The 246,248-nt window shown below is 31.3% G+C and overlaps 4 protein-coding genes across 5 annotated transcripts; 1 reads left to right on the top strand and 3 right to left on the bottom strand.

Annotated features, from left to right (window-relative positions):
* Window positions 1–7,196: 7,196 nt before the first annotated feature.
* LOC118183978 (protein arginine methyltransferase NDUFAF7, mitochondrial-like) lies at window positions 7,197–55,901 on the bottom strand. 2 transcript variants are annotated; one of them, XM_035353607.2, is made up of 10 exons: window positions 55,690–55,899; window positions 48,214–48,368; window positions 43,658–43,735; window positions 39,957–40,067; window positions 34,262–34,579; window positions 30,308–30,424; window positions 24,286–24,429; window positions 18,210–18,315; window positions 11,083–11,150; window positions 7,197–7,584 (listed from the first exon to the last, which is right to left on the bottom strand). In XM_035353607.2, the coding sequence occupies exons 1-10, from the start codon at window positions 55,787–55,789 to the stop codon at window positions 7,414–7,416; spliced, it is 1,368 nt and encodes a 455-aa protein (XP_035209498.1). In that variant the 5' UTR covers window positions 55,790–55,899; the 3' UTR covers window positions 7,197–7,413. The 2 variants fall into 2 exon arrangements, with proteins under 2 accessions (XP_035209498.1, XP_035209499.1); XM_035353608.2 differs by lacking the exon at window positions 30,308–30,424 and having other exon boundaries at window positions 55,690–55,901.
* A 4,613-nt stretch (window positions 55,902–60,514) lies between these two features.
* Window positions 60,515–90,496, bottom strand: LOC118183979 (GRIP and coiled-coil domain-containing protein 1-like). The gene is made up of 11 exons (XM_035353609.2): window positions 90,353–90,496; window positions 89,290–89,426; window positions 85,289–85,408; window positions 85,109–85,198; window positions 84,672–84,800; window positions 79,901–80,089; window positions 78,492–78,683; window positions 73,798–73,909; window positions 71,487–71,635; window positions 64,698–65,021; window positions 60,515–61,952 (listed from the first exon to the last, which is right to left on the bottom strand). The coding sequence occupies exons 1-11, from the start codon at window positions 90,435–90,437 to the stop codon at window positions 61,488–61,490; spliced, it is 1,992 nt and encodes a 663-aa protein (XP_035209500.1). The 5' UTR covers window positions 90,438–90,496; the 3' UTR covers window positions 60,515–61,487.
* A 218-nt stretch (window positions 90,497–90,714) lies between these two features.
* Mat89Ba (nucleolar protein 6 Mat89Ba) lies at window positions 90,715–212,520 on the top strand. Its single transcript, XM_085812505.1, has 23 exons — window positions 90,715–90,839; window positions 99,435–99,626; window positions 107,388–107,504; window positions 116,736–116,912; window positions 123,742–123,910; window positions 126,554–126,673; window positions 130,457–130,614; window positions 138,207–138,327; window positions 141,604–141,761; window positions 145,602–145,717; window positions 149,535–149,712; window positions 158,045–158,164; window positions 161,531–161,679; window positions 163,980–164,214; window positions 171,496–171,616; window positions 174,179–174,333; window positions 178,121–178,284; window positions 183,851–184,003; window positions 192,000–192,097; window positions 196,328–196,539; window positions 199,065–199,262; window positions 205,790–205,891; window positions 209,740–212,520. Exons 2-23 carry the CDS (start codon window positions 99,441–99,443, stop codon window positions 209,884–209,886), a joined length of 3,354 nt encoding a protein of 1,117 aa, XP_085668631.1. The 5' UTR covers window positions 90,715–90,839; window positions 99,435–99,440; the 3' UTR covers window positions 209,887–212,520.
* A 5,305-nt stretch (window positions 212,521–217,825) lies between these two features.
* Window positions 217,826–219,437, bottom strand: fbp (fructose-1,6-bisphosphatase). The gene has a single exon (XM_035358890.2). It carries the CDS (start codon window positions 219,174–219,176, stop codon window positions 218,160–218,162), a length of 1,017 nt encoding a protein of 338 aa, XP_035214781.1. The 5' UTR covers window positions 219,177–219,437; the 3' UTR covers window positions 217,826–218,159.
* Between the last annotated feature and the right edge of the window lie 26,811 nt (window positions 219,438–246,248).

Raw genomic sequence — 246,248 nt, 5'->3', positions numbered from 1 at the left:
ACACCCATAATTCGGAATGATCTATAATCCGGACACCCATAATTGGGAATTATCTATAATCCGGATCTCAAAACTAAAAACTTTCAGTGCATGCGCCGTGTTGAAACATGCGCATAGGCGTTTACGCGTGCGCGTAAGACCTTTTACGACTGCGCATATGAGTGTGCGCAAGTGCAGAATACGTTTTCGCGTGCACCTTTTATGTATAATGGACGTATAAGCTAAAATTATCTAATTATCTATTTCAGTTAATGTTGATGATTGCGTTGTTCCTTAATTTTCGAACTGGATCCGGCTTATTATTTTTTGAAGACTGTAAGAGCAATTTTATAAAAGTAAGCTTAAACTTTCGATTATATCAAATAGAATTTCCGATATATATTTGTTAATATGTAAAGGATTTAAAGCGAAAGCATGTTTTGAAATCCGAAATCTGTTTATCAATTTCACGCTGCTCGGCGGAGGGAACGCCGCGGCGAGCGCGTAATGAATTGGAAGTTGATCTGTCAGCACTATCCTTATCTTCAGCGCAGATGTTTTTATTTTATTTGGCTTATAATTCCTTACCAGATGTAGTATTTCATCTCGATATGCTCCGTCTTTGATATGATTTAAAACAAGTTCCTCGTCATTATAATTCGCTTCCGATAGCGAAGAAAGTGACAGAGGTTATTGAAAACGAAAAAATTTCGATTGACAAATTAGTCGGTGTTCTCGACACAGCAATTATAGGACTTGAACAGCGGAACTTTGTAACTGAACAAGAAATTATGTCTGTTTAATAGAATTAAAGAGAAAGTATTATCACATGAAACGAAGCAAAACTTAAACAACTTACATTGAAAGAAATGTTTAATAAAGTAAACAAATAAATATTAAGCTTTTTCTTTTTGCAAATTTTGATACACTTTAGATCATAATTGTTCTTTATTTCATAAATTACGGTTTCATATTTTTAATTTTAGAATTTCTGCATGCCATCTTACGAGATTTAAACTGATGATCTATAATCCGGAATCGCCGAAGTCCCGACGAGTCCGGATTAACGACTTTTGACTGTTCTGTTTGCCTTGTCATTCAGTTAGAAAATGTCGCATGTTTTTTAATTTCTCTTTTATAGTTTAAAAAAAGTCCCTTTGATGTGTGATTAAATACAGATTTACAGAAGATGTGTGATTAAATACAAAAGAAGAAAGAAACAGATTTCTCTTGCAAAAGATGTTAAGTTATCAAATATAAATTGAAATCCATAGGTATTGCTTCAAACCTTTATAGCCAACCTTATCTCTTTATCTGATAAAGAGAAATGGGATACTGGCTCACAAACGTATTACATTTTAAGAGATACTGCAGAAGAGATGAAATATAAGTCGTTGAAAGACGATTAAACATTCTTTTCTTCTAAGGAAGATAATTATAACTGTTACCAAATATATTTAAAGCAATTAAATGAGAATTTTACTTGTAATTTTGAATTCTTGGATCAATATACGTATATTATATAAAAGTGTACTGCCCATAAGTAAAAGCCCCTGGTTGGAGGAACTGAAAGATTTGGGTGTTGTTTTAACAGTTACTAATCCTTCTTATGAACCATACAATTCGTTGAATGGTGTAATCACCTAAGTACTCGTGCACGGGGTCCAACGACTAACGAAACTGATTGTAAAATTTATGATTATTCACAGGTCCGAGTGATTTAGATATAAAATACTAAGTTCAAAATTAGTTTATTACTATGATAGTTCACTAGCAAACACAGGGAGCTTTTGAAGAAGGAATAACATGACTCAAAAAGAATGAGCTCATGTGGTAACAGGGAACCGAAAAATACATTAATATTGTTGCGTTCTACAGTTTCGTGGATTTGAAATGATTGATAACAACACTTGATGAAGAACCAAAACATAATTTATTCTTTAGTATTATAGTATTACACAATTTATTCGTCAGTTTTAAAGACAAGTTTACAGCCGTCGAAAAACTAGAATAAACATGCTGAAACAATCAGCAACACTATCAAGCTCTCAGGCTACAGCGGTGAAAACAGCTTTACGACAAAGCACTAAAGTAAAGCTCTCAGGCTACAGCGGTGAAAACAGCTTTACGACAAAGCACTAAAGTAAAGCTTCCGACTTGGTCGATCGCTCAAGAATTCGAGTAACAACTCAAGACACTACTACTGAACTCAACGTACTCTCGATACTCAAACTACACCGCGTATAGACAGGCTATAGGTTTTGACCTGCCTTGGAGAAAATTCTCAGGAACACTGGTAAGAATTCGATCTAGAATGTTCCCGCTCCGTCTATGGCATATCGGCAATTTTGTCGCCAAATGGGAGAATTCGGGCCAAATTTGGCAATCCTGCCTTTCCATGCCACAAAGACAAACTACAAACAGTTACATAAGGGACATTATGTAACTGTTTCTAGGCTATGTCTGCATAGATTTCATAACATTTTCTGGAGTGCAGTAAATATATTGGTATAATGCTGTTTTTATTTTTCCTGAAGTATAAATGAAAACTGTGTGCATTAAAATGATGGTAGGCAGATTGCTGTGTAATACTCAGTTCTTCATTAATTATTTTTATTTCTGATGTACCATGGGCTGGAACAGAGAAAAGTGGACGGAGCACTAAAGACTCGTCTACGGATTTACAGGTATTGGTCCATCTCACTACTGTCCTAGGGCAACGTCCAACACTGGGCATACAGCGCTTCGCTTCGGAAACTGGCCCACTCCACAGTGCGCAGCATTCTTAGTTTTCTTCTACTGGGCGGTCCGTTCTCCGATCCGTCCTCATTGCCGGTCTCTGTCATGTATTCCGTTTTCTTTACACACGTTCGGTTTAAGTAATTTCGAGGCCCCCACAAACTGGAATGTGCGGAGCCCCTTGCTGGATATCCTTTAAAATTGCATTTTATAAACCATGTTTAGTTTATTACCACTAATCTTTTTATTTCGAAATTAAAAATTATAGGCATTTATATAATATATTTTGTGTATTAACAATTTTCAAAAGTATATATAGTTTTTATAGCCAAATAGAGTACAAGCGTAGCCAAAATAATAATAATAAAACTCTAATGCAACATTTCTTTCCTCTAAATTCCGTTGATTCCTTGCTTCAAAAGAAAAAGAAAAAAAAAAAAAAATTTTTTTTAATTTTTGGATTTGATATTACTAAACTGGACAACATTCCCTCAAGATGTAACCAATTCATTTTCTACTTTTAATTTTTGCAAATCCATTGACAAGGTCTCTTCAATAACACTTAGTGCTGCATAAGTTTTATTGTTGTGTCTAATTGCCTAATTTCCTGTTGAATTAATTAACTTTACTGATATGGATAAGCATATTGTACCACATCACATCATATAAAGAAAATTCAAATATTGTGATATCTTTTAATAAACTATATGTATAAATAGATGAGGCACTTTTATAATTTGAGCTATTCTAAGACATATTATATTCTTTATTCAGAATTTAATTATTGTCAGTTCTCAAATTTATACTTAACATACTGACGAGCCGAAAGCGTACTATCGCATTGTCCGCCCCATCTTGACAGGAATCACAGGGCAAAGCACTGTGCCGCCAAAGTAAACCCAGGAATTTATGAAAATGTATTTATCTGGCAACCGACTAATAGTTAGTGGGAGTAATAATTCGGGTGGTTTTAAAATTCGAGGGTCATGTTCATGGTTTTTACTTGTTGTGATTAGTGTGGGGATTTTTCCCCCCTCGTAACGCCACTGTGTGGATTCTAATGAAGCGTTGCATTTTTCAAAAATATAGCGATATGGGAACATTCAGGATGTCTAGAACATGCTGCAGAATGGAGGTAGAAATGGCTTGCGGGTGCGTCACCGCTGTGCTGACATTCTGGCTGCATTGGCACATCTCGAGCTTGCCACATTTCCTTCTTCCGACCATCGTCGTCACTCTGGACGCGATCAGGTGTGTGTCAGCTGAAATTTGCCATATGGACCAACTTACCCTTCTCAGTCCGATCACCATGCCCCTCGTAAAATTTTCTGTCTGCTGGAACTGCCTCCATTGACGACGACGGCCTGGCATTCTCTGCTATTACAGGCGTCCTCTGAGACATGAGCAGTTTCTGTGATTTCCCTAGCAGAAATAACGGCACCAAAATCGAACATTCTGCAGGTTCCTTTCCTTATAACTTCTTCAACATGTACTGGAGAGCTGTGCAAGCAATTCACATAGCTCGGTGACGTGCATCTACCCTGAAATTTGCCTGCTTTTCGGGCCCTTTCTTCTTGCTGTTGCATTCCCTATGTCGAGGAGCGTAAAATATAGATCAACAGGTACATGGAGACCACTGTTAAATCCCTCTGCAGTGCCCACAATTCTGCAATTTATTTTGAGTTAAAACATCGCTATGCACAAAGATAAAAGACTGAGAAAATAGGAAATTCAGTGTTTTATTATGGACGTTTATTACGTTTTTTATTTAGTAAATTTTTGACTGTTTTATGAAGTCTTGAGTGTTTCGTTATAGATGTTTGTTTTATGCAATTTTTACTGTTTCATTATAGGTGTTTTTCTTTTTTAATTTTGTTAATTTGCTGATGCTTTATGCAATTTTCAGCGCACCACCATTTTTTCAAAATGGCTGCTGCTTTCCAAATGTTAGGTTGGCGAAAATATAGTGGCCGACGACTGGCGATTTTCTGGAAGGCTTAGGCAGATAACCCGAGATTACCGTTAAGAGTTTTTCTCAAGGGGGTTTGGTAGTAGAAGAACGATGGGAGTCCCCTGGATCCGTCCACCGGTGTGTTCTCCGTCAAAATTGGGATTAATCAACCTACTTTCTCACTGGTATAGTTTGACTGCCATGGGCACCATTCTCGTTGATAAAATGGACAAATGACTTAGTATTGGTAATTACCAATGAACACATTGAATTATAATTACCCAGCCATTTGAGACAACATTCAGTTCTTTCCCAGGCAATTTCACAGAGAGGTTTCAGCGTGAATTTCATATGACTATGAAAATTTCTTAGTGCTTCACAGATGCAGAAAACGAAGTAAGGAATCTCTGCCCCATACCTTCCCCCCAAAAAATTACTGCAATTTTTGAAAATTTACTTATATTTTAACCATCAAATTCATGTTATCAGCAGAATAAGGCATGTAATAAGCTATTGGAATTTCTTGAAAATACATGCATGTATCCCTTTTTCACTTTTCATATTTCCATTATTGCACCACTGCCCACTTCAGTCTGCAAGATTTCTAAAGGTAAGGAAATATATTAAACAATTCAATGAGGCTATAAGGTATCTCCAGTTTTTCAAAATAAATATTCCTGAATGGTAACTGAACTAGAACAAACATCACCACTCTTAAAACACATTTAGCTTGTGAATCATGCAATAGAGAACAAATGAATAATATTTGTTACTTATATTGTTCTTATAAAATTATACATTCTTTTATTTTTAATGTTTTTGCTAAGGTACATCCAGCACAAAACAAAAAAAAAAAGGGGGGGAGGGGCACTGCTCTATATTTCTCTGTTCTACTCAGCAGACTATCGAAATTCAACTTGCATTTTTCATGTCTCGAAAGTGTGACTTAGGATATGGATTAGATTTATATGTAGCATTATTCTAACATGCGTAATTTGACACAAAATCGGACTTTTTCAGAAGGGACATGATCATTTCCTCCCCTCCAGGTATTTCGATTCTATGACTCAAATTATGCCTAAAAAGCAAATTTAGTAAAATTTGGTATGAAATTTAATCAGTTATTCAAAAATTAACCTGATGCACTTCTTTTACTTTATGCTGAGGATAATTCACTTGAAGAACTCCTTAGTTTACAACAACCTATTTCACTTTTCTTTTCATTCTGCAAGAGGGGAACAAAGTATTGTTTTTTCTCTTGCATATATTTTTACTCCATATTATATTTTGTAATCACAGTTATTTTTAGAATTTCATTTTAATTATTTGTGTTGCATGGCTGAAGTTAATACATCTTTCAAAGGGGTCGTTAAAAAATATATATATAAATGGGAAAGTTGTATTATCTACATTTTAATTTAGAATGAACTGCATACAAGCAATTTTCCACGGTTTTATCACTAGCCGTTGTTTATCCAGTTTTGTCATTCAACATTTAGTTTGTTAAAATATTATATGTATTTCCGAATAAGTTCAAATTTTTAATTTTTTAAGTTGAAAAAAATCAAATAGCACGATACAAAAGTAGACTAACTTTATGCAAATAAATAAATATTTTATGATCTTAATTCCTTAAATTTTTCTTCTTAATGGTTATATTTCCTCAAGAAAATCTTAATAATTTTCTTGAGATGTATCTGCAGTCATCCACACATTTTACTCTTTATATACCATACTAACTTTCCTGGCTGATGCTAGACTGCCTGACGCAAATTCAGCAAATCCAAAATTCTGCCGCACAGTGCCGTCCCGCTGGTTGTACATGTTCTGGTGTCAGCCTCGCTCTCTTCTGAAACAGCTTGTCTTCTGTGGCATACTTATTGGTAAAAGTGTCGCCTTCTCTTTTATCAGTAACTGGTCAGAGTAAAATAAAGATGCAATTTTGTCCATGATACTGTATGTCTTTAGAGCCTACGAATTTCCAACGCATGAGATGAAAGAAAAAGCTAGTTTAATCAACACTGAAAATATTTTTAGCTGATATCCACACATTTTTTTGAATAAATTCACGAATCTTCAATAAATCCAGATGAGACATCTTTGAATTCTCTAGTTATGACACAATATTCAATGGTATAATTTAAATTTATACAACTCTTCAGTAAAAAACACTCTTCATTCGGGATGTTATTTCTTCTGTCTCTTTCACTGGTATAGGCTTATTTTCTGGAATATGTGATGCATTGCACTGAGTGAAAATCTCAGCAAAATATAATCTGACCTCTAGATATTTCTCCTTGAATACGTAACTTAGCATGAGTTGCAGTTAATGACTCTTGAATGTAACTTGCACGTAACTTAAATTTGCATAAACTTCTCATTTGCATTTAGATCTGAGAAATTATTGTGATAGAAACCAAGTAGACACAGTATAACATGTAACTTAAGAAGTAACTGTAAACAGACAGTATTGTCACAGAGTATATGTAAACTCTTGCCAGTTTAGGAAAAAAATATACCACAGAGAAAAGAATCAAAAAAATATTTATTTTTACATAGTCTATATTCTTTACAAGTGCAATTAATGTTACATCTAAATGGCAACAAAGTCATATGCATTCACCTACAAAATAATATAAAATGATTGCTTTTTGACAGTCTGAATACCTGCTCTGACTAAATATACAAAATAGCACTGATTTAATTATTATCAAAATCTTAACTTTGATATAGCTTTTGTAAGATCATTTTTTTGTAAAACCTGAAGGTGGATCTCTCTGTAAAGTATCAGACATGTCCAAGGGAAACAGACCAAGAAACTTGAACCTTTCACCCATGTGCTCAGGTCCAAGAAGCATGTCATAGCTAAATATTAAATCTTTGTGTATTTCTGGTTTTGCTGCTGATAAAATTTTCTGCAAGAAAAATCAATCAGTTACCATGGCCAAACATATATATTATTCATGAAAATAAAATTTTACAGTATTTGGCTAATATTGTTAAGGAATTACCATGCTGCAATAGTGTTTCGTTATTTAGCCACAATATTTTTTTTTTTTTTTTTTTTTACTCAGAATGATTATGCAGTATTATGATGTCTGGCAAACATAATCAGACAATTATGGCTAGAATTTGATTACAGCCTTTTCACAAGACCTCAAAATGCTGCTTCTATTTTTTCATTTTCATTTACAAAATACAAAACACTGACGTTAGGGCTTCCACCATTATGTTCAATCTATGACTCCAGACCTCTGGGCCCTCCGCATCTGTGCCTTTCATATATATATTTTAATTGGTTTTTTTTAAAACAAAGGCTCTTGTATGTGGCATTTTAATTTCACATGTACTTCAGATTTCTATTTGCATTTTATAAAAATAACAGAGTATAAAATGAGAGTAAATAATACAATACATACTATATTAAAAGTTATTTCTCATTTAAAAAAATCAAAATGCAAATTCTTAAATTTTTTAATGTTCTAATAAATTACTATTAGCTATTTAAAAATAATTTATAACCTTTTTCTGGCAACTCTTTTCTACAGCACAATTTCGATAATCCACAAACCTTATGACCAATATTGGTATTATTGGGCAGATTAGAATTTTATTGATATTTTTTCATTTCTAATCTTTACATTACATCTGCATTATTTGCACATGAATTACAGATTAAATTGTAAAAATAAAAAAATCTATATTTAAATAATTAAAAAATGAAGAATTTGTGTTCATTGCATTGTGGAAAGATGATGGCAGTTAAAACCAACAAATTTTACATGCTAAAGTCCTGAACCCAAACGTGCGTACCTTGAAGTCCCCATTTTGGATTTAGATTTTTTATTTAAACATTTATTTGAAGTTTTCTATGAAATTAATGAATTTTTTCATTAACAAACTCAGCATTTACAATTCCTGTGTTGCCACTTTCCAAAATAAAATAGTTTTATCTTTCAAGTACTAGTGTGATGCTGTGACATGACATATGATTTTTTTTTTTTTTTTTTTAATTTAATCAACAAACTCTGATTTAAAAGCATTGCCTTGCCACTGCGAGAAACACAATGCTTTTATCTTATAAATTAGAGTAGAAATTAGCATTTCTTAGCTCAAATTCAACATAAATTCTACTTATTCCTGGACAGGATCTCAAAATCATAGCCAATAACAAATCACAATTCAACAAAAAGCTCTTCACCTAAGAGTCAACAATGGCTGTAATTTGGCTGTAGATGAGCTGGTATAAGAAACTGCAGTCTTTAGTTTCACTTGCACATAACTAAGATTTGTATCTACACAAATTTCATTTATGTACAAGTTACCAGCTAGGTGGACAAATCATTGCAATGGAAGCTATGAAAAAACTAAGACACTATGCAACTTAACTCACTAACACATTACAATAACCACCACAGTTGGTCATTAATGATGCAGGTTACAGGCCTAAGCAGATTTTGCCAAAATTTGCTACATATTTGTAATTTAAAATAACTTCCACAAGATTCATATGACTGAAATATAAAAATATATTTAAATATATCTCCCTTTTGGAAAATTAACTATTTTTATTTTTTTTTTATTAAAAGTAACAAAACAAGATGACTATTAAAAATAAATCAAAATTATATGACAAAACCAAAATTTTTAAAGGGGAAGACTAGCAACATATTTCACAGCATAAGAGATATCAAAAATAAATCATAATTACACAACAAAATTCCTAAAAGGGAGGCTACTTAGACATTAATTAATGTAAGGGGAATACATACAAATTATTGTTAAGTAGATATGAAAAATACACTTTAATATTTATGAAAAATATTGGTATTTCTTTATTAAAGTGGCCATTATGTTTGGTTGATAAAATCGGCACACTTAATTATCTGATCAGGAATGTGCAGAATCTAAATGTCACCCAAAAATATGTTTTTGTAACCCCCCTTTTTATACTGTACTCACAGGTTTTGCAATCTTAATTTGAAAATGCTTGACTCATTAAATTTCTTTTTAACTCCAAAAATCTTTGTACTAAAAAACACAGACTAAACAAATAGAATTTAATAAAACACTAAATTAAAAGTATTATCAAACTGAATTTGAAATTCCTGTACTTAGCAATATTTCTGATCTCATCAATAAATTAAATATATATAAATTGTGTAAAACAAATGCAATATAAAAGCTATTGAACTAGACAAATATAATATTCAATAAAATGCTAGGTAAATTTTATTTCTTATGAGCTAATTGTATACTGTACAAATTATCATCTTAATCATCCTACATATGTTACATATTCTAAATTTAATATTACACACAGTTATTTGGAATAATTTCAATCTGAAAAAATCTGATAAAAATATTAATTAAAAGAAAAATCGGGAAGCTTTCAGATGTTATTATTATTATTATTATTATTTACATTTACGTTATACCTTTTGAAAACATTTGAGCTAATGTCCCTTTAGACTAAAAATATTTAAAAAGAGCATATCTTTAGAATTTCTGATAGACAAGTGTCACAAACTGGAGATAAAAATGTTTTATTCTGTACAGTGTTGTCTCTGCTCACTTTCAAATCATTAAGGTTTTTATTCAAAAATTCATTAAAGTTTTACAAAGTATGAAATAGATAATAAAACAAATTCAAAATTTGGGCTTCCAGGTGTAGGAATAAATTATTTAAAACTGGATGGCTCCAGGTACCGCTGTTTTTTCATAGTGTGAGAAACATACCTACATTTATGCAGATTATTCATCATTTAATTTTTTTTAAATATAATACAGGGCAATAATATTTGGTGGCAACAATTTGAAAAGTGATTCAATGCAAAATTCCATTTTGAGACTAACAGCCCTTGGGATAAAAATTTAAAATGCTGCCTTGGGATAAAAATTTAAAATTTAATTTCTCATACATAAAAGAGAAATTAAAAGATGTTTTTTAAAAACTGATGAGTAAAAGAGTTCAATGGTTTTAATATAACCATTAAATATAAAGTTTTATTTCATGTCTTTATAAAATTTAAATAGATGTGGATGATGGTTCGGTAAAAACCATCGAAACTAGTCCTGTGAAAATTTGAAAATATAATAACGATTTTTATTGTTTGACTTCTAAATTAATATTTGTCCGGCATTGTACCTTAATTAAACTACTCTAAATTATTCAAAGATAATTAAGATAATTACATTATAAATTCTTGTTCCTTTCCCCCAAAAAGGTTTGGATTTTAGTTAGATAACTTTCTTTTCTAAAATTGTGATTTTTGTATATTGTTTTAATTGTATATTACCATGATTTCAATCTCAGATTTCTGACAATATTCAACTGATACACAGCAGTTTTTTAAAACTCTATATTTGTCAACACTATTTTATATTAAAGAGTACACTAACTGAAGTTTTACCTCAAATTTTGTCTTTATATCCATATTTGTAAGGAATTCTTGTTGTGTTACTGGACCATATGTTAAAGCTGAAAATATACATTTATTAGTATTTTCTCACAAAACTACCAAATGATTATATACATGCAGTGTACTATGGCATTTTGTATGCAATATCTAGTGTTATACGTGAAACACACGTGTCTGTCAAATGACCTGCTCATTAGCAACACATTGCAGATTATGATTACAGACAATCTGCATGACATAGTCAAGAACATTCAGGATTATGTGCTCACTTTCCTCCCTGATTTATTCCTTCAGCTCATTCACATTCCCCCATTCTGCTTGAATACACCTTATCCTTTAAGTGCCCTCAAAGGAAAAAGTCTGGAACACTTAGGTTAGAGCATCTGGTGAGCCATTAAATGTCAATGCATTGAAGGAGCCTTCAGCCATCACCCATCCATGTAGTGTAGCTAACTCTCCATTAAAAAAAATTCTGAAAGTATATATTTGGCAGACATTGTATTTCACAAATAACTGTAGCAAATGCACACAAAGCACAGCTGTCAAACGTACATGACATGTTTGTCAAGTCAGCAGAAAAGAGAATTTCAAATCAAAGATAATATAAAATTCTTGGAATTCTGTTGTCTCTGGGTCTGAATGTAACATTTTCATAATGGGTTCCAAATGCTCTGCATAAAAATATTACTACAACAATAAGGATCACAAAATTTATACAAGTGAAATAAAGCACTTATCATAGAGAAAACTGAGATTCTCTAAAAACCAGCAAGTGAAGTCTCCTTTTAGGCATTTCTAGATATTCAATGAAATATATATATATATGCATATAGATTAAGAAGAGAAAAAATTAAGATTATCCTATCTAAGGAAAATGGCGTAGGGGGAATATTTAAAGGTCTCAAAAGTAAAAATGGTTGACAGCTCTATTTTACTGGATGCAAATATGGTAAAAACTTTGGAGAAAACCTCAAACTTAATGAAGCAATGAAAAATTAATACGTGAAAAACTAAATAAACAGATTAAATATATATATGGTAAATATGTGTGGCTGCTTGCTTTGTCTTGATGCAGTTCTACACATTGATGGCAATGTGGGGAAAGAGAAGATAATTCATATATGAAAATTATGTATAAAATATATACCTGATAATATATGGAATTGATGTTAACATTTTTTTCCATTCTCTTTATTTTTAATTTGTAGTTATATGAAAAACTGGAAACAATGATAACTCTCTTTAAAAAAAATTCCTTTAGATTCTTTGACCCATGTTTTAAGAATTTTTTCTCCTCTTTTATTATAATAAATGGATCACGTTTAATTGCAGTTACTTAAATACACCCAAGATTCCTCTACTGTTACATTTTTCCAATGTTGTCCGGGTTAATGTTTCTCATAAAAAATTCCACTGCATTCACCGATATGCTGTGAAGAAAGACAATGCACATTATGTTTTTTTTGCCATTGATTGAAATTAATATTTAATCACTTTGTTTACAGTTGGCGCCAAGTATTTTAATGATTTTTCGACTGTCCTTTGATTTGGCAGATTTGCTTTTAACATTAAAGATCAGTACTATTCCGTTTTGAGGACCGTAAAAAAATTGCAGCGAAATTGTATGCGCAAAAGTGCCAAATCTAGCAAACGCACCCATTTAACAGCGTGCCAAATCTAGCGTATGCGCTGATTTCAAATTGCATAATTTTAAACAGTTCTATATTTCTTAAGACGACATTGAAATACTAGTTGAATTTTTAAATCCTCTTCTGATATCCTATGGATTTAGTTTGGAAACTGTCCATCACGAAAAGTCTGCAATAGAATTTTTTCAAAGAAAAGGTATCATTCATTATAGAAAATTATGTTTGTACAACTAACGAGATGAAATTATGCTTTAATGATAACTCGGTAACGAAAAAGAGATGCAGGAATCCATTCAGCCTTTTTTTTTTTAATATAAATTATAATAATGATCTGAAACAGTTATTTACTCTTATGTTTCCATTCAGTTATGTTTAACTTTTTTATATAAATTATAATAATAAAAAAGTATTACATGAAATTAACCTTTCATTTATTTAAACAATCTTGAATAGCTATTTACTATTATACTTCCTTTCTTGCGTTAGGGTTGCCGGAATTATTTTTGGCAGCACTGGCATCAACAATAGTTAGGCGATTTTTTAGGGTCCTCAAAACGGAATAGTACCTAAAGATCTTACCTTTGCAACATTCAAAATATTCTACTTTTTCCTTGGATATGTATTTGGAAAAATTTTTCAACTTGAAACCAAACTTTGACCTTTTGCCCCCTTTCTTGTTGACAATATTACCTTTATAGCTTTAGACATTAAAAAAATATGGCTTTCACATCATTTTTTAATAACTAGATATAAACAAATTTCTTCGGAAAGAGCACAAACTTATCCTTCCTCCATTGCATCTTTAAAAGTGTCATTTTACATCGAAAAAAAACTGTCAAGTAGTAGATAATTTATACTTTCCAAAATATAGCTGTAGTTAAACATTTTTTCCAAGCAGACATTTTTCTTTTAATAGCAAAACAAAATCGCCTACAAAATGTGCGAACGAACAGCCTTTATATTATTCAAATTTTTGAAATTCTTCTAGAAATAAATTCATAAAAGCAGCTTGCCATGCAAAATTATGGTCTACTCCCTAACAAAATGCTACAATTTCATATGATCATCTACTTTTTTTTTTTTTTTTTTTTGCATTAATTGCAATTTCCATTATTTCATTTTTTTGGGGGAAGGGGGTTAGAAGAGCATTGCAAGAATTAAAACATTGAAATGGAGACATCATACCATATGGAAACCTCCAAATTTTAAATGGCATCTTACTACATAACTATCCACCTTTCTCAGGCATGCCATCAATCACTTACAACTATACAACTTTTTTTCAGACATGCCATCATGTTCAGATATTAAATTAATGGGGAATTTTCCAAATCAATAAGAATATCCAGAAATATTACCTGTGGGTTTAAATTTTAAACTTGCTCAGCTTTCTAACAACAAAGGCTGAAATTCTTGACATACTGTGCATCTGGGTCTGATGCAGCCTTGGCTGTCATTTTGCCAAAATATTTAGACTCCTTTAATGGGAATGTTGCCTAAAAGTTACAATAATTAACAGTTTGGCAATTCCGAAAATTGTAAGCTAATTGTTTTCTTTGCTTATGATGCTTTTTTTGACTAGTTAATCTCATAATTTTATAGGATAATTAAAAAAAAAAGAAAGAAAAAGATATGAATTCTGAGATTAACTTAATTTCTCTCGCTTTCTTCAGAATTATGTGAAATGGGAAGCAGAAAGTATGGCTTGGGCTCTCAGGTCATATATTTCAGTCGCTTTTAAAGAGAGTGTGGTCTTGGAAATAGATATCAGCTTAAAAGACATTGAAAAATTTTTAGAAGAGAGGGTACTCAAAAAAATTAATTAATGCTACTTTAAGTTACATTGCCACATTTGGATTACTGATTTGTAAGCATCAGCCATACATTTATGTTCCAGTTCTGATTTAATAAAAAGGTTTGTTTTAAAACATTCTTAAGACTTTAGAGTTCTTTTCAGAAGAAGCAATAATTCGCTTGAGGTCTAATAGGAGTTTGGACTTTGTTTATGCTAGCAAAGAAGACTCAACTCTATAAGTGAAAGAATTAGTTACAGTGAATTATAACTTTTATAATTTGAGTTGTGAAATAACCCATTTGTTCTTGCTAAAATAACTTGACATATTCAAAAAAGTCGAGTCAATAGAGGAATATTTGTGGATTTCTTAAATAAAGCTGCTGTCTATTGCGGTCTGAATGCAATTTCATTAAATAATGGAGTCATTGTTATATTTTACATCTATTTTTATATACATAATCAGATTATTATAATTTAGGAAATAATTATCAAAATGTAGGGTTACTCTTGTAACTGAAGCTATGGTTAAAATCCTATAGACCAGTGATGGCTAACCTTTTTGGAGCCACGTGCCCAAAATCTCTTTGATTAAATCCCCATCGGACAGCAGTTTACCATGTTTGCGAGGCACAGTGAAATTTGAAAGCTGGCCATTGTCAGATGGTTTGTTTTAGAAAGGTAATTGCAAAAACCAACTTTCTGGTAATTACAATTCCTCAATTTCCCTTCAGTAAACAGCTTCATCAAATTTGGCAACAATCTTATGGTTGGCGTTAAAGTGTTGTCTGACCCTGCATGTGTAAAACACAACACTTTTTCTGCACAGAATGCATAATGCTTTCCTATTATGTTCAATAACTTCAAATGATTCTGTCCAGGTCTCTTGAAATGATCTTCCACTATCAATACTGAACGGTGCCTTTTTTGCTGGAGTCATTTGTGAGGTTTCAAGACCTGGTGCATACACAGTCTAATTAACAATGAGAGTATTAAAACTCACCGGCAGTTTGCAATAAATTTGAATTCGTTTAAAAAACATTAGCTGCTTCAACTTTGGCGTATTCTCTGCCATGTAACAAGTAATATGATTGGCCCAAACAATTGAAAAGTCATAAATTGGGTCAATAAATATGTATATCATTTCTATGGTGATATATGAAAATCTTATATCTAGCTTACCCTATGCCAGTGGAATTATGGGATAAGTAAGTAAGTGAAAGGTTCAGGAACAGACTAAAACACTTATTTAAATTACATAGTATCATTTTATTGTGATTATTGATTAAGGAAGTAATATTTTAGTCATGTGTTGGCTGATGAGGCTCCGCATGCCAACTGTGGCACACATGCCATAGGTTCGCCATCACTGCTATACACACTACAAGACAGATAATGAGTTACTGCTACATCTTAAATACTCACAAAATACTGAAAAAGGTTTAAAATAACCTTTTTATTGAAATTTTAAATTGAATATGAAGGCATAACTTGTGCTTGCAGAAGAAATTACCACTTGCGGCTATTTAGTTTAACAATGACAGATTATTAAACTCAAACAATGATAACATAGTGTAAGACTACCTATGCAACAGAATAAGCTAGCTTAAAAGGTATTTTACTGGAATTCAGTTTCACTCGTCAGCTAGTGTGATTGCTAAAGCTGGAATATTAATTTGAAACAGAGTTGGATAAGAATAGTATTAGGGAGACACAAGTATAAGAAGCTATCTGAAATAAAGACTCAAAACCCTCAACTTAAAGACACTGAAAGATAATAATTAACTAGCTAATTAGTGTAAGATACCTTATAAAAATATGAAGCTTATAATACTTGTTTGCATTTTAATAGTTTGAAATAAAAGAATTTTTCTTCATCATATGAAATGGTATCAGCCAGTAGCATCATTCTATTTTATGTACCAGTTATGTATCATTGAAATTAATCAAAATATTTTCCCTTTTTTTCAATTCAGCATATTTTTCACATGTAATACCCGAAAAAAAACTTTAACATTTATTAAACTTTAACATTAAAAATTATAATACATATTAAAAACATGAAAAATAAAGATTCTTAAACAAAAGTAACACAAAATGTCATAAAATTTTGTGTTACATGTTTAAAATGTTTCCAATCTTTAAATAAATACTTGAATTTTAATTTTTGAATTGAATTTTAATTTTTAAATAAATTCAATTTAAAGCAAATTTCTACTTTTAAAACTGCAGAATATGTTTCAGCATTTTTTTAATGGCAATTTTTTTTTTTAATGTGTGTGCTATTGTCTGAAAAATTAATAAAAATATTAAATAAAAATTAATTATTTTTATTAATTTCTTTTCAAAAAGAAAAGAAAAGGAACATACACAAAAGCTTACAATTCATATGCTACTACAAATTTTGATCACAACTATTATATTTTATTTTGGATGCAGAACTTGCTCGACAAAATTGAAATGGGTCATCTAATTATTCAAATTTAGAGTTCGAAGGTAGTTTGAGAAATTTAGGCATTTTATTTAATAAAAATTTAGGTTCAAAGGTAGTTTAAGGATGAAAATCTCAGCCTTCAAGATGATGTCTACTCTAGATGACCATTCTGTGACTAAACAAAGACCTATTTAGAAGCTATCTCTGAAAATCCCCATTATACAATTCAGAAACTACCAGCCAGACTAAATATTCTGAAAAGTACATTATGAAATCATTTGAAAAAGATTGGGTCAGTATACAATGTATGGGCAACCGAAAGTTTAATATAGCAGAACAGCTTGCTCAAATTTCAGTACGTTATTCTTTGCTAAATGAAACAAAAAGCTCTTTTTTTGTAAATGGCTCATAACTGAAGATGAGAAGAGGATAACAGTGTTACTTGAAAAATATCATGGAGTAAGCCAAATAAACCTCCTTTGGTAACATCAAGTGAGAAAACTGCATCTATAAAAAAAAGTAATGCTTTGTGTAAGGTAAGACTACAAAGAAACTGTGCATTATGATTGTTACCACCAAATCAGACAATAAATTAGGAAAAATACATTTTTCAAATTGCAGATTTAAAATCAGAAACCAAAGCAAAATGCCCAGAACTGACCAATCGTTGATATGTCATCTTCATTATGACAATGGTTGGTCCCACATTTCAATGAATATCAGATAGGATTAACAAATGGAATGTTCTATTTCACTGCCCATATTACCTAGATCTTGCTTCCTCAGATTTTTATCGCTTCAGGTCATTTCAAAATTTCCTTAATGGCTTGAAAATCACTTTTTGGAGACTGCCACATGGGACCTTGATAACTTCCATACAAATACCCAATGCCTTTTTTAAACAAGGAATTTTCCAGCTGCTGAAGAGATCATAAAAAGTCATAGAACAAAACGGTGCTCATGTGATTCAATGAAATTTTCTTATGCTTTTGTACTGCTTCATTTGCATTTATTATTAAAAACTGAAAAATTTCTCAGATGATCAAATAAAATAACTTTTCAAGTCATTAATTTAATAATTTAATGCTGCATTTAGCAATACACTTTTACAGTGCCAAGGATAAACAAATGATTTTTATTAACGACTTTTTATTTATGAATACAATTTTAATGCAAAGTGAAACTACTTCTTCAAGGTGTTAATTTTTTTTTCTTCATTATTTTAAGATATAAAATTATTTACCTTTTCCCTGAACCATCTTTTTTAAATATGAAAAATCTACATCAGCTGTTAGATCTGCAGTTCCAGGTTCACTCAAGGGATCGTGCAATTCATGTCTTCTAAAGGCCTGTTAAAGGAATGAAAGAAGATTTAAATCTGTTTTCCAAGTCTTGAACTTTGGCATATATATACAAAATGGTCCAGAAATACGAATATATTCAAAACTAATTGAAAAAAAAAATCAAGCTGAATAATTATTCACTAAGAAGGTATGCAATATCCAGTACAAGGAAACCACTCTTTTATTTATTAATTATGATATTATGGAAACTTCCAGCTCAGCTCCTTACTTCTTACTTTATGATTTTAGTAGTGGCATCATCCTGTGGTTTAATTCAGTGGTCCAGAAAATATGACACGGCAGATATTTTGTAACCACGAGTTAAAAACACTGTTATAGGTTTTAAATTTACAAACTATCTTCTGTATTTTATTAAACAGAAATCAGGGTTCATAGCCACATTTCATTTTAGTTAAAAAAATAAGCACCTATAAGCACTTTTCAAGCACATTTTAAGAAAAAAAAATAAGCACCTGTCTAATTACATTATACACAACTGCATAACCTTAAAAGAAAAATTAGACTTGCAATTCAAAATATGACCAATGCAATATTTATTAAAAGAATAAGCATTACCTCAACCATGAAAAACAATTAACTTTTTTTTTTTAAATTTTAAATGACAGTTCAATTTACAGAATTCGTTTACAATGACAGAAAAACTATGCAGAACTAAACTATATTACAAGATTTAATGATGAAATTTCAGTTCAAAATATAGAAAATAAATAATAATAAGCCATATTAATTGTATTTGCTTGGCACCTAATAATAAATACAATTTATTTTTCCTCTTATATTAATATTTAAAGAATTTAACTTTAATCAAAATTCTGAAAATTTTTCTAAATTTTCATTGCATAACTGTTTTTCCTTAACATATATTCCAAGCAAAGTAATTTAAGTAAAAAATAGGAACATTTCTGAAATCAGGAGAGGGGAAATTGCTTCATGCAGTCATCCTTTAACAGTAAAAGCTTAACTAACCTGCATACTCGGAAATTGCCAAATATTCCGTATAGTCGAGCGTAACTGGAAAAAGAGGAGGAGGGGAGATAGTAGCCGTTTTTTAGATTGCTCGGCTAAATAAATGATTTTGACATTCCGATATGTGCTTCATATAAAAGTAGACCAACAAAACTGAGAAATATTCTGCTTAGAAAGAACAGTAAAACTCTTTTAAGTGTTCATAAATAAATCTCAGACTGAACATCAAAATTAATTATCTCTGCAAAATACCGCAAACATTATTGTGCAATACGTGCGGCGTAATATTACGCAATCGGAATCAACAGCTGCTGGTATTCGGACAATAAAGAACTAAATAAAGGAAAAGAAAGAGACTTACTAATCTGGGGTGTTTTTGATTCTAATTTTGAACAGACCGTTAAATTTCCGGAATAGAATCATTCTTCGCTTGGGTTGGGTAGATCGCAAAACTTTTAGTCCTATTCAATCCAGATTGGACAGTAACAACAACAAAAAAAAAAGTCCATTGCTTCAGTATTAGAGATTTTGCGGAGAAAGGGGAGAACCTCCCAACCTCCGTACTGTATAATGTATTGGAAAAAAAAATATTCTGACTATTTGATTACTTTCATTTTATTTAAGTCATTCCGAATATTATTCCTTAGAAAGCTAATCTGTGTAGAAATAAACCCATTTTTGGAAGTTTATCTACACTTCAGTAGCTACTGCAACTAGTATATTGTAAATATTCATACATATGCTCACAATATAAGCATAACGATCATAATAAACACGAATATGAACTGACCACGCAGAACGAGAATGTAAATTATTAAAATCTTGATAGAAATTCAAACATGTGTAGTATTTGGGTGGGAGGAAAAGAATACCAAATGTACCCGAATTTCTACGGTTTTCGCAATTCTTTGACCAATAGAACGACGTAAACCTGTCTGTACTCTCGTGCGTACCATAGGTTACGTTAATGCAGAGAAAGGGGGAAAAGCTATTTCCGGGAGTATGATTCACCATCTGACGTTCCATGTAAGGAAGAAAAGTTGTTTATTTAGTTTCGGCTTTGGTACGGGGGGAAATAGCGCGTTCATTAAAAAAAGCACTAAAAGCAAAAAATAAGCACTAAAAAAAAAAAAAAAAAAAGGGCTTTAAAGAAAAAGTAAGCACTTATAAGGGCCTTTATATTTTATTTTCAAATATAAGGACTTATAAGCACTTGTAAGGATCGCTACGAACCCTGAGAAATACCATAGGCATTTGAAGTTACCCTTCGTAATGAGCGGCCATGATCCATGAAAATTAATTTAAAATTACACACAAATACAGTGCTTAAAAATGAAATTTACATTATATTAAAATTATTCACACAACATTTAAAGTTATTTGAGCTCCCCTTCAAAGCAGGTACAGTTAAAATGGTCTTAGGTTTAACTAATTGCTCAGTTGAGAAAATGACTCAATATCAACATGACGTATATAAGGGAAGTATTGTACTAAAAGATTTTAATGTTTGCTTCTGAGACCTGACAATTTAAAATGCCTTATAGAAACTCTGAATCACGATACATGAATCTCAATATTATGATATAAGAGAAGCTAGTTGCACTCAAGCAGTATGCTCAAGCACAAGTGTTATTGAAAACATAATGGTATGCTAAATTTTGGCATTCAAAAGTCATCTGAAAGAAATATCTTAAAATAACAATTACTACCAAACCAATTATTGACTTTCCCTCTTTTTACTACTAAAAGATAGGCTTTAGTCAAACAATAATTTACTATGGGAAATAAGAAACAGGTTGAATACTTTTTGAACACGGCAATTTAAAAATTGAGTAATTTTATACCAAATGTTAAAAAAACTACATCAAGCACAGTCATTACATTAATTAAGATCAAACTTTTGTGAAATATATAGTTTTGATTCTGAAAATATATATATATATATTTATAAAATTAAAAATAATAAAAGATAAATCTAAATTCTTTTTTTTTTTTCAAAATTTGTATTCAAGTCTAATTGTTATGCAATTATTTGTATTATACTTATGTTATAATCCCTGGTTTAGATAAAAGTGCTCTGTAAAGTTTCTACCTAGAAAAAAAAAAAAAAAAAAAAAAAAGGGGGGGCATCCCAATTACTTAATTGAGATACTGTGAATATACATTGAAAATTCCAGTACTTGAACTTCAGTTAGAATGTTTCTCCAGCTAGAAATTCGAAGGTATAAGCAAATATTGAAACATAATTCAAAACTGATACTGATTGAAAGCCAAATTTTTAATATTCGTTTCTTGAGGGATGTGTTCCTTCAATTTTGGCTTACAGAAACAGAATAGAAATATGACTACATACACTGATTAACCACTTTTTCCTTAAATATGTATATCATATGCTCAATGTACCTATACCACAGTTTCTAACTAAGCACTTAACATTATAAATTAAACTTGAGTTTGAAGGCTTTAATCATATATCTTCATTTAGTAAAAAATAAATTCTATTTTAACCCTCTTACAAAGAATATTTCAAGTAGCTAGCTTTCCCTCTTATTATTAGAGATAATTTAAAAAGTTTGTTTGTTAGATGCTTTCTACTATTTAAGCACATTTTAACTCAACTATCGCTCCCCGAATTTTACTTTAAGCTTAATTCACAGTTAAAATGTCTAGGAAATGAAAAGCATTCTATCTAAAAGATACAACTAAGTGACTTAATACAAATAGAAAAATATTAAATACAAATGATGAAAATACACAATTTACAGAAATACAACTGTAAAAAAAATGAACATTATTTTTTCAACATTGAAAGCAAACGTTTCTGAAAGAAATAAATTTGAAGGAAGAACGTCAGTTTGCAGAAAATTGCAACAAAACAATTGCGTTTTTGATCAGAAATAGCTGGAAGTTTAAATCATATTTGCTGAGGTTTCTCACTCAATACATTGAGCCAAATATTCCAGCGAATGGGCCTATATGCCAGTGAAAAAGATAGCAGAAATAATATTGCAAAGGGCCACTGTTTTTTCACTGAAGGGCTGTACGAGTTTAAATTATGCCATTGAACATATCATAAGTGGAGAAACAAAGATGTCTCAGCTGAATTTATTGAAGACTCGTGAATTTATTCAAAAAAGAATATGGATATCAGCTAAAACTGTTTTCAGTGTTGATTAAGCTACTTTTTTTCTTTCATATTATGCTTTCAAAAGACGAGGCTTCTAAATGTTACTCTCATCAATTACCAATGAAATGGAGAGCGACATTTACTAATTAGAATGCAATAGGAAACAAGCTGTTTCAAACATTTGGTATAGAGCAAATAAAAAAGGGAGGATGATTGTGTATCCTGGGGCAAATAAGCAACAACGAAAAAAATTTGAGGCATTAATTAAATAAAATAGGTATTTATCTACATAAAATTTTTCTTTTTTATGTATGTCAATTTAGTAATTGATTTTTGCAATTGAAAAAATGAAAAATTTAAACTTACAACGGCACAGTGATAAAACAGTGGAAAATTGTACGTATGTATATCATTCTAAATTAAAGTGCAAATAATATGGTTTTCTCATTTATATATCTTTTTTGAATGGTCCATTGAAAGATGTATTAACCATGCTTTATGGTATTTTCTCTTTTAATGAAGAATGCAGTTTTCAAAGACATGATGAACGCTGACTGACAAAGTATTCTTCTAACAAAAATGATATTCAAATAAAGAAAATCAAATAAAAAAATTATATGAATAAACAGGCTTTCAGTATGCAATATGAATGAATAAATAGGAATTTTTAAATTAACTATTTGAAGATCTATAATTCAACCATGCAACTCATGTAATTAAAATAAAATCAAAAAATAAAATAAATTCTAAAAATAACAATTGTGATAAAAATATAATATAAAGTAAAAAGATACACAAGAAAGAAAAAAATGAGGTTGCCATAAATTGAGAAGTTCACCATGTGAATAATTCTTGGCGCAAAGTAAAAAATGTGCAACAAGGTGAATTTCTGAATTACTGAATAAATTTCACAACAAATCTTACAAAATTTAGTTTTTAAACATAATTTTAGTCACAGAATCGAAATATGGTAAACAAAAATGACATGTCATTTCAGAAAAATCGATTTTGTACTTAAATACATATGTAAATCTAATATATATATATAAAGCTATACATAAATCTAACATTTATCCTAAGTCACGTTTTCAAGACATGGAAAAGGCATGTTGAATTTCATCAAATGGCCGAGTAGCGTTGAGAGATACAGAGCTACCCTTCCCTTTTTTTTTTTTTTTTTTGACTAGGTGTACATAGTATTTGTGTAGATAAACTAATGTACCTTATATTCAAGTAAACAAAATTAAATTCAAACAGTAACTGACTAAACATTGCTTGAATCTTCACACAAAAATCTACAAATGTCTGTAGTAGATTAAGAAAACTAAACTAGGATCAAATGAAATTTAACAAGAAAAATTTAATAAGCCAAATATCAATAAAATATAATAAAAATACAGTTCAAATGAAATACAATTTAATAATAAAATTGTTTTTGAAATCCTTAGAGGTGGGGGAATGGAATTCATCTAATTTAAGTTGAAAAACTTTTAATTAGTAATGGCTAAAAGTAAAAGTTCAGTAATCTACTGGGAGATCGGGAAATGTGAAGTAAAACTGGGAGTCTCTCTGTAAAATTGGCCGAGTTGGTAGCTATGGATACTTAAAAATTATTTCTAATAAAGACACTGAATTTATTAGTCACATTTTATTTTAAAAAAAAAAAAAAAAAACTTTTGTATCTCATTATTGTTTTTTGGACATATTTAATTTTTGAACGCAATTTCAGACAGTCTGGAATCGCAGAACGGGTTACCTGGATTTTTGTACTTATACAACTTTATTACAAACTGGTCTTCAAATCAGTCTACCATTGCCTTCCCCAGCCCCCACCTCCAGCTAAATAAAAGCATTTTACATACCCTAAATGTGTCTGTTTTCGTTCCATCATGGCCATAATCTATCAATAATGAGTAGCCACCTTCCTTTTCAATTCTTGCTGCAATTTCTTGAATTAATACTCCACTCTCAGGACTCACTTCTAAACTAGTTCTTGTTTCGCCAGCCTGAAAATTTAGAAAGAATGGCTTAACCTTCATCTATTATTGTATTGGTGATGAGTAACGAAAGCTCAAAATAAACTACATAAGTTTTTTCTTCTTTCCAAAGCAGGCTGTCATTGAATTGTTGATTCTGAAAACAGCAGAGGTCTAAAGCAAATAATATACACATAAGAAAAGTTTTTTTAAGTTCATTTTTTAAGCAAATTTTAGTTAAATATCTAAAATGAAAAACAAAATCACGATGCTGTTAACCATGATGGGTTTTAAATTGTTAAAGAGAAATTTAAATGAATGGAATGTAATCATTCTTACATATGCCATTTCTACTAAGCTATCCCTTCTTTTGTTCTTTGAAATTCCATTAATTTCTAATAAATTATTAATTGGAGGTACATTATTTTCAGTCACATATGACCATGCATTGTAGTGACAGTTAACTGAATTCCTCAGGGTCAACTAAAATTCAGCTTTTAATTTTTCTGACATTCCCAGTTCAAACATAAGAAGTAGCTATAAAATTAAGTGTAAGTAACTTGATAATTTTATGAACTAACTACAAAATAAAAAGCAGCAAAAATTTGATTTATCTTGCTTCTTATATAGTGAAACAACTAAAAAAGATGGGAAACATCATCTAAACTATTCATAAAAATTGGTAGGGTTTTTAATAAGAAATATCATACTGTGAAAAAAATTAATTGTGCAAAAGAAATTTACAACAGTACATCATTCATAATGCAGGTATTATATTCCAAAATAAAAATGACAAATTCGGAATATCATGAGAATGATAAAAGTATTTAATAAATATAATTATTTATTATAATGCACAGTGATATAATGTAATGACTAAACCCATTCCAGAATGCTACTTTTTAAAGTTGGAATTTTGATTAAAAAAATTTAAAAAAAGAAAAAAGGTAGGCAGGCTAATTAGGTCTAGAGGCGTACACAAGTAAAATTTTGTGAAGATAGCACTTATCGTTTTAATTCTGTGGGTGTGCTCGGACCGGGCACACTGATTGAATAGAGCTTCGAAAAGAGTGCTGAAAAGAGCATTCTTGTGAAGCACATCAAAGAGCAAGAGTTTTTGTCTGCAATTAAAAAATACTAGATTTTGAATGACGTAGCAGATTTAGCATTACCCTGGGTGTGCCACGGGGAGATCTGCTTCTCTACACCCTCTAAAAAGCTCTTTTTTGGTTATATGATGATTACATGCGTATGAATGAGAAAAAAAAGTAACTTGGGTATATGATATTTACATTATTTACATTTCATATTTACACTTTAGTCTATTTTTTTCATGGTGGTACTTTTCGAAGAAAGTGACATCACCTGTGAAAAAGCACAACTCAATATTGCATTTTTTGCACATGTACCGGGATCCGTATCAGATTCATTATCTGAAAGCAATTCGTGTAGCAATTTCAGTGCTTTAGAAAGGGTCAGCCCTCTCCAAACGGATGTTTGGAAAATAATTAAAAATCAGAAAAAATAAACTAATATTATATCTACAATTAGAAATGATAAACTATAAAATAAAATTAAATAAACGTCTACAAGTCAAAACTATTAAACATAGCGCTAGACAAACTTTGAACGAAAGTGAAAGAGAAAAAGAGAACTTCTCTAGTGAAAAACCAAACAGCTAACTGATAAAATTGCCCTTGACCTTCAGAAAATCACCCCAACAATTTGTTAGTTGATAACCAAATCTCCTTCGTTACCCCCCCCCCCAAAAAAAAAGAGAGAGAAAAGAAGAAAGAGAAAAACAGGAAATAAAACACAGATGTGAACCCACCTTTCTGTAGTCAATGAACTGACCAATGAGATGCGGAGAAACAAAGAATACTGTCTGTCAGTTGTCTTAGCTTCTCAGTGAGCCCGGTCTGGGAACACATGAGGTTCGCCGCTCGATTTTAAGCAAGATTTCAAGGTAAAAATTTAAGACTAATACAGAATAAGGAGATTAGCATACAGCCAAAAAAAAAAATAACACAGAAATTTCTTTTCAAACAATTCCTTTTGTACCCTAAAAAAAATCTGGACAATTTTTTTGAAAAATGAGGGTCTTAAAAAACTATAAACATGGCTAAAATATATGGACAGGTTTGTGCTCAGCTGCCATCTACTTTAAATGAAGAAGGTTCAGGGTAACCTATAAATCTTTTTTCATTCAATTTTTCTGTGCATACAAAAGGAAATTTTTCAGTGTGCCACAAAGGATTAAACTACACTACTTATTTTGAGAGGCAATAAATAACACTTTTACAGAAAGAGAAAGAATAAGTATGCTTAGGTTTTTATGGCCCACTAACAGGCAGAAAAGATAGATAATGGTTACAGAGGAAATGATAGGTAAGTAGAACACTTTGAGCAAGGGAAAAAAATGAAGAATTTCTTTTTAATAATTTGAGAGGACTTTTTTTAATGCTTTCTGGACTTAAGATTTCCCCTGACATCTGAAATTACAAAAAATGTTATCTTCCTCAACTTTCAAGGAATTTCTGAGTAAGAAGTCCCGTTTTATTTTTTAGCACATTTAATTATTACTGTATAATTTACAAGAGAAAAAATTTTTTAACATATATCCTTTAACACTCTTTCTAAAACACAGAAAACTTTCCTTTCTAGGCACTGTAATCGATGTGATGTAGCAGGCTTACATTCAAACCATTTAAATTTCTTTTTAATAATTTCAAATTAAAAATCTCTCACTGTAACATCCTATTGATGGAAGATTTCAGGAGGTTTAAAAAAAATTATTATTGATTTCGAACAAACTTCATTTGGAAGACTATTTTCATCTGTCCAATGGTGCAAATAATAATTTCACTGTTTCACAAAGATGCATGTAGAAAATCTATTTATTATATTATTGCTTTAACATTAAAGAAATCAATTATACTGAATTTTGGAAAAAATGTGCTGTGACATACAACATTGTCATAATAGATATGTATTGGTGCAACAAAGAACAAGCAAAGAAATAAAATCAAAATAAACTGAAATGCAGTTAAATAATAACACACAATAATAAAATAAAATGCAAATTAAATAAAAACACATGAAAACAATTTTATCCTAATTAGTTAAAGTCTAAACTTACAAAATTTTTATTTTGTATCAGGTTCAGCAACAGCATTTTATAAATTTAAATTAACTTTCTGTACTGGTGGAATGATAGAACATGCATGATTTGCATTTTTATTTTTATTTTATTTATTTATTTATTTTTTTCCAGAATCAATGTTAAGAATATTCTTAATACATATCAGGAAAGATTAATCATTTGGTTTTTTGAACAGAAGTATTCTTAAATATAATCACACAGAAGGCTGCAGAATGCTCGTCATTTAAAATGCAATATTACACAAGAAAATTTTTAAAAAAAATAATATGCATTAATAGCATGAACATTTCATAGTTATAAAAGAAATTAAAACACTTTCTTTTTATCAGCCAGATAGATATATGATAAAACTTAATAAATATATGTTCTAAATCTACATTTATATATTTAAATAGTACATGTATAATATAGTAATATGTTATTTTTTCAAATTTTAACATATCTCACTTTTTTTAAATAATACTTGAATCTCTCCTAAATTTTCACTTAATATTTTTAAAAATATTTAATCAAATCAGACATGCATATGCCAATTAATTCACGTTAATTTAGACTAAGTTACAGGAAATAAAACACCTAATTGTAATTTTACATGATTTTGATGTCGTTCAAGAGGGAAAAAAATGGACTGGATTCGGGAAAACGCCCATTTCTTTCTTACTCAGTATGGTAACGCGAGGGCAGATGGTCTTGCAGAAAAGTAGGCAGGACACTAAAACTTCACCAATGGTTTTACAGGTATAGGCCACACTGAACTTACTAGACAGGTCTCTTCCAATTTTGACGGAGGACACATAGGAGGAGGATAGGTGAGTTTGGAAAACAAAGGAAGCAAAAATCAAAGAGAGAAGAATGCAGGTCCATGGATTGGAGATTGGATAGTTTTGATGGCAAGGGTGTGGAAATAATAATAATAATAATAATAATAATAATAATAATAATAATAATAATAAAAGGCAAGTTGGCCTGTACAGCCTGGCCATATTAAAGAATAAAAAAACTGCAGAATTTAGCTAATGAATCAGGAGTAAAGATAATAACAAAAAGGATAGCACAGAGACTGGCTATTCAAATATAAAAGTGGTCACAATAGCTCTCCTTCTACTAAATGCAATGTGCAATCTCAAAATACACACATTGCATAGGGTACTGTATATAGTGAGTAAATAGTGATTCATGAGCACATCATGCTGTTCAACCTACAATTATTACAATTATTACAAGTACAATTTCTGCAATTATTATATTTCCGACATCAATTATAATTAAAGGTTTTCCATATATAATGTCTCTGGTAAAACATCACTTTCTATTTTTGATACACACCATCTGAGCAAAACTAAAAGATCATAATACATGACTTATTTAACATATTATTGAAGGTTTTAAAGCAAGAAGAATCAGCATAATATTCATAAATTTGCAGGACTATTGTTAAAGGTTTAAATATAGGACCTCCTTCTTCAGCTGAAGAAGTGCAAGTAATGAACCAGATGCCAATGATAAGGCAATAAGAATGAGAGGAAGGAAATCAAGCTATTGATGCCATCCATTGACAAAAATTGATGACAATTACAAAATAATTTCCTCAAAAGCTGAGGGTACACACGGAGTGGAATTGGGATCATTAACTAGGACTGAAAGATGTTAATGAATGTGAAACACCTCTATGCATATGCCACATGTTCCTTAGCGTGAAACTTTAAAACTCTCTTAGTTTCATCAATGTAAATTAAACTACATTGGGAAGGAATCCTGTACATATCCAAGGAGTTCATTTCAGGAATAGGGGTCCTTAAGTAAGGAACTCCAGATTTTATTAACAGAAGAGAAAATGACCCAAAAGCTAAATTTTTGTAAAATACATGCAATTTTATAGCTAATGAATCGAAAGAAAGGAAAGGCAACAGAATTATTATTATCTCCAAAAACAAGAAGGGGCTTTTTGATGTGTTAAGAACAGAATGTTTTAACTGCTTGGTCAATAATGTTAGGTGAAAAGACTCTGTCAATAGCAAGTGCTTTTAATTAATTTAGTTCTTGATCAAGTGCCGATTTTGATGAGCAAACTTGAAGTGCACAAAAAACGAAGGAATAAAATGAAGCTAACTTCTGTTTAGTCGAATGACATGATTTGGAGTGTGGCTGAAGGCAAACAGATGAAGGTTTGCAGTAAGCAGTAGTATTGAAGTTGGGCATGTTGTGTGTGACCAAGATACTACGGAACAGATGAGAAATGGATGTCCCAATTTCAAAAGTGAACTGAATAACAGGATCAATATAATTCATTATTGAAAGAACCTTTATTTAAATCACCTTTATTACTATCAAACAGAATACAGATTTTTAACTCAAATTTTTATTTGAAATACACAATCAGTATTGATTTATGGAAATGTCTTTGTTTTAGTGTCTAAATTTTAATATATCATTTAGATATTTTAATATAAGGTTCAATACACAGACGCTTATTTAGCTAAGCACATAATTATAAATTAATAGTCAAGTAAAATTTTTTATGTAATTTATTTTTTAAAGAAAGCAGTTATTTATAATTAGCTTCCTATTTTTTTATATGAACCAGTTAACTTTTCTCATAGCCTTTCCCAGAAGATTTTATCATGTAAAAACACAATTTGGCATATATATTCCTACTCTCTAATTTACCAAACTAAATGGAAAGAAAAGAACCATCACTCCTGCATGCAAATTAGAAGTTAACCAGCACTAGCACAAAACACTCACGTCTATGAAAAACTGACTGGCCGGCGTCGGCCCACGTGAAAGAACGTAACGCAGATGATGTTCACCCGGTCCCTCGTCTAAGTCGATCAGCACTTCCCTCCAGCCTTCATTTGTTTTCTTTACATTTCACCAATGAAAAGAAATTAATCATCAGAACCAAATTAGTACATCAGAACAATATTTCTATTATTTCATGTAAATGTTCATCCTTGGCATAACACTGAAACATAAGTGTTGCAATTAAAAACATTAACAATTATTTATCTATAATGTCTATGAAGAAAACTGGAAAATACAGCATCACATACAGGGTAATCAAAAAGCTAGTAATATTTAAAAATTTATACTCCAGTGACATTCCAATTAATACAGAAATAACAAAGCCAATAACAAAAAAATGCATAAATCCTGGGGAAATTTGACTATTCTAATTTTTTTAATTTACATAGAAAGCATAAAAACACACAGAACAGTTTTTTTAAATTAGAATGATTTCCAATTAATATGGTTTCATATGCGGCAAAATAACTGACCAAAAAATAATATACACCTACGCACTGCCTGAAAATGAACTAAGAATTATAAACTCCATTAATTAGCTTTCGTGTGATGATTACTGACATGTGCCACAAGATGGCACTTTTTAAGATGGCCACCGATGCTAAGATAATCTCTCTGTATTTTGACATCAGTCAACCCATAAACAAAAATCATTAGCCCAGAGATCTGAATACCCATTCATGGGTCTGGATAACAAGCAACAGATTAATACTATACTTTCTGCAAAAAACTGAAAGTGACAAGAGAAGTAAAGCAATGTGATGCACTATTCTGTGTGAATGTCACAAAATTTAGCAATTTCTATCTTTAAGAACATCAAGCTGAGAATAATGCTAAGACAATGGTTTTCAAACTGAAGTCAAGAATACTGCAAATGCAATGGTTCTCAAACTGTGACATGCATATTCCCAGTAACACGTGGGTGACTTAAAGGGGGTAGACAAACAACTCTCAAGAAAGAAATATTTTTACTTCTTTTTTCCTAAATCATAAAAGTACCATTTTTTCTAACTGTAAAAGATTCCAGGGTACTTTTCCATTTCGCCGGCGCAAATCTCACCAAGCAGACTTTATTGGCGATAACATACAGTATACATATAAAGATCAATAAATGTCAGTTCTAAGCACTTTTTCTATTTTGAAGGCATAAACATTTTAATATCCTTTAAAATTTTGCAAAAAACCAATATATAAAGACAATAAATCTGTAAAAAGATATTAATTTAAGAATTTACTATGCTTTCATGGTTCAACAACATCTTTTCATATCATGTGACCCCAAGTGATCTGATCTTATGTAAACTACACTACATAAATCTAATTCTCTCAGTAATTATCTACATTAATTTCAAGTTAAATTTTAATTTGGAATACAAGTTTAAATGCAAGAATTATTTTAATTTGTACGAATAGCTTACTCAGAAGTGTTGTAAAACCCTAGTGCTTTACTTCGCTAGTGCCTTCTCATTAGAATTGATGAATTTAACGCTTGACTTTGCCTTTTCTATATTTTATTTTCGCCTTCGGGTGAGCAGTGTGATTGCATCCTAATTGACTTCATTAACATGAATGGCCTTATGGCATAAAATTTAACTATCTTGTAAAAATTCTACGCAATTAATTGTATGCCAGTATTGAAAGAAACAACTAATCTGATAGAAATGGCTGCAAATTGTTTTGAAAATGAGGCATAAGAGGTTACCAGCGAGGATATTATGTTTGGCATCAACTGTACCATTATTGGCGACTTTAACGCCTGCGCTGGCAAAACAGAAAAGTACCGATTCCAGTTTGAAAATTCAAATTAACAGGCTTTGCCATTCAAATCTTTCAAATTCTAATTAAAAAATAATTTTAAACATTTTAATTTAAAACTTTGGAAAGATTAGTTTACTGATGTCCAATCAGAAGTGTTGATGTTAAAAAAGGGGGGGGAGATATAATTTCAGTAGATTTGAAACACCAATATTACCTTGTTCGAGTGCTATTTAGCATTTATATGTGTTAAATTTTGGAATAATCCTCCCCCTTCTACGTAAACAATGTAAAAAAATATGAACTGTTATTAAAATATATTTTGGGAAAATATGCTGGGAAAATGAATTTCAAGATCCAGAAGTTTCAATTGTGTACTTCATTTGTAGGTTCCAGATAAAACATTTTTATAAACTGTGTACTTATTGTTTGCTTTTCAATAAATACAGATCTGAATGCCTTAATTGCATAAAAGTTTTCTCTTTTTCTTGTTATCATTATTCTTGTATGATGGATTCAAGAACTTCTCTTCAGATTTGAAAAATTTAGGATTTGTCCCATCCCTGCACGAGTCAGACAAATCCTAAATTACTTTAAGGGAAAAAAAAAAAAAAAAAATCACAAAAATTTGTTCAAAATATTTTCACTGTGATATCAGGTTTATGACACTATTCTCAATTATGCATTCACGTCAGAATGATTCTTTGTCCATCATTTACTGGATTTAATTTGGAACTGAATTTCTGTTGAAAGTTTCAACTGCATAACAAGGTATGAAAAACCTATCAAGCTCCATCTCAAAGACACACTATGAGCATTTATATCTTTTCAGCTCCAGATCTATTATTGAAATTTTTGATTAGAAAGTCTCAGCTCATGTTTATATTTTCCCTTCTTTGAATGCAATAATGAAAAAAGTAAGACTTTCATGTGGAGAGTTTACAATAAAATTTCACTTCTTATTTTACATCATTAACAGGTCATCGTGATTCTCAATAAACAATAAAGGATAATGTTAAGGCAATAACAATTCAATCACTTAAACAGTTGATAAGTTATGGCTCTTGAAATTTCCCACAGGAAATTTCATTCACTAATCTAGTGAATATATATATATATACATAAAAGAGGGAAAGAAAAAAAAGGACAAATATGAATTTATACATTTCTGTATTAACTTTGTTTCCATAGTCACTAAAGTAAATTTTTAAAAAAGTATTTACTAATTTTAGGATTCCCTGTATACAAAGTACTTTCTCTGCTTCCATTCTATACATTAAAATTTTAGCAACGACTTACTCTAACTTCTTTCAGTATTAAAATTTTGAAATTAATTACATCAATAATGTTGCAGATCTTGCATTTTCAAACATTCATAAAAATGCATTGATGAAATTCAAAGCACTTTAAAATTAGCAAATTACATCAGTAAAGAAATTTAATAATGAGAGAAACATATACTGGTTTTTATTACATGATAAAAGAGAATTTACTTTTACTTACTGTTTTAAAACAAAATACAGGTTTGCCCATACTTAAGTATTGCTGCCAATCATAAAACTGTTGGCAAGCACTGTGATTCAGCACCAGTTATGAATAAGCGTAACATAACAACACAGTCAGCCATATGTGCCCTTATTTGATGTAACCCAACAGATTCTTGATAAGCCATATTTTATTTTTATAAATCAACTGTTATTGCCGTATTCTTAATTTGAATTTTGAAAAAAAAATTATTAAAATTTTGAACCTACCATTTACAGAACAGCAAGGAGTAGATTATTTTCTAAGTTATGGGATCCTGACATAAAAAAATAAAATGTAAATATTAATTAACAGGAGGGGGGAAAAAGAGATTTTTAAAATATTACTTTCAGTATCATATTTTTTATAGACATTTGAATTAATTTTTTATTTCAAATTTTTGTTATTCTAGATATTCCTTTCAAAAGGAATATAAATTACAGATTCAAAAGCGAGCTTAAAAGTAATCGACATAGAGATTACATTGCTACAGGTTGTACTACAACGATAAGATGCTGTTAGACAACCCTGTATAACCACCGGTTTACTTTAAAAAATTTGCCTCAAGCTATAAAGACAAGTTAAAACCTTATTAATGTGAATAATCAAACTAACCTGAAGTTTGTGGATTGGAAAAGCATCAAACAACTCATATGCGACTACGCATGAAAATCCCTCTGGCACATCCTCCAGATTGCGATACCATGAAACAGGAACACCATGTTTAGTAATATTATGTTTGTACATCATCTCATCATTGTCATGGTTTGTGTGCAAATGCAAATGTCGCCTCGAGTCATCAGCTTCCAACACATCTTTCACGACGCTAACTGTACCACAAAGTTTCAGCTCCTGAAGCTGGCTCAAATGAGGGCTGACTTCAACAAGATGCAAGGAAACAACTTCCCTCGCATCATTATTTTGAGAAAATACCTAAAAAAAAAAAAATTACAAACAATGTATGTATATAAATTGCTATGAATTATGTAACTTATCTTAACAGTTTTAGGATTGATTTTGTTTGATCATTCCAGGAGAGCTACAAGATGAGCTGTAGATGCAATTATTACTAAAACAGCTCAAAATATCATCTGAATTTGTTTATTATATTAAAAAAAAAAAAACTTATAAAAAGAAACATTATTAAATATTACAATTTTCCCAGTGCACTTGCAAAATGCATCTTCTAAGATTTCATTTTATGACTTATTTAGAAAGGTACTAGCTAAAATTCCCCCCCCCCAAAAAAAAAACTAAAAAAAGTTAAATTGTAACTTAATTTAACAAATTTGAGCAATTTTTAAGAAATCAGACCATTTTTTTATATATAACGCATTTGCTAACAATGATGGGAACGTGAAGAATGAATAGTGAAGAATTAAATCTTTTGATTTAAATTATATATTTATGACGTGATACATTTAAATCAAAAGATTTAATTCTTCACTGTTCGTTGTCCCACAATTTTAAGTACTGATGAGATTCAATCGAAAGTCAAAGAAATTTTAAATGAATATACTGTAATCTTCAGACACTAGAAAGATTGAAAGACCTTCTGAGGAGGGGGTGGAGATGATGTTACCATGCATGGTGCACTGATTAGAAGTGTTCCCACTTAACATTTCCACTTTCAAAAGCAATGTTTTTCGTTTTTTATATCCACATTCAACAGCTTAAAATCATTAATTAAAAAAAATTAAAGTACATTATTACAGTGAAATGCAGCAATTAAGTAAAATTAACATTTTTAGTTAACATAAGTCTTTGTAATGTACAACTAAAAATAAAATTATGAGCTGCTCAAATGAAAATTATATTAGCACATTCACAAATTTTCAAGAACTCTATAACTGCTTCTTGAACTACCATTTCATTACATTAATCATCTATAAATCATGTTTCTGAAATCATGCTGCAGCATTTCCCATACAGATTTTTTTTAACGTATGCATGTATGATTACATTCCTCTGTAATGGTCTGATGAGGAAAACAAAAATTAAGACACTATTTGAGGTGTGCATGCTTATACAGTCAAAAGTCGTTAATCCGGACTCGTCGCGACTTCGGATTATAGATCATCAGTTTAAATCTCGTAAAATGGCATGCAGAAATTCTAAAATTAAAAATATGAAACTGTAATTTATGAAATAAAGAACAATTATGATCTAAAGGGTATCAAAATTTACACACACACACACACACACAAAAAAAAAAAAAAAAAAAAAAAAAAAAAAAAAAAAAAAAGGCTTAATATTTATTTGTTTACTTTATTAACATTTCTTTCAATGTAAGCTGTTTAAGTTGCTTCTTTTTATGTGATAATACTTTCTCTTTAATTCTATAAACTGACATAATTTCTTGTTCAGTTACAAAGTTCCGCTGTTCAAGTCCCATAATTGCTGTGCCAAGAATACCGACTAACTTGTCAATCGAAATTTTTTCATTTTCACTAACATCTCTGTCACCTTCTTCATACCTTTATCCATTTTTTGCAGCAATTCCACTTTTTGTTTGATGGACATTGAAACATACTTTCATTTTGTAGATCTTTTGGGAGCTCCAGCATGCAAAATTCTATTTGACATAATCAAAAGTTCAAGTTTACTTTTATAAAATTGCTCTTACAATCTGAAAAATGTAATAAGCCAGATCCAGTTCGAAGATTAAGGAACAACGCAATCATCAACATTAACTGAAATAGATAATTAGATAATTTTAGCTTATACCGTCCGTCATACATTAAACGCGCACGCAAAAACGTATTCTGCGCTTGTGCACAAGCACAGTCGTAAAGGTCTTACGCACACGCGTAAACACCTATGCGCATGTGTCAATGCGCCGCATGCGCAGAAAGTTTTTAGCTTTGAGGTCCGGATTATAGATCATTCCGGATTATGGGTGTCCGAATTAACGACTTTTGACTGTATCTTCAAAACTACAAGTGTTAAAATCAATTTAAATATGTCATTACATAGAAGAAAGAGCAAATTAACAAATATGGAAAAAATATGATTGACTGGACAAAGTGAATGCACGACCACATTATGAGTGGCAATGTCCTCAGTGTGTTCAAGTGGGTTTTGCTGTATTTTATTTTATTTTGGGAAGCTAATGGTCTTGCGATTCATAGAAATTTGATGAATGTAGTCAGGCTGTGTACCAATAGAATTTACTGTTAAGCAGCATAAGAGAATACAAGATTCAGAAGCAGTCTATATTTGTATGGTTCACAGTAATTGTAAATAGACAGTCAAGATTTATTCTAGCATCCATACACATTCATCCAACTGTTAATTTAGGAGATTTGAAGATGTTCTTGTTTATAGTGCATAGATGAAATATTCTGAGCCTACTTTATTGATTGATGAAGAGTTTACTGTAGCTACAGATGTTCCTATTATTATAATGGGAGATTTCAATGTAGACATTAAACGAAATGAAAAGGATTTGATTTTATAAAACATCAATGTAATCTCAATATGGTGCCACGTAATGATCCAAGTACACTTGGCAATTCATTTATAGATTTAACATTTACTAGGAATATAACTGCAGACATCTTAAATTATGTATCTTAGTTCTTAAATCACTAACCAATTTTACACAGGTTCATTTTGAATGAATAAAATAAGAAATAAAAAATAAAACATATGTGTGTGTAAAATCTTTTATTTATTTTATTTGTTTTAAAACATTCTCATACTTCCATTAGTAATGCTATGCAATAAACATCAGCAGCTCTTTAAAATACAATTATTATAATTTGTGCTACCATCTATTTGCACTATAAATATGATAATGCAGTACTCTGGCAATGCTTCTATGATGACCATCAGGTCCAGGTCTGCATTATTAGCATAATTTCCAAATGTTACTTTGCTGTAACTTGCAATAAGTTTATTTCTGCTAGTTTTCATTATTTATTCTCCTTATCTTTTAGTTTGCATCTATAAGGAGTATGCAGAGAGAAAATTGAGATGATAAAAACAATGGTACCAAATTTTCATAGAAAAAGTTTTACAAAAAGTTAAACCATTTTTTAATGGGCAAATAGAAATGATACACACTGGTGAAACATTTAAAGATCTCAAACTTTCATATTTTCAGCAGCAGTACAATTCAGCAAAGAAGCAAATTACTTTTTTTTTAGGGGGGGGGGTTGAGGAAGGGACTAAATAATAGTTTTTAATGTAGTGTAACTCATATAAAGCAATAAATGTTATTTATTTGCAATATGTTATTAATTTACAACATGTAATAGTTTCCCAGCTTAATAATTTTCCTACATTCACCCTTTCTTCTATCCCATTGAAATACATGACTTTTTTTGGTTAAACAGTAGTGTTATTCAATGTAGTGTACACCACATAGAATACTAAGAATTTATACATCATTTTCTTCGCAGTAATATATATATATATATATATATATTTTTTTTTTGTATTTCCTTGCTAAAGTAGCCACCACATTATGTCTTGGTGATATTGTATATTTACACAGTACCGGTAGTGAAGTATCGTTGATTTACCGCGCGATGCCATCAGCTCAGGTGAAATAGTGCCTGATTGGAGCATAAAATTGATGGATCATGTTAGGATGTAGTCCAAGAGAATAGAAGCATTAAGACGAAAAAGAAGGTGGTAACCATTTATTCCCGTGCAATGTCTATAGCATTTGAATGCGAATATATTTACACATTATAGACTGGCCGATTATATTTACCAGGTTTGGAAACTAAGAATGGTGGCCATTGTAACAAGAATGTAACTTTTTTCTTTAATACGTCAGTGATGAACTCTTAATACTTATGTATGGAAAAGGTTTTCTTTTTTTTTTCCTCTTGTATACAAAGAATAGGTATATTGCCAGTGATGGAATAATATCACATATATTTCTTCACTACTATCTGACATTGTTATTTTGAGTAACTTGTTTTAAAAACCTAATTTTATATTATGTATCTTGAATTTTAAAAAATATACTAAAATACATGAACACCCAAATTTTGCCAGACTGCAACAGTGTGCATTTAAAAAACATTTCTATCACTGCCTCTGTGACATTGCAATTGAAGACTTGTGTTAAAGCCTACTAGTCAAAAAGTTCAATATACAATCAACAGGATATAAAATGTTGAATTTCTGGGGATTAATTCTTCAACTAGTACATATATTGTAATTGTAATCTGAAGCTTTGAGACTGTAGTTGGTTTATTTTTTTAACTTACAGGGTTACGAATAGACATCTTGTGGTTTCTTTGTGGCGAAAGACATCAAAATAAACTAAATAAGACATTTAAAATGATACACTAGATCATAAATATTTTTTAAAAAATTAAATTTTAAGGTTATCATGAGTCACTCTTAAAAAATACGAAGCAAATTTATTATTTGAATGAAAAGTTGGAAGTTTAATAATATGAACAAATTTAAAATAAATAACAAAAATCAACAGTACTTTTTTTTAACTCTATGATGGTTGATTTCTTTTCTTCTGTTTTAAATGTAACAAGGTCTGAGATTTTGCTCATCAATAAAAGCTTCACTACAGTAATTCTAATCTGATGAAATTCTTGAAGTAAAAAGAAGTATTGGAAAAAGGAGACTTTGGAAGTGAAAACATTTTTTTTTTTTCCCCTGTTCCTTTTTTTCCCCTTGAATTCAAATAGATAAACCATTTTCTAACTAGTACATTATTTACATAAATATTCGTTGAACATATTATAAATTAGAGTAGCAAGAAGAATTTAAAAAAATATTCCATTTATTATAAGGTCATTAATAGGTCGCACAGTAATAAATATTGCACCTAAAATTAGTAAATCTCTTAAGCCGACATTCGCATCAGTAATTAAAAATTTAACTCATATGCATCATAGAGTTACAAGAGGGAAGTTTAAGGTCTGTTCATGTAGGTGCCACTTAGTGTCAACAAGAACAGAGGAGCAAAATCTAGCTACATGGTGGCAACCCTAACCTTATTTAAAACTTCACAGGGAAAAAAATTAAATTGTAATATAATGTATCTCATAATATATGTAATGTCTAATGTGTGCAAATCTCTAATGTTTCTTGAAGTGAAAACAGATTTCTGTATACCTGGAGAGACTGTTTGCACCATGTACACAGTGATCTTTTTTCACTTCAGAAAATATCAGAGAACAGTTCAAATCCAATATCGTGCACGTTAAACACTGCATGGCTGCTCATCGTGCAATATAAACAGGCTACTGTATCTGACAAACATTTGACAGCTATAAAAGGCACTAACTCAATTTGTTTAAAAATAAGTTTCTGCAATTAAAATTACCCTTAACAGTTCATCTGATAATGCACCTCTGTTTGGTCCTATTTCTACTATATACCATGGTTTTGGTTTCCCGGCTCTGATCCATTCATTTAAGCACCACTCAGCAATAACCTAAAAGAGAAATGGGAATATTGTAAATAACTACTATATTTCTGTAAAAGAACAGATATTTATACATTCATTGCCATAAAAATTTTCATATCAAGAAAAAGTTAACAGAATAATTTAACATATATATGAATGAAAAATTGAAATAAGTATATGATTACAAAATAAAAGCAAAAGGATCATTTACTATAGAAAAAACAAATGAATGGAGGTTCTAATACCCTGTTAAGAGATGGCTAGTGTAAATACCCAATATAATACAGGCAGTTAATGGGGCCTGCCTGTTGTGTACCTGTAGTTTTTCCTAGGTTGTCCAATTTGGCCTCCCAAGTGATCCCAGACATGTCTGATCAGTGACGAATCTGGATCAGGCAGGCCACAGAAGGATGGTAATGAGGCAGAGGCATTCTAGTGACAGGGTCAGAAGCACATGCATTCTAGTGCTGTATATTGCTGAACACTGCTTAAAAATGCCTCCTGGAAGCCCTGCCATTAGTGGTAACATGTGGCTGAAAGTACCACTGGGTCGTGGATCAATATAAGCAATGGCACTCCTTAACATAACCCAAGCTACAAGCTGTGGGAGCAGTGTGCTGCTGTAAAACAAAGGCAGAATTAAGGCATTCACAAAGGGACTTCTATAAGTACACATGGCTTTGATCACTGTCCAAACTGAATAATGATTCATTGCTGAAAATACCTGGTTCCATTCAGTTATGGTCCATTCCCACTGAGCATGACACCATTCCAAATGGAGGAAACACTTTCAATAGACTTTTTTATTTTAACTCTAGGAGCATTTACTTCTTTAAAAAATGCAAGACATGGGTTCCATTAATCAAGGATTCTAGAGGATAAACATTTCTTTAAAGATAGCCAGCATGTACATACACATTTCAAAATTTTTCCTTATTTCAGTATTATGCAGCTGTTGAAATTGTTTCAACTTTTTTTTTTTTTTTTTCTGTTAGAACTCCTTTAAGATAATAATAAATATCAACAATGTGTTCATTCACACTTATTGGTAAAGTTGCTGCTCCGTTTTCAGCGGTTAAATTTAAGAGGTGACAGATGCGCCTCATAATTTACAAATCTGAAGTTTTCTTTTTTAAAATGCTTCCAACACCAGTCTTCAAACCTACCATTATTGGGGCATTATTGGCATTAAGTGATAAACAAATACAGTCAAAAGTCATTAATTCGGACACCCATAATTCGGAATGATCTATAATCCGGACCTCAAAGCTAAAAACTTTCTGCGCATGCTCCGCGTTGACACATGCGCATAGGCATTTACGCGTGCGCGTAAGACCTCTTACGACTGCGCATTTGCGTGTGCGCAAGCGCAGAATACGTTTTCACGTGCGCGTCTTATGTATAACGGATGGTGTAAGCTAAAATTCTATAATTATCTATTTCAGTTAATGTTGATGATTGCGTTGTTCCTTAATTTTCGAATCGGATCCGGCTTATTATTTTTTGCAGACTGTAAGAGCAATACTAAAAAAGTAAACTTGAACTTTCGATTATGTCAAATAGAATTTTTGATTCTGGAGCTCCCAAAGGATCGTACAAAACGAAAGTATGTTTCGATGTCCATCAAACAAAAAGTGGAATTGCTGCAAAAAATGGATAAAGGTATGAAGAAGGTGACAGAGATGTTAGTGAAAATGAAAAAATTTCGATTGACAAGTTAGTCGGTATTCTTGGCACAGCAATTATGGGACTTGAACAGCGGAACTTTGTAACTGAACAAGAAATTATGTCAGTTTATAGAATTAAAGAGAAAGTATTATCACATAAAACGAAGCAAATTAAACAACTTACATTAAAAGAAATGTTTAATAAAGTAAACAAATAAATATTAAGCTTTTTTTTTGTAAATTTTGATACCTTTTAGATCATAATTGTTCCTTATTTTATAAATTACGGTTTCATATTTTTAATTTTAGAATTTCTGCATGCCATCCTACGCAATTTAAACTGATGATCTATAATCCGGAAAAATCGATAATCCGGAATCGCCGAAGTCCCGACGAGTCCGGATTAACGACTTTTGACTGTACTATCTAGAGGAATTGCATCTCCTTTTAAAGTTTTAATTATTAACTGCGCCATATTAAAGCCTGTTGAATGTGGTTCTAAAGTGGGGACGGAAAGTAAACTACACTCAATTTCTGAAACACTGGAGGGGAAAAAAAAAAAAAAAAAATATATATATATATATATAGTTTTGAATCGGTATTATTACTTCCATCCATACACAGGCAGAATTGAACTGTTTTAATGCACTTAATAACTGAAGATTTATTTTTTTGTACCCATATTTTTAACAAGTGCATCCATTTTGGTCCTTGCACTTAAGTATTTCTTAGCAATTTCACTATTGGGAAACATTTTTCTAAATACACGATCTGATGCATTCAGTGGTATTATTGGTGTATTATTGCGGTAATTGGTATGTCGTGCTCCAGCAAAAAGGCGGAGAACATGCATTTGGCATTAATAACTTTTGGTCCTTTGAAAGAAAATTTTTAGTTTTTGTTTCTTTTTTTAAATAGAATTCATGTCGTCCTTGTGTTTCTTGTACGCATATGTTTGAGAGCATCGGCCCTTCCACAAAGAGAAATTAAAACAATTGCAATGACAAATGCTACACATTGCAAATGTATTACATTTCCTTGAAATAATAGAAGGAAAGTCAACTGTGTATGATTTTTGAAAAATTCATGTGCATTTTACCTTTTTCGCAGACTAACTAAAACAAAAGACTGTAATTTCTTAAAGTATTTCTCAAAAGCATGAGCACCCATACTGCTTAGTGACAAGGTGAATGAAATAATGGCCTTGATCTTGGTTTGTGGTCATTGGCTAATACTATATGCCACATGACATGCATTGGCGCTCGATACTATCTGGAGAACTGGAATACGACATTTTTGATCACATGTGCTCTCACTCACAAAGACGAAGCACACCATAATTTCTCAATGACCAAAAGACTTTTGTTTTCTTTTAGATATTATTTAGAGAAAAACAAAGCAAAGCACAAAATGACTTTTTTTTTGGTACAAATAACGAATTATTAAGCCAAGATACACAAAAATCGTGAGAAATTTTAAGAATAAGAAAAAGTTGGCAGAAATCTGTTGAAAATCAGGTAGGCGGTAGAACTGTCAGAAATCTTCCGCCTAAATGGGTAGAGCTGGCAGCTCAGCAAATTAATGTATTTCAAGAAGTTAAAGTTTAACTAACAGTTAAAAATAAATTATTCGGGAACTATATAAACATATTAATAAATATGATAAATTGCAAGCTTATTATTTAGTGTATTAAACTTCTATAACTCAACTAGTCGTGTCTATGCATTTTTAAAAATAATTTAATTTCCAATATTTTTTAAAATAATTTAATTTCCAAAAAGCATTGCACAATCTCAGCAAGTACCAGTATTCTAAAAGTATGGTAAGTTCTCAAGTTCAGAACAATTCAAATTGTTACATAATTCTATTAAAACAACAGTTTTTCTTCTCCCAAAATTTTACATTTTTATAGAATAATCCATTTAAGAAAATCACGAGAATGATACTCACATCTCCAAACAGCTGGAAAATTTCAGGAGATTTGATAACTCCGGAGCTGCCGATGACATCCCGATGCATGTAATATCCCTATAATTATAAATTAAAAAAAAAAAAAAAAAATATGAAATAGTATATACATTTGAAGATTTTGATATGATTGAATGAAACTGAATAATAAACAGACAACATTAAATAAAAATTAGGCAAAGATAAAGCAATTATTGTTTTATTTTGCAACACAACTAAAACTTTGAGAAATAATGAGCAGCAAAGTTAAATTAATCAACTCATGAAATTAATCAAAAACTTCACTGTATGCTGTAAGTCCTGTTTAGTTGTACTAACAGTTATTTTAATTTCTGAGCCTTTCCTGAATTCTCTTATTTTTCCTTGACACAATGCAAATTAAGAATATGAATGAGAATATTTAAATTTTTGAAACAAAAAGGTTGATTTTTCAAGTGAAGTTCACGTTTGTTGTTTTGTACTCCAGTTCTTAATCTTAGCAGTGGCTACACATTCTGTCCTTCTAGTTAGTATATCGCCGATATAGGCTTCTGATTCAGCCTGTTAGACTGAATTAAATTGTGTAATGTAGCACTACAACCTTACCTTTTACTATTATTGTTTAAGCTCTTACCGCAAGTGGACGGTGTTTTAGTTATACGTACGTAAGACTGTGAGATCTGTTACTTATTTATCATAAAATAAAAGGGTTGTAGGGGCATCAGGATTTTTTTGGAAGCAGGAAAGATAAAAAATATGCAATGGCCTTAGCTGAAAATCGAACCACGGACCTCTGAAATACCGATCCAGCGTGTAGAACCGTTACACCATGAAGGTGGGAGAAATACCTTATACACTCCTCCTTTTAAAGGGCGACTAGTTTTTTAGGGGACCCAATCACCAAATCCTGGGTGAAGAGAATCATCATCCAACACCCTTTTAGTTGACCACCCAGCATAAGATACTAATACAGTCAAAAGTCGTTAATTCGGACACCCATAATCCGGAATGATCAATAATCCGGACCTCAATGCTACAAACTTTCTATGCATGCGTTGCGTTGACGCATGTGCGTAAGACCTTTACAGCTGCGAATATGCATGTGCGCATGTGCATAATACGTCTACGCATGTGCGTTTAATGTATAACAGATGGTATAAGCTAAGCTAAAATTATCTAATTCAGTTAATGTTGCAGATTGCGTTGTTCCTTAATCTTCGAATTGGATACGGCTTATTATTTTTTTGCAGACTGTTAGAGCAATTTTATCAAAGTAAGCTTGAACTTTCGATTATGTAAAATTGAATTTCCGATATATATTTACTAATATGTAAAGGATCTACAAAGCGAAAGTATGTTTCGAAGTCCATTAAACAAAAAGTGGAATTGCTGCAAAAATGGATAAAGGCATATCCTTCGTTTCTCTAACCATTCCAAATGAACTGAAAGTTGATCTGCCAGCACTATCCTTATCTTCAGGACAGATGTTTTTATTTCATTTGGCTTATAATTCCTTACTAAATGTTTCATCTCGATGTACTCCGTGTTACTTTCATCTCGATGTACTCCGTGTTTGATATGATTTAAATCAAATTCCTCATCATTATAATTCGCTTCCGATAGTGAAGAAAGTGACACAGAGGTTATTGAAAATGAAAAAATTTTGATTGACAAATTAGTCGGTATTCTCGACACAGCAATTATAGGACTTGAACAGCGGAACTTTATAACTGAAGAAGAAATTATGTCTGTTTAGAGAATTAAAGAGAAAGTATTATCACATAAAACGAAGCAACTTAAACAACTTACATTGAAAGAAATGTTTAATAAAGTAAACAAATAAATATTAAGCTTTCTTTTTGTAAATCTTTTTGTAAATTTTGATACCCTTTAGATCATAATTGTTCTTTATTTCATAAATTACGGTTTCATATCTTTAATTTTATAATTTCTGCATGCCATCTTACCAGATTTAAACTGATGATCTATAATCCGGAAAAATCGATAATATGGAAACGCCGAAGTCCCGACGAGTCCGGATTAACGACTTTTGACTGTATTTTTATATTGTTATAGCTACAGTTCACACATATAGTCATTGCTATATAACTAATTTAAGTTTCACTTTCTATATGGTTTAACTAGCTTCATTCGTATACTTGCAATAACTTTTTTGCTAATTTATAAATGTAAGATATAAAATATAAAAGAAAATTACTAACAAATTATAAACTTAATTCAGCAATAGTCCCTTTCAATACTAACTTTAATTTAGCAACATCGCCTTCTAACTTTGCAAGTACGTAATTAATCATTTTGTTGCTTTCATTTATTGTCTAAAGATACACAAAATTGTGGGGTGCTTATAGCACCCATAGGTATTGTGAAAATCAAGAATAGATGTCCCAAGAAATTAATGATGTATGATTGAATGTATGAAGAATAAATTATGTAGTGGGCTCAGCGCAATAGTCCTCTTCATTCTAACTTTAATTTAGCAACATCGCCTTCTAACTTCGCAAGTACATAATTAATCACTTTGCTGCTTTCATTTATTATCTAAAGATGTGATACAAGTACACAAAATTGTGGGGTGCTTATAGCACCCAAAGATATTGTGAAAATCAAGAATAGATGTCTTAAGAAATTAATGATGTATGATTGAAGAACAAATTATGTGTGTGCTCAGCACATTTGTCTGCAAGTCCATCATTCTATCTATGCAACAGTTTCAAGCTATCTTTTAAAATCAAGTTATCTACAGTTAAATCTTTACACGCACACAGACATGCTATAAGTATGCATTTTGTGCACGATATGAGATCTCTTTACCATCTGTAAATTTAAACAGATTTTGAAACTTAATTTAAATTCTTATCAATAATAGCAAAATAACACAATTATTTAGCAATAAACTTATTTAGTAATTTTGAACAGATAAATATGGTTATTATATTCGTATATAAAACTATATTATAGATCAATTTAAATAGTTTCATCACATTTAGTTTCATTTTATACTTGCAACAATCTTCTTTGGTAATACGTTCAAATGCATAATTTTTTGCACTTGCTAAGACATCTGCTCTTACATCTATGACTTTTGATACAATTTGAAATAAAATTTCAATTCATAATACCAATAAAAATAGAAAATCCACATAAGGCAAAGAGAAAAGAGGAAGGGAGAAAAAAAAAAAAAAAAAAAAAAAAAAAAAAAAACAGTTATTAATTCAAACAGCCCAAAATGGATTTTTTTGGCCTAAGAATATTAGGTACTTTTCCGTTTTGCCGGCACAAGTGATAAAGCCGCCAATAATGGTACAACTGATGCCAAATGGAATGTCCTTGCTAGTAACCTTTTACGCCTCAATTTCAAAACAACTCACAGCCATTTCTTATCAGATTGTTTCTTTCACTACTGGCATACAATTATATAGAATTTTTACCAGATATTTCAATTTTATGTCCTAAGGCCATTTGCGGTAATTAAGTCAATTAGAATACAATCACAGTGCTCACTCGAAGCCGACAATATAGAAAAGTCAAAGTCAAGGGTTAAATTCATCAATTCTAATGAGAATGCGCTAGTGAAGTAAAGCACTGCGGTTTTATATAATTTCTGAGTAAGCTATTTGTACGAATTGAAATAATTCTTTCATTTAACTTGAATTCCAAATTGAGATTTAACTTGAAATTAACGCAGATAATTACTGAGAGAATTAGATTTTTGTATCGCAGTTTACGTGAGATGAGATCACTTGGGGTCACATGATATGAACCTGCGAATCAGGATGTTGAACCATAAAAGCATAGTAAATTCTTAAATTAATGTCTTTTTACAAATTTATTGTCTTTATTTACAAGATCTTTACAAAATTCTAAACGATTTTAAAATGTTTATGCCTTAAAAATAAAAATTTCTTAAGAATTAACATTTTTTATGTGTATACTGTATTTTGTCGCCAATAAAGTCTGGTTGGCGAGATTTGCGCCGACGAAATGGAAAAGTACCGAATATTATTTAGAAAGTCTAGTTTTTGCATATGGAACAGCATTTCTGGTTAACCTTGCTTTGTCAACACTCAATATTTCATAGTCAATTATAGACAAATGTTACAAGCATTTGGTTGGTTTTGGTTGTCAGAGAGTGAAATTGGCATACTGTTCCTTTGTTCACTTTGAATATCAATCATACCTCTTGTGAATAAACAGCAAAAAAGTTTTTTTAATATCTACTGGTGGCTCATCTTTCGCTTTGAGGAACTGCATAATGGCCACACCTTACATCTTACGAAATTCTAGATTGGCAAAACACCAAATGCATTATAGCTGAAAGAACAGCATTGCTAATCAATAATATACAAGTATAAATGTAATAGGTAACAAATAGGCTTTAGATTAATAAATCTAACAGGCTTTAACTATACTACCCATAAAGTGATAGATCAACTGCAGTATAGCAACTCAACACCTTTTAGCACCTTGATAGTTTCTGAAAATGTTACATAAAATAAGTATTCAAATTAAATTTTATACATACAAATCTATTCACTTACAGACATTGGATTGATGCACACTTCTTTCATGTATTCTGCAACAGTTACTGGACCAGTAGCAGAGATTCTGCTTTTCATTTGCTGAACAAGTTTTGTTTCTTTTGTTTTTGCCTGTGCTTTGGCTGAGAATCTTCTTTGGTCTTTAATATTAGCATCTGAAAAAAACATTGATAAGTAATTATACTTCATTTAGTACATGCATTTACAAAAGTACACTGTAATCTAATTCAGTGGTCTCAAACTCTAATTGCATCTCTGTGAAATTAAGAAAAACCACATACAATTTAGAATTCTGGGAGAATTTTTTAAAACTGTTTATTGATATTTTGATCAACCTGCATCTCCTTCATTGATTTCTCAACATTACAGAATAATAAAAGAGAAATTAATTTTCATGTTAGAATTACTAAATTAGATTACAGTGAGGAACACCTGTTGAATTGCTAAGCATGTTGGCATGTGGTTGCAATTACTAATAACTTTAATCAAAGGTTGCCATGTAAACATAACAAAACTTTAGAAACAAAAGTACATAAATGGATTAAATTTATAGTAAACTATAAACTATGATGTTACAACCAAATGGAGAAATTAGTCTATCACTTTTGTTCAATAGTTGACATGGTCAGTCTCATCTCATATAACGTTGTTTTAACTGACCAGTTATGATTTAAAACTCCTTTTTCACCATAATTCGAAGTAGCTGTAGAGTATTTAAGCTGAGGGTTTAAATGAGGGTAGCTTCTGACAGATTCGCATGCAGTTCTTATCCTATCGCCAGTTCTGCCAAAGTTTATTCTTGCTTTAGCCATTGTAGTGCCTTCTATTAAATTTCAAGAGTTAATAAAAAGGTCATTTTAAACTACATATGACTTGATATAAGACATTTTGATTTAGATTACAGTAAAGACTCGCTTGGCAGTCCAGTAGGGTCTGAAGGATTAAGCTTTTATACCAAGTAAACCCCTAAAGTATACCATGATATTCTTATACTTTTCTCATTGGATTGACTTTTTGTACATATGTAGCCTTAAAAATGGCGAATTCATGTTTCCAATTACAAGGGGAGTTAGAAACATGAATGGGCTAGAGGCACTTAACAATGGGACTTGAAAGGGCCAGTTGTATCTGCATTCAACTTTCTGGAGTGTCCTGGACTGAAAGTAAAACAGTTTACAAAAAAGATACCCCAGGATTTTGAGGTATCACCTTACAAAAGTTATGTTGACATTTTATTTCTAAGATTACCTTGCCAAGATATTTTAAGATTACTTTGTTAAGATTTCCTTACTAATTTTGCCTTTTAAAAGTAATATAGTATTTAGTTTTCATCAATTTTGTCTAGTCATCCTCCTCAAAACGCTTTAGTATTGTAAGACAAAAATTATTAATCAACAATAAATAATTTATCTCTTATTGTAAAAACAATGAGAGGAAACAAATTTAAATAGCTTTACTTGGAGATATTACAGATTTGTACATTAATACCAATACAGAGTCTAAAGTCTATGTCAGAAAATGTTATATGAATTACAAATACTGAAATAGAACTGCAAACAGAATATTACATCTTTGCTCACAGTATTTATAAACAGAACTGCAAACAGAACATTACATCTTTGCTTACAGCATTTATAACTCTTGAATCTTTCAACTAATTATAATGATACAGACAAGATACTATTAAATACTGCTATATTATTTCATAATGAACTACAGCTTTCTTAATTTTGTATGAAGATTTGCATGTATACATATATACAATTAAAAAGACACAGGAATTAATAAATAAAAATATTAAATTTGGAACTACTCTTATATGTGCCCTCAGGTCACCAAATTTCTCACCAAACCTCCCCGCTGCCATATTACTATCTAAATTTTTTGTGTACATTTCGAACTTTAAAATGTCGTTGATCTTTACAATATGGTAACTGGTAGTTTGGCGACATTTTGGAGGCGATAAAGGTTACTACCTGGCACTTTGGTAATAATGTGAGCAGTACTCAGTTCCGATTACGCAATATTTTGTGTGAGGGAAATGAGAGATCATGGGATATGTCATGTGATATTAATGGACGAATTACGGTTCTTTAATCGGAAAAGGGGGGAAATCGGGGAAAAATCTGGAAATTTTGTATTTGGCTTTATTCTGTGTTGTGTGAAACAGTGTTCGTGAATTTTTGGATCCCATGGCCGTAACTAAAGTGAATTCGAAATGGGTCTTTATGTATGTATTAATTTAATGTATGTGCTCATTTATATTTTAAGTAGTGTTTTTGAATTTAATTATATTTTAATTAAATGATAGTTATTTTGTGAATTTTATGTTTGTAGGAATTTGGTATACGTTTTAGTTGAAGTAAACGTGCATGGAAATAATTTAAATATCTGACAATAAGTATTTGTAATGGTTGCGGTATGAATTCGTTGGTGACGTGTATAATGTAACAGATGATTTAGAGGTAAAAGTTTTTGGATCTTTTATTTATTTTATATGTGGAAATATTCATTACTTTTTCGCGATCAGGTAATTTCATATATGTTCTTTTTACCGGGTTTAAAGATTGAGAAAATTGCCATGTATTTTCGTGAAATTTTTCTAATTTATGAGAAAAAAGCAGTGTAAATGGATATAGTGAAGAGTGTGCGCAATGCTATTTTTGTGCAATTCTGGGATGTTTTTTTAAGTAAAAATAAGTCGACGTGTACATGATTTAGTGATATTTTAATTAAATGATAGTTATTTTGTGAATTTTATGTTTGTAGGAATTTGGTACACGTTTAAGTTGAAGTAAACGTGCATGGAAATAATTTAAATATTTGATACTAAGTATTTGTAATGCTTGCAGTATGAATTCGTTGGTGACGTGTATAATGTAATAAATGATTTAGAGGTAAAAGTTTTTGGATATTTTATTTATTTTATATGTGGAAATGTTCATTACTTTTTCACGATCAGGCAATTTCATATATGTTCTTTTTACCGGGTTTAAAGATTGAGAAAATTGTCATGTATTTTCGTGAAATTTTTCCAATTTATGAGAAAAAAGCAGTGTACATGGATATAGTGAAAGGTGTGCGCAATGCCATTTTTGTGCAATTCTGGGATGTTTTTTTAAGTAAAAATAAGTCGGCGTGTACATGCTTTAGTGATATTTTAATTAAATGATAGTTATATTGTGAATTTTATGTTTGTAGGAATTTGGTATACGTTTAAGTTGAAGTAAACGTAAATGGAAATAATTTAAATATTTGATACTAAGTATTTGTAATGCTTGCGGTATGAATTCGTTGGTGACGTGTATAATGTAATAGATGATTTAGAGGTAAACGTTTTTGGATATTTTATTTATTTTATATGTGGAAATGTTCATATTTGGAAAGGGTAAATACTTTTTCGCAATCAGGTAATTTCATATATGTTCTTTTTACCGGGTTTAAAGATTGAGAAAATTGTCATGTATTTTCGTGAAATTTTTCTAATTTATGAGAAAAAAGCAGTGTACATGGATATAGTGAAGAGTGTGCGCAATGCCATTTTTGTGCAATTCTAGGATGTTTTTTTTAAGTAAAAATAAGTCGGCGTGTACATGGTTTATATGTATGTGTTATTTTGAAAAACGCGTAAGGAGTACGGTATTGTGCACTTTTTCCCAATTTTGCAGTGAATATTTGTCATGATTAAGCAGTTTTGTTAGATAAAATTTCTAGCATAAGTGTAATTCGGCTAGTAGATTGTTGGAAGAAGTGTTCAGTAGATAAAAAGAAAAGAAACATGTCTTTACTTCGTGAAGACAAAATGGCGGCGGGAAAAAAAAATAGGAGAGTTGGTTGCCAAATTTTCGCCTAAAAAACGCCAAGTTACCATAATGTAAAGATCAACCTAAAATGTCTCCAAAAACACGGTTTTCGCAAATGCAAAAACCACGTTTTGAACACACAATTTAAGGTAAAATCCCAAACAAAAAATTTAGATAGCAAAAATGTCAAGTTTCTAACCAAAAATATTTGACAAGAATCCATGAACACAGCGATATGTTTTAACTTTAAAAAAAAATCTATGAATTGCACAATCTAGGCAATGAATGAATCTAAGAACTACGCACACCTCACTTTAATAAATTAACATAACAACAATAAATTTCAAAGAATACAATGTACACAGCATTCTGTTTCAACTTTAAAAAACATATACAAATTGCACATTCTAGGCACTATGCACTAATCAACAAAATTAACTAAAATAAATTTCAAACAATTAAAAAAAACAATAACAACAGAAATTCATACTAAAACAACAATGAACATAACATAAATAAGAACAAGAATAAAATAAAAACAAAATAAGAACAAGAATAAAATAAAATAAAATAAAAAAAAAATCTGAAATGTTTCAGATTTTAAATTACGTCCAAAGGGGCGTTTTTTAACATTTTGTGTGTTACCTTTCTTTATTAAATATCATGTTCCTCGCACTTAAACCATAAGATCCAGTGCAACAGCAATATCGCAAAATAGTTTTAAAACGAGCATATCTTTAGAATTTCCGATACAGAGACTCACGCGCTGGAGATAAAAATGTTTTTTCTGCACAATGTTGCCATTGCTCGCTTTGAAATCCTTGAGTTTGTTAATCAAAAATTCGTCAAAGTTTTAAAAAATAGGAAATCGATCCTAAAACAAATTTCAAATTTGGTCTTCCACATGCTCATATTCGTTAGAGGATTACGTTATTCAAAATTCGATGACTCTATGCACCGTTATTTTATGACAATGTGAGAAATATACATACATTTACGCAGATTTTCATTATTTAATTTCTTCAAATATAATGCAGGACTCTAACATTTTATGGCAACAGTTTGAAAAGTGAACCGACATTTATCCGTCCGACGCAAAATGCCAAAACGAAACTAATAGTCCTTCGGGATTCAAATCCCTTTGGACTAATAAGAACAAGAATAAAATAAAAACAAAATAAGAACAAGAATAAAATAAAATGTACTTACCATGAATGAATGCTTTTTCGAACAGCATAAATACCAATTTCATACTGCCTTTAACATGCTGCCATGTAATCACTATCCTATTTATATGACAGCCAGACACACTATCCGGAAAATTCATACTATGGTTCACAAATAAATGTTCAAAATCTTCTTTTCCTAAATCCTTGTAAGATTTCCATCCATCAAAAAAATAATTGTACCAGGCTCAATCCACTCTTTAATACATTGCATCAGTGTTTCCCTACTTCTATCATGCACAACCACTAAAAATAATCTTCCAGACCCTCTTTCCACACCTCCAAATATCCACTGCCCCTCAACAGGATGACCATGATGATATTTCCTTTTGCCGAACTTAGATTCATCAACTTTCACCATTTTATCTTTCCCTCCTATCTTCTCAGACACACAGCATTATACATAGCAGACTTGTTAACAACTCCAACATCATACCTTTTAATGCTAAATTTCCTTTGCACACAATCTAAAATACGCAACTGAAATCTTCTCACCACGTCTCTCATTGCAACATAGGCCATTTCAAAACACGCACAACATGAACCAACGAGCAATTAAACTAGTCCAGCAAAAGATTTTTCAACATCAACAGGGTTGCCATACAACATGCAATCGTGCCAAAAACCAGCACAGAACACATATTGCCACATTTGGTGATATTAGTGTGCATATCAAAGTAGAGCCTTAAATTTTTTATGCTAAAAACTCCCCAACTTTATGTCATCTTGATTTACTTGGTCAAATTTCTCCAATACTTCATGAGCTTAGTTTTTCAGAACTATAAGTGGTTAATCTTTGGATTACGGTCACTTGGCGATTTTTTGGCGAAAATTTGGTGACCAACCCTGCTACAGCAACCTGCTAGTTTTTGTTTGGACGCCATTTTGTTTTCACGAAGTAAAGGCATGTTTTTTTTTTCTCTTTTACTCAACATTTTTTTCCAACAATCTGCTAGCTGAATTATGCTTATGCTAGAACTTTTATGGAACAAAAGTGCTTAATCATGACGAAGATTAGGTGCGAAATTGTTAGAAAGTGCAGAATCGCAAACTGCTTGCCGTGTTTTTAAGAATTGCACATACACAGTATCATCCATGTACATGTCAACCTATTTTCACTTAAAAAAATATCCCAGAGTTGCACAATAATGGCCTTGTGCCCACTCTTAACTTTATCCATGTACACTGCTAAAGTCCTAGCAAGTAACCTTTATCGCCTTACTAAAATGTCACCAAACTACCTGTTACCATATTCCAAAGATTAGCCCTATAAGTTTGTGTTCATTATCAAATCCAAGTGTTACACCAAATATAAAAGCATCCACTAATAGTCTACTAGATAAAACCAACAAAATTTGGTATTTCAAATTAAGTTCAAACCCCTGTGAACAGGTACACAGCATAGTTGATTTCTTCATGTATAATGTAAGTATGAAACAGATCACTGTGTACATGAGGAGAACAACAGCATAAAAACAAAAAGGTAAAAGAGTTTTTTTACCGATGTTTCTTACTTTTTCAATTTTATTGATTAATTGCTGGATTTTTATAGAATTCCTAGTGCACTGCCCTTTTGAATGCAGCTGTTGCCTCTTGTACATTAGCTTGATTAAAAAAAATAGTCACCAAGTTTGCTACTTTTATGCCACCCAGATGGGATAGTGGTTACTGACATTGACTGCCATACAGCAGGATCCAGATTTGAATCCCAAGGAAGGCATGGAAGTTTGTACAGTCAAAAGTCGTTAATCCGGACTCGTCGGGACTTCAGCGATTCCGGATTATCGATTTTTCTGGATTATAGATCATCAGTTTAAATCTGGTAAGATGGCATGCAGAAATTACAAAATTAAAAATATGAAACCGTAATTTATGAAATAAAGAACAGTTATGATCTAAAGGGTATCAAAATTTACAAAAAGAAAAAGCTTAATATTTATTTGTTTACTTTAATAAACATTTCTTTTAATGTAAGTTGTTTAAGTTGCTTCTACCAAATTATTACATTTATTCGAAGATAAGACTCTCCTCACATTATCGGATAAATTAAAAATAAATAAAAATCTATACTTTTATTTTAAAATTTGTTTTGTCTTGCAGGATTTGAGGGATAGATCTTAAGTTTTTTTTTTTTTTTTCCCCTCCACTCTTTCATTCAGAATTTTCTTGAAATAACAGCTCCGTTTGCTATGGCGCCAAGAACGGCCTATCAACGATTAGTACACAATACCTAATCATATCAGTCACCAATAGGCAAAAGTATAGCAGAAAAAGTGGTTTTATTTTCCAGTAAGTACCGTATATAAAATCAGGACCATACGCACTAAAAATTTCCACCCTCAAATAAATGAAAAGTTGGCATTCGGTTCTTTTAAAAATATATAACATTATTTACGACAGAGGTACATTAATACGCATTAAAAATTACAAAATATTACGGTTCTTACCATAGTTCACTTTTGTCAGCTGCGAACCGCAATTTAAGGTTCGTACACCTTTAAATGATGAGAAGTTTGGAATAAGTCGCGATCCAGATCGAACTAACATATCTGAATCTTAATAGAAACAAAACTACTGTTAAACTTCCCAATTTTTTTCCAAGGGCACTTAAAATTCGAAACTTCTATGAAGAGGACAACAAACTAATTTTAATAAAATGATGCCACTTCCCGAATTCTAAATGTGAATCTTCAAAAACAACTTATTCTGATAAAATCAAAACCAGAAGAGACAAATGCAACTGTAAAATTTTGTTATATATCTATATTATAATATATAGATATATATATATATACATTTTCATAAGAGTCATGCCAATTAGGTTGATTAGGGTGATATTCTATTTTAAGCCTGACTTTGGCCTCCTTACTATGGCGTGTTACAATTTATGACAAGCTGCAAGGAGAACATGGTGTTTCAGAAGCTTATTGCATATTCTGGATTAATCGATAGTCTTAGAGTTAATATCCTAAGGCGCTAGATAATATTAGAAATCTTTCACAAAGTGTAACAGTGCCGTGAAAAACAAGGCGAACAGAACGTTTTCATTATTTTCCGCCATCTAATGGTATACTGCAACGCTCTTCCTCCTCAATTTCTTAGAAAAATAATGACAGGTTTTTAACTGTGTGAAAATATAATAAATGTGTTAAGAAATGAAGAAAAAAAAATAAATAAATAAGAGAAAATATGACATTAAACGCAGGAAGTTTACTGAAGGTGGCAATAGCGGCTTGTTTGTTTTGCTTCGACGGGGACGAACGTGGAACGGTGTACACACCAGGATAACTAGCAGGTGCGAGATCCCTCCTGTACTTGAATAGAGTTGTATTTTCCTAATCAATACCAAAAACATAAGCTAAATCCAAAATAATAGCTTTTTTTTAAAGAATAAATTAGCTGAAATAATGAGTAAAATGAACTTCCAGAGTAAAAGGTGTACTATATGCATGCTTTATCAGTTAGTAGATATATAAAAATAAAATTTGAGGAAAAGCAAAATGATTAAAGACATTTTGTTTATAACTTGTTCTTACATAGAGTGCGAGAACAAATTATAAACAACAAAATGTCATGGGTCATTTGTCAACAAATGATTTCCTTCTCCTTTTATAAAGTTTTATCTTCTTATCATTAAGCTGCAACTCCGAGCTTTTTTACTGATAAACTGGTACTTAGTAAAAACATTCAGTTAGAAGCTGGTCCAGTAAACTTGAGCTTTAATGAAGACTGTTGTAAATAATAAAAAGCATTGCTGCATCATTTTCTCAATACCTTAGTATTACTTTACTTATGTTAGTGTGGTTACTAAGCCAGCAGTTTTTTTATTTGTAATCAGTATCAACAGTTGAAAGTTCATGAAATATGTTTGGTAATTTTATCCCTTATGCATGGTTAAGACTTAAGTATCCATTAGAAACTCATTCAGAATGGTAATTGTAGTGTTTTAATTGAACACAGAGTATTCATTAAACTTAGCTACAATTTTTTCTTAAATAAAAGTTTGCTTAAAAACTAAGAAAATAAGTATTTAGTAATTATACACTAAATATAGTAGTAGTTATAAAAGTTACTGGTTGTATAAAATATACGCTCAAAATTGGGAGAGAAATAATTTATTTTAAATATTGTCATAAATAAATAATATATTGTCACTACAATTCTATGATGACAGATGCACATATTTACTAAGCTTATTGATTGGATGTCAAGATGTTAATGCCATTTTCAGATACTAGTATGTACACTTTTTGGTGCATATTTATTTACTGCCTAAGAAAATCAAATCATTCGTCACATATGAAATTCAGTTACACAATAAATATTAAACTAGATGAAAGTCAATGCCAAACTAACAGAATTTATGAAGATCATGCAATAAGTAATTCAATGGTTTTGAAGATAGGCAAGGCTTTAAAATGAACAATACATAGCTACTAACTCTCTTAATTTTTCATTACATCTCCCAATAAATGATAGAATTTCTCACTTTTAATTTTTAGTCTTTACAAAGGAAAGTATTTTTCAGCCATGAATGAAATTTATTGAATTAAAGATATTCAAATTGAACAGATTTCATGCCCTTACCCGTAGTGATTTTTTGCAAATTTTTTTTTTATTCAATTTTCTTTGATCTGAATTATCTCAATAAACTGCAGACATCTTTAGAATTTTTTACAGCGATTCAACCAATATTTCATTAGTATATATATATTATTTTGTTTACATCAATACATGATACAATTACTAAATTTATCCACACAATTGTAGTTATATTAATTATTAATTTGATTTTCCTTGTGTTTAAAAGTACTTCAATAAATTCAATTTCCTTCCCTACTCAGGATTTTTCCAGTTTACAAGTGAGAGAAAATTATAAAATGAAATTAGCCAAAGGGAAAAAAATTAGAATATCTAATTAAATATTAATATATTTTACATCAAAATTATATTATAAATAGATGAATAATTTGAATCATGCACTGTAAAGTGAATTTAATTATTGGAGTTCTTTTGAAATGGTACTGCTGTACAGTGCAAACGTTCCAAAACTCATATTTTTTATACTTCAAGGTTGGCAATTATGCTAATATAAGTAATAATCAGAGCAGGTAACCATCTTTAGTAACTGATGATTTCATGCAATGTGTTAATGAGAAAGTTTTAAAAGAACATCCAATTCACTATGATGTGATTTTCTCTGCATTTTCTGCAGGATTTATATTTACTTCATAAAATTATACAGCAGAAATTGAATATCAGAAATTATGAGCACACTAGATATGAAATTCCTAGTAACGCACAAAATGAAATGAAGGGTAGGATATTAGGAGTTTTCTATATGGTAGTAAGGGGATGGTAGTGATTCTTTGAGCACTGGAGATAAAACTCTTTGTCTTACATGACAGCTGAATTCTAAACAAAGTCCACGTAGTGGAAGTTTACTTCATCATCAGATAAAAGTGAAACAAAGTTTTCTACTTGGGAAGTCACATGCTCTCTGTTTTGGAACCAGATGATTTTTCTAGTAAACCATTTAATATAAAAATTCGTATACTGCCAGACTCTTAAGGAATTATATTGTGCAATTCAGAACAAATGATACAACATTCTTAATGTGAGCAATGTTTTAATTCATGACACTACTCACCAATACAAAGCTACTGCGATAGAATAAACTCTCATCATCTCTGATGGAAACCAGTTTGGGCTCTATTGTAGTGTAGAATTGGGTACCCCTTCGATTAGTGACAATTTTTTTGAAAATTTTGGCGATGAAACCTCATTTCTGGTTACTACGATAGTTTTAACTTTCTTTCAGTTTCATGATTTTTTTTTAAATGAAAATAGATTGATGTGTACATGGATAAATTTAAGGCAGTGCGCAATGCCTAGTTTGTGCAATTCTGGGATGTTTTTTTTTTTTTAAGTGGAAACAGATCGATGCATACAAAGACACAGAGTTTGTGCAGTTCTTTGACTTCTTATTTTGGTTTTGTGTAGCGGCCATCTTGAAATTGTGCCTTTCTGGCACCGATCTTGGCGTCAAAAAAGAATTGCCAAAAACAAGGGGCACCCAATTGTAAACTTTTACCGCAGGTTGATCATCCCTCCTTGGTGGCTGATGGTGCCATGGTTAAAGAAACAATTAATATAGTTTGTGTCTGAAAAATGGCAGAACGTACATATGAAGTAGTGTTAAGATGTCTACTCTAATTAGGAGTAGTGTTTTGTTTTTAATTATAAGTACTTTCTTGTTTTTCTGAAAAACCTACTTATTACAACTTAATTTTAAGATATATGTGATGAAAACAAATTTAGAAGTACTGATGTAGAAACACAGAGACGCAGAAATACTTATTACATAGTATAGAACATAGATCCATATTGAAGGAGAAACATTCTGATTGCATAGAATGCTAAAATGTTGAATCCGTAATGACTAGGGAACTTAGCAGTTGAGACAGATTAAATTTTATTTTGTTTCAATTGATGTCTGTGGCCACAGTGTACTTGGCACTCTAATAGTGCTTATTCAAGCATACTAACATTTTTGATATTGTTGCGATGGAAAAAGTGCATATGTAATATAAAATATATATAAATCAGCTTTATAATTTAATTTAATTATAGCCTCTTAATTCCTCATTTTTAATTTGGGTATTTACTCTCTTTTAAAAATAATAATAATTTTTCTGGACTACCCATTTCTAGCTTAATGTATGTCGCATGGCTCGTGTAAAACTGATGACGTAGCTAATATGGAACTTGAACACAAAATTTTCAGAACTGAAACTTTCTAACCTAAACCAAAACTTTCGCTTGGTGAGTTTCCATACTAGATAATTGCACACTTCGCTTCTACCTCTGTTGCTCCTTGGATGCTATTTCACTGTGCTCTTTTCCCATCGCAAAAGTATCAAAAATGTAAATATTCTTAATAGTGCCTATTAAAGAAGTAAATAATTGTGGCCACAGATGTCAATTGAAATTTAATCCCCATCGACTGCTAAGTTTCCTAGTCATTACGGATTCAACATTCTAGCATTCTATGCAATTAGAATTCTTCCTCATCAATATGTATCTATGTTCTATGCTATCTATGTGCTGCCTAATCAGTATTTCTGCATTTCTTCAGTTTCATCAGTTTCTAAATTTTTTGTTACTTATATATATTTAAAAAAATTATCTAAATAACTCAAAACTTTGTCATTGTTTCGAGTTTATGAACTAGTGATTGTATAAAATCGAAATAAATTCAAAACAACAAAATTTTAATACAGGAATATTATGTTTTATTTAATTGAAAGATTATATTATATTTTACATGAAAAGTAAAATAATACTTTATTTAAATAAAAAATTACAAAAACTTAATCTTAAAAACTTTTACACAGATAATTTTTTAATTTCAATATATGAATATTATTCTGCAATATAAATTGCTTTACGCTTGCAAAAGCATGAATTTTATTAAAATTTTATTCCATCAATTCTGAATGACTTAATTATAGTTTGTAGGTATTAATATATTTTAAACTAGTTTAACTGAATAATAATTATGTAGAAAATGATCAAGGAATTGAATTATTTGGAAAATGCTAAACTCTTTTGATAATAAAGTAATAACAGTTGATTGATACTTCATCTTTATACAATATAATGTCAAAGGAAATAAAATGACAAAATTGCTTTATTTATAATAAAAATACAATAATAATTACACTAACAATTATATTTTACAATTCTATAAAAATATTAATACATAGAGAATTGAGACTATTAAAATTTCCAAGACACTTTGTCAAATTAAAAAAAAATTATGTAGCGGAAAAAGTTTCAATTGTCTGTTTTGGCGAAACGCGTAATGGGGTTAGCTTGATTCGACGTTCAAATAAATTAAATTTCCCTTGAAAAGCCAGTTTGGAAGTCGAATTGGGCTAATTTACCATTTTCCGCTTACCTTTTTATCTGATTCTGTTTTTTTAATGTTTTGCATGTTTAATGGTTTGATTTTCATATGTATTAATTTTTTTTTAAAACATGTTGAACTTTTTGGAGCAGCAGCTCTTGGTAACTTTTAGGCGAGCTTACTACAATTTAATATTAATACATATATATATTTACATATTTTCATTTCTCTATTATAGCATTTCACTCAAAACCTTGGGGGAAAATATTACAAGACTTCTATCAAAGATATATACATACACATATATAATTTTTTTATACAAAATTTATGTTTTCATTTCAGTGCCTTAATAGAAGCTTTAACATCTTTAACTTCACTGCTAGTAAAGTGAAGTATTGTCGCAATGGCATTAACCATGTGGCGTCGGCTCTTTGGATCATTACATTTTAAAAACCTGAGCACTACGTTTTTCAGGTACTCAACATTAGTTCCATCTTTATCTTGACTACTTTCTAAGAGCTTTATTCTTGATTTAAGCTCTTCGATTTCTTGAGAATATTTTTCTTCTAGAATAGCAGAATCTTGTTGTAATTTTCGCAAAGTAGTTTCAGTCTGGACTCGAGCATGGCGTAGGTTTGATATTTCTATATCTTTTCTTGACAATTCTTGTATGTAATGTAGTATGTGGCCATCTTTTTTGCTTGATATGAGAGAATTTGAGAGAAGATTAGCTGCAGCTTCTTGATCAGATGCTGGTGCATCAGTACCATATGCTGTGTTACTTTCAGCACACTTATCCTGAAGAGTAATAAATTTATGTAAAAATACAATTCACAGTGCTTAAGATAGTAAATGATGCAACAATATTTGTGCCTTGTAAAAATAATACACATTAACTTCCAATCATAACAAATAAAAAATAATATCATATTGTACAGTTAACTTTTAATTTTGAGGGCCATATGCTTTATAATGCAAATTCACATATAATATTTTTTCTTTTCTAAAACGTGATCATTGTCAATATACACTGGTGTGCAAAAATTAAGGACGAAGTCGAAAAATTAGCATTTCAGCTGAACGAAGAGGCAGAGCAGACAGAAAGACCAATCAAGAGATTATGTAAGGTGATGTATGGTAGCACATGCGCAGATATGCAGGTAGACGTAATGGGGGAGTGTCTGAGTAGTATAAAGCATGTTGTCGGTGTAAGATCAGTATTTCTGGCAAAGAGATTGCACCCCTTATAGCAGTTAAAATCACACCGAGTTGCTGCCTCAGCAAGAAATGGCGAATAATCAATCTGTTAGATGACATCTGGATGCTTTTACCCGAGGTCGAATCATTGGGAAGTCGGAGGAAGGCCGCAGTGTGACAAGTGTGGCTGCAGAGTTCGGAATTGCTCACAGCATCGTTTCACGACTTTGGAGACAATTTCAAACTACAGTAACAGCTATCCGGGGGTTTAGTAGTGGTCGTCCATGAGGAACCACACCCGCAGATAACTGGGATATTGCTTTACAGGCCAAAAGAAACAGGCGGCAGACAGCGGGAGAAATCGCTAGACACACAACACAGGCGACTGGACGACTGATATCGCGTTTTACCCTGGCCAGAAGACTGCACGTTGGTGGTCTGTTTGCACGACGCCCTGTACGGTGTGTACCTCTAACGCCTGCCCATTGGAGAAGGCGTTCTCTGTGGTGCCGGGAACACCGGAATTGGAGAGACAATGAATGGGGACGAGTACTCTTTACAGGTGAGAGCAGATTCAGTCTGAGTAGCGATTCTCATCGCATACTCATCTGGAGAGAGCGGGGAAGCCACAATCATCCCTTGAACATCATTGAAAGGGACAGGTATGGAGGTGGCGGTGTTCTCGTTTGGGGAGGCATCATGCTTGGTAGTCATACAGACCTTCACATCTTCGACGCAGGTTCAGTCAATGGGATCCGTTATTGTAACGAGATTCTTCTTCCATATGTGCGTCTTTTTAGAGGCGCTATGGGTCCGCAGTTCCTTTTCATGGACGACAATGCACCATGTCATCGCACAGTAGCTGCCGAACACCTCTTAGAGAGTGAGAATATTGAATGTATGGATTGGCCGGTACACGATCTCTGGATCTCAATTCCATTGAGCATGTGTGGGATTTTCTAGGCAGACGCTTGGCAGCTCGTACCTTACCACCAGTAACGATCCGGAGCTTCGATTGGCGCTGCAAGACGAATGGGCAGCAATGCCTCAACAACTCATTTACACCCTCATTCTCAGCATAGGCAGACGCTGTGAAACCTGCCTAGCAGTCAGGGGAGATCATATCCCCTATTAAAGACCGGATGTTTCTTGCTGGACACCCATCACAGGGATGTTTCGGCCTTCAGTCGTATTGCGCTCCATGCTACTTTTTCAATAAAGCTTCATTTTATCCCTCTGATTTCTCTTTTAGTAAGTGTTGCTTACATTACTCATGTCCTTACGTATTGGGGATCTTACGGTATTAAATGTGTTGATTTGGAAAGCTTTTGTACAAAGTTATATTGAAAAAACCGTCTCATCCTTAATTTTTGCACACCAGTGTATAGCAATATTTGTCAAAAGTAAAGACTGAAAAAATTAAACAATCACAAATTTTTACAGCAGACTTTTGAAAAATTATTTCAATAAAAATATGCTTTTATGTATTTCCAGCATATATTTTTGCATATATAAATGATAATTATTTTAATCCTTAAAACTGTCAAAACATAGTTAAAATTTAAAAAGAAAAGAAATATTTTAATCATAAATTTTCTTAGAAGTAGTGTATAAAATTTTTTATGTAAATACTTCCTCAAGATATCTTCTGATATCTTTAAAGGAAATATATTAAATATAACAAAATATAGCGTATAAATGTGAAATGGCAAACAACTCTTTTGCTTTATTCCAAATAAAAATATAAATATCATCTCTATAATAAATTTCATTTAGAATATATCTTTAAGTACTCCAAAGAAACAGTTAATAGAAGATGACTAATTGATCAGTAAAACCACACAACTACAATTTGCATTTTTAAGTATGGTGCATTGAAGGGTTTGGACATAACCTTCATGATTTCAGGATAATATTTGATTTGGGATTACTGAGAAAAAAATACAAAGAAAATATTTCAGTAACTTTTGGGGAAAAATCATAAATATTTCAAGTTAAAGAAACCTTACAGATTGAGAGAACATCAGATTTTTAATATATTTTGTCTATGAAAAGCATTTGGTTAAAAAAAATGTGAATTATCAAAAGTATACAGAAAATTTTAAATAATTCCAAAAATTTTTGCATCTTTCTCCTAAAATAATAAAAAGTTTGCATATTTTATCATAAGTGATAAGATTTGATTTTAAGGTCATAAATAATACAGGCATATTTAAAAATGAATGTAGAATCAATATGAATAAAAGACAATTTGTGTAATATTGTATTTCTTTTTTTACATCGAAATAAAGATAAGCATAGGAAAATTCCAAGCCGCTCAGTATAATTAATATATGAAAAACTTACTTTTTTAATAAAAGAAGACAAAAAAGATGATTTTAATAAACATATTTCTTTATCTTTTTCATCCAGAAGTGCAAGTGTTCTTTCCCGCTGCTTCTGTATTTGATGCTCCAAATCCATCAATTTTGCTTTATGTAACATTTCCATTTGAGTTAATTCTTGTTTATGCTGCAATTTCAATTCTTCAATTGACTTTTCTAAATTTGTTGTGATCTTATTATGATATTCTTCATTTAACTGCAACTGTGACTTGGATGTTTGGAGCTGATCTTGTAACTGAGTTAGTCTACTCTTTAACTCTTTGATTTCTTTACCAGCTTTAGCATCCTATAATAGTTTTACAATTGAAAATTATCATAAATACAGCAGATTTCAATCACATAAAAAATACTGCATCAAAACAGTTTATCTTTTTTTTTTTTTATTAATTGAAAAGCTAAGAGGAAAACACTACAAAATTATGACTTACAACAAAAAGGAATTCATGAAAATCTTTTTTATTTCTCCTTTCTTATCAGAATTATTCAAACTCATATTTAAATGGTTGTCAAACTGCAAGCACACTGTGGAGAATCATGGGAGAAATTAATGAAGTAATAAACCATTTCTATGATTTTAACTGAAAATAATGTAAATGATACCCTTTATACTTCTAATACAACAAAATTTTTATAAAAGGGTTTCAAGAGTTCTTTGTTTAAAATAGTTATATATACTGTTATGTAAATATTTGCATTTGTTTGTCTGTAATTTGGTTATTTATTTAATGAATTTGTTTAGAAATTTTATGTTAATTTATTGGGTCTTATATTTAATTTTGAGTTTGCTGCCACTTTCTGTGATTACTTGTGCTTATGTTTCAAATATGAACAGTAATAATGCACATCAATGGTTTGTAATTCTCAGGTACACCATGAAAGGTGTACCTGAGAATCATTGTAACCTTTGCTCCACAGATGTTACGATAAGAGTTTTTGGATCTTCATGGTGATGCATAATAATGCCATATATTCAATTTGCATTTCAGTTTTGGTCTATGTATATGGTCCATATTTGATCTAGTTTACTGATATGGCTTTTGGTTCATATCATTTGGCCCATGTCTTATTCAGCCTAATGGTATGACATGAGAAAGTCTTTTCTTGGCACTCACAGTGCTCCAAATGGTTTTGATCACCATATTATCACATCTGTTATGCCTTCCAATGACTCTTATTTATGTTTCTGTTTTCAGAAAATGATGGCTTTACCATGGCTTCATAAATTTAGATCACCAATTAACATGAGTATGTGAAACATCACTTAAATGTAAACCACATTTACTGTAAGGTAAGTTAGGCATACAGACAGACAGAAAGAAGTACAGGGGCACCAAAACATCACCCTAATGTATGGTATGAATAGGATTGGCAGGTTTCTTTCATGGCAGGAAAAACACGGGAAAAAAAAACTGCAGGAAGTAATGGCCAGAAGAAACTGTTTCTTTCATTTAAGAAGAAGAAACTAATTTTTGAACTTATCTATATTTTATTTATACTTAGCACTGTTATATTATTAATTTAAATATTTTTTACATAACTTAATTAGCCTTATTTACAAGCCTGCAATAATATTTCAGTAACATACACATATAAGTATGCATTTTTGTACCCCTGTTATGAGATCTTTTTTTCACATCTGTGAATTTAGATAGATTCTGAAACTTAAGTCCAGCTCATATCAGTAACATAAATAGTAAAATAACATTATTATCTAGAAAGAATGAGAAATAAAACTGAATTTAAAAAAAGAAAATTATGTTACAAAATTGAATCTACGTCATCTAAAAACTGCAAGAGTTGAAAACAATTTTAGAAATTACTTCTCTATTCTTCTTCTTACTTCTTCTTGTGTATAAAAAAGGATAGGTGATTTGGTTATTCAATTGCAATTAAAACATTATGAATTCCTGATCAGAAATCTGGTGACATAACAAAACAGAGAATTTTTTGATATTGCATGTAATAACCATTTTGTAAGTTCTAATGAATAAATTCAAAAGAGAAAAAAATCTGTAAATTTCAGAAATGACACATTCCATGTGTCATTCTGAATATGTTTTGTAAATAGCATGAAAGTAAAGTAAAATTTTTGGAAATGTGTACTCTCAGCAGGTTTACCAAGTTTCTTCTATGATGGAGAAAACTTGTCAAAAGAAATAAAGCTTTAATTTATTTCATATTAGTCTGATTATGTTTTATTTATGTGTAACGATACTACAGTCAAAAGTCGTTAATACAACCATAATCCGGACATCAAAGCTACAAACTTTCTGTGCATGCGTGTAAGACCTTGACGGCTGCGAATATGCGTGTGCGCATGCACATAATACGTTTACTCATGCGCGTTTAATGTATAATGGATGGTATAAGCTAAGCTAAAATTATCTAATTCAGTTAATGTTGCGGATTGCGTTGTTCGTTAATCTTCGAATTGGATCCGGCTTATTATTTTTTGCAGACTGTTAGAGCAATTTTATAAAAGTAAGCTTGAACTTTCGATTATGTCAAATAGAATTTCCGATATATATTCACTAATATGTAAAGGATCTACAAAGCGAAAGTATGTTTCGAAGTCCATTAAACAAAAAGTGGAATTGCTGCAAAAAATGGATAAAGGCATAATCCTTTGTTTATCTAACCATTCAGAAATCTGTTTATCAATTTAACGCTGCTCTGTGGCGGGGAAGGGGGGGTCTCGGCGTGCAATGAATTGGAAGTTGATCTGTCAGCACTATCCTTATCTTCAGGGCAAATGTTTTTATTTTATTTGCCTTATAATTCCTTACTAATTGTAGTATTTCATCTCGATGTACTTCGTCTTTGATATGATTTAAATCAAATTCGTCGCCATTATAATTCGCTTCCGATAGTGAAGCAAGTGACACAGAGGGTATTGAAAACGAAAAAATTTCGATTGACAAATTAGTTGGTATTCTCGACACAGCAATTATAGGACTGTGCACCTCAAATCATTTGGAAATTTAATTATGTTTTCTTCCCTTTATATTGTTCAATAAATAAAATTCTGCAATTTTCTTTCCTAGGAGATTTAATGGTCAGCAGTGTATTTATTTATTTTCTAAATTTGGTTAAAAAAGAACTAGAAATTTTAATGAATTCAGAATACTTATCGAACCATTTTTAATTTTGAGTTTCTAGACACAATTATTCTTTTTCTAAGTAAGCAAAAGCCATAAATAACAACTGATCAGAATGTACTGAAGTAAACTTTTTTTTTTTTAAAATTTTAAAATATTCATAGGAATTTTTATTTTATATTTACATGCATTGCCTAATTATTTCATATAACTATACATTAAATTCAGGTCTTTAAAAAACTTCATTGCTTCTATCTGATGTACAAGGATGTCAAACTTTAATGCCAGAACTTTAAGTTTATATCAAGCTGAATGAAAATGACTGAAAAATGTCAAAACAAAAGTAGTTTAGATTTTTTTTTAATAGGAGTGTTTTGCCATAGCAAATAATTTATATCAAGCTGAAAAATTATTAAAAAAATATTGAGATAAAGACATAATACAGATTTTAAATTAGAGTGCTCTGCCATAGCAAAAGAAACGTGGACGCACAAAAGTGCAGCAATAGTGAAAATGCTTACTGTTATTAACTGCATATCTTAGTGGAAGTAATAATACCAATAAACAAAACAAAACAAAACAAAAAGTATCCTTTGACTGTGATATATTATAGGAAGTGGGAAAGTAATAATTAATTCCTTGATTTATATTTTAGAATGTGTGAATAATGCTAGAGAAAATATTTTTAATTACATTTTATAAGAAAAGATTTACAATGTGTGAATAATGCTAGAGAAACTATTTTTAATTACACTTTATAAGAAAAGATTTAGAATGGAAAAACTGGGTACTTTTTTGTTAAGGGGTACCAATTAATGCCAAATATAAATGTTGGCACAAAATCTAATTACATGACACCAAGCCTAAAAGTACACACAGCTTCATAAAAATAATGATACTATTTTATCAAATCCAAAATAAATATAACAAATAAAAATTAATGTGAAATAGGTTTTACCAGTTAATTTCAGTTTGTGCAGAAGACATAAAAGTGCCCAAAACATTTGTGGATTTTTATGCAGCTGATGCCACATAAATTCATCAAAGTGGATATTTACTTTTCAATTTTTCACATGACATCCCACATAAGGATCAATAATGCAATATAACTTATAGGTGCTCATATCCCACAGATGCAAATTCATTCACTTAAGCAACCAAAAACCTAAAAGAGAAAATTACTGGATTGATGTACCTTCTTCCTGCTTACTTCCAACAACATCATTACACAGCTAGACCACCATGTTTGATACTTGGTGAATTTTTGAATTTTGCCATTTGGTGAATGGCACTCATTACCAGAAAAGTACCAAAAATTGCTTAACAGTTTCTTCAAAATGCATTCTGAAAAAATTTATTGGTGTAGCATCATTTATCTAAATGCTATAATCATCTAACGTTGTCCATGCCACCTCTTACATATAACAACAAAAAAATTACTAAAAAATTTAAAAAGAAACAGCTTCAAACTTGTTCAAAAAATTTTAAGACAAAATGCAGTCTTATAAACTTTTCAAAAACTGCAGTATAAGATTTGTTCATATCTCGTTTAAAATCTCTAATAAGAATTTTGGAACAGTGAGATGCTGTGATTAACTTTTTTTAGTTATTAATCAGATAAAAAAGTATTTTTGATGTATTTCCTATTGTGATGTTTGCATTTTTAAACATACACCACTCATATGCAACCTTCAAAATAATTTTGTTCCTGTGTCAGAAACAACGACACTGCATTTAAATCAAATTTAAATATAAAAGCAAGCAATTATCAGTGGATTGGATTGAACTCTTTAGATTACAGAAAACTATGCAGGGATTATCTGCCTTATAGGAAGGATGCCTTTGTGGGGGACTTTTTAAGTGCATATGGCTCATATTCATGTTACACATAGGGAAAGCCACAACTGTTATTGAAAAAGTAAATATGTGGGCAAATAAAGACCCCTATTACAGAAAAATATTCTCTGATTCAAAAGTTGAGACTGTTAAGCATGTTGTTTACAAATCTTGACATTTAAAATTTATAATTTAGCTTCTGCATATTTTTTATGATGAATTGTACATATATTTTTTTCCTCTATCTGGAATTAATCTAATATCCTCACAAAGATATGTGCTTTATAAATTCTAAATTTCCATTCATAAGATTAATTGTGATTTAAAACATTAATTATTTACTTAAAAATAATTATTAGATTGTAGCGACATTAGGATTTTAGGAGAAGGCAAGATGAAAAATTAGCAACCGACTTCACCGGGAATTGAACCATGGACTTCTGGAATACCGGCCAAGCATGCAGAACCACTACACCGCGAAGGCACGCTAGGAAGGCGGGAGAAATGCCTTATATACTCCCCCTTTAAAGGGTGACTGGTGTTTTTTGGGGACTCAATCACCAAATCCTCAGTGTGGAGAGTCATCATCCACAACCCTTTTAGTTCAGGAGCCACTGTAGAGACATTAGGATTTTAGGAACAGGTAAGATGAAAAATTAGCAACCGCCTTCACTGGGAATCGAACCACGGACCTCTGGAATACCGACCCAGTGTGCAGAACCACTACACCATGAAGGCACGCTAGGAAGGTGGGAGAAATACCTTATAAGATCTAGTGTTATTTTTGATCAAATAATAAAATGAAAACTTTTTTCAATATGCACATAATTTACAAATACGTATTTTTCAATTTTTTACATTTATGGATTTAAAGTTAAATGTAATCTGGTTAATTAAAAAAATATATGTTACATACATATAAAAATATGTATTATAAATATTTTTAAAAATTATAAAAATGTCTTTTTTAAGTTGATTACTGAAAAGTTTTGTTAGAGGCTGGAGTCTATAAGGTAACATTCCATCATTTCAACTGTTTTGTGATTTGAGAGAAAGTGATCTGTCCACACCAAACAGTACACAGATCTCTTAGATTTTCATCTTGAACATAATGAAGTCTGAATCTCCAAAGATTGCTGCCTTTTTTTTCTGGGACCATAATTTTTTTAAAAATTTCTATCAGTATTGTTCCAGCCATTCTACAGAATACATAACTGAATCAGCATTTATTTACCATTTAACTTAATACACTGAAAAAAGACTAACTTTTGTTTCACTCATGATATACGCTCATGGCATGTAACCATTTTGACTCCTTGGCAGAGGAAGTAACAGCCTTGTTCTAAGAATCTGAGATTTAATTAATGGACTTGAAATGTATTTTAAAATAACACACATCTAAAAAATTTTAGAAACTGGTCATTATTGGAGAGGAGGTGGATTTATGCATGTGTATCAAAATGTTCTAGATAATACTAAAAACTTTAAGGACAAAAATACACAAGTTGCAGAAATATACAAACAAAATATAACCAAAGATGATAAAATAATATTATAATCTAAATTATTTGAAATCGTTTTTCATATTTCAGACTTCAAAGAAATAAATTTTTAATGTATTTAGAATTGTGTAAGATTCTATAATGAAGAACAAAATGAAAGAACCTAAGAACAAAATGAAAAATTATCATTCTTAGTTATTTTGGACAATAAAATACATTATTAAAAGAAAGAAGTAACTTGAGAAGCAACAGTACTTGAGAAAAGAAAAGAAATTCAAATGTATTTCTCAGAAAAATTAACTATAAAAATCTTACAGAGAGCAAAGCAACTGATGTTTTACTATATTTTTCTTTCAGAGCAGATTCAGCTTTAGATTTGCAGTGTTCCAATTCTTCTCTGAGTTGAAGTAGTTCTGCACGACAGTGAGCATGCAAATTATCAGATACTGCACCTTTTTCATTATCTTAAAATAAGCGAAATGTATTATTTTAACAAAGACTGCCTTATTAATTTAAATAATATTTTAATAATAATTTTTTTAATAATCAATTACGAAATCATAAATGTTTAAAATGTGAATTAAGAAAAAACTTCTTTAAGCAACAGAAGTAAAAATTTAAGAATTTTTCAAGAATTGATTGACCATTTAATGGATTGATAAATAAGAAACTTATATCTGATGAAAAACATTATATTTTGAAAACTTTCGATATTATTGCATTCTAAAACTAAGCCTTCAAAGAACAAAAATTTATACTAGGAATCTACACTACAAAGGAGAATTTTATCGTTAAATAAATAAAAGTAACATGAGCTATTGATGCAAGTGATAACATCAAATTTGTACCATTAAACAAAAGTCAAAAATTTTAAAAAAATATATAAATTGCTAAAATTTAAAAACGAAATATTGAGAAAGGATTGCAATCTATATATTACTAAAAAATTTCATCATTACCATTAGATTTCATTTTTTTATTTAATTTACAAATTTTTCAGTTGACACATTATATGATGCTAGAAACACATTTTATTTATTACACTGGTAAAATAATACTAATTGCGAAATGTTAAAAGTCCAAGTAAAATTACTTTTTAAATGATTAACTTTGTTATACTGATGAGCATTGATTTTACAGTGCAAAAAGATATTAATCTGTCATCTTTTTTAATAACAGATATAAGATGTTAGTGAAAGTTATAACACCTGTGACGAATTCGAAAGACAAGACATAGCGTAAATAAATTTATTTGAGTTCTTTCTAGGCTATATGCAAAAAAATAAAAATAAATAAACTTATAAGATATTGTTCTCACAGTAGGGTGAATAAGTTCCTGTTTAGAACTCAGCCAAGATGAAAGTTCTTGTTTGGAAATAGTTCAAGATGAGGGTAGGCTCAAGATGAGACTGTCTTGAATTAATTGAATCTCTAAGCCGATGGTTGCCGGAATGAGCTGTGTCCGAGCAGGATGCTCTTCGTAAGGTAGTGGCAAACCCGGCTACCTCGCTGTAAATCTCTTGGCAGAGATATTAATATTGCTCTACGCAGAGGAAAGCAAAAATTTGCTCGTGGCTGCACTGGAAAAAACCGAGAGAAGGTTTCTCTCTCTACTTACTGCAACTAACTCTCACTTTTTCTCTTTTTCTGGAACTGCGTTCTATGATTTTATTCAAGTTGTCTTGGGCGTGTCAGAAAAACTCCTAGGATCCTTATTTGTCCGTAATTTTTAGAAGCGCCTCTTGATTGGCGAGAGCACTTTGATTAAAAACTGGATATGATGAAGACAGCCTGGGAAAAAGTCCATGGGAACTTTTCGATTCCAACTGGGGGTCTCAAACCGGGTGGTCTGAGACACTGAACCTATAAACTGATGAAAGGGAACTGAACAATGTATCCTTTCGAACAACTATAAGAGGAACAAAAGAGCCGAGATTGTTTTGTGAATGCTGGTCATTTCCTCTTTCTGAGAATTCACTAAGAAATACTCTGTCTGTGTGAACTTTCAAGATTGTCATTCTTTTTGTCAGAACTTCGTGGTGGTCGATAAAATAGGTTAAGATGTTACACACCCCTCTGGAGTGCTAATAATTTGATTAAATGCAAATAACTCCCAAATTTAGTACCAAAGTTTTCAGAGAAAACAAATTAGTAAAAGCATTAATTAAAAGAGTACAATCTGAATTTCAGATTACAGTCTCACACCTTAATACATTTCCATTAAAGTTCACAAAGTTAATACACTGTAATATTTTATTATTTAACAAATAACTATACTCTATACTGCAGTGTCGCTGAAGCTCGTGCAACACCATATAATTACAGCTCTCACAGCTAAAAGCAGTCAGTCATTAAGCAAGTCTGAGAGTTTGCAATTAAAAAAATTAATTAAATTGTGTTTAATAGTTTACTTTGAGAATTATATAGGGAATTTATGATATTTCTTATGGACTAAGGAGGATTTGCCTATTATTCATATTCTCCACAAGTTATTTACAGCTATTCCTTTTCCTGTGTGTCATTATTATTTATAATAAATTATCAATGTCTTCCTACTTATTTGGAGTAATTATTTAAAGAGACATTCTTCTGTAGATTGTAAAAATATATTCAAAATTAACAATACCTTGAATTCCTTTAAACTTTATGTCTGTTTCACCATACTCCCATAGCTTGGATTCCTCATGAGAAACCTTAGATATGGATGCACATTCAATCTGTAGCTGGGCCACTCTTTCCTAAAATCATAATTTATATAAAACTGAAAGCATAGTAAAAACTTGATTTAGTAGAGTGTATAAAAAATGCAAATCACAGTAGATGAACTTCAGAATTTTCCAGTATAAAATTATATATTAAAAAAAAAAAAAAAACCTGAAAGTTTTACATTTTACGTTACGCCCAAAGGAGCATTTTTTTAACACTGACTCCAAGTCTGGCATACTGGAGATAAAAATGTTCCCCCCACCCATAAGTGTTGCTATTGTACGCTTTGAAATCGTTGAGTTTCTTAATCAAAAACTCATAAATGCTTTACAAAATATGAAATAGATAATAAAACAAACTCCAAATTTGGGCTTCCAGATACTCATATGGGTGGAGAAGTACATTATTCAAAATTCGATGGCTCTAGATACCATTGTTTTATCACAATGTGAGAAACATACATACATTTATGCAGATTCTTCATTATTTAATTTCTTTAAATATAATACATTTAACAATACAGGGCGATAATATTTGGTGTCAACAATTTAAAAAGTGATTCACTGTTTATTGTGAATCAATGCAAAATGCCACAGTGAAATTAATAGCCCTTCTGGACTAATGCCTTTTGGGCTAAAAAAAATCATATTATTTGACATCCACTTGAATATCAAGAAGCTAAATTTAAAATTGTGAAAGACTTCAGGGGGAAAAAATGCATTTCAGGCATTAACTATTTCACATCGAATTCGCCCAAAATGCCCGACCATTCAGAGATCAGCAGGTTGCCTGAATCATTTCCTACTTAGTGCTTTGCCCCATAACATAAGTGCATTGCTTATCCTCACATTTACTCATTTTTTATATTTACTATTATTATTATTATTTTGAGCTATATGACACAAGCTGAGTTTTAAGGCACATGAGCTATACATGCTTGATTTAAATGAATTTGATAGCATTTTTTAAATTATGTATTATCTTTTCAGATTGGATGAGTTAAATAGATACAAATAAATTAATAATAAGCTTAAATTTGTTTCATTTAAAAAGAACAAATTATTTGGATAACTGGAATTACATTAAAATTAAGATATAGGTTGGGTTAATTAATTATGAAAAAGAATTAAAGCTATGTGCCTCTGAACACATAGCTTTGTGCAGCCTTTGCGGTGGATTTTCAAAGGGAACTTTCTACTAATTCATTCGTAAGGCATGGAGATTTGAAATTTAGATAATGTATTTAATACATCAAAACTGATCATAGACACCGCTATTTTACATTTGTTACTGCTTGGCTATCAATGTGCTTTATACATTACTTATATAAAATTAAAATAAATAAATAAATGCGAAAACTTACAACTGTTTTTTCAAATTTAATAAAAATTCAATTCTGCATTAGTTCTTATAACATTCCTCAGCACAAAACAGCAGATATGAATTAAGTTTTATGTTTCTGATTACCCACTCATGTTTATTTTTATAATACCTTTTTCATCATAACTTTGCAATATAAAAGGAGGCTGCGTAATTTAAAGGGCAGATAATTGAGTTTTCATAAAATGAATAAAAGAACAATGACGCAGAAAAAAGGAGAGTTACTAATGTTGTAATTAGGACACGAATTAGAAACATTTTTTAGGTTAAAATGTTGATCAGCAGATTTTGAGTACATTTTTCTCAGTTTTGCACTTCTTGCTACTTTAAACTGTTCACACTCTTATAACTCAGAATATGCATTTTTCTTCTATCAAAACTTTGCAATCTTAAATAAGTAAATAAATAAATATTTAATTATTTAACTGCTAAAATTTTTTGCAATAAATTTAAATTTTGATATATTACAATGCAGAATGAAAAGCAATATAAATTAAATAAAAAGTTTAAAAAATGCATTTGAATTTAAAATAACACTTTATAAGAATTAATTTTTAAACAAACTCTTGAGTTAGTATTTAGTATGTTAGTACAATTAAATAATCAGCAATATAAATTTTAAAAGTACTTAGAGACTTTTTTAAAAATAGCAACAAAATAAATGAATATAGTATAAAATTTAACATTTTGAAAAAGGTTTCAAGGTTCCTTAAAATTACGATTTGCATTCCAGTGGAGGGTCAAACATTTGTAGCCTTACATAATGGAATGTAATATTATTTCTTCTCTTCAATATATAATACTGCTTTCTTCATTGTTGTATTTAGAATTTTAATACAATAAAATCTCAATAACCTGCAACTTTGTACACGATATATGAAAATCTAAGATTTTTATAAGAAGATGTTCTTTTTTTAACTTCTAGCAGCGAGCTCTGCTAAGCTTGATGTTTTCAGATTGCTGTTTTGGTTTATGAAAATTTTGTGGCAATTCTGATATTATAGCAATTAAGAATCATTGCAATTTCTCTTTCAAGTCAAGAAAGTCAACCTTCTTACAGTACATTAACTGAGTGAAGTATTTAAAGTTATACATATATTTTGATTTCATGGTAAAAATTATGCATGAATTATACGATAAGTCTACAGAATAATTAAGTGTGCATGTTTAAAAAAATAAGATGCTTCAATTATTTTTACCAAAATAATAATAATAATAATAATAATGCACAATCTAACTCCATTTTCATATATTTTATTTTAGTTCGAAATCAGTACATTGCTATCTACTGAAGTATTCCTATGTTTTCGTAGTACTGCTTAAACAAAATTACTGTGGTTACACAAGCCAGTAACAACTAAATGTGTAATATGCAACTATATGACCAGTTAAGACAAAATAACACACCGAACAAGTATTAATTTAGAAGCCAAACAATAAAAATCAGCGTTATATTTGCAAATTTTCACAGATGGTTTTACCAAGCCAATTACTATATCTTATCTCATTCATTTGCACTTTGGCAGATGAAGATGATGGCTCGGTAAAACCATCGAAACTAGTCCCGTGAAAATTTGCAAATATAACGCTGATTTTTATTGCTTGACTTCTAATATGACCAATTTTTTATACTGCACTTATCTGTATTGCTGAAATCCATATCAGTATTTTTTTAATAATGTAACATGGCTTACTGATAAAAGATAGCTTTTCTATGCATTGTTTTCAATGCATTATATTACTCTTCTTAACAATAATGTACAACATCCAATGAAATTTGACAGCTGCCAACAATGTTTCCCATAGCAACTGCAACCCTTTGTATACAACATTTTTCACATACTTGTAATTTACCTTGTTTTTTATTGTTTAATTCCAACTTGATTTCATACTATTTGCTATTCACATTTTGAAGAGCCATAGACTAAACAGAATTCATCTCGGTGGCATACAGTAAGAACATAGTTGAATTCACACTATGACAACAAATATATTTTATTCTTCATAAATACAGCTTTTATTTAAAAATAATCTAAAAAATTAATTCATTATCATTTAAAATTAATTTGAAAAACTATTATATAGTCACATATTAAAATGCAACCAACTAATTAATTTTTATGATATAATCAATTAACTATTTTTTATGTTTTTGTTTTAAATTAAGAGAAAACAAAATATCAATTCCTTTTAATACCCTTCCTTATTTGACCTTAAATGATTAAGAACACTAAATTGGGATTATCTGGTTTGGTATAATACACTGGGTTTATTTGGAAAACTGGCTGATAAAATTACACATGGAGATGCCATGAAAACAGCTATGCAGCCAATCTGCTTGCTGAGATTCAAAACTAGATCAAACTATCTGTGTTCAACAATTTACTTGGCTACTAGTGGGCATTTTCAGAACAAATTAATATTTGTGATAATGATAAAAAAAATCTAGTGTGTAAACACAATATAAAACTTTTAAGGAATATTCTTTAAATGAATAAGAGTTTGTTCAAAAATGAAACTATGAAAATACTTAATGTTAAATAAATACAGATAAATAAATGGAATCATAAGAGAAAATTCGATGCATAGGCCATCATACCATCAAAAGTCAAATATATATCTTTATATGAATATATATTTAGAAGATGAAAATCCATTTATATAGTGTTCCCTGATATAGATAAAGAATCACAGATGGAGAAATGGAATGACCACATTTTACTGACCTCTCTTGATTTCAAATGCCATTGAAAAATGTATACTTTATTATAAAAGTAAAAACAATAATACCCATCTGGAGTTAATAAATGGATGTCTCTCATATAAAAAATTTTTCAAGAGCTAAATGAATTTGCAATTATACATATACAGAATGGCTACTGAATAAAATTCTGTTTGTTGATCAGCATTACAACATTCAGATTTAATTTCTTTTAATATTAGCTATGCTGCAGTTATTAATTTACAACTGTCATGAAGACTAAATGATATATGTGCAATGAAAAGTGTAGTAAGACTATTATTCAAAATCGATGCTTAAAAGAAAAGAGGGATAAACAATCTAAAAAGTTTTAAAAGATAAAATATATTTCGGGATTTAAAAAATTTAATTTAAAGAAGATTGACTTTATTTAAATTTTAAAAGTAGATTTTGAAATTAAAACATAATACAGGAAGAATGCATTAAATATATAACTGAATTTATTTTTATTTATAAGATCTAAAATTATATACTTTTAATCTCTGAATAGTCAACTGATCATCTTGACGAAGTTTATCATAATTTCCAACCATGGATGAAAGTTCTGAAATTCGGCTCTCCAAATTGGCTATTCTTTTTTCATTTACAATAGTCAGCAATTTCAATCTTTCTTCTGCCATATCAGCTCGAGTTTTTTCAGCATCTATATCAGCCAAATATTGTACCTATAAGACGATGCAGAAATATATATTCCAAAACAGCACATATTTTAAAAGGAAAAATATTCAAGTTGCTGATACAGCATATTTGATTTATCTTTATTAATAACATTTAAAAAAAATTTTTTAAAGTGCACTATATATTTTAAATATTTTACACATGCAATCTCGTGATCTTTCATCATTAATTCAGAAGCTATGCTTTCTATTTTAAATCACAGAACACACTCAATTCTCATATTATGTGTAATGCTTCATACTGATATATGATCATTCAAACACAATGGCGACAAAGAACTGCACTACAATTATCACAGTGTGCTTACAATATATAACAATTATTCTGTATTAACACATGATCACTCAAACATAATGCTGATAAATAATTCTGCATTAATAACACATATCATAACTGTACTCCTACATTTCCTTGCATTATTTTGCCTTCTTTTTCTCATTAACTTTACCTCTTGAAAACTGAGATGGGAAAATTACATATGCAGGGAAAACTTAAATAAAGAACATAGAATATAAAAAGCATTAATGTAAGTAGATGTATTAATATTAATTACTATTATTGTATTACATACTAAAAATCATTTAAAATTATTTAGTTTAATAATACACATCTTACATATTATCATAAGTTTCTAATGACGTACTGAAGAATATAGAGGAAAAGATGTATGCAAGCAATGCAAGAAACTAATGATGTATGCTTTGCTATCATTGTTACTCTCATTTCATACTGAGATGATATGATTTTATTGAACACCTTACAAATACAGCAGTAACAGATAATACAGTACATGCAAATTCTCATGCATATTCAATAGCATTTGCTTAGCAAAATTACTATTATTGTAAATAAATTTTTGCATCTCAATTCTTCAATAAAATCATAAATTCTTAAAGCCAGTGAACTTTCTTTGAAAGGTAAACTTTCCATTGCAGATAATTCCACTGTTTTTGTAGATACTTGTTTCAGAGATGCAATATAGTGCCAATGCTTATTTATGATTTCAAAAGCAATAGTCTCTTTTAGTAGAGTCATTGTGACATAATCCCCTACATTTTCAAAAATGTACATGCATACCCACTCACATTCACACACAAAATAAAGAAAAATAGAAAATACAGTAAATGAATGAAAAAGCATCAATAATAAAAACCAAATTTGAAAAAAAAAAATTACTTTATATATATTAGAGATAAATACATACCTTCATATCATCTAATTCTTTCTGCAATTTTTGTATAATTATTCCATTTTCTTTATTTTTATTTTCAAAAATTTGTAGTCTATCTTGGGAGGTTTTCAATTTATACTGTAATTCTTCAACACTTTTCTCATACTCCACTGCCTTTTTTTCTGACAATTTGCTGCTAAATTGCTGCTGCAAATCACTTATCTACAAGATACACGATGTTAATGGGAAAAATGAATGTTAATGGAAATATTTGTAATAAATCAACAAAAATCAGAAATTTTTTAAAGTCATGCATATAGTTTGAAAATTCTTATGAATACAAAGCACATACTGCACAGGCTTAAATGTAAGAACCGTTGAAAACGCTTTTCTGAAAGCTATCAGATTTTTAAATATATTGCAAAACATTTAGAAAATATATTAAAATAATACATCACTTAATTTTTATACTGGAAGAAAATTCATTTAAATAGTTTTACTTCAAGGTATTTAGATAATTTATATAGTAAAACAGCTTCAAGATACCCCATCACACATGTGAAAATATCTTATTTTAAAACTTTTCTATGTTTTGTATAGTACATTCAGAAATGCAAATCATTTTATATGGGAAGTTATTCCCATTCAAGCCAATATGGCTTAGATATTTGTCCTATTGTGATATATGGGACAATGAAACTTTATAAATTTCAATATAAAAACATAAAAATCAATAAATCTAAAATTTCTGAGATTCTAAATAGTAAACTGATACACTACAACCTAACTCCTATATTAGATTGTTAAAATTTTATAATTCCTGAATGGCAATGCCAGATAATTTTTTGCAGTCTTCACAATCTAATGTAAATCAGCAATTTATATAATTCAATATTTCTGGTAAAAAGCAAAAATCCTATTATGGTTAAACAAAAATTAATCAGAGATTAGCAATACTGCACTTGTAACATGTTACAGATATGCTAGGACTTCAAAACAGGAATAGCCAGGGTGATTGCAGGAGAAAATACTACAGTGAAAAGAGAAATAAATACATTTTCCTACTACCATGTAGGATTAAGATAATTCAAATCACATTAATTAGTTAGTAAACTTCATCTTCTATATTGTACATATTTAAACATTTGAATTTATAAAACTCTGTAAATAGCAGTAGCAAAGTTTTGTTAAATTTTAGTAATACTATAAAAATAATATCTAAAAAAACTTAAGTTTTACCATATTTAGGCTTTCTTAGACTTCTCATAACTGTGAAGATGAAAATTTGTCTTAAGCATCAGAAGGTTAAACAGGTTAACCGTCTGAAACATGAAAAGGAAATCGCCTACTATTATTCCTGAATATTTTTCAACTTAATACCAAACGACAAGAATTAGAAATAATAAATTTGCAAATTGTTCTTATTTTGGAAATACAATATAATGACAGCATGTTTTGGAACTTAATCCATAAAAATAGCTAGCCCATTTTGAGAAAACTAAAAATATATTGTTATGTTCTACGGTTTCATTGATTTGGAGTGATTGATGACACCACTTGATGAAGAATCAAAACACAGTTTAATCATCAGCATTACACAGGACAGTTGCAAAGATGCATTACAGTCATCGAAAAACTATGACAAACAAGCTGAAACTATCAGAAACACAACTTTCAGGCTGTCTGGCTATAACTGTGAGGACAGCTTCATAGCAAAGCACTAAAGTACAGCTCCCTACTCAGTCGATCGTTGCAGAGCTAATCTCTCAACTCAAGACACTACTACTGAACTCAACATACTCCTACTCAGTATACAGGCAAGGTATATATAGCTTTAACCTACCTTTGAGAACATTCTCGCTAAGAATGCACTCTAGAATGTTCTCGCTCCATCTATGGCATATTACCAAATGTCACCAAATGGCCGATTTTGCACCAAATCTGGCAACCCTACCTTTCCCTGCCACTTTTTGGCAACCCTAACCCCAATTTGCTGAGTAAGTTACCTTACTGTAGTTGGGCATTTCAAAACAATATTCAGATTGTTCAACTATTTATAACTATGAATGTTTCTTTTCAAAAAGACTAGAAATCAATTTATATACAGGGTGACTGCTAATTCATAGTACAAACTTTGAGGACTGGTACAGGACACTTTAACACTCACATTTTGTACAGGAATGTATGGTCAAAAGTGAAATGTCAAAGCACAAACACAGGGAAGAACAAATGATAGGGAAAGTGTTTTATTTTCAGAACCTCGTTTATAAGTTGAAATTAATTTACAAAATTAATTTAAAATAAAAAAATTATTAAAATTAATTTACAAAATGTAGTTGTTACAGTATCATGTACCAGCCCTTAAAGTTTGTACCATGAATCAGCAGTCATCCTGCATATATAAACTTATAGAAGCATAGTTATATAACTGCTTAAAAGCAGGTAATTTTAATCATAATCTTGATTTCAACCGATAAGCAGATGAAATACAAAAAATGTATGTCAAAAAATGTATGCACATAGTCACAATTACTTATAATTTTATTTAATTGCATTGTAGATAGTCATAAATTTTATTTATGCATTAATTAATTTAACTGTGTATTAAGGATTAGTTTTAATTTCAATGGATTGCTTGGACTAGAAAGAACTTATTTGGTAGCTCAAAGCTCTCTTGATATTATTAGTTCTTTCATTAGTTTTTCACAATATAAGAGATAGGAAAGCTGGACATCTGGACAGGAAATAGGGTTAAATCATAAGAGTCTGTGAATAAGGAAGCACCATGACAAAGAAGACATTTAGATTATTATTATTATTATTATTATTATTATTATTTTCTTGGCTTTTGTTGTCTAGAAAGAGAAGTTTCTAAACAACAAAAAAGTAAAACCTTTTAGGCAGTTTGTTTACCTGGTTAGGTAAATAAACTGCTCTTTTTCCAACAAAAGAGCTACAGGAATTTTCTTTATGCAAGGATCATGCGCTGGTTCAATCTTATGGAATATCACCTTCAATACCATATTAACTACTACCTGGCTTAAGCACTCTCAATTAATAGTTTATGCAGATGATGTCACCTTCACAGTCTTGGAGAAATTTAGAAATTAACTGAACAACACAGAACTCAAAATTTCCAGCAGTTCTATGATCTCTGCAGTGTCTTGAAACTGAACATCAGATGGCAAATCTAAAGCCCTTATAATTCCAATAAAGGAAGTCAAGAGCAAGAAAGATTAGCCCAGGAATCACCATTAACAACAGCAGGATTAAAATTTTGAAAGAACTACAATACCTGGGCCTTATATGGTATCAAAGATTGACTCTGATTCCCTGCATTAAGGAATATAAGCTATGTACTAGCCACAATATACAAAAACTCTGAAAGTTCCCAGGAAACAACTGAAGACTTGGTTTCCACAGTCAAAAGAAACTCTACTCAACTATAATAGGAAGGATGTCTAAGTATGCTCAACCAATACAAGGGAGGAAAGTAAAACATCTCAGCATTCAGTGCCATTCACACTAAACACCACAATAGCAATTCACACTATAGTGACTGCATCGATTAATCTCCTGGCAGGACTAACACTATTGCATATTTGTGTGGAGCAAGAAACAGTAATCCAATCAGTTTTTCATCTTCACATTCGCACAAGCTTCTTTGATGAACGACATTTTTATCCAAACAATTATGAAATGCTAGCAGTGATAATACATGTTCACTGAACACTTAAAGGGCAAGATATAAACATACATCTACCTACAGCATCATAACATTCTGACAATAAGGCATGGAAGACAAAGTTGGTAGTGCACGAATTCTTCAGTACAGAAAAGAAACTTTACACCTATCAAAATAACAACTAACAAAATAACAAGCGAAAACAACATCTTGTTTCAGACAGAAACAGTAGCTATTTCCAGAGCTAATCCAGTACATCACTCAGCAAAACATATAGGTCATCACCATCCACACAGACAGCACGCCATATTTTTATCCATACTCAGCTATCACCATACATCCCCTATAGTTATGCAAATCCAGACAGACTTATGAAGGTATCAGTATTACAACATCATATTTTCCTGAGTGAAAGTATATACTGGGATACGTAGCTGAAAGTTCATAGCTGACAGATTAGCCAACGAAGCAACACCAGAAAGTATTTATTATCTACAACCAGCATCTTGGCCAGCATCAGGCATAGTTGAAGAAGCAAATGAAACACAAGGCATAAATCCAATGGTAAACCAAGTAGGATGAATAAGGCTGTTACACATATTACTACATCATAGAAGCAGAGGACAAACATAATATCACTTCCCCATAATAAACAAGATTTATTACAGAATCATGCCCTTTTCCCAAATATTGTAATACATATGCCATCAGCAACACAAACCTCAGTATCTGTGGAGCAAATAGTACTCCAGACTATTGTATTATCATCTGCCTACTCACCAGAGAAAATTATCTTAAAATCCCCAATAACAATATACAAGCCTACTACAAGTTTATGTGCATTTTGATAAATTAACAGTGTATGTACAAAATGTAAACCCAAAAGCTTATCAGGAAGTAATGACAGGTTTCAATGTGGTTGATGACACGATTCCAACCACATTGAATCACAATGAGTATACTAAATAATAACTTATAAAAAAACTTACATATAAATAAATAATAAATTTTCATGGTCTGGAAAGAAAAGCAAGCATCTCAATATCTGGATAATTAGAGTTCTACTTTACCATATAGATATAAACTGCAAATGACACTGCACAACTAAATACCATTTACCTGTTCCTCCAACTTATCTTTAAGAGCTCGTTCATTAGCTAAAAGATTTTGTAGTTCCTTAAGCATTAAGGCATGGTCTTGCTGCTCTTTTTCACGTTCTCTTTGCTGGGCACTAACTTTTTTCTTTAACTGAAAATATATATATATATAATAAATAAAACAAAATCTAAAAGCTTTCAGATTTTACATTATGTCCAAAGGGCCGTTTTTTTAACATTTTGTGTGTTACCTTTATTTATTAAATATCATGTTCTTTGCATTTCAACCATAAATAAAAATCAAAAATTTAATAAGTATATAAAAAAAGTGTATAAATACTCATTTATTATACACCTTTTTTTTTTTTTTTTTTTTTTGCTTTTAGTAAAATATTGAACATTTTGGTCAAACTGTCAAAAAAAATAAATTAAATAAATAAATTCAAAAGATATGCTTACTTCTTGTATACTGGTTTCAAATTTTTCTCTCTCCAAAAACCAATTATTTTCATTTTCAATTATAGTTCTTTCTAATTCATCTTTTTGTTGCTAAAAGAATTAGAAATAATACATTAATAATTGCTTTTGTTAACATTTCAATAAAAATATGTACAAATATACAAAAAAGAAAATTATTACCAAAATTTTCTTTCTGTCCGTTCTTAATTCATTTTCAATTCTATCCTTTTCAACAGTTAAAGCTTCTAAACTGGACCTAAGCATTTGCAAACAGTCATCATTTCTTTTCTCTGACGAATGCTGCAAGGAAAAAAAAATTATCTGTGAGATTCATGAAGAAAAATGATCTGAGCATGTGCATCAGAGCTACAATAACCTAAAAATTTCCACTTGAAATACGAAAGAAAGACTATAGAATTCCACAAGCATGTCACAAACTTGAAAAAGAAAATGAGCTTCAAGATAGGACATATATAAGGTACCCTTGATGTTTAATGCACTATAAAAAAGAACAGAGAATGTTAAATGTGCCAAGACAGTAATGATAAAGACACACTACATTGTTGTCCTTGTGTATTGTGCTGATGTTTTAACTCTCCTTTAAATGAAAAATGCTGCCTATGTATACATAACATATGGAATTTATATTCATGTTCATTCCAAAGAATGGATGGAGATAGTGTGAAGTTGTGGTTACAGGAAGTGTGGTAGAGATTGACTGAAGACTTCTGAAGAAATTGCCTTTATAAGTATGCCATCAGTTTAAAGCTCATATAACAGAATCAGCAAATATCTTTACTACTAAACAGATAATGCATCTTGCTGTGATGAACCCGGTGGACTGACTTATCAGTTGAAGCCTCTGGACATTTGAGTCACTAAACTATTCAAGGAATTGATGCACGAAGAGTGGATAAATGGATTGAGGTGCTAAACTCATAACCTAACATCGATGAAAAGAATGAAATGGCCGTCAACTTGTAGTGTGTGAAAAAGTCCTGGCAGAAAGTTAAAAGTGATACTATCATAAAGTCTTTTAAAAAGTGTGGAATTAGCAATCTGTTAGATGGAAGTGAAGATGGCATTGTGTATGAGAAAAGTGACAAATCAAGTGATAGTGACAACCAAAGTGAATATACCGTATATACTCGCATATAAGTCAAGATATTTTGGACAAAAAAAAATAAGACTTCAAAGTGAAGGTGGGTCGACTTATATGCGGGGCCATAAAAAATTAAAAGAATCGGAAGTTCAAAAATTTCTTTATATAATACAGTTGTTTTCTTCCCGCACTCAAATTGGACGACTTATCAAATAAGTCGCTTACTTGAAGTAATTTCATGACTTAAATTATGTGATGAACTAATCACAGAGTTTCATTCTTTAACTAGAGTTTAAAGTCCAGATTCGGCGGATTCTTTGCTAGAATCACGTGCACGATATTACAAAAAGCCCGATATTACATTAATTGCGCAGTGGGTTAAAGATGCTTGGAACGAAATACCCTCTGAAATGATTATAAAATCATTTAAAAAATGTTGTATTAGCAACAAACTAGACGGCACGGAAGATGATACTGTTTTTGAAAGTGAAAATGATGACGAAGGCTCTGGTAGTGATTGTAACAATACAGAACAGAGTTCGAGACTGAAAATATGTATGATGACGAGCCAATGACGGCAGAAGAGTTCTATGAAATGTTTGGCGAATCTGACCATGAATCGGACATTGAAGGATTTTGATTTTGTTTATTTACCAAGGTATTTTTATCTTATATTTACTTTTTTCTCAGATGATTTTGAATAAATGTAGTACTTAAAAAAATTTTTTCAAAGTTTCTCGATCGATTTTAGAAGTGGGGGGTCAACTTATACGCAGGTTTATTATTTTCTACGAATTTTTTATATCGAAGTGGGGGGGTCGACTTATATGCGGGTATATACGGTATGTGATTTTTAGCAGTTGTGATGATGAATTTCTGGGTATAGACACTAATATATTTTCTGCTTTTTTAATGTAACAGTTCTGTTTTCATTGTATAAAGCAGTGTGGTCCAACCTTTAGTTACCCGAGGGCCAATGAAATGTTTAAATAGGAGAGTGAGGGCCAGAAACATTAAAGAAAGAAAATGAATTACATATAAATCACTAGTTTAATAAATCACTTTATTTTAGTGTAGAAATCAATGTGATGACTGACACTGCTTTTTTTATACAAGTTTATCAATATCCACTGTAATTTCAGTAAGGCAAAGCCTCGGGCTCGATTCCAGTGAAGCACTTTCAATGCGATTTTTCATTTTTGATTTAAGATTTTTCTTTGAGAACAGAAAAAGTACTTTCACACACATATGTACTGCCAAACAGCGATAACATTTGCAAAGAGAATTCATGCAGTTTGGGAAGAAGTTTTTTAGAAATCAGTTTCCAGAAATGTTCAGTGACATCACACTTTTTAATCTTGTAGAATGGATCTGCTGAAGATCATAAATTTCCATCTGAAGGTCGCAAGGCATCTCACTTATTTCAATCCCCATGGGGTTCTTTAACAATGAAAGTTTTATTTTTAGAGAGCCAAAATCCTAGAATCTGTTCTGGAACTCTTTCTTGATATCAGCTGACAAAATGGGAAGTGTGCAGTATTACTTGCCTTCAGTGCAATTTGCATTACATTAAGTTTTTTTGCAAAAGCCTTTAATATGTCCATAAAGCTGGGATATATTTTGTTTTCTGCCTTTAGTATGTCCATAAAGCTGGGATATATTAGTTTAAAGCATTTAGATGGGATGTTAAATCTGTCAGAAAAGCAAGATTATTTAAAAATTGGATTTCTTCCACTTTTTCTTGATACTCATGAATAATGTTTTCTTTTTTGAAGAAAACAAGGATTTTATTCCTCAACTCAAAAAATTAGCTAAATGTAACGAGGTAAATCAATTGTCTACAGTTCTATTGCAATGTGTTTCTGAGATAACAGAACTCAGCTGCCAATTTGTTGCTAATTTTGAATGGACCTTCAGGCTGCTTGCCAGCATATTTCTAGGTTTACAGTGTAGTATGTTCTAGCATCTATTCATGTAAATAATTTTAAGACTTATTTGGCTTACTAGGGATGTACTGCCTGAAGAAACATTTACCTATAAAAGCTTCTAACTTTTCATCAACTGTACCATACTCTCTGACTGAAAAAGCATTCTTACAATTTTCCACAAATGAAGAAAACACATCACGTATAGGTGTGTGTTTTCTGACACTGACATAAACTGACAATCAAACTAAATTGTCAATTTTCTTCCTTATCTCTTGTGTGTCCTTATTGTCAAACTTCAAACAATATAAAAGGAACCTAAATCGTTTTTAGACATTATCAGACGGTAGCTCAATACCCATTTTATCAGAGGACTATACCTCCTTAATATCTGAATGATTGTCTTTTCTAGAAGCACAAATGTATAATATGCCTAGAAGTGCATTTATTTCAGTTATTCAATTATTTGTGAATTTAACTATATTAGATAGCATGCCAGTGTCATTATTTTATAAACCACTTTTTATATTTTTAATTTTATAATTTTTACATGTCATCTAACTATATTTAAACTGATGAATTAATATCTGGAAAAATCCCAAACCTTGAACCATTTCCCATTCTTGGCACACAAAAGGGAGTGTAAAATCTCCAGTTGTTCTCGAGCATTAAAAACCCTAGCTACGCCTCTGACCATAGCATTATGGTAAGAATGCTTCTTTGCATAGTTAAATGATGTATATGTTAAGAATTTGTTAATATGATGTGACAGATATCATAAAGAAACGGTTGTTTTGTTTCAGATATTGAATCACTGCACACTAAATGGTGATTATTTTTTGAAGACACAGACTAAAAGGTATGTGTTTCATAGTGAAATTAAAAATATTTCTATGTGTATGATCTCTTAACACTTTTGTACGTGTATAAATTATTTTCTGATAAAGAACAGGCTTACATTATAGTAGTTCTTAAAATGTATAAATATTTTTGTAACTTAAAATCAGTGTCAAAATATAAGGCCTTATTTTTCATACTTTAAACATCTCATCTTAGGAATACATAATAGTCTAAATACAGTAGGATTTCAAACATATTTTAAAAAAATTCTTAAATAAATTTTATACATAACAGATACGATTAACAATAATTACTTTATCATTTTCAGAAGCATTATCAGTTTCTGTTCTGTCTTCAGCTCTCAGTATAGAATGAGCTCTGGTTATTGCCTTAATGCTTTTTCCCAGAGCTTCTTTTTCTTTTTCAAGATGTTTATAAGCTTCAACTACATCTGAAATTTAAAATTAAGCATTGTTATATTGCACATTTAGCAAATTTAGAACTAACAGAAATTATATAATAACACATAAGAATTTTCACAAACATAGTATAAAAGTTAACTTAGTAGTGCTTATTTTTGCAGTTAAATTTGAGATAGTTAATATAATAGTTACTACTAATACAATACCCACGGTCTTGGGAATTTTAAAATTCATTTAGATCAGGGGTTGGTAATGTGATGCCCGTGAGTTTCAATGTGCTTGTGAAGCAATTTTAAAGTGCCCAATACACTATATAAATTTAGATAACTGAACAACAAAAACTTATAGCTGTAATGAATAATTTTAGTAAAAATTATTATTTTACTGTTTCAACAATTGAATCAATTATACAAGTAAACTTTTGCAAAATCTGAATCTTGATGACAGCTAGATAGCCCTTCATGACTAGATGAATTAATTTTCAATTGCTAGATACATCTGATTCCACTTGACTAGATGAATCCTACATGACTAGATGAATTGATTTTCAATTGCTGGAAACATCTGATTCCACTTGCAGCAACTACGGCCGCTTTTCTCCGAGATGTAATGAAGGTAACTGTAGTGTAATTAAATGTAATAGAAAGCCTGTAAAATTGTTTTATTGAACTATTGTGCAATATTTTATACATTCAAATGTCAGAAACTAGTAATGTTTTATTATTTTCCTCCACTTCAGCAATTCAACATATCTTATCCCATGATTTACCGACTTACCAAGGCTTCCTGCTTTTAAAGAAAATACTGATCAGATCTCTCAATCAAGCAGAATACTTAATATTGATGTTCAATAATATCTTAATTTTTTAGTATCTATGTTTACGTGTCCATTTAAATTTTAACAATACGAATTATTTCAATTGCATCCATAATCTTAATTTAGGGATTAGCATACCATGAAGTCGTGATTTATATTTCAGTAGACATTCGTTTTTTTCTACAATTATTGCAATTAATTCCTGTTTGCTCTTTTTTTCCATACTTTAAAATTAAAACGTAAACACCATACTACAGACACACAGACAGATGTCAAGTTTTGTTTTCGCTAAGTTTTTCTGCCCGTAGGGCAAAGAGTACACAAATTTTATTTTGAGATTGTTTGTACAGGAGGAGCATATATTTCCAAACATTCAGTAAAATAAATTTGTTATTTTCTGAAGCACTTTAGTTAAGTTTTCTATTGAATTTTTGTTATTATGGTTCATCAATTTTATTACTACATGTCGAATCAGAAGGAAACTACTTAACTTGTGAAACCAAACACTAACATGCTGTTTCGAGTTTCTTGAGGGAAGTCTGAATTTGTGTTGTTAGATCTTCGAAGCTAAATATTAAAAAACAGCTAAAATAATTTCCTTATTTTGACTGCTCCAAAAAGTTCGGTAATATGATTTTATGAATATGTTTTATTGCATTAATTTTGTTTGTTTGTAATGAAGTGTACGTAATCGTGAGTATGTTTTCTTATCCCGAGAGTGCAAACCGGCTCGTGTTTTTTTGAAGAAAAAAATGTGAATCTTTGGGTAAAACTGTTACATCTGTGTCAATAATAAATTTTATGATCATCCTTAAAAAGTCTGCACATTAAAAATTCTAATTTATTTAAATGTTTATGAAATTAAGTTCCTTCAAGCAGTAAAAAAACGAATTATATATTAGCATAAGTGAAAAGAAAATAGGGAAGCACTTCCGCAGAGAACCCGGTAAATGTAAACATCGCCAACTTTGGCGATAATAGTTCAAACCTGGTAACCTAGCTAATTCATCCTATTCGCTTATGCGAAGGTTGTCGTTGTTCGCATTTGGAGATTTATATTATTTTCTTCTTATTTATTATTATTTTTTCTGAATTTTTTAACAACGAATAGATAGAAATATTTTCGCATAATTAAAGAAGTTTTCGTCGAAAGATGCCGGTTCTCGGGTCGTCAATTCGGGATCAAAGGAAGAAATTATGGCGGGAGGGGTGAATGCTAATTTTAATTTGTAACATGGCTGTTCACGTTATGTTCTTAATTATTAACAGCTGTAAGCATGCAGAACCATGAGGTTTCCAACCCCTATAATAATTTTAAAATGTATAAAGTTCTAGTTTTATTAAAAATGCTACTGAAGAAAATTTGATTACTGTTGAAGGTTATTTGTATTGTGAAATATATTATGAAAAAGGATAGGTATTTGTTTCAACGTAAAATGCTTTAAGCTGTATGCAAGTAACTTGAAAAAGAAAATACTTAAAACTATGTAATATGGATATATTAAAGGTCATACATTCATTAATTTATTACATGGGCACCGAAATACATCAATCAACAAGCAAATTACTTAATAGTGAAAAAAATATTAGTATTCTATATGAATTAGAGAAAATACATATAAGTATATTGTAAACGTAAGTATAAGAATACTAATTGTTATTTTTTAAATGAATTTTTACTTCCCGTTATGTTTAATACATTGTTTTCTGTGCTAACTTGAATTTAATAGAAATTTATTTACGTATATCACATTTAACCTGTTAGTTTTATATCTACATACTTATTATTTGTGAATTTCTACTACCATTGTCTGTTAACTTGAATTTACATCACTAAAAACCACGTTTACAAAATATCACGCTTACGGCTAGTAAAACTGCAACGGCGCCAAAGGGTTCTTTCCCGAAGCGCCAACGGCTTCTCTGCGGATGAAAACCCGAAAATAGTGTACATTTACGCAGTATCGATTCTTTATTAGCACTATATATTCAGAGAAAAAGTGCCCCAATGAATGTTAGCAGCACCAACAAATTGTCTTGTGTTGCGAACGCAAATATCTAAAATTAATATTTAAGTGAAAATAAGTCGACGTGTACACGAATAAAGTTAAAAGAGTGCTCAATGTCATTTTTGTGCAATTCGGAGATTTTTTTTTTAAGTGAAAATAAGTCGATGCTGTACATTCGGCACAGCGCGCTTTAGTTTTTCTGTGCTTTTTCGGTGGACAAACACTGCGTTCTTTCTTTTTTCTCGATATTTTTATTTTCCAGTAAAGCAATTTATGTTATGCTCATTTTCGATTTCATTATCATGGGAATTAAAAATTCGGGTAGAGTAGACTTTAAGGTACCCCTTGTATTATGGTGAAGTTGTTGTTTGATTTATCGCAAAGTTTTTCTTTCATTTATGGTAGCCTGAGTAGTTGAATGTTATGGAAACCTGGTTAATCTTTAGAATATGGTAACAGGTAGTTTGGCGACATTTTGGTAAGGCAATAAAGGTTACTAGTTAGGACTTTAGCAATAATCTGAGAAGTACACAGTTCGAATCACAGATTATTTTGTCTCAGAGAAATGAGAGATCATGAGACATGTAATGTGACATTTTCTGGAAAATTCCGATCGATATTTTAGCTAATAAGCACTTAGAAACAATTTTGCTGCTAAAGAGCAGAATCCCCCCACTTATTTGTTTGGCGCTTTTTACAAGAGTAAGAATTGGATTTTTGTCAATTTTCTTTGACTTTTTAAGTGAAAATAGGTCGATGTGTACATAGATAAACTCAAGAGTGTGCACAATGCCATTTTTGTGCAATTCTGGGATGTTTTTTTAAGTGAAAATAGGTCGACGTGTGCATGGATACAGTGTATGTGCAATTCTTAAGAATGCCGCAAGTAGTTTGCGATTCTACACTTTCTCCCAATTTCGCACCCAATCTTCGTCATGATTAAGCATTTTTGTTCCATAAAAGTTCTAGTATAAGCGTAATTCGGCTAGCAGATTGTTGGAAAAAATGTTGAGTAAAAGATAAAAACATGCCTTTACTTCATGAAAACAAAATGGCGTCCAAAACAAAACTAGCAGGTTGCTGTAGCAGGGTTGGTCGCCAAAAAATCGCCAAGTTACCATAATGTAAAGATTCACCGGAAACCCTATTGTGGCATAATCAGGTGCATGATTCTGGGAAAATTTGAATCATGGGATGTTTCGTAAGCGTTTTTGTGTTGGTTTGATTTTTTAGACAGTAGAATCGCCGAATGTAGTAAGATTAATTTGAAGTTTCTGTACAGTCTGGAGCGAAAGGGGAAAAGTGCTTTAATTGACTGGTGTGTAAATGAAGGTTTACTTAGTAGCCATTATAAGTACCGTATATGTAGGAAGGACGGTATCCACATCTAGTCGAATGTAAAAACCGTTTAGATGGATTTGAATGGGTTTTTAGGAAGAAAGGTTCAGATGGTCACTATGTGAAGCGTTCAATCAGAAAGAGCACCTGGCTTGAAAAAAGTCATTTGAGTATGATTGATATTTTGATTTCTACGTGGCTTTGGGTGTACGAAGCAAACTCGAAAATCATGGTAAGTGAATATTTACTTTTGGTAGTGCTTAAATGTATAACATATTTTTCCTTTTTTATGTTATTTTATTGTTTGGTTTAAAATGTATTTTATTGAGATTATGAATTTTTTGTTTGCCTATATTGTAGAATTGGGTGCTCCTTTGACTTTTTAAGTGAAAATATATTGATGTGTACATGGACAAAGTAAAGGGAGTGCGCAATGCAAGTTTGTGCAATTCTGGGAATTTTTTTTTCAAGTGAAAATAAGTCGACGTGTACATGGATAAAGTTAAAAGAGTGCTCAATGTCATTTTTGTGCAATTCGGAGATTTTTTTAAAGTGAATATAAGTCGATGTGTACGTGGATACCGAGTTTGTGCTATTGTTTATCTTGTTATTTTGGCTTTGTGTAGCGCTGATTTTTGTGCAAAAATGGCCACTTCGCAAGCCAAAATAACGAGTCAAAGAATTGCATAAAATCGGTATCCATGTACTGCCAAAAATCGCCAAGGGGTACCCTAAACTATACTTTTACCAAAAATTCTTGTTCACTTCCATCTTCATTTTTTTCAATAGTTTCTTCTCCAGATGTTGCATCTTGGGTTTAATCCTGGTATCCGGTGCACAAGGGATTTGGTGACTTTATGATGAGCAGTAAACGGGGCATTTATGATGAGTAGTTAAACGGGTCATTTTGGTGTTGGTGATAATTTTCAAAAATTTTCAAAATCGCACCAAGGCTGCACCGTATACTAGGATTTTACCACATCTTATTATAATTTTTGCAACATTTCTTCCATGTGTGATAAATTATGCAACATGTTTGCCGCTTTACTTGTCACATATCAACCATGTTACAGCAATACTAATAGGCTTGCAGGTTTTAACAGACCCAATCCAATCAAAAACAAGACTTCAAATCAGAGCCCTGGCAAAATCTTTGGAAACATGCATGCCACTATTCAAGACCTCAACAACTTGGGCAAGACAGGCATACTTTGAGAAAGTTTTGTTTTAAATAGGCTGGCCTGTTGGACCCAGAGTGGACGTTTTCGAGTTATTGAATGATAAGGCCAAATTTCAGTTTATTAATTATCATTTTTAAATGTCTGAATTGTTAGTGATATGCTATCATTCTGTAGTCAAACTTGATGAAAAAATGAAGTGAAAGAAAAAAATTCAAGTAGTTGAAACTGTGAATCCATGGGATAGCTTGAAAGACATCTATGATTCTTGGTGGCAAAGTGAAAATTTGTGCTTAAAGATTGCATTAATTATGTTGATATGATGGCAAGAAATAGAACTGAAAATTAATCTAAATCAAAATTTACAACCATATATTAAAATTTTTTTATATACAGTAGCCTCAAATCATTTTATTCCATTTCAGAATTAAACATCATATGTCCCTCAAATCATTTTATACCATTCCAGAATTAAACATCATATGTCCCTCAAATCATTTTATACCATTCCAGAATTAAACATCATATGTCCGTTTAAAATATGCTTCAAAATGCAAAGAAATGTTACTTTGCATCTGGTGATATTCTTCCTTTCATTAACTGGGACATTGTTAATATAAAGTGTAAAAATAGTAACCAAAGTAATGTTTTAGACAAGTTTATTTCCCTCAGAAAGTCATCCATGAAGGCATCTCTTCCCTTAAGCTCTTCGGGTGAGCAGTGTAATTGCATCCTAATTGGCTTAATTACCGCGAATGGCCTTAGGGCATAAAATTTAACTATCTGGTAAAAATTCTGTGCAATTGCTTACAATTGCATAGAGCATTGAGAGAAACAATCAATCTGATAAGAAATGGCTGCAACTTATTTTGAAAATTTGCATAAAAGGTTACCAGAGAGGATATTCCGTTTGGCATCGGTTGTATGATTTTTGGCAACTTTATCGCTTGCGCCGACAAAATGGAAAAGTACCAAAAAAAAAAAAAAAAAATTTCAGCATTTTTTAAAAAATAAAAATTGAGTTTAAAAAACTTCAGCACATAATAGAACCAAAGTTAATATTTACCATTAATATAAGGTGCTTACAGAAAATCCAGTCAACTATAAAATTCGGTAATAATTCGACAAACCTCACTGCTTTCAATCATTTTTGTGACATAAAATCTGCATTTGCATGTGAAATAAAAACAAATATGTCTTTTTTTTTTCTGAAGACGACCCCCACAAGAATTCAGCCAGATAAAAATGTAAGTGGTATCATGCTATCTTATTTTGTCTTTTATTCCACCACCCCACAATCATTCAATGTTTTGAATATGTACTTCTACAAATACTACAAATAGCCACTGAATAACTTTTAAATGTTTGAAATTAGTAGCTTTTATTTCATCACTTTCCGCGAGTCTGAGTATGTTGTAGAACCTTCTTCAGTATTATCTTTTATCACTTTCCTGTCTAGAACTTTTACCATAGAACACTCATTTGTTTCCTTCAAAATGTCTCCTAACAACCATTACTCAGGTTATTCTCCCTGCATGGTTTTTACATTTGAAAAAAGATTGTTCTCAATTTCAACAATGAAGTTAGTCTCTCCATTTTTAGCCCTAAGGGGCAATTTGCCTAGAAGGGGTATTAATTTCATTTTGGCATTTTGCATTCATTCACTATAAATGATGAAACACTTTTTAGATTGTAGCCGCCAAATATTAGAGCCCTGTATTGTATTTAAAGAAATTAAATAATGAAGAATCTGCATAAATGTATCTATGTGTCTCGCATTGTGATAATGGTACCTAGAGCAGTCAAATTTTGAATAAGCTACGTCTCAACCCAAATATGGGCATCTGGAAGCTAAAATTTGGAATCTGCTTATTATCTATTTCATATTTTGTAACACTTTAACGAATTTTTGTTTAAGAAACTCAACGATTTCAAAGCGAGTAATGGCAACACTGTATGGAAAAAAATATTTTTATCTCCAGCCTGCAAGACTGTGTATTGGAAATTCTAAAGATATGCTGTTTTAAATATTTTGTGATATTGCTGTTGAATAGAATTTTATGGTGTAAGTGCAAAGAACATGATATTTTATGAATAAAAGTAACACTCAAAATGTTAAAGGGATGGGGGGGAAACCCACCTTTGAGCGTAATATAAAATCTGAAAGCTTTCAGTTTTTTCCCCTTGTTAACACCTTAACTGCCGCGGGCGTATATATACGCCTTGCTCAGCCGATGCGTTAACTGCCCCAGATGCGCAGCCGATGCGTTAACTTTGCGAATGATTTTAGGTGTAGCAGCGCAAAGCAAATGATAGCAGTTTGGAAGGACGTATATATACGCCTGGGGCAGTTAACCATCGGCTGAGCAAGGCGTATATATACGCCCGCGGCAGTTAAGGGGTTAAAAGACTGTGTATACAAACATCTGTTAAATAATTGTTCCAATCAGTAACCGTCTTGTTACTCGATTCTAATTCTTCTTTTTCCCCATTGAATACTAGTTAATTCTCTATGCCAGCTGTGAATGAATCTTAGTGCCATCACAAATGAGATGATCGAGCCCTCAAACCAAGTTTCTTTCTGAATAGAATTCGACTCCGACTAATTTTAATGTAATAGAAAGTCCAAAATCTCGACGTTCAATATCCAAAATGATCTAAAATCTGCGCCTCAAAACCACCAACGTTTTTCTCGTAGGCTTTACGCATGCGCATTTGATTTCCCCCTCTACGCATAATAAAACACCCGGAGAGTCCCGATTCTTAATTTCACTTCGACACTAAATAAAATACTTTGTTATTGAAGAAAAAATCATTTTAGCATAAATTTGTACGATCGGTAATTTGGTTCTGTTGCTGCATATGTGCTTGGCATACATCTCAAACCAAAACATTCCACATAGATACATCATTGATCTGACGCCAACTTGGTGAATAATTACTTATATTTTCCTTTCATTTGAATTAAGAATAGCTGATTTGTTATTCGCATAAACCCAGAACCAGCACCAGGGCTCGTATGACTAAAATGAGTCACAGAATTTAGGACCAACAGAGACTGCATCAGGTGGTAAGATAACTAGTGCCAGCCCTCAGTAAAGCTTAAGTATATGTGGAAATTTATGTATTCAGAAGTCTGATAAGCCTTAAGCATGTGCAAGAAATAAACATAAGTATAATAACTAATACAATTCAGGCTTAATTGTCTCAGTGCGCTATAGAAGCAAGATAAAATTTAACGGAACAACTTGTCGTTAGTGGCCAAGCTCATGATGCATAGCCAAATATGTATAGTGAAGAATAGCTAAATTTGATGATGATAACCGCTAACTTTAAAGGTTTTCGGATATCGCAAAACAAAGGTGAATATTTCCAATTAATGAATTTTGTAAAGAAATTTGGAGGAGTGGTAATAAATGAAGATAAGATGATATGAAAGAATTTTTTCATTTTGATGACAATGCTTCTCAATCATCAATCAATTAATGAATGGCGAAATCTGTAGTATGGTTCTAGATTCAGAAAATACTGCTACCGATAGGAAAAAAAGTGACAGAGAAGTTACCGAAAACGAACAAATTTCAATTGACAAGTTAGTCGGAATTTTTAAAACAGCAGTTACAGGTCTTCAACAATGTAACTAAACAAGAGATTATGTCTGCTACAGAATTAAAGAGAAAGTATTAGCACAAAAAACGAAGCAGCTTAAACAATTTACATTGAAAGAAAAATAAATATTAACCCTTTTTTTTTTTTTTTTTTTGTAAATTTTAATATCCTTTAGATCATAATTACTTCATTATTTCATAAATCACGATTTCATATTTTTAATTTTATAATTTCTACATGCTATCTTACTAGATTTAAACTGATGATCTAATATCTGGAAAAACCCCAAATCCGGAAATGCTAAAGTTCGGATTTCGGACTTTGTACTGTATTGCAGTGTCGTTGAATATATGTTTTAATAAACCGCTATATAGTGGCCACTAACACATTTTGGGGTGATGATAAGCTTCCATACCTTTAAAAGCATTCTACTGCATCTTGTTTTGTAGTTGACAAATCCTGAATAAAAATTTTTTTTTTTATCTCGCTGTGCTATAATGAGATTTAAAACTACAGCTTTACAGTGAGAACTAGATGATTCATAGGTCATAAGTCATTCCTACTTGAAAGGTCTACGGCCGATAAGGCCTTTACCAGTACAATCTTCGTCCATCCCCTAAAGCTTTAGATGAATGAGTAAATGAATTTTATTAAATGGATCTTACTTAATGCACGAAGTGTGAAGTTCTCGGGTGAGAAGTGAAAATGCACCTTGCTTGTGGCGCCATCTGTTGATTTGCAGAGTGGCAGGGAATTTTTTGAATGGCAGTCTTTTTCTTTTTCGAGGCATCTTTGTAGTGATAAGCATTTACACATACCAGATAAACCATATGTGTGGCATGTTTTAGCATGATTGGCTAAAATTGAATCACTTGTTTATCATTATCGGCTACAAATTAGCTCTTGATGCCTTTGTTTCATTTAAAAAAAATTGGCGACTGAATTTTCTGTAAGTACCATAGAAACATACATTTCATTTGAATGAAAAGTTCAAATTACCTACAAATTTTCTTTATGGGCTCTTTGTTTAATTTAAAAATTTGTCTTAAAACATATCAAACTTATATTGGTTTTGTTTGTTTTCAGATTAGTATGGCTGTGCCTGATTCAGAGGATTCTGGTTGGAAAAAAGTACAGGGAAAGAGGAAATTTCGTAGTAATGTAATTCCTTCAAACAAGAGGAAGAAAGAATTTCACTTAGATGTTCCCACTGCTGAAGAATTAAATAAGTTGAGAGAAGCGGAAGATACCTTCCATTCAAATCTTTTTAAAATGCAAGTGAGTTTAAAATTTATGTATTCAGAAAATTGCTGTAGCAGTTTAACCCTCTGACGCGCGGTGGTCGTGCCTTGAAACCACCAATTTTCAAATTTTTTCTCCTCTTCCTTCCGAAATTTTTAAGTGAAAATCAATTGATTACTGATCTTTTACCTCTAAATAACACAAAATGACTGCAGAATCATACATGTTTTAGGTCTTAGTATTTCAAAACGGATGCCTTTTAGAATTCATTTTCAATAAGACAAAGTAACTTCCTTTTGTTAATATAAACAACTTTAAATTTCAAAAGTTATTCATCGCACATCATGATTTCTATCATAAATAATAAAAAACAGCAATAATTATATTACTCATATAAAAACAACCCTCTATATGTATGGAATTTGCTTTGTGGCTTCAGGGTGCGGCCACTGCACCACTAGAGCATTGTGTCACAATGCTCTAGAGGCTCGGTGGTCGCGCCTTGAAACCACTGCTCTTCACAATGATGTTTGCTTGCTTCTCAAATAGGAATGTTTATTTTTACCCGGATACAGATAAGGAGTTTTGAAACCACAGAGTTATTTTATTACTAAACAATACATGCACCTGCCCAGTAAAAAGGTCTTTCTTTTCCAGAGACTTTTCGCTGATCTCAACACGCTTGCTCCCCAAGCTAGTATTGTGATTTTATAAATTATTTCCTGTGGTTTAAATTCAATGTAAATATACTTTGCTATAATTAAAAATAGAAATCGTGCAAAGTTTTATTTAAATTAAAATTAAAAATATTTAAATTAAAAATGATTTTGAATATTTTGGGACAAAATACGAATAAAATAAGTATGAATGGGAAACGAATAATCCGTACCAAACCCAAAAGACCAAGCCCCCCATCACATAAAACACCCACAAATTTCTTCAGCCAGATGAAAAGATACTAAATAACGCTGGACATATACCAGTGACATTTAGATCCAGGCAGTGTACATTTTGTAGCACAAGGAAGAAACCTCGTAGAAGAAGATACATGTGCGAAAGGTGCAATGTGGGTCTGTGCATGTACCAAAAAGACAAATCATGCTTTGAACAGTGTCACAAAAAATGTTTGTTCTTTGAAAAAAAAAATAATAATAATACTGAGTCTTCTTCTTCTTCTTCTTCTTCTTTTTTTTTTTTTTTTTTTTTAAATCCTTATTTTACTGAGTTTTTTAATCTATTTAGCCAAATGTCCTTATTATGTTGGTACTTATATTTTCACTGCTATAGAAAAAAATTACATAAATATTTATTTTTTAATTTTTTCTGACGATTTACTTTGTAAAATAATGTGAACAAATTATATATTATGGAATTCCTACATACATTTTTTTAAAATTCGTAAATTTCATCATTTATTGGAAACGCGCATGGAGAAAGGTAAATTTTTTTTCCTACTACCTAGGTAAGTTTGAAAGTCCTAGACGCGCGGTGGTTTCACAGTGCGACCACCACTCACAGAACAATGGGCAAGAGTAGATTTTTTTAGGTGATATATTATTTGCCTCTAGGATCATAATATTCAATTTCTAGAGTTTTTAGTTAAAAAAATTATAAAAATAATATCGGGTATGTCAAAGTGTTAATTAAAATGTCAGTTTCTTTTATTGCTTAAAATGTTATTTGTGTATAGGTTTAAATAAAACATAATTTTAGAAGTTTTTACCTGTTAATTTAGAGAAAGGAGATTCAGTTTGAAAAATTCGTAAAATATAATCTGAAAGCTATAATATTGATACTTAAAATATAATTTTTAATTTTCTGTGTTTTAAATTATGCTACAAAATGTATACTAGAATGTTTCTAAAAGTAGGAAAAAACTCTGTAAATTACGAAAAATTGTCCGCATAATGAAATATCAGGAAAGCTATGTTAAGTGGAAAATTTTAAAAATGTCTAAAATATTGAGTAATGATTATTATTCTATTGATGAAAATTTTGGTTTAGGAGATTTGCAACAGTTCCATATGTTTAGTTTCCTTATGAAAGGAAAGTTTCGGGTTTTAACGAAAGTTTCCCGCCACCACAAATATTGTCTGTGCAGACAGTTTGTGTTGGCATGTTTAATCATATTTTATGAAACACTTTTTATCATTTGAAAGAAAGAGACTTGCTTCAGAGCACTCTATTGTGAAATTTGTAAAAATATATCTTTATCATTAAGTACAAGGTGTCTGAAATGGAACTTTCACGCTACCAGATTAAAACCGTCATTTACTTCCAGTTCTGTTGTAAAAAGTCAGCTACAGAATGTGACCAAATCATGTGTACAGCTTTAGGTTCTAATATTGTATCATATGACACTGTGAAGGTTTATACCAAAAGTTCATAAACAAGGGCTATGACATTCAAGAAGCAGAGCACTCTGGCCGGCCTACTGATGTTGATGAGGCCTGCCTGCGAGAATTTATGGAAGATCGGTATGCAACCACTCGAGAGTTTCCTAAGGAGTTAGACGTTAGTGGCCATGTCCATTAGTCGCGCTATGCATTGCAGAAACTTGACGCTGGGTCGTGCATGAGCCGACTCAAGCAGATAAGGATAAACACGTTCGGGCCTGCACTAATCTGCTCGAATATCAAGGCAAGGACACAATTCTGGACCGGATCGTCCTGCAGGCGAAGATTCAACCCTTTTAGACTTGTCATTCACAGAAAGACCTGAAACAGTTGGTTCACCACTCTGTAGTTCATTCGCAGCATGCATACAGTTCACCTCGGTATTTTTAGCAGCTGGTATATACTTATTTTCCTCCGTTTCCTGAGAACTAGCTCCAAATTTTGCATCAGAGTCATGAACAGAACCCGATTCTTCACAAGCACAAGTATCCAGGTTTAGAATAAAGTCCTTGTCCGCACAATCAGCACTATGAGACGCACACATAATTTGCAAGGTGAGTGAATTTTCTTGCAGTACTGGAGCACACTGCTTAAGCTGTACATCAGCTTCTCCCATCTCTGCATCACATGCACTTTCAGATGGTTCGAGACTTGCTGAGTGCATTTTCATAACTTCACTATCAGTTTCTAGGAACTTGACAGTCACATTTTTACTTTCTTCTATCTCTACTTCAGGCACGTGAGAATCAAAATCTTCCTTCCCATCTTTTATTTCTTCATGTTTTCGTTCTTTTTCTTTAATCCTGTTAGATATTTCATCGACCATTTCTGGATCTTTCTCAGGCAGTTCGTTAGCTACTTCTTTCATTTCTTCATCCTTGGATTCTCCAGATGCCACTACTGTCATTTTCACATCTTCTTTTATGGCTCCAGTTTCTTCTGCAAGCTCCACTTTCAGCGGGTGCTCTTGCACCTTTTCTTGGCCGACATTTATTTCTTTCCGCTGGGCTTTCTTATCTTCCAGTCCAGTTTTCATCTCTTTCAGTCCGGCATTGATCTCAGCTGTCATCTCTTTATATCCAGCTTTTTATCTCTTTATATCCAGCTTTTTATCTCTTTATATCCAGCTTTTATCTCATCATATCCGGCTTTTATCTCAGCACATCCGGCTTTTATCTCAGCTTTTATTTCAGCTTTCATCTCGGCTAAAAGTTCCATCAAAGTCTTCATTTCTTCTGCCATGGCTTTCCTCTGCAGTCGGGCCACTGTCAATCACTCGCAAATCCCACTTCTGACACCTGCTGTTATGTTTTTTTATTATTATTATTATTCTGACACCAGTTGTTACGTTATTTTCTTCCTTCATGTTCGTACAGGGTTCGTGTAGATTTGGAGTGAAAAACAACGACACTTGAAGTATCGAATAACACACTTTATTTAGCCAATACTGATCAGGACAGCTCCAAAGTCATGTTCTACAGTTGTCGAAGATCTACCATAAACACGCTGACATGATCAGTGACATGGCCTCCAGGTTATCAGGCTATCATGGTGGAGACGGCTTCACGGCAAAGCACTTGAGTACAGTTCGCAACTCTGCTTAGTTGTTCTCGGAACTCCACTTACTCTCGAGACTTTCCACGCAATGCACTCGCAATACACAAGAGTATAGCTCTGGACTCACCACAGTCTAAGACAAAACTCGACGATGCACCAAAAGACTCTCTAGATGCACTCGACGACCACCTCGGCGCTAGACTTCGAGACACACGCTCAATGACTGACTATCAGCTCGCTAGACGAGGCACACACACTCGATGAGAGACACACACTCACTGACTGTGGACCAGCAGGATTTATATAGCTTTTGGCTTGTGTTCGAGAATATTTTGGGCTAAACCGGTAAGAATTCATTCCAGAAGGTTCTCCATTCGTCCATGGTATATCGCCAAATGGGCGATTTCTCTCCAAATGTGGCAACCCTAAAACTGCTTTGCGGGGAAGCCATCTCAATGCACCTGTACATTTCATAACAATATATTTACAGCTATGATACCTGCATTCTTTAAAAATGCTACAGAATAATCAATGGATCCTCTGCCTTCTTTTTTCAATTCCTTCTTGTTCTTTAATTTACTTTTCATTAGCCTGTTTTCTCTCAAAGTCCCAACAAATCCTATATTTTTCTTGGATAATTCACATACTAATGGGATTCCAAAGAAACAGTTATCCGCAAAGATAGTAGTTTATGTTGGTTTATTTAGAGTGCTGCATAACTGCACCTGCTCCTAGACCTAATGCGTAAGCAGTTTGATCTCAATAGTAACCTTCAAATTTTCTAGTGTAAACATCAAAATCGTAACAAATGCCCGATTGCCCATATTTTTAAACCCCGTTTGCTGTCAGGTTTTTTAGGCATATATTGTTTGATATGGATTGTCCCACGAAATGGAATTATTATTTCATCAGTAAACTGCTTGGTCTCACCTGGAACGAATAGCATGTTTTCTGTAAGTCTAGACAACCATGGTTGCACTTTCCAGCATTCGTCACTTCTAACACTAAATTGTGGATAATTTGTAAATTATCCACAATATGCAAAAATCTTTAGATTTTTTTCAAATCTGTTTCTAGACATTACGTCTGCAATTGATTCATACTTTATTCCTTTTTCTCAATATCCTCTAATATGAGGTATACGGACTAATCCCATTCTGATAATCATTCCTATTACTTGCTCTATTTCATTTCCCGTCACCATAAGAGAAGTTCCTGTTAGTTGAGCACTATACAGATTTGTTCAACTAATAATTTTATCATATTTGTTGATATGACAATCTGAAAATATGCAAGAGCAGGAGGTTCTGTAGGATAAGGAAAGTTATCATTTGATGAAGGCATAAGATTAGGTTCTTTTTTGCTCCAGAGAATTAAAAATTTTTATAGCTCTTACGTAGATAGATACTTTCTTCAGTATTTGATGCATTTTGGTCATTTTCTACATCTTCATTATGATCTTGGTCTTCATCATCTGAGCTTCTTTCATGGAAGGTATCAGACGTTCGTGTAGGCATATTTTCATCATCAGATATATCGGATAAATCACTTTCCAAATCATTCATATATGCTATAGCATCTTCTAGTTTTTTTTAAACACATTTCTTTCCCTTACTCTGTGGAAAAAGGGACCTGAAGTGCATGGCTTAAAAAAAAATTCAAAATTCTGAAAATTTTATTAAATTATTTTTTTAAATTCCATTCAGTAAATAAAGTACAAATATATTAAAAAGAACTTGAGATTTAATAGAGGATTAAATTTATTTTTCAACTTAAATCTCAAAATGAATTTTCCTAGAGACTTTATTACAGAAAAAATCTATCTATCTATCTTAAAATATTTTTTTAAATTGAAAAATATTAAAATTTAAACTAATAAAATTTTAATCCATAAATTGTATTTAAGGATATATTATCTGTAAAATTACAAAGATTAAAGATCATGAACTAATTTCAATGTAAAAACATATTTTCTTCAGAGAACTGCTAGGCTTAGATACACGAATGCCCATGGTAGCAGAGTTGCTACCATGATTTTAAAAATACATTTTAGCATTAAAAACGATAATTTTGTAAAAGTTATTTTATACTGAGTGATACACTCTTTTACTTTATATAAATAGTAATTATTAACTGTTTTATTAATAAAATGTTTGTAAAGTAATAAAACAACTTACGTCTGAAAATGTGCTTGCATTGTTTGCTACATCCATGCTTCTTATAATTTTTTCTTTTAAGCTGGTACTGCTATCTATGCCTAGAATTTGCTAATAATACATGAGAAAGGTTCAATCTCTAAATTTATGACATAAAAATTACATTTAATGAGGTTCCTGGTATAAAAACGTGGCATTTAATATATAGTAGCAAATATGCTGGCATGGGCATTAGGTGATAAAAAAAGATCAGAGAGTTATACACACTCGACACTGCACACTGACTGTCTACCAGACATATTTCATTATTGTACACTGAATATTTAGTCTTATTCACAACCACATAATATGTGACCAACAGAGAAATGTGCAATAATTCTTTTGATTCGGACTACACTAAAAAGATTATATTGATTTTTTAAAATTGAAGAATTGTCATGCCCGTACTTATCTGAAGAATCATCATGTACGTGATTGCTAGAGTCTGGCAAATTCTGAAACTTTCGTAATTCATATTAAGGTGGTAGCGATAATACTTAAGCATTCTTATATATTTGTGTGAGAGTATATTTGTGTCTGTGGATTTTTTGCTATAATTTGAGATGATTTTTGTTGTGATTTTGCTGACAGGTGAGAAAATGGATTTGTTGAATAGATTAAATGTATAGTGGCTGATTACAGTTATCATATGAGGTCTCTCATAAAACTGTGTTGAACAATTTGTTGTATATTGTGTCTCTTGTGTGTAAAAGTTTAAATGTGTCAATTGAGATATTAATATATTTATAATAAAAGACAGATTAGGTATAGTGTTTATTTTGAGAATGTAACTAACAGTACTCATTCTGTGTAAATGACTTTTCTTTCCTATTGATTATGTATAAAATATGAAATTTTGTGTCATTTTTCTTTTTACGCTATTATTTGAATACAATTTACTAGCTTAGGCTCTTTAAAACTAAACTAAATAATATGTTTTAGGATTTAAAAATTTAGATCTTATTGCTCAAACAATGAAAAATATTTCCCATTTCAAAAAATTTCATTTTTTTTAGTTGTATAATTTAGCATATTAATATGTGTTTCATGTATATGAGAGAGAGAATTTATATTGTAATTTTAAACTGTTTTATGAAAATTTGTAAATATATTGATGACATGCAAAAAATTTTGTCACTATACATTACAGTACACAAAGTGAATAAAAGCTGAGTAAAATGTATTTTGCAAAATATAGCAAAGTTTTTCAGAAACAATCTGAAATAAATAGTATGTAATTAAATTTTAAAAGCTTGCATAAATGAATAAACTAAATGAGAATTTTAAATCTGTATTAAAAATCGATATTTTGGAGATGCTTGTTCTGTAAACTTGTCTAGTTTGAATATATGTATGTTTTTTTTTTATAATCTGTGATATTTTAACCATGCATTTTGAGATAGTATACATTATAAATATGAGGTGTTTCTAGTCAAGATGAGTAAGATGTTCGGGAAATAATTTAATTTAAAATCTAAACATTTGTACCAATCAGTCAGTTACTGAATATTTTTGATATCAACAAAATATGTTTAATATAAATGAATTTTTTATTTTCATATAATTTTTAATATAGTATGTTGTTAAAATTTTTTGTTTTAAAATATATTTTTATAGTAATGTTAAGCATTTTTTTTTTATTGTATTAGGTAGATGAGCTTCTGAAAGAGTTGAAAGAAAAATCCACAGAGAAAGATATGTTCTTAAAATGGCTAGAAGAATTTAAAGAGTTTTTGTATAAAATTCCTGAAAGACAGCAGTGTGAAGTTCGTAAGAGTTCATGCTCATTATATTCTTTTACTCTTAACTTTCACTGAATTTTTAATTCTCAAGTTTGTTTTATGCATTAAATAATTTTTATCTAAAATATGTTACTTAAAACATTTGCTTAACTTTTTGATTTACTTGCCTTTAGCATGTCTTAACCATTGAATCTTTGCCTGAAACTTAGTTTTGTTTTTATTTTCTATTCCTTATTTTCTGTTAATTGCAATTTGGTTTACCTATTACCAGTTAAAAATGTTCTATATATCTTAAACACAGTTTGAATTGTGAAATGAGAAATTTTATGGAAACCATTTGCAGTACATTCTACAATTTTGAGTTGCAGCAGATTTTTTTTGGGGGGGGTTAAATTGCAGTATGTTAGTTTAAAATAACTTACACTGATTACTTAGATTAAGAGTTGGGTATTAAAGGATTAGGCTTGGTGAGATTTGAAAAACTTCTAAAACAATGGTTCTCAAATTATAGTGCAAAACTTTCAGAGGTATGCCAACAGCTTTTAAGGGGAAAATTTCATTCTTTTACATTTCATAAAAAATGGAGACTTAAGATTTTAGAACAAAAATAATATTAAAGAAACTCAGGATTAGATTTTAAAAAAAAACGGGAGAAGGAGTGGTTAAGAGTTAGATTAAATAAAAGTATTTTGTACCTCTCTGTTTAAAGTGCCATCATTTCCTTGTTAACAAATATGTGAGCATATGTTAACTAAAAATTTCAGTGCAGATCTTGGCAGGTAGCGGAGCAGGGTTGCCGTACTACCTGAAAAACCAGGAAAAGTCATGGAATTCGAAAATTAACCAAAAATGTTAGGGAATTTAAGTATTTTAGTGAAAATCTGGAAAAGTCAGGGAATTTCATATTGCGATCCCCAAAAAAGCAAATTTTGTGCCAATGTTGAAGCGATCACTTTCTTGGCGAATCATGTGTTGCATGAGTGTCATTCAGGCAACTGGCATAGAGTCAATTTTTGCAGCATCAATTAGATTGTCTTTTAGAAAGGCAAAGCAAGTTACCAGCAACTTTGGTTTCCAGTAACCTTGAGAATAGAGACTCGCAGTGTATGTTGAATGAAAGAAAATAATTTCCCATTCTCGTATAAAACAAAATCAGTTTAATCCTAGTACATTACAAAGTCTTTAATCTGGACCTCAAAGCTACAAACTTTCTGCACATGCATAAGCGCATAATGCCTTTACGCATGCACATATGCATTTACACATGCGCATAATACGTTTACGTATGTGCGTTTAATGTATAATGGACGGTATTAGCTAATGATCTAATTATCTATTTCAGTTAATGTGGCAGATTGCGTTGTTCTTTTATCTTTTAATTGGATCCGGCTTAGTATTTCTTGCAGACTGTTAGAGCAATTTTATAAAAAGTAAGCTTGAACTTTCGATTATGTCAAAAAGAGTTTATGATTCTGGAGCTGCTAAAGAATCTACAGAACGAAAGCATGTTTCGATGTCCATCAAACAAAAAGTGGAATTGCTGGAAAAAATGGATAAAGACATACATATCCTTTGTTTCTCTAACCATTCCGAAATCTGTTTATCAATTTCACGCTGCTCTGCAAGGGAGAGCGTTGCGGCGCGCAATGAACTGGAAGTTGATCTGTCAGCACTATCCTCATCTTCAGGGCAGATGTTTTTATTTTATTCGGCTTATAATTCCTTACTAAATGTAGTATTTCATCTCAATGTACTCCATCTTTGATATGATTTAAATCAAATTCCTCGTCATTATAAATATCACGAATACACATCAAATAGTTTTCTGGTTGCAATTTTCTAATTTTGACTATGCGTAATGTATGTTTTACGCATGTGCGCATTGAAAGAAATATTTAATAAAGTGAACAAATAAATATTAAGCTTGCTTTTTTTTATATCCTTTAGATATCTTAATTGCTCTTTATTTCATAAATTACGGTTTCATATTTTTAATTTTATAATTTCTGCACGCCATCTTACCAGATTTAAATTGATGATCTATAATCCGGAAAAACCCCTAATCCAGAATCGCCTTTTTACTGTATATGGTACACACAGGATTTGGCGGCATTATGATGAGTATTAAACGGGTCATTTTGGTGTTGGCAACAGTTTTCAAAATTGTGCCAAAACTGTACCGTGTACTGGATTTTACCACAAATCTTCTAAACCTTTGTACTTTTTAATAAATGCCTTATTTGTAAAATAAAAAAAAAAAAAAAAAACAGTAATCAGTCATCTAGGCTAACTATTTAATATTCCCCAAAGTATCATTGATTATTGTAATTCAATTTTTAATCTTTAAGTAATTAACTTGGAATGTATTACAAACCATTAACAGAATACATATTAATGTTTAAAAGTGAAAGAGCAGTTGGTTTCAGAAATAGGAGAAATGAGTTATTCTATTATTAATGTGCACTGTGTATCTAACAATTAAGAAGACAGCACTAGTTATTGACAAAAGCAAAAAACCTTGATATCTGAAAGAAATCCAGAATTTACCTTACCACAGTAACAAGAACTCATGGATGATAAACAGTATTTTTATTGATTTTCTTTTGAAATTGGATAGAGAACTGAAGAAGGAAGAAAGTAATTACTATGTAGACAACTATGCAGCACATCTGTAACTGTTTTCTGAAAAAAAATATTTCTTCCTGAAAATACAACTTCTAACATTTAGCCTTTAGACCTGGGTATTATGAAAGCTTTCAAATGCCATTATAGAAAATGATAAACAGAATTGAAGCTTGTAAGAATGCATGTGTTTCAGATGCGATAACTAAGTCGATATCTGTTCGAAGCCATCCATATTATAATCAAGGCATTGGGTCAATCTCTTAAAATACGATTAAAAACAGTTTTTGAAAATGTGTCATCTACATAAAAGAAGCCTCAAAGAAATTACAAGCTATAGCTAATGTTTCAGACCTCACCGATAGAAATTATCAGGATTCATTTTTAGACTGTATCAATGTACGGGAATATTGAGACAACATGTGTAAAACTTGACTGGATGTTATAGGAAGTATTAAAAGAACTACGAAAACTGACGATGAAAATGATACTGAATTAAGCAATGATATGGTAACATCAATCAAATGCAGAAACTGCAAATTCTAAAAAAAAAAAATGTTCTTAAATTGATTTTCCCCCCTATGTCAGTTTGTAGCCATATCTGCCACAGGACTTCTGGCAACCCAATAAAATTTAGCCTTGATAAAGTTGTCATAAAATGTCATAAATTAAAAGTCATAAAATCAAGTGCAGTGCAAGTTGTCAAATGAAAAAAGTCCATGGTTTTAATTGACAGACAAAGAGGACAGGCATCATCAGCAACTAAGCCAAAGCAGTACAAGTGCTTATATAGAAAGTCATTTCCTGTCGACAGTAAAATATTTTCCGTAAAAACTGCACAGATCATGTCCATTGCGATAGGCGATTCCACGCTTGATGAGTAGTTCTTAAATTGAGAAAAGCTAATCAGAAAAACTACCAGCAGTTTTACAAAATTGAGAATACAATTGAAAAATATGAATGATGAACAATATAAAACAAACACAGATAGAACAATTGTAGGTAAATCTTTTTAGTTAAAAACTTTATAGGTATATAATTAGTAAACTTTCGGTATATAATTAATAATATAGGTATATAATTAATAAAATGTTAGGTATATAATTATAAAAATATTTTTATAAAAAATGAAAAAAAAATAATTTCAGAATTGCATAAATATTTCAAATTTTATCATTAATTTTAGTTATTATTTAGGATTAATTATTAATTTAATAGATAAGTTATAATGTTCCTCACCACTTCATCTTTGCTGAACATAGAGGAACTTATTGAACTGTGTAGCAATTTATTTCTGAGTTAAAGTATTTCATGACAAAGTCCAGAGAAATGTTTAAAATACCCTTTTATTCACTCAACAAATAAATAAATAAATAAATAAATAAAATAAGGATAACAGCTGGTCCCTTCTCAGGCTTACAGAAAAGCCTCTACTTGGTCTTTTAAATCAAGATAAGACTAATCTAAACTAGCTAAGACAAAGCTAGACACGATTACCTAACGTAGTTGGTCCTTAATTAAATTAGTCGCCGGTTATCAACAGGCACATACAATATGGCCGAGCATAGTTGGCTTAATAACGAAGTATCATGGAGGCAAACATGCGCCATCAAGGACTCCTAGGCTCTTCCACTGAAATAAGCTGAGCTTTCCATAACTACTCTTTCTACCTCATTTACATGCAATGCGATACTAAAAACTCATTCTGGTAGGGAGTTGTAAGTGTACACTCCAAGACGGAGTTTTGTTAAATCTTATTGTAATAATAAAGGGTTAGTTACCCTTCCTTCTTGTTGCTTCTTGTCACACGAACGTAAGCGATTATTCGCTAACTTGTTCTTAAGATTCGTCACTTTCTACAGTAACTGAGAAATACACTAGGGAGAATCTTACACATTTTTGATGGAATATATTTTTTCCTGCATAAATGCAGCATTGAATTATTGTATCAAAAGATTCATATATAATTCTTTGTTCACCTTGTAACCTCAGTCTATTTATCGTATATGTGGGTAAAAATATTTTAAATGCGAGTATGAAAATTTTCTTTTATTAGCTTACTAATAATAAGAGTTTGATTTTGTACTTTTTACTTCCTTGTACGAAGTATTATAATCGTGAAAATTGTCAGGTATCATATTTCAACAAAAATATCCATTTTGATTGATATTGAATGCAAATTAACGATGCTTTTGTGTAACATCTGTACATAAGGACAGAATAAAGGACTATTTCTTCCAAAACGGATTTCAAAATGCATTCGGAAGAGATTTTTTTCATGATGTCTGTACGTACATATGTATATGTATGTATCTCGCATAACTCAAAAATAAGTAGGCCTCAGAATGTTGAAATTTTATATGTAGAACTGCTGTAATATGTAGTTGTGCACCTCCCGTTTTGGTTGCAATCAGCTGCACCAAAAAGTATGTAAATAGATATATATACCCACTCTGTAACTCTGCTCGTTGAGCTCAGTTGTTTTTATTCTTATATTTATGTTGGTAAATTGTGCATTTTTTGCTTTCTTTTTCAAAAATTAAAAGTAAGGAGGCATAGATAAAACACACCACAAAAGTGATCGTACACCGAAGCATTTTCATAAATAAAATTATCGTTTACCACTTTTTTTTTATTTTTTGCATTTTGGTGACGTTTAAAAATTTGTTTGGCTTACTTACTTCGTTGTATTTTATTTAATGTTTAAAAATTTCTCATAGTCATAAAGGAACGATGAACAGCATTCCAAAATTAATCATTTTTTATCGTAAAGATGGAAATTCGATTCAGTATATCACCAAATTAGTAAATTGATCCTTTTCTACGGTGCAGTATGTAATAAAATACTTTAAAGAAGAAAATCAAATCCAAAGAAGTAAGAAGAGACTATCTGGCAAAGAGGACTTAATGTGACTCAACATGATCTGAGATTTATAGTTAGAAAATCTGTGAAAAACCCACATATGAGTGTTGTAAAGATTTCTACAGAATTTACTAAAAAGTTTTCTACTTCAGTTTCACTTAAAACTGTTCGAGGAGTACTTGGATCATTTGGATTACACGGCTGCTCTGCTCGAAGAAAATTTTTTTGAAGTCAATCAATCAATCAATGGTAAATAAGCCCGAAGCATATTTTATTCATGTTCTATTTGCAGATGAAAGCAAATTTAACATTTTTGGTTTCTATGGTCATATAATTCTATGGAGGGAAAAAAATGAAGAACTTAATCCTAAGACCTTGGTTGGAACAGAAGCATGGCGATGGAGGTGTTCTTGTGTACAGATGCATGTCAGCATCAGGATTAAATAATGTAGTATTTGCTGATAACACAATGAGCCATTGATCTTTATTTAAATATTTTAAAACATAATTTAAAATTATCTGCCTAAAATTTGGGGTTTGGAAACAACTTTTTTTTTTTATCAGGATAATGATCCTAAGCTGATGGCCCTCAACGTTTGCCTTTTGCTTGTCTATAATTGTCCACAAGTTCTGAAAACATCACCTCAATCGCTAAATGTAAACCCAACAAAACACATCTGGAGAGAATTAAAGGTTAGAGTATGAAGACAGAACATTAAAACAAAAACCAAACTAAAAACAGCAATAATGGAGGAACATTGAGACAGATATTAGAAAAACACTCATGAACTCTATGCCCAGACATTCGAAAGCTGTCATAAATACTGCAGGATATTCTACAAAATACTAACCGACAAAAATACTACAATATTTACTAATATGTGCAGATTTCTTTAAAGCTTACGAAGACTTTTGTGAGGTAACTTTTCTGTTACTTATTTAATATTTTTCTGTTACTTATTTAATATTGATTTTTCCCCAAAAAACTTTTAATATATTCATGAAATAATTAATGTAGTTTTGCTAAGAGAAATTTATAGATATTATTAAAAAATTTTCATTCTAAAATATTATTTTTATTAATGACTAAAGCAATATTTCACTGAGTCTCATTAAGCATACAAACACTTTTGTCAGCCACTGTATATCTCTAATGAAATTCGAAGAAATAAGTTTAAATGAGAAATGCAGCAAAAAATGCATATAATTTAATAGGCTGTACCAGAAAGTTATGTGGTGTCTGCATCAGATTTTTTATTATTTGCTCACATTCTACTACCATAATACACTGTAACTGTGTTCTGTGAGAAGTTTTAATTATGATGAGAACTCTTAAGAATATAAATCCTCTTAAATATGGAAGTACTACCTATTGTGGAAATTCAATGCTAAATGCCAATGTTAAAAATTCTGAATGTTTAGATAATTTGAAAAATTAATTGAAAAAATTTAATTGTTTAAAAAAATCTAAATTTTAAAATTAAATTAATTTTTTTAACAGGAAAATTTGTTAAGTAAATCATAAGATTTGAAGATGAAGCAAAAACTCATTAAGAAATAAATTGATTGCATAAAGCAAAAAGAAATTCTTCTCCAAAGGGATTTTGTTGGAGATGTGCATACTGTAACAGGTGATGTGCAGACTAATAGAAATATTGATTTGTTCATTAAAGCAAGTGAACTTAGAAATATAATAAAAGGGAAGGAAACGCATCTAAAAAATTTTCTGATTGTAAAGATACATGTGTTTTGCAGTGTGATGGACTTTTTGTGTTCTTTTAATATATGATTTGTTTTTATACCTTTTTAAAACCAGCATAATAAATTTCATATTTTATTACCTGCTATTTTAAAATAAAATTCTTCATTTATTGTTATTCTTTATTTATTATAAATATCCAGTTATTTAATGTTTATAATAAATGAAGAATGTATGATAATTTTTTGTTAGCCTTAAAAACATTATCTTACACAGATTTTGTAAATAAATGTGAATTTAATTAAAATATTTTAGTTAAGGAAATCAAAACATTTTGCATTCTTAAAATTCTAAGATCTTTTTCATAACTGTTGTTATTGTTATAATTTCAAATTAAAATATCAAAAATTTTTATCTATACATTACAGTCAAAAGTCGTTAATCCGGACACCTCGGGACTTCGGCGATTCCGGATTATCGATTTTTCCGGATTATAGATCATCAGTTTAAATCTGGTAAGATGGCATGCAGAAATTACAAAATTAAAAATATGAAACCGTAATTTATGAAATAAAGAACAATTATGATCTAAAGGGTATCAAAATTTACAAAAAGAAAAAGCTTAATATTTATTTGTTTACTTCGTTTCATGTGATAATACTTTTTCTTTAATTCTATTAAACAGACATAATTTCTTGTTTAGTTACAAAGTTCCGCTGTTCAAGTCCTATAATTGCTGTGTTGAGAATACCGACTAATTTGTCAATCGAAATGTTTTCGTTTTCAATAACCTCTGGGTCACTTTCTTCACTATCTGGAGCGAATTATAATGACGAGGAACTTGATTTAAATCATATCAAAGACGGAGTACATCGAGATGAAATACTACACTTAGTAAGGAATTATAAGCCAAATAAAATAAAAACATCTGCCCTGAAGATAAGGATAATGCTGACAGATCAACTTCCAATTCATTGCGTAAAAATAAACAAAGTTTAAATAAACAAATGTTAAAGTTTAGGTAAACAAAGGATATGCCTTTATCCATTTTTTGCAGCAATTCCACTTTTTGTTTAATGGACTTTGAAACATACTTTCCCTTTGTAGATCCTTTACATATTAATAAATATATATCAGAAATTCTATTTGACATAATCGAAAGTTCAAGCTTACTTTTATAAAATTTCTCTAACAGTCTGCAAAAAATAATAAGCCGGATCCAATTCGAAGATTAAGGAACAATGCAATCTGCAACATTAACTGAATTAGATAACTTTAGCTTATCGTATAACTCCGTTACACATTAAACGCGCATGCGCACAAACATATTCGCAGCCGTAAGGGTCTTACGCGCTCTCGTAAACGCCTGTGCGCATGCGTGAACGCGACGCATGCGAAGAAAGTTTGTAGCTTTGAGGTCCGGATTATGGGTGTCCGAATTAACGACTTTTGACTGTATTAAGAATTTCCATGCTGGCACTGTAAAATTTCTGACTGTCCTTGTGAGATGTTATCAGTTTCATTGTGTATTTGCATTTATATTGCTGCATTTTTTAAAATTGCATTGCAAGAATTAATCTGATTCAAGTGCATATTTGCAATTTTATTAACTGATTATAGTAAAATTGTGAAATAAAGATTAGAATTAAGAAAATTCATTATTTGCATGAGCTGTAGGCCCTGTTAGTAGTCAACTGGCTAAGATTATGGAATACTGAGAGTTGACCCAGGTTCAATGCCAGGCAAACGGGCTTGTTGTGCTGTTGGTTCTCGTAGTTTTCTGTATGTGTTACATAAATACAAGCTGGTTTTCATTAGAAAATCCTTTGTGTCCCCTCATGCAGATAACCCATGTGAATTTTGCCATATTCCATTAACCTAATAATAAGCTGCAGAATTTCAGAAATGTCAACAGTTCTAAAGCATTGCATGTTTCAAGAAATATACGTTAAGAAACCACTTAAAATTTTTAAGGAAATTCTTTTTTCTGTATATTTTTTAGAAAAAGAATTATATTTGTGTTTTCCTGTAAATTATTAAAATAAATGAATCATTTTTTTTTCCCTCATAGATTAAGGATTTTACTTTAAATGACTCTATTCAGATACCTATTCTTCAGAAGCCTGAAAGTACAAAGGGTGTCTTTAAACTTATTGCACCAGAAACTGTACAAGAGATTGGAAGCTTTGTTTTAGAAACAATGTGTTCGGCAGAATCTCTTGTGGATGTGGCTGTAGAAATACCAAAAGTAAGCTATATTTTGATATAATATTTTCAATCCTTCTGTTTTTCAAAGTTGAAGTAAAATAAATAAATGACATCTCAGATTCAGTATTTTACTATCTTCTGAGAAAAAAAAAATGTAAGATAATGCTAATAATAACATGTAATTTAAAAAAAAAAAAAAAAAAAAACCTGATGGTAAGTTTATCTTATTGCAGCTGTTTGGAGGGGGGGAAAAGTGCAGCAACTATGATCGATTGCCAATTACAAACCAAATTTACTTAACACCTTGTATGAGAAACATAGCTGTTAAGTTTCCGCCTCTTTTTTTTTTTTTTTTTCCATGTTTGTAATAGATCTTTATACCATTTAATGGACAGAAGTTCTATCTTGAATTAAATTAACCACTGTATAGTTAGAAATGATAACCAGAAACCATAGAACTAATATCCAACGTTAATGCCTTTATTCTTCCTCCAGCGTTAACTATTTCTTCAATACTTTCATTCTTGATGTATGGTGTATTTTGCGACCATTTTCACATATTCCATTTTGGGATAAATGTCTTTTTTAAAATATAAATATTACATATAGCTGAAAATCATCTTTTGTACCTAGCAGATTTTATTTAATACCAGTGCTAGGAAGTGAAAAACCATTTTGATCTTGTATTAACAGCAGTTGTGGATATATAACCTTCAGATATTATATGCTAGAAATAAATACAAATGGTAAATTGTGTACAAGAAATAAATGAGAATGTAATTTTGTTAAATTTTACTTTTTCTATAACGTTTTTGTTATTTCTAATATATTTTCTGCCTGGCCTCCCCCCTTTTTTTAATGCTGCCTGAAATTTGTACTTAGTGATTTATAAGATATATTATAAGATAAAAATATCAAATTGGTTTATTTGTTAATATAATAAACCTGAAGGGACTGTCATAACTGGGGTCAAGAAGATTCTTCTACAGAGAGGAAGAAAACCAGTAGAAAAAAATGGGTTTAATCCACTGAGTTTTGTGAATTTGTTTTATATTTATGTTGTTATAACTATATTTTATTCATATTTAGCACTCTTATATTTTTAATTTAAATATTTTTGTTTTCTCTATCATTTAGATAATTTCTTTTGTATGCGTGTAATAACCCTTTTTTGGGGGCTACTTATTATGAGATCTACTTCCACATCTATGAATTTAGATAGATTCTGAAATTGAATATCAGTATCATATCAGTAATTAAAAATAGCAAAATGATGCATTAATATAGAAAGATTCAAACACAAATTTGAGTTGAAAAATTAAATTACAAAATTTAATCTAGTATATCATCATAAAAACTGTGTAACAAAATAATACACAGTTTGCTGTTGCTTGCTGTAGCTTAGAATACTACACCATTCCATTTATCAACATTTAAAGGTAATTTTACTGATTAATCTTTTTGTCATTTTACCCTGCAGTTCTTAATGTGCAACAGATACTTTTTGGGAAGATTGTTTTATTTCCTGGTTTGAATGTAGATGATGTAAATGTTTTTTTAGTATAATTTTCCACATATAATGGTACATTATAGAAATGGGGGGGGAAACACGTATTAATGTATTCAGTTTCTTTTCTGTATCAGAGTTTTAATAACTGAAATCATTCATACTGCACTAAACTTTCTCTTTTTTAGGCTAATTTCTGTCTTGTAATTTACAAATTCCTGGATACTTGTCTTCGGTCAAGTACTTCGAATAAAAATTAATTAATGTAGGATTTTCAAGAAACTTACATTTTACTGCAGAGTCACACTGTAAATCTGTAAATTCTAATCGAAATTCAGGTGGAAATGTCCACTGTGTACTGAAAATGGCAAGGAGATCATTCTAATAAAAATTTCATTTTCACAAAAATCGGTAAATCTGTTTTCCTCTTTCAAATTTGAAATGCATTGTACATAATTATTTGAATTCTAAGTTGTAGAGTTCTTCACACACTCCATCAGTTTTGGAAAGTGAGTGGAATCTTATTTAACAACTGACTTTCCCACGGGGTTATCTTTGTCTCAAAAGCTTTCACAAAGTAATAAAGATTATGAACAAGTAGATCTTTTCCAGTAAGTGGTAGTTCAAGTCATTGAGATGACCTGTAATATTGACAAGAAATGCAAAATCTCTCAACCATTTCTCATCACTGAATTCACGAATAGATTTTTCTTTAGATTCCATGAATTGTTGAACTTCGCTCTTCAAAGACAACAGGCTCTGAAGCATCTTTCCTCGGCTGAGCAAACGTACTTCCGCATAATACATGTCACCATATTCAACTTCCAGATCACTCAAGAACTGTTGAAATTGCCTGTGATTAAGCCCTTTTCAGACTGAATGAAATTAATTCCTTTCACAACAACGTTCATCACATGTTCAAAGTTTGAGAAGGACTTTTGCACAAATTTTCTTGGTGGATGATGCAGTGGAAAGTCATCATAGTATTTCCACTTGCCTTCACATCAGATTTGAGTAATGTTGTTACTCCTATTTTCTCTCCAATTCCTATTTAGCTGTTACTTCTATTTAGCTCCATCCGTGGTTATAATAGCACATACATTACTGAAGTCTAACTCACATTTATCCAAAGTTTGTGTCAGACTCAAATACAAATTTGTTCCTCGTGTTGTACCTTTAAGTGCAATGACACTGGCTAATTCCTCTACAGTTGTGAAGTCTACATCAACGCCACGAATAAAAATGGCTACTTGTGCAGTATCCATTGCAACTGTTGATTCATCCATCACTACAGAATAAAACTCAAATTTTTTGCATTTGGATTTTAATTTACAGAATGTATCTGTTACGAGATCCTCTATGCGATTCACTATTGTCACACCAAACAAGCTAATATTCATTGTTGTCCAAGTTTTTATTTTCCTACTGAGATTATATAGTTTGTCAGAATATTATCGCAAACATTCCTACATTGTAGGAGCAAACTAAATGTACTGACATAGAAATAACTAATAAATAAAATAAAATTATGTTCGAAGGGCATTTTTTAAACTTTTCACTTGAGCCTGCAATAGCGACATATCAACTGCATTCTGAAGACGTTCTTTTACAAATTCTCCATCAGCGAAGGGTTTTCCATGCTTAGCAATTTTTTCTGCTATCATGTAACTAACACGTATTGTTTTCAGATTCTTTATTTGATGTGGTGAAGAAAGGTTGATGAAAATTTAGTTTGATCTTTAGATTATGGTAACTTGGCGATTTTTTGGTGAAAATTTGGCGACCAACTCTCCTACAGCAACCCTCTATTTTTTTTTTCCTGCCGCCATTTTGTCTTCACGAAGTAAAGACATGTTTCTTTTCTTTTTATCTACTGAACACTTCTTCCAACAATCTACTAGCCGAATTACACTTATGCTAGAAATTTTATCTAACAAACCTGCTTAATCATGACAAATATTCACTGCAAAATTGGGAAAAAGTGCACAATACCATACTCCTTACGCGTTTTTCAAAATAACACATACACATAAACCATGTACACGTCAACTTATTTTTACTTAAAAAAACATCCTAGAATTACACAAAAATGGCATTGCGCACACTCTTCACTATATCCATATACACTGCTTTTTTCTCATAAATTAGAAAAATTTCACGAAAATACATGACAATTTCTGAATCTTTAAACCCGGTAAAAAGAACATATATGAAATTACCGGATCATGAAAAAGTATATACCCTTTCCAAATATGAACATTTCCACATATAAAATAAATAAAATATCCAAAAACTTTTACCTCTAAATCATCTATTACATTATACACGTCACCAACGAATTCATACCCCAAGCATTACAAATACTTAGTATCAAATATTTAAATTATTTCCATGCACGTTTATTTCAACTTAAACGTATACCAAATTCCTACAAACATAAAATTCACAAAATAACTATCATTTAATTAAAATATCACTAAACCATGTACACGCCGACTTATTTTTACTTAAAAAAACATCCCAGAATTGCACAAAAATGGCATTGCGCACACTCTTCACTATATCCATGTACACTGCTTTTTTCTCATAAATTAGAAAAATTTCACGAAAATACATGACAATTTTCTCAATCTTTAAACCCGGTAAAAAGAACACATATATGAAATTACCTGATCGCGAAAAAGTATTTACCCTTTCCAAATATGAACATTTCCACATATAAAATAAATAAAATATCCAAAAACTTTTACGTCTAAATCATCTATTATATTATAAACGTCACCAACGAATTCATACCGCAATCATTACAAATACTTAGTGTCAAATATTTAAATTATTTCCATGCACTTCAACTAAAACATATACCAAATTCCTACAAACATAAAATTCACAAAATAACTATCATTTAATTAAAATATCACTAAACCATGTACACATCGACTTATTTTTACTTAAAAAAAAAATCCCAGAATTGCACAAAAATGGCATTGCGCACACTCTTCACTATATCCATGTACACTCCTTTTTTCTCATAAATTAGAAAAATTTCACGAAAATGCATGACAATTTTCTGAATCTTTAAACCCGTTAAAAAGAACATATATGAAATTACCTAATAACGAAAAAGTATATACCCTTTCCAAATATGAACATTTCCAAGTATAAAATAAATAAAATATCCAAAAACTTTTACCTCTAAATTATCTATTATATTATAAACGTCACCAACGAATTCATACCGCAAACATTACATATACTTAGTGTCAAATATTTAAATTATTTCCATGAACGTTTACTTCAACTAAAACGTATACCAAATTCCTACAAACATAAAATTCACAAAATACCTATCATTTAATTAAAATATAATTAAATTCAAAAACACTACTTAAAATATAAATAAGCACATACATTAAATTAATAAAAATTAGCTTACAATCCTAATTACTTTAAACTAAATCATTGCTAATAACAATTTTCCCAATAATACCAAATTACTTTACTTCCACCTTACATTTAGAACAATGCATAAAAATAATATCCTCAAATAATTAAAAATAATAACTTACCTAATCTTCTTCAGAATCTTGATTACGTGTCCGATAAACTTTTCTTATTTCTGTTTCAGGATCTTTAAAACCATACTTATAGTTCACAGCAAGGTACCAGGTAAAATAAATAACTTAATAAAACATCTTACTATCTCGCACAACCTTAAAGAAACACTTATTACTACCCCTTTCAATCCCACTAAATACCCATTTCGAATTCACTTTAGTTAGGGCCATGGGATCCAAAAATTAACAAACACTGTTTCACACAACACAGAATAAAGCTAAATACAAAATTTCCAGATTGTTTCCCGATTTCCCCCCTTTTCCGATTAAGGAACCGTAATTTGTCCATTAATATCACATGACATATCCCATGATCTCTCATTTCCCTCACACAAAATAATGCGTAATCGGAACTGAGTACTGCTCACGTTATTACCAAAGTCCCAGGTAGTAACCTTTATCGCCTCCAAAATGTCGCCAAACTACCAGTTACCATATTCTAAAGATCAGCCAAAATTTAGTTTGATTTTAATTTGCTCACCTTATCACTTCGAAAATGACCTTCCAATGCAAAATATTTCTCACTGTGCTTAGTATCATAATGTCTCTTCTTTTTGTATTCCTTCATCAAAACTACACAGTCCTTGCAGATAAGGCAAACTGCCTCACCCTTATGTACGACAAAAAAATAAAGATCTGACCACTTTTGTTTGAAAAAAAATCGAACTTTTCTTTCTTGTTAATACGGCTTGCCATTGTGTACTCATTCAACGACCATAAATGCTTCTGAATTTTAGAATGTAGAATAGGTAGGCGAAACAGACTTCTGTTAATTTATCACCCCTTCCCTCTTTAGTAGTGCACGCTCAAGATCACCTTTGGTGAAGTATTGACAAAAGATTGACATTTTTTGCAAACCTGTTAGACATAAGAATCTACCCTTTTTATGGAATTGAGATTTTATGCAAAGTCAAATTTTTTTATTTTTAAAATTATGTGAAATTTTTGAAAAATTCATCATTTTCAGAAAATTTTATCTCAAATAATGCAAGTCATGTCAATAATAAAATGTTTTAAATATCAACAATAAGAGAAAAAGTTTTTTTTTTTTTTTTTTTTTTTTTTGGTACCAAAAAGCTAATAAGGCAATTTTTCTTCAAATCAAAAGTTCTTAAAGTTCTTCAATTTTTCTTCAAATTCAAATGTGGGGCCTCTAAAATGCCTTTAGTGGGCCATCGGTTGAAGACCTCTATTTTAAGGGATGTCTGGATAATAAATCATTCCAATTATGGAATGTCCAAATTTCAGATTTTGTACTATATTTTATTATTAGAATTTGGCTGCTAATTTGTAGTTTGTACAAATCAGTCACAGCATTATTAGTGAATGTAATTTTAACTATGTAGCTTTATTTAGGCTTATATTATTGTACTGCAATATATGTGACATATATTAAGATGATAAAGTAAATATTAGTGATTTAGTTTTAATTCGTGACTTCTTGCTCTCAATTTATTATGTGAATAAAATTTGTTTGATATAATTCATTGTCATCATCATGAAATTTAGTTCACTGAGATTTTATTGCACATAAGGTGAAAAATTTTAATTTCTCTAATTCACTGGGAATCTTCTCTTTGTTTTTCTCATATTTGGAATATATATATATTCCCCATATATTTCTCATAAATTACAAAAAATTAATTTGCAATAATCTAAACTGCATTCTTAGGTAAACTGAAGTTTTAAATAAGTATATTAAAAAGTCCTGATTCATAACCACTAAAGTTGTGCTAATTTTATAGGCTTGTTGGCAGAGTCTGGACTTTTTGAATCATCGTTATCATCGTAAAAGAGCATTTTATTTAGCTTGTATCGCCCATTCTTTGTTGGAATCTGATTTAGTCAGTGAAATGAAATTCAGCTTACAGAATGATTCCTATTTATCACCAGTTTTAAGAATTATTCCTAAAGGTAAGAACTGTAACCTTCATTTTTCATCAATTCAGTTTTTATGAAGCATTAATTGCAGTAATTTATTAATAGAGTAAAACTTTTGTTAGACAGCTACACATATTTTATGACAATTTTTTTTACATTCTTCTCGCTACAGTGCAATTCACGTCAAATTGTGATCTCTAGAAGAATGAATATATGTGTTGATGAAAGTATGGTTTCAGCAGGAAAGCAGACTTTTGTCATGATTTTAATCATGATGAATTTTTTCTAAACATAACGAATATTTTAGGTTAGTTATATATTTCAATAAATAAAGAACAAAATAAATACTCATTTAAAAAACTTTTTGATAATGAGACTTAAATTGAAAACAAGAACACAGTAATAAGGCACAAGATCAGCAAATTTAATTGTGGCCTGCTGAGAGTGTTGTTACATATCCGTAGAAATCATTAGACACTTTTTTTTTTTTTTCTTTTGTCTGATTTGAAAAAAGAGAAATTTTGAAGGGAGATTTTTTTTTTTTGGTAAGTCCCACCAACTTATGTGAAGAAGGTAATGTTTTCAATCCAAAAACTTGATAATGAGTTTTCCCATGATTAAGTACAGATCCCCTGCAGCATGTTTTTATCATTTTAAAAAATGATGTGTTTATGTGTGTGATATATAGATGTTGCCATTTCCTTTTTTAATTATTATAGATGATTATATTATCATAGAAGATATGTTGATGACATATTGGTATATAGATGATGCATTGGTCACTATTATAGATGTCACCATTTCCTTTTATGTTGATCACTTTGTAATTTCTCTTAATGCAATGATCCCAAAATTCAGCTTTGAAAACTTTTTCTTATGTATCAGTAAAATTTGTTTGATTCCTAAGGATCTTATCTCTGTTTTGAATTCTTGAGGTATTTATGGCATAGCAAGCACGTCAGTGTAGTTTAGCCGATGCATAAATCGTTTATGCATCGGCTAAACCAAAAAACATTAAAATTTCACATTAAGGAATACAAATCGTATGTTTGATAAGGAGAAAAGAATGAATTTTTGGTAGCTAATTACAACTGAGGACTTGATCACAATTTTGATTTTTACTTGCAAAAATTATTCATAAAGGCCTTCTGTAGTTTATAAAGTTGATTTCATTCACAAAAATTTTATCTTCTATAGTTAATGATTTTAATTTCGGTCTGCTTTTTCCCAATATTCTCAAAATTCTGATATCTTTTTCACCTTCCGTTAATATTTTTCTTGATAGGTGGTGTATGTTCATATTTGCTCTGCTTTCCACATAAAACATATAACCTCCATACTTGTTGTTTTCTATATAAAACTGTTGTCACTTTTCCCAACTTTTCAAAAGTTCTGTGCTCCTGAAGAAGAGGGACTTATGTTTGAACATTCTTGAAATTGATAGAATTTAGTTTTAATTCTTCACCAACCTAAGATTATTGTTTTGGACTTGAACTGAAGATGCCTGAACTGCGGTATCCCCAACTACCATCCAGTATCTGTTCAGCTTCACACCTAACTGTGTAACACTTGTAAATTTTGCTAGAAGTGGATGCTCAGAATACTCATTTCTGTGTGTTCTGCACTTTAAAATTACCTGAAATTTTAAACATTTCCTTCTTCTGTTACAATGTGAAGTAAAGATAATTTTGCGAACTGCACTTCTTCATGGTGTAACAATTTTAATGGTCATCAGGAGAAATAGCAAAGTCATCTTGGACTTTGTTATTTATATTATGATACTTGTTGAGATTGTGCAGTATTTTTTGAGAAGAGATGAGGATTAATTACAATATAAATTTTTTTTTCTTTAAGAGCATGATTAATTAGCTCTTGAATAGGATGTAATTGCACTAGAGGTAAGATAGTATGATATATGAATATGAATGCTTAATGTGCATTGATGTGCTTAATAAGCATGTAGCTGATTAATATGCTGCTAGATTTTTTTACAACTTTCAGTTAAATTCAGTCCAAGATTAAATAAATCTGTACATAAGTATGACCTTCCCCAGTGGCAGGCACACGTCGTCATAGACATTGACCACTACTAAGGTCGTTAGCGATAGTCACTTTAGCTGAGGCATCTAATATTTGGGGCACCTTTGCATCCAATGAAGGGACAGACAGTTACAATGATGCTTTCTCCGGGATTTGAACCCAGGCCCTTTAGTATTGCATTTGGCTCCCCTAACCACTATACCATCTGGGTGGCAAAATATTCATTGCCCTCGGCGAGATTCGAACTCTGGCCTTTCCAAATCCATGTCGAGTGTGCTTCCAGTTTAAGGTACAATATGACTTTGTCAGATGGTATAAATAATTGTAGCTGAAATGTTATGTTTTCTTATAATTAGTATAAAATATAATTTAGTGTAAATTATAAATGGCATTTAAAAATATTAGGTGATAACAAACTTGTGTAGTAAGTAACTGTGTCTTAAATATGATTAACATCATTAGCTCATTATAGTATGGAAAGTTTCATAAACATGTTATAAAGAATTAAATTTATTTTTAATGATTTAATAATTCCAGGATTATATAAATTATGAATATTTATGATTTGAATCATATCCTCTGTTTTATACCACTTATGTATATTATTTATTTATAAAATGTGCATCTGTTTTGCAGCTATATCACAGTTCACTGTAAATCTCACTGCATATCCTAGTGAACAAGCCTTCAAACTTAACAGATTTATTCCTGTAAGGAATAACGTTAGATCATCCTGGATGTTAGGTATTGAAGAAGGTGGGTATGTATTTCAAATAATAAAATTATTGAAAATTTGAATTGCTTAATGTAAAGAGGGAAAAAACTCAAAGTAACAATTAAAACAGATTTTTAATTGTTACCTTGAGAACATTAATATGAAAATTCATATATGCAGTTAAAACCAAGTAAGGGGATCGTAGTAATATGCTGTTAAAATAAAATGAATTTTATGTATTTTTTTAACTTTTGAAAAATAGAAAGTTGTTTATGTTACTGTTTTCACTTAGCAGTTTTGTCTTTCACAAATAAAATAAAAAATTGTTGCCAGTACAAGGCATGTAACATCTTTCATTCATCTTCCATATTATAAAAGTGCATTTCTCTTTGATATAGCAAAGGGGACAATTTAAAAAGTTATTTTATCTATACTTTGTAATAACATTTTCAAATAGTATTAATATGTCATAAGTATAATTGAAATGCATTTCTGTCACCATGTACATTGTTCCCGACATAAGTACATGAAAGTAATACAACATAGCTAGAAAAATTATGATTTGATTTGCTCACAATTTCATATTAAAGTAGGAATATTGGTTATAACAGGTGGCCATAATTAAACAGACAGTACTCACAGTGTTCTGCAGCGCGATCTATTTGCGAGAATGACGTCACATTTTGTAGGAAGATTAAAGAAGACGGGGGACGAAGGATTCCGCGGAAAAAAAAATAGTTCCAAAAGTCACCGCTAGGGGAATATTTGGCACTATGTAATAGAAAATAGAGTGTTAACAAATGCAAATCAATACGGAAATTTCCTTTTATTTTGCATTCAAATGAGGTTCAATGTGGCTGTCGTCGTTGTGGACCACATATTGCATTCTGTGCACAGTATGCACAACAGCAGAAAGTAACATGTCTGCAGGAATCTCCTGTACAGTCCGTGATATGTTATCCTTCAACGTGGCCAGGTCCTGGACCACTCCTTAATAGACCTTGGACTTAAGGTAACCCCATAGCCAGAAGTCGCATGGGGTAAGATCAGGCGACCGAGGTGGCCATGCAGTTGAATTTCTGTCGTAGCATCTGTTGCACCCGTACAGCAACGTGGGAGTGCATGAAAATGATTTTCCCCTGGCATTGTCTTTGCTGAAGGGCCGGAATGACAAAGCTGTTCAACATGTGGCGATATTTCTCTCCGGTAACAGAACAGGTTTCTGGTCCTGTCGGGGTAAAGTTCTCATTGAAGAATGGACCTGCGATAAATTCCGCTGTGAACCCACACCAAACAGTTACCTTTGGTGAATGTAAGGGAATTGCTGTGACTGCATGTGGTGATTTGTCATCCCAAATTCGGCAGTTCTGGGTTTTCACAGTTCCATTCAGGTAAAAGCGGGCCTCGTCTCCCCATAAGATTTCCACGACCAAGCATCATCCACCTCCATTCTGGCAAGAAAGGTGAGAGTATAAGTCAATCGCTTATCATGGTTGGTGTACAGTAACTCCTGTACACGGCTGATCTTGTACGGATAGAAGTTGATAATCTTTCATAAGATTTTCCATACCATACTGTAATGCATATCCATATTCCATAAGACATATCCATAATAAAAGGTAATTTTATTTTGTATTAATTTGCATTTGTTAACACTCTATTTTCTATTACACAGCGCCAAATATTCCCCTAGCGGTGACTTTTGGAACTTTTTTTTTTCACGGAATCCTTCGTCCCCCGTCTTGTTTAATCTTCCTACAAAATGTGGCATCATTCTCGCAAATAGATTGCTCTACAAAACATTGTGAGCACTGTCGGTTTAATTATGGCCATCTGTTATATTCATAACTAAGCAATTATAATAAAATGAAATAGATATGTGGTTAATCACTAATATATTAACATCATAATTTTGACTTTGTTTTTTACCTTCTTTCTCTAAGTATTATAAATTAAACGTTCAAAAATAATAGTCATTAAAATATATACATTAAATACTCAAGTCACTGTTTGACAGACATGTTATTGATGCTTTTGCTTTTTAAAATTATGACTTATTCAAAAAGTGATATTGATGTTCCATTTGCCACAAGCTCGCCAAGCATAATGTTTGCTTGCGTGATAGAATATGGTTTTATCTAGATACCGTTAATGAAACTGTTGCAAATAATGATTTTCATGATTTACATGTATTTTTTATTGTCTCAATGTTTAAACATTGATCCTTTAAGAAAAAATGAAAACATCTGTGATTTTATAAATGATATCAATGTTCTGTTTGTATGGAAAATGATTAATGAACGTGAAGTTTGCTCACGTAAAAGCCACTCTTGTAATTGTAAATTTCACATGATAAGTAATTGTAAAAGATTATATGAACTTTCACAGCTATGGTCAAACCACACTGATTTTAATACGATTGTTGGCAACACTGTTGTGAGTGGTGCCTTCTCCGCTACCACATAAGCACGCAGGTGCTTCACTCGGATGTTCAGTCTTGGCTTGGCAGCCATTCGAAATGGAGCTGCCGATAAACGTTACCGCCAAGTGCGAAGTGCGTGCAGTTATTTGATTTTTGAACGCAAAAGGCGTTAAACCGGTTGAAATTCACCACCTATTGACGGAAGTGTATGGACAGTCATGCGTGTATGTCCAAAACGTTCGCAAATGGTGCAGAGAGTTTACAGCCGGTTGTACTGAAATTCAGGACGAAGAAAGGAGCGGGAGGCCGTCAATTGCCAACGAGGCTATCGCGAAAGTTGAGAAACTCATGTGTAAAGATCGGAGGATCACTCTGTATGCTCTCTCCATTTTGGTTACTGAGGTTTCCAGAAGCACCATCCACAGGAATTTAACGGAAAAGTTGCAATATCGAAACTTGTGTGCGAGATGGGTGCCGCATAGGCTGACAGAAGACCACAAACGGCAACGGGTTGATTCTTCCCGTGAATTTCAAGATGAAGATGAATCATGATGAAAGCTGAGGTTCAACGCTTCCTGAAGGGCATGGGGGCAAGCTGGTATGACATGGGCATTGTAAAACTGCCACAGCGTCTACAAAAACGTATCGACCGAAATGGCGATTTTGTTGAAAAATAAAGCATTCTTCAATCTTTAAAGTGATATATCAATTATAGAAAGTAAATGGTTCTTTGTATATCTAAAAATATAGGAGACCTTTTTTTTTGGGGGGGGGATTGCCCTCGTAGTAAAATACTTATCTTTTTAAAAAATCTTTTTTTTTTTTTTTTTTTTTTTTTCAAAGTTATTCTTTCCATGTACACTGAGATCTGTTTTGACTTCAAAAATAATAGAAAACTGCACAAACTCAACCCTGTACAAATTCCATATTTCCACATTGCAACCTGGTCAAAACAGACCTATGCTACATGCACACCTAGGTTGCTAAATAAATACTTTTGGCAACACCATTAGTTGCCACATAACTATTTTGGTAACATACTACTTTGTCTCATGAATACTTTTCGGCAGTAGTGAAAATAATTAGAAAATACCATATTCCCCCCAACCCCTAACAGTTAAAATTTAAGAGAAACTTTTTATATCATAAAGGTGCTGTACGGAAGAAAATTCATAAGTTAATGTATATTAATTTAATACTATATTAATATTATATTATAATTTAATAATATATTAATTTTCTCTATATCTTTTATATAAAATCAAGTTTTATTTCTTTGATTATGTAAAAGTAATGTAATTATGTATAATTTAAGTGTGTCATTCTGAGTTGTTACAGTAATTACATTTTAATTTATAGCATAACCAAAAATGTTATTATTAATTTAATGTCCATTTTTTAGATCACAGTATACCTACACCATATTACAATGCTATAATTCTAGCAGACGTGCTCTTACCAAAGTTAAATAAGTATCTTAAAGAGGAAATTACGAATCAAAATGTTAAAGATGGACTTATTTTGCTAAAACTTTGGTGCAGACAGAGAGGTTTGACTATGGTATGTATCAATTTTTTTTTTTTTTTTTTTTCCCCATTTTTTTGTGATGGTAAAGTACAGGTTGATGATTATGTCCACAAAAGATAAAAAAAAGGAAAATACTCTATGTATTGAGCTATCTTTCATCAGTTGTACCCTCCTGCCTTTTGTGTGAGAAAAAAGGGGGGCACCACCTCAAAGAAAAGCCTCTTTAAAGGGTGTTAACATGTTTTGCATAAGGAGAACTTGATGCAGAAGATCTTTTACCTATCTTTAATTTTATAAAAGTTCATTGTTTATTATACCATGAGTTAATTTTATAAAAGGTCCTTTTACTTGGATTTCTTAACATTTTTTGCAGCAGTTTTATTTTAGACTGTGAGTGATACAGTCAAAAGTCGTTAATCCGGACTCGTCGGGAAAGAACAATTATGATCTAAAGTGTATCAAAATTTACAAAAAAAAAAAAAAAAAAAAAAAAATTATTTGTTTACTTTATTAAATATTTCTTTCAATGTAAGTTGTTTAAGTTGCTTCGTTTTATGTGATAATACTTTCTCTTTAATTCTATAAACAGACATAATTTTTTGTTCATTTACAAAGTTCCGCTGTTCAAGTCCCGTTAATTGCTGTGCCGAGAATACTGACTAACTTGTCAATCGAAATTTTTTCGTTTTCACTAACCTCTCTGTCACATTCTTCATGTCTTTATTCATTTTTTGCAGCAATTTCACTTTTTGTTTGATGGACATCGAAACATACTTTCGTTTTGTACGATCCTTTGGGAGCTCCAGATTCGGAAATTCTATTTGATATAATCGAAAGTTCAAGTTTACTTTTATAAAATTGCTCTTACAGTCTGCAAAAAATAATAAGCCGGATCCAATTCGAAGATTAAGGAACAACGCAATCATCAACATTAACTGAAGTAGATAATTAGATAATTTTAGATTATACCGTCCGTTATACATAAAAGGCGCACGCGAAAACGTATTCTGCACTTGCGCACATGCAAATGCGCAGTTGTAAGAGGTCTTACGCGCACGCGTAAACGCCTATGCGCATGTGTCAACGCGGCGCATGCGCAGAAAGTTTTTAGCTTTGAGGTCCGGATTGTGGGTGTCTGAATTAACGACTTTTGACTGTATAAGTTTCTAACATGCTATGACTGGTTCATATCAAAATTTTGAATTTTAGCATTTCTATTTATTATTTTTGAATTTTAGCATTTCAAATTTTGGAAAGTGTTTTCTAAATTACGTTTTTCTGGAGTTTTTTTTTTTTTTTTTAAAGCAAAGAGCAAGCTTTCTTTTTGAGAGCAAGATTTCTTTTTGAAATGTGTATTTTTAAAAAATATGCTTAGCAATACTTTAAAATTTTTTATAATGGCTATATTTGATTATTCTTATTATATGAAGATATACGTTTTTGACTAAGTTGGCAATGGAACATTTTCCTTGATATCTTTTTACATGGAACCCATATAAAAATTTAAATGTCGTGTATATGATCTTGTAACTGTAAAAATTTATGCATAGCATATCTTATCACATGATCAATATTGATCATATGAATCTCATCAATATCAGTATTTCTTATTCCTAATATATGCTTTACTTGATAAATTTCTTAAGGTGGAAGCATGGCTCTACAACCAACATTCAAGAAACATTTTAACCGTGCAATCTTTTTTGAAATTCTGGCACTTCTTTGTTATAGCAGCCCCAAACCATATTTGGCAATTTTAGATATGCACCAAGATCTCAATTATAATTTTGCTAAGTTCACGAAGCACAAATGTAAAAATTAACAACCTGATATATGATGACAACAATAATCAGGGTTCGTATGGTCCTTAAGAGTCCTTAAAAGTCCTTAGGTTTTTTGGAATCGATTTTTTGTCCTTAAAAGTCCTTAATTTCGGCCAAAATTGACAGAAAGTCCTTAATTTTAATCATCCATAAGTTATGTTTTTTTTTTTTTTTTTTTTTTTTTTTTATGACTGCCATTTTGAGTGTGAATTAGCATTCTAGAAGAATATTTTTGGCGATTCACTGACAAATATGGTTATCTTTTGAATGGTTTATAAATTGTTCCTATTTCTAATATAAATGGTGAGATACTCGAGTTTCATAGTGAAAGAAGTGCTACATAAGTATTTCGAAATTATTTCATTTTTTTCTAATGAAGAGCTCTTAAACAACTTTTCACTTTGGAGGATGTCAATTCTTTTATTAAATCCCCTTCACAGGAAAGGTGATGGTGGCCCACCTATTAGGTGCCTCCATAATAAAAAGACCACCACATCCGGCCTTGTATAGATCAATGGACTGGGTTACATTTGTAATTGTTCACAATCTGCCATTGAGGGAAAAAAAAAATTATTATGTCAGCGGCCATACCATGCTGAAAGTACCGGTTCTCGTTCGATCACCGAAGTCAAGCTTCCCTTCCTTTAATTCCTTTTACTTCCTTCCTTTGCTCTATCTCTGTCCCTTTAAATCCTCTTCTAATAATTTCTCCGTCTTTTTCACAGTTAACTTTCCTCACGGTTCTTTTCCGCTCGAAAAGTTGCTCCTATTCTCCTCTCGCCACGGGCGGTCGGAGAACTTTTCGCCTTCCTGAATTGACTACCCCCCCTCCTCTTCGCTCTTTCTTCCCTGGATTCCAGTTTTAGTCGCAAGACTCTTCCACCCCTGCTCATCCCCAAGGCATTAGCCATCACTGCGGCTCTCCGTATTACCTAATAATACCTTTCCCAAGCCCTGGAACACCATGTTTCCCGGCTGTTCTCTTTCAACCTTTCCGATTCCATTAACGCAATGCGTTCCGGAATTCGCCTCAATCAACACCTCTCTCTCTTTCAATCTTGAATTACAAGTTGAAAGCAGAGAGAATTACTCGTCCCTTATATGGACTCCTTATTCATTTCTTCCATAGTAAACCCTTAACGGTTTGTTCATTTTTCCTTTAGCCAATGCTTTTTCTTATCCAACTCAGTTTCCTTATCGAAGTTGTGGAGGTAATTGCATTAAGTTGCAAAGGTACTCCGGAAGTCAAACGCCTTGGGCCGAAGTCAAGCAGCATCAGGCACAGCAAGTACTTGGGAGCGTGACCACCTGGGAACACCGTGTGCTGTTGACATATTTTAAAATTTTGGATTCTGATTCTTTTCTGAGCATTGACTCCGAGCTAGTAGGTAGTGCAGTGGTTACTCTTGAAATTTTCTGATACTGACCCAGTCCCATAGGCGGTCAGTGATTTTACCTTCGATAGATCAGTAACCTTCGGGTAAGATGAAATGTCTTACCCGAAGAGGGAGATTAGACGGACGATAATGAGCTCAGCGAAAGGAATTCAGTTAGCTCACATCAAACAAATAGGACTTTCCACCTAAGAAAAAAAGATTTCTTACGATCACCTAAGGAAAAAAGGAATAAGAAGAAGCAGACCAAAACGGATTTGAAGCCTTTGGATTTACACAGCGTGTCAAAGAAAACCAAAGTGAAGAAAGATCGCCTTTTCTGGAGGATAATGAAAATATTGTAAACCTGATTGAGCAGGTTAAGAAGCACGGATGTGTAAGAGTGGCAGAACAGGTGAAGGGCCCTTTAGAACAATTGATGTTAAAGCAAGCTTTGGAAATTGTTGATGAACAGCTAAAGGAAAGGAAGGAACAGGAGGAAAACGAAAGGAAAAGTGCTGATAATACGGAAGGCAAATGGATTTTGCCGAAGAAGACGGCAAAACCTACCCGAAAAGATGAGCTGATGGAAGTTTCAAAAGAAAACAGGTTTGAAGCTCTTAATCCTGACGAGAAGCAAGAAGTAGAGGGAGCCAGCAAAACGGAGGAGGTGCCCCTGCCCATAGTATTCCAGCAACAGGCAATTGATTGGTTGAAAGTGCATGAGCTGCTGATAGAAAATTCTGAAGGTGAATTCGAAGCTGATATGAAGTTCAGATCCATTTACGTTAATATAAAAAGTGTTTCTGATTACAGAAGAGCTACTGCTGCCCTGCAAAAGAATGAAATACCACATCACTCCTTTCAGTTAGCGAGTGAAAAGCTGATGCGCATGGTACTGAAGAGCCTGCCTAATACAGTGACTGAGGAAGCTGTAAAGACGTAAGTTTCCCATGCTTAAAGTCAAGCAGATAAAGAAAAGTAAAGCAAACAACTTTGAAAAACTACCATTTTTCATAATAGATCTGAATAAAAATGCCACAGGATAAGCTATTCACCAGCTTGATAATATATTCAGCGTGAACATCAAAGTGGATAAGTTCTCTCCCAGGAAGCGCCCGCTTCAATGTTTTCGATGTCAGCAGTTTGGACATTCCCAACACTTACGTACCAATTCAGAGAAGTGCTGTAAATGTGGAGATAATCACCGTAGTAATCAGTGTATACTAAAAGAAGAAGATAAGCCTACCTGCCTGTTTTGTAGGGAATCACATGCAAGTTCGTATCGTGGTTGCCCTGAGGAGGAAATTAGGCGCTTCCTTAACACAGTCATTGCGCATATTGAGAAGATTAGGGCATCCAAAAATACAGCTGAGAAGATGATAGCTGGATTCCAGGCAGCTTTAGCAATGCTGAAAATAGTAGAGAGGATTAAATTTGCAGCTGCTCAGATATGATGCTGTGGATTATTTCTGTACACCTTAGTAGGCTTCATTATCATGGACACGACAATCACTGGTTATATTGGAAGTGAGATTTCTGAATTTGTATCTAATAGCAGTAACAAATGATATTCTGGAACTACTGAACCAATATCCAACATGGAGACCCTTCTTCTTTTTACAGTTTTTAACATTACATGTCCAAATGGTTTCATTATTAACATAAAGTTTCTTGTTGTGCCCATTTTCGCATACTCGTTTGTCAAAAAAAGACTTCTTTTTTGGAAAAATGATATGGCATCCACCTCATCACTCGGTAAATTAAAGATTCTTAATGTCACATTCACAAAAGGGGGGCAGTGATTATATTTTTAAATAAATAATGCAAATTCAAAAACTCCATCAAAAATGAATAATATAAGAACACATGGCGAGAGCAAAAATGAAATATAGGACTAACATACAATTACGTGGTGTGGTATAATAACATGCGGCCGGTGCTAATATACCATCTTTAGTGTGGTATGAGAACATTCAGCCAGATTTTGGCGAGATCTTGGTTGACTAATGATTCAGTCTCGGGAGCTGTTATAAAAAAGAAGTACCGAATTTCCGTATTGCGTTACTAAAACTATGTAACTTCAATAAAGAAAATTATACACAGTATTATTTCTTGTTCTGTTGGTAATTATCACTGCTGTGCATGCAGTAATCCACAACAAAATGACTTACTTGAGACCTGAAATGACTTACCTGAGAATATTCAAAGGCATTTTTAAAAAAAAACATAGTTTATTTCCAGTTATTTCCCAAATATATATTCCTTGACAAAATTTTTCCATTTTAATAAAGTTTTAATCAACATTTGCCTAGGGTTTATTTCAGTATAATTTTTTTTTTTTTATTTCTGTTACTGAAAAGGGAATATTGTTTAACATTCTGCAAGTTTAGACTTCATTATGCTTAACCATATGTTTACAAGTTTAAAGGTGAATTTTCCAGATGTGGCAAAAATCTATTACAGGTGTGACAAAAATTGCTGCTGAAAATATTGAGTTTGAGTTGCTTGAGTAAATAAAAGTGAAAAGTTGAAGCTTCTGACTGTGCTTAAGTCACGATCGATATATTAAATTAACTCTAGCGTTTGTGAGGACCACCAGAAGCTGAGCAGTGAAATCTGGTAGTTCAGTCCGAGGTTCGAATTCCATCAATGAGCTGGTTGCATGGGCATTTTTGTGGTTTTCCTCATGTGTAACATGTACATAAACCAGTTTCTCATAGAAAGTCCTTCACGTGAGTATCCCTTGTTTAAGGCAGGTAGCCTCTGAGAGCTTTACCATAGTCAAATAAACCAAATCAAACCAAACCAAAACCTAGCAGTTGTGATGATGTCACTCTTGATATTTCAGGTTGACTCAAAGTTTTATTCTAATTATACATTCATGTATTATGTGAGGCCTTAGTATGTTGTTTGCTGAAGTTGTAAAAATGTGCACATGAGTCTTATGAATATTTTTATTAAAAACTATTGTGATAAGTATACTTATTATATCATTTACAAGAAGCAGTTTATGGACTAAGATGTGGCACTGAAGTAATACAACTGAATCAAAAACTCATATGTATTACTTCAGAAAATCTCAAAATGAGAAATTCTCTCAAATTGTGCCTACCTGTGTGTGAAACTAAACCTCATTAAATTTTGAGGTATGCACATTCTCTGATTATCCCATTTAAATTCTGTTAGCAGAGTAATAAACAGTATGAAGCCTTTGAGCATTTTATTACTGATGCTTAATTTTCTAGTTCACTATCACAGGTAGACAATTTTGCATGTAAACTTTACTGACTATTCTTTAGCAATACTTCCCCCCCCCCACTAATGTGTTTCTTTTACAAGAAGTTCCCCAAGTACATGTTTCTAGAAGAAAATTTTGTTTTTTTTTTAACAGATTTAATAGTAAGATTCATTAAAATTTCACGTCTTCTGTTAAACTTAAATAAAGCAAAATATAATTAACAGGTAGCATCATTAAAGTTGCATAGCATATACATATATGTTTTAGAAAGTTAAAAAAGTGCTGAAGGTTGGCGTAAACTGTAAGCTTTAGCGCATGAAATTATTTTTGGTGCCATTTCCTTCACCATAAATCCAGCTTGCCAGATTTTAAAGCTGTAAAAACTGCTAGTATGAGTAGTGCAAAAGCTAGTGTTAATGCTTCTTTTTATGGGTAGAATGAATCTATAGAAAAAAAAATCAGTGTGTGATTCCAGAAAAGGTTTGATTTTGCATTGTAAAAGCATGCTATATATAATTCATCTTTTGAGACAAAAATTACAATGTAAATTTTGCCAGTTAACATTAGAATGAAAAATATGAAACTGTCTTTTCCCCTTCCGCCAGGTGTTCAGAGAAAATATAATATTGGAAATAAATACAAAACAGTTTCTATTCTGGTAAATAACAAATAACCTTATTTAAAAAAAAAAAAATACCCTGATAAATAAATATTTTTTTATTTTTCTAGATTGTTTTAATTTCCAATCTAATTTAAGAAAAAAAATTAATTTTTTGATAATTAAACTTTTAAAGACTGCCTGGTAAAATACTCAGAATGCATACGCCTTGATTACCAAACTTGTGTGGTAATATTTATAAAGAAAATTTTCTGTGTAGTTTATTTGAATATTTGACAGGATAATTCTGTATTTTTAAAAATGCCATTTTAGCATTATATTCTTAATTTGGTCTCAGAGCAATCATATTGGACTGTACAATGTGGCTTTTTTAAAATTAAAAATTTTTGTGCTTATTTTTGTTTATTTACTTGGATTCATTATGTTCATTAAACTGCCATAGTGCTTGATGAATAATACAAACATGGAATTAAAAGAGTGACTGATAATCAAGTTTTCACTGTATTCTTTGTCCTGTATTCATTTTACGGAAGTTTTTAAACTTTAATGATGGACATTCTCATTTATAGGGTTATGGTCGATTGAATGGTTTCATTCTTACTATGTTTGTGTCCTATTTATTAAAGAAGCAAAAAATTAATTCTGCAATGAATGCTTATCAGATATTTAGATGTTCCCTTCTTGCATTGCGTAAGTACTTTTTGAGAATATATTATTTCCAAAATTTATGCTTATTTGAGACTTGTCCTTGGAAGAATTTAAAAAGGCTTATCATGTAGTTTCCGTGGAAATATCTGGTTTCCTGAATATATGTTATGCTGTAACTGAAGAAACTTATAAAATGGTAATTCATATTCATATATCATGAATCATTGTAAATTTGCACTTCCTTTATCATTATTATTATTTTACATTTTTCTTGAAGATTGTTATACTACATTGGCAAACTAAAAAGTGCATTCAGTATTATGTCTTTTCCTGCCATAAGTAAAATATAAAAATTATGAGCCTGATAAAAAGTTTTGCTTGTATTTCTTTTATGTTCCTCCCCCCAGGTTCCTCCCCCCCCTTTTTTTACACACATGTATAAAATGATAAAGGTAAACTTAAAATGGTTAAAGTTCAGTTTCTTATTTGTAATGCATTATTTTCATTCTCCTGCAAATTGACCAACTTATAAATGATTATTAATTATTACAAAATCATATTTGTAGGAAATTTTCTGCATTCAGGTTAATGATTGGCAGAATGTTGCTACTGATTTATAAATTTTAAGATTTCACTTTTTTCAATTACATTTTTGGGCAAGCAGAACTTCAAAATTTTTGCTTTGATCTTTTTTATGATAAAGTGAATGGATATAAATATTGTGTTATAATTATAAAATACATTGTGTTTAATGTATGTAAATCTTGAATTGAAACTGCTGTTTATATTATGTCAATCTTACTGAATTTTAAATTAAAAAAAAAAATCCTATTTTTAAAGCATAGGGTCATTGGGAAAGTTCTGTGGTTTTTCGATGATGAATACAAATGGAGCTGTGCAAAAATGTAAGAAAATGTCATTGAATCAGATGAGCAGTATTTTTTTCTTTGACTCCATACCATGTCTCTGGCAGCTGGAAAATTCCTTTCTTAAAAAATTCATTCAGTTTATTAGCAAGGAAGTTACCTAGGTGATGTTTAACAGTCTCCAAAGAAGTAAACTCCAGGCTGTTCAGCGAATTCTGAAGTGACCTAGAGAGATGAAAATATGAGGGATTAAGTCTGGTTGGTGAATATGGTGGAGCATGATATAAAACATCCCAGCCATACTCATTAAGTCTTTACCTGACATTTAACAAAATGTGGGGCTGAGAATTGTCATGTGGAACACAGGTCAGTTACAGACATTTTGCTTTGATTTCTGCATTTAAACTTACCATTTGGAAACACTATTTTTCCACCTTCGTTTCCTGATTTGATAGAAGTAATTTACGATACAGTACGAAGTCCAAAATACAGACTTGTTTGGACTTCAGCGATTCCAGATATTAGGTAATCAATTTAAATTAGTAAGATGACATATAGAAATTATTAAATTAAGAATATGGAATAAATAATGAATCATTTATAACCTCAAGAGAACCAAAATTTTGGGGGGAAAGCAAGCTCATTTATTTTTTTTCTTTATTAGATTTTTCTTTTAATGTTTTCAATGTTGTTCTGTTTAAGTTGATTCATTTTTGTGCTAATATACTCAGTTTAATTTTATAGATAGACATTAATTTCTTGTTCAGTTGTAAAAAGTCTATTATTCAAGTCTTCTAACTACCATGTCGAGAATTCCCACTAAATTGTAATCAAAATTATTTTGTTCTCCACAACCTCTTTCATCACTATCAGTAATAGTATTATCTGGATTTAGAACCAAACTATAGATTTTGCCATTTGTTAGTTGATTGATGATTAGGGCAACGTCATTGCATTGAAAAATTTCTATCATATCATCATCATTTATTATCACTTTTAGAAAATTTGTCATTTGTTTGTGATATTTGAAAACGTACAAATTCGTGGCTGTGGTCATAAAGTTTAGTTAGCATCCCTTGTACACTACTGACAGTGTATCAGGAGCATGGTGACCAGAGATGTGGTGTTAATAAAATTTCGTGCTTTACATTGGTTTAGTTATTTATTATACTTATGTCTATTTTCTGCATATGCTTAAAGGCTTATGGGAGTCCCGAATAAATAAATTTCCATATATATTTAAGTCTTATTGGAACAGAAAATAAATTATTCTTAATTTATTATACTTATGTCTATTTTCTGCATATGCTTAAAGGCTTATGGGAGTCCCGAATAAATAAATTTCCATATATATTTAAGTCTTATTGGAACAGAAAATAAATTATTCTTAATTCAAGCAGCTCTAAATGCAATCTTTTAGCCTATGAATAGCATTTACAAAGTCTTAGTTTTTGTATATAAAAAGAAATTTCTGTTAGCACAGTTGGCTAAAGTCTGTGATGTCTGTCATCGCCAAGTGTAATGGCGACATAAAAGGTTATCGTGCCGTTTGGTATTCAATACTAATATTTTTCTTTTTTTAAATTGCTTAGACATCACTGCATGAGTCATTTCTCAAAGCTGCTATGTATTGATAGTCATGTGGTGATGAAAGAAGAAAAATGATTTGCCAGGTTGACAACAAGAATATAAGTTAAAATCTATGATTTTTCAATGCAGAATGTTTCAATGTGAGATGTATGCCAGGCGCAAGCCAAGCTTTATACTCAGCAAAAATACAGCTACAAAGTTAAATTATTGATCATACAAATTTATGCCAATAAATGATTTATTTAGTGCCTAAGTGAAATTAAGAATCAGAACTTTCCTCATGTTTCATTGTTAAAAAATATCAAATGTGCATGTGTAAAGCGTACTCCACCCTTAAAAAATTCTAAAAAAAAGATTTACTGGTCGTCCAGAACAGGCATAATTTTCAAGGCTGAAATTTTCACACTTTCTTCACAAACTACCACTGTGTAATCAGAAACAGCACTTTGTCCATATGCAGCACGAATTTTACAAGTAGTCTGACTAGCATTTTTTTCTTTTTTAAAGTAAAAGAACATAATATGGTGAAAATGAACTTTGGGTTCTCTATTTTTAAACTTCCTCTGGAGCAAAAATGATGCCACAACGCATGCTAGAATTATGCAATATGAGCAGAAAAAACCATATTTACACATTTGCTTCAATCAAGATCGCTCCATATCAGCAGTAATAAAACAATTAACAGAAAATTTGCTTCAATTTAAAAAACCACAGAACTTTCCCGAATGACCCAATATTTTTTTTTCTTTTTGGGTTTTGCCGTGTGAAGGGAAAAATCATGTCGATATAATTTCAAAATTTTTAATTTCATCTCTGACAGTTACTTTTCTTTTTAGCTTTATATTTTCCTTTTGTTTTACAGAAAAAGAAAATTTGGTTGAATTTGGTATTAGTCTGTGTGAAGAAACTAAGAGTGATTTATCCTTGGAAGAATTTAAAAAGGCTTATCATGTAGTCTTTGTGGAAATATCTGGTTTCCTGAATATATGTTATGCTGTAACTGAAGAAACTTATAAAATGGTAATTCATATCCATATGTCATGAATCATTGTAAATTTGCACTCCCTTTATCATTATTACTATTTGACATTTTTCTTGAAGATTGTTGCACTACATTGGCAAACTAAAAAGTGCATTCAGTATTATGTGTTTTCCTGCCAAAGTAAAATATAAAAATTATGAGGCTGATAAAAAGTTTTGCTTGTATTTCTTTTATGTTCTTTCCCCCTTTTTTTTTTTTTACACATATGTATAAAATGATAAAGGTAAACTTAAAATGGCTAAAGTTAAGTTTCTTATTTGTAATGCATTATTTTCATTCTCCTGCAAATTGACCAACTTATAAATGATTATTAATTATTACAAAATCATATTTGTAGGAAATTTTCTGCATTCAGGTTAATGATTGGCAAAATGTTGTTACTGATTTATAAATTTTAAGATTCACATTTAAGAAAAAGGGAAAGGAAAATAGGTTGCCATAAATTAAGAAGTTCACCAAGTGAATTATTCTTGGTGCAATGTGAAAAATATATGCCAAGATAAATTTTTGAATTTCTCCATAAATTTTGCACAATTTTACAAAATTTAATATTTAGGCATAATTTGAGTCGTAGAATAATGAGTCATAGTTTGAGAATATGGGGAAAAAATGGCATGTTCAATTTTGTGTCAAAATATCTATATTGGAACAAAGCTACATATAAGTCTAATATGTACCTAAGTTGCGCTTTCGAGATATGAAAAACGCAATTTGAATTTCGTCAATTGGCCCAGTAGAGCCCACTCTACTGGGCCAATTGACTAGATATAGAACTAGATACAGAAATGCCTCCTCCTTTCCGCCCTCCAGTATTCTTGAAATGTGCAGTAGCGAAATACTGTTGTCAAATGTACTAAGCAAATGCCTAAAATGTACTAAGTAATGAAATTAGATAAACTACAAATTTAAAACTGATTATTAATAATAAAAATAATTAGAAAATACTTCTATTGTAACATTAAATATGGTGTAGTAAAAGTGAATAATTTGTAAAACGAAAAAACATCGAATTACTTGGATCATAAATCATAAAAGCTCCAATAGTTAACCACCAAAAAATTAAGTTCAAGTGATATATTAGTTCCAATCAGTTCAACTAATGAAAAACAATTACAATACAAAGTCCGTAATCCAGACGTCCATTATCCGGAATGATCTATAATCTGGACTTCAAAACCACAAACTTACGCGTTTGATGCACGCATCCGCTACGTATGCACGTAAAGTGTTTACACATGCGCACTTCCGATGGTGAAGAAAGTGACAGAGAACGAAAACAAAATGTTAATTGTTATTGAAAACGAAAAAATTTTGATTGACAAGTTAGTCGGTATTCTCGACACAGCAATTACAGTATTTGAACAGTGGAACTTTGCACTTCAACTAGAAATTATGTCTGTTTATAGAAGAGAGAATTAAAGAGAAAGTATTAGTACAAAAAACGAAGCAACTTAAACAACTTACTTTGAAAGAAATGTTTAATAAAGTAAACAAATAAATATTAAGCTTTTTTTGTAAATTTTGATATCCTTTAGATCATAATTGCTCTTTATTTCATAAATTACGGTTTCATATTTTTAATTGTATAATTTCTGCATGCCATCTTACCAGATTTAAATTGATGATCTGTAATCTGAAAAAACCCCCAATCCAGAATCGCCGAAGTCCTGGCGAGTCCGGATTACGGACTTTGTACTGTATAGTGCTTTTCAACAAATGAAAAAAAAATTATAGTGCTTAGTATCAAAAAAGGGGGGGAAGAAAAGAAAAGAAAATTTATTATTATTATTATTATTCAATGACTGAAAAAAATTTTAATGCTTAGTGTAAAAAAATTGTTAACAAAAAGTAAATAAATTCAAAAAAGCTGAATAAATATAATGAAGTTAGGGCACTCTTAGAGAAGGCAGTTGTGGAACTTAGCAAAAACATTATGAATTATAGGCAATTTGGGTAGGGGGTAAGGCAGATAATGAAAAATGCTGTAAAATGTTACTAAGTAGTACAGAACTGACTCAAGCGGAGTTTTCTGGAGATTTGGAAGTTGAAGTAGGCCTGTTTTTTAATAAAGGAGGTACATAATTATTAGACAGTCTAATCTAAATTAAAACTAATATAAGAATTTAGAAAAGACTTCCTAATTCAACTAAACCCCCAGACACTACTGTCGTAATTGTTATTTTTGTGATTTGTTGATTGTTTATGTGGAATTATCTCATAGGCTACACTTTTTTACATATATGCATAAATTAATGAATCAACTATAACATGTATTAAATTACTAAGTGATGCAAATCAGTTTTTAATGATATATTTAATTTTATTTTTAATTAATAAATTGAACTTTTCATTCCCAGTATTAGGTACTGAACGACTATTGCTATAATGCTGGTAAATAAAAAATTTAAAAATGAAATTTCTGTCATTACATATTATATTGATTCCTGTGCCAAGTTGCTATAGTAAAATGAAATTTTACCAGTTTTTTTAAAATAATTTTTTTATAAGAATTTAATTCAAGAATCAAAACTGTAGGTAAAAATGAAATTAAGCCAAATCTGTAAATTGTGAGTGAAAAAAAAAATCTTATTTTGAATTCAGATAAATAATGTGGCAATTTTTCTAAGCTCTCTGCATGTTAGAATTCCTTGATTTTATGCATGCATATTTTCCTCCGCATAAAAAGAAAGTGAGAGAGATGTATGTGAAAATGCTTTTTATGCAATAATTTGATGTTTGGTATTAAGCACAGGAGATTCTATTCCCACAAAATAGAGTTTTTAGAATTTGATTGTTGTTTATTTTAATGCAATCATATTACAAATATAGCTTCTCCAGTTTTATCAAGTCTACCTTGCATCTTCATAAATGCCTTGTTGCCTACTCCCTCATTTCTGTGTACCTTCCTGTACAATTTAATTTGATCTATGATTTTTAATGCTGCTTGCAAAAATCAGTTCCTTTTGATAAAATAGCATATTTTCCTTCCATGCTATGTAAAATTTAATTACAACTCTTGATGGCTAGAAATTATAGGCAGTAATTCTGAGTGAGGGTAAATTAATATATTAATTTTGTTTGTCTATTTCAATTTTATACTCGCCAATTTGATTTCTTTCCAGCACCTAGCTGCTTGTACAGGAAAGCTTCAATACAGTATTGTATGCATACAACTTCTGCAGTTTAATTGTGAAATTAATTCTAACTTACCAAATTGGTTCTCTTTGAGTGAATCCCTACCTATCATATTGTATTGAAATGTAAACCATGTTGCTGATTCACCTATATTTCTGTTTAGCAAGAACATAATTCATTTCATACAGAAAAGCTTCAATACAGTGTAATACAAATAACTTTTGCATTATCTTAATGTTTTAGCTGTTTTCAGGGCATTGTAGTCTTCATTCTTCAATGATTTTAATGATGAATGTTTGCTTGTTAAATTAGACTGTGGTATGCAATTTTCAGTTGCAAGACTTTTTTTTTTTTTTTTTTTCCCCTCTTGATTGCATTTAACCCTCAAAGCGCCATGACCGGCTTATCCGGTCATGAGATTTTTGTAACTTGTTATATATTAGCTTATAATTTAAGATATTTTGCTTTCTTACTTTTATGAATAATATAAATACCATCTTGCTGAATGTAAGTTTATGAAAATCGAGACTAAAATAAGTAAACATACATATTTAGCTATTAAAGGCTCTTTAAATACAGGTCTTCATGACAGATCCAAAAACCCTTAGCCGCTCAGAGGGTTAATTATAATTTATGTTAGCAAATCGTATTGGACATTTTAAATCTTTATTCATGTTTAACAGGTGCAACATGAAGCAAAACTGGGTCTGCAGATATTGGATAAAGAAACTTCTGACAGTTTTAGTCTACTTTTCATGCACAAAATTACCTTCAGTAAAAAATTTGAGTATCTTCTTCAGTAAGTTATCTTTTATATTGTATGTGATTGTATCATTCTGTAAAGATTTGATTTCTTGTTCTATAGATTTTTTTTTAAAGGAAGAAAAGAAAAAGAGTGTGATATATAATAATAATTTTATTTAATCAGTTCCATAAGTGACTGTAGTTTAAACAAAAGAAAACTCGTTCTGTTATTGTAGATGAGGTGGTAAAAATGCAGAATCATACTGTAAACTATGTGTCAGAGAAGGAAAAGAAATTAGATGTTGTTTTTTCTGGGAAGAAAAGAACACTGTAGAAAAACTTGTATTAAATCCATTCTGTTTCTATACAATTCAGTTGCGCTTGATGTTAAGTGAGGGGACTAGGGAAAGAAAATTTCATGCAAGCTCTTCAATTAATAGCATGACATTGAATCTTCATTCCATATTTTTTTCTTTTGTGAATCCGTTTTTAATTGACCATTTATTCATTAACTCAGTTTGTGTCCAAGTCACAGGACTGTACATAATTTTGTTTGCTGCTGGCACAATTAACTTTTATTTCTCTCCAGCAAAATGGGTTACACATTTATACAAATGGCTTGAAACTAGATGAAGAGAATTGCAGGAATTGGTATCTGTTAGTTACATTGTTTCCATTATATTCCCTTAAGAACAGCCAAGGTTGCTCTTGATAGTGATGTTGGAGCAGTCAGTATCACTCTATAATGTTTAAATAATCAACCACCTTTATTTGATCGTACAATTATTTTCTGCGATTTTCGAGCAGCTATTATGATTGTGTATAACTGTTATCAGCTCTTGTTTCTGCATCAAGTGTACTTTGCTGGTACATACTGAGGAAATTATTGAAGAAAACTAAATTGGTTATTCTTAACCTGATTCTATCCCATCGTGATGTACCAAGGAATGAAGCTGTTGGCAATGAAATACTGCACTATCTCTCAGACCTCTTATGAAGCAATTAGTTGCTTTGATGATAAATTGTAGCACCTGTAAATGGCTAATCTAATTATTATTTAGTTCAACTCTTATCCTTCAGATGTTACGTGAAAGCTAGCTAACTGTATGAATTTTTACTCTAAGCTTAACTTTTTACTGAAAACAGAACAGATAACCATAATAAACAGTCATTCAATTTAAGTTTATTTTACCTCACCACTTATGAGGGTGTTAAAATAAAAATATTATAAAATAAAATTCCAGTTACTTGGACCTAGCAATGAATACAAAAATGGCCTTTTAAAGCATTTTAAAAAAACAGTCACTTTCTAAGAGGCTAAAGAGTCACGGATCCATAACTAATAGTCTCAAAATCTTAACTTTCCAACCAAGTATGTCTTGAGATTTTAGTCTTATATGTGAAGGCAATGCCTGTTCCCAAAGTGACAAGCTGGATAGGCAGGCAAGCAACATACCTTATACTAAACTGCCTGCCAATCGAATCTGCATTTTCTCTGGAATGGGGGAGCCCATGTCAAAATCAGGCACTAGAAGATGTGCAAATTAAAATCAAATCTATTTGTGAAACTCAAATATAATGCCACAAAGCTTACAGATTAGAAACTCTCATTCTTTTAACTTGAGAAAAAGAAAAACCTTAGCAAAGAACCATCTGCTGACTTCTTGATCTACCTAGACATCTGTGTGTTGCTGCTTTTCATATGGTGATTGAACATAACTGTCTTTATGTACACCTTCACTATTTAGGAATAAGTGACAAATTTGTCTGTCACCTCTCTTAGTACAATGTTGTGATACTTGTGAGATGCTTGTCTGTTGGTCTAGCTTTAAAAACGAATTCGATTATCTCCCATTATTGCAGTGTTAGAGAACTTTTGATAATTTTAACAACTTGGAAAAAAAATTCTTAAGTTACAATATTTTTAATGTTTTTAATTATTTAAATATTAATGTTTGTATAATTGCTTTAATTTGTTCTTGTGTACTGTAACAAAAGGATGTTGTCTGTTATCTGATTAATTGGGAAGAGGAGTAATAATAGGAATAACTATCACTCTTGATTATATTACAATGGCTATTCAGTCAATCCCAGCACAAATAAGAGAATTAACACACAATAAAAATGCTAGCCACTAGCTTATATTGATGGCAAATATTTTGTATAGTACATTATATAATATAGATAACCTCATTTACTATTGTTTACTCTTTTGCTAAATATACCTTATATTTAAAATGAACCATGAGTGGCTTCTATATACTATGCAATAAATAGTAAATTTCATTTATTTGTCCACAGTCTTTAATTTCAATTTAGTTTTAAATAAAATGTGGAATAGTATTTTTGGTCTGTTTCAGTAGCCAGAAGGTATATAAAAAGTGTGGTGTACAATTTTACTGATACATGAAATTTTACTGTCAGTTTGTAAGTTATTAACAAAGAGCATGGTGTGTGTGATTATCAAAATTTGTTTGGAACAATATTTTAGCCTTTTATCCTGAATATAATCAATTACATCATTTAGCTTTGTTATTAAACTGTTAAATAAAATTGTAAATTGTAAATAAAAATATTTAAAAAATGTGTTATTTTGTAATTTTTCAATAATCTAATTCATATATAACCAAAGAAGTGTATATTTTATTATATATAATGTATTTAACTTATAATCTGTATAAATACTGGCAGCATATGTATTATGAATAAAAGATGTTTCTGGAGCATGTATTACTTTCATAGTATTGTTATTAATGACTGGATACTTCCTGAAGAGTAAGAATAACTCATTAATGACTAATTTATATTAATATTCTATAAATAGACATGCAAGAGACTGAATCTATCGAAAGAGACATGATTATGGGTGTCCAATTTGGTCATTCCATGCTGGTTGGAGATTTCTGATAAGTTTCAGATATCACATGGAATAGTCATGAAATGGAAATATGAGGGTGTTATAAAATTCCAACTCCAATTAGAGAAGCTGGAAAATTAGAGATAAAAATGATTAAGCTCTGATGTATGTTAAAATCAAATTGACATTATTAGAAGGCCACATAGTTTCATTTAGGATCTGGAAGTGTTGCTAATTAGCTTACCATTTATTGAGATGTGTTTACATATGTTAACACCATAGGTGAGCTGAAGTCCACAAGCAAATGGTAACTAAATTAAACAATTAATGCCAATTACTGGTACAAAACATGTAACCTGTGGGCTGTAGAACAATAAAAAAACATTGCACATTGCATGTGGTTGTATTCTGACAAACATGTATACACTTAGTTTCCAGCTGAGCATTTCTTACCAAAGTGAATTTTGTCCACCGTGATATTTAAGAATTAAATATGATTTTCTCGTTTAGTCTTAGTTCCGTACTTTTATGCCTAAACCCTATGTCAACAACTTGGAACTGGCTGTTATAATTTCAAAATGACTATTCATTTATTTTAAAGGGAAAGCCATAACTATTTGAAAAAAAAATGTATGAACTTGGCTGAATGGTCCGAACCTTAATCTCGATGTGATCAAGCATCTCAGGGATAAGTAAGCGTGCCTGCTGAGAGCCATACCAAACTGTAACAGATATGTTCATCACATTGCAAGAGTGAAAGAAAATATTTGTCCTAACTTAGTAGAAAGTTTCCCTCAAAGGCTACAGGCTGTCATAGCAGATAATAGCAGACCTACATCATATCCATATCATACCAATTCCAGTTATGCTAAATATTTTCTGTAGGTCTCTGGTCATTAATGGCAACATAGTATATCTTAGTTATAGAATTTTCTATGTAACACCTAGTGAGTTTCTGCATTTCTTCTTGATCTCGTTTTTTATTTTTAAATCTAAATTTAATTTTATATTTCAGTTTCAAAGGAGCTAAAAAGTTCAAGAAATTCAGTGAAAAACTTAAATGTGATTCAGAAAGTATTGATTATGGAAAAGACAAAATTTCATGCATTATGCAAAAAATATGTAGAATTCTGAAAAAAGGGTTAGGCTCCAGAATCTTATTGTTAGATATTTTGAAAGCTGCTCATACACCTGTAAGTATCTTTTCATTCTAGGATAATTAATTCTCTATTTTATTTGTAATTTTGTTGGCTGTCAGATTTCTCAGTCAGTAGCTCAGATATGAGGTGATGGAATTGTAGGGAATATTTTTATTATACATAATTATATCTTTTGTGCAATAATTTTTTATTTTATTTATTTATTAGTATTATTAGCAGTAGCAGACTTAATAAATATGAAGAGCAAAGACTTCATTGTTGTTTTCATTATTGTTGCATTTTTGTCAAATAAAATTTTAGCTTATTTCATTTTTATTTGTCTTTGAAGGCTTTGTCAAAATATGAATCGTTATGCTGAATGTCAAATTGTATCAATATTTCTTCCCCCTTCATTGCAGTATGTTAAACTGTTGTGCATAGGAATAATAATTCTGCTTTTGATAAGAAGTATGCATACTGCTTCTATGAAATTTTAAGACTGAGAGTCTATAAAAAATTGAAGGTACTTAATTATTATTCCATTGATAAGGAAACTGTCGCCAAGCAGTATCATTTAGCACCAATTATGGATACGCATAACATAACAAGACACTCATCTGCATTTTCGTCTGCTGTAACTCTAGTTGATTCTCGATAGGCGACCTTTTGTTTTTATGAATAAATTAACTGTTATTAATTTTATATTGGAAGAAAAAAGAGAGAGAGAGAGAGATTAAAGTTAGGGACCTACCTTTAACAAAACAGCAAGCATTGGATTGTTTTTAAAGTTATGTAAGCCAGCTGACCAAAAATTATGTTTATAGACACTATATTGTCAGTCGAATATAACTGATAGAACAGTAATAGTTTGGAACAGTTACCTTTGGGAAGTTTGTACTTGTGACATTCTAAATAGAGCTTCCAGTAAAATGGAAAGGCTTAACATAATAGCAAAGATTAACAGAAACAGTTCTAATATTGATTGTTTATTAAATAAAAAGATGTAAGGGAGCGGCTGTATGTATATACTTCAGTTACTTCCAATTGCAATAAAAAAGAGAGATGCACAACTAGATGTTATAGCAGTCACATATACAAAATTTCAATGTTTTATAGCTAATCGCTTTTAGGTTATGTTTCATACGTACGTATGTACAGATGTCACAAAAACATTTTACAATCCATTTTGGACTATAGAATCATTTGTTCTGCCAGTCATCATGCAAAAAAGTAGTCAAAACAAATTCAGGAATTTTCAATATGGATATTTCCGTTGAAATCCGATAGCCAAAATTTTTTGCAGTTATAATATTTCCTTTACTTTATTCAAGGAAGTAAAAAGAGGCATGGGGACAATTCTGTATCTTGCTTTGTTTGGTTGCGTGACAAAATTGAACTTTCATTTTTCACATCTTGAAATAGGATAAAATAAAATTTATATATAGCTTTGCTCTAACTATGTATTTTGACGCAATTTCAGACATTTTCAAAAATGACTCATCAAAGTTTTTTCTCACAGTTAGATTCTATACTTAAGTTTGCGAAAATTGAGTAGTTTTTTAAAATTTTAACTCAGTTTGGCTTATATGTTGATAACATCGCTTTTTTAGTTAAACTTTTTTTGCTTTTCTTTTTTTAAATATATATATATGAAAACATAAAATTAATTCAAATAAAATTCATGCATGTTTTCCGATTAATTTTTTATAAATATTGAAAAAAATTGTGAATTATAAACTATAAAATTATTTGCATACCATCTTAAATACTTTTCTAGGCATGTTTCCAAAATAACTAATTTTTTATGTTAAATTTTCGGAGATATATTTAAATATTAAAAATAGTTTGGTTATGATTTCAAAGATGGCATAGAATTAAAAGAAATAATGATGCCAAATCTGAACGTCATTCCATTTTGCGATGTTTAGGTTCTTTTCATGTCACTTTAGTTTCAGAGAAATTTAACAAATTTGTTTTTTACCAGTTTAATACTTGATTTGAAAAAAAATGCCAGATTTACAATTTTTGGAAAATTGTAACACTATTGAAATTTTTAAGAATGTTATTTAAGGAAAAATGGTAATTGATTAAATTTGAAATTAGATGTTTTGTTTACATCTGGTAGTATGTCAATTGAATTTTACTTAGATATCTTAAATGAGAAAATTTTTTATTATGCCCCATTTTCACCTACACATATTTAATTTGTCTTTTATAAGTTAGATAGTTTGTACTAAAACGATAAATGTAGGTTAGAAGTAAAAGGAAACAGTTGTCAAATTTACATAACATCCATAGTGGTTTATATAATGAAAGGGTATACTTCCATTTCATGATATGTTATGATAAATCTGAACTTTTTAACTTCACTTAAATACTGTATTTGTTATACTCATCTCCCAGTTTTATTCATATTCTTATTTGTTATTTAACTCAGCAATTTTTGAATGAAAAATAAAAAGAAAGTTCAATATATCATAGAAAATTTACTTTTTACCGCTGTGATGCAAATTTTTGCACAGATGATATGCTTAGGTCTTATATGCCCATGTAGAAAATTATCATTTTAAAAAATATTGTTTCAAACATGCACTCACTTATCAAAGATTAATTACTTCATTTTGTGTTAAAATTTTCAACTTCAATAATTTTCATTAAAAATGTCGTTCCACACATCTGGGTACTTAAAAATTAATGCAATTGTCAGAAATGACCGAACCCATTGAACATCACCAAGAACCGAAGCCCCATCACTGAGAACATTGTCTAGAATGCATCACAGAGAGTGAGTGAGTTGCACTTATTCAGCTGTTTTTTTTAGGGGGGAGGGGGAGGACAGCCCTTTAATCAGTTTTCCAGTCCTTGCCTTTTCCTTTTTAATTTTAAAAAAACTGATAAATATGTTTTATTTCAAAATTAAAAATGTTTTCAGCTGAATAGTGATGTATGTAATTGTAATTTGACCAGCTGGCATAAGGAGATGACAAATAGAATTGGCTGCAATTTCCACTCAATGCATAGTTCTCCTGACATAAAAAACCAGTAAAAGGTTGCTGTATTTTTCTTAGTTGCGTTTTCTCTGCCGTGTCCGAAAGCGCTCGGATTGGCTGCAAGGGATATTGCACGTACCGTTGGCAGCATTATTCAGCATCAAGATTTCTTGTGAGAATTTACTCAGGAACTTTTACTGATCAGAAGACCCATTATGGACCCATCTTAGCTTGCAGGGAAATAATACAATAGTAGTAGAACCCGTATATAATAACTAACACATTAACACAGCAGCACCTTACATCTCTCATCTTACTGCTTCACAGGACCCACGGTTCAGAATCACATAGTGTTTAGCATCCATAGAGGCACATAGAGGCAGATATCTTAGAGAGCCAGAACACATTTCGCTAAAACATCATGGCAATTGGAGTTTAAGATGCAGTACTGCCCAACAGACACTTTGCCTTCACTCTTAGTTCCATTTTTTATAAATTATTTAATGTCCCTCATTATATATAAAATTATCTTTGTACCTTAAAATCTTTGTACACATACTTTTTTGTTTATATCATATCTCATTTTATTGACTGTGGTTATTACCCCATGAATAAATTATGAAACTGACAAGAAAAATGACCAAGCAATTATATTTGTAAGACAAATATTGGGAAGAAGATTATGAATGGTTAGCAGCAACTATTAATCCACAAGAAACAAAGATGATGTTCATCGGAAAGTTTTAAAAATTGGATATATGTGCGTTTTAACAAAAAGACAGCATAAATAATGAATTGTCATAAAAATAAAAGCTGTGCATTATCCAGTTCTTTTATTGGTAAATTTATCGTAAAAGCAAATTTTAAAGAAGAAAATTGCTTCAGAAATAGTTCGAATATATTAGTAATAGTGACAGTCATTCCTATAACTCACTTAACTGGAATTTAAAATGAAATAAAAAATTTACAAAATTACAAAGTAGCTGCAAAAATATCTTGTGGTAGAACAAAATCTTGCAATTATTAGAAATGTGCTTAATAGAAACACGTTTGATTGAATTGAAAAATCATGATCCATTTCTATATTTTTTGTCTTCAAACTGATGCTTTAAATAAAAAAAATTAAGAAATTAAAATATTTTTATATGTATTCAATATTTTAATATAGAATTCAGTGCAGTGAATTGTACAATTGACCTTTTTGAGAAAAGAAGTGAAACTGAAGATGGAATGTTCCAATGTTTGAAAAATTTGCAATTGGAATGAACGTGAATTAATAATAATTAATTCTTGTCAAATATAAATTCTGTTTTTGGAATAATATATCCTTATATTATTATAAATATCCTTATATTACATTCTTACATTAAATGAAGTTGTTAAAGCTAATTGCAATGCTCATATTGTACATAATACAGCAAAATCTGCTATTGGAAACTTGAATGTGACATAAAAACATTGTCCTAAAAATCTATTGCCATTTTTGAATGTCAGAAAAAAGACATTGAATTATTTGTAGAATTCATTGAAAGTTTCAAACATATCTGGTATACAAGGTTTTAGGTTACCTCTTTTCCAACTTGGTAATCTGGAATTTTCAGATTGTGAGTTATTGTTTTTAATTATTTTAGAAATGATTGTTACTTGCAGAGATGGTCTTAGGGAAATGAATACTGTGGGATACACATATTTTCATTGTTGATTCTTTTATTTTAAATAAACATTAACAAAGGTTATATTGATAATTGTTAATTTGCTGAAATTTCAAAGATAATGAAAGAAAGAATTGGTGAATTCAAACTCTCTTTCTTTTTGAACTTCATGATAGCTTATTCTGATGTGTTTAAATATACTATTCACCTACGTTTATTGTTTTTTACTTCTACTGACAAGCTTTGATCATATCTTAAGTTGAGATTTTAAGTCTTTCGCATCTTAAAATTTTATGTGCAGAGAGATGATGATGATGATAAAAGATCTCTCTTCCCCCCCCCCAAGTTCTCTAAATATTTTTCTGATGTCATGATTATTTTGAAGTATGCAGTTTAAATATTTATTTATTTTAAGTTTCTAAATATTATAAACATTTTATAACGGAGAAATAATAACCAGAGATTTTTAGCATGTGGTCATTCATTGAAGAGATAAAAAAATTCGAAGTCGACATAAATTATAAGTTCACTGCCAAGTGGAATCTTTTGGGCATGCCAGTTTGAAAATTAGTGTCTAGTTTTAAATGCAGATATTTTGGAAATAGCATGTACAATTTTTACAAAATTAGTATTTATACAAAAATTAAGGCATAGAATCAAACTGTGGAAAACAACTTGTATGTTGTATTAAAACAGTATATATATGTATAAAAACAGATGGAGGACAAAATAATGCTAACACCTGCGAAAAAGTATTAACACCTGCGAAAAAGTATGACATATTTCACACCTGCAGTACAGCCGCGCCACCTGCAACAGAAGTCTGCCACCTAGTGAGCATAAAGAGGAAGGTATCAGTCTCTCAACAGCAGTCACCTGCGTTGCATGTTCAATCGAACTGTCTGTGAGAAGTTGAAATGTCAGACCTGTCAGAGTTCCAAAGAGGAATGATAGTTGGAGCGTGTTTAAGTGGAGCATTGGTTACGGAAACAGCAAACCTTGTGGGGTGTGCAAGGAGTACGGTATCAGCTGTTATGACAGCGTATACGAAAGAGGGTAAGACTATGTCTTCAAAGCACAACAGTGACCAAACGTTAAAGCTGCCTGATAGGGATAGACGGATCTTGAAGCGCATAGTAGCCCGAAAGCACAAGCAATCGTTATCTGAGATAACATCCAAAATGAACAGTCATCTCCAGGACCCCGTTTCAACAAAAACTGCCAAAAGGAAACATTTATGGCAGAGTGGCAATTTGTTAACCCTTGGTGGCAGCAACTAGTGCTTTCAAACGACACCAATGGTAAAGAAATCACAAAGGCTGGCCCCACAGCAGTGGCAATAGGTATTATGGTCAGATGAATCGTCATTCACCCTATTTCAGACGACCGTCATTCACCCTATTCAGCGTTTGTGTCTGGAGACCGCCCAAAGAAGCATTCCATCCTGACTGCCTCTTGCCGATTGTGAAGCATGGAGGTGGTGCCATTATGGTATGGGCTGCGATATCTTGCCGCGGTCTTGGGCCACTTGTTATTCTGCATAGGAAGATCATATCCAATCACTATCTAAGCATTCTAGGGGATCATGTCCATCCTTTTGTCAAGACTGTATTCCCTGGGGTGTAACTGCTTTTTCAAGACAATAATGCCCCTATCCACACTGCTAGGTGTATTCAAGAATGGTTCAAAGAGCATGACGATGCAATTGAACATCTCACTTGGCCCCCTCATTCCCCGGACTTGAATATTATTGAACATTTATGGGCATATTTGGAGTCCAAACTTCGTTTCCGATTTCCACCTGCATTCGGACTTTCGGAATTAGAGACCACTCTGTAGGAGGAATGGCTTAATATTCCTTTAAATATTGTCCATGACCTTTTTGCATCTATCCCACATCACATTCAATCTGTACTTAAGTCAAAGGGTGGTCCAGCTCCCTATTAATAAAGATTTTCCATTATTTCACAGGTGTTTGTATTATTTTGTCCTCCAGCTGTATATGGTTCCAAAATTACATATTATGTAATTACATAATATGTATATTATATATTGTACATATTATGTAAAGGTTTTAGCCTTTTGAGCGATTATTTTCTAGCCAAGGTTTTTTAGTTTCTCCAATGAAGCCAAAATGGCAAACCTGTACGTACCTTACTGTTTCGCATCTCGTGTTTAGACTGGAGTCTAATAAGAGTGGTGGAAGTTCTCAATTATTATTATTTTTTTTTTCATTCTAAGTAAGTTTTTTCAACTTTGTTTTATGAATTTACTCACATCTTAATTCTTTGGATTATCTATTTAATTTAAAGGTAAACATTTTTATTTAAAAATTTTTCGCTGAAGTATTTTGTTTTTTCACTTTCATTTTCAGTTCTTTTAAAAGGGTAGAATTGAATTCTCTTTATTTAAGATTATTCTAATTAGAATTTACTTTGTTTTTTCTTGCTTTGGGGAAGAGCCAGAATTTTTGGGTGAACTATTATAATTAAAATACATTGAAATGGTTCATCGGCTAATTCTGGATACAGAAAAGCAAGGACTTTTGTAGAAGAGAGATTTCAATTACTTTCAAAGTTCCTTCCCCTGATGAAATGACATTGAGGTTGATTGAATTCCTCTTCTGGTTTTGCTCTTTTTTTTTTTTTTTTTTTTTTTTTTTTAAGCGGGGTTTTGCTTGTTTGAAATGTTTTAGTTTTAACATTTTTAAATTCTTTGTTGCATTTGTATGATTATTTAAAATTTATTAATTATGAATTTCAATTTCTGGTCTTTGTGAGATATTAGTTCTAAATTTCATACTTTATTTCTTTAATGATAAATTTTCTGCAGCTTAGTGTGCGAAAATACTGGGCTTGTTTGTGTTTTGTTTTTAAAAGAATTGTTGTGTAATTTTATATATATATATATATAAATTTAATATATATTGTAAGCAGGGCTTTCAAAATCTGAAATCTAAAAAATGCATTTTAAAGTGTTAGTGACTCACTGCTCTTCTTCTTTTTTTTTTTTTTTTTTTTTTTTTTGTATACCTGCTTAAATATGTTCATGGATGTTCTAACTGCCTTCATGTGAGTCAACTGTTAAAATGTTCTTTGAATGCCTTGTCATATTTTTTGTGGCTATGTTAAATGCTGTAAGTATTTGGACTGTTTCAGATGAAAATTTGCATTAAGAAACAAAAAGTTAATTACAAAAGGGAAATCTGGCAAGTAAAAAAAACTCATTAAGAGTAGTTAAAAATTTCTTTGTTAACTGATGGTTTTTCTCTGTGAAAAGAGTACTCATTGATTGCTTCTCAATTTAAGACTTTGAATCTGCCAGCACTTGATATTAATTGCATAAAATCAGATGAAAATTTCACATTTCAATTCCCTTTTACAAGGAAGAAATATTAAAAAAAAAAAAAGCAACATGTATATAATCATTGCCAATAGTTGTGGTTTTACATTTTGAGTAGTTGAAAAATTTTGCTATAAAGCCTTGTAGACTCTTTGTGTATCGAATTATAAACATAATATAATAATAATAATTTTTTGTGTGTCCTCCCATTCTTTTAGAGATTATGCAAAATTATACATCACTGTAGATTTGAAAACTTATGGCAAAGAAAGAGAACCTTAAAAAAATGTAATTTAAAGAAAAAATTAAATAAAAAGTTCTATTGTATTTATACTAGTTTACTTAACATTATAATAATAGTTCAAGTTGCTTTTCTGTATTTATATAATTTGTCTTTTTCAGTGGGAAGTTTCCGAACCTCCACCAAGCCCTAATATTGGTCAGGTTACTATTGGGTTACTTTTAAACCCTGATGTTCCACTCAATAACTTAGTAAAAGGACCAAGTGCTGATGATCCAGCTGTAAGTTATAGAATTATTTATTTTTCATTAAGGGTAGCAATGAAAATAATATATGAATTTTATCCATACATAAAGTTCTTCCTCCCCGTTTGGGTAAAATATATCCATCAAATGTCCTTTTTATTGTGCTGACTGATTCAATTTCTACCTAAAATTAGAGTGATTCAGTTTTTAAAATTTAGTACATTGTTAACTTAGTGTCATGTGCAAAAACAGAAACTTGGTGTTAAATATTTTAGGGAGGGGGGAATTCTATAAATAATAAAAAGGAAAAATTTTTGTTCAACTAATTCAAGTTATAATTAATACCTTGCCGGAATTGTCACCTTGCTTGTTTTCATTTAGTGGTACAGTCAAAAGTCGTTAATTCGGACACCCATAATCCGGAATGATCTATAATCCGGACCCCAAAGCTACAAACTTTCTGCGCATGTGTCGCAAAGACCTTTACAGCTGCGAGTATGCTTGTGCGCGTGGGCAAAATACGTTTACGAGTGCGCGTTTAATGTATAACGGACGGTATAAGCTAAGCTAAAATTATCTAATTATCTATTTCAGTTAATGTTGCAGATTGCATTGTTTCTTAATCTTTGCGCGCAATGAATTGGAAGTTGATCCGTCAGCACTATCCTTATCTTCAGGGCAGATGTTTTTATTTTATTTGGCTTATAATTCCTTTCTAAATGTAGTATTTCATCTCGATGTACTCCGTCTTTGATATGATTTAAATCAAATTCCTCATCATTATAATTCGCTTCCGATAGCGAAGAAAGTGACAGAGGTTATTGAAAACGAAAAAATTTCGATTGACAAATCAGTTGGTAGACACAGCAATTATAGGACTTGAACAGCGGAACTTTGTAACTGAACAAGAAATTATGTCTGTTTATAGAATTAAAAAGAATGTATTATCACATAAAAAACGAAGCAACTTAAACAACTTACATTAAAATAAATGTTTAATAATGTAAACAAATAAATATTAAGCTTTTTTTTTTGTAAATTTTGATACCCTTTAGATCAGAATTGTTCTTTATTTCATAAATTACGGTTTCATATTTTTAATTTTAGAATTTGTGCATGCCATCTTACAAGATTTAAACTGATGGTCTATAATCCGGAATCGCCGAAGTCCCGATGAGTCCGGATTAAAGACTTTCGACTGTATCAGCTGCAGATTACTATCAGGAGTTGTATGTTATGTATGTTAACACAACAAAGTTGATTGATAATTATTTTTAAAAATAATTTTGTCTGTACCTTTTAAAAAGTATTTCTGACACCATAAATGACGTTGATTGCAACATTTCTGTTCTGCTTCTTGTGTACATTGAACTCTGCATCAAAAATAAAATTTTTGGTTATGATGAAATTTTGTTGTAATGCAATCATTGCATTCATCTATCTCTCCCTCTGTCTTTTTAAATAATAATTTTATTAAAATCATAATGCCCCTGCCAAGAAAATAATCAGCCTTTTGTTTTTTTGATAATATCCTAATATTATCATTTTGTGTGTTAAAAATTTGCAGAAACAACATTGAAACTTTTAAAATTAAGAAATTTGAAATTGTCCTATTGAAAATAAGCAAGCATATTAGCATTAAAAGCATGTGAGTGATAGAAAGTCAGATTTGTAAGAAAGAAAGATATGTAATATAGAATGTTTTAATATCTTATTACTATATTTTCAGCATTCAGAATGACATTAAGAACAGCAAAAATGTCTTCATCACCAAACTAACAGTTATCTTTAGGCTGGAAATAATATTTTCCAAAACATTGTTTAATATATTATGAAACTAACATTACAATAATTTATTTTTTGTGTTTGTTTTTAAATTAAACCTCAACTAACATTAATAAAAGTTTCATGATACTAGCTTATTGTAGGGATGCAGAGTGCTTTCAGGTATTTTGTTTAAGGAAATATTACTTTCCTGCATAAATGGCTCCTCTTTTTCCTCTCCCCTTTTTCGAGACACAAAAAAAAAAAAAAAAAAAATGTCTAATTTTATTTTAAGAAGTATAAATAATTCACTGACTATAGATTAGTTCTTTATGATGAAATTATAATATTAAAAATCAAATCTAATCAGTTTTGCTTAGAAACTGAAGCTTGACTGCAATTCAGGTTTTCAAGTGGTGAGTTTCCCTCTTTATACCTCAATGGCCGTAGCTTTCATGAAATCACTAACAGCCTTTCATTGAACTTTATTTAGGAAATATTGGTCTATAATGGTGGGCTCCAGTTAGTTCAACAAAAAAAGTTTATTTTGTTCACGTATTGCTAATTCTCCCCACCCCTGAATGGTGGGCCTTCAGCAGACTTAGCCATATCTAAGGCCAAAAGTGGTGGACACTTTATTATGGAGACACCTAATAGGTGGGCCACCTTTGCTTCCTGTGAAAAGACGAACAGTTACAACCATGCCTTCTCCGGAATTCGAACCCGGACCCTTTTTTATCGCATTCAGCTCCTATAACCACTATACCATCTGGGTGGCACTTATTGCTAATTAAAATTTTAAAATTTCTATCTTTTTAAAAATGAAAATAAAATAGTATGAAATAAGACACTATAAATGAAAACATCTTGGAAATTCTGTATTGCCTTACAACCAAAGCATTTTTCCAATTACTTGTCTACAAACAAAATGTCCCTAAATGCAGAAATGTAAGTTTATCGTACAGAAAAGGAAAAGCTCAAAATATTTCTTTTTCATAATAATTTGTTTCTTCATTTGAACATAGCAAACATGTGAAGGCAATCAGCTTAAGGGAAGGTATGCATTTAGGGAGTACTTTTGAAAGGAAAGTAAATCACTTGCACTTTACTTTACTGTATGTTATGATGTTATTCTACAACAAAATTAACATGAAATATTTGAAGGGGGGACAACTTTAGATTAATGTAGATTTTTTAACAAAACTCTGAATTTCAAGGACAAACTGATGTATTACCTTCCTCTTCAAGAGCCCTTTCCAATACACATGCCTAACTTTATTCTTACATTGGCATATTTTTTACCATATACATGAAAGAAAAGAAGGGGAGAAAAGTACGAGTGGATAATACAGCTGAACACTGGTAAAGCAACCTGAGTTCAAATCATTGTGAATGACTGAGTGTGTATTTTTGTGATTTTTCATATATCTAATATGAATATGACCAGTTTCCTTTCCCTTCTCCATGAAGGCAACTGTTTCTGTAGGCAGATATCCAAAGTGTGCTTTCCTATGAACCAGTAAATCCAAATCTTAAAAATCAAAACTTTTTTTATTGTTGAATTAGATTCAGTTTTGGTAACTGATATTTTCTTCCTAAAATTTAAAGTCTAAACATAATTCTAACATCATTTTTCAGGCAAAGGAGTTTCAAAGTTTTTGGGGCAGCCGTTCAGAGATGCGCAGATTTCAAGATGGGACCATTCGAGAAGCTGTATATTGGCCTGCCATTACAGTAGCTGATAAAAGAAATGTATTTTTCAGCATCATAAGGGATATTTTGAAAAGGTAAATATTTGATTTTATATATGTATATAACATCACATACCCAGAAATATACATTATATATTTATATATTACATCATCATACCATATATTACATCACATACTGAGAAACAACACATACACAGACACACATATATATGTATGTGTGTGTTTTTCTGGGTATGTGATGTAATTCAACTTATTAAATATTGAATTTCAGTATTAAAAATCAAATCTGTGCAGTCATTATAGAATTTTTTTTATTTTAAAAAGGGGGGACAGTATTTTGAATATTTGGATTTGACATTCAAGTTCTGACCTGAACATACAGCCAGATGTGGTCCACAAATTTCATTGTGACAAAGAGGAAAGAGTTTCATCTATTATTAGCTTCGACCTTGATCACATTATTGGCGAGAACACAGTTTTGGCCAATTCTGTCTAAATTTTGATGAAGAATTCCCAATGAGATAAAAACGGAGACCTCTTATACCTCTTTCATTACCACCAACCTTTCAAAAGGGTTTTCAGCTTAGTATTTTAAATGTTTCTATGATGTAAATTCATTAAACATCCATGCCTTCTCTTGGATTCGAACTTGTCAAAATTATGGCAGCTGGCTTCCTGACAACCGTGTCAACAGGGTTTTGTACGAGTTGCATCAAAATTGAGTTTCTTTCATAGAGAAAAAGACCTTTTATGGTTAGACTCCGAGTTAATCCTATTCTTGAAAGTATTGTATGTGCATTCAAATGAAAAGGACTTTATATAATAGTTTTAGTGATGTGAGCATTGAAATAACATGTAAATGCATTCCTTTTCACATATAAGAAAAATCTTAATATTTGAAAAAGTATTTCTCGGAATTTTATACAGGTGCATGTGCTTTAAAAATTGGAACAGCTTTTCGTCGTCTTTTTTTATGGAAATACAGCTCGTTTATTATCCTTTTTAGAAATGTAATTTTTCTTCAAAAAACAAAAAATACTATAAATAAGATGTCATTATGCTGTGTGATTATGTATTATAATCTATATCTGTATTAATTAAGTCCCTTTTTATCATATCTGATTTTGATCAACAAAAGATCTATAGCAGAAGCATTAGTAAGTTGCTGGCTTTAGCTTTTTTTTTGGGGGGGGGCGTTTGTCCGTTTCCATTTTATTATCAGTCTCAGTATTATAACTGCAGTTTTTATAGTTTTCTGGGTCTATAGCACAAAAGAACTTTTTTGTTCAAATTTTGAAAGTTCGGTTTCCTCTTTTCTTTCTGAAACATTCTTGAGCAATATCTTTGTGTCCTTTCAAACATCTCTACGAATTCATTGTCAGTTGGTCTTTGACTGTTAATGTTACTCCCTGATACATATAAACCACATATTTTAATGTAATGCACTATAATAAGGGTATTAATAAGCCATCACTGATAAGAAAGATCAAAAGATAATCACTGATAAAAGAATTCGAATATTACTGGTTTTCATAGCATCCTTTCTAATATTTCTACATTTTCCAAATAATTTCTTTAAATTCACAGCCAGCTCAATTAACAGAAACCTCAGTTAAAAAAGGTTCTAGTAGGGAGTTTCCACGTCTGTATGTGGAAAGAAAAACATTAGGTATATCTGTATATAGAGTTATAAGTATGCATATAAAGTTTTGCATAGATGAAACGATTTGAATTTTTTAGCCCAGAAGTAGGATTAATTTCGTATTGGCATTTTGCGTTAAAAACTTTAAATGTCCATTTCACTTTTCAAATTGTTGCCACCAAATGTTATCAGCCTGTATTATATTTAAAAAAATTAAATAATGAAGAATCTGAATGAAAGTGTGTATGTTTCTTGCACTGAGATAATACGTAGAGCCATGAAAATTTGAATAATGTAGTCCTCCACCCGATTATGGGCATCTGGAAGCCCTAATTTGGAATTCGTTTTATTATCGATTTCATGTTTTGTACAACTTTAACGAATTTTTATTAACAAATTCAACAATTTTAAAGCGAGCAATGTATGGGGGGGGGACATTTTTATGTCCAGCGCACAAGACTGTGTATTGGAAATTCTAAAGATTTGCAATATTGCTGTTGAATTGAATTTTATGATTTAAGTGCAAAGAACATGATACTGAATAAATAAAGCTAGCACACAAAATATTTAAAAAAAGCCCCTTTGGGCATAATGTAAAATCTGAAAGCTTTTCATTTTATTATTATTTATTTTTATGCATAAACACAACATAGAAATTGAAGTTTTTGGCTAAGTAATTGAATATAAAGTTTATGTGCTTGGATCTTACTTTTTTTTTTTTTTTTTTAAATAGGCACATTGATGCTGAAGAGAAGGATGTTGCTGTAGTTGGCACTGAAGTGGATTGTGCCCTTCATTTGCCTGCACATATATTCTCAGAATTTGAGCCATATGGTACCGGTGAAGAAGCTCACATGAAGTTCATGCAGTCTTTCAACAATTTATCAAAACAGCTTCGCAGTTTACAAGGATTACCGCTGTTAATTGCATCTATGCAAGGAACATCACCAGCTTTTCGATTTTCAGAAGTATGTTAAAGTTCTTGATATAAGCCTTATTCTTGTCATTTTTAAGTATTAAAAGAATTAAGAGAGCAAAGTATTAATTTTTTCCCCTTTTTCTTTTCTTCATCATTTTAATTATTGATTTCGATTTCAATTTCAATAAAATAGCATCTGATCTAAATAATTAATGTTGTTGATTCTTGAGTATTAACTTTCGTATTATATTGCTGAATACAGTATTGAGTTGATCCTTTAAAATGTAATTTTATATGGAAATTATAATCTGATATAAATATTTAATGTTGTTGATTTATGAGTATTAACTTTCGTATTATATTGCTGAATACAGTATTGAGTTGATCCTTTAAAATGTAATTTTATATGGAAAATATAATCTGATATAAATAATTAATGTTGTTGATTCATGAGTATTAACTTTCGTATTCTATTGCTGATTTATTTATATATAACTTTCGTATTATATTATATTGCTTATTTACATTTTTTTAAAGTATTTTACCTGTCGTATATTGATAAGTACCAGGGAAAAAAACGATCTTCATCTGTGATCCACATCTCTCGCACTTCATTAAAGAAGCAATTAGTGAGGTTTTCTCCAAAAATTTAAAATAAATTTCCTCTGACGCTAGTAACAATTTATAAATAAATCTTTGATTAGGAAAGCCAGGTTGGCCAAAATAAGGTCTCAAAGGGCAATTTTTTTATTCCGATACCAATAATTCTTGTTAATTACCAATAACAACATTCATCTTCGAAACGGACATATCCATTCCATATGAAACCTGAGGAATTCAAAGAGATTAATAATAAAATTTTAAAATGGCGCGGTAATGCACAAATATTCAGTAACCAATAAGGGAGCTGATTACATTACACATAGAATTAAAACTATTTAAATAATCATTCATAATAAAATCATTTTTAAAACAAATGCAAAATTAAATTGTATTTTAATATTTAAGAGCCATAAATAATGTTTAAAACATTAGATTAAATTTATAGATATTAATAAAACCAATTACGTTTTAAGTAAGGTGACGTCATTGATTACATCATCGACAACGTAAAATTATATAAAATATTATAAACAAAATTTTTATTTCAAATAAAAATGCAAAATTTAATTGATTTTTAATATTTAAAAGCCATAAATAATATTTAAAACACGGAATTTATGCATAATAAAACACCTTATTTTTTAAATAAAATGACAACAAAGTATCGGTTACTGTTACATCAGGTTCTTCTATTTACAATAAAATTAATGTAAAATTCCTTACCTGCTGCATCTTCAGTGTTCACGACGCCAGGCTTCTAATAATCACGTTTTCAGTAAGAGTTTCTATTACTGCTAACAAGCCATCTTGTCTGTTAATTATTTATTGAAATAAGACACTAATACACACTATTTACAAGGTAGGTAATAATTATTTTAAGACAGTACATTTTAATTCTGTGTCTTTACGCTCCTCTGAGGTTCCAATCTCGACTGGTTCTCGGAACTTAATTAAAGCAAAAGTAAAAGGAAGAGATGCCCGCCACCTAGTGGCAAGAATGTGACAGTTACCGTAAATAACTTATCCAGCAATGGGTTTACCATAAGTCGTATTACTTGCCAAAAGAAAAATTACCAAAATCCGTGCAACCATCTATCAAAGTAGCACCAAAAATTACAATGAAATAAGCTATATCCCTTAATACAAATATTAATTATCCTAATAAAAAAAACTTTCCGTTGAAAAAAAAATCATGCAAAACTTTTCAATATCTTACAAATAGTGAAATAAGCAAAAAATAACATGAAAGAAACTCAAAAAACAAAAAATTCCGCACAGAATTTTACTCTGCAGAACAACTTTATAAAAAACACTAATAAAAATGTATTATATATCAAAAAAAATGGCAATGAAATATGCCAATCTCTTAAAAACAGTGACATACGATGAAATACGATGAAAAATTGTTGCCAAACCCATATTTCTAAAAGAATGAAACTATTCAAAATAATGTGATTTCATCAAAAATCTATCAACAACAGTAAGAAAGGAAAATTGTTGCCAAAATCACATTCGTAAAGATGTGAGAAGTGTACTCAGAAGCTTCATTTAAAAAATTTTTTAAAAATACAAAATATTATCATTTTTCCAAAATTCTTTTTGTGTAAGCAGTTGCAAGGATGAAAGTTTAACGTGTCCAAAAATCAAAGAAAAAAAAACTGTACATTTTTAAACATAAACTTTTTTGGAAAAAATCCCGTTGAAAAGGTGTTAAGCTCACTTTGTTAAATAAATTCGTATTTAATCAATTTATTGAAAATTTATTTTAAGTTCGTAAAATAGCTAAGTGCGTACATTTCATGACGATGTGAAAATGGAGTGCGTAGAGTAAAATCTCGCTTTCCTATAGCCCATTATGTCTCAAAATGACGCGATTTCGTCACAAAACATAAAATAAAAAAAATTCTAATTCAAATTTCGAAAAAATCGCTTAGAGGTGCACTGGCTCTTGTCTAGATGCACCTATGTACCAAATTTCATAGCCGTGGGTCTATTAGCTTACGCGCAGCGCTAACTAAAGACACACACACACAGACAGACTCTTTGCTTTATTATATGTAGAGATTATAATCTGATATAAATAATTAATGTTGTTGATTCGTGAGTATTAACTTTCATATTATATTGCTGAATACAGTTTTGAGTTGATCTTTTAAAATGTAATTTTTTATGAAGTTTTTAATAACATTTTTCAACAAATACTTTTTTATACTATAAATGTTATCTATAAAATAGACTTATGATATTCTTTAACACATTGTTTTCAAAATTTTTAACTTTTTGTCATGTGTCTGTTGTTGTCTGTGTAAAAATAAAATCCAGTGGTGGTAATGCATAGATTACAAGACTGACACACACACACACACACACACATATACATGAGGATGAATCCCTCCAGCCCAAAAAATTACAAGAGAAAGTAAAAAAGGGAACTAAGAGGCATACTTGCTGATCACTTTTCTACCTATTCACAAAATCTTTTTAGGCATTTATCTGAATGCTGAACTGGCTTGTGTTAACCTGGATTGGTAGAAATCACATCCCTGCGCATTGAGCGAGTTCTTGGCCGTTGTTTTCACATCCCTGTCTGAAGAGAACCTTCTTTCAGATAAGTGTTCCTTCAATTTTGAAAAAGGAATCAGTCTTTTGGTGCTAAATCCGAGCTGTATTGGGAGGGTGTTCTCCAGACTTTGCATTTGAACTTTTGCAACAATTCAGGAATTTAGCAAGCAGTATGGGAGGGGCCTGCATTGTTATGTAGGAGGATGACACCATCACACGGCATTTGCACGTAACAGCCAAAAGAATAAGACCTTCTTTCTGCTGCTTGTGACATCACTAGCAGGGAAACTAGTGAGCCATAACAAATCTACTGCCTACTTGTAATTATAGCATGATATTTCATGTAGTGCATCATATTTATAAAGGACTTTCAAGTATTTTATTTGGTGGTTACCGATAATCTGCTGAAGAATGATTTATACTTGCTATATACCTAACTGCACAAAAAAATTACCCAAATCCTGAAAAGTGACTTATTTCCAAAATCAGATTTTATGTGCAAGAAATGGTTATGTACGATTCATCGGCAGAATTTCAATCCATCCAAACATCCTAAGGTATATAAGATCTTTTTTAAGAAACTGTTTGCGTTATCTCTGTATAATCCCAAAGATAGGCATTATTCTATGTTTGATATTATTATACTTCTATAATATTTTTAATTCAGTAAAATCTGAAATTAATTATGTGCTAACAAATTGCATTGTAGTTAGTCATCAAAGCAAAAGCATTTATTAAAATCTATAATGAAAAATGCTAACTTGCAAATTTCTTTGCTTCTGATAAAGAACGATCTGTTTGCCATCAAATGCGATTGATAGTTTTTGTCTAAATCTATGCCCGATATAAGGTTGTTTCTTTACTAATTTTATGTTGACCATTTAATTAAATTTTAATAGTTTATTTAATAATAAGCAAGAAGAAACTGATAAATTTTTCTTGTCACAAACTTTTCAGAATATCAGGATAATACGTATATATATATCCTGGAATTGAGCTGTATAACATTTTTCAGTTCTGTAAATGTATTTCTGCTTGGAATCCTAAGACCTTTCGTTAAAAATGCATTTTCATTTTGCACAGATTATTTATAAAATTTCCGTGTGAATCTATAGTGGTAGTCAATATTGATTTGCTTTCATTCTTAATTTGGGAAAAATATTGTCTTTAATTAGACATTCAGAGTTAATCATTGATGAGAAAAAAGGAATTTCTATAAAGATAAATTTGTTTCGTCCAAAGTTTCGAAAGGATGCTTTACCTCCACAACTGCCTAACTGTCCAAAATATTTATCAAGCAAATCTTCAGTTTTTAGAGAAAGTGCGGATTAGAGCAGAAACAAAAATTGATAGGAACAGGTTTACAGTTTGCACTTGCCGCAAGTCTTACCACTAAATAATTTATGTTGGGAAAAAAATGCATTTAAAATTTTTACTGTACATAAAAGCTGAGAAACTTCCTAATACTTGGGCAGTTATTTTCAAAGATAAAGTTCTTTTTCCTTATTACCAATATCCACTTTGCACTGATTATCGAAACTTCTGTAGTATTGTAACATAAATAATAGTATAGTAAAAATCTTAACTGTAGAGTTCTTATTGGGAACTCAGAATTAAAAATAATATATATAGGCAATTTTGCAAAAAAAAAAAAAAAAAAAAAAAAAAATTTAGTACATATATTGCAACAAGATGTGAATTATTTAAAGGCAGTGAATTTATGTAATAAATCCCTGATAATAATTCATTAGCAAAAGCTTCAATAAATGTCCTAAATTTAATAATATAAAAGAAATACACTTAATTAATAGACTATTCGTGTTGATATTGGGAAGAGGGGGATTCTTAATTAGCGAAACATTCTCACTTCTAATTTATACAGCATTAACTAGGTACAGGAACATTCTTTCCTTTAACTTTTTTAGTAGTGACTTCATAATGCCATTGCCAGGGCATTGTTCTTTCGGTGGTGATGGTTCGTGCTGGATGGCTTCACATGATCTTGTCAAAGAAGCACAATAACGTTCAGCAGTAACACAGTACAAAGTCCCTGTTATATATCGCGCAAATAAAAAAGCATGGATGACAAAAGCATTGATGAGTGATTGGTTTCAAAATCATTTTATACCCGAGGCTCAGTGATATTTGAATTCGGTTGGTTTACCTGATGACTCAAAAATAGTCCTGATTGTTGACAACTGTTTGGCGCATACTTTACTTAAAGTTTTAAGGAAAGATAATGTATCTGTATTATTCTTTCCTCCAGTGGAACTTTGTAACTGAACAAGAAATTATGTCTGTTTATAGAATTAAAGAGAAAGTATTAGCACAAAAAATGAAGCAACTTAAACAACTTACATTGAAAGAAATGTTTAATAAAGTAAACAAATAAATATTAAGCTTTTTTTTTTTTTTTTTTTTGTAAATTTTGATACCCTTTAGATCATAATTGCTCTTTATTTCATAAATTACGGTTTCATATTTTTAATTGTATAATTTCTGCATGCCATCTTACCAGATTTAAATTGATGATCTATAATCCAGAAAAAACCCTAATCCGGAATAGCCGAAGTTTCGATGAGTCTGGATTACGGACTTTGTACTGTAGTATGCTAAAAGAATAACCTGCTCACCTAGCACAATGGTACAGCTATGCTCTAAGTGCTCAAACAAGATAACACCACATGAATATTAGAATATGGTTCGTATAACTTTACCAGCAGTGTAATTATAATATTTTTTTTGTTGGTGATTTTTATGTTTCCACTCCATAGTGGCTCTTTTAGTTGTGGGGATAAAATGATGAAACCCAGTTTCATTCCCAGTAACAGTGTAATCAATGAAGTGCTGGCTATCAGAATGGAATGATGAAGAAACTTGAGACTGGTCTTATTACTGGTAAATTTATGATCTTATATCACTACCCTTGCCTGGTTAATAAAACACAAGCAAAGAAGAATAAGTGATTCTTTCAGAATTCTTTGATAGTTGATTTTGTATCAGTAGCAACTCTGAAACATCTTTGGGAAAAATGCCTTTTAATATTAGCAATACCACTTTTATCTATTGTTTGCAAGAGTATTAGTATGCAAAAACTTAATTTTTATGAAATTAAATTCTTCTTCCAACTGCGGTAAATGTGATGAAACATAAGGAGAATTTATTCTCATGTAGATCATGTAGATTTTCCTTTTCTCATGTAGATCTCCCCCTTTTTTTTAAATGGTGTTTTATGGTGGTTGAAGACTTTTGATCTATACAAAAGAGAACTGTCCAGTTCCCCAAGCTCTGATGTTATCTCTGTACATGCCTCTAAGCTTATGCAAATATAGTTATTACAAATACATGTGTATTTTCAAGAAACAAATGAGATATAATTTTTTATGAAACATACAGAAAACACCTTATAAATCCATATTATAACATTAAAAAGTTTATTTTGTAATGTTAAAAAATTTGTAGCAAAAAATATATGTATCTCAAAAAGTTTGCTTGTTAAGTGGAAAAGACGATGTACATTATGTTTTTCCGCCTTTTCAAGATTCAAATCAGCATTCATCGTTTTGTTTACAGTTGACACTGAGCATTTTAATGATTTTGCAATTGTCCTTTGACTTGGCAGATTTTCTTTTAAAATTAAATATTTTAATTTTGCAACATTCAGTTTTCTCCTTGGATACATAACTGGAATTTCATATCAGCTAAATTTTGACGTTTTTTCTTTATTGCTGACAACATTATTATAGCTTTAATGTCGAAAAACCATAGCTTTCACAACATTTTTTAATAACTATATATAAATAATTTTCTTCAGAAAGAACATAAGCATAGCATTCCATCCATTTCTTCGTTAAAGCGACATTTTGCATGAAAACAAAACTGCCAGGTAGCAGACGATAATTTATGTTTTCAAAAATATAGTTGCATTTAATTCCCTCCCCCAAGCAAAGGTGTGTCCCCCCAGCAAAACTAAATCGTCTAAAAAATGTGTGAAGAACCTCTTTATTTCAGCATAGTCTGGAATATTGTGTAGAAGAATTTTCAGTGAAAGTGCCTATTATACAAAAGTATTTTAGAACAATGTTTAGATCATTGCTTGTCTTAATTCCTTAATCACTAAATATTCTTCATATTAAGCTTATTGATAATTTTATATTTCTTTTAGGTTTTCCCACCTCTCTCTGCAGAATATACCATCGAAAAGAAGATCTGTTTCATTTCTGATAATATCGTGAAACTGAAAGAAAATTCTCTTAAAGCTCCACCTTATGTTCCAGCTTTGAAAGGTCAGTTTTTGTTCTTATGTGCATGAAGAGAGTGTATCACTTTTTTCTTACTTTTATTTTTAGTCTTCAAATTTGAGCATATGATTACTCTTTAAGTTTTGAAGTAACTCTGTATCAAAAATTAGTTCAGAAGTCACAAGTCTGTCTTCTATGAAAAAAAAACTGTGATATCATTTGAAAGAATGGATGCATGTCATCAACAAATATGATCATGACAGTCAAATCAATGAAGAATATTCACTAGAAAATCTAATCATATAATATGTTTTTGGATAAAAAAAATTATATTATATTTAACATATTCCTTAAAAGCAAAATACAGATAAAATTATACAAGAGGCATGTAGTAAAAAGTGAAATGTTGTTTTGCCGAATTCAACAGTTCATTGAGAGGATATTAAAATGTCTGTAATAAGTCTGAGGCAAGAACTGTGAACGGAAATCAGAGTTCTACACCTCCTCTGAAAAAAAAAAAAAAAAAAAAAAAAAAATTATTGAATATAATCTGATAACGTAGATAAATTGTAATTTTATTGAATGCACATTGAGTAGTTTTTATTTAATTGATTTTTAAAATTGTCTTATTTAAAGTGGATTTTTCATTTCAAAAATTACGTTTCCATACACTGTTTTAATTACCTTCACTTAAAGTTAAAATAGTAGTTGCTACAATGAATTTTCACTGTAACTATTTTCAGAATTTGCAGTTTCTATTCCATGGACTAATTTTATTTCCATTTTCTATAGTGATTTTAAATGTTGCTAACCTTTTCATGTATTTATTAAAAGTTAATTATTAAAAGATAATATTAAAATTGTGCAGTGAAATGAAGGTTGTAAATTAACATTTAAATAAACTTGAAATATATGGCTATAAATGATATCGAGGAGATGTAGTAATTTATGATTCTTATAACTTTCTTACTTTGTCTGAGCCATTAAAAGAGTTTGATTACTGCTATGTTGGCTATTATGGCATCCCCCCCATAGTTCAGAAAAATTTAGACTTCAGAAATATATTTTTTGTTAGAGATGGAAGTTTACTGTTATTGAAATCAAATATGTGATAATTAATACTAATTGATAAATTTGATTATTATATGATTTTTGATTCATTTAACAATATTTTATCCCTTTGCTGTTGTAGATTGTAATACTTTTCAATTTAGTGCATTAATATAATTTAAATTATTTATTTACAAATATATTTCAATTCAGTATTATGTAAATTAATAATTGTTGAGTTGCAAGAAGCACAAAAGCTTGAATTTAAAATTAAATCAAATGTGAATTCATTTTCTTAAAGAACAAATATGTTTTACGCTATATTGCCTAAATGTTTGAAGTAAAAATAAATAAAATAAATGATATAATACAAATGTAAATTATTGCATAGCAGATGCAGAGTAAGTGGTTAAAAAAATGACAATATGGGTAAAAAGCAATAAAAATTATAAAGATTTTAAAATTTTATAATCTTTAAAAGAATAAAACTGGCAAAAAAAAACAAAAAAAAAAAAAATTTTTTTTTGCTGGTGAATTAGATTTCAGTGAGATTTTTTCAGGCTTTTGTGGTTGTAATCAAAAGATTTTTTTCTGTGTGTGTTTCTGATTTGTAAGAGTAGATATCTTACCGTCTGATGCAGTCTCTGTGGGTCCTAAATTCTGTGACCTAGTGCCACCTTACGAGCCTTGGCGCTGGTTCTGGGTTTATGCGAATAACAAATCAGCTATTCTTAATTCAAATAGCCCTAAATGTAATCTTTGGGCGTATAAGTATCATCAATAAAATCTATTTTTAGCATATGGAAAGAAATTTTTGGTAAATTTTTCCCCATCAACAATTTTTAGCGCATTTAACTTAAATCTGTAATCATCACCAAGCATAATGTCAACATAAAAGATTACCACACTTCTGTATTATTCAATTACTAACATAAATTGTTTAGGCATCGCTACATAAGTCATTACTCAATTTGGCATGTTTTGATATACATGCAGTGATGAAAGGAAAGTATAATAAATAATGATTCGCCAGGTTGGCTACAGTTCAACAGTTTGAGATGTATGCCATGCAGATACTCAGCAATGGAGCCAAATTACTGATTCTGCAAATTTATACTAAAATGATTGTTACTTCAATAACAAGGTATTTTATTTAGTGTTGAAGTGAAATTAAGAATCGGGACTCTCCAGATATTTTATTAAGTGCTGAGGGTGAAATCAAATGCGCATGCCTACGAGAAAACATTGTTGGTGTTTTTGAGGTCCGGATTTTAGATTATTCTGGACAATGGTCGTCCGGATTTCGGACTTTGTATTGTATTTGCATTAGAAATAAGATGTAAAAATTTATGTTTAATACTTGTTCTATAACAGATTTTAGTTGTCAGTGACTTTCTTTCAAAGGAAAATATATTTTTATGATTTTTATAGATTTCTTCTTAAAATTAGAACATTTCTTAAAATACTTTTTTTTTTTTTTGTAAGGAAGACTTCCATATGTAACATTAGATATTTAATTTTCAATTGTGTAATTTCATAAAATTCATTTTGTTTCAGTGATTTTAAATTTGGAAGGCAGTGGCAAGTGGCCTAGTGATGTAGATGCTCTTAAAAGGGTCAAAGCTGCATTTTATATAAAAATTGCAGAGTTAGTCAAGTCCCAGTGCTCCCTAGTTTCTGTTCCTTTTCTAACACATGTAGATATTTTCAAGGTAATATTTTTATGTAGAAAACTTTCATGAAAGTTTTTTTTAATAACATATTAAAAATGTGACTATTTTGAAATAAAAAAAAAAAGAGATCATATTTGATTTGTTAATTTTAGTATGGAAAATTGCTTAATTATTAGAAATTTATTCGTTTCTTCTTCTACATGAGTTTATCAGTAATTTCCAAGCCCTTAAAATGCTTTTAGATTAAAATTTTAATGAAGTGATGATTTGAGAGTTAACTTTATACTATACCTTTGACAATAAATTTTTTCACCTTGTTCTAGCATTGTGACCTTCAAACTTTTTGTATCCTCGTACTCAACCCCTTAGTGCATTTGATTTCAGGTAGCATAAACTGGATGTGTTCAACACTATAGTTCAGTGATTCTCAATCATTTCATAATCGCTCAAATTCTAATCTGTTTTTTGTACTCATCTATAAACAGATAATTTCTGATTGTATTCCCCATTCCTAAATGGCATCACTCGTGTCTTTTCCCCCTCATTTTTCCTTTTTGTTATGGAATATGTTGTAATCAGTTTATATATTCTTGAAATTTCATCATTCTGTCTTTCTGTTTGTGATATTTCATCACTCATTTAGTTATAGCTTAAGAATATGATAGTGTTTAAATCACTGAAAGCACTTCTAATCTAGCCATGCTGTTACTCAGATGTATGCTATTTTAACCCTTGATTTTCCTCCCCTCTTTTCTTGCAACTGTAAATTAAGATGCTAAAGCATTTTACTTCCTTGTATAAAGTAAAGGAAATACAGTCAAAAGTTGTTAATTCAGACACCCATAATCCGGAATGATCTATAATCCAGACCTCAAAGCTAAAAACTTTCTGCATTTTACTTCCTTGTATAAAGTAAAGGAAATACAGTCAAAAGTTGTTAATTCAGACACCCATAATCCGGAATGATCTATAATCCAGACCTCAAAGCTAAAAACTTTCTGCGCATGCGCCGCGTTGACACATGCGCATAAGCGTTTACGCGTGCGCGTAAGACCTTTACGACTGCGCATATGTGTGTGCGCAAGTGGAGAATACGTTTTCGTGTGCACGTTTAATGTATAACGGATGGTATAAGCTAAAATTATCTATTTCAGTTAATGTTGATGATTGTGCTGTTCCTTAATCTTCGAACTGGATATGGCTTATTACTTTTTTCAGACTGTAAGAGCAATTTTATAAAAGTAAACTTGAACTTTCGATTATGTCAAATAGAATTTCTGATGCTGGAGCTCCCAAAGGATCTACAAAACGAAAGTATGTTTCGATGTCCATCAAACAAAAAGTGGAATTGCTGCAAAAAATGGATAAAGACATAAAGAAGGTGATGGAGAGGTTAGTGAAAACGAAAAAATTTCGATTGACAAGTTAGTCGGCATTCTCGGCACAGCAATTATGGGATTTGAACAGCGGAACTTTGTAACTGAACAAGAAATTATGTCTGTTTATAGAATTAAAGAGAAAGTATTATCACATAAAACGAAGCAACTTAAACAACTTACATTGAAAGAAATGTTTAATAAAGTAAACAAATAAATATTAAGCTTTTTTTTTTGTAAATTTTGATACCCTTTAGATCATAATTGTTCTTTTTTTCATAAATTATGGTTTCATATTTTTAATTTTAGAATTTCTGCATGCCATCTTACGAGATTTAAACTGTATAATCCGGAAAAATCGATAATCCGGAATCGCCGAAGTCCCAACGAGTCCAGATTAACGACTTTTGACTGTATTATAAGTACGAAAAATTTCAGGTATGTTTCTAGGAAAATACCTACTTTGACTGCTCTCGAATTAATTTGAATGTTTTCTCTCTCTCTCTCTCTCTCTCTCCCATATCATCTGTGCATACAAACATACTAAAGGCCTCTTTTTTCCAAAAAATGGATTGTAAAATGGAATGAGAAAGGATTTTTTTCGAGACATCCACCCACATACATGGCTCGGAAAGCTCTTTTTTATTCTTATGTGTTGGTATATTGTGCATATTTTGCTTTATAAGTAGTTGAATTATGTTGTTATCTTCCTGTTAAGGGTTTTATGAATTTAGTTAATCTAGATGCAAGAGTTGTAGAATTATGAACAATTTAAAAGTCAAGTTGGGCTAGGTCTAATGTGGTGTTTACATTTGAAACTCTTAATAGCATAGTGAATTAAGTCAGTTGGTGCACCAAGCTTGGAGTCTTTTTGCCCAGTTGGACCAAAAGTTAACTTTATTAAAAAAGTTTATTTAAAAGTTACTAATTTTTTTGCACCAAAAATTTTGTTTTCTTGTGTGTTAGCTGAATTGCTTGTTTTGGTGTAAAAACTAATTTTAATTACAAAAATTGTTTTTAACTGTATTTGGTATTTTAGCTTTTTTGTATTAGCTATTTTTTAAATGAAGATGTGTTGAGTTTTTATGTATGAAGCGAATTGAAAACTGAATTGATTAAGTGAGAAGTATATCTGTAATGAAATTTGAGGAAATAAGGTTAAACGAAATGCAGCAAAAAATGTGTATAATTTAAAAGGCCATACAAGAAAATCTGATGTGCCCATTTCTGACTTTTCTCATTAGAGCTTAAGAGTTCTCATTGGGCCAACCGCTAATAAAAATACAGTAAGCATAGAAATCTTTTACTGTTCCTTCACTCAACCATAAGCATTGCTCACAATTTCTAAATAATTATCAACTTCTTATTTTATTCAATCGGTCACAGTCGTAACATAAGATGGTGATTATCTACTCTGTGTAGGAAATTTTTTGTTGTTGTTCTATTGTATTATTATTATCAACAATATTTAAACACAGAGTTGATAAAACATAGTACTTTCTGATTACCCACACCTGTTCCTAAAAAGTTACTTAATTGTTGTCAAGCTAAACATGAAAGGTAAGATACATTTTCAGAATGCTGATACACTAAAAGTTACATGAAAGAGAAAAAGAAAAAGAACAAGGGACATCCATAATATAACAGTTACCTTTTCCAAGAATCGTTATGAAATTTTTTGTGCTGTTTTCCCCTTGTTCACAGTGACTAGATTTCACTTTAAAAAAATCAAATAATTTCAGAAAATCATCATCTTGTATCCTAACAGTTTGCTTGCAATTTTTTACCTTACATTTCCATTAAATTTAATCATTTAAGAAATGCATAATCAGGGAATGTGAATTTTTGCATTCTCTACTCTTTAGTAAAATTCCATTTGTATTAGGACCATTTTTATTGCTAAAAACTGAGCTTGAAAAATACTGTTTGATTTCCAAGTTTACATATCCAAGTTTTCATATCATTTTAACTTGAGAGTTAATGTGAATTATGCATGTGCATTTGACTCCTTCTGCCATACAAACACTAATCAGAAAAATGGCTGTTGAAGTTAAAGGGTCGTGCACACATGCATATCTGGGTTGCCACAAAAATGCATTTTGACAACATAGTATGTTGCCTCATAAATACTTTTGAAGGAATGCAAATAATCAGAAAGAACCAAGATATGTTTAGAAATTGGTAAGATAAAGGCAGTAATGAGAAAAGAAAAGAAATTTGCTGAATGACAAAAGTCACAATCTGAATAATTATATTTGTGACTTAGCTTTTGATGAGCAGTCTAATCTTTTAATGATTTTAATTGTAATGACAACAAAGATAACGTAGCTGCTGATATGTTAAATATGGAATAACTAAGTCCTTCTTTTATATTGCAACTCTATTTATATGGCTCTTTTTAAAAGGTAGATAAGAGGATTTTATCTAAGTTTTAATTATTTTTGTTTTAGGAGGGCTATGTTTTTCGTTTAGAGATAGCATGCCACAAAGAGATATATTTATTGAAGCAGATTCGAATGCCAAATGGACTTCTTAAAATAAAAGAAACTAAAGAATCTCATGACTTGGAAGTGTCAACAGAAGTTCTTCCCAAATTGAACAGTGTTCTTCATGGGTAAACTTCCAGAACTTATTTTATTTCATAGATATACAGTAGACATGCATTTTGTAGTTTTCAGATGTCCATAATTTGAATTATTGGGATTATTTGTTTATTCTAAGTTAAATAAAATTAATTTTATTGTTAATTTATAAGGATATTTTAATTTTTAATTGTGTAAAAAATATGAAAGGTAGCACATATTTATTTACCATTCATTTCTATGTAGAAGCTGAGAATTTTTGGAACTTTTTCTAAAGCTAAGTTATGGGAATTGGCTTATATAGGGATCCACTAGTCTTAGCGAAAAACATGGGTACTTTTCTGTTAATCATGTGTAAGTGATAAATTGCCATTACAGCACTTGTTTATTTCTTTAGTTTATATTTGAAAAAAATTTAAATGAAATTAACTGTTTTATTTTCAAAATTGTTCGTATTGCTGATTTTTTAGTCCAAAAGGGCTTTGTACATGAAATTCGTTTTGCGTTGAATCACTACAAATGTCCGTTTCACTTTCTTGCATTATATTTGAAGAAAATAATGAAAAATCTGCATAAATGTATGTCTATTTCTTGCATTGTGATAAAACAACAGTAAATATAGCCATCAAATTTTGAATGACGTAATCATCCTATGAATATGGGCATGTGGAAGACCAAATATGAAGTTTAGAATTTGTTTTATTATCGATTTCATATTTTGTAAAACTTTAACGAATTTTTGATTAACAAACTCAACGATTTAAAAGCGAGCAATGGCAACACTCTACGGCGGCGCGGGGGGGGGGGGGACCTTTTTAACTCCAGCGGGTGTGTATCGGAAATTCTAAAGATATCCTCAATTTAAAATTATTTTGTGACATTGCTATTGAACTGAATTTTATGCTTTAAGTGCAAAGAACATGATATTTAATAAATAAAGCTAACACACAGAACATTAAAAAAAAATGTCCCTTTGGACGTAATTTAAAATCTGAAACCTTTCACATTTTTTTTAAAATTATCATTATTATTATTATTATTATTTTAGGGATTTAAAGAGTCCCCCCCCAGAATTTAATAAACTTAACAAATGACTTCGAGGTCACATTCATCACTCTGTTTTGGGTCATTTCTTTCAATGCCAGTTTTCGGTTTCTGTGATTTCCAATTTAATGAAAGCTGTTACTATCATATCAGCTCAGACTTATGCTTTATCAACCCGCAAGGCAACCTCCTGAAATGAAGCTTTTCCACATTTGTCCAAAATTTGTGAAGGACTGGAGTCTGCTTCACATTCATTCCTCTCACTGTTTTTTAAAGAAGTTTCCTTTCAGAACTATTTTTCTTTTGAAAGTTATTAAAAGAGATTAACTTCTCTCCATTGGTGGCAGAACCCAAAACACAAGTAAAAGAAGTCTTGTTAACACAGAAATAGGTTTTTCACCAGTTGAATGAATAATTCTGCTCGGAGGACAGTCAAAAGTAACGGGCACTTAATCTGTATTAATTATTTACCTTCTGTTCAAATGTTGTTCTTTAATTTTCCTAAATGTGTAATCCAAAAGAGTTATCTTCCCCCTTCCCCAAGAAGCTTCTCTCCCAGTATCGTTTTAGTCCTGATAGATAATTTTTTCGGTTTCATGATGATGAAACACCAATAAAGTACTCTAATAAAGATTTAATGCCTGTTTGTTGAGCAATTACTTTTGCTTTTAGGTGAAATTTAACTGTTGACACGGATAATCCCTTTTTGTATCTGCCCTATTGTGCATTTTTCTAAATTGACTTCCAAAACATGCCAGGCTATGATACCAGAACTACAAGATATTTTAATTCTTATTCATTTTCTATAATTCTTGTTTGAACTTGCATATCTTGCTTTTAAAAGCAGCCAAGTAACTTTTTCTTCGATTAGACCCATATACTTTTTCATAATCAATTAGATAATAATAATTATAAATTTTAAAAATTGAACAAGCCTGAACGATAAAGTAGGCTTTACAACATGTAAGCAATAAGCAAGGCCGAAAGCAGTGAGACATGTAAAAATGAGCGTGAACTTGACAAGATAAAAGTTCCTGTGGCCGTTAAAAATATGATGGTCATCAGAAAATTCAAGCAAAAGGATAGAGTTCAACAGAAAGTGCATGCATTACTGTGCCTTTGCATTAGCGCACCTCAAGTTTAGGCAAGTTTCATGTGAGTTCGAATTTGTTGCACTGATTGAGTGTTCATATCAGTGGTGCAGCAAATTCATCGCTTGTGCATAACCTATGATCTAAACAGGATTTCTTAAACTTTTTTGAGACGCGACCCCTTTTTATCACTGAGATTTTTTCGCGACCTTTTGTGGGACTCCATAAGTATTGCGTGATTCCGACACGTGCATGAATGAAACTCAATTTTCCTCCTTATACTATAATATATACTATTGCAGTTCAAGTCATTAACTTTAATTTCTAATTTTAAGACATAGAATAATGAAAATTTTAAATAAGTAACAGACGAAATGACAGCGTCACATGCAAAGCAAGGAAGATGAATGTTTTTATTATAAAAAGAATGTGTCAAAACATTTTTGTTTTTTCTTTGTCTGTATTGTCTTATCTTTATCTATTTTCAGATACATTTTTGTGAAAATATTTGGTAATTGTAAAATTATTATAATAAGTTAAAGAAATATCAAAACTGCTAAAATTTTTGCCAACCCCCTGCTGCAGGTCCTGCGACCCACAGATTAAGAAACCCTGATCTAAACTAAAAAAGTTATAAAGAAAGAGAAAGGTAAAATTCCTTCTGATATGCTGCAGACCTAAATTTTCAACTTTTAAATGCATTTAAGCCATAGCTTATCTAATAATAGACCCTTGTCCATGACTTTTATTATAAGATAAATATCTATATCTTATAATTAAAAATACTTGTTCAATTTCTGCATCAAATATACTGAGGTTCAGTTTCATAGGCATTCATTTAATAAAACATAGCACGGTGTAATCGAGTACATACTTGCCAACCTATGACACTCAAAAATCAGGAGATTTTTTTAAGAAATCAGGAGATTTTTCACAATGTTAAAAAGACTTTTTAAATGATAAAAATATAGTTTTTAATAATGAATTAACTTTAAATAGTAACTAATTCTTAAATGCAAGCAACAAAAAAATACCTTACACATAAACATTTTTATTACTTTCATCGTTTAAGGGGAAAAAAAAAGACACTTTAGTTTTCGTACAAATGTTATAAACAGTGGCAGATTTTGCTTTCTTTAAGAAAGAAACTTCATAATTTTATTCACAGCAATTACCACGTAGGCCTGTTTTCGCTAATAAAAGTTTTTCGAATGTGTCATCACTAATATTAGATCGAAATTTAGTCCTCGTTTTCGTAACACTGAGAATCCTCTCGCACTCTGCATTACTATAGGGAACTGTCAAGATGGTAACACAATTCTAGACAGTTCACTATATTTTACAGTTCCATCAGCACCTTTCACTTTTCCAATTAAACTCCACTGGGTGTCAATCCTAGCTGATTTTATAACTTCATCCAAGTTTTCTAATTGTAAACTGCTGTTATGCAGCTGTTACAATTAGAAAACTTGAATGAAGACTTGGATGGATTGTTTCAATTTTTCCTTCCTTTTAGAACTCCTTTCAAGATAATAATAAATATCAACCATGTGTTCATCCACATTTATGGGTAAAGAAGCTGCCCCTTTTTCAGCTGCTAAATTTAAGAGGTGACAGGTGCACCTCATAATCTGAATTTTCCTTTTCTTAAGATGCCTGCAACACCAGTCTTCCAAGCCTACCAATACTGGTGCATTATCGGCACCAAGTGCTAAGCAATTATCCAGAGGGCCTGCATTTTCTTTTTAAGTTTTAATAATTAGCTGTGCTATATTAAAGCCTGTCAAATGTCCTTCTAAAGTAGGAACATAAAGTAAACTGCACTCAATTTCTGAAGACTCTGGATCAAAAAAAGAAACAATTGGACACAGTTTTGAATCGGTATTATTACTTCCATCCGTAGAGAGGCAGAAAGGAGCTGTTTTAATGCTATCAATAACTGAAGATTTATTTTTCAAACCCATTTCTTTAACAATTGATCCTGTTTTGATTCTTGCACCTTGAGTATTTTTTAGCGATTTCACTATCGGGAAACATTTTTCTAAATAAAGCTGCAGCGTGATCCGATGCATTCAGTGGCAGGATGTGCTCCAGTAAAAAGGCAGAGAACAGACATTCTGCATTAATAACTTTTTGGTCCTTTGTTTCCGAAGAAAAATTTAATTTTCCGTTTTTTTTTAAAACAACTCATGTTATCCTTGTGTTTTTGCGTACGTACATGTTTGAGAACATCCGCCCTTCCACCATGCGAAATCGAAAAATCGCAACGACGGGCGGTACACATCGCAAATTTATTACATTTCTTTGAGGAAATAATGGAATGAAAGTCAACTGTGTACGATTTTTGAAACCTACACGAGTATTTCACTTTCTCGCAGACGTAGCAAAAGATGATAATTTCTAAAACTATTTCCCTAAGGCACGTGTACTCACGCAACTCTGGATTTCACTTTCTCGCAGACGTAGCAAAAGATGATAATTTCTAAAACTATTTCCCTAAGGCACGTGTACTCACACAACTCTGGACAACATGAAAAAAATAACTAAAGCACGTCCAAATAACAACTTACTTAGTCCTCATTGGCTAATATATGCCAGCTGACATGCAGTGGAGCTCGAAGCCCATTGGAGAACGACGTTTCTGGATACGTATAATGCTCTCACTCACAAAGCAGAAGCTATCTGATTAGCAAGGTTTTGTTTCAGATATAATGTAGAATAATTCAATTGCTTTCAGACATACAAAAGCACTTTGTTTTTATTCATATAACAAAGTATTAAGCCAAGTTGCATAAAAGTCGTGAGAAATTTTAAGAATAAGAAAAAGTCGGGAGAAATATATCGTAAATCGGGTTGGCGGGAGAGCGGTCGAAAAGCGGGAGTCTCCCGCTTAAATCGGGAGAGTTGGCAACTCTGCGAGTACATCATAGTGCGTAATAATTCTTTTTTAATTAACTGAAAAAAAACTTGCATTTAAAACTTTTTGTATTATCTTGCACATCTTTTACTTACTTTTAGTAGAAAATAAGAATTCATGCATTGTAGAGTTCAAAATTGAAATAAAATATTATAGGACTACATACAAATAAAAAAAAAAAAAGTCAATATTTTATGAAAGTTACTGAAAAGGTTTTATTTGAAATGTTTTATAAAATACCAACTTAATATTTTGGAAGGTCTAGGCTGCAAATTTTATTTTCAAATATTACTTTTTAGCTTTTTGTTGCTTGTGGGTATTTTCCCATTAGCAGCTTCACTTCGGAAAGGCATTAACAAAAAATCACCGAATGCAGCTGCCAGTCTAAAGCAAAATTATCATAATGTTGTTTTGAAAACTTTTCATGATTAAATAGTTGTTACCAGACAAATCTTTTGGTGCCTTTTTGAGGTAGCGCTGCTAATAGAAAAGTATAAAAAAATGTAAGATTGATGTGGTTGTCATGATTTTATTGTACATTTTTAGCTTGCATCAGCAACATAATACGTATGGTACTGCTTGCCGTTTGGCAAAAAGATGGGCATCTGCACAAATGAAGCATGGGTATATACATGACATTGCTATTGAACTGATGATGGCTTACATTTATGTCCATCCTGAGCCATACACATGTCCATGGTAAATTTTCCATAATTATTGTTGATTAAAATATTTTGATTGTATTGGTATGTAATGAAAATTTATTTTTAAATATTCTGCTTTTCCATAAAATATTTACAAAATTTCTCTAATATTTATGCATTTTAGCAAGTTATGGTAATTGAAATTACATTTTAAACTCAAATGATACTTATATAAATTTGTAATAGACAAACTGAATATCAGACTATTGTCTTTCATTATGTGCTTAAATGAGAACTGTGTAATTTTTACTATTATATATTTGTAACTGAATTCATATATATTTACTATTTCAATTTGCTCATTTTCAAATCTTACATCGAATATATAACCATTAAATAATTTATAAGGATAATTTCTTGCATTAAATGTGAATATATTTTGTGCAATCTGTATTTTGTTATTGTATGTTCTCGAATGTTTATGGGTCTCCTAATAATTAGTTATAGAATAACATCTGATATTTGTAATTTGTAATAAAAATGGTGTATAGTGACTTAAATACAGATTCACAAAATTTATTATTATTATTATTTTCACTGGGTATCATTTGACGTTTGCTTCAAAAATGCCGTCAAACAATTATTCTTTGTAGTTTGTCACTACGTTCTTATGAACTCTAAGACAAATGGTAATATACACTGCACATGCTGTATTGTTTGTGTATGGGCTAATTCTTTTAAAATCAAAGTTGACATTGGAGTAAAAAAAGAAACTATCCTCACCTTCTTTTAGGAAAGAGAACGTTAACTGGAAAAGGAAAATAAATAAAATTTCATCTATGTAGTGGAATCTAGAACAGCTTCTACGTTTGCTGAATACTTATAGGAATCATAATCACTTGCATTATTTTTAATGATGTAAAAAACTGGATAATTAACAAGTATCCAAAAACTTAATCTCTTTAATCTCTTTAAGAAGCTGTTCTGTCTGCCAAAATTTTTTAATAATATGAATTTTAAACTTTTATATTCAGCAATTTAAATTCTTAACTTGGAAAGTAATTATTTTTATTAGACTAGTAGTTTAAAATAAAAATTCATAAAATGACTGAGAAAGAGAATAAGTATTTAAATCTGAAATTTATTTAAGCAAAATTCAAAATTCAAGCAAATGGTTTATTTTGATAGCATAATTATTGAATCATGTATTTTAAATGAAACCAAATGAAGCTTGTTGTGGTACAAGTAACAATAGAAGAATTATATAAATAGCTATTGATCCAACAACTTACAGTTCAAACTAAAGAAAATTTGCAAAAAAAAAATATTGCACTATGTGTGACATAAATTTGTAATTGGATAAACTGCCTGTGTAATACCCAAAAGTCAGTGTCTTTTGGACGTAAGTAGGTAACTGGGATAATTTACTTCAAAAATTATAAATAGGATTTCAAAGCCACTGATCATAATAGCGCATTGATAATCTTGCTTTCACATTGATTACTTCAACCCCAAGTCAGCATTTTGCGTCTGCTGACGCAGTAGCATGAGTTGCAGTTAAGGGCTCACAGTATTTAACCTACTTGCATATAACTGATATCTGCGTAAACTTTTGGTCTGAGTGATTCTTCTGATAGAAGATGAGAAAACTTAGGACATTACATAACATAAGTATGGTTTGAGAAAACATCGAACAATATATAACATAAGGCCTAACTCTTTCAAGTACAAAGTGTTCATCATATGTTTAATTTCATTGTAATGAGTTATGTAATAAACTGAGAAACTTTATAATTTTGTTGAAGACTTGAAAATATATTTTATTTTATTTTTGTAATATTTCAGTGATTAAACCCAAGGCAGTGTTTTATAAATTTGAATTACTTTATGCTCATCACACTACAAACTGTGTCTACTTCATTTACAAATATGTGCTTTAAATGCCTGTAACTCCACAAGATCTCTTATTTCTCATCTTGTTCATGCTTTATTTTACACTATCAATATGTTGTTTTTGAGTATTATGAAGCATTTAAAAGGACTTCATGTAAATTTTACTAATATCTGCTACACCTGATAACTTTTACATAAAGTTTATAAGGTTTACAGCTGGCCCTTGGTAAAGGAGAATTGTTCCATATTATTCTTTAAGCTTTTTAATGAAAAATATATTTATTCCTTTAATATATTTCATAGGGGTCTTCAACCTTTCTCGCCCATCAATAAATTCACAAAGATTCGCAGGCCACATGTCTGTCAAAAAGTAGTGTATTCAGAAAATTTGTATGAAAAGGGGAGGTTTGTTTTGCAAGACTACAAGTAATTCTAAGCGAAGAGATAGTGTTACGTATTTGTGTATATATATATACATTGGTTCCCAAAAGTCAAATGGAAATCGAATTAATCTTTTGCAACATTTTTAACTATGAAAAAAAAAGTATAAAGATGATTGTACAGAACGATGTTACAAAATGCATTCACAATAAAAAAAACTTACATTACTGGTGGAAGATGGTAATTGGTTTTAATCTGAAATTTGACATTGTTTTTGCTTAAGTAAAGCTTCAATATCCAGTTTAATCTGTGTTGTTGCAATTTGTAAAATTTCCTCCAAATGTCTGTCTGTCAGCCATGTTCTTGTTTTTGATTTTAGGATTTTCATTTCACTAAAAAGTTGTTGACATATGTAGGTACTGACAAAGTTAGAAAACATGAAGAGTGCATGTTATCGAATTCCTGGATATTTTTCTTCGGTCACCGTACTTTGAATAAAAATCAATTAATGTTGGATTTTCAAGAAACTTGCAACTTACTGCAGAGTCACACTGTAAATCTATAAATTCTTATTGAAGTTCGGGCAGAACACCTCCAACGTCTGCTGAAAATGGCGACATTCTCATGAACATTTCATTTTCACGAAAATTGGAAAATCTGCTTTTGAATTCCTCTTTCAACTTTGAAATGCATTGTACATAATTATTTGAATTCCATATTGTAGAGTTCTTCACATTCTCCATCAATTTTGGAAAGTGAGTGGAATTCATATTTAGCAACTGATTTTCCCACAGGATTAATTTCATCTCAAAAGCAATAAAGTAATAAGCAACAAAGTAATAAAGATTATGAACAAGTAGATCTTTTCCTAGTAAGCGGTAATTCAGATGACCTGTAAAATCGACAAGAAAAGCAAAGTCTCTCTACCATTTTTCATCATTGAACTCATGAATAGATTTCTCTTTAGATTTCATAAATTGTTGAACTCTTCAAAGAAAACAGGCGCTAAAGCATCTTTCCTCGGCTCAACCAACATACTTTCACGTTATATACAGCATCACCATATTCAGCTTCCAAATCACTTTTACAACAAAGATAAGAATCTACCCTTTTTAGGAATTGAGATTTTATGCGTAGCCAAATTTTAATTTTTAAAATTACATATGATATGATAAAGTGAAATTTTTGAAAAACTTGTCATTTTTAGAAAATTTTATCTCAAATAATATCAGGCATGTCAATAAAATGTTTTAAATATCAAGACTAAGAGAAACTTTCCCCCCCCCCCCCGACAAAAAGCTGATAAGGCGATTTTTCTTGAAATCAAAATTTTTAAAAATTCTTCGAATTCAAATGTGGGGCCACTAAAATGCCTTCAGCAGGCTACTCGTGGCCCACAAGCCACTGATTGAAGACCGCTACTTTAATAATTCATCTTCTGAACTGTGAATCAATTTTTTTTTTCATATATTTTCACTGTCATCTGCATCTACATTACTTTCATCTCCAAAGTCATCTTGTGTCATTACCAGTTGCAGTAATATCTTTCAAAATCTGATCATTTCAATATACCATGGATAATAAAGTTAAAAATATTTACTAACAAATATATAACTTAAGATAACATTATTAAAATGTTTAAAACACAGTACCTGTTTTATCTCTCTGTATTTTCCTAATTAATTTTTTTCAATTATTTATTGGAAAGTGAGAGCAACCTAAAGTTCTAAAAGTATGAAAGGAGCTTATGTTTGTCTGCATCTTCATTGAGCAAAATTTATCAGTTCATTTAACTCTGTCTGGGCAGTTTATTAGCTAAATTTCCTGATTTAAAAGTATGATAATATTTTTATATGCTATAAAAAATTCTGAATTTTTATAGTTGGATTACTTAGCTACAGTAGAGTCTTGCTTATCCAACATAAATGGACAGGCAGAACATCAAGTAAGTGAAAATGTCGGATAATATGGAGGTGTAAAGAAAAAGGCCTGTTGAATATCAAACTATGTTATAATTTTACACATTGCAAGCCTAGTAATCAGATGTAGAATAAAACGGGAATTATCTGAAGTTACATACAGTACTTCAAAAGTTCAGTCCTGTGATGATTGAAAGAAATCTTTGACCATGATTTGCTTTCTTGACGAATGCCATTTCTTCGTGGCTAAGTCTCACCATCATTGCAGCTTCATTATGTGTATTCCTGTAGCTTATTCAATATATTTAATTGCAGTTTCTAGAGCCTTAACTCCATCGTTATGTGAAATTCTGCATGGCTGAACAGTTGGTGCTTAATCTTGATCTTCAATTTCATTTTCATCGCAGTTGACAAGAGTGACAATTTCTTCATCAGTTATTTCATACTGATCATCATCCTTCATCCACCTTGTGATTTCTTACAAAGATGCATTTTCACATCCAGGAATATGCTGCACTAATGGTAGAATGGTTTCTTCAATTTCATTTATGCTTTCTATTTTCATATTTTCATCAGCTTCTATGATTTGGCAATTGTTGTTATACCTTACGTCCTCCCAGGCACGTACACCCCAATAAGTAACATTCTTTACATTGATGCATTCCAACTTTTCAATCATATCTTGTCCATCTTCAGTTTCCTTTATTGCTGTAGACAGTAGCTTCCTGTGATAATTCCTTTTTATCATTTCTAAAATGCCCTGATCCATAGGTTGACTTGTGGTGCTTAAATTTGGAGGGTGCAGAAACATTGCCTGAATGTTCAAAAATATTTCTGCTGTAGAAATGAATTCATTAAAGAACCAAGCTTGGATAAATTCACTGCTCATTCATGTGCTTCTACAGCATTCTTCAGGAAGATGGTTTTTTGAAATGGTTTTAAGGGCTGTAAGATTTTTTTTGACTTTCCAATCATTACAAGGTCTATTTTCAGGTTGCTATAGCATTACTGCATGCTAAAATTGTCAGTCTTTCCTTACTTTGCTTTTAGCCAGAGGCTGCCATTTCATTTCTGGTTGCAAGGTTCTTACTAAGTAACAATTTGCAATTAAGACCCGAGTTATCGCAGTTAATCTGTCATCCATTAGGCCTTTCTGTAATTCCTAAAATATTTTTGAATGTTTCCATATTTTCAAAATTATGATTTTTCTCCCACCTTAAACATTTAATTGACAGATACTGTAGTGTTTCTTCTATTGGTCAAGCCAACTAACAGTTGCTGTGAAATCTGGTTGGATTTTATAGAAATTATTACAAAAATGAGATTCATTTTGGTATAAAATGTGCCCTGAAGTACATTTGTCGCTGAACTGAGTGAACCAAACATGTAAAGCTTCATACACCTTTTCATGATCATACTTTTTCATTGTTTTTCTTTCTTCTTAGCATGTCATTTTTCTATTTCTGTTCATTTCCTTTTCCATTCTTCTGTTGTTACCCTTCACCAAATTTATCAGCTAACTACCTTCTGCATTGTCTCTCCCTTGCCCAGTTATTTGATTGCCTCAAATTTTTTTTTCATCGATACAACAGGCTTCTTTCTTTTCATTGTCATTGTTTTTCTGTACTTGCATAAATTTAAACTTTTAAACACAACAACAGTTTTTGTCAAATTAGGCATACACATACAGGCACATATGTATAAATTGTAACAGATGATAAATCGATCTGCATATAATGATAAACTGCATTGCATTGAATAACAGACATGTGAGTCATAGTGTCGATAGGCTGTCCATGTGTTAGAGTTGGGTTTGTTTGATTTGGTTTATTTAATTATGGCAAGAGGAGGGATGCATTTGTGGAGGACGTTCTAAGAAACACATGGAGAAAACCGTGAAAATACCCATGCAGTGAGCCCATTCACCAGCATTCAAACCCTGTATTGAATTACCACTGTTCAGCAACTTTACCACTTGGCTGCTGTTAGAGTTGGAAGCAACAACAAAGAAAAGAACCTGGACCACTTTTACAACTTACAATTCTCATTACCGATATATAGAACGTTGGATAAGCAAGCCTCTGCTGTACAATGAACCTTCGCTAAACAATCACCCATAGCTGCAGTTGATTTTGACCTTCTGTGGAAGTGGTCAGCACTAAGTGGTGATATTCCATCCTGTGTTTGTTTATGTTTCTAGAAATACTGTTCACTTTTCAAAGATGATCATCTTAGCATGGTAAAAGCCATGAGAAGGTTTACTTTATTGCATATGATTACTCAATAAAGTCATGTTAAGTATTACACAAAATTTGCATCGTGCGAATCGTTTCTGTTAAATGTATCTATGAAGATCATTGTTGTAAGTTTTCAGCAAGTCTTTGCTTTCGTATGATACAACAAAATCAAAAATTTTATTCCTAAAACTCTTTATTTTTCACAGATCAAACCTGATTAATATTTATAAATAAAAAGGGTGGTCTGTGGTCTGGGGGGGGGGTAAAAGTTACTGAAATAACACAAGTTGTGTACAATTTTTGTATCATTGTCTTCTTACAATATTAAGTATGAGTTTGTTATGTATAGGGTACAAAGGTGGCAGGTGTAATTTAAAAATATACGTGGTGAAATTTGTTGAAAAAAAAATGGGTTTGTTTTAAGCATGCATGTTAGTGCTTTTATATACTGTTTATTAAAAATTCAATGAAATACAAGTTTTTCAAATGTCTTCTGATTTTTGGATCTCTGTGTAAGTACACTTTTAGTAAAAGTAAATTTTATAAAATAATGTAGTTGAGACTCTCAGAGAGAAGGTCAAAAAATTCGGACACCCATAATTCGGAATGATCTATAATACGGACCTCAAAGCTAAAAACTTTCTGCGCATGCTCCGCGTTGACACATGCGCATAGGCGTTTACGCGTGCGCGTAAGACCTCTTACGACTACGCATTTGCATGTGCGCAAGCGCAGACTACATTTTCGCATGCGCGTTTTATGTATAACTGACGGTATAAGCTAAAATTATCTAATTATCTATTTCAGTTAATGTTGATGATTGCATTGTTCCTTAATCTTCGAATTGGATGCGGCTTATTATTTTTTGCAGACTGTAAGAGCAATACTATAAAAGTAAACTTGAACTTTGGATTATGTCAAATAGAATTTCCGATTCTGGAGCTCCCAAAGGATCGTACAAAACGAAAGTATGTTTCGATGTCCATCAAACAAAAAGTGAAATTGCTGCAAAAAATGGATAAAGACATGAAGAATGTGACAGAGAGGTTAGCGAAAACGAAAAAATTTCGATTGACAAGTTAGACGGTATTCTCGGCACAGCAATTAACGGGACTTGGAACAGCGGAACTTTGTAACTGAACAAAAAATTATGTCTGTTTATAGAATTAAAGAGAAAGTATTATCACATAAAACGAAGCAACTTAAACAACTTACATTGAAAGAAATGTTTAATAAAGTAAACAAATAAATATTAAGCTTTTTTTGTAAGTTTTGATACCCTTTAGATCATAATTGTTCTTTATTTCATAAATTACGGTTTCATATTTTTAATTTTAGAATTTCTGCATGCTATCTTATGCAATTTAAACTGATGATCTATAATCCGGAATCGCCGAAGTCCCGACGGGTCCGGATTAACAACTTTTGACTGTATTCTTAATTGCTTTAGGCCACATTATACTATTTCAATTCTGCAGTAATTTTGCATTCTTTAGTTCAGTTTTTTATTGCGTGTTTAGTGCATGTGTTTTTGTGAACTTATATTTTAGTCCTTTATTTATGTATTTTTCTTGCAAGTTTTATCCTGCTCTGCTTTGCTAAAAGAAAAGTACTTTTTTAGTTCTCCTCAGGTAGCATTTTCTCGGTTTCTTTCATTGCTGATATCTCATGACTGGAATATGACTCCTTTAATTGTGAACCTGAACCATGAATTACAAAGTAAGTCTGTTATGTAAGATCACATGCTGTTAATATAAAATTCAAAATGTAGTAAAAATGTTTCAGAAAAGTAAGGATGGATATACAAAATTTTATTTAATGTTCCAAGGTATTTTGTTCTCTTATTATTAGTATAAGAATGCTGTTGATCATAAATATGGAATAATTCCTACTTTCATGGAAGTATTATATGAAGCATCCTGCAACTTCATTGAAATTACTTCAGTTCTTTTCTAAACTAGGAAATGGAAATGCACATTGAAACTTTTCAAGAAATTCACTTTAGAGCATAAACAAATGTCAATTCTTTGAGGTAACTAGCTGTACTGAAGACCAAAATCATCTGGAACTGTAGAATTATTAAATTTCAGTCGTATAGTCTAAAATCTAAAAAAAAAGTACAGTCAATAGTCGTTAATTCAGACACCCATAATCCGGAATGATCTATAATCCGGACCTCAAAGGTAAAAAATTTCTGTGCATACGCCGCGTTGACACATGCGCATAGGCGTTTACGCGCATATGCGTGTACGCAAGTGTAAAATACGTTTTCGCATGCGCGTTTAATGTTTAACGGACGGTGCAAGTTAAAATTATATAATTATCTATTTCAGTTAATGTTGATGATTGCGTTGTTCCTTAATCTTCGAATTGGATGCGGCTTATTATTTTTTGCAGACTGTAAGAGCAATTTTATAAAAGTAAACTTGAACTTTCGATTATGTCAATTTCCGATTCTGGAGCTCCCAAAGGATCTACAAAACGAAAGTATGTCTCGATGTCCGTCAAACAAAAAGTGGAATTGCTGTAAAGAATGGATAAAGACATGAAGAAGGTGACAGAAAGGTTAGTGAAAACGAAAAAATTTCGATTGACAAGTTAGTCGGTATTCTCGGCACAGCAATTACGGGACTTGTAACTGAACAAGAAATCATGTCTGTTTATATAATTAAAGAAAAAGTATGATTATCACATAAAACGAAACAACTTACGTTGAAAGGAATGTTTAATAAAGTAAACAAATAAATATTAAGCTTCTTTTTTTGTAAATTTTGATACCCTTTAGATCATAATTGTTCTTTATTTCATAAATTACAGTTTCATATTTTTAATTTTAGAATTTGTGCATGCCATCTTACGAGATTTAAACTGATGATCTATAATCCGGAATCGCCGAAGTCCCGACAAGTCCGGATTAACGACTTTTGACTGTACTAGTCTCGCAAACTCAACTCCCAACATCTCGACGTTCCGTCTAACTAAACAGAATTTTAGAAACTTTTTAAAGTTATCTCTAGACCAAAAAGAGCAAATATTACATACACTACATATGATAATTATTTATGCTTATGTCCCTCCTGTTCTATTTAAAGATTTGAGTGCTCTTTTTCTGTAATTTTTGCCATTTTCACATTGTGCCCTTTAATCTTGGAACTGCCTGACAATTTCAAAGTATGTTGTAATACTTGGCAATGTTGTTTGCTTCTTTCGAGGATACTAAGAAAGTCCGATAGTGGCTGGTCGCTGACTCGCATTCCTTCCTATTGTTGCAAAACTTTAGGAGACATGTCTGAAGTTTTTGTTACTGCATCTTATTGCAAACTAAATTCGTACCAGTTCATTGCAGGCATGTTTCCAACTATGTAAACTCTTTGATTTCAGATGTGTCCATTTTTCTCACTTCTTTTGTGGTTTTTCTTATTTTGTTTCCAAAAGAAAAATGATTAATTGTGATACTTTTCAAAGAAGAAAATGTTACCCATCTTGGGATATATGTCATTTTTGTAACCAATCCCTTTGATGCGTATGAAACTTCCCATTTTTTATTAACGACAAAATTAACTAGATTTTTAATACTATTCAAAATTGCTAATTGCCTCACTTGCATAGTGATGGGATCAAAATCTTCAGAGTTTTTTTATTGGGAAGTTTAAGGAATTTTCCTTTATTTTGGCTACATTGTATATTATAGTCAGATGATTTATGCATTATTTGAAAGTATAATTCATTTAAATTAATATAAATATGAATTATTGATATATAATGATGCTTAGTACAGATTCAAGCATTTATTTAGTATATTTAAGTTTTGTTAGCAGTGTACCAATGTGAAATGGGTTTTAATGATCTGTGATTAATTGGAGGCTGTTAGAACATTTTCATATTAATAATCTTTAGTATCATATAAAAACTGACATAATATATACTCATAAGTAGTTTAATGGTGTGTTATTAATTGAAGGCTTTTGGAACATTTTCATATTAATAATCTTTAGTAGCATGTAAAGATGAAAAATGGGTGCCATAACACCGTTTTCATCCATATGGAAAAAACTTTAATGTAACTTCAGTCATTGAGAAATTTAAAAGATACTATCATAATCATGCATTGTATTAAATGATTTTATGGGTGTTTATATAAAAATGCAAGTTTTATTTTTATTTTTTAAATTGAATAAATAGCTTTATATAGTGTTTCTTTTATTTAGCATTTTAATAGTGTAGGATCTCTAATTGCTCTTTCTGTAATGAACACAATGAAGACCTGTATCCAAAATATATGTTCAAATCTACACATAATATTCTAATTCCTTTGGAGAAAATCTAAATAAAAATAGCAGTTCTTCTTTTTAATATACAGACTGATGTGTAAATTATACAAATATATAGCTGCAGTATTATCACATAAAACGAAACAAGCCCTTGTGGAAAGCGATTTTTAGTAAATGCATTATCTTAATTTTTTTCATTTAATTTGTTTAATGTGAAATTTTCAACTAAACATGGTATGCTGCGCAGCATCAGCCATGTTGTGATGGTCCTCTTAAATGATTAGTTTGAAAATCTATTCATTCAAAATGTCAAACATTACTTAGAACATCTGAACCTGAGTTTTCATTGTTCTCAATAATGCTCCAAGATACAGTCCTGAAGCCCTCACAACATTGCATCCAAATGTTGAGGTTTTGTTCCTTCCACCAAACACTACTTCTTTTAACACAAGCAGTGGATCAAGGAATCATAAAAACATTCAAAGCCAATAATGATGTCAGGCATGCTTACATCTCTGCAAATAATTGGAATAATAAATGTAGAATGGGAAGCATGACACACTATTGGCATTTTATAAGCAATTCAATGTTAGGCATCATATAAAAAGGATTAAACTCGCATGGAAACGGGTGAATTAACCAATAATAAATGCTTGCTGATATCAACATTGACTAGAAGTTATCAACAACTTAAAAGGATATCCATCAATCGGAAATGGAGCCAAGGAAATCATACAAATAGCAAAAGCAACAGGAGGCGAAAGAAGGAGAAATCGAAGGATTATCATAAAATGACAAATCAAGAATTGGATAACAAATGAAGAATCGGTATTATCTTATAACACCTACTGATGGCAGAAGCAGTCATAGCAAAAAAGATAATGAGTCTTTAACATATAAGACGTTATGAAATTGTTGAAAAAAGCTCAGGAACTGTCTAATTTTATAAGGAAGTTTGACCCAAATGAAGAAAAGAAGAGGATTCCTAATGAGAGGTATCAAAAAGCTTCGCAATCCTTACTGAAAAATGTTTAATAAGTTGTATCAGACATTGTCCCAAGTAAAGAGTGCTAGCAGCTAATTTTGTGAAATCGAGCTTACTTATATCATCCCTCTTTTGTTTCCCCCCTTTTTTTTTAACTAAATCCATCTTTAAAAAATCATGTTGAGGAAAATGCATAGCTTGTACTAAGTCTGAAGGGAGTGTTTAGAGGTTAAAAAACGCATAAGAATAATATTTCATAAAAGTTATGGTCTATATTTCAAAGAAATTAGTAGTTACAATCTATATTTTCCTTATTATTGTTTTCACAGTGCATTTTGTTATCTATTCATACCATGTATGTTGCTACCACAAATCAGAAGTTTCTAAATTATGTGCTGAAAAGGGACATGCTAAGCTGTATGGTATTTACTTAACAAGCAACTTGATATTTAAAGAAATATAAACATTCAAATTCCAAAAAAGATAACAGCTTGCTAAGGTTTTAAATGATTAGCAGTGAAAGAAGAGCATTATATAGCAATTTTTAAATTCACTTGCATTTGGCAACATAAATAAATATTCATATACACTTTTTGTATGCATTCATAGATGTATTTCAGTGCCGTTCATTTGAGTTATTTTAACATTTTTTAGAATTGTTTTTCAAATTTCTAATGTGTGAAATTTTGAAAGGTAAAGAAATAGAGGAAATTCATGCAGAGTTTACTTCTCAGCGATCAACTCTTCCTGCTGTAGTAATTCCAACACCTTTGGACAAAAGAGGAAATATGTGGACAAAAAATGCACCTACAGCTTTAATACTTAAAAGGATAAGGATTTTAGCCACAGCCACTTTAGAAACTATGGAAAAAATATTGAACAGTCCTAAAAGTGAAGATATTAAGGTAATCTATAAAATTTCACGTATTAAAAAATGTCAATGTGTGTACATTTTGCATTTTCAAAAATGTTTGTCATAATTTATTACTGATATATATTAGCTGAAACACATGCATTCACAGTTTAAAATTTTTTATTTATATATTCAGAGCTTTATGCATTTATATGTCTGTCTGAATGTTGTTGTCTTTCCCAACTGCAACCATTTATAGCCAGATTTTGGGATTGTAAATGTTAAAAAGACTTTAATCTTCTTTCATTATGTAAGTTAATTACTTATTTCACCAGATAGTAGAAATATATTCTTAAAAATAACCGTTGCAGAGATGTGGGAGGGTTAAAAACCCTAAAAAAATATTAATAGGGACATTAATGAGCCAAAATTTTTTATTAATAAATCTGAAATTTTAATTCTAGCACTTCTAAGCTCTTAATGATGTAATTAATCCAATAATACATGCACAGAACGTATGGCAGTTACAGCTTCGGAATTCAATGAGAAAAACCATGCTGCTGAGATTTTTGTAAATAGTGTATTTATTTATTTACCTAATTTTTCTTTCATTTAAGAATGAATAAAGGGTCTTCAAAGGTCATTTTTGAAAATACACATGCAATATTTCTATTACACAAACTATTTAAATATGTTTTTATTAAAGAATTGTGAAAAATTCCCTCCTATCCTTCCTACCATTTATCCCTCTTTCTCCAAACATTTCTCCCTTGTACGAAAATTTTGTTTTCCTTAAATCTTGGTTAAATAATTCCTAAAGTATGATTTCATTAAATATTTATGTGCAAGCAATTCAAATTTCATGCAAAAATTGGAAAGGGAAGGATGTAAACAAAACTCAAAGACATATGCTGTAATCCACAAAATTCAATAGTGTGCAGTTTGAAGCGTGTGAATGTTTGAAGTTTGAATCCTCAGTTTGAAGTGTATATATACTTGAAAATAAGAAACTCCCTTTTTTTGGTGAGTATTTTTGTTCTAAAATTTAGTCTTATAAGTCGGTATTTTGATTACTGTAATTTCAGAATGACAGCAATGAATGTAATTATATTACTGTGTATAGTAGTTATACTGTTTAAATACCAGATAAACCACATAATTAATTATGGTATGTCCAGATGATCTAGTATCCAAATATTCGTTTCTCCTCTTAAAAAAAAAAAAAAAAAAAAAATGTAAATTATTGTTTTACTTTGAAGGCATGGTAAATTACCATGAGAGAGACATTACCATGATAAAGCCATCATGAAATGCTGTAGTAATTACAATGACATGTGTTTTTAGGGAGCGGGAATATAATTGTAGCTCTCAAAATTTCGTGAATGTTAAGGTGTCCCTCTTAATATCATAAAGTTTGATCACCCCTGACTGTATTATAGGTTCATAACAATTTATATTATCTGCTAAATTGGTCATTTTTACTAGTCCTTTGGGTGGTTGTTTGAGTAATTTTTACTAAACACATAGAAGACATAAAATACTTTAAAAAAAATATTAGTCAATTTAAAAGCAAATTGTACTCTAAAAAAAACTATTTGTATATACTTAAAAACAGTAATAATTCTTTTATTGGAAATCTTTCTATTCTTGTTTTCAGCAAAACATGCTTATGCATATTTAAGTTTTTCTCATTGTTGACTGGCAATTTCATTATGTATTTTTCCTCTCTCATGTATGGAAAAAATGCATCTGTATGCACTCATAAAAGCGTTTCAAAAGCCCAAAGTAATTTTGATAATAACTTATGAATGACATGTAAAAAAAAAAAAAAAAAAAAAATCTTTAGTTTGAATTTGATACTTGTTCTCTTTCTTTGAGAATGCTGAAAATAGTTTCAATTTTTAACTGTACATGCATATGAAGTCATAATAATTGTGAAGCATAAATATTGTAAATAATCAGAAATTAGTATGCCATATTTTAGGAAACTGTAGTCTCTGCTAAATAACTGAGTCGTACTGAGTACATGCTGCTGCTAAATAACACAGTCTTAACATCTAAAGAATTGGCTTCTGTATGACCTTTAAAATAGAAATACCATGATAGTATCATAATATGAATGGCAAAAAATAAAATTATGTGTCATCTTTGTCACACAATTATTAGTAGATTTGAAGGAATGGGAAGTTTAGAAAACAAACCTCTATACAGAAAGTTCTGTGATTGTAAAATGTTGCTGGCTAGCTAGAAATGGATTTGAAGGCAACAGAAGGATTTATTAATAATGGTGTACAAAAATTATCAAATGCTAAATACAGCCAAAAGAGAATTCTTTATGTTATGAATATTTTTCAAAATTGCTAATGTAGATTGATGGCTTTTGTATCATTTTGAGACTAATGAAGCTCATTTCCTTTTTATTGATACATATTATAAGAAGCTATTGCAAATCATTACAAAATTCCCATAATAAATGATAAAAACACTTTTCCTTAAATATTTTCAATAATGTGTATGGATTTAAATGCATTTCTTTTCAATTTTTTTTTTCTAATTGAAGCTTAATTAAATTTCTAGGTTATATTTAGGCCACCTCTTCAGTCTTATGATGTATTAATATATTTGAAACGGAAAGGGATACCTAGACTGTGTCAAGCTGTTGATATCCTCCCATCTGATGAACTGCCTGTGTACAAATCATACCAACATAATGATGATGAAGTATATCCTGTAGTGGAATATGATCCTGTACAAAAATATCTAGAAGAACTTAGGGTAAGTATTTGCTGCTGCATAGTTTTAAAAACTTTCATCTAACAGCTGTGGGTGATAGAATTGTCATTATTTACTTGCATGAGTACACAAGGTCATATCTGAAAGTTTTTTTTATTTTATTTATTTATTTTATTTTATTTTATTTTTATTAATTTAACCGTTCTCTTTTTTTTTTCCCCCTTTAATTTTGCTTCTTAAACTGAAGTGAAACTTGTGCAGAGTTTATCGTATTTGAGGAAGGTAAAGGAGCTTACATGGTTAACAAGTCTGTGGGAATAAGATGTACTGAATATTTATTCTTTATAATACTGTTTGCTAATTGTACATTTTTGTCCATTCCTCAGATACGATGTAGAATTTTTTATTCATGCTCTAGATGTAAACAAATTATTTATTATGCAGAATTTTTCAAAGTTATTATATTAACTTTATTAAATACAAATATTTCAATATTTTGACAACTAGCAGAAGTACCCAATGCCAGTCAACTTGAGAGTAGTGTATCTAACAGCAGGAAGAATGATACTGCTGTAATCCTTCTTTAATAACGAAGCAAAAAATACGATTCATAGTCATACATTTTTCAGTCTGATGCGATATGGTACTTGCATAAAAAATTTCAATAGAAAAATGAACTAATTCTCTCTCATTATATCAGCAACAATGGCACACAGTTTTTCATCTTTCTAATCAAATGGTCATAAAATCTCAAGTTCCATCCAGTATTTTAATCAAATGCGGCAAAAAATTGATCAGAAATCAGTAATGCAAACAAACACTCAAATAGACATTCTTCTTTATATACACCGTGCTTCAAAAAGAATATATGTATTACAAAGTGTTATTCTGTCCAGACTATCAATCACTGAACCTCGGCTTGCTATTGCGAAATGAATACATAGTCTAGTTTATGTCAATAGCTGCTAGATTTCAATTGTCTTCTGTTTTTCGTGGTAACTGCTGCATGTTTAAAATGGCTACTCCGCAGTAAAAATCATTTTGTGTTTTCGAGTGTGCGAAGTGCAATTCCGTGATTACAGTGCAAAGACGTTTCAAGTTGAGGTACCAAAGTGATCCTCCAAATGGGTAGAACATTCACAGGTTGTATCGACAGTTTGTAAATACAGAATGCGTGTGTAAAGAAAAGAGTCCTGGCCACCCTCATGTTCCGGACGAAAATGTTGCATAAATTCAAACTGCTTTCCGGTGTAGTCTTTCAAAATCAACTTGTTGTGCCAGCTGGGAGTCACAACTGCCTACAACAACAATTTAGCGTGTTTTGAGATGTCGGTTGGTTATGAAGCAGTAAAAGTTACGTTTGTTACAGGCTCTGCGTCCTGATGACAAACGCAAATGTGTGGCATTTTGTAACAAGATTATTGATGCTATTCACAATGAAAGCACTTTCACACAACGCATCGTGTTCAGTGATGAAGTGACTTTTCATATAAGTGGTCATGTAAACAAACACAATGTTCAAATTTGGGGCCTACAGAACCCACATGAAGCCATTGAACATGTACCCAGGGGTGTTTGTGCTCCGGGGATTTTGAACTTCGATACCCGGAAATTCCGGGGATCGTCGTTCAAAAGGAAGTAGGAATAATAATGAATTATTTATTTTGATCTGGGTAATTTTGTTTGCTTTAAAAGCAGAAAACGCAAGGTCAGTGTGTGTGGTGAAAACTTTTCCTTTCTTTCTCCAAAGACAGTGATAATGCATGAAAAGGGGGAAAAAACTTCTTTTTTGTTCTTTCCTTATTGCGAGTTATGACTCATTCCCCCGGTTCTCGGACATTCTCTTCTGGATTCTTTTCGGCAAGTAGGCGCGGCAGAAAAAAAAAGGAGAGACTTCGTTCGACCAGATGTGCGATCACGTGACTCTGGGTTCAAAGGTCTTATCTCTCCTGGCATGGCGCCGGTAAGTAGAGAAGGGGGATTTTTCGCTGTATTAGCTATTTGTCATTGATCGCTTCTTAAATTTTTTTCCTCCGCTTTGTAAAATTTTCGTTTCATTTATTGATGCACGTGTAAATTTTTCGTTTCGTTTATTGAAATATTTTTTTATTTATGTACGCAAGAGAATTTCACTATGAAATTTCTAGATATAAATAGTGATATTATACAATTAGAAGAAGGTGTCCGGAATGCATTTAGGTGGAATTGGATTGAACGGAGAGATGGTAATGGGGATACCATCGGCACATGATGCAAGAAAATAAATGTTGCTGAACAAGCATATTGTGTTTTTTGTAATTCACTGCTGAAGTATGGTGGGGAAGGATTCAAGGCTTTCACAAATCATTCTAAAATTGTGACGCACATAAAATATTCAAAGTGCATTAGACATTCGATGACTTTAAGTAATTATGCTAATTCAAAAAATACTGAGGACTTACTGGAGATTGATGCTCGGCCATTGCATATAGTGACAAGAAAAGCATGCCAAGAGGTATTAATAACTTCGTTTATCGCCGAGAATTCTCTTTCTTTCAATGTAGCTCCCAATTTAATTGAACTCTGCAAACAGTTGAGCCGCGATCAGACGGCACTAAACTCGTTGGAAATGTCCAGGACTATTGCATGTTATAAGATGAAATATGGGCTCGCAAAAACTATTAAGGAAAATATCATTAAAACTTTAAAGGAGACTCCATGTTCTCTAAAAATTTGGATGAAAGTACTAGAAATGCTCAAGAAAGTATACTGGCAATATTGGTACAGTTTTATGACAACAATCAAAATGAAGTTGTAGTTCATCATTTTGCATCTCTAAAGATGGAATCTTGCAATTCAGAAGCTGTTTTTAAAGCAGTTGTTAATACTATTGAAGATAATAATATTCCATGGGCAAACTTAATTAGTGTATTAATGGACTCATGTAACACCATGCGTGGGAAAAAAAAGGGTGTTGAAACCAGACTACGATCAAATAAAGCACCCCACTTATTAGATATTGATGGTGACACATGTCACACAGCTAATAACTGTGCAAAAAAATTTGCTTCATGTTTTGATAGATACTTAGAAGATTTGTTTGATAACATCTATTTTGATATGAAAAGCTGCAGTAAAACAGAAATTTTTTTCAAAATCTTGAATCCCTTGCCATTAAAAAACTTAAGCCCTTGAAGAGACCAGACCATAGGTGGGTGTACATTTTATGTGTTTTAGAAAGAATCAAAGATCTGTGGGATGCTCTTATTGCATTTTATTTTCACTACTTGGATAAAACTGATAAGGGGGATTATTTTTCTTATGTTGAAACTGTATACAATAAAAGAAATATTTCTGCAGCTCAGAAAATAATTGTTCAAGGGGTGTATTCTTGCTTGCATTCCCAACAACTCACAAAGGATGCTTTAGCTCGGAAAAAAAGAATACTAAATGGGTTATTTGTTATGCAAAACAAAACTGTATTGCATATGGCATTATATGCAGCAGTATTACCAGAGTTCAACACATATATTAAATTATTTGAAACAAAAAAACCAATGCTTCATTTAATACATTCCAGTATTTATAAATTGATGGCAAAATTTTTCTCTTTTTTTATGAAGCCAGAAAATATAGAGTGCACATCTTATAATGATTTATTAAAGGTTGATGTCACAAATCCAGAATTCCATCTACCTAGCAAAGTAATATTTACTGGTGCAGAAGCTTCCACTCTCCTGAAGAAATTATCAAAAAATCATCCAATAGCAAAAGAATTCCAAATTTCTCTGATGGAAGCTTATACTAATACAGCATAGCATATGAAACAGAAATTACCCCTTAAAAATCCATATCTAATTAGTTTTACAGCATTAGATCCAGAGCTAAGAGGTAAAACCAGTACAATATTAGCTTTTGAAAAATTATCATCTTTTATGTCCCATATTTTTAGTGATAATGAAAAGTCAAAAGTAGAAGCTGAAATAAGGTTATACCAGAGTGATATTGATATCACCAAAGAAATGCTCTACACATCTGATGAAAGTGGAAATCAAGTCAAGTGTACAATTGATAAATATTGGTCTAAAGTTTTTAATTTAAAAGATGATTTCACAAATGATTATAAGTATCCTACATTGGCTAAATTGGTCAAAGCGTGCCTTAGCTACTTCCATGGCCCATTAGTGGAAAGTGCATTCAACTTAATGGATACACTTGTCACTGACTATAGAACCTCTCTTAAGATTGATTCCCTAGATGCAGTGCAGACTATTAAATATGATTTAATGGCTTCTAAAGAAACCTCATGTGAAAAATATGGCTCAAAAAATCCAATGACTGATCCAATTCACAAAGATCTCTTACTGAATGTGAACAGAAGTTGAAAAACATATCAAGACGACTTAAAAACATGTATTTCAGATGAGTCACCTATAAAAGTCTTTGAAAAGCCTTCTACATTAGCAGAAAAGCAAACTGCTTCTACCTCTGCGTGTGCAGTTCTCGAGGAAATTTCTTCAACTGTAAATGAGGAAAATAAAAGTCAACCTTCCTGCAATTATGAAGTTCTCCACAAAAGAAAGACAAGCCCACAAACATCAGAAAATAAAAAAAAAAAGCAGCAGAAATTAGATAATTTTTTTTAAAGAATTAATTCAGGTAATTTAAAATATTTACATAAAATGTAGTAGTTTATATGTTTGAAAATTTATGGTTATTAATTTTGCAAAAAAAGTACTTCATTGAACTTTTATAATTAGGTCATTCAATACTTCATAATTGTAATTTTTCATTTCTCCCCCCCCTTCTCGAAACTCCAAAATGTCGGTAGTAAGTCCATAAAAGTTTCAGGGAATTTTTTGGGGTCCCACAAACACCCCTGATGTATGAGAGTTGCCCAAAATCAATGTGTTTTGTGCGATATCCCGATCATCTGTTTATGGCCCATTCTTCTTTGATGGAAACATAGTTAACGGTCAGCAGTATCTCGCTATGTTACAAAAGTGGTTGTTTGAGGCTGCACAAAGACAACTTCATTTTTCAACAAGACGTTCCCCACCCCATTGATGTCGCAAGTGTGTGATTATCTAAATGAAACTCTACCAAATGTTTGGATTGGTTGTCAAGGAGCTGATGACTTGCATGTCTCAGCTGGCCTCCACGGTCACTGGATTTGACACCCTGTGACTTGGGTTGTGTTCCTGTGGGGTTTCATTAAAGACAACGTTTATGTACTACCACTCCCACAGAACTGGAAGACGTGAAGAACCAGATCCATACTGTCATAACATCAGTGACGACGGACATGTTTGCCCGAGTATGAGAGTAATTTTAGCATCAATGTGATATTGTTTGTGTCGCTGATGGAGGACATATTGAACATCTGTAATCTGACTTCAGAGGGGTTCTTACATATGTGTGTAAAGTTTCATATTCATATGTCATACAGTTTAGTAAATATATGCATTTGAAATACGTATATTCTTTTTGAAACACGCTGTATATTGATTTTGTAAAACTTAGAAATTTTTTATTAACAAACTCTACAATTTGAAAACGAGCAGTGGCAGTACCTCTAGAAATAAAGCAGATTTTTATCTCCAGAATGCGAGACTGTTGTCACTCGAAAAAATGAAGGTGAAAATTAGTGTTTTCAGAGTTGTTAATTAATATCTAATTAATTTAATTATGTGAATTATTAGTCATCGCAAAAATAATTGTTTCATGTTTATATTTATTACAATTAATATTTTCAAACTGATGTCCAAACTCGAAAAAAGCATGAGTATTTTAAGAAGTTTATTAGTATTGATATTAACCCTCAAATTGGTGCTGAGTAGTAATCTGTTGAGCATAATTCATTTGCATTGTAATTCAGTGCAGTTATAATTATAAATCTTGAAATTACAATGTATTTATAATTTAAATTATTTGTAATTGCATCATTAATCAGAAAATTTTGGAATCATTTCCATAAAGGCAGTGTTTGCTTTTCAAAGCTGAATTTCACTATTTGTAGTCAGCAACTGTATGTGAATATGGCTGTTGAGCAGTATTATCACCCATATTCATGTGATTGTTAGACGCATAAATAATTTCATTTTATGTAATAAAATAATGAGTAATAAATGTAGATTCATTGCCTGTGAGATATATCTATAGGTTATAAAAATTTAATGTTCACTCTCATCTAATTTTAATTATATCTTTCTTTTCATTCCTTTATTTAAAAAAATAAAAAAAAATATTTTTCTATTTATTTAAAGCATGAGAGAGTGAACTCCAAGTCCAGATAATGGCATAATTATGAAGAAATGTATCTGTTCTCATAATTCTGAATGTCTGATGAAACTAAGGGAGTAAGATATTTTACAGGATGAGGCAGTGAACATGAATCAGAAAGATGTGATAGAGTGCTTTTATCGGTTCAAATATTAATTTGCTCAAAAAGAGTATTCACTGTGCAGAGACCATAAATCCAAGTCCTATTTTCATTAATAGAACAAAATCTGCTTTAATAATATTTTAAATGTTATTTTATTATATTTTCACTTTCTGACTGCTGTATAAAAGTAATTATTATGTTTCAGCAAAATTTTCATGAATTTGCTCACTTCTTGTATGATCTGTACGGAGGGGATTTTATTGCAGTCGTCTGGAAAAAATCAGCTTTCATGCCTAGAAGCTTTACAGTAAGTCACTATAGATTGTATTTCATATCTGTATTATTTCCTATGTAAGTTAGTACAACTGTAGTGTGAGAATTAATTCTGAGAATATCAAATGAATGTATAATTTTTATGAACATACATTTACAAAATTTAATAGTGAGTCTAATATGAAATATCTTCTGTCTTTGATTTGATGGCTTTTCACGTATCTCTTGTACTTGTTCATCATAAAAGCAAACTCAGATGATATTTGAAGTTAAGAAATTTTTTGACTTTTTTGGCCAGTCTTGCATTTGCTATTGACCAAAGATTGTCAGTTGTTTTGAGGTCAGGTAAGTTTCCTTGCCATAAAAGGACACATAGTTGATGCTTCTGAAAAGCACTCACAACTTTTTTAGAATTATAACTTGGCGCAAAATCTTGTTGCAGAATTCTATTTGCATCGAGCCATGGATTTTTTGGTGTTGGAACAAGTCTCTTCTCCATAATTTCAACATTTTTTTCTGAATTCTTCTTAGCAGTAGTAATGTAATTGCTGTGCCAAATTACACAAAATGTTAAAAAAAACTGCCAATTTTGCACCAAACCCTAATGTCAAACTTGGATTCATTTAAATTTTATTTCAAACTGTCCAACAAAAACTGGAGTCGGAGTCGACCTGTTTTTAGCGACTCCAGCTCCGACTCCTTTTACCCCAAAATCTGCCCGACTCAGATTCCAACTCCACAGCCCTGATAATAACACAGAACACTTGTTTTCTGCACCCCCATTTGTGACTGTAGTTCAAGTCAGCCTTCATTTGTGCACTTTTCAGGTGTGAAACAAAATTGAAGTGGGAAAAACAATTAGAGAACTCGACCATTTGCCACAGCTACCATGGTTACAAAGCAAACTAAACAGGGAGAAAATTACTTTGATTTGTCTAACAGGCTAAAATCAAGTAACATGCAAAAAAATAATAAATATTTGTAAAAATTTTTTTTCTTTTTTTACTTCCCGTCTTTCAGTACATAAAATTTGTTTCATAAATTTTATTCAATGCGCTCTTTATTCAGTGTTGATGGACTGTAACACTGAAATCAAGCTGCTGTCCAATTTCCACTATGCTATTAGTGACCTTTTACAAACTGAGTTTCAAAACCAATGAATCATATGTATGATATGTTTCCATACTGCCCCAATACTGCTTAATCCATATCATGCTTTGCCTATGCTGTGTCCTTCTTCATTAGGAGGACAAATATTTTTGTAAGTATGAAAAGAGCTCAACCATATTTATGATTAAATTAATGACAAAATGGAATAATTAATGGACAAAGTAAAGGACAAAGTGTAGTGTTTTCATCTGTCAAGGAAAACATGATAAAATTAAAACTGTAGAATATTGAAAGCTTTGGGAAGAATTAAATTGGTGTTAATGTCATTGATTAAGGAAGGTAAACATTTATGAATGTGGAAGGCTTGTAAATTGAGTTCGCCAGGTAAAGAAGACAAATTTTTGCAGTTAAAATTATAGTTGAATTGATGAATGAATTTTCTTGAAGAATTTCACATTCATAAAAATTCATCTTCTTTAATGAAGTTCGATCCATTTATTTCTAATATATTAGCTTTTTCTTATTTCATCATTCTCATTTTATCCAACCCCTGATTTCGCTATAAATACGGTTGCTGCTTCTCATACCTCAGCAAAAATCCTTAAAATGGATACAGTTTTATTTGAAATCTATGTAAATCTAAGGTTGTTAACTGTTATTTTGTAAGATATTGGCTAACTTATATTTCACGCCCCCCACCCCACCCCACCATTATGTTATCAGTTTTTTATTTGTTTGATACCAGTGATTCTGGATGAATATGAAAATTTTGATATTTTAGCTTCAACTGAGCCCGATGATGAACTGTGAAATATGGTTTATGAATTAGTAAACACCAACAAACCAAGTCATTAGCTCAATAATCTTCTTAAGAATAAACAAAATCATTTAAAATTTTAAACAATTTAAATGTTCCTTGACAGATGAAAACACTACACTTTGTAACAAATATGGAAGTTTTACAAAATGATATAGTTTCATAAAAGCTTTTTAATTGCTTAAGACAAATGTTTAATGCTGAAAGCCAAACAAAATTCATGTTTAAATTCTAAGAATATCAATTTTTGATTTGTACAGTACAAAGTCCGTAATACGGACGTCAATTATCCGGAATGATCTATAATCTGGACCTCAAAGCCACAAACTTACGCATGCGCGTTTAATGTGTGTGTGCGCTACGCATGCACCTAAAGCATTTACCCATGCGTGCTTCCAATAGTGAAGAAAGTGACAGAAAGGTTATTGAAAACGAAAAAAATTTCAAATGACAAGTTAGTCGGTATTCTTGACACAGCAATTACAGGACTTGAACAGTGGAACTTTGTAACTGAACAAGAAATTATGTCTGTTTATAGAAGAGAGAATTAAAGAGAAAGTATTAGTACCAAAAACGAAGCAACTTAAACAACTTACATTGAAAGAAATGTTTAATAAAGTAAACAAATAAATATTAAGGTTTATATATATATATATATATATATATATATATATATATATATATCCTTTAGATCATAATTGCTCTTTATTTCATAAATTATGGTTTCATATTTTTAATTGTATAATTTCTGCATGCCATCGTACGAGATTTAAATTGATGATCTATAATCTGGGAAAACCCCTAATTAAGAATCGCCAAAGTCCCGACGAATCCGGATTACGGACTTTGTACTGTATTAGTAAGTGTCCATAATCAAAATACCCAAGTTTTATTTTTGATCCTCCTAAATGTTAGTTTTTAAATTTATTGCTCTAATTTGCATAATTTAAGAACTATATTTCTATAAATTGCTACGTTTTGTTATTTGTAAATTGCTAAGTTTGTTTAATTATCTGAGCGAAAAATGCTATTTGCAAACACATCACTGTTAGTAATGTAGTAGCACATTTTTCCAAGCGGATAGTTTAACATACTATGAACCATTGACTATAAATTGAGTCTCATCAGGGAGGAAAGGACATTTTCACATTCCATACTGAATATTCCCCTCCCTAAAAAAAATATTAATTAATTTTCTTCTGAGTTGTCAAAAATTATTTTTTGAACTGTAAAACTATAAACATGGGCTATTTGTAAATTAAAACTATTAAGATAATGATTTGTTTTAATTTCAGCTGGTCGTTTTATGTTTTCTATTGTATTATATATGATTTTTGAACCCATGATACTAGTATTTTGAGAAGCTGTCACTTTTAAGCTGTAAATTTAAATTATCTTGCTAATGGAGAATCTGTATAGCTCAAAGCTGTTAAAAAATCATTAAGAAAAATGAATGAATAAAAATTATTCAAAGGTTTATTAAAGCTTTTTGAAAGGATTTGCTTAGAAATAACTTATTGTTTATAGCAAAATTATGTATTTGGAAACCCCGCTCCCTCCAATACACACTTAACTTTTTTAAATGGTCTCCTCTTGCATTATTTTCTCAGAAACTTATTTCCCATGCAACAGCAGAAGGGGTGTACTTCGAGTCATGATAATTTTTATTAAAATTAGCTGACAAAGAATTAAATTGTTTTTCAATTTCATGATATAAGGTTAATTATGTCATGTACAAAAATTATTTGAAGAATATTCCTCTTAATGTAAAGTTATTTTTCTTATCGAGATGTAGTTATTTTGCAAATTTCTCATTATGATTTTCTAGTTAGTGTACAAATAAAAATTTTACTTCTCACTATTGAAACAAAATTTCTTAAAATTAAATACTTAATATATTGTTAATTAAATGTTTTAGTTGTGCTCTTTAAAACTAATCAATTTTAATTTTATAGGTATCACATGTAAACAACAGAACTGTACATCAGGATGGAGTTTCTATCATGCCTGATGTCGAAGCAATACTCGAAGATTTTCGTTTACTAGGATCGGGACTAGTTAAAGAAATCGTTAAACAAACTGAAAAGTGGCAAATTCCATGAAATAAGTGTCAGCATTTATGATGTAAATAATAGTAAAATGGCTATGTACATTAAAATAAACTATTTTTATTACATTAATAAATTTATAAAAATTAAATTTGTATAAACAGTACTGGTAAGATTTGGAGAAAAGATTTTGATTTTGCATCATGGATATAGATTATTTAATGGTACAGCAGTATTTAGTGGTATTGTACCATACACCAGTGATGGAAAATTCTCATGTGAAAAAGAAAAAGGATATTTTTGTGTGAGAATACTCTGCCCAAAGTCGAGCAGCTTAATTATATACTTTTATTAGATTCCCCCTCATTTCATTTCATCATTTGGCATCACAGACCAATTCAATCTGTACAATATCTGTGACGCCCTCTTTAGTTAATAACCATACCGAATAAGGATCATTAGAATTCATTATTGAAATAAATTTATTAAAATCATATTTATTACTGTCGAACAAGGTAAAAGTCTATGTAGCAGACCCATACCTAGAAGTTTAAAGTTTCGAATAATTTTGATTCATAATAATGCATGTAAATATCAGCAACGATGGGACTAAGAGGACTTCCCATGGCTAATCCCTCAGTTTCCTTGTAATACTCATTTTGAAAAACAAAATGTGTTTGTTTCAAACAAAGTTTAATAAGGGAAATTAGCTCATCAATTTCGATGCAGTAAAAATGAAATTCGCAAAGTCTGCTTTCTAGCCATCTTAATCCACCTTCCACTGAAACATTAGTGAATAATGATTTTACATCAAAAGAAACCATGATTAAATTTTAGGAGAAATGCTTTTAACTTTTTTTATAAACTCTATTGAATTTTTTAAGGTGTAAATGTTATTATCTAATAAAGTTGAAAATCTAGAAACTAATTATTTAGTTAATGGGTATGAGGTAGTGCCTAAATTTGATACAATTGGCGGAAATAAAGTAATACCACTTTTATGAATTTTGGGAAGAGCATATAATCTGGCACAATTTGCAGCAGATGGAATAAGCCATTGTTTTAAGTGGGTCTGAAGTATTTGTGAAGATTAGATTGCAGTTTTATTTTTGAGAGGTCCGAAGGCGAAGGGTCTTTAGGTCCTTCATTTAAAAGTTTGGTTATGCCATTGATGTAAGTGTCCTTTTCCATGATGTCTATTTGACCTTTTTTCTCGGCCTTTGAAATGGTAATGTCCGTGTTAGAATGAATTTCGTGCATTGTAGCTCTTTCTCTTGCTTTTAAATTTGGTTTCAAGGGCTTACTATTGAATGTCACATTATTGCTGATAAGATGTCTAATCAATGGTTTTGTGTATCTGAAACTTTAATTAATTTGAAAGATTTTTCCATAAGAGCCAAAATCTTTGGAATTGAAGGTTGTGAGAAGTTAAAATTATATTTTAGAATTTGCTGTTGCTCTTCTTATAAACTAACACTAGAAATATTAACTATTGGCTTAATGTTTACAATGGGAAATTCGCTCTTGATCAAGAACTAAATTATTTAAAAGCAGCTGCTATTCACGGCCTTTTCACCCAACGTTATTAACCAAGTAATTAAAAAATTCTTATCTCAACATATCAATAGGCACACTTTTGTTTTAGGATATTATAAGAATTCTGTTGTCGTTCCTTTCTTTCCATTGATTAGCTATGAAACTGCACATATTTTACAGGAATTTACCTTTTGGGGCATTTTTTTCTCCTATCAATAAAATTCATAGTTCCATACTTAAGGACCCCATTCCAGATATGAATTTTTGATTCCTGGGGTATTTGCAGGATTGCTTGACAGTGTGGTTTAATTTATATTGTCAAACTAAGAAAGAGCTAAATTAAGAGACTAAGAGAGCCTTAAAATTTTGCATTAAAAAACATGAGGCACATGTTAGGAAAAAGCAAACACAGCCAAAATTATTCAAAAAACATCTTCCATTGCTGAATTAGACTTTCTAGAGGTGTTTCACATTTGAAAAAAATCTTTCTGTCCTAGTTAACAATTCTAATTCCAATCCATCTTACCTTCAACCTTTAAGGAAATTATGTTTTATAGTTTTCTTGTTTCATAAATAGATGGTGCCAGTACCTTAACTTCTGTCCACCCGTTCTTATCTTATCTTGCTCATTTGCACTTAAGCAGTTGAGGTAGATGGTTCTGTAATTCAAGCATTGAAACTAGAGCTGCAAAATTTACAAATATTACACTGCTTGTTGTTGTTTGCCTTCTCCAATAAGTGACTTCATGAGTTCTAAATCACCTTCTATTGTGCTTAAATTAAAAATTTATGAACATTGTAACACACACACCAAATGCTGAAAAAGAAACTTGCGTCAAAAGAATCAAAACATGAAGCACAAGGTATTCGCACAGCAAATGAATTATGCACACAAAGTGCGAGTGTCTACATCCAAAGTAAACAAGCAAGTGACATTGTCTAGCTGTTTTTGTGGGAATTTACCATTATGCATGCATACTGGAGCCAAATGCACTGAAAGTTATTACAATGCCCACACATCATTTGTAATTATTAATATTAACCAGTAAATGTGATAAATTATTCACTTTAACTGGCTTAGTTGGTTATTATTAATAATAACTGATTAATCACATTTAATGTATCATAAATGCATATATGAATAAAGGGTTTAAGCTGTGTGTTACCATTTTATCCTTACCATTATAGATCAGATTTGGGATGAATAGTGTACTAGAATTAGAAAGCTGTTCTAGTTATTATGCTAATATAATACTTATTATGAAGGTTTTGAGAAATACTAATAAGATGAATTTGAAATGATTTACTTTGCTATGTTGATGGGTAGTACATTTATATGATACAGAAAATTAATGAAAAATCTTGGGTGTACTTAATTGATAACTTCTGATTTTTATTTATACCAAGTAAAAAAACCTTAAGTGAAAACAATTAATTCCTCATGTGATGCCTGTATCAGCACATTTTCTAAGCCACCATATGAAAGTAATGATATGTAAATATAAAAAGTGCACTTTGCACAAGCTGACCCAAGAGGGTAATTTTTCTTTCTTTTGAAGAAGAGGGACCTGTGTCTGATCACCCTTGAAATCAATAGACTTTCATTCAAAATCTGCATAAAATTAACCCCCCCCCCCAAGGTTTTTAAATTTAGTGGTAATTTGTTGCTTCCGTTGTGGAAAATATGTTTGAAAATTTTTGACAATGTTAAATGTGGCATGCTCAACTACGAACAATATTTTTGAAACGTAGAAAGTTCTGGGAGTCCATCTGTTCTACCAATATCATGTCATTTGTAGATTGACAAATGTAGAACATTTCTAGGGTAATTAAATGGAACCATGTGGAACAAGCCGAAATCATTTACAAAAAATTCCACAATATTTCTAGATGGAATGTCAGCACAATGACAGATAATTAAGAGCTGCAATATTTGTGTTCTTTAACATGGCAGCAATTACATATAAGCCATACAATATCATAGCTAATGCTCAGCATTGCTTAGCATGGTGTCAAGCTAGATGTAACTGAAGCTTGGAATGATGGGGATAATTAATGTCGGATGACAAATCCCACCATGCTGTTTCGATGCATACAATGCTAGGTGACAAGTATTTACAAAAGTGTATTTCTTTTCAAGTTTTGTAGAGGGTCATCACAGTATAGTCTAATTCCTTAAGGTTTGGTCTTTGCTCCTTGAGTTCCTTTAGAAAGTCTGCTATGAAGGCATCTCTCCTCTTAGACTCCTATGTGTGCTTTGCCATAATCAAACTTAAGACTCCTGCCTCCTGTGATGGGAATTATGAAAAACAGAGGCCTATTTTAATATTTTAGACAATTTAGCATTACAGTATGATGTGTTTCCTATTTCAGCACACCTGGGCTACTATACAAATGGCACACTCTGTTTCACAGCATTTTTTTTTTCTTTTGGTTATGAGCATTGAACTGCCTAGATGATAGAGTGGTTAGTAACGCTGATTTTCGTACCAATGGGCCCAGGTTCGAGTGCTGGAAAAGGCATAGATGTTTGTAAGTGTATAGTGTCTGTGCTGCAAGGGGGCACTAGAAGTACATGGTGAGCTGTCCTCTCGAGTAATTGGTGGGAGACCCTTGAATCAACTCATGAGGCATTCTTCCTTAAAATTGGGGTGGAAACGTTTCAGTTAGCCAGGCCGAGCGATACCCAATATATACATATGAGAATGCACAGGTGTTGCTGGCCTTGCTTCAGCCGGTACCTCTTATAAATGCTATGGAAAATGTAGGTACAGAGTCCTAATCTCTGTAGAACATCTACAGCATGCAAGATGGCCAGCATAACTTTATAAGGGTACCTTTAATCTGTACATCCTTGTGCAAGTGCAATTTTCATTTGCAAATGTAAATCTTAATGCAAACAAAAATCAGACTAGGATGTACTGGCTGGCGAAAACGTTCAGTTCTAACTTGTGCAAGAAAAATCACAGGATCTGGAAAAAATACTAAATTTATATTTGCTTTTGTTTCTCTTTTTTCAAGCCATCTTATTTTAATAGATAAACTTTTAATTTAGTAAAACTGTGAAATGCAATGTGGCTGAAAAATATCAAAAATCGCCTCATTGTAAATATCGCATATATACATTTTAATTATTTCATATTCAATATATAAATAGCTGTTTCATCTATTTAACTTGTTAATTGCATACAATAAAAATGATGAATAGCTTTTCGAATAGAGTCGTTACTGTCATTTCTGCCAAAGGAGGTGCCACTTTAACATAGTTAATAAAGCTATCTATCTGGTGGTGGGGTATAGCTGAACATAGCAACATAAACTGTTCATCTTACCTCATGTTATGATATGTTGTACTGCAAGAAATAACTTTGCAAGCAAGTCAAATCTGCTTCTTTAGGTTAGCCTATATTTAAGGGTGCCCCTAGGATTATTGCCATTTATGGTAACCTGAGTAGTTGAATGTTACGGAAACCCTATTATGACGTAATTGGTTGCATGATTGTGGTGAATTTGACCAATGGGAAAAGATTTTTAAGTGCTTGTCTGTGTGTTAAATGTTAGTTAGGAAGTACGTTGCATGCTATGTGCTTTTTATCATAAAATGCTATGGAAAATGTAGGTACAGAGTCCTAATCTCTGTAGAACATCTACAGCATGCAAGATGGCCAGCATAACTTTATAAGGGTACCTTTAATCTGTACATCCTTGTGCAAGTGCAATTTTCATTTGCAAATGTAAATCTTAATGCAAACAAAAATCAGACTAGGATGTACTGGCTGGCGAAAACGTTCAGTTCTAACTTGTGCAAGAAAAATCACAGGATCTGGAAAAAATACTAAATTTATATTTGCTTTTGTTTCTCTTTTTTCAAGCCATCTTATTTTAATAGATAAACTTTTAATTTAGTAAAACTGTGAAATGCAATGTGGCTGAAAAATATCAAAAATCGCCTCATTGTAAATATCGCATATATACATTTTAATTATTTCATATTCAATATATAAATAGCTGTTTCATCTATTTAATTTGATGATGGTAGTTAACTGAGGGATTCGTGGTATAGAACAAAAGCGTGGAAAAGTGCGGGGTTTTTTTTTTTTTTTTTTTTTTTTTTTTTTTTTTTTGAATGATTGAGGACAGAAAAAAACTGTTGGATGGAATTCAACAGAATTATAAGTGTCCTGTTTGTATGAAGGAAATGCATATGGTCAAATTTAAAGATCATTCAGACGGGTTTGTAGCAAGAAAGGCTCAAATGCTCACCATATAAAGCATTCCATTAGAAAGGGATCACGGTTTGAGAAAAGTTTTTGGATGCTGTTAAGGAATTTCTGCTGTGCCACAGACTGAAGACAGAAATTTCTAAATAAGGTAAGTGGATATTTCTTTTGTGTAGTGCTTAGATTATATAAGATGAATTCCCTTTTTTATGTTATTTCATTGTTTGATTTAAAATGTAGTTTATTGAGATTATATATTTCTTATTTGGATCTAGTGTAGGATTGGGCACCTTTGACTTTTTAACTGAAAATAGATTGATGTGTACATGAACAAAGAGAGTGTGCGATACCGAGTTTGCACAATTCTTTGATTTTCTTTTTTTTTAAGTAAAAACAGGTTGATGTGTACATGGATACCGAGTTTGAGCAATTCTTAGACGTTATTTGGGATTTGTGTTTTTGCGTCAAAAATCGCCAAAGGGCACCCATTACCCTTCTTGGTATTAAAACAGCTGTACTATTGCTAAAATATATACTTAGGCTTAATGATTCGAGTATCAGAAAAAAATATCATCTACGAAATTAATTTCTTCTTTATTCTAATTAAAATGTAAGAACTTAAAGTATTCATTTTATTTTTAAAATATGTAACTGAAAATTTATTTAAGCATTTTTCTCCTTAAAAATGGTAATAAAACTATTACAAAAGTTTTAGAACTCTTTAATATTTGGTCTATGCTAATCTTTTTATAATCAGTTTATAAAAAGGAAGCTAAAATTCATTAGAATTATTTAATATTTGATTATTATACAACATATATTTTCCTTATATATAATAGTCATATATATAATTAATTTCAATGTATGATGGGCTGTTTAAAAAAATCTCAAAATTCATGAGATCCAGGAATAAGAAATGCAACTTTGCACGTGGATGGATAGCACATGATAGATACAGATGCCGAAATATATTGCCAATAAAAAGTTCTGCTACATATCATTTAAATAAAAGTACGAAATCAACAGCTTAAAGCTGCAAATCTGCATATGGCTCATGATCCACAGGAGCCATCTATGCTTTGCTATGAAAATCTTTATTAATTTTCAAACACTGTGTTCCTTCTCATGAAAATAATCACTTCTATTTAATTCTATTTTTTGTTAGTCTGTTTTCTGATTTCATTCTGAATCCTTACGTCCACTAGTATGGCAAATATGAAGGCATGGATGTACATTCTCTGTCCCCTCATAGGAGGTAACATAGCCGCCTATTAGGTGCCACCACTTCTGGCCTTAGGAGTGGCCAATGCTGAAAAAAAGGCAAGTGCCTTTCATTTGATTAAAAAAAAAATCTTTATAGAAAAAGATGATCCAGTATCACCCATTAAAGATAGGTTTACTTATCTGAACAACTTATTTTAAACAAGTCTGAATAATAATACATATGAAAAAGTAGGTCACTCTTATCATCCAATAATTTTTAGCTAGATATAAATACCAATTTTGTTAATATCTGCATTAAAAAAAATTCTAGTATATTTCTAAAATCTATTAACATAAAAATACTTCTATGTCTATATATATCATCTTCAGATGCACTGCATTACACATTGTAATAGAATTTATCTTTCCTTACCTTCCCCCCCCCCAAAAAAAAATCAGTATTGATTATATCAACTTCAAATATTTAGATTCTAAATTCCCAAGAATTTGTTATTTTAAAAATGTAAGTATACAGATCTCCCTTCTTTAAAATTCAATTCTGGATTTTCTTGTACTATTTTAAAATATAGCAGATTTTAAATGTTAAATGTGAAAAATATCTTTTACTTCGGAAAACTCATTTAATGTTAAATTCAAAAGAAAAATTTGTGCTTGTAAGGTGTCATGCTTACTAAGTGTCATACTACTTAATATGAATCCTAAGGTAGAAAGTTCATCAAAAAATGCAGTTTTACAAAATGTTATAATAAAATGAAATATAATAATCAAAATTTACAGAAAATAAGTCATTTATGAGTAAAGCTGTTCTTATCAAGATATTATTTAAAAGAATTTCAAAAAAATACCAGATGTTTAGTTCATTTAAAGTAATGTTAAAATAAATATAAATAACATTACCTTTCTTATTCTCTTAATGCAGAATACAATTTCTTCTCTCACCATAGTTATTAGCTTTGTGTGTATTACACTGTACAATGCAAAAAATGTAAAAATACACTTTTGACATTCAATACTAGATTTCATTTCTAAAGAATATAGAATTTTTTAATATTTCCTTATTGATAACGTACATTTTAAACTTCTTTATATACTAATATCAAAAATAATTTATATATTTTTAACACAAATTGGCAAAAAAGCTATAATAAAATATATTCTCTCTTCAACAATCCACAAACAATGTCTCTTATAAAAGTTTTTTTTTTTTTTTTAATTACTTATTTAAGCTATATCAAGACATTTGATTAGCAACAAAAATATTCTTGGCACTTAGCATTTAAGTAAATTCATGTTTATTTTATATAATGTGGGAAAATAAGTAGAAATTCAAAGTTACTGAATATTTTTTTAAAGTTCATGCTTTTTATACAATTCTATAACCTCCTTCACATCTTCTGGCGAGCCTAAAAATATGGGACTGCGCTGATGAATTGATTCAGGTACAATATCCAGAATTGGCATTTTTCCAGTAGTTGCTATGCCTCCAGCCTTTTCAATCAAGTATGCCATTGGATTGCATTCATACATCAAACGAAGCTTTCCTTTCGGAGATTCTTTTGTAGCAGGATACATAAAAATCCCACCATACTTTAAAGTTCGGTGCACGTCAGCCACCATGGATCCAATGTAACGAGCTCCATAAGGTTTACCAGAAGCAGGATTTTTTTTGCTGTTTACGTACTCCGTGACCGCTTTATCCCAGAGGGCAGCATAACCTTCATTTGTGCTGTAAATTTTACCCCTAGGTTTGATTCTGATATCTGGATCTGTAAGCACAAATTCACCAATTGAGGGATCAAGCATAAACCCATTTACTTGCCCTCCAAGAGACAATACCAGCATGGTAGCACTACCATATAGACCATATCCTGCCGCCACTATGTTACGACCACTCTGCAAGGCATCTTTAGGTGATGGAGGATCAGTTGAGGTGCGGCGGTACACAGCAAAAATTGACCCAATGGACACTAAACAATCAATATTGGAAGATCCATCAAGTGGATCAAAACACACAATATATTTTCCTTGCCTCTCTGTTTCCACTTCGATGACATTCTCGTTTTCTTCTGAAACTAGTAAGCAAGTACCATACGATGATTTCAACATGTTTATAAACAACTCATTAGCCAAGACATCTAGCTTTTTCACCTCCTCACCTTGAACGTTGGTTTCACCTGCCATACCATATAGCTTCGCAATGCCGGCTTTTCTGACAGCCGAAGAAATAGCTTTAATGGCTGTGGTTATATTATTCAAAAGTTGAGTTAGGTCACCTGTGGCATGTGGCACTTTCCTTTGCTCAGCCAAAACATACCGAGTCAGGGTCATGCAATCGGTATCGATACCTTGAGTAGTGCTAGACATTTTTAAAAACGACTGAACATCCAGAAAGCTCAAGCGACACAAAACCCTTCCACTACAGAGGAAGAACTTGGCGGAAATGATGGATTTACGATAAGCTTATCTCCGCCGCATCCGACCTTCCGCCTCGAAGTAAATAAATCTTACGGTTGCCAGATTCTCTTTTAACTTAATATATTCACGTATAAGCCGCCTGTCATTTTCTTCCTGGTAAGGATGATGCTAGACTTCCTAAATCTACAAAATATCTTCATCTATGCAGCTTTTCGAATCGGGGGGGGGGGAGAGAAAAGGCAAGCTTAGCAAGGTCAAACTAGTTTGACCTTGGCCGTAACCGGTTTCTCCCGTGCGCTGGCTTCAAGCAGCAATGCAAACTCTCTTTGCCAACACATCTTAACACAATCATTTACCGTTGGGGGAATTTCCTCGTAAATATTTTCTTTTTATCCAGAATTTCAATTTCGTTTTAAGCAAAATAAAACTTCACGGCTACTTTCTTTGTGTTAAGAATAATTTCAAACTGAATGAGCTGTTTTTACAAGTTTTCGTAGTTGCATTAACCAATTTTAAGGTAATCTTTCTCTGCTTGCCAAGTAACAAAAATTAAAATCAAGATTTGTGTTATTAATATTAAAATCGTGTACTCTTCCTTTTCCAGTCTTCCTTTCTCGTTCTGAGTATATTCTAAAATATAAAGTTTACAAATAGTGTTTTTATTTATTAATTCAATGCTAATTTTCATACAGTTGACGGGCGAAGGCTGCATTTTCAGTTGCTTCCGATTCTAGAAGTGATGTTGACACCTGGGTACCTAGGTCGAAGGCCCTATCCCATGTGGAACAGTTTACCTTTCCTAATTGTTGCAAATTAGAACTAAAAAGAGATTGTAGCTGACTGAATTTACAGAGATGTAATAATAATTAGATAACTGAACATGAGACATCACTCTACATTCGCAGAACAGAAAAAAACCAGTTCGAGCTGGTGATTTCGTTAGAAACATAGAATGACATAGGCAGTTACGAGTCAATTGGAGCGTTAGGTAATTACATAAACAGGAGAGAGGGAAGCAACATCGCATAAGTGAGATATAAAAGCAAATAACGTATAGATACATAGGTATAACATAATATAGTTCTTCAGTATTTAGTTGTTGAGAACAGTCATTAGCCTATTACTATTTGCTAAATCATTGTAATCTTAAGAACAGATTTTTAATAACGGGGTTGTTTATAGACCTTTCATGGACACTTTTTGCAAGAAAATAGTAATGATTCCTGAGCTGTGCAATATTTAGTTCTTCGTGGATCCGGTTATTGAAGGCACCACGGGACATCTACAATCTGCCGTCTGTGACCTTTTTCTATTATTTTAAAGCATACGCCCGGACTGGATATGCATAGCAAAGCGTGAGACGCAATATGGATTTGTAAATGAGTAAGTTGTTGTCTATAGATAGATTCGCGGTTGGTGTTTTCCGGTTTCTGGAATTGTGGACAGAGATTTGTGTTGAGTACTCATAGTGTTTACTTGATCTATTTACATTAGTTCTGTTCGTTTTTTCATGCTTTCAATAGACCAACTTCAGCGCGATAGGTCTCTGCTGCCATTTCAAGAAAATCACCACAAAGGTTTCTCTTCCCAGTTCGCTTCATTTTAACATGGCGAACATTCGAATACATCAAAATGCGATGTTAGGTCTGAAGTTTTATGCTCTTAAAAGTTCCCATTTTTTACTGAATACACATTTTGTAACATTTTGTAAAGAATTATTTTCAGAATATTGCTATTAATACAATTATTAGTACTTTCTTTACTCACATTAATCAGTTATTATCATAACTGTATTTGATGTTAGGCTAAGGTTTCCTATGTGTTTCAGCAGCGTCTCTAGCATGGCTTCTTAAGAATTAAATTGCATGGTTTCCATATGCGTCTCCACCGATTCAGCTATTCAATGCAATTCGTATCTAGCTCGTGTATACCATTCTTGACGCTTATAAATGATTATATATGAAAATTTAAATCAAGTACTAGTAATGAAAAAAATAATTGTTTTTATTTTTATCTTGATACTGCATTCGTTTAATTTCGTGTACATAATTTTTCCATATAATTTTTATTTATTCAAATTTCTAGCAATACTCGTTAAAAATGAAAAAGTAAAATCGATAAGTGATTCTTTTCGAAAAAAAAAGAAAAAGACGGAAGGGGAATTTGAAGGAGAATGAGAGGGTATTGCTAAAATAACCGATTGCAAAATTAACTAATCCAACTCCTACTGAAACAGTATCCTTGAAAAACAAATCTTCTAATAAAATTAGTAACACAACAACCTTGAGTTTGGCGTAGACTTAAGTCAAAATCTCAATTCATTTTGAAGGCAAACAGGTACAAGTCCCTCTTCATCAGGAGCGAAGAAATCTGCAAGACTGAAAAAGCAATTGGATCTTGGACCTAAACTTAGTCAACCATCGACCTTTACTTCCATAAATTAACATAGACCTTAAGGAAAGCTTAATTAAAAAAATCTTAAAATCCACAAGGTGTAAAACCTACGCATAGTGCGCTGTGTATAGAAGCAAAGTTTTGCAAGATCAAAAGGGAATCTACTTTTAGCTAGGCCAAAAATGGCGCATGGTAGGTTTGAGGAAAAGTGAGTTGGGCCGAGGCCCGAACCAACAAAGCTGAAGTCTGTAGCTCAGTGTATTTATCCCATCGGCGACTGTTTGTTCTGTAATAGTAGGGAAGTTAGTCTACTGCAAATTTCAGCATAAGTTCGACGGTTTTAAAAGCTATTAATAATTTTTCAGTGGTAGTTGGAGCTTAGTATTATTTTACAATCGCTTCTGATATATTTTGCAACCTAAGTAGCTGTTGACGTGGTTTGAGCAAAATATGCAGATCCCGTTCTCTTTTGGTTGTAATTCGCAGGTATTACTGGGGTAATTTTTGGTAAATTTGCAGCAAGGAATTTGCTTGTAGTAGTTTAATTGAGAGTGACCAAATTCCTGGCAATTAAAACATTGGATGGGTCTCTTTATGGGTGCATATTTTTCTATGAGTATATGAAAGTTTAAAACATTATTCAGTCTGCAAATGGCTTAGCCGTTTGCATTTCTGTGAAGTTCTAGCTGGTAAATCAGGAATTGTATTTTTTGCTGGTTTAGCTTTATGAGAATTGCTTGACTTTGATAATCGGGAAGTTCCGTCTATCTTAGTCGGTGAAAATTTCTTCTTCCGAAACAGTGCTGAGGATGTTTTTCAGCATGACCTTAAATGTTGATCAAAGTCGATTGGGTAAGTGTGAAAATTAATTTTGCCTTTTGGAGATTTTACTTGGCATTATTAAAATTGTCAATTGAATTTATGCGTAGGTAAATCTGTTTTTCATCTCTGCCTCAATATTCACTTTGCAAGTTTCCTGGATTATTTGATCAATCGGAATCCAGTCTTGTTTGGGTTCTGTAATGACGATACGCAGGATTTTGTTTGTTAATGCGGGTGTGTTGTTTTCCATTTCTTAAGAGTTTTCTTTCGAGTGTTCTGCGAGTATTTCATATTTGTTATTCTGGGGTATAAAAATATTCTATTTGCCATTAATCGTTGGTTTGCAGGTGCGTGTAGGGGTGATCCATTTTTCCTTGGGAATTTCATCTAAAAAAGTGTTCGGGCGCCATTGTACAATCATTAGGATTTTTGAAGGAGGAAATATTCTGGTAGGTAGTCTTTTCTAAGTCTTGACTCAATCGAGATGTTGTCTTAGGCTTGGACACGCTTTTTTATGACGTAAAATTGACTACGCCTCTTTTTAGGTTACAGTTATACTTTTAATTTATACTTTCATACAGACTGTTTATATGGCTACTGTTTGAAAAACGTAGCTTCATATTTGAACGACATTTAAGTAACACTAACGGGCTGCAGCCAAAGCAAAGTTTATAAATTCAATGTACTCCTGAAAAGCAAATGTATAAAAACATTTCAATTTGAATGAAATCTGTTCATTTTTTGCAAGCAACAGCCAATTCGTGAAATAATTTTTTATTGCCAAACCCGAGGCCCACCAGCGGCCGAGCGGTAAAGTCGCTGAACACTGGTAGTTCGGTCCGAGGTTCGAATCCCGCGAACGGGCTGGCTGCATGGGCGTTTTTGTGGTTTTCCCCATGTGTAACGTGTATACGAGCCAGTTTCCCTTAGAAAGTCCTCCACGAAGGCATCCCTCCCCTTAGGCAGATAGCCCTCGTGTGCTTTGCCATAATTAAATACACACACACCGCCAAACCCGGAATCAAAAACTTTTGACACTTCAGGCTAATATGTATGACGTCATGATTTAAATTTAATGTAATATAACAACATCTTCTCAATATCAATAAAAGAATTAAGTGGCAATAACATGACGTCACATGCAAATCGCGTGCTTTCTTCAACGTCAGAACCAACGACCTTATGTAACCTTGTATAATAGTAATATAGTTAATGTTTGACAAAACTATTTTTATTTCATATTTTGTAAAATTTGCAAATTTTTTATTATCAAATTCTACGATTTGAAAACGACCAGTAGCAACACTTTTCGAAATAAAGCATTTTTACTCCAACGCGCAAGACTGTTGCCACTTAGAAAAATGAGTGCGAAAATTAGTATTTTCAGAGTTTTTAAATTAATCTCGTCTGCTTAAAGTTGTACGAAGATATGAATAGTAGAAATGGCTTTCCATAAATTTTGGGAATCCGGAATAATATATGAAATGTTTGGCACTGCTATTTTCATTTCATATTTTGTAAAATTTATAAATTTTTTATTAACAAACTTTACGATTTGAAAGCGAGCAGCGGCAATACTTTTCGAAATAAGCAGATTTTATCTCCAGCGTGGGAGGCTGTTGCCACTCGGAAAAATGAGGGCGAAAAATAGCGTTTTCAGAATTTTCCAGAATCTCGGCTAATTAAAGTCTTACGAAGATGAGAATGGTCAAAATGGCTTCCCATTAAGTTTTGGAATCCGAGGATACTCTTTCGAAACTCAACTCCCCGCCGTTCTGGAGAAGAATAATGCCATAAACAAAGAGACAGACTCGCCTAGATTTTAATAGTACAGATTTCAACTGAGTTGAAACATTAGTTTTATAATGTTACTGCGAAAGATTATTTTTACTTAAATTTGCTTTTTTATTTGAATTTATTTTATTTAATTTTCTTTTTTATTTATTTAAATTTACTTTTTTGCATGTTCCGTGCTATTGTTACCATTTAATACACCGAGTTAACGCTCAAGTTATTCACAGCGAGTTGAAAGTATTATTAAGATTTACCAAACGATATAAAATATTGAAAGAATGATTTGAAATTTGTCAAAATCGCAGCTGCTGAAAATAATTCTTTAACTCAAAGAACTTACTGATAACTGATTAGTAGGTATAATGTGAGTTTCCTGCAGAATGAATGAAAATCTGAATTAGGATTTATTTTACCAACTGTAGCGAAAGGAGTAAACTGAAGTAAGTTTTATATATTATTTATTATTCGCGAATATGAGTGCTGTGCGCATTGTCGAGTTTGTGGAATTCTTTGATATATATATATATTTTAAAGTGAAAACAAATCGCTGTGTACATAAGGAAAAAGCAGTAATATATCATATTATGCTCAATGTTTAATATAGCGTTTGTGTGTTTTTAATTTGCACTGTCGTATCAATTGTAAATTTTCTTTTTAATCACCAATTTTTTATTTCAAATTCTGCTTTTAATTTTCTTAATGCGTTGATAATGTTTTCCGACTTATCATAAATATTGATAGTTTTTAAAAAGAGTAAGAAAATTATCATCTTTAACCCAATAAGTAACTTGTACTTTAATATTCTAACACATAGTGATGTCTACTGTAATTACACTTGCTGTTATATTTCAACTCGAGACATTGCATATTATTCCAAATTTCTAGTTTGTATTTTTCTTATCTTATTTCCTTTAAGCAAAAATTGAATTTTTACCGGTTATTGGTATATGGCTAGTAATATACGTAACAGTGGAATGAAAACTGCGTATAATGTTCATTTGCCGTAAAAAAAAAAAAAAAAAAAAAAAAAAACTCTTTTTTTAATTAAGGTCATAGCTTAAAATTTTTATGTAATAATAAATATTATCTTCTGTATAAGGGATTGTGGCGTTGTGTAGCAATAAAATCATTTGCGAAAACGATGCAGTTAAAATGTTCCATGATATGAAATAAATTTTAAAAATTTGCTTTCTTACCTTTTTAATAAATGTATAACTGAAATGTTCTATCATGTTAATTTAAAATAACTAATTTATTATGCTTATTTTCAGTAAAACCAAAGCTTAATTGCTAGAAATGTAAATTTAAGGTAAAGAGTTTAATGTTAATTTAGAATAATAAAAAAATTATTGTTAGTCCAAAAAGGATGTTAGTCCGGCATGGAATAGTCTGAAATGACATTTTGCGTCGAAGCGATGTATCAGTTTCCAAATTGTTACCACCAAATATTATCGCCGTCTATTACGTTTAAAGACATTAAATAATGTCTGAGATTAAGCTATTTTAAAGAAGGGGATAGGAAAAATAAGCAATGCCCTCGCCGGGACTCGAACCTGCACCTCTCGAATACGCACCGAGTGTGCTACCATTACACCACGAAGGCATGCTGGAAGGAGGGAGAAAATCCCTTTTAAAGGGCGATAGAAGACTGGGGGACCCAATTACCAAATGCTGGTGGTGACATTCTCATCCGCCACATTTATTTCCGGCGCCACTTGTAGAGTCATTAGGGTTTTTGATATTGGAGATGTAGAAAATGAGCAATGCCTTTGCCGAGACTGGAACTGGATCTCTGGAATACGAGCCGAGTGTGCCACTATTACACCACGAAGGCATGTTGGAAGGAGGAAGAAAGTACCTTATATACTCCCACTTTTAAAGTGTGACTGGGGATTACGGAACCCAGTCGCCAAATCTTGGTTGTGACGAATTATTGTCCACCACGTTTTAATTCGGGTGCCATTGTAATTTGTCGTGGCGTATCGCCTTTAAAAGAAAATAACTGTTTCATGTTTGGTGTTGCTAGCTTGTGTTTTAGACGCACGCTTAAAGCATATTGTTGAAACCATGTCCTCAATTGATGTCTCGATGTACTATTGGACAGAAGCTACTGTGGCCCTCAACTGAATATAACAAGAGAAAATCTGGAAGTACTTGTAAATAATGGAGTAAACCAGATTTGAAAACTATCGAAGCAGGAATGTTGGAGACATATCTCAAGAAAATTAAATCCTGTAGACATGATATATCGTGGCTACACTCCTTAACAATTATAACATTGCGTTTTGTGCGAGGGTCTCGAATTTCTGAAAAACCGTCCGCAAGAGTGGCCAGATTCTGAATTTACTCTAGACGACGATTCTGTTGCGGCAGAAAAGAGAAGGGTTTTTTTTTTCGATTTTAGCGTGAAAACAGAAAATCCTGAGTGATTCGAAAGTTTTTCGAGTTTTTCAAAAATATTTAAAGATCTCTGCTGGAATCAATGCTTTGCTAACAAACTGCTAAAAATCTCTTCAATGTATCTAATACAGTAACAGTAGAGAGAAAACTAACGCATAAATATTTCTATGGAGTTTAGAGAGAAGAAAATATTTTCGAGAAAAAGAAGATACCGTCTACAGACTTTCGGTCATGGAAGACGATGATGGAATCCTTGGAATCGAAACTAAAATCATTGAATGAGATGATTAAATTTTACCTTCTTTATCCTCCCTTGCTTCCATCTAAGCATTATCTGGTTGAACGCCTTTTTATCTGAATCAAAAAGTCGCTTCCGCAAGGAATACTTGTCCCAGCTTGTGCAAAGGGTCAGTGTTTCACGTCAAGGACTAAAAGTGGGGAACATAGCCCTCGTGGAACTAGAGAACGGGAAGCGTGTAATATAGCCCGTGTAAAAGCAAAACTAAAATTCTACAGCAGTAGAGATGGCATTACAAGAGTGGTACAGGTAAAAATAAGTGATGGATATTTGGTAAAACCAGTTAAAAAACTGTATCCAGAGGTTTCAGCTGCCTGCATTCCTGTGCTAACCCTGGCAACCTTTTGTTTGGCACAGATCCAGATATGGGAAACTCCTGAAACCACGAGTTTCAAGACTTTAATGCTTCTTTTTCAGTAATGACTGTAATTCTGTTAAGTTTATTCTTTGTTACCTCAGTGTAGCACATTATGTCATATATGTTGCCCTTTCGTTCAATTTTAACGAGGTTTTGTTTTCATACTTCTCTAACTAATTTACTAGTGCTGTTTCTTATGCCTGATTCTTAAGGTCAGAACTGGCCTGGTTTTGAGAAAATCAGGGTGGGAGGATATTGGGAATTTCACGTTATGGCGAGAATTTCGCCTGGCCACGATGGTGGTAAACATGGTTACGAAAATTTGAGCGGCGAGCTTTTGCACGAGAATCTACCTTCCCAGGGTTAGTTTAAAGCACTTCCGAGGAAACTGCTTTTTTGTGAGGGCGCCTTTTGACCGTTATTTTTCTCCAGCTATTGAAGTGCATACGGCGTTCGCCACACGTTTCCCGCCGTTACCTTGTTGATATTGATAGCGATGGCTCATGGGCCTATGTTTCGTGTTCAGATTATTCCAACGGTATGAAGCTGGAAATGACACCTACTGAAATTTGTGTTAACCGTGCTTGTGATTCTTCGGATTTATATTCCTCAAACCTGGACTCAAATTATTGCAAGAATGGGGATTTATTACACCATTTGGATATTTCTAAAGTCTATGTTTCTGACTGTCTTAGAAAGTGTATTATTAATTCTATCAAGCGAAGTGTTGATTTCTGCTTAAATCACGGTAATCATTATATGAACTTGGATGCTGGTGACTCGCTGTTAATGAAATAGAGCTATCCTTGAAGAACTAATACACCAACGGATATGACTAAAGCCTGGATTGCATCAAGTCACTTGAAGGTAAGTGCGAGTTTTTATTATTAAATAGAGGGGGGGAATCTTGCATTAAGAATAAGAGGGAAAACGATATTTCTGATTCTGATAATTTCACTAAACTTAGCAAAACTGCGAAGAGCACCAGGTTAACGAAATGCAAAGTCTTGGAAAACAACTGCCTTTGAAAAACAAATTTTCTAGTCTAATACTTGATGATGTTTGTGTTGCTAATTTTATTGTGTTTTATAATGTCACTGCTCCTAATGCTGTCTATTAGAATATTTCTAATTTTTATATCAATGTAACTGATAGAGTAGATTCTGATAATGTTCTTAGTGAAAATTCTGCTGATATAGTAGAATGTAGATGTATATAAGATATCTCAAAATGGTATTATTCAGTAGCAACTTACGTCTAAAAATATCCGCCTATTATGGTGAACCCAGTGAAGGTGTTACATTTTATGCATTCTTAAAATAATTTCTTAATGACGAGTTGTCTAATTGTAAATTTTATGGTTGCCTGAGTGGCGAATTTCTTAATGTTGTGTGTTTTGATGATAACAGCCACAGAACACTCAGCCAATATTTCTTAGATACTGGTATACAACATTACGTAATTAATCCCAGACATAGGAAATTTATTTCTGAAGCTCTCACTGAGAATGGATTTACAGTGCACAAGGTTGTACAATTATTTAACCTCGTGCAGAAATGAAGCCCCAATGCCTCTCTTTCAGGTAGGGATACTGCCTAATGCAAATTGTGAGAGTGTATAATGAGTTATTTTGTGTTCTTTCACATCAAAGCTGAGAAATACGTCGTCAAAAAACAAAGTGTCCTATGTCGCGTGGATCGCAGTACCCACTGGACGGGGAACGGGATATATCACAAGTGCAGTCACATTAAATTTTACACCAACTGAATACATTTTCCAAAGTCATGTGAGAAATTCGAATTTTAGTGACATTTTTCTGAATCGATAAAAGTTATGACTGGATTCCAAAAAAAATCATTCGGCGCAAATATCGGGCGAGTTATTCGCAGTTACAAAAGTAAACTACCAGAACTTAAAAACTGTACACGCATGCTTGATAAGCTATATATTTTACACAAGATACTTGAAGGGCTTTCTGGCCAGGATTAATTTCTTCTATTTGTACCATTTTATTTCATGCCTTGTTCGTGTTTAATTATTGTTTTGGGCTGGCTTGGGTCTTTTTGTACTCATTTTATATTGTAACTCGCAATTTAGTTATATTTGATAGACTGTTTTCTGTTTATAAACTTACGTATTGCAATAATTCCTTGCTTACTGGCGTTTATTTTTTATTTCACGGATCTTCATCTACTTTGCTCTCATCTTTTGCCCCGTTTGGCTAGCAGCAATTAGGTCACGCGATTCAGTGTCTTTCGGCTAACACCCAGTAATACTCCGCTGAAAATGTATACCTTGCAAACAAAAAATGGAACATATTTATATCTTCCGTTCTATCTGCGGCGATTGACGAAATTTAATTTGCGTTTTAAATGTCTCGAAAGCGCGACTTAGGATTATATTAGATTTAAATATATCATTGTTCTAACATAGGTAATCGGAGACAAAATATCGCTACATTTGGCGACCACATGTATCCCAGGCTGTATATGACATCTTAAGCCCTCAAATATGCGCAAGCCCCAAGTTTTATAAAAATCGCATGAGTAATTTTTAAAAAATTAACTCTTAAAATTTGAGCTCCTCTATATTAATTGAATTTGGCGTATGTTTATTAAACTTACTTGTTATTTTTATTAAACTTGCTTGATACTTTCTTTCACCATTCAAATAAAATTCCAATCCAAATCAAATTCGCAGCTCTTTTCTGATTTGTTTTTAAAATTTGTATTTTTATGTAATTTTTACAAATTTTTCGAAAAAATGTTCGAATTATAAACCCATAAAATTTTTACAATCTTAAAGTAGATGTATTTCTAGGCATACCTGGAAAAAATTAGGGTACGGTTTCGAGGGCCGTAAAAAATCGCCAAACTATTGTTGATGCCAATGCTGCCAAAAATAATTGCGGCAAGAAATAAAGTACAATATAATAGTAAATAACTATTTAAGATTGATGTTTTAATTTAGATGAAACGTTAATTTCATATAATACTTTTTTATTATAATTTATATGAAAAAGGCTAAACATGACTGAATGGAAGCATAAATAACTATTTCAGATCATTATTATAATTTATATAAAAATTGCTAAACATAACTGAATGGATGCCTGCATCGCTATTTCGCTACCGACTTATCGCCAAAGCATAATTTCATCTCGTTGGTTGTTCAAACCTAATTTTCTATAATGAATGATGCCTTTTCTTTGAAAATATTCTCGGTAAAGTGCAGAACCGCTCACTTATTTGTTTGCCGCTTTTTACAAGGGTAAAAACAATTGGATTTTTGTCATTTTCTTTTACATTTTAAGTGAAAATAGGTCGATGTGTACATAGATAAAGTCAAGGGTGCGCGCAGTGCCATTTTTTACTATTCTAGAATTCTTTTTTAAGTGAAAATGGGTCGATGTGCACATGGATACCGAGTATGTGCAATTCTTAAAAACGCGTCAAGTAGTGGGTGATTCTGCACTTTACCCAAAATTCTATTGCCGAGTTTTCGTCATGAGCAACTCCCAAATTGTTAATCCATAGAATATCAAAAAAGGATTTAAAATCAAAAAAGGATTTAAAAATTAAACTAGCATTTCAATGGCGTCTTAAGAAATGTAGAACTATATAAACTTACGCAATCTGAAATGGGCGCGTTTGCTAGATTTGGCGCTTTTGCGCGTACATTTTCGCTGCAATTTTTTACGGCCCTCGAAACCGAATAGTACCAAAATTAGTCTTTTATTCAAAATTTCCAAAGATATACATAAATTTATATAGTGATGCGTTTTAAAATTTAGCATGTTTCTTATAAGCGATAATTGCGCCAAAACGAATTTTGTTAAAATTGTTTGAAAGAATGAACGATGCTTTTTTGTTCTGCTCGTTCACAATGAAAATGGGTTGCCATTAATTAGGAATTTCGTTAAGTAAATTGTTCTTGGCGGAAATGAAAAAAATGCCCTAAGATAAAGTTTTAAATTTCTTTTCAATAAAATATTTAATGAAAAAGTTGAATAAGATTCAATTTGCTGTTTAGTTGTAAAATTCGTGTTAGGAACTTGAGTATTTTTAGGATAAATTTATTTCAGAAATTTAATTGACAATTGTGATTTTTTTTTTAACAGCTGAGATCAAAGTTGTTTATTGTCTTCACTGCGAGAAAATTGCGCTTTCTGTCGAAACGGAAAATTATTTCTACTTCACTTGCTTTTAAGATCTTTCATTTTATTTCCAAATTAGTTATTGTTTAACTATGAAAATTAAGGTATTTATAGTGTAGGTCAACGGAAGTGTATCACATTTTCGTAGATTTGATAGCGACCGCTTTCCTTTTATTTTGTTTCTTCCTGGCAAAAATTTTTTGAGCAAAATGTCTGCATGAATTTTTATATTTTTAATTTTAAATATTTAAAAAATTATTAAAAAATAATTTAGCTGATAATTCCTCTTTCAAGTTTTAGATTATTTAATTTTTATAAATATTTCCCTTTCCTCCCTTCCCCGGAAGCTTTTATTCCCTTTCTGGGAACTTAGCTACCATATGAAAACACAATTGGGTGTATTTATTCATTCAAACAGATTTTTAATTTGAAATAATAATGAAAAATTAAATTTAAGATAACATTTAAAGATAAAGCATGAATATTTTATTTTAGTCATTTACTTGTAGAAAATTGGTAACTATTCCTCACAAATTTATGCGTTAAAATTTCGAGATAGATTACTAAATCATAGTAAATAAAAGCAGGAATGTGCAGATAAGGCTGTAGATAAGATCCCTTCTGTTTGCGAAAGGTCTGCGATAAACTGAAGCAAACCCAATGCAAGCATATCGGGAGCTTTGGACTTCGGCAATACAATTTTTGTTTTGTTTGCTTGAGAAACGATGAAGGCGGTTTAATCTTGCCTAAGATAGTATTCATAATCTTAGAGACTTTTCCTTCTTTTTTCAAAATGCCAGTAGGAGTTTGCAAATGGGAAGCTTCTTCGCTTACGAAAATAAAAAAAACTTTTATATTTTCCAAATTTTCGCGGCTCGTAAGCATTTGGGCATCTGAAAGCTTGTTTGACTCGTTCAGAGAATACTAAAAAAAGACCGAGGACTTGCTGATCGCTGAAATCTTAAGGAAGTTAGCTTGAACATGGCGTATGGGATTTCATTAAAGAACTTTACAATTGACGCATTAGTTTATCAAAAAATAAATATTATTTATAGCAGAAAGATCATAAATTATTAATAATAAATAAATACAAGAAATTGAAAAGAAATATGTAGAAAAAATACAATTAAAATAGTTTTTATAAAATTAATTTTTATTTAAAAGGGATATGATTTACTGATGTACTAACAGAAGAAAAATAATTTATCGTATAATTTAATGAGAACAATAGATTAAGTAATTATATTTTCAAAATTAATGTACAATTTTATATCGCTAATGATAAAAACGTGTGGGTATCCATGATTAAATTAGAAAAGATAATGACTTGGATACTCTAAAATCTATAAATCAAATTGCATATAAATAATACTTATTACAAATTAAGTTTAATAATCTAATTACATAAAAATAATTTAATCATTTCTCTATGAATTTAAAAAACATATTGCTTATACAGTTGACAATGCAATTAAATTAATAGATTTCGTTATTTAGGGCCCCCAAGCTTTTATTATTCGTTATAAAAAATTGTAGATTAATTCTGTAAATCGAATTATTTAATCTATTATTTCCATTAAAATATATCATAAATTATTTTTACTTTTACTGCATCAATTTTCGTATCCATTTTAAAGAAAACCTTAGTCTAAAAAACCTTTTTTTTTTTATTATTATTTTTTTTAATTGTATTTTATTTCCTGTTTTTACTTCCTCGTACCAAGTAAAGGAAGTATTGTAATACAGAAAAATTTTGGGTATCATATTTTAATGAAAATATACATTTTGACCGCTGTCGAATGTAATTTAACGATGTTTTTGTGTGACATCTGTACGAAGGACAGAATTAAGGACTCTTTTTTCCCAAAACGGGAATTATAAAACTCATTTAAAATGGATTCACAAGAGATTTTTTTTTTCGTGGCATCTGTACGTTACGTACGTATGTATGTATCTCGCATAACTCAAAAAGGCGTAGCCTCAGAACGTTGAAATTTTGTATGTAGGACTGCTATAACATGTAGTTGTGCAGTTCCTTTTTTGGTTGCAATCGGCCGCACCTGTTACTCGGTTACTCCGCCACTGTGCTACTCGGCTCAGTAAGCTCAGTTTTTTTTTTTTTTTTTTTTTTTAAATTATTATTCTTATATGTTGGTAAATTGGGCATTTTTTGCTTTAAAAATGATTGAACTATATTGTTCGTATCTTCCAGGTAAGGTTTTTTTATGCCTTGAGTTTATCTGCATGCAATAGTTGTAGAATTAGCAGCAATTTAAAAGTTGATTAAGTTCGGCTAAGCCTTTTTTTTTAACCATGGCAGCGATATTTGTTCACACTTGAAACTTAGCAGATTAGTGAAGTCCGTTTTGCACCGTTAGTGTCATTTTGCCGAGTGGTACCAAAAGTAATCTTTCAATTTTGTGCACCGAAAAATCTGCCTTCTTGCCTGCTGGCCGAATTGTTTGTTTTTTTGCATAGCAACTCCGATTTTAATTGTAGAAACTGTTTTTTTTTTAATTATTTGAACTGTATTTGGTTTTTTGTTTTCTATATCTTTGAATTTTTAATGAGGGTATTTTGAGGTTTTATGTATTTTTACCTTGCCGTGAAATGAGAACTGAATTAACTGAATGAGAAATCTACCTCTAATGAAATTCGAGGAAATGAGCTTAAATTAAATGCAGCAAAAAATGCGACAAAATTGACAAATTTCCTTTAATTTTAGAAAATTTTTTATGAATGTTTGGGAAATTTCTTTTAAAAATTGAAATTGTCATTGAAAAAAATCAAAGAAAAATTTTGAAAGGAAATTTTTAAATAAAACTTTAGCAAAGTTAAAAACCTAAATAAAGTGTATGCATCAAAGATATAATTAAAGCATTCTGTGCATCTTACTCGCACCTTAATGTATCTTCAACCGAAACATTGGAATCAGCCTGCTTCACTCTTAACGCATGAAGACGAGTGTCATCTTTCAGACTAGTCTCATCTCCCTAATTAATATCCAAACATTTCAGCTAGGGTGGGGCAAGGGGGGACATCTGTTCCCTGGCGCAGCATCCAAGGGTCGCCAAATTGATGCTACGAAATTTTTTAATGAAATGTTTTCCATTCTTGGCACACAGAAAGGGGCGCAAATTTTCAGTTGTCCCTGAGCGCTGGAAACTCTAGCTACGCCCCTGATTTCAGCTTAATCTGCATTGCCACCATCATCGCTTGTAAGCCTTCCGCTTGGCAAGCTGTCTTTAGTTTGTAAATGGGAAACAGCTTCGGAAACGACCTGTGAAACTACGCTTGATTCTGTTTATTTGGCTATACGTTCATCATACACACTTGTTTTCAGTATATTTCAAATTTTATGCATTTCTGGATATGATTTGATAGCTGACTGATTTGATTAAGGCAATTTATTTAAACTTCCTTTTACTTTTAAGGAAGTGTGCTAAGGCTATCTGCAAAGAGAGTGTAAGGCTTTTCAAATAAATCATGTTACACGTGGTGAAAATGATAAAAACATCCATGCAGTCGACCTGTTCCCCTGAATCCGAACCCGGGTATTCAACGATCTAATCTACTAAACAAGTGGTTTTCAAGCTACGGTGAAACCAATGCAGCCAATGTTTTTTTGCAACCAGTGGTTTATGCAAGCAATCTAACGTTTTGGGGGGTCGTCCCCAAAAAATAATTTTGAGACCCCAATCAGAGCGTCGACCTTTATTTTTTATACCATTAGTTCAAATTTTTCAGGATTTCCATCTAGCTTGCGATACCACTGTAAATTTTCACGACGCATTTCATTCTACCATACTAAGCCGATAGTACGCGTTATTAGAGGTTTTATATGTTACGTGATATGATTTGAGAAAGTTATTTTAGGTTTACACTTTATTTCATCATTTTTTTGCAGGCCTAGAAATGATTACAAATTTTTTTTTTTTCAGTCTAAATTAATTGCAATTAGTCCCTCGACTTACGTCATTTCGGCTCGCGAAAGATCTCGCAGGAAAGCTATACTTTCGTAAAGCGAGAGAAATTTTTACTCTGATGATGTCGTAACAAAGCCAGCTATCTTAATGTCTCGATTAGTTTCCGATAATGAGGATATCGATTTTGATCAAAGTACAAACGAAACGACTGATTTCGAGAGAAGGAATTAAGAACTTATAGCTAAAGAGATTGCGTTTTGATGTTAGAAACGTCCTTTGGCGAAATCTTACATAATTTGATTGTGTGGTAAAATAATTTGCTAATATGAGATGATAGGCTAAGGCAAAACAGTGTAGGAAATAATCATTCAAAATTTTTAATTTAATTTTACGTGAGCTTTATTAAAAGAAATAAGTTTAAAAAGTCAGCTTTGAAACTCGCATGTAATATTCAAATAAGAAAAAGTTAAAATTAAAAAAAAAAAAAAAAGTTTTTTTTTAAAAGCGCCCAAAGGGGCGTTTTTTTAACGTTTTGTGTGTTATCTTTATTTATTAAATATCAGGTTCTTTGCACTGAAACCGTAAAATTCTATTCAACAGCAATATCACATAATAATTTTAAAATGAGCATATCTTTAGAATTTCCGATACACGGTCTCGCGCGGTGGAGATTTTTTTTTTCCCCTTCTCGTATAGTGTTGACATGACTCGCTTCGAAATCGTTCAGTTTCTTAATCAAAAACTCATAAATGCTGTACAAAATATGAAATAGATGATAAAACAAATTCCAAATTCGGTCTTCTAGATGCCCATATTCGGGTGAATACGTACTTTATTCAAAATTGGATGTCCCTAGGTACCGTTGTTTATCACAATGCGAGAAACACACATACATTTATGCTGATTCTTCATTACTTCATTCATTATGGCTCTAGGTACCGTAGTGGGCCCACCAGCGACCGAGCGGTAAAAGTCGCTGAACACTGGTAGTTCGGTCCGAGGTTCGAATCCTGCGAACGGGCTGGCTGCATGGTTGTTTTCGTGGTTTTTCCCATGTGTAACGTGTATACGAGCCAGTTTCCCTTAGAAAGTCCTCCACGAAGGCATCCTTTCCCTTAGGCAGATAGCCCTAGTGTGCTTTGCCGTAATTAAATAAACCAAACCAAACCAACTAGGTACCGTTGTTTATCACAATGCGAGAAACATACATACATGCTGATTCTTCATTACTTCATTCATTATTCTTCATTTCACACACACACGAAAAAAAAAAAAAAAAAAATCATTGTACTTGCAGAATCAGTTCTCTGTAACATTGTCACCTTCAAAGTAGTTCTCTTCAGCATTTACACAATTCTGGTTGCGATTGCTGGTAATACTTCTGGAACGAGGTTTTGGTAAGGCCCTACAGGAGATTCTCCTTTTTTGCCCCATCACAATAATGTTTTTGCTGATCAGAAACTGCTTGACAGATAGGGTAGTGTGAGCTTGTGCATTGTCCTGGTGCAACAGCCATCCATCACTGCACAACTATAGCCCCTTTTTTCCCCTAATTTTTTCACGAAGTTTTTTTAGTACTTCAGTGTTGTAGTGTTGATTAACAGTCTGACCGCTGGGAATCCACTCAATCATTACAATTCCATTAATCTTGAATAAGACAGTTAATATTACCTTGAATTTTTATTTTGACATGCGTGTTTTATCAGGGGCGTAGCTAGAGGGGGGCATCTGTCCCCGGGCGCAGAATCCAAGGGGCTCCAAACTGACGTTACGACATTTTAGAATTAAATGTTTTCCATCCTTGGCAAGCAGTAGGGGGCGCGAAATCTTCAGTTGTCCCTGGGCGCTGTAAACCCTAGCTACGACTCTGTGTTTTATCTCTCCCCCTGGAAACCGATTATGCCATTCAAACACACTTGCACGAGACAAAGTTTCATCTCCATAAGCCTCAGTTAACATTTGAAATGTTTCCGTGGGTGATTTCTCAAAATTCGCCAGAAACTTGATGTTGACATTTTTTCCCGGCAGAATGCAGTTGCACATGTTCACTCAATGATCATCGAAACTGGCCGCATGGATAGAGGAGGTGTGTGGGATGACGTCACCAAAACAGATGTTGCCAACTCCACTCTTTTTTGCAAGCTACACACTTAGTCTTTTGTGTGTGTGTGTCACACCTCGTATTTAATTTTTTTAACCACTTGCGCTACAACTAAACTTCACGGTTGCGGTGCCGTGCGCTACAATATAACAAGCGGTAAAGTGTCTCATTTACGCCGCTTCGCGTCTGCGAGTGCAATCCAGAGCTGTAACTCGAGAAATAAACAATCTCGTTGTTAGGCGACGTGTGCACACCCCGTTATTTTCATTTTTGCGATAAATGCCTATCGACGTGGTGTTCACTTCGCTCGGGGTTTGAAACAAAAGCATCTCGACGTGCGTGGCACGTCTTTTTAGCGCAAGTGGTTAAACCTACCTGCGTTTTTCTCTCCCGATTTGAAAAATTACAGGTTCTGATGCTTACGGTTTATTCCAAAATCTCAAGTAATTGTTTTATTATTACATAGATCACATTGCACTGCACGATGTGTCAAACCGGATGATATCCAGATTCAGGCTTTTCAAAAATCACATCTGATTTTTATTTTTATTTTTTTTTTTATTTTTTTTTTTTTTTTTTCCCCGTCTCAAACCTGACAATTTTATTCTCAACTCTGCCCGAACCAAAGAAAAGTCCCTTACCATCATTCCCATTTTCGTCTTCGCTTCCCACTGCTTACTTCCCCGTACGAAGTAAAGGAAGTATTGTAATCATGAAAAATTCTGGGTATCATATTTCAACGAAAAACCGCTATCAAATGCAATTTAACGATGTTTTTCCCCAGACATCTATACGTAAGGACAGAATAAAGGACTCTTTTTCCACAAAAGGATTATAAAATTGATTAAAAATGTATTCAAAAGAGGCTTTTTTTTGTGTGTGTGACGTCTCTACCTATCTACGTACGAATGTATCTCGTATAACATACCATATGTATGTTCACACTGAAATATACACGAATTTTTTACTTATAATTAAAGAATCTGATGTGGATACCACATGACTTCCTTGTATGGGCTATTAAATTATACAATTTTTTGCTGCTTTTCATTTAAACTCACTTCCTCGAATTTCATTAGATATTTATTTCTCATTCTTGAATTCAGTTCTCGCTTCCAAGCAAGGCAAAAATACATAAAAACTAAAAATATATTCATTAAAAATTGAAAAATATAAAACACCAAATACAGTTAAAACAGTTAAAAAGAACCATTTTTACAATTAAAACTAATTTCTATGCAAAAACAAGCAATTCGGCTAGCGGGTGAGAAGGCAAATTCTTTTGTGCACAAAACTGAAAGTTTACTTTTGGTCCCACTCGGCAAAAAGACACCGAAGGTGCAGAAACTGACTTAATTCACTATTCTTCTGAGTTTCAAATGAAAACAAATAGCGGTTCGTTAGGCTTAACTCGCCACTTAAACTTTTAAAGCATTGATTATTCTACAACTGTTCCATGCAGATTTACTAAAGGCATAAAACTTAATCGGAACATAAAAACCTCATAATTCAATCACTGTAGCAAAAAATGCACAATTTACTAGCATATAAGACTGAAAAAAAACTAAGCTCAAAAAGCCGGGTAACAGAGTGGGAATATATATATGATTGGTGCAGCCGATTGCAACGAAAAAGGGAGGTGCACAACCACCTGTTATAAGAGTTCCATATTACACAATTTCAATGTTCTACGGCTATTCGAGATACATACATAACGTACGTACAGACGTCAAGAAAAATTCGCTTCTGAATCCATTATACAATCCCGTTATGGCAAAAACTTCCTTTATTCGTCCGTACATACAGATGGCAGGCAAAAACATCGTTCAAATGGTTTCGAGAGGAGTCGAAATGGATATTTTCATTGAATTATGATACCAAAAATTTTCCGCGATTACAATACTTCCTACAAAGAAGTAAAAATTAAAGCTATTGCAGAGCTCGTACATATTTCTGCACGTGGAAATTAAGTAATTTTAAGGACCACCAATAAAAAACAATTCAGGACATATCAAGACTGAAGAAACTAAAGCAATTATCTATACTGGAACATCACTTTTATAATTTTAAGTATAAAATAAATATGCAAGTAGGATGCAGTATTATTAAATCTAATCTAATATTTAACGTAATTACAAAGCAAATTGAAGAATAAAATCAACTTCATAATTGTTTTCGAGTGATTAGCATTAAATTATAAAATTTCTTCAAACACTTATGTTTTACCCTTATAAAAGACCCACATGTTTTAAAGAAGATTAAAGACTTTTTATTTAAAATTTACTAACAATTAATTAAACTTTATTCTGATTCTTTCTTTTATGCAGGCCCACCAGCGGCCGAGCGGTAAAGTCGCTGAACACTGGTCCGAGGTTCGAATCCCGCGAACGGGCTGGCTGCATGGGCGTTTTCGTGGTTTTCCCCATGTGTAACGTGTATACGAGCCAGTTTCCCTTAGAAAGTCCTCCACGAAAGGCATCCCTCCCCTTAGGCAGATAGCCCTCGTGTGCTTTGCTGTAATTAAATACACCACACCTTTCTTTTATGCCTCAATTCGTTATATATTCGCTCAGTACAAAGTTTTATGCAGATTTTATGTCTGCCATAAGTTAAATTGAGAAGTAAAACTGTAAAGTGATTGGGTTATTTTGGATGAGGAGACATGAAAAATAAGCAATGCCCTCTCCAGGACTCGAACCTGGACCTCTCAAATACGTGCCGAGTGTGCTACCCTTACACCCCGAAGGCACGCTGGACGGAGGGAGAAAAATGCCATTTTAAAGGGCGACTGGTTACTTAATGGGGATTAGGGGACACAATTTCCAAATCTTGGTGGTAAAGAATTATCATCCACCACCTTTTAGTTCGGGCGCCACTGTAGAGATATTAGGAATTTTTCGAAAAAGGAGACGTGAGAAATACCGGGATTCTAACCTGGACCTCTCGAATACGTACCGAGTGTGCTTACCGTTACACCACGAAGGCAGGCTGCAAAGAGGGGAGAAAATACCTTATGAAATAATAATCAACGTGACTCATAACAGAAGATCGTTGTTGCTGCGGCTGCCTGCATAGAGACAGAGAACCGCTGATCATAACAGACCTGACGTTTATACGGTAAGTAAGAGTTGAAAGTTAGCTGTACTTGTGTGTTCTGCTGGAGTTGTAACTCAGTAATATACAGTTCGTATAAGCCACGGAAGCACCAGAGGTGATAGGCTGTTTTGTATTATTATAAGTCTCATTAATTGTAAAGTATTATATTAATTTTTCCTTTTTTGTGCTTTATCTTGCATCTAAAATAAGGACTAAGGGAAGGCGATAACTTTTAAGGGTAAGCAGTTAGTTACAAATATTTAAATTACGTAGTTAAATATCCTTAGTCATAATAGATTTACATGGTTACAAGTACATTTTTTTTTATTTCTAAAAACTATCCATTAAAAACGCTAAGAACATTTTACTCTAAAGCAATATCAGTATGATTATACATTTAAAAATGATTTAAACATCAAATATTTATACGTCTTTTTAATTTTTAAATTTTAAAGATATTCTAGCTAATTTACATCGGTTTCCTTTTCTTTAGCTTTTTTACTTCCTTGTACGCAGTAAAAAGGAAGTATTGTAATCGCGAAAAGTTTCAGGCAGCATATTTCAACGAAAATATCCATTTTGACCGCTATCGGATGCAATTTAACGATGTTTTTGCGTGATATCTGTACGTAAGGACAAAATAAAATGCTCTTTTCCTTAAAAGATTATAAAACTGCTTTAAAATGAATTCTGAAGAGAATTTTTCGTGGCGTCTGTACGAACGTATGTACGTGCGAGCGTACGTACGTATCTCGCATAACTCAAAAGCGAGTAGCCTCAGAACGTTGAAATTTTGTATATAGGACTGCTATAACATGTAGATGTGCACCTCGTATTTTGGTTGCAATCGGCCGCACCAAACGTATATAAATATATTTATATATATATCCACTCTGTTACCCGGCTCAGTGATCTCAGTTTCTTTACTCTTATATGTTTGTAAATTGTACATTTTTTTCTTTAAAAATGATTGAATTATATTGTTTTTATCTTCCGGTTAAGGATTTTATGCCTTTAGTAAATCTGTGTGCAATATTTTTAGAATTATCAGCAATTTTAAAGTTGTTTAATTGCCGCTAAGCCTGTTTTTAATGGCGGCCATTGATGTTTACATTTGAAACAGGAGACTAGTGGATTTGTTGCCAATCTAGAGAAACTTAGCTTCGCAACAACAAAGATAACGCATTCATTTATTATTGCCAATTAAATCATGCTTAATTCTTTCTGGAATTTTTTCGAGGAAATAAGCGTTTGAGATTTACTTCGTAATTTTTAATAGAGATATTTTGAGTTTTTATGTATTTTTGCCTTCTCGCGAAGTGAGCCCTGAATTAATTAAATGAAAAATATTCAATCGTCTGTGAAAAACTGTTTCTTCTTTGTTTTGTTTGCTTAATTTCTTTTATACATAGTTCTAGCTTTATTATAGTATTTGAATATAACATGTGGCAACGATTAGATAATTCTTTAAATGATACACATTTTGTGCATTCTTAGTTATAATATGAACAAAATATAGTACTGTTAAGTGAATCTAGCGCCAGAGTGTCGCTATGGTAAACAAATACTAGAGTGAATTTTAAAGAATGCATTTATTCTATTGTGGTTTATGCGCTGTCGGCGAAGTAGATTTAATTCAATCTAATAAGTTTAAATGAAATGCAGGAAAAAATGCGTGTATAATTTAATATTCCGTACAAGGAAGTCATGTGGTGTACACATCAGATTTTTTTTTTCAAGTTCATTTGTTTCAATAAATAAATCAGTGTTTCCACCAGTCTCTGCTTCATCTACTAATTTTTAATGTTTTAATAATATACTTCTAAATAATTTTCTCTCTTTTATAAAATCAGTTTCTTCTTCGATGAGTATCCTCTTCATTTTAGTTTTTTTCAGATTTAATTAAAGATTATTGTTATTCTAAAGAACTGCTTGTACTTACAGTCTAAAGAAGAAACTGTTAATTTTATTTCTTTAATAATATGAGTATTGAGAATAAGTAAGAAATCCTGTAAGGTCAGGGCCGCCGCCAGAGCCAGTGTTGCAGAATTTTGAGACTTTAGTGAAGCACTGAACAACAAAATCTAGGGATGGCAAAATTTCTAGATTTTAGAGCAGGCACTGAGGTATGTATGGTGCAATGAGACATACATGACGAATCTTTTAATAAATCGTTGGTTTTCAGTTTCTTTCTTGTTTCAATGCTTGAGTCTAGTTGTGGGGTTCCACTCTTTTATCTAACAGCTAAATGTGTAAGAACCTTGTGAATAAACGCTTTAGTCCAGGAACAGGGACGTAAATTCAAGAAGCGTTAATTACCTTGTAGTGTAACTTAGAATTCCTCACTTTGGAATTCTAAGTTAATGTTGGAAGTGAGGAATCTAAGAACTCATAAGCGAATAATCGCTTGCGTTCGGTGACAAGAAACAACAAGGTAGAAGGGTAACTAACCCTTTATTATTCCAATAAGATTTAACAAAACTCCGCCTGGCAGTGTACAAGCAAAGCCCGCACTTGGCCTTGAACTTAAAAGACTAAGAATTAAACTAAAACTAACTAAAGAAGTATAGCCGAAGCTATCAAGGTTCAATTAGAGTTGGCCCCTTAACTTATTTTACTACGAAGCTTTAGCAAGGGCCTGAGTACGGCCGAGCGTAATAAAAGCTTTGAGAGAGAGAGAGAGAGAGAGCGGCTAAAAAGGCAGACGCGCGTAAATCAGAAACTCTGATTCTCTTTGACTCAGTAAGTAACTTCGTGGTTTAAATATCGTTCCTCCTCATTAAATATTCAGCAAAATTCCAAAAGTGCGTTCTGGCCGGAAGTAGTAAGTTGAAGTTAAGAATTTGACAGGAAAGGAATTTTAACTTAAAATTTAACTGTTAATAAAATTAACATAATCCTTACACCCTTTATTTCTCAAAATAAGAATTAAAACATTCGGCCCCTTTCTCAGGCTAGCGAAGCTATCGAGGGCCTGAAATACGGCCGAACGTATAACAGCTTAGAGAGATATGTAGCCAAAAGGCGAACGCGCGGTGGTCCAAAAACTCTGAAGCTTCCTCTCGAAGTCAGTGGAACTTCGACTTAAATACCATTCTTACTTATTTGCATTAAACGCGATTCTAAAAACACATTCTGGTAGGAAATTGTAAGCTGAAATTAGGAAGGACACGAAAGTAGCTTTAACTAAAGATAGCTGTTAACTTACTTAGGATAAACCTTACTAGTAGAAAGATAAACATGTTAAGAAAAAGACTTCTGATATCAAGAGGGAAAAATTTAAATAATTCTGTTTTCACTGTCCTTAAAAAAATAATAATAATAAATAATAAAAAATAAAAAAACTCTTCAAAAGATAAGAAATTCATCACAAAATTCCCGTGAAGCATATTCATTACGTGTTAATACCATGAAGACAGTCTTAATTTCATCACATTTTTCTGGAATTGTAAGTCTATAAATCTTGCCCTTAAATCTTTTTCTAAAATCCCTACCAACTCTGTAAGAGCAAAAAGTTAAAGGATTTTTTTTTTTTTTTTTTTTTTCTTTTAAAAAATAATGTTCAGAAAAGGAAAGTGTAAAGCGAATTCCGAAGAGAAAACTGATACACATGTAAATATTTTGACACAATTACCATAGTAAAAACTCTTATCATGAAAAAATATAAAAGAAGACAAATGAAATTAATTTTTAAATAATTACGGAAGTTTTTTTGTTTTATTCTAAAAAGTGTTTTGAAAACTATTCTTTTTCGGAATTAAAAATATTCTTAAATCACAAAAATAAAAAGTAATGTCATTTTAAAATAGGGCAGGAGAAAATAAAAATGTTTTATTTTAACGTTATTTATAAAATATAATTTTAATATACTCTCATTATTTTAATGATATTTAGTGTTATTATATTTGTAAAAAAAAAAAAAAAAAAAAAAAATCAGAAATTTCCGAATGAAAAATTTTGTATACGAACTGACCTTGAAATTGCTAAAATGTTAATAAGTCGCCAAATTTAACGCCGCATAATAAAAGAACTTATATTTCAAAAAAAAGGGAAAGGTTTATTTCATGTAATGTTTTATGAACTCTTCATTCGCAAAAAAAGAAAAATAATTTCGAAATATTTATGTTTCAGGCGAGCAGTTTCTCGTGCCTAAAACTCGTGTATGCACTTTTTATATTAAGCAGTAGTAAAGAATTCAAACTTTAGCCCATCATATACATATTGTATCGCCAAAAATATTAATTCATTCTCAAAATGGCTGACGGAAATGTCAGATAAGAAAAATTAAGGACCTTTTGTCGATTTTGGCCGAAATTGAGGACTTGTGGCAACCAAAAATAGTTTCCAAAAAAACCTAAGGAGTACTTTTAAGAACCCTACATTTAAAGTAAGTTCTACTCTTTAAGCATTAACTTTTGTAGTTTAATATTTTATCCTTAGACAGGAACTGGCGTAGAATCTAATTTCGTGTTCGTTTAATAAGTTCAGTGTTTCGTCTGAAGATGGCAGCACGAGCAGGTAGCGGAACGCGTTATATCGCTGTTTTATTTTAACATCTATCTTGCTCTTTTCACTTACCTCTACATTGTTAATATGTACATTGTTGCACAGTAAACTTACGCGTAATTATGGTCCAACAAAAGCTGTTTTAGTCTTTGCAATTAATTCTCTAAGGGTATATTGAAAGGGCACGTTTAAAGCTTGGTCAGAAGCGTCATGTTTCTCAGTCAGATACCCACACTATTATCAAGCCTCTTCTGGTCTTCATTTTTGTTTAGTTTTCTAAAACCTTGTGGTGTATGGTCACCACCCCTCTTTTCACCTCAGACCTCCTCTTACTCCGTCCGACTGTTACGTCATGCGCCGCTTGGGCAGACTTGTCACTGAGCCGGCAATACATGTATTGATTGATTGATTGTCATGTTTCAAATAGATAGAAGAAGACTATGAAGTAAAGGAGGATGACTTTTTGGGCGAACAAATGATTAGTGAACATATAAAACCAAGAGTTTAAGATATGAAAGAGAAATAAAATTTAATGAAAATATAAAAATTAATTTTGCATAGATGGTAACAGTAGAAGTTTCAATATCCAACTCCACTCCTCTGTAAGCGCCTCTAGGGGGGGGGGGTGCTTGGGTACTTCACTTCCTTCAGCATGACGTAACAGGACCCAACGAAACACGTGATGTGGTAGGTAAATTTCCCTCTCTGATTAATGTTACACTTTGCGAGCACAGTAACTGCTCACCAATTCAGTTTCAAGTGAAAAAATAAAAGCCACCTCATGTTTTGTCAGGTTTGCAAACAGATGTATAAAGGCATAAACAAAACAAGAAAACATGTTTATCAGCAGAATCTGGAAATTATAAGAGAAGTTACAACTCAAGGTGAACATGCAAACAATATACAATAAAATACACAGCATCTCTTGTGAAATGAAAAAAAAAAAAAAAGAAATTGTAAATAGCGTAGAATTTGCGTTACATCAATGCAAATGTAGGCGCCTTCATATAAGATTTCACAATCTAAGAATTTGTGAAAGGTGAGACGCATGTTAGAAACGATCTTTCTGAAAAAATTATCATTAATTCTCCTCATAAACTCAGCAATCAATTCAATTCTTAAGCCACTGTGGAGTAACTTGTTACGTGCCTTGATAATTAGTCTTGGCAA

The sequence above is a fragment of the Stegodyphus dumicola genome, chromosome 1, assembly GCF_044657685.1.
Source record: "Stegodyphus dumicola isolate Sdum_Otavi_A_Nest chromosome 1, ASM4465768v1".
In the NCBI taxonomy this organism is placed as follows: domain Eukaryota; kingdom Metazoa; phylum Arthropoda; class Arachnida; order Araneae; family Eresidae; genus Stegodyphus; species Stegodyphus dumicola.
Note: the sequence above shows the minus strand (reverse complement) of the source record. Positions and strands in the feature narration are given on the sequence as shown.

Coding starts and splice junctions, on each gene's coding strand:
- LOC118183978 (XM_035353607.2), bottom strand. CDS start 55,789: ATGTTAGTTCGATCTGGATCGCGACTTATTCCAAACTTCTCATCATTT. Junction 30,425..34,261: donor TTCCAATCCACAAACTTCAG/GTTAGTTTGATT, acceptor TGAAATGTAAAG/AAAACAAATGAAGGCTGGAG. Junction 11,151..18,209: donor AAAGATGGTTCAGGGAAAAG/GTAAATAATTTT, acceptor GTATATTTTCAG/CTTTAACATATGGTCCAGTA.
- LOC118183979 (XM_035353609.2), bottom strand. CDS start 90,437: ATGGAAAAAAAGAGCAAACAGGAATTAATTGCAATAATTGTAGAAAAA. Junction 80,090..84,671: donor AAGATAAGTTGGAGGAACAG/GTAAATGGTATT, acceptor TGTATCTTGTAG/ATAAGTGATTTGCAGCAGCA. Junction 61,953..64,697: donor TGTCTTCTTTTATTAAAAAA/GTAAGTTTTTCA, acceptor ATTACTCTTCAG/GATAAGTGTGCTGAAAGTAA.
- Mat89Ba (XM_085812505.1), top strand. CDS start 99,441: ATGGCTGTGCCTGATTCAGAGGATTCTGGTTGGAAAAAAGTACAGGGA. Junction 178,285..183,850: donor TTGAACAGTGTTCTTCATGG/GTAAACTTCCAG, acceptor GTACATTTTTAG/CTTGCATCAGCAACATAATA. Junction 199,263..205,789: donor AATATCTAGAAGAACTTAGG/GTAAGTATTTGC, acceptor ATTATGTTTCAG/CAAAATTTTCATGAATTTGC.
- fbp (XM_035358890.2), bottom strand. CDS start 219,176: ATGTCTAGCACTACTCAAGGTATCGATACCGATTGCATGACCCTGACT.